This window comes from Motacilla alba, chromosome 2 (genome assembly GCF_015832195.1).
Source record: "Motacilla alba alba isolate MOTALB_02 chromosome 2, Motacilla_alba_V1.0_pri, whole genome shotgun sequence".
NCBI lineage: Eukaryota > Metazoa > Chordata > Aves > Passeriformes > Motacillidae > Motacilla > Motacilla alba.
Window position 1 is genome coordinate 140295037 of NC_052017.1, and position 277017 is coordinate 140572053.

The 277017-nt window shown below is 42.2% G+C and overlaps 5 protein-coding genes across 29 annotated transcripts; 2 read left to right on the plus strand and 3 right to left on the minus strand.

The window, feature by feature from the left end:
* Positions 1-2231: 2231 nt before the first annotated feature.
* On the minus strand, positions 2232-33413 carry TMEM65 (transmembrane protein 65). 3 transcript variants are annotated; one of them, XM_038162837.1, is made up of 8 exons: positions 32886-33413; positions 29947-30186; positions 12165-12209; positions 10032-10099; positions 9218-9272; positions 7990-8032; positions 7238-7343; positions 2232-5714 (listed from the first exon to the last, which is right to left on the minus strand). In XM_038162837.1, exons 1-8 carry the CDS (start codon positions 33202-33204, stop codon positions 5622-5624), a joined length of 969 nt encoding a protein of 322 aa, XP_038018765.1. In that variant the 5' UTR covers positions 33205-33413; the 3' UTR covers positions 2232-5621. The 3 variants fall into 3 exon arrangements, with proteins under 3 accessions (XP_038018765.1, XP_038018774.1, XP_038018782.1); XM_038162846.1 differs by lacking the exon at positions 29947-30186 and adding an exon at positions 25802-25882 and having other exon boundaries at positions 32886-33405; XM_038162854.1 differs by lacking the exon at positions 29947-30186 and having other exon boundaries at positions 32886-33404.
* Positions 33414-52124: 18711 nt separating this feature from the next.
* On the plus strand, positions 52125-73093 carry RNF139 (ring finger protein 139). 2 transcript variants are annotated; one of them, XM_038127417.1, is made up of 2 exons: positions 52125-52498; positions 71039-73093. In XM_038127417.1, exon 2 carries the CDS (start codon positions 71098-71100, stop codon positions 72847-72849), a length of 1752 nt encoding a protein of 583 aa, XP_037983345.1. In that variant the 5' UTR covers positions 52125-52498; positions 71039-71097; the 3' UTR covers positions 72850-73093. The 2 variants fall into 2 exon arrangements, with proteins under 2 accessions (XP_037983345.1, XP_037983344.1); XM_038127416.1 differs by lacking the exon at positions 52125-52498 and adding an exon at positions 65766-66114.
* Positions 73094-73322: 229 nt separating this feature from the next.
* Positions 73323-89442, minus strand: TATDN1 (TatD DNase domain containing 1). 2 transcript variants are annotated; one of them, XM_038127418.1, is made up of 12 exons: positions 89386-89442; positions 88090-88155; positions 87455-87504; positions 85062-85125; positions 83716-83859; positions 83575-83617; positions 79868-79953; positions 79722-79762; positions 78298-78374; positions 77547-77617; positions 76593-76719; positions 73323-73869 (listed from the first exon to the last, which is right to left on the minus strand). In XM_038127418.1, the coding sequence occupies exons 1-12, from the start codon at positions 89405-89407 to the stop codon at positions 73767-73769; spliced, it is 894 nt and encodes a 297-aa protein (XP_037983346.1). In that variant the 5' UTR covers positions 89408-89442; the 3' UTR covers positions 73323-73766. The 2 variants fall into 2 exon arrangements, with proteins under 2 accessions (XP_037983346.1, XP_037983347.1); XM_038127419.1 differs by lacking the exon at positions 89386-89442 and adding an exon at positions 88892-89379.
* On the plus strand, positions 89406-93012 carry NDUFB9 (NADH:ubiquinone oxidoreductase subunit B9). Its single transcript, XM_038127421.1, is given in 5 exon segments — positions 89406-89475; positions 89478-89589; positions 89721-89913; positions 91778-91891; positions 92769-93012. Coding segments are annotated over 5 exon segments (621 nt in total). The 3' UTR covers positions 92901-93012.
* A 2483-nt stretch (positions 93013-95495) lies between these two features.
* MTSS1 (MTSS I-BAR domain containing 1) lies at positions 95496-221605 on the minus strand. 21 transcript variants are annotated; one of them, XM_038129044.1, is made up of 17 exons: positions 221465-221605; positions 221157-221293; positions 204859-204920; positions 202063-202136; positions 130010-130094; positions 128483-128574; positions 126733-126807; positions 120990-121001; positions 115638-115795; positions 114278-114385; positions 113294-113391; positions 111097-111307; positions 103427-103546; positions 102235-102429; positions 100029-100193; positions 99524-99686; positions 95496-98446 (listed from the first exon to the last, which is right to left on the minus strand). In XM_038129044.1, exons 2-17 carry the CDS (start codon positions 221226-221228, stop codon positions 97755-97757), a joined length of 2382 nt encoding a protein of 793 aa, XP_037984972.1. In that variant the 5' UTR covers positions 221229-221293; positions 221465-221605; the 3' UTR covers positions 95496-97754. The 21 variants fall into 21 exon arrangements, with proteins under 21 accessions (XP_037984972.1, XP_037984975.1, XP_037984973.1 ...); XM_038129047.1 differs by lacking the exon at positions 221465-221605 and having other exon boundaries at positions 111097-111223; positions 221157-221290; XM_038129045.1 differs by lacking the exon at positions 221465-221605 and having other exon boundaries at positions 111097-111304; positions 221157-221290.
* Positions 221606-277017: the final 55412 nt, after the last annotated feature.

Genomic DNA, 277017 nt, shown 5'->3' on the forward strand with positions numbered 1-277017 from the left:
GATATTAAGGTTTCCAATGGGGGGGGGGTGGGGGGGTGTCAGGAGGAACCTCTTCTTTTTTTAATAGCCACATGAAGGACTGCCCTGCTCCTCGGCATGTCAGCACAATAACCCTTGCCACAAATTAATACAATCCAAGGAAAACATTACTTTTCCCAGAGAAACTATCCCAGTGTCCGCTTCCCTTTACAATGCAAATGGGGAATACAAATGAAGATGAGATTGCCTATTACAGCATGGGCTGTGATAGGGATGGGATGTTTTCCTGCCAACAGTGGCTCTGCTTGAAGACTCTTCCCCAGTCCTGACATTCCTTGGAACAGTGTGAAGCTCTCAGGGAGCACAGTGTGTAGAATAAAAAATATAGTCTCCTGTGTTCCTACTCAAAAAGGGGCAAGTAACTAATAGCAGAAACCATGCAGAGAAAGAAAACAACCACAGATCTTCATGAAAGCCTACCTGAAACTTCACCAAAAGAGGCTGTTCTCCTTTTCATATCTAATTGGCTTTTGCCACTTGTATTGCAAAGGTAAATCACCTGTAAACATTCTTCTCTTCCTGTTCAAGGAACTCTGTCCTTTTGTATCCCTTTTCCTTTGACAGTTCCTCCTGAGATTCAATAGCTGAGATAAGCAGAGAAGCCAGTCTGGAGGAGGGAAACCTCACCAGCCCTTTGGAATCTTCCAATGTTCCAGCACATTAAAAGTGCTCTCAAGGCACAGAGAACAGCAGGAAAGTACCATGAGAATCTTTTTTTTTTTCTCTTTTAATAAGACCCCTATGCATCCTCATGTAGGGAAAATGACTCAGAAAAATCTCATTCTCTTCACTTTCCTTGTTACTAGCTGGAAGTAACAGACAAGTAATTTTCACAAAACTATAAAGAAACACCACAGTACAAACAGACCACCCTCCCAAACCCAAGCAGCAGTGCTGTGCAGAGACAAGGCAGCACTCCCTGTTATTGTTCTACCAATCCATGGTACTGCTCAGTGGAAATCTCTTCTCAACAGGAATGGCAGCAGTAAGTCCCATATGGCAAATCTTACCCTTTGGATCCAAGTTTTCTAAATAGTGAATGGTCCCACTCAGGATATTTCATATTCCATAACAAGATACTCTATTTTCTAACAGATAAATCAATACTCACATGTTTGGAAGTGCTTAAGCTCTCCAGGCAAAAGCATAAGGTCCTTTTCATACCAACAGACAAAGACAAGACACTCTGAGATAAGCACAGTATCAAGAACAGAAAACAAAATGGACACAAAATGCATTAATTTAAGGTCTCAAATAATTTTGGTATTTTACAGCAACTTAATCTTTGCACACATACACAGAAGGAGTAACTCATGACTGTGAAGCAGCATTTAGTTCTTTAAGCCATTTGCTCACATACTGTACACTAAGCTGAAGATTGGTAAGTCAGAACTGTTTCCTGCTCGCAAAAGGCCGCACTTGGCATCATCTACCTACAGGATAAGTACTACATCAGCACTCTAACACACACAGCTGTCTTACAACACAAAATAAAAAAATCCCTTCTTCCTTTATCTTGCCTGGCTTCAGAATCTCAAGTTTGCCTAGACCCTCAGCCCACAGCCCCCACCCTGCCCTAACGCTATTTTGAAGCAACACTCTGGATGCCAAGGGTCCGAAACACTGAGACAAGGGAAAAGCCTTAACAAACACCTAATAAAAAATTTTAAATGAGAGCTTGAATTCGTGTTATGAGGTCCAGCTATTTTCTTAATATTTTAGATTGGAAAATTCCAGAGGCATAAGACTCTCAGAGAAGGGTGATAATTCTTCCACACTTTATTAACACCTTCAGTTTATATACTGCTGCTCTGTCAGCTTGTCATTAGACCATGTAAAACATCAGACCAAGGAGAGGGAAACGTCAGGTAGAAGTGTGACATACTCTCTGAACAGCAGGAATTAAGTTCAACTACACAACGCAACCACAATGGAGTAAAACAACAGCCAGCCTGTACAGGTTCTCAAAATTAAATGAGACCATCCTTACAGTACAGATGTTTCACTCATCGCTCTTCTTCTTGCACAGACAAGCACAAAAAGGACTGGGCAACAAGTAAAAAGAAAACTGAAGAGCTCCAAAGTCCAGGAAAGTTCAAAAAGGTTTAGTTTACCTACAAAAAAACTCAGTTAATTCCAAAAGTTCAAGTGCAACTGAACTTCTGATTAATATTAATCACAAACACCACCAGTTTACCATGCAAATATTTTAATTATTTAAATTGCTCTCTTCTGAGCATGAAGAGACAGAAGTACCACTCCATGGTGGTATTTCCTATGACAGTGACAAAGGACCACTTGCTTTTAACTTAAATATAATAAATTCCTGTTTTGTATAACTGAGGCTGAATACCCACAGGATATTATTAACATTTCCCCTCCAGCATCTGGTCTAATAAAGAAACACAGAACAGCTTTGCTGTGGTACAAAAGTTTACAGAAAGTTCAACAATTTAATTAAAGACAATACAAAATATGTTGTCTGAATTCAAATAATTTATGTAAAAGTACACTCATGAGAAAATACTGGCAAGAAGATTTGGATAACCCTATTATCAGATGCATGTTCTTTGTTCCTAGAGATAACATACAGTCAAAAATACATTTATAATTTAAATTACAATAGAAGACAGTATTTCAAACACAATTTCGGGTCTACCAGCCCTGCAAGGCAAAAGAAATTCCTGTTGACACAGGACAAACTGATAGAATAAAAAAAATTAGAGCAATACTGAAGTCTCTTAACAAGCCTGAAGTGTTTTGTTTTTCCTTTTATCAAGGAGGGAGAAGATACCAGAAAGTAAAGGGGACTTTGTCTTCTCAGTTAGGTTTTTAGTAAGTGTGATCAGAGCATCAGGGATTACTTGCATCCATATACCCCAGAAAAACCCATTCTCCTTGTGGAGAGACAGGGCACAGATCTTCCCTTCCATCCACAGCAGTGCCATGCCCACACAAGTGTGGATCCTGCAGCCAAAGGAAACTACCTGGTTCCCAGGGGTGCAGCTTGGACCCAACAAACACCTCCTCTGAGCCACTAATCAGCACCACTAATCCTCTCACATCACAAGTTATTCCTCACCTTTATCAAATACTGAAACCCCAGAAGTCACCTTCTTCATTATGGTATCAGACTGAAATACCCAGTACTTCTCACCATGTGTCACTTGCCCTCCACATTTTTGTGGTCAACTAAACAGTTTAACAAGACGACACATGATTAACTTCTTTCAAGATACTTTAGTTCATTGATTCTCAATAAAAGCACTGGTTGCAGTACAATAGTTTGACATACAGCAACAAAAGGTACTCAATTTACATGCACAAGCTATTTAACAATAGTACACAGTCTTTCCTATTGCCATTATGAAAGAAATACTACTGTGACAGCTGGCACGACCTTCCAATTGTTCTCATGAGCTGTAAGAGAGTGATGAAAACAGAGTTGCGATGGTACAATGCCAAAGAACAGAGATTTGGCCACTGCTGGAAGATTCCAATCAAGATGCCAGTATCGTAATGGGAAACAGTGTTGAAGTAATTGTAAAAACAGCAACAAAAGAAGCTATGCAAAATTGCTTTGACTTGTACTTCAGTTTAAGAAAAACGTGGAAAATAAGTGCATGCAGAGGCAGAAAAGTTAAAAGTTTGAGGCAAGACAAATGTGTAGATGAGTAAAAAAACCTCTGAACACTCAAGTACTGTAAACCAGCAGCAATCTGTTGGTGAAAGAGTGTATAATTGCCTTTCTGGATTGTTTTTGTGGGTTGGGGTTTTTTGTGTTAGAGTTGTGGGGGTTGTTGCAATTTGGATTTTTATTCAGTTTTATTTTAATAAAGCTTCCACCTTTGAAGCGCAAGCTGAAACTCCTCCGCATTTGTGTTTGATGCTTGGCTGAGCTTTCGTTCAGTTTTACAGCTTGGTCCAGATTGTCCTGGTTTAATGTGCAAAGTACAGCACAGACTATTAGGACCACTCACTCCAAGCTTTCAACACCTGCTTTTTAAGAAACAGATACAAGTGTTACCTTCATTAAAGTCAGTTTCAGTACTGCTGTTAAAGGGCTTCTAGAAATCAGAACAGAAAAGTCAGATTTATAACAATGAGCTAAGCAATGAGCTTTGTAAAACACACACGTTACAATAAGACTTTTCCTGTAGAAAATAAAAATCAGGGAATTTGATTTTATTTTTAACATTTCTTTCTAGGTTTCAGAAGTGCGAGCAATTTCAGCAATAAAACTTTCAAAGTGCCTTGGCTGTGCCACGTTTTAGTGGCTTTTCCAAACAGTATTCAAACAAGTAAGAAACCTTCTCCTCTAAGGGACAATTAGCAGTTTAGCATTATGCCATTGGCAAGTAAGATCCTGAAATATAATGAATATTCAATAGTTGTCATAATTTTATTCATATCCATATAAAAAAGCACAGTTACATGATACTGCACTGTCAGGTCTATAATATGCCAAGTAAGACTACAAAAATAAAAGTAAAAAAAAAAAGTAAAAAGGCCTCAATTCTCCTATTTTTGTTGCTTTTTTTTAACTAATTGTCTCAGGAAAAAAAATAGTAGCAAAGGCTTAATCTTAAACACAAAGGTATTATCATCAAATCAGGTCCTCTAATCCAGACTGATGGTGCGCTTACCATTTCAACTGAACCACTCATAACAAACTTGCAATGCCAGCATTCATTCATACTCTGAACTGTTCCCTGGCCTCATCTACCCAATCAACTATTCACACCTTATATTAAGCAGAACAATTAAAAAAGTTGTTTGTGGTTTTGAAACAGTTGGTCTGAATTCTTTAATACCACACTCAAAACAGAGGATGACAAATTTAAGGATATTTCAACTCAGTTCACAAAACACTGTTTAGAAAGGGAAAAAAGAGGCATGAATATGGAAGTACAGAAGGTGTTAAATCACCACTTTAAAAATTGACTTGGTAGAGAGCCTACACTGGAAACACTTACCTTGTCAAAGCATCAACATGATCATCTCAGAAGACAATTCAGAGACACTTAAGTCAGAATTGTGAAAAAAATGAAACTATACTGTCAAAGATCACGGAAATATCTAATCTAAGGCAGTGCAAATGATGGCTGGTGAGGGGCAACCAGTCTCCTTGCAAAGTGAGGGATTTCAAATTACTCATCACTGACCTTCTTGATAATCTGCATTGAAGGACCTGATGAACACCAGTGATATTTCTGTCATGCAATTACAACTGTTAAGCAACCAATAAGCAACTCAAGAGTGATACTGTCACCCATGGTGGATTATTGAAGTAATAATCCATTAAAGAATAAGTTCAAAGGGGAAAGTGGTAAACATCTTGCCATAAGTGAAAACACTTCAAAATTTACAATTAAATAAAAAGTTAGATGATACCTTATAAAAAGAAGTACTGAACACAACAAGGCCACAATAAATTAGTGTTTCCATAAAATGACATGCTGAAGGTTTTGTTCCCAAGTCTATACATTTTTTTACTGTCTGTTAATTCCTAAATATTGACAGCATAATTGAATAATTGAGGTACAGTAGTTTACATTTTTATATGTCTTGTAAAAAGATTATTATTTTTCTTCCAGTTTTTCTTCCTCCTCGCCAAAGAACAACAAAGGAAACATTCCTAAAATGCAGCCAATGGTCACTCCAATAGCTTTACCCTAAAGAAAGAGGGAGAAAAAATTAAGTTTTTCACTGATCAGTTATTACTCATTTCCCATGTACCACCACAGTCAGGGACACACAACCCTTCTTCTAGTTTTCAGCTGGGAATCACATCTTTCTTAGCATGCAGGCTAGAAACACAGTCTATAAGAGAGAGACAGATATGACAAGGTTAGAAACAGTGTTTGCAATGACAAAAGACAATTCTGAAGAAGGAGGAGGGCAATGATCATGAAGTGCTGCACAAGTGGTAAAGGAGGAAACAGATATTCAAAGCATTAGCAGAATGGACCGGAAGATGGAAAAGGAAAAAAAAATAACCAAAACAACAAACCACCAAACAACAACTACACACATTTTAGGTGAGACTATACATGCATCTGCTTGTATCTGGTACTGCAAATCATCAAAGGAATGAGTGGCGGCTCCTTGCAAACATGATGGCTTTCAAAGGCACAAGGCAAAACCAACAAAAACTGGAAAACATTTCAGTTGACTTGAATGTATAAGTCAAGAGGAGAGGAAATAAAGTAAGACAAACAGCCTCCAAACCACATCAATAGCAGTAGGTGGATAGTGTTGAAAAACTTGAGACAGCAGGTAAAAAAGACAAAATGCTACCATACAAGCAAAGATGCACAGAAGTCTTTTCACATAAAAGGAATATGAACAAACTGAGTGCAATGACAGGGTTTTGCCACAGGCTCAGCTTTTACTGAGAAGACTCAGACTATGGGGCAGCCCCCTGACAACATGCCAGCTCTTCATTGCTCTGTGCTTTGATCTATCACTGCTAAAACCTGACTTTTTCTACCATAACTTTTCCTCAGTAAGTGCTATTTCTTTTCCCTTAAATCTGCAGAAGTATTTTTCCCAGTGAAGGCTCATTCTGACAAAGTGAAGTATCTGTTTCTTTACTCAGCTTCTGATAATCTGTTTCTTTAATCATTGTTCTCACTGCTGAAGTGGGAACACTTCAAATACTTAAGTGTTAAGTAAGTAATCACCCTGAAAATGCATCTGCAAGGTGAGTGTCCTGCAACTGTAAACACAGGCAGTGAATACTACCCAAATGCGAAAAGTTTGGCCAGAGAAAAGCTGATTTCACATCCAAGCTAATTAAAGAATATTAGAAATTAGTAAAAAACCAGCACAGGTATATGAATAGCAAGCACTTGACAAAGAATGTATGTATAAGAGTAAACTACTAAATGGTCATAACTTCCAAGTAAATTATCTTATCACCACAGTCAGAGCTCAGCCCAGGTATCTGCACAGCACACACAAAAGTCATTGCAGAGACTATCCATGTCACTTGTCCCTTGGGGCTTGCTGCATACAAAAAACCACTCAAGCTCAAAAAAATCCCATCTCTTGATTCTCCCTGACATGGGCTTAAGACTAAACCCTCTGGGGAACATGCACAAAGTTGGTGGACATTAAGGAATAAATGGAAAAAGTGACAAAAAGCATTTATCAGCTAGTTTAAACACAAAAAGCTCCACACCAGGATACTCACCAAGTGTGCACTGAGACGGGTCTGCCACATGTCAGCTTGTTTGGGTGTCAGGTCAGGGATTGACAGACCCAGCCGGGAAGCCAAAGCTTCCACATAACCTGCAAGACTGAAGAACAAGAAAACAAGAACAAACAATTTGGAATCTCACACTATATTCTAGTGAGGGTTTTGAAATACTTGAACTTAAAAACAAGAGCTTTTCCTTCAGCATACCAATAAAGTGATTGAGAGAAAACTATGGGACAGAGTTCAGACTTCTAAAGGTCACATTTTGCAATGTAATCTAATTATCTCACTGATTTAAGATGCAATATTTCTAAAAAACCTTATGCAGTACAACACAACTAGTGTGAATGTTAATGCATCTTTACAGAGCTTTTTAAGTAACCTTTACTGGAGGTAAGGTCACACACAGACTAGTTAGTGAAAAGCCTTGCAATTTGCAGAAAACATAACAGAGGGAAAGTGGGAAAAACAGGCTTTACTTTCAGCAGTTATGCAGGAACTTCCTGTAAAAATTAAAATAAGCTGTATCTGTTTTTATCAGAAATAGGTATTTATCAGAAATAGCCTAGACCTGAAGACATTGCAGAGATATTGTTTTAGCTGAGGAGAAGGAAATCTCTTCACATATGGGGATAACAATCTGAGAAGGTATATTAGGCAGAGCTATATTACATTACAAAAAATTATTTTTCCACTTTGCATCTCAATGAATGCACTTAATATTCTTAACACAAGTTCATACATACCCCAGTCCAGCTAAATCTGAAACGAGGTTTCCCAAAGCTGCAGCTGGAAGGAGGAAGAGGGAAGAGAAAAAGGTATTATTTTAGCTACAAACAAAATCAACCAGCTCCCACCCTCCAGTGACCTTCTCATTCTCTCAATTTATATAGAATTAAAGACTAGACCTAAGTTCCTTATATTTCAGTGTTTTTATTCTGACCTTATTACAATTTAATAACAGCAGCAGATTAGAATTAGTAAGAGGTGCAACAATTTTTCTCAATTTACATGGAGAAAATTTGACAAATACAAAAAGACAACACTAACACCTGGAAATCAACGTAACTTTTGAGATCAGAGTTAAGAACAGCTGTTCATGATTGTCAGCTCCATGCAGCTAATGCTGGACACCAAGAAAGGCCTTCCAGTGCCTGAAGAGGCACAGGAGCACTGGAAATAGAAGGAGCTGTCACTCAGGTATGCAGCTTTGATAAACACGTCAATATATCCATAAACTGTGTCAATTTAAGAAGAAATACTGTACACAAGTGAACAAAGTTACACACAAAATACAAGATTTCACAGCAGACCTTACTAAGATGAGCTTCCCTGTCTCACATTGAACCAAGGCCTGCAAATTTCCAAATCTTTAACTTGCCCTGCTGTAACACTTTCAGTTAAGCTCTCCCTCCTCGTGCTTTTGAGCAATGCTGCACCTGCAGCTGGGGGATCCATGAGCACCCTCTGACACTGCAGATGCACCAAAGCTGCTGAGCAGAGCTTATCAGTCTGGGCCCAGTGCAGGGGCAGGGTGGCTGCTTGGCCTTCCTGTGGTATCTCACCACGGCAGAGAAGCCACCAAGAAGTGCAGTAAAAAGACACCAACATTGATCTCCCCTCAGCACTGCAAGCCAACAGCAACATACAAACACATATATTCACATACATTGACACTGGGCCCTGGGGAATTTAGAGCAGTTCCATTACAGAAATGCAAATACACTTTCCCAACTGACCCAGGATTTGAATTATTAGGCTGAAATCAACAACAAGAACTTCAAAAGCTATTTGAACTGAAATTCCATTTCTACAAATGGAATATGTCCTAGCTTCACCCAGAGATTGTTTCTCTATTAGGAAAGGCAGCTGCAAGACTGAGGAAGAGCCATTTCCAGCCCTGTGTGCTACTTTCAGCTTAAAATATAGGAATGTGCCATATTAGTCTAAATGTGCTGCAATTTTAATACTTGCCTGCCATAGTTGAAATTCCTAAGACAACTCCAATTGACAATTCTATCTGGGTTCCCTGAAAAATAAACAGTTTTCTCATTATTTAAGGGATTTGAAGTTAAAATAAATTATATTGATACAACTGACAAAAGTATTGTTTATTGCTTGTCTGCGTTAAAAGTGAAAGGATAAATGGACATTTCTTCTATTAGATCACAGAGATCTTATCTTCCTGGCATATATTCCCCCGAAGGCAAGGCCCTACTTCTGAAAGTCTTTTAATATTTCATATGTACTCTCTCAGGCAGCTGGGGGACAAACCTCCAACCCCTATCCCTGCATAGGAACTTCCCCACTGCAATTCTTTAGCTGAATGTAGAGCTCTGAACAAAAACTTCTACAAATACCGAGCAAACAAATAAAGCAGAGTATCACAGCTCCTCTTGTTTTCAGCTGAAAAAACAAAACCACATGGTCTACATTATGAAACACCAGTACATGGTCGAAAGATGAGAGACAATGTGCATGAACTAAAACAAGACATGTTCCAGTTGGATACAGCAAATCATTTTCCATCCTGAGGACAGCTGAGCATTGGAACAGGTTGCTCAGACAGGCTGCCCTTGGATTTCTCAAGTCCCTCAGGATAAAACCATGAACAACTTGGTCTCATCTTACAGCTGGCTCTGCTTTGAGCAGGAGGTTAGACTAGAGACCCTGAGAAGATCCTGAGCAAGGGGACTTTCTAGACTAGACCTCACAGGCCATTCTATTCTGATCTCTTGAAAAATATGAATCTTACAGACTTGTTCAAGGAATTAAACGATGAACTTACCGCAGCAATCATAATTGCGTTATCCAAAAATCCAAACCCTACAAAAGGTAATGCATTGTGGAAGAACACTAAAAGAAATAAGTAACAAAGAAAAAAGAAGTATTTATAAGAGAGTTCACTAGTGCACAGAACAACTGAAATGTCTAAGAGAAACAAGACAAAATGTTTTAAGAGAAACAAAGGCAAAATACACAAAATTCCTTTCCTCCTGGCCACCTTTTTGTTGCTGGCAGATGTGGTAAAACCCTTTGCTACACAGAAATGTTACTAATGGCTTGTGAAGAACCACCTAAAAAATCTACTTTGCAAATACTTTTACAATTTCAGGTGGAAGCCACTTATGCCTACTAGTGCGTAAGAGAAATACTTAAAACTGCACAAACTCTGATATTATTTGCAGACCTTACAGCAATGTTGCAGTATCACTGAAGATCACCAGACTGTCTGACCACACTTCTTGAAATAAAGGCCCTTTCTCTGCAAGTCCCTCATTATTTCTGTGCAAGAGCTCCATCTTCTTCACACATTCCTAAAATTTTGTACTTTAAAAGCATTGTCTGGAGCTAGACAATTCTTGTGAAAACTCTTTCAGCCAAATCTGCAAATGCTAAGGTGGGTTTTGCTAGGCTGTTAATTATCTCACAATTTCAATTGTGAATTGTATCTTGATTTTGTTTGTGCACTATCCTCAGTGCAAGTTAGACTTGTAGCTGCTTCTTAATACCCTGCTTAAGAAACCAAGCTCCACCTTTTGTTTTATGCATTTTCTTCTTTTTTCCTTCTGAAACCCATTAAATCCTTTTTGAAAATATTTTCTGTTGCAGAAGATTGGAACACGCTGGTCTGAGAAATTTCTAAGAATGAGCACAGTGCTACTGTATCATTCCTTTTTGTCCTGCTTCATTTTCTCTCTCAGGTTTTAGCCTGTAAGCTTTTGATGGGGGTGGGATTGAATTTGCACAGCATTGTCTCCAGCTGAGTTTCAAGGTGCTCACTTCATAAAATTAAATAAAACATGAGAAGAGACTACATGACAACAATACAGTTGAAAGTTTAATTTTTTCAATTTTTAAACATTTAAAATGCAGCATTCAGTCTGGATTTGGTTGGAGTTCAGGGTTTCTTTTTTCACTTCATGCTGGACTATAATTCCTACATTTTATAAACTTAAAAGAGATGCAAACCAGGAAGAGGGACGAAAGAAGAGTGCATGAACCTCACAGTCATGTGAAAAGAAGCTGGTACCCAGTACCTTTTGGGTTTCTTTTCTGCAGACAGTATGAATCCATGACCACACAAAAAAAACCAAAGCCACATTCAAGATCTTTCATGCTTAGGTATTAAAACATAAATGGACATCTGTAACTACTTTGTGAGAATACACCTATTTTCTAAACTGCACAGGTTAAAGACTACAGCACAAAACCTATGAAATGTTCCAATTATTTTTAAACTATCACAGGACAAACCCACCAAAACATAAATAACAAAACAAGCACACAGATTTGCCCAGTATTTATAAAATGTCTGTACTGGAGCTAAACTGAGACCTCAAATTCTCACTGAAATGCACAGAATTTTGGAATAAATTGAGTAAACAGAACCCCAGGGACAAAGGAAGGGGTGGAGGGACAAATTAGAAAAAAAATGTAGATAATTAGAAAAGGGAAATGTCTGCCTAAATAAATTTTCTCGCTGCAGAGTACAAAACCATAAAAATACACTAATTTGGAAACTAAATCAGAATTTGAATCATGGTATTATAAATGCACAATCTGTTTCCAATTTCTTTGCAATTTTATACCACTTCTCAGTCTTTTTAAAACACAAAACCTCCACAAGGCACTGCAGCACCAACACTGCTTGGCTTAGAAAAACAATGTTTGCTGCTGGCTTTGAACAGCGTGCTCTCATTTGGGCTTTCTGTCCTACTTTCACTAAGGGCTGTTCATTCTCCAGCTGAGGTGTTATGAAACAAAGGCAGCAGGGTGAGTGTTGGTGCTTGCTTTGGTTTTCTCTTACTCCATACAACAGGGATGAGGACAGAGCAGCACTTGTGGAACAAAGATGAAGCCAATTCAAAGAGAGACTGCACAAATACTGAACCACATTCAACAAACATTCTTCTTTTACCATGTCTCAGTTGTCCTGGAGATGGTGGTGCAACCTCCAACTTCTCTAGAGAAGTCAAAATGAAATGAGAAAGTTAGCTGCTTTATCACAGATTCAGTTTATTATCAAGTCTTTACCAAATTTCTAGCAGGCAAAAAAAGCAGTTATGTTATTTAAAAGCTATCAAATGGGAAAGAAAAATACTTCACACCTACATTTCTATTATTTTTACAAAAGATAACATGGTATTAAAAGCCAAAATGCCTTAGAATATTACAAGCTTCCACCAGTATAAGTGGTTATGCACAGTAACAGCATACTTCAGATGCAGTCCAACAGCCATCTTCATTTGAAAATTACAAAAACACACCAAAATTAGAAAAATCAAATCTTCTACAGACAATTGTATGTTATTTTTTTAGATGTCCTCTAAACATGCAGCAGACAACCTTCTTTCCCCCAGAGAGCCTGCAAAACAAATTCTACCATTTATGTTCTCACAAAAGGTATTTTTCACAGCAACGTAAGAATAAAGGAAAAATGGAGACCACGGATTTTGGTAAAAGCAGATTAAGTTTGGTCATTTGGTGCATGTTTCAGGTATCCTGGACCCAAAGTTTGCAGGGACCAAGGATGACTCCAGAACCTGACAGAGTACTTTCTCTACAGGAAACCAGCACAGTTGTGATCAGAGATGCTGTGCAGAATGCAGCAGCAAGTTACTCATTTAACAGCAGCAAGGGAAAAAACCTAGCTACTTTTTTAGGCTTCTCTTGAGCATTTTTAATGTAGATACTGAGCTTAAGACCTCCTTTTTAAAACAGAAAAAAATCATTCCCCAAATATTTTCCAATATTATGAACCCTGAGATTATGACAAGTTGCTTCCATACTTCTGCTGAGGTAACTTCTACAGACAAGGGTTATAAATGGTAAAACGTGGAACCTACAACACTCAAGTACTCAAATTTTACTCGGGCAGACAAGTACATGGAAAGACAATGCTGCAAACAGAGTGGGATTAATTTGAGCCTATGTCTCAGCACTGCAGACTGAAGTGAGTATTCTTGCATCCAAGTCACTTTTATACTCAAAAGCTATTTTAAGGAAGAAACAGAAATATTCACTTAAAGTACCTTTGAGGGAAAAACGTTAGATCATAATACCAGTATTTAGCCAACCAGGACACTGACTTCCAAAATAATTTCACTAATTGAAGGACTTCAACACTTTCAAGCTCTAGCAGTTATTGCAGAGGTCCTTCCTCCCCATGCCCAGTATAAACACTACCTAAACTCTACAAACACCAGATGCACTCACCATGCAAATGGGACAAGTATAGCCCAAATACTACAGAAATAAAGATTATTTCGCTCTCCCCTAGAAAATGCCAAGGAATCCACGGATTCAAAGCTCAGGCTTTGGTAAACAGAAGGGGCCGTGTCAGAATCAGTCTTCTGAAGCCTCAAGTATCGATGGCAAGAAAACGTCAGACCAAAATTTTCAGCTTGTGTTCAGGGTGAATGGGATTGGGGATGGGACCCACTTTCATATGGTCTCCTTCTTTCTCACAGGTTAAGCAGATCTTTTACAGAAGCATGGACAAAGAAAGAGCTGTCTATATTCACCAGTACCTCCCTTTGGGCAACTTTCCCCAGAGAGAATTTCCACAACACTGGGGAAAATCGGAGCCACCTTGAAACAAAGAGATTATTAGCTGAGGCCACTGGTTCCAAAAGCTCCAGATGCCCTGAGGGTGGCCAGGCAACCTAAGTCAACACTGTCACATTCCTGATGAAGCCTCCCTAAACTTGCTCCATCCTGCTGAATGCCAGGGAGAGAATAAAAAAACCCAAACCAAACCGAAGCACAGGAGGTCACAGTGCTGCCCTCCATTGGCTTTCTGCACAGAAGGGAAGCTCCCACACAGCCACTGTGGTTCCTGGGCTTCCTGTGGCACTGCCACTGAAACCACCCCTGCTGCAGTGCCCATCAAATATCTAGATCTATGTCTCCATATAAAGGATTTTGTGACAAGAAACTGTAACAACATAACCAAATTTCCAGGAAACACTCTACCTCTGAGGAAGACATCTTTTCAGTTTTCCCTGATTATGACAGCCAGTTAGATCAGATAATTTCAATCTATTCTGGGTATCAATACAGAATACAAAAGACTATTCAGCTTGTCACAGAATACTACAAAGCTCTAGAAGATCAATTCTCTGGATTTAACTACAACTGAGTTTGATAGCACCTGTCAGTCTACAAAATTATATTCTACTCGGTTTAGCTAGACAGCTATTAAAAAAAGCTAAAAAAACCCCAGTGAATATTTGATTTCAGAAACTTACTACCAAAAGGAAGAATGAAGGGTGTTTGGTAGAAGGACAAAGAAATAAAAATGTCTTGCGTCTAGGCATAATGGGAGTTCCAAGTTATAATAACTAAAAAGAACATCAGCTCCTCCTTCTGAACATACAGCAAGGGCTACCTTGGGATGTTTCTAAAAAAGGCAGGCTGGGGGACATTACTCTGAGGTTAGAGGAAAGACAAGTTAGTGCAAGACAGAGGGAAATACCAGGGGATCAAATATAAACAAAAATTACTTAATCATTGACATAATCTGTTTCAGTAGCATGGGATTCCTGCTAAGTAGGCATTTTATCAAGTAGTCCTTCAACACTATCAGGGTAGAAGTTGCAAGAGAGGTCACTGGGGACAGCATGGTGGCACCATGCTCTGGAGACCAGCTGGCTCCTGATCAGCCATAGGGAGCTCACACCAGTAATGGCATCTTCCTACTGCACATGCAAGAACTTTATTTTATAAAAGGGAGTCTTGTAAACTCACAGCTTCCCTCATCATCAAGATAAAAATTAATCTGTGAAAAAAGTCTGTGATTACACATATTAATGAGACAGGGATAGGAGAAGTCTGCCAGATGAAGTTCAGTAACTGGTGCTGGTGAGCCCTGCACATGGTCTGGACAGGGCAGCTCCCTCTCTGTCTGAGCCAGGACAGAGCCAGAGAGAGCATCTCATTCCCCTCAGCACAGAGCAGGGCCAAGTCAGACCAGGGGGCTCAGGATCTTGTCACATGGTACCTGCAGGACCAGGCTCATGGGAAAAGCTATTCCCTCTGGAGCACTGAAACAAAGCTTTAAAGCACAAAGACAGCTTCCCTGAGAACTGATGCTCTGCCTCTGCAAAGTACAGAGCACTGCCTGCTGCAGGAAAGGGCTGCTCCAGCTCAGCTCTACTTGCAGAGGCCAATGATTGGTCTAAAGCTGGGACATGGGGAAGGAAAAAAAATTAAAGCAGAAAAAAACCCCAACCACTGTGGCATGAAAGCCAAAAACCTTTTTACAGAATCACTTCCAATATCACCTTTTTAAAGCATAACATACTTTAAAACTCTGCAAGACATGAAAGCACTGAGAGCCAAAAAAATTCTTTAAACAAGTTTTTTAAAACCCTAGATAGCAAAATGTATTTCAGTATAGGGTATTTATTCATAGGAAGTTGTTCTGACTATTTGAATTTTCAAGACTCAGCAAAAAGCGAGAATAAAAATATTCAGAGAGTACAGCAAAGGAAACGTGTCCTTTGTTTATTTTCCCAGAGGGAAAACAAAAATCCAAATTGCAAAACCCTCTTTAAAGAGCTCAATTCAGTCAGAATCAAACAATTCAGAGTTTAAATGTCTGGAGGGAAAAGAAAACAACTCTAAAGTACTCCAGAATTGCATTTCGGGATGGCCGCTCACCAGCTCATCCTGCGTCACAGCACTCAATAAGACACAGGATTCATCTTACTGCAGAAGGAATAAAATGAAATGGTGGAATGAGGAATTGCTATTTTCTAACTGACATTCATTACCATAAATGAGGTTATAAACCAAGGTTCAAGTGCAATACATGTCATGAGCCCTGAATTAGCAAAGTCTGGGAAGTAGAAAAACATTTACTGCTTCTTAAATCTGTTCTTGATACTTTTAAAATTTATACTACCATCTTTTTCTCTATTTCTAAAAATAGTTAGAACCAGGAGGGGGGTGGGGGAGCATGGGGGTGAAGGAGTGAAATATAAAACCATCAACATAAACAATACTATTATCCACAGCTTGTCCAAACCTAGCAAGTTAAAGTCAGTCTGCCAATTGCAGACAAGTGCTCGCAATTTAGTTTTAGAATTATTATTCTTAACTGACAAACTAACCACAACTGACTAACAGGTAATGGGAGTGCATTTATTTAAAAGAAAACCCCAACCAGCAAGTTGTCATCACCAGTTTCTGAATATCAATTTTTAAAGAAAATAAAATATCTCTGGCATATACAAGAGAACTTGCAAGCCTAAAGGCGTGTATTATGTTTAATTCAAATTGCAGCTAACACCACCATAAAATTTTATAGCTGAATCTGTTACTGTCACCCAGGGGCAGGAAACACTAACACTGAATGCAGGTACTACTGCCAGAGCTACCCTAGGAAAATACTCGCTTCTGCTGACTATTGTCATATCTGAGACAAAAATATGAGCAGTGTTTTATAGATTTTTAAATAGTGACTGAATTGCTTTAATTAATTATTAAACAATGAGTATCAAGAAGAGGAATGCAATAAATATTAATAATCTAGATCTATTATAACATCATTTTAGGCTCCAAGGGCATGTAATCTATAAGTTACAGAGGGTTTTGTCTTGAATTCATCAATCTGTTTCCTCTAAAAAGCCCATACCAGATCATTTCAGCTGATCATTCACATACACATCACTGAAACAGCAAAAAAAACATTACTTACACAGAACAAGAAATCAGAACAATTATTGTATCTACTAAAAAGAGGCACTCCTTTGCACATGAGTTCAGGAGAGGATCTATACAACCAAAATTCTGGACTGGAGCCTAAAAGTGACATGTGTTATTGCTTGGTTCAGAGGTGGATCCTCAAAAGCAATTTCAGACTCTGATGTATGAGTTCATTCATGGAATAAGATCATAAGGCACTTCCTCATCATCCTTTTTTCTTCCTCTGCTCTTCCTCAGTGTTTTCACCAAAACTGCAATCGAGCAAAAGTGAAAAATCTTGTCCCGTTGATCTTCAGTTGGGTTCCCTTAGTATTCCAGATGAGGAAACAACAATTCCTGAGCTGACAGTAAAGAAAAATTCTGCATCATTTGTTATACCTCACAAGTGGTTTCCTGTTACTACAGCAATTAAGGCATGAAAGGAGGCTGACTTGTGCAGTGCTAAATATAAACCTGGCAGTCAGCCCCTTCAGTCACATGCCCAGCAGAGGGAAAACTGGGCAAAGCTCTGGTACAAATGGACAGAGGAGGTGATAGAAAATTTCTCTACTACTCTGAAGAAGGTAACTATGTCCAAACAAATATTCTGCATAAACACAAATAGGATAGTGGTTTTTTAATACTCCCTGTAACATTGTAGAGAATTACATAGTGATCATGCTGCATCACCCTCCCTGAAAAACCTCGAAGTAGCAAGAGATTATCACCTTTATTTGATTTATTTGATTATCACCTTTTATCTACTGAACAAAGAGCTGAACAAGCTTTGCAAGAATGCAGTGTGCTACCTGGCCAATCAATTCCCTTCAGAACAAACCCCAGTAGTGACTTCAAGCTTAGTTCATTCCTGTGATCCCCTGTAATGAGTGTACAATACTCTTATCCTATTATCCCTTCCAAAAATGTGCCACAGCATTCATATCCTTTTAAAGATGCTTGACAGAACAGAGAGACCTAAGATGGAAACCCCAAGTAGAAATGTAGGAGAAAGAATGAAATGCAAACAGGTATCCAGAGGCTCAAGTCACTGTCCTCATCATTAAGAGGGTTTTATCCTTGACCTAATCTCCATCTTCATCAGTGCCTTATAAATGTGAAGGTCAGCATTTCCACTCAAACAGGTTAATGCCAAAGTAGTATTTGCAGTGGTTTGCTTAAAAAAAGGTCTCAAACTACAGCTGGAAAAAATAAGACTTAAGATGCTTGCCTTGGGATTCAAGGGGGTTAATCAACTGAAGTTATGACTACAGAAAGGACTTGCAGCTTGTAATAGAGATGCAGCATAAGGATAGAAATAGAGAGTTTGAGCTATCTCCTTCAGATAGAAACAGGAAATGTCAGAAAAACAGCTAAAGTGTTTGCATAAAAGTGCCAGCAATGTAGTAAAATTGATAGGAGAGCAAACAGGAACAATAATGAGATCTGTGTTCCAGAAGTAAATGGTTAGATTATTATTTAATGGGAAAAAAAAAAGAAAAAAAAAAACCAAAAACAAACAAAAAAAACCAAAAAACAAACAAAACCAAAAAAACCCCAAAACGAAACAAAAAAAGGTTCTTGAGAGCTGCCAAGAAACAAACAAGCTATAGCGATTCCCTGACTGGAAAGAACCATATTTAGAGTTAAAATTCTCTGCCTCAAAAAACCAAATACTCATCCTACCAAGAGGGGGCTGGCTCTGCCTTCTCATCCTCTCCATTTCAATGCTTGAGGACTGCAAGGAGTTCTTGGGAGCCAGAGGACAGACATCTCCCAGTGGCACAGCATTTTGGATGAATAAATCTTTGCCTGGGATTATTAACAACCAATCCTCTAGATTTGGAAAAGGACTGGATGAGTCCTTCTGACTAACAGAGTGGAAATCATGTCATCCAAATATATTCATTTAACTGTTTCAGTAAGGTGAGGTTTTTGGCATTTCTCTGTCAGCAAGGTTTTTTTCTTGGGCCCCTCTCATTCAAGGCAGGGATCTATCCATCATTTCATGGGTTTGCAGTTGAGCAGAGCAGCAGCACAGCAACAGTGCTGAACTGGAAACAAGACCATGGTATCTGTACCATTATCAGAGTGCAATACATTCCCGTTAAAGGACAAGCAAAGCAATTCTGTGGGACACCACAGAAGATTTACTAACAAAAATTGTCAGCACTCTGTGTACAATCAGAGATCTGATCTACTAGAGAACTTTCATCACCTTTAAATAGGGTTGTGTTAGGAAACATTGATTTCTAAACATAAGAGCTCAGGGAGTATCTAGGGAGTTATAGGCACAATATCCTTTATTCATTTATTTTCCCCACAGGCCCTGCTTTAACAAGAAATCTCAAAATCTGGCGAGAGACAAGCCTGTTTATTCCTGCCCCTTCTCTCCCTTTTGCCCCTTCCCATCCTGCACAAAACTATACTTCTTTCCCCAGGAAAGAAGCCCAGTGGGAAAACAGTTTTAAGAAAAAGGAGCAGCTTTGGCTTTCAAGGCCAGGTCTGGTACCTGCAGCCAGCAGCAGAACCCCTTAGAGGAGACAGCTCACTGACAACAGCCTGTGCAGAACACAGGGGAACTAGGCACTCCCTCCTGCCCTGCCCTGGCACAAAACTGAGAGTATAATGACACAAGGGGCTTGTGCCTCAGCCACAGCTGTGCTTCCACAGCCCCTGGCACCAGCAGTACCTGCACTCAGACAGCAGCAACCCTTCCCACAGCCACCACCACCTGCAGGCAGCACAGCAGCATCAGATAGGGTGTGTGTGGGGGGGGGGGGGGCTGGCATGTTAAATATGTTTAAATACGTTTGGTGGGATTATTCTTCTCTTTCGAGAAAACTCAACTACAATCTTTACAGTGAGCTGAAGACAAACTGCTATTAAATCACATTCCACTAAGCACGAGTCCTCTTGGAAGCAGAAAGTTCCATTCCCTGCCTGAGGATGACCTTGGAAGCAAGTACAACTGCAGAAACAAGCTTCTGTCTGAAATAACTTTAAATGCATGTAGAATTTATTGCTCTTCATCTGTCTCAGACTTAATAAAGCAACCCAAAATAAGAGAGACAGAGAGGACAGAGAAACTGAATGATTGTCAAACATTCCGTTACACACTCATACTAAGTGTAATGACATTCCTCCTAATTTTTCATTGCATTGGGGCATTAAAGACAGAAATATGAGCTGCCTTGAAGTCTGTAAGAATCTCTTAATTCCTGTCAGCTAAAGGAACACCGTAAGAAACCACTGACAATTAAAGTTCCAGCCATAAATTACACTCAAGTAATTTGTGCCTCTCTATATAAATGCCTAATGAATACAGAATGCAGTAGCAATGAAGCTATTCTTAACTCTTCACCTACTGCTAGAGGTACTGCAGTAGATTCACCACTTTGATACCCCCTTCCCTTCCCCATGGAACTTAGCAGATCCTCATTTGTGAAACTAGTCTGACACCCCCATCTGACTCCCTGCATAGTCAAATTCAAACTGCAATGATGGCTTCCTCTGGCGAACAGCTGAATAAATGATTATAATATAAAAAAAGATAAAATCACTCCACATGAACTTCACTTTAAAATATTTTCTTTTAGCTTTTATGTTATAAGAGTACAAAATATCTACTGGGTTGTTATGCAGCTGCATTTTGTAATAATTTATTCTGCACAGGAACTTAAGGTTCTAATAAAAACTCACTCTGTTCACAAAAATTGTCTGAAATATTAAGATTGCTGGTTTTCTAAATAAAGTCATACAGAAGGAAGAAGCAGAGGACAAAGGCTACTGTGCTCTACTCTTCCTAAAAGTGAACAGTTCTGAGTTCTAAGCTCACTTTTTATTCTTTCAACCAATTGCCTTTATTCTGCAAAACAAAAAAGGAACATCCTTCTCCTGCTCAGTGTTTCTCCAGCCTCTGGCAAGCATGAGGCCTCTCTCAGGAGGATTCAATTGCAAGTGTATCCCTGCAGCTTCCATCTGCAGAGCCAAGGCAAGCTTCAGTTCACCTCACACCCCTGCAAGAGCCAGCTGTGCACACACTCCCTCTAAAGCTGCTTCAGGACCTCTGCTCTATGGAGAGCTGCATATCTGGTCCATCTATTTAATCCCAATGCTTCTCAACTTTCCCAGAAAGTACCCAGTGTCAGTTTATGAAACACATGGCTCTGCTACTTAGGACAGTTTTTGTTTTTCAACTTTACACATTTCCCCTTTTCCTCTGACAGCTTTTTTTAACCTGTTCTTTTGTCACAGCTCCACTGTAAGCAGGCAGCAGAATCCTGTGGGTGCTGAAATTATACCCTTCACCTCCAGTTCTGCTAATCAGCTTGAGAATTAGTGAAGTACAAGCACAAATCCTCAGCTCAGAGTTTTCTGCATACAGAAGCCCGTTTTGTTTTCCACAGGAGAGGAAATATGGAATCTGATGTATTTAACACTTCTCTTCATGGCAATGCAAAGTATGCTGCAGCACTGCCCGCATCAGTGACACGCTGCAATGCCACTATTTACTGGAGATCTTAATGAAATATGCACCCCTGTAGTTTTTCACAGTGCGCAGTAGAGACTGATCACAGTGCGCCTCCAGCATCCTTCCCTGCCTCATTCTCTCCTCCTTCTGCTTCTCCAAAATCTCTGCAATGTTTACACAGCCTCTTTTCCAGCAGCAAAGAAGGGGATGGATTCAGGCTGAGGTTGCTTTTTACAGTGCTGAAGCAAAGTACTGTGTGATATGGGGAGCAGCCACTCAGACCACGATGAATAATCCTGACTAGAGGGCCAGAGGAAGGAAGAGGAGAGACAGCTCCCTTCCTAGGCACAAGACAAATGCTGAGGTAAAAAATATAATTGCAAGTAGTTGCTAAAACTGCAAAGGTAACCTGGAAGATGAAACCAGTATTTCTTACTAGTGCAAGTCACCGTGTGCTGTTTGTGACACAGAGATCCCAGAACAGACTCCTGCCTGAGGCACAAGAACCCTCCTGGCACTTCCCACGAGAAAACAGAGAGGCAGAACCTTAGGTCAAATACAAAACTGCACCCTGAAGGGATCTGAAGACATGTTGTTACTGCAAGGGGTGATTTGATACTTTTCCTGCCATTTCTAAACTCCCTCCTGATCATGTATTTGGGACTTCTCCTTTATTCTGGCACTTGTTTTTAGTCAGGTACACAGCCAGGGCCAGAGGAGAACAGAAGTACTAGGATGGGAAGCAGAATTGAGACTTTCATACCCAGAGGTTTTTGGGACAGGGAAAGCACTCTTTGCAACACCACAGGTGAAGCCAGCAGTAAATCCACACCTATATGGCCAAGTCACATCTACTGCACATCACCTCATCCACAGCTCATCCAGGCCTGCTCTTACCCACTGTGGGAAACCCAGGAGAATGCTTTTCTTCTACGGCTGGGAAAAAGTAATTAAAGTGAGGTGGGTTTTTTTTTCAGCTGAGCTTTTAACACAGGATCAGATATAAAACACAGTTAAACTCAGCCATAGTAATGTGCAACTGCAAAAATTGATGTAAGCATGGAAAAGAGGTAGACACAATAGGTTCCTAGCACCCAATCCTGAGATGTAATCCAACAGTGAAAACTTTACAAATCCAAAGACTTTTTTTTGAGAATTAGTGAAGTTTTTAGTGAAGAGAATTAGTGAAGAGAATTAGTGAATTTTTGTTTTGTTTTGGTAAACCAGATCCAATAAACAAGTAAAAAACTTGTAAAAGGTCACATATAATTCCCAATAAGAACAGTCTTTTTCAGCCTGGACCATTTGTGATTTATCGGAACTCAACTGCACATTGGAACATTTCTTCTGTTCAGGGAAAGGGACACTGAATCAGAAGAAGTCTGTTGAATATCTGCAAGAGGAAAAGGTCACCAGGCTGATTATTTATAACAGCACTGTCACTTTTGCAGCTACCTATTTACTTGATTCACTTTACTCCATAAAATAATATAAATATATAATGAAATTGCAGAAGGAGTGGTGGATTTCAAGCTGTTCTCCCATCTCTTCTTTATGGCAAAAACCTTTATGAGAAAAGATGGCTGGAAATCTAGCTGGAAACTGTTAAATCTCCCTCGTGAGCAACACGGTTAATTTTATATTTGTAACATCAAAGCTTTACTTGCACTTTGTGAAAATCAGCCTATTACCAGAACTGAAGCAAAGAAACAACTGGATCAAGAGGTTATCTGTAATCTGAAAATACAAGTTGATGGTATTTGAAAGGGCAGCTGGCTAAAGAAATTGGTTTGTTCCATGCACATTTTTCTCCAGTCTTCCGCAAAACTAAATAAAGCAAAAAACCACAGTTACTACCAATTCAGATTGTGAGGAAAGATGAGATCATATCCTCATGGAGACTGACGATTCACACCCTGAGTGTAAGATAAGTTACAGCAAACCAGCCAGCACTACGGGATAGATCACTGCACAAAGTCAAACGCTATCAAGTGCAAATAATTTTAGAAGTTACTGTAACAGTACAATAACCAGAAACTGATAATGCCTAAAAGAAAAATGTAGCAGGTCAAAGTGCAGCAATTGTTGGCTCCCAGTAAGCATTTGGACCTGAGCTTTGTGGCAGTACAAGTTTACATAGGACAACCCAAAGCACAGACCTCTGTCCATGGCACAGACAAGAATCACATACCAGGGACTGCCTCCTAATGTTCCCCCAACATTCCCAGAATGTTTTGGGAAGCCCAGACAACAGGTCCCAGACTATTTCCAAGAAGTGAGCTTTGGGAAGCTAAGGCCAGGCCACTCTGGACACTCTACCTGGCTCCTCTCAGTTGAAGATGGTCTCACTTTAGTGAAACTTTTAGAAAGAATAGAATCCTTTTTGTCTCAAACTTTTCCATTTTTCCGAAATTAGGAAGATTTTTCAAAGCTGTGTCCTTCCCCCAGGTCATGCAGGAGCCTTTCACCAGGATCACTGCCAAACAGTAAGGCATGTTTTAATTCTGGAAATGCCTAAAAGCCATAAAGTATTTTTACACCATTAAGGAAAGGTTTTATCCCTACACACAAGCAGTAGGAGATAATAAAATAAACCACCTTCTTCTTATGGCTGCTTTAAGCCAATAGGAGAGTTAATACAGAGTCTTAAATATGTTTCTGTTTCCCCTTTCTATTATCTAGAGAAAATAATGTGATTTTAAAAAAACGACCTGTTAATATTTGCCAAAAGTATCTCAGTCTAAGTAAAATTTAATAAAAACTCAAGATACCCAAAAATGAATGAATATTATGAGCCCATCATATACAAAATGAAACTGGCAACTGATGCTGGAGAAAAGTATAGCAAGTAGCAAGAATCACTATGTATTATGGCTGCTAGCGAGGGTATTTTGTTAACAATTAGCATATAAATATCTAAGATTCCTAAATAAATGAACATTGGAAAAAAACAGCTATGGTTTTATATTCCATAGTTTTGAATGAAACATGCACTCCGCTGGGTTGAACAAAGTATTTTGTGGGCTTTGCCTGAAAACACTCCCCCTGTTTCAGAGAAAGCATGTGTTTCAGGCACGAGTTAGTCACATCCCAAAAATTCCATGTTCATTCACTGTTAAAGGAAGTTCTCACACACAGCAACAAAACAGAAACAAAAAGGCATGCTTTCAGAATATATGAAATATCACTGTGCTAATTTAAGGATAAAGTAGAAGGGAGGCACAAGGCAGCGCACATACTCATGTCCAACTTTCCCCAAAATGAGCCATTTTCGTAAAAAAAATCTGAACAACAGCTCAGAGACCCAAGACAGCTTCTTTAAGTACTCTGCTTGCCTGATATATTTATTTTTCCATTTACTTGTTGTTTTTAGAAAGGATTATATTCTGGAGATAACAGATGCCTCTGTAGTTTCATATCTGGATTGATTAAATAATAAATGAGGCTGACTAAAGCTAGGAGTTTTCAGTTGAATGAGTCAGCTTTAAATAATTTCTTAGAGAAACTGGCAGACTTCCTTTTCTTTTAATTGAGGTTACACACTGGAACCTCTGTGTTCACAGAATAAACATGATCTATTTCGCTCGTGCCTGTTGCAGGGAGATCTAAATGTTTTGAATCTATCACTCCCAAGGGTTTAAGTTGCACTCTAAGTAAAAGCTGCATTTCAAGTGATCTTCCGTAAAAAGCCCTGAATCAAAAGCAGCTTTTGTGCTGGACAAGAGAGCTATTGGGAGACAGATCTTCCTTTTAGCTCTAAAATGTACTATTTTACAAAAGACACAGCTGAAGAACAATGGCTTGAGAATCAGATATTTTTTCTGATGTGTGATATAAAAGATATTTGTGCATGACACCTATTTTGTATTCATCACATGCTTAAACACATGCAAAAGACAAAACAAATTTTAATTGGAGCAATCTTATTTACCTTTGGCAGGAAAGGGCAAAGGCAGCTAACTAAATAAAATTTTTTAATTATAGTATCATTTCTGCATTATATTTGGACCTCATAATTTAATGCACATCACTTTCCTAGAAAAAAAGCATAAGCTAGCTGATACTCAGCTGCTTCAGAAAAATGAAGTTGTTTCATCTGGTCAAGTATTAACTAGAAACTCTAGTATAGTGCAGCAGTTTCCAAAAGACCTGTGCTTGAAACACCTTGGTCAAGTTAAGTGTAAGTACCTGTAGATGTGGATTGCTGAAATTCTTGAGACTGAAGGCTTTATATGAACATGAACAAAAACTGCGTACTTTTATTTCTTGCAGCAATACATGCCAAATGCATCAAAACAAGCATGCAGGAAGTCTGTCAAACCAGCAGCCTGCTGGCCTTATGCAATGCACATGTCAGCAAACACACTTTTCCATTTGGGTTTTTTCTACTGTACCAAATGCACTGGTCGTCTCTGGTGACTCTACCTCCTCTGCTGGCTTCTCGAGTGGTACCAGTGGTTTAGGATACCTTACGGCTACAACGAGTTTTCAAAAGCAAAACAGCAATCAGTCATTATTTAAAATCTTCCAATCAATAGTGGAGCATCTGCCAGCAAGAAAAGATCTTTTATAAATATTAAGACTGGATTTCTGTGGGTTTTACATCAATTCCACTTGATTGTTTGCAGGGCTTTCTCTGTAAAAAAATAAGACAAAGTTTCTGCATTTAAGCAGACTAGAACCTGCTTTAAGTTATGTGAACAAGTAAAATTTCAGAACATGGAAGCAAACCAAACCACAACAGAAAAATCATGGACTTTAGAAAACATTACCTTGCTGCAAGTGGTTAAAAGGTAGACAGTTACAGCGGACATTTTCATAGAGCAGTTTCAGAATAGTTTTACCATGAGTGACCATGCACCAATATTCTTGTTTATGACATTAAACCTCAGCCCCTAAATTACCTAACAGTCTGGGTTCGAAGGGATTTAATGATCATCTAGTTCCAACCCCATGGGACAGCTTACACTAGACCCGGTTGCTTCAAGGCCCATCCAACCTGGACTTGCAGGAAAGGGGCACTCACAGCTCCTCTGGACAACTTATGCCAGTATCTCACCACCCCCATAGCAAAGAATTTCTTCCTAATATCTAATTCAAACCTACCCTCCTCCACTTCAAAGCTACTCCTTCTTGTCCTATCACTACATGTCTTTGTGAAAAGTCCTCTCCAGGACACTTGTAAACCCCACTTATGTGCTGGAATGTGCTACAAGGTATCCCCAGAGCCTTCTCTAGGCTGAACAGCCCAAACTTACTCAGCCCAGAGAAGCAGAGGGGCAGACACTGATCTCTCATCTGTAGCAGACTCAAGGGAAAGGCCTGAAGTTGTGTCAGGGAAGGCTGAAGTTGGACATTAGGAAAAGGTTCCACAGCCAGAGGGTGGTTGGGCACTGGAACAGGCTCCCGGGGGAAGTGGTCACAGCACCAATCCTCACAGAGCTCAAGAAGCGTTTGGACAATGCTCCCATGCACATGGTGGGATTCTTGGGGGTGTCCTGTGCAAGACCAGGATCTTGACTCAATGAATCTTGTGGGTCCCTTTAAACTCAGGATATTCTGTGAATCTGTGATGCATGAGGTTCAGGTATTAATGAAAATGAGCAGCAGAGCCTCAGTGACACTTTTCCTTCTGCATTCTGCCTTCATGAGAGAGCTTCAAGACTCGGGGCAAGAGGTGAGGGCTATATTTAAAAAAAAAAAGTTTCAAAAGCAAAATGCAGCTCATCCATCTGAAACACAATATTTCTTTCACCACCTGGTATTTTTGACATAGCAGTGAGATTGGTAACAGTCCTGGTGTAGGCTGCAATGGTCTGAAAGCATAAAGGAACTCACACAGGCAAGCCGGCAAGAGTTTGTCATTTTTACCAGCTTGACAGACAGGGCACTTCAAACTTATGAATTAGACACTTGCCAGCAGTCTGCCAGAAGACCTTTTCCTAGAATAGCAATCAAACACTAGAGTTAAAAAAATGTATTGACCTAGGTCACAGCAAGGGAGAGAGAAGTAGATGACACTGCTCCACACACAATGTGGCATTGACCTGCATGTGCTGGGTGTCTGAAGGAGAGAGGAAGAGAGAACTGTCCCCACCAGATGTCACGGTACCTGGCAAAGCACAGCAGCATGAACATGAGCCCCTGAGTTCCTGTTCTCCCAGCTCAGGGGTTGAGGGCAGTGCTCACCACAAACCTCACACTTGAACTGTGAAATGACTCTTCAAACAAGACAAGTACTTCCAGAAGGATGGAATTATGCTTTGTCGTGTTAGCACAGATTCAGTTCTAACAAAAAGAGACACTAAAATCCAAGCAGTCCTAAACCACCATGGCAGATGAACCAGTTTGTTCATATCAGCAAGAAGCATCTGACTCATGCAACAGAGGGAATCTTTTTCACAGGAGACTTGTTCAGAGTGCCTAAAAACCTCAGTGAAATCCACTCGTCTTTGATGACATTGCATCTTTTGAATTAACTTTTCTTTGTAAAGCTGTGGAAGTAGAGGCACATAGGCTCAAACACTCCCTAAGCTATTCTAGTAAACTGGGGAGCTCATAAATTTAACACCAGAACATAAGCCAGTGAGGTTTCTTCTGACACCAAATGAGATTTCACCCAACATTAGCTAAAACTTTGTGAATTCCTGAGATTCTGCACCAGCTGTCAGCTCAACTGAATGCAAGGAGGTGGAGCCTTTTACCTGCATGCTACGGTTTTGGGGTTTTTTTTTAACAAAAACAAGGTGCAGTAACTTGAACTTACAAACAGCTTTCTATAAGAATGTGCCTTTTTGGTCAGATTATTTATGTATCTCAGATTATTATGAATGGTATGACATCCCATGCCTTCAAAGAGAATCTAGCTAGAAACTGCATTCTCTAAACCTGCAAATTAAATTACAAAACCAGTTGTCAAGACTCATTGCTATGGTGTTTTTGCATGTTTTCCAGGTAATACACAACCTCACCAGGCAGAGGAAGAAGAAATTCCACTTCAAAAGACCTTTTATTTAGTAATCATTTCACAAAAGTCTTCCACTTAAGATATAAAATGCAACTGGGTGGTTTCAAGGAATTGTGTTCAATATACAATGTACATACATTATATAGTAAAAGCATCCATTTTGTGTATTATATACACACATACATATGAATTTTATGTGTATGTACAGAAAGATAGGAAAACAGGAATTGTTTTCCCATCTTTGCAACAAAATATGGGAAAATAAAGGATTATTTCATTGTCAAGACCTGAGATTTCTTAGAGGCCCTAGATAATCACTGTGTTAGTAATATTAATGAAAAGTAGTTAGATCTGGGCTCAAGAATATTGCAAAGCAACACATAAAAGACCAACAGTACCCTAGGAAGCAATAAAGACACAGCAGAAATGCCAAGTTCAGTATTTCTTACTTAAAGTCAAACCCTTTAGTATTTTCCCACCTCATTACCAGCCTTGGTGCACTGCACACAAGTGCATCTTTCATGAATCATCTCATCTCATACACTGGAAACCAAAGGTAGAAACCCTAAATATAAGCTCCTTAAGAAAGAAGTTCCATTTTCCTCCTAATGCCACTTTTGCCAATGGAATTTTGCTATAGAAGGTCAGAAGCATTAAATCATTCTCCGTATTTTCTGAAAGATTATACACTTTCATCTCCATCATGCAAGAAAGAAACAACAGAAATCTGATTATCTGAAGCCAACAAAACTAAGCCTCTCTTTACGGGGCACCACTTCTAGAAACAGAAAGCAGGACTACTACATTTGAAATCAAATGGCCTATTTGCTACTTCAGCGTTCCTGTAACCATGAAAATAGAAATACACAAATTACTTGTATTCGATTCCACATGTATCATCTCGGTCTGGTGTGGCTGACATGCTTACAAGAAACACAAGCTAAAATTTTAAAAACTGTTCCAAAGCTCTTTTTGGGAAAATGGGATACTTTATTCATCTTTCCAAGGTTCACAAGGGGAGAAAAAAAAAAAAAAAGACTTTAAGATTTCAATGCAGAAGGAAAACTAAATCCAGATGAGATTTGCAGCTGTCTTCAGAAAGAACAACTCAGTGATGTTTTGACTAAATTTTAAGGTAGTAAGATACAGATTACAGTCTAAATCAGGACAGTTTTCAAAATATTTTCTGGGAACTATTCTATCAAGATTCAGTTTCACAGTCTTCCCCCAGCTTCTACTATGCAAAATGCATCTGTGAATTTAAACTCAGGCTTTCAGCTCTCACATTCTCACAGACAGAGTTCTGTCTTCTGAAGCACTACAACAAAGAGCAGAATTTCAGTCAGTGTTTATTCACACGCTAGGCTGCTTATCCGACCTCTAGTGCCCGGTATCTGGAAGCTCCATAAACCAGCAGGTAATACAGGTGACAAGGTGATGGCAGGCAGGAACATACTCACAAACCTCTCCCCACCTACAATTTTCGTGACTACAGCACAAACAGATGTTTTAAGTTTCAAAAATGCTTCAGAGATTCACCTAACTTACAGGTAACAGCTACAGCTCACCTACCTGAGGACCGTCCTTGAGCGTAGCAGCCGCAGCAAAGGATGGGTTTCCCTGCAGCCTCTGCCATTAGCGGAGGCCACAGATAGGGTGTCCTGTCATATTTCGTGCTAGGGCAATTAGCTGCTGGAACTGCTTCCTTCTGGTGGTAGGCCTGGGAATGGGCTGAGGAACTTGCCCCATTTGGTTCTTGATGTGCCCAGGTCTCCCCATATTGCTGACAGCCTCCCCTAGCTGATATGGGGTCTGTTAGGGCACAGAAGAGGTAGTGAAGGAAGAAGGTCAAAACTTAACCCAATAAGGACTGTGTTAAGAAGGGTATGGACTAACACCTCCCTTTCCATAAAGAATTATGAAAAGATCACAGGCACAAAACAAGCTTAAGCACAGCAGCAAAACTGCATAGGCATTTCATGATCAAGGAGAGACTGATTTTTCAGACTCAAACAGAACATGGGAATTTACACAAGCAGTAAAGAAGAGAATTTGAAGGCTGTGTCTGGATCACTTTCATTGGAAATCAACACAAAAGTACAACCAGGGACCTCAGCTAAAGAATCAGCTGCTGGGAGCTACAGCATGCTGCCAACGAATGAGAGCATAGATAAGAAACCCAACATCGCTGAAACAGTTTTGTCTTGACTGAACTCATGATTCGTAAAGATCAAAAGCAACACAGGTCAATCAGAGAAAGTAGCTGGAAAGCAAGGCACAAATAGCTCTCCCCTCATCTGCTACTCACAACCTGTGTACCTGTGCAGGTCACTGCTACACAGTCACCATTTCAACAGCAGGAAAGAACAATCACACAAAATATTTCTAAACATAATGAAGCATTTTAAACACAGAATACAAATACCTAGCTCATAAAATTTTCTTTCAAGTGTAGCCCTTCTATCCACCTTGTCTTCTTGTGGCATTCCACAGCATTGAGAGTGATGATACATATCCAACACCTCTCTGCCCTTCTTCACACAAAATCTGAATTCCTTCAATATCAGTCCTCTACAGAAAACAGCTATGGGCAATAAATTCAAGATAGGGTTTTTCTCCAATTTCTATTTAACAGACTTACTAGATGCCCTTTTCAGTTATGATTTTTCTTTTTTATGAAGACATGAAGAAACAGAATTTCTTATAGGTAAAAGCCGACAGCTGTTACCGTGCTACAGTCTGGTAAAAAATATCCCATTAATAGAGCTGGCTAAAGGAAAAGGTTATCTACAAAAAAAAGTCTTATCAAGCTTGATGGGCAGATCAAGAATCTGATTCTAAGGATGAGGTCCAATGGTGCTATAACACTTTATTCAGCCCTTACTTATGAGACTACTAAGCCCACAACTGAGATTTTGCTGAAACAATCTCTCCAGCAAGAATAATGATTACAGTTCCAGGCACAAGTGAATTGCAGTTTCCACTAGTGGAATAAACTTAAAACCAACTAATAAGCTCCCATGCAGTAAAATGTCTAAATGCAAACCAATGCTGTTGTTACTTTGCTTCTTCATCCTGAACATCAAAAAGTCACAGCATTTTGCAGAATAGACTTTCACATTATAACTAGCAGCATCTGAGCAGCAAGATATTAAATACGACCATCTGTTGATTTACATCTGTATAAAAGTTGAGACACTATACTGAAATTTTAAAGTCTCATTTTGGTATCCACCACACAATCCTCCAGGTACACAGTTCCATTCTATTTAACCTGAGCAATAACCGATGAGACAGAAACTCAGACAAAAACCTCATGGCAAGAACCCTTCAGATGCTGAGAAGGATTTATTTGGGAAGAGTGTTAGTTGTTAGTATTCAAAAGTTAGCGTCCACTTACAGTTCAAAGCATTCTACCCTCGGCGTTGTAAAATAAATAAAACTGATTCACTGTCTGCAAAACAGAAGCGCTGCTGCTCCCAAAATGAGGCGTTTAAGCGAACTACTCTCACTCTGACTAGAAACACTAATGTTTATATGCAAGTGTGCTACAAACAAAACAAAGAGATACCTGAAAGGGTTCTGTCTCTTCACAAAAGCAACACTTTTACAGCTGACCCTCAGACCTGCTCTCTGCCCACCCAAATTTTCTTCCAGACATCTACACAGGAGGCACAAGGCACAGAAATGCCCTTTCCAAGGGCACGCTACTATCAAAGTCACAAAGAGGCCTAGATCAAATGCACACTGATCTCTTAAGTACCCGCTATCAGCTTCGCTGCAATAGGGATTGTAAATTACAGCTGAGGATCAGAACTAGAAGTAAGGAGGCTGTAATTAAGAGGATTTGGTTTTGTCAGGTTTTGATTTGTTTAAGGAACAGTGTCAAGTTGGCAAGAACAGTTGGATCAGACGAGAAAAATCACTGTGAATTACTTTAATTGGCGTTGCATAGCCCTGTCTTGAGAGATACATCTGTAAACCTTCCCAGCACATGCACACCTTCCCGAATGAGAACCGACACTTCCAAGAAGCAGCGCCGGCAGCTCTCCGTGCAGGGAAGTGTAACTCATGAATGAGCTCCCAGAGCAGCAGCAGCCCGGCGTCTCTTAAGAGGTCTGAAATCAATTTACTGCTGCCCTGGTGTCAGGGGGATTTTATGAGATACACTTTCCTACTCGCATTCCGAAAAATGGCCACCCGTGGCTTTCTGAAACACCCGGTGAGATGACAGACCCACCGAGGATTTGGCACACTGGGCCGATTTAAGTTCCAAAGGCGCTGAGGATGCTTCTGGAAACCAAATTACAGGTCGTGTGCCTCATCTATGCCCATTTACGCGAACAGACAGGGGCGAGCGCTTCTCGATGCCTCCTTCTGCTGGAGTTTCCTACTCGCCCGAAGGAGTCGCTTGGGCGAGGGCGGGAGGACCCCCAAACTTCGGAAGCTCAGCCCCCTCTCCGGCCCGGCCCTCCCACCCCCAGCCGGGCTCGGGGTGGGTCGCTGCTCACCTTGGGCGATGGCGATGGACTCGAAGCGGTGGAGCTCCCGCAGCAGGCAGCTCCGCTCGGTGGAGTGCAGGCTGTAGATGAAGTCGCGGGCCCCCTGCGCTGTGTTCAGCGCCTCCATCGGCTCCTTCTTGGGGTGGGTGCCGAGCGCCCGCGACCCCCGCGGGAGGAGCAGCCCCTCGGCGCCGCCCCGCAGGCTGCCCAGGCGGCGGCGGCAGCAGCACCGCGGGCCCCGCAGCGAGCCCAGGCAGGACGAGGGGACGGCGGCGGGGCCCCCCGGCCGCCCCAGCAGCAGCGCCGCCCGGCCGAGCCACGCCGACATGGAGCCGGGGAAGGGCGCGGCGCTCGGGCCGCCAGAACCGCCCGCGGCCGAGTCGCCCGGGCCGCGCTCCCGCGGCTGCTCCGCCGGTGGGGCCGGGCGGTCCGCGCCAGGCACCGCCCCGCCGAGCTCCCGCCAGCAGCGGCGGCAGCGCCGCCCCGCCCCGGACCGGCCCCGGCCCCAGCCCCGCTCCGCTCCGGAGCCTCGGCCGCAGGGCGGGGCGGAGGGGCCCGAGGGGCGGCCCCGCGCAGGCGCCCGCCCGGCCGCGCTGAGGGAGCGCGGCGGCAGCGCCCGGCGACCCCCGAGCGCCGGCTGGGTCAGCGCTCAGTGCCAAAGCCTTCCCTCACACCTACTGCTGTAGTGCCTGGGAGCTCACAGGGCTTCTCGCCGAGCCACGCTCCGGCAGCTCAGCAGGACAACAGAAATGAGGTTTCGCTTGTCTTTCCCGTTTTCCAGGCCCTTGCCTTAGAGTATTGTGGTGTTGCATCATCCGGTTTTAGGTTAAGTGCGCTTCGCTTGCATATAGCGGTTGTATTCTTTTAAATTAATTGGCAGGTATTCCACCTAACACACCCGGAACAGTTATTAAAAAAAAAAAAAAACAACAGAAAAACCCACCCAAAACAAACAAACCAAACCAAACCCATTAAGGACAGAATTTATATCTTGAGGGAAGTGATGTTGCTTAAAAATCAGGTTTGGTTTTAAACCTCTCTTAGCTTTGCTGCTACAAATACTATCCATGTGGTTAATCCACAATTGTTCACTGTTTTGTCAAAACACTGTATTCAAATTGTGTTAGATATTGTAATTAGGCTGTGAAGAACCTGCACAACCACAAGGGGCTCACATATTTTATGCCTAGTTCGTTTAATTCGAGGGTGACTTCAGAAGGCACTCAGAATTTACTGCTGTATCTCTAGCTCTTATGATACCAAAGGAAGCAGACCTATTGATGTCCAAGCTAAACAGAAAGTTTTAACTTTGTGTGAAAAAGCAGCATTTTCTTTCCATTTGCACGGCTGCAGAGTTAACATATGGTTAACTCTGTTAACTCATGATAAACAGAGGTGCCTTACCAAAGCTATGCATTCAAAACTATGGTCTTTACATATACTATGTGTCAGTACAGAGGGAGCAGAAAGTGAGTGCAGAAATGTAGAAAATAAGTTGTAAAGGCCTAGAATATAATATTTTAATTCTCACCCTGTTAGTGAAATAGAGATAGATGAGTATAGGCTACTATTTTCATTTAAGTGCATTTTTCCTATGCATCTGATAGAGCCTGCCTCTGAGAGAAGAGATTTTATTCAATTCTCTCTCTCTGCATACTCCTGACCCAGAACCACTAAGCCTTTGATGGTGTTCAGAACTTATCCTCCCAATTGTTTCATTGAAAAAGTGGAATCTTCTGCTACTCTTTGGGGGAAATATGGAAATCAGTAATAGTTTTCAATCCCAGAGAACTGTAACAACAATATTCATAAATCTGTTCCAAAATGCTGTTAAAATTTTGGTAACCAGATTGCTTTTACAGTAAAAATGCATGCTTCCACACAGAAAGGCAGGACATGCAATGGGTATACAAACACCTGAAAAAAATAAATGTCGTGTGAAAAATAAGGAAAAACCAAACTTTCCAGAGGCCAAGCCTTTGCTACTTCAATTTGATGTATTTCTGATTGTGTTATGTATTATATATGATTTTACATTCACACAGCTGGATTGCACCACACTACAGAGACAGAGCAAATCAGGAACACTGGCCTCTGGCAAGAAAAGAGACTTTATCTCTTTCCCATCACTGCAGCCCGTGACACACTGCTCAGAAATTACAAAAAGGGATTGCATCTGGATTATTCTCCAGGAGTTTTGACAAGACTCAAAACACTGCAGATCTTTTCAGGCACTGAAGGACAATGAGCAGGAAGTTTCTCGTGTAGCCTTTAGGTATTTGCTGTATAGGAATATTCACTCTATAGAGAGGTGCAAGGACATTATTTAAGTAGACAATATGCAATACTGTTAGGAAAATAAAAGTAATTACTTGTATTGGGATTGGGATCAGGGTTTAGCAGACAGTAAATTCTTCTGTGGCCATCAGCTGTGGTTTACACCTTTCCAAGCCTTTAAACTGCATTGAACAAATTGGGAAAATAAATGGCATTGGAGGGACTATTCTGCAAGGACAGGAAATTACCTAAATAACCTAATAGGTTTTTTCCATATTTTTTTGTTGGAGCTTTTATTTTGTGAAAAAAGGGAAATTGAAATCATTGGCTGAACTGACACTTTAATTAATCAGACTGTCTACTTAACTCTGTTCAGTGGGTGGTGTACAGTAACTTTCATTAGTCCCTGCCACTCCAGCAGGGCTTGAGAACCTGCTGAAATTCATATTTCTCACAATGTTCTGAAAAATGCAGAAGTTTCCCTGTATTTTTAGAGTTTTTGCTGACAGCCTAATTTTCTCCTAAATATGATTTATATTATGAGTGACCAAATTAATAGAGATGGCTTATACACCAACTGACAGAACTAGAAGGAAATTGTTAAAAATATTACACAGAAAGTTAGATAAGTTCAGCCTTAAAAACTGGAAGGCAGTTTATGTAGAAAGCAGCAGAAAAATACCAACCATCTTTAAGAGAATTCTGCAAGGGCTTCTAGGGACTGCAGAGCTGAGGCACAAGTCTTTTTGTGGACATTGGCAGGAAATATTTTGCAGCCCTCATCCTATATAAATAATGGGTGTATAATATAATATAATTATATTCTTATGTGGTCGAGTAATTCTATTTAGGATTATTTCTCTGCCCAATGTAAAGGTGAATATTGTTAGCTAAGGTGAGACCAAGATTTGAAGGTTGATAATCAATAACATAAATTGCAACTACACACAGTTTGTGTTTTACTAGTTAAGTACTATATTTTTATATAAAGTACTGTATTTTGACCTATGCAGGTCAAAATTTCTAGTAACTTGCAGATAAATAGCCCCGGAGAGCACAAACTACTTTTATTTTGCCTCACATTTCTGAAAAACAAGTGGCTCCTCTGGTCCTGCTTGACCAGCTAGGGGCTGACCCTCTAGTCCTTTGTGTGCTGGCAGGTGGAAGAATCCACAGAGTATGAAACACAACTGCTCACTCAAAAAAGGAGACCTGAAATATATTGATGATTTGCTAAAATAAAAAGTTCTATCTACAGTTTAAAATATTAATGTAAGACAAGTTTAGGAGGTTAAATTACCATTATTTATTGCAATAGTGCAAAAAAAAAAAAAGGAGTAAGATCCTACCATTTAGGAACAAAAGAAGAATTTGTAGTTGTCTTAGGATAATAATCACAGAATCACAGAATTTATTGGGTTGAAGGGACCTGAAAGACATCTCATTCCAACCCCCATGTCATGGGCAGGGATGCCATTCACTAGACCAGGCTGTTCAAGGCCCCTTCCAACCTGGCGTTGAACACTTCCAGGGACAGAGCATCCGTAATTTCTCTGGGCAACTTGAGTGCCCCACCACCTTCTGAGTAAAGAGCTCCTTCCTGACATCTAATCTAAGTCTTTCCTCTTCTAAAAGTTTAAAACCGTTGCCCATTTTCCTATCATGATCTGCCTGTGTAACAATTTGCTCTTCCAGCTTAAGAACCTAAAGGAGATCAAGTGCAGGCAGAGGATCTTTCTCACCATCACCACTTCCCTCCTTGCAGAGCTTTGTACTATCATATGCATTATAATATTGATAAATACTTATAAATTATTTGAAGACAATTTTTGGCTTAGACTCTACTGGCTTTGTGAGGGGCAGAGTTAAAGTTCTTCACAGTAACTGCTATGGGGCTGTGTTTGGGATTTGTGCTGAAAACTGTTGATAACACAGGGATGTTTTAGTTACTGCTGAACAGTGCTTACACAGTGTCAAGATCTTTTCTGCTCCTCATCTTTCTCATGTAAATTATTCCATGCTTTAAATGTTCAGGAAGCAGAAGGCACAATGTGAGGTTCGAACAAACCTGAACATTGTGGTAGACAATCACTGAAGTAAGCTCCCTCTGGAACACTGTGCCTGAAGGGGGTTAGTGAGGTTTTTTTTTAAATTATAAACATGGGGTTGTCGAATACAAGATAGCAAGTTAAACATATTCTGTCTCATCTGCCTTTCAGGGTAAATGCTTTCAGAATATTGTATTCAGCTACAGTGTCCTCATTCTAGGATAAATTGCAAATAGTTAAAAAAAATATTGGGAAAATTAGTAAAGGTTTAGAAAAATGTTGGTTGATAAGAGACTTCAAAGATCAATTTATTTATTAATTGGAAGTTTGTGAGTTTAACATAAACGTAATGTCTAAGACACTTCCTTTATAAAACAGTATTTTCAGCACACAATAAAATTATACAGTACAGTCACAGCCACCCATGTATATGGATGTATGGCAAATCTTGAAGCCAACACGAGTCAGAATTAGAGTTTCATTTAAGCAGTTAAAATAATAACAACTGGAACGACTTTCTGAAGGGTAATTTTCTACAGGATGGGATCTGCTTCATATAATAATTAAGTGAAGTCTTATCTTAGTCAAGCTCTTAACTCTGCTTAGACAATCTCTTAGTTCCTCTTTTGACTTTGAAGAGCCAAATATAGGTGTTTACTGTAATTCCTCCCACAGTTATAATATATGGTTTACAACATTTCTTCAAGTGAGTCCTGGAGCTTTTCACACTAAACATAATGGAAAATTTTGCCCTTTGTTCTCCAGTATTTGTGTTCTACTTGGAAAAGATAAAGATCAGAACATCCTTTGAAATAAAAAAAAAATATTGTGTTTGTGAATTGGTTAAGGTGAGAACACTGAACTGTTCAGTTAGTTAACTGCGTTAAAATGTGTCGGGGAATGTATGAAAGAAGAGAAATCTTCCAAAAGAGGTCAGGAATGTCAGAGGAAAGCAACATATATAGCTTACATTCATTGAGCCAACTTAGCTGTTTTCTATTTTATCTCTCCCAAAAAAGGACTGGGTGGTCCAAAATTTTCTCTGGTAATTTCTGATGTACAGAGGGTCTCCAGCATCAGTGTAAAGCTGTGACTTAGACACACTTCCAGGTGTGTAAGATTGATTTTTTGGGTCTATAAAAATGCTGAGCAGGGCATGGGGTGGCTGATATGTTCTGAGGAGCAAGCAGTTCGTGCCCAGCTCTGGAGCCAGCTGAACTCGTGGATGCCGTAGAGCGCCTTTGCCCAGCACCTGCCTCTGGCTGCTAAGTTCTGGGGTGCTGTGTCACACTAAGGATATTATACCATTGCCTTCCTTTGAAACATGAGAGAGAGATAAAGGTCTCAAAGCCTTACAACAAGCTGGGTTAGGGCCTTGGAGACATCCACCACTTTGCAGGGTGAAATGGATGAGATGACCTATAATGACCCCATCTTGATTATGTTTTGCTGTGTCTGAGGCTGCTGCTCCCTCATGCTTTATAGAACATCGCTGTCACCATTATCCACGTTGCCCCTTGATCCTGTTTACTTCTAATGAGCAAAGCTAATTAGTCACAGGAGATGAGAATTAAATACCACCAAAAGGGCAGCCCAAGCTGTTGTTCAGCCTATTTACACATTCAATGAAAGAGGTCATGAACAAAAGCTTTGTTACATCTCCCCAGAGGTTTTCAGGCAGTTTGACATCACAGATTTCTCTGCTTTCCTTGCTTTTCCTTTCCAGCAGCCTCTTACTTTCTTTGGCTCTCTCACTTTCTACTTTAGAAGTCTTCTACCCACACTACCCTGTTAACATACTCAGCCTGGCTGTGCCTGATCCGTTACTTTAGAAGAGCCCATGGCTGCTTTTCAGAGGCTTTCCCTGCTCCAGTTGCTACTTGTCGGTCCCCTCTTTTTCCAGAAGTAACCATGACATCTTGTGTTGAAGCCTTCAGTGCAATTTTCAATCTCCACTCCCTAATTTATTGGTAATTAGGTTGCTGTTTGAAGCTGCCTTGTTATACAAAAGCAAATATGATTATACACCGTGATAATGGGATGGCCCCTGTCCATAACTGTAAAATTTCACAGCCTAAACTCTTTTATGAAAATTCAATTTTAAAAATCACATGAGTTCTATGAATATAATATATAATATATAATTAACTCATTCTATCACCTAGATGGTTTTAAAGGAGGAAATAAATAGGTGTGAGGTGCCAAAAAATCCAATGCCTTACTGTAAAATTATTTGTATCCTCACTGGAAGCTTGAGAGTCATCTAAACCAGTGAATTAACTCTTTCCTGAACAAGGTCACATGTGCATATCCCCTCAAATTAAAAAAAAAAATTACTAATACTCAGAATGTATTAGAATCCACATTTAGATGTTTCCTGTTGAATAGCTGCTGTGCAGATTTAACTGATTAATTCATTCTGAAAGTGGCAATGAATATTTAATTACTGTCTGTTTAAATTTCAGACAATTTCCACTGTTTCAGTGAGATCATCAAAAGTTCTATTGCCTACAAGATTTATTTAATTGTTTGTAGAGGACATATAAATCTATGTAAAATAAGGAGATGTTTGATGACAGAAAGATGAGAAAACGAGCAGAAACAGGTGGTGTGTAAGATGATGATAGTTTGCACTAATATTTCATTCAGAAATGGGAAGAAAAAGCTATAGGCAGTTCATAATAACTACAGAGATATAATAATCTCCAAATGCACAAGTTACTGTGAGATGCTAAATGCACCATTAAATCAAATGGCGTTTTTAGCATGTTTTATGTCATGGTGGTTTTGTTTTTAATTAACCACTTTATTTCTATATGGATTGATAAAGATCAAAATTTTGAAAGTCTTGATTCCCATATCCTTTAGCAAAAAGAAAACAACTTCCTAAGGAGAAGAGTTACGAGGTAGAGAACTTTCACAGTAACTGGCCCCTCACAGCAAAGACCTGGAATATGCATGTTATGCCTGCATGACTGACTCCTGTGCAGGTAAATAATGATGAGTTACTCCAGCCAACTGTTCCTAGTCTTTTACCCAACCTAATATCAAATTGGATATGAGACGAGGCAAACAATTTGTTCATAAAGAGAAACTTCTTTACCCCATAAAACCAGATGCAAATATGAAATCGATCAGTGATGACCAAAAGCCACCGCTTTGAAGTGTCTCGGGCAGTGCAACGCCCTGAGCTCCTTCCTGAACAGCAGCATTTTGTGTCAAACTAGCAACACTCTGAATTGTCAGGGGCAGCTGGCTGGGTACAAGGCACAGCCTGATGTTCTGCTTCACTGTCACTGAGGGTTCACCGCTGGCAGCCCCTGGGAGTGCTTGCTCTGTCAGCAGGGTGAACAGAGCAGTAGCACATGGAAAGAAGTTTTGCTTTGGCACTAAATTCCAAATGACCCAGTGAAGCTGATACCCAGCTGTCACAGGTAAGGAATGACTTAGCACATGTATGTTACAATATTAGCATGTATTCTGTGGAAGTCAGTATCTGTGGGGCAGGAAACTGTAAATATTCATTGCAACAAAGTGTGAAGTGCTGGGCACTGTAGCTTGGCTCCATTCCCTGTGTTCTCTTGATGTCCTCACCCCTTGTTTTCTGGGCTGTTGCTGGGAGAATTTTTATAAAACAAGATGCAGGGTATGAAATTTGTCCTCGTGCAAGCCCTTAAGAAATTGCTCTGAAGCTAAAGAAGAGTCAGAACAAGATGAGACGTTTAGCAGAATGGTTATCAAAATTAAATGTTGGAAAAGAGAACGAACATTATGAGTCAGGAGTGAAGCCAAACTCTAGTTATGAGCCACTTTCTATGGAAAGCAGATTATTCCATACCTACCTGCTGTGGGTTTCTTGCATTCATGCAACATTCAGGTAGCAATCACTGTCAGAGGTGAGATTTGTGAACTAGAGGGACAAGAGGCTGCATGAACAATGTCAGAATCAATGCTTCTGTACTCTCTCACACCCTTAGCCATTTGTTTGGAAGATGTTAGAGTGGATACACAAGCAAACAGTCCTGTTCATAAAGGAGAATGCTTGCTGCCACTGAATCTCACTAGTGAAATCCAGGGATTTACCTTGCTTTTAAACTGCTTATATTTAACTTGAATTTTCCAGTGCCTTTGTAACCCATGGAGGAATGTAGTGCTGAAATACTTTGACCCATGTTCTCTCAGACAGAGCAGTGCCACTGTTAAGAGTGGCTGAATTGTTCATTGCTCTGATCTTTTTAGATAAAATGAAGGACAGATCAGTCTTGCATCCATTCATTACCAACACAGTAGGCCACTATTGCACTCTTGTTTTTTCTCTTTTGCTGTCAGTCTAGAGCAAAGTGTCCTAGAATTACTGTTTTTACATACAGGGGATGAATAAATGTACAACATTTGCATTTGGGCTTAAAAGGTGCTACAACAACTGAAAATATATTTATTGATTTATTGACCTGTTATCCTCAGGTACTTTATTGCTATAGACAAATTCTTTTCAAGATGATTTTTCTTCTGAAAGAAATAACAGATGGGGAGGGAATAAATTGCCTTTTTTGGGATTTGTGTATGGCGTAGATATTTGTATTTGATAAACAAACAGAGAATTTTAAGTGCAACACCAAACTTTTAGGTGCCTGGGGCAAAGAGGCTCAGTGGAGCTATGACACTTCTATCACTCGGTGTAACACTCCATAACCATTCAGTTTATAGTCTAGTTTTGACAGCAAAATGAACTGCAAGTTTATATTTCTATTTTTATTTATTTATTTGCCTCATTCCACTGTCTTTTTATATGCCTGCACAACTACAAGAAATAAAGATTTTATGTTAAAAAAACTTTTTCCCCAATAATGCTCAATATCTAAGACTGCTTGCCCATAGGAAGGACAGAGTCTGTCCTGCCTGGTTTCTTCAAAACTGTGTAATCCAAGAAGCTATTGATTTTATTTTATTACTCTGCTTCAGAACTGCCTCACCTCAGTGACCTCTGCCAGGCATCTGTCTCTTGCACTTCAGCTCTGTGCTGCCTCACCTCTTACTCCCTGCAGCCTACGTGATCTGGAGCAGCAACACAAATTTTTACCGTTTTGAGCCTGAGTCATGCTTGTATATTTTCTATCAGTCTCCTTAGTCTGGCTTATCTGCAGTTTTCCTTCTGGACTTTACTGCCTGAACTTCAGGTTTCCATGGACTATAGAGTAGAGCAACCAGCTCGTATTTGCACACCTAGCTTTGCAGATATCCATGGTAGCATCTAAGTACAGGTGTCGGTGTCTGTAGGTGTCTGGCCTCCCGGTATTGGCAGGGAAGGATGCAGACACCTGTGGAAGACAATTCACTCGATTTAGGTTAGAAGCTTGTCCAGTGAGGAGCTTAACCACCCTCTACTGCTGCCTGGGCATCTGGACAGACTGCAAAGGGAGCTGGGAGTGACTATGACTTAAATGCTTAACTTCCAGATGCATAAGCTTTAGCAAGTAGGCTTACTCAGAAACACCTTTAAAGCGCAGAAACTGCTTGTCCTCATGCTACTTTATTTTTATTGACTCTGCTTTTTCTGCTGCAAACCCCAGGTAGGATTTTTAACCTGCTCAGCAGAGTGTTTGCTCTTCAGGAAATAAACCCAAAGGACAAGAGGACATGAGCTCAATGCATGGACTCTCAGCTGGTTGGCTGATTTGTGCAGAACAAGGGAACCTGCATCTTCTACAAGATGTGTCAGAAAGTAAATTCCACAGTCCGGAATAACTTCATCCATATTTATCCCATTCTTTTACACCCTCTGTTCTCAAATTATTCTGGAATATAAACTGGTCTTGCCAGTACAAATTATTATCAGAACAACAACTGGTATTTTTTCAAAACTATGTATTTTGGAGAGAAAAGGAAACAAATAGTCTTTGCACATGAACTGCAACTGAGGGAGAAACAACTACTTTTCTAGAAGTTTCTAGTCATGATGCACCAGAGGAGCAATTAGTTGATACCAAGCATTGCTATTTTCTGTTGTATTGCCACTCACAAATGTGATTTTTAAGTGGTTTACACAGTTACTGCTGTGGAGGGCTCCAAAGCACATTGTGTTTGACAAATATAGGTGGTAATTAGACACAGTGTTAAGGACTAGAGACAAATGTTCATCTGTAGATGTACTGCGGATATGGTGTCCTCCAGAGAAGCAGCCTCCAAATTGCAGATTGCAATACCACTTAAAAGTACAAGTGGAATCATGACCAGAAGTTTTGCTCTTGCATTACTACAAGCCAAGAAAATGATCACTTACATAGCAGTGGTTATAACAGTCATTGCAACACAATTTTTCCTGATTTCTGTCCCTCCCAATGCGAGATAATTTTGTGATTATATGAGAAGAACAAACTCTTCAAAACGACAAATAATGCACTGTGTCTTCACTTGTGTTCTTTGTGTATATTACCTCTTCCTCTTTGCAGTTCTATGAGCTTACTGTACTCACTTTTAAGTAAATACTTCCCAAGGCACAGAAACAAATGAACTTGTGATTTAAAACTTTGCAGTTTAACATTGCATATAACCCATAAAACCAAGATATGATTTTTTTAGAATATGCAATCTGAGATCTAGTAATAGAAAAGGTCATTTTGTTGTTAAATTGACAGTGTATATCAGACACCACAAAATGCATGTGAAGAGTTTCAGAACAGAAGAATATCAGTTTCCCCACAGTGGAAATTGCCTTTGGTTTTTCCACAGCACATAAAGTTGAAATTGTTGCTTCCATGGTTGTGTATTTTCATTATCAAAGTGTGGTTGGCCAGAGAGATCTGTAAATACAGATACTTGATTTTGGGGATAGAATACAAGAAGAACAATTTTTTAACACGTCTATAAACTGGGAATTGCTTCAGAGAATTAGTGTCAAAATGGTTCTGTGTTTTTTTATTCCAGTCCTGTCTCATTGTCTGCTTACCTATAGCTCTTGCTTACGTTCACTAAATGGAAGACACTGGTCACTTTAAAATGAGATTACAGACTGCACCTAAGTCAGAAGTTCCCTTACAAAGTTGTACTGCTTCATCTTTCGAAAACACCATTTAGGTTATGCTCCCGCTTTTATAATTCTTGGGGAGTGTGGAGCTTTCAAAGTACATTCTGTCATTGTTCTAAAGGTTTTTATTATAGTCACAATGACAAGAAATTTACATGAAGAAACAACAACAAAAAAGGAACTATTGTGTAAACTTTAGACTTGAGCTCTCAAAAGCCCTACTTGTTATCATGAGCATCATTAAAACTATAATGGTTATTGCTCAAGATCAGAGTTTTCATCTATGGAAGGGTGATTGAAACTGCTTGCACAGAGCTTTTAGCTTTGCTTACCTCATCAAATTAAATTACATTAGGGGGATCATCAGCACATCTAAGCTCAGACAGCAAGTGAGACACTGGAAATTTAGGGCTATGTGTACTCTAATTTGAAGGTCAGAAGTACTTAGAAAGTAGTCTGGTGCCATGTGCCAATTTTGACTTTACAGCTCTATTTAAAAATATTGTTTATAGTCAAATGAATAAATTAAGATTTTTAGGAGTGTTTTGAAAAAACTGTGCCAGACTTCCAAACTGTCTATATAATGAATTTTCCATGTTAATGGATTTCTGGGTATGTTTAATCTAAAATACAGATCTTCAGCAGAGCTAATGAAATCTCCATGAACTCTTACAAGAGCTCTGTGCAACTGAAGCACAAGCAGCCAAGATTATCCAGAAATTTGTATTATATAGAATATGAAATTATGCCTAAAGTATGTTACAGAACTTGTTTCAAATTCTGCTTGAGCATGCACTTTACCTCTGGGCGTGTTCTGTCTTGTTTTGGAAGATCTGACTGAAACTTCTCTTTTCCCATCATGTTCTCGGCAAATAATCAGGAACGGAATTGCTCAATAGAAGACTTAACAACAACAACAAAAAAATTACAGCTTGTGTAGGATTCCTTTATAATCATAAAATGAAAAAGGAAAAACTTGGCTCAGTATGAAGAAAGATGTTCTGTAAGGATCCAATTACAAAGAAGTATAGAATTAATGCCAAATAGGTAAAATTCTGTAGCTGAAGTATGGGAGAACATACACATATTCATGAATATTTAATACATAATCATATCTGTGGATTAAATTACAAGCTGTGGTTTTTTGTTTGTTTTACTAGTTCAAAGTCTCCACAGAGGTCTCCTTGCTGCAGCAGCTGCAAATATTGTGAGGAAATAAGAGAATAGGGCCCTGACTTGGAGAGCTTGGTGCCAAAGGAGTCTGGCACTGACCATCTATTGATAACCTCCATACCCAACCTTTATGAGATGGTAGTGACAAGAATACACAGCAGTAAAGGAGTCACTGGTAAATTTTCCTCCTGCCATTCTGGCAACCTGTTTGTGTAGCCCTTCATACTTCTGAAGAGGCAGATAAACACCAGTGCATTGATTCTCTCTGGAAGAAGACACTTTCACTTTATTTTACAAGCAGTGAAAACACATCCCAGTGAATCAGTGATTTAAGACCTGCCCAGCTGCATCCACTGCATGTGAGACTTGACTCATTTGATTCCCTCTCATCATCCTCTGCTGTGGCAGTCCCGAGTCAGGAGCTTGCTGTGCAGCCCCGTTGCTGGCTCCTGCTCTGCATGCCGGGTGTTTTGGTCTGTTTGCCAGCGGCATCCTAGAGCCCTTTCCCAGCCGCAGCCGCTGCGAGGGGCAGGTGAGCTGCTGTCTGCAGCTGGGGGCTGTGCCCTGCAGTGCCCGAGGCCATCCAGCCCTTCCAGAAGCCACAGCCCGCAGCCGTAGATTTGCGCCGTGATCTGTGATGCGGGCTTACCTTGTCCTTGTTTTGTGATCTGACATACAGGCATACAGCCCACACTGGGACAAGTTAATCCTGCCTTCAAAGCCATTGTAGTCCCACTGCAGGTCATGTGCCAAGCAGCCCGAATTGGCTTTAAAGCTTTCTAAAAATGGCTGTTAAAAATTCAGTAGAAAGAGTCCAAGGCACTAAAGCTTTGTCCATCCAATAGCCCCAATGGAGTTTAAAGTTGACAAAGCACCTCCCCAGTGTGCAATAGGTTTTATAAAGCTAATAGTAGCAATTATATCTATCCTGAAGCCTCAGCTTTGCTGTAGTCCTATACAGAGTTCACTAGAGACCATCATCTCTCTGTAATAGCAAATAAAGATGTTGAGCAACAAACATACAGTATCTTGTTTTGGGTAGATTTCAAAATATTTCCATTATTTAAGTGTGCTTGAAACTATGTATCAATATAAATTATGTAGGTTAGTAATGAAAATTGCTATACCATGCATATCTTCTTTTATCTTATATATATTTATATTTATTTTTATTTTTTTTTTTTACCACCTTAGAGAGGCTCAGATTTTTCTGGTCATGCAGACATTCTCTGCGTGCTGAGAGTGGCCTCGTTAGCAATGTGATCTCTACCTCTTTGCTGAAATCACCCCTCTCGCCTGGTTACTCAGAATCCTGAAGCGAATTTGGTTCTAAAGCCCATCTTCAGGCAGCCACCCAACTGCAGCTCAGTGGGGCTTTCCTCAGAAGTGTGCGGGTTACAGCACAGCTCCTTCTGGCGGCGATAAAGGGCAGCTCTCACGCAGAGCCGAGCAGGGGAAAGCAGAGTTTAGGGAAAAGGGTGACAGAGAAGAATGTGTTTTAGTGATTTCATTCATTTTTGGAGTTCTTATGGTTTCCATTGTGGAGTACGCTACATTAATCCCATGCGAGACAGATACAAACAAAGGAGGAGCACCTTCTGTGTTTTTCAGCACAGAAAAACTGTCAGCCCTGTCCAAAGAAAATACGTGTTCACAAGCACAAAAAGGGGGCAGCATGCCAAACAGTGGCATGCACAGCCAGGCCTTTTTGATGAAAGTTTGGAAAATTCCCTCTTCTTTTGTCCATTTACTTTAAAAATCTTTTTTTTTTTTTATCTGTTATATGTTATGCCTGTGATAATAATGAGGGAGATTTTGGGACAAAGAACATGTGTTCTTTACTCTTAAGCAATTTTCCACTGGGTTATTATTCTGTAGTCATGTGATGTTATTTGTAGACCATGAAGCTCAGAAGATGATATCCTCAATAAATGAGGGAGAAATCTGTATTATTTTTCAAGGAGGAAATGTTTCTACATGCTGATCCTGGCATTTCACTACTGCTAAGAAGCACAAGCTCAAAACTGTTTGTCAAATTTTGTTTCCAAAGTAGCCTGTCTCTGTGTTCCTCTTTAATTTAAAATTAAAGCAACATTTGACCATTAACACCTAGACCTTTATGCAATCATTTAAAATAGCAAATTTGAAAGTTTGCATTACTTGATAAACTTGCAAAATTAGAAGTAATTTCAATGAAAAATCAGTTACATTAATTTTAAAAAATTTCTTCTAGACCCAAGAGAATTATCATACCAAATTAGTCTATACCAGCCAAATACTTTATTGTCTTGTCCAGCAAAAATATATTGATATCATATAATATACTATAATTATAGTGGGATGGAAATTAACAAATCCAAATGCAAGATTCTGCACCTAGGATGGAATAACACCAGGCACAAGTATAGACTGGGAGACCAGCTCTGAAGAAAGGGATCCAGGGGTGCTGTTCAGCAGCAGCTCAAAAGAAGCCAGCAGTGTGCCCTGGCTGCCAAGAGGGCAAAACCCATCCTGTCACAAACACAGCATGACCAGCCAAGAAAAAGAGATGATTATCCTGCTGTGTTCAGATTTGGTACAGCCTCAGCTGGAGCTCTGTGAGCCGTGCTGGGACCCACCAGTGAAGAAAGATGTGAAGGTCCTAGAATGCATCCAGAGGAGGGCAACAAAGCTGGTGGAAAAGCTGGAGGGGATGTCCTGTGATGAGCGGCTGAGAGCTCTGGGTTTGTCTAGTTTGGAGAAGTGGAGGCTGAGGGGAAACCTCATTGCTCCCTAACAGCTCCCTGAGGAGGGGAAGGGGTGAGGGAGGTGCTGAGCTCCTCTCCCTGGGATCCTGTGGTGGGATGCATGGGAGTGGTTCAAAGCTGCCTCATGGTAGTAATAGACTGGCTATTAGGAAGCACTTCTGTACCAAGAAAGTGGAGAAACCAAACACTGGAACAGGCTTCCTGGCAAGGTAGCCAATGCCCCAAGCCTGTCAACAGGCCTTAACTCTTGGTCAGCCCTGAAGTGGTCAGGCAGTTGGATTAGATGAACACTGTAGGTCCCTTCCAACCAAAACTGTCTATTCTACCCTGTATTACTCTGCTCTATTCTACTCTATTCTTCAATGCAATATAATGTCATATTTACTCATACTCACTTTTCTTTGACCTTATCCCAGATTCATCTGTTCCTGCTACATAACTCCATCTTGCATGTGTAAACAATAGGGAAACTTTTTTCCAAAACTTCTGAAGTTTGTGAATGAAGACAGTTTGCTCTCCTTGACATACAAGAAGATCCTTTCACTGACTGGTTTTTACACAATTGCATAGTCGCAGTGCAGTAGTGTTTGAACTCAGCATCTTTCTTAACATTCCTGTCACCTCACTTCTTTTATCTGTGACTAATGGTGTCACTGTTCTTCCTGCCACCCACACTTTCTAAACTGGGTGTCATTTGTTTCTTCCTTTTTTGAGCACTTCCTTTTCACCATCAACTTCATTAATATAACATTTCTTATTCTCAGCTTCACAACCTTGCAGGAAGCCCCATTAGCTTCCTTTTCCCCTTCTTCCTGCATTCATTGACTTTGCCAATTATTTTGTGTCTTTTCATTCTTACAATTCAAGCCTCAGTATTGAATCTTAATGAAGCAACTCCACCAGCACACCAGGGCCTTTCTCTGATGACCCCCTCCACTCACACTTCTGGCCAGCAGCAGCAAGAGAAACGGCTGGGTTTAGGAATGTGCTTTGGCTTGCATTCACAGTCAGCCAGACACACGTGTGGGCACTAAAATGTAAATTGATGGTTTATGTGGCTACAAATGCTTTAGGAACAGCAAATCACCCTTGAATTATTTTGATGTTGTGCTTGACATTTCATGTTATTTTTGCCAGTTTTGGAGGAGAGAAAATGATGTCAATATTTTTCCTGTGAAGATACATGGTATCTTTACCATTAACTGTGTTAAAAGATTCTTAATTTTAAAATTATCACTTTACTGTGCATTGTGGGCTGAAAGGAATAATATACCTTTATGCATATTTGATTAGTTATTATGAATCTCTGAAGTTTTTGTACTGTGTGGTGGATTCAGACTTGCTACTTTCTAAATTTTCCTGCCCTGGTATATATTCTAACCTTGTTGGTTTTGGGTTTTTTTGTGTGTTACCTCATCAGAGTCAGAAAGATCTCACTAAAATGCTGTTGTTCAGACTTAATTTTTGATGTTATGGAGGAATTTGTTAATTCAGCCTCAGCTGAATTCAATCCCAGAAGATGAATTTTGGTTATATATAAAAATGAGACTGTTACTTTTTATCATAGTTCTGTTAGATTTTAGGACACCCTTGGGGGAAAAGAAGAAAGAAGTTTTCTCAGCCTTTGCTGTATACATTCAGTTTTACAAATTACAAACTGGTGGAATGTTCTCCTGCTTGTTTACTGAGAGAAATATCCCATCCTAAATTAATTCACTACAAATTCCTTTTCTATTGTCAGCAGTGAAGTTTGTGTCCAAGTCATGTCCATATCATATTAGCAACTCAGATGGTTTAAAAGCAATCTGAAAACATGGGATTTTATACAAATTTATTCTCACTGCCTAAAGTGGTTTCCACTTGTTTCTGGAAAAGCAACAGAGGAACTGAAATATGTTACATTAAAGAGGATAATATACATAGAGGCACAGGTGAAGCTGTCAGGTGATTTTCTGTAATAATTTCATCCATGGTGTTAAGGTCAGCCATGTGTTACAGGGGAGAAACACCAACCTCCTCTGTTCAGCCATCTCAGGAGGCTGAGGCTGTTGTGTACAATTACTTCAGTTCTGATCCTGGATGGGCACTGGAGAAACAGGAACAAGGAGCATTCCAGCTGGAGGCCTTTCAGATCCCAGTCCAAGCCTGCAGTAGCTGAGACAAAGAGGCTGGGCAAGGACTAAGGAGATGGAGAAGCTTGTGTGGTTCATACCTAAAGGTGACCAGTGCAGGCAGGTGACTCTGCTCTTCAGAAGCCATCCAACAGAGCAGTGAGGACACAGCTCATGACACAGCTCTCACCTGTGCTTCTCTCCCTAGCCTCCAAAGCCCACACAGTTGGTGCAGCTGCAGAGTGTGTTCCTGTACCTGCACCCACTAGCAGCTGGAGACAGCACCTTGCAGCCTCAGTACCCCCACTTGGGAGCCATGGGCATGTTCCCCATGCCTTACTTTAAAAGCAAGTAAAGCCTCAGTTGGAGCTTGGTTTTTCCCCATGTCAACAATCCTCAGCCATCACAGTTTTTGCAACACCTGACAAGTTAACAAAGACAATGGATGAGAGGCATTTGAATCATAGATTATCCTGAGTTGGAAAGAACCCACAAGGATCATTGTGTCCAGCTCCTGGCCCTGCATAGGACAACCTGAGGAGTCCCACCATGTGCCTGAGGGTATTGTCCAAAGGCTTCTTGAACTCAGACAAGCTTGATGTTGTAACCAAGGGAGCCTGTTCCAGTGCCCAGCCACCCTCTGGGTGAAGAGCCTTTTCCTGATCTCCAATGCAAATGCCCCCTGACACAGATCTGTGTGCAGCCATTGCTCTGTGGAGAAGACAAGCAGGGCTCTGAAGGCTCACATCCATCAAGTGGCATGGAACCACATTGCACCAGCAAGAGTCAGAGTTGCAGGAGAACACCTGCCCAGAAAATACATGCCATCCTGGAACTGGCTCCAGCAGGCAAAGCAAGTGGCAGGAATGGAAGCATTAACACAAGAACCTGCCCCAGTGAATTCAGTTGCAAAATTCTCATTATTTCAAGGGACCAAGATTTCATACACTGCATTTGGGTATAGGACCATGTCTTCTTAAAGTGATTAGGAGAGGCTCAGCATTTGCTTTGAATAGCCCATTATGGGATTAATTAATCCTAAAAATCTGCTGGCTCCCATATCTTGCTGTAACTGCTTGCTTAAGCTTTACATTGAAGATGATGGTAAAAAGCAGCTAATAGGAAAGGAGGCTTTCTTTCTCTTCCCAGTTACAGTTCAGCTTATTCATTCCTTATTTGCCATCTCTATTGATGTCTAAGCACATATGGAAGTGGGGAACATTTGGAAAACAGCAAATTGATCCTTGTTCCAACCACCTCTATGTACATGGCAGCAGAGGTGATAATGTGTCTTGTCTGGTGGAATATTACATTTTGGGGACAGAGAAGTGAGAACAAGAAGTTTCATGTGGTTAATTGCCTAAGTAATGTGAAAACTATGTGAGTTTGAAAACAGTCTGAATGAGAAAATGTGCAGCCAATGAAAGTAAATTACTCACTTTGCTGCTCTCACATCATAGTGAAAAGCTGCCAGGTATTTGGTGCTAGCAAAAGTAACATTGTATTAAACTTTGTCACAATGGTTGATTAGCACTAAAACCAGGTCTGTGTAACCCAGCATTTCCTGTTGTATTCTGAATTCTTGCAAGCAAAGTGTTTGGCTGAGTAGAGTACAAATTCATACTTATCTTGTATTTCTCATATAAAGCAGATATCTTTCGGGAAATGAAGGGTGAAATATTTCTACACGTAAATCACTGGGAATTTTTCTTTCAACTTCAGTGAAGAAATCCAAAGACATTAGGAGATGAAGAAAATTAGCATAATCAGCTCATGTTGTTTAATCCCTCTAGTCCAACCCAGGAATGTTCTCTATGTGCTACTGGTTAACACTTTTATCCCAGCCAGGTTTAGATGACCTGTAATTCCCCACTCTGTTGCCTTTGGTAACTGCCAGAGAGAGCTCACAATGTGCTTCTTGGATCTCACAGAAAGACATGCTGCACAAAATATGTTTTAAAAGTGTAGTTATATTAAGTATAATGAGAAAGAGCACAGGGAAATATGGGAGCTACAAAAGAAAATGCTTTCAAATCTGATTATATTATATGGCATAATACAAGTATATTTTTGATTCCTTCCTTTAAAAGAGCTGTTAAGATTTGATAGTGACTGGAACGACGAACGCAACAAGAGAAGGAGGGCTTGTAGTAGGAGATTTTTCAGAAAACAGAGAAATCTATTGAAAGCTGGGGAGTTTCCACTGGACAGCACAAGCATTGAGGGCTCAGAACTGCCACAGGTAAGAAAAACAGCTTCTGTTATGCACATACTTGTATCTTGCTTAAGTAATGCTTGTCACCTGTCTCTATAATGTTTATATTAGAAACATAAAGTCCTTTCAGGCTTTGTTTCAAATAAAAGAGCTTCAAATTCTATCCCTCAGGTCAGTCAATTTTCATCAACTAAGGTGAAATCACCCCCAGGTACCTTCCATCTGAAATGAACTGAATATGCACTGATTGCAGACCATGCAATGCATGCCACAGTATTGCTGGAATTTCTACAAATCACTGTTATTAATGCAATGCCTGCTGTTACAGTAGAAGAAACAAGGTAAACAGCTGCAGTTCTAATAATTTTCTCTTGAGAGTTGAAGAAAAACATTTAGATATAGACACCTCTGGTTGATTTTTGTGTCATTAAACAGAAATAATGCCAGTTTTGGAGAAACTTTCCCTATTTGTCATAGGCTCAGCTGGTTTCTTTCATTTCACTGAGCTCAACTATCTGAGAATAGCTGACAAATTTTCCTTATGGCTAAATGTTATTCCATTATATAAATCCTGGATGTTATTCCAATACACAAAATGTAAGAGAAGAAAAGGTAAACTTAGTCTATTAGGCTGGTTGCTGACATAAAAATCTCAACAGAAATGAAATGTTGATTAAATCTAGCAACATAACTTGGTAGGAACAGGAATGGGTGGTTCAAAATGTCTCTAAGAATGTTTAACAAGGATGTAACAATATCAACACTATAGGTGGTCCCTGTGTAACAGACTTTAGGCAATAGCTACAATTATTTCATATTTTCTAGAGATTAATTTGCCTTTGAAAAACGCAAAGTTCATAAACACACATACCTATGCATCATTTCCCAGTGGCACATTTGTAATTTATTGTCTTCCAACACAAGAAGAAAAGCATTCTTTTCTTATGACAGTTTCTATTTTTAATGATGACAGTTTCTATTTTTAAAATGGCTTAGGAAAAAAAACAAAGCCCAAACAAAGTGCTACAAAAATCTGCAGCAAGAGAGAGAATAATAATGGGATGGGCCACTCAGCCCTGGATAGTCAGAAGCATTACTCTGAGGTCTAATGTCTCTTTCCATGGCTTTCTCCTCCCTCCCACAGTTACCACAGGCCTGTTTGGTTAGGAGTTTGAGCCAGTCTGACCATATGACATTTAGTTTTTCCTGTGAAGCACCTCACCAAAGGGATTACTGGGAGTTTTCAGGGTTGTTTGTTTTTTGGGGTTTTTTTTTTTTTTGGGTGTTTTTTTTTTGTTTGTTTGAAATTTATTTCAATAGTTTATTTTTTTAAAAGGCCACTTCTGACTCCCAAGAGATATTCCATCCAGTCAAGGAAAGATAATGAAAAAGCTACTAAAGATCTTAGTTCCTGTAGTTACAATCTTTACCATATGTGAACGGCGAGGTTTTGGGACACTGATAATGAAAAAGTACAAACAGGTTTTCAAAGGATGTTCACCCATATTCAATGAGGAGGATCTGGCACAGGTAGATCTGTCCTTACCCCTGCTTTTTGTGTGGGATCCCATCTGCTTCCTCAGGCCAGAACTGCAATCGTGTGGTCATGGGATAATGCAAATCAGGGAACTAATCTAGGACTGGGAAAAAAGGATGCTCAGTCCATAGTCTGGTTCATTGTGAAGCCACATAGAGCTCCCTGCTGGGATGAAGGGAGGACAAGGATTAACCCAGGGACCACCCATTTCACCAGCAACACAGAAGTCCATTGGTTCAAACAGATCAAGAAAGTTTAGCCAGATGGCCTGATCCAAATCCTGCTAAAGCCACTGTGAGCCCTCCACTTTATCTCCTCTTGGAAGGATTTCAGAGATGGGTGTAGCTCTGTGGACACCCTGGCCAAAACATCTGGGGATCATCCACTGCAAAGGTTTCTCACAGCACTGAGCTGTAGGGAGTGAATCCTGTTTAATAAGATCCTGTGTAGGGACCAAGAATTTGGCTCTCAGAAAGGAGAATACATCATATTTTTTTGCTGACAGTGCAAATAAATCCTTTTGTAAGAATTGTCATGCCAGAAAAGACTAGAGGTGCAATTCCAGAAACATTTCTTCAAAAGCAGTCCTGGCACATGGCTTGTGTGGAAACACTGAGCTGGACCAGAGCTTGGACAGCAACTTCCAAGCCAGTAGAAGAGAAGTATTTTTTCCTTCCAGATTTTTTTTCCCAGCAGGAGGCCTTTTAAAGTTCAATGCACCTTGAAGAGATCCTGTGCAGATAAATAGAACAGAATAGAATAGAATAGAACATAATAGAGCACATCACAGTGGCACAATACAAATGTTAGAAACACTCCATCATTTACTATATAGAAATTAATTATGAATGTTATTTAAATCAATACACTTAGAGAAAGCATAAAAATAAATCTTTATAGCTACTTCCCTGCCCTCCTTTTATAAAAACCATCAATAGTAGAATTTCCACAGCTCACTAGGAAGCTCATCACTGTGCTGAGCTGCCTTTGGAGATGGAAAGCTTTCTGTAATACTTAAGTGAATAATCTTTAGGTGCATATTATGCCATCCACTTTTTTCCTGCCCTCAGAAGGAATGCAGAGAATGTTATCACCACTGGTCATTTTGTCCTCAAAAAATCAACTGGTGTATGGATGTGGTTTTGTTTGAAGGCTGCAATGCTTTTAACTAGAAAAAATACATCTTATCTCAAATGAAAAAATGGAGATGAGAGGGTAACTCCTTGTTCCTCAACCTCATATATAACATCGTCCTTGTCAGGAGTATTTGAAATTTCTGGCAAAGCTGCAGTGTTTTCAATAAGGAGAAGAAGAAATCTATCCTTTCTGTATCATTTCCACACACACTTTTGACTACTGAAACATCTAAAATTTCTGTTTCATTCCTTGTTTGTGACATTCCTAGCTGCTCAGAATGTGCATATGAAAATTCACATAGCAAAAGTCAACCATAATGGAAATGCATGGAAAAAAAAGCCTTTCTCCTCTTTGTGGTATGCTCTATTTTGTTTGCATCAGCCTTCTTTCCCAAAAATTCTTTTCCACTTCTTAGCTCCACTACAAGCAGTCATAGAATCATAGAATTGTAAAGGTTGGGTCATTGTGTCCATCTGTGTCCAAAGTGACTGGAGTGTTTGGACAGTATTAGTGTTTGAGCTCACCCTGTGCAATGACAGAAAACTGAACATTTTACTGAGGATCCATTTTCTCTCTGGTCCATGAGTGAATGCAGCCCCTCATGGCCTGGTTGGAGGAATCCAGTTCAAGCATTATCAATACTCAAACCCCACCTATCTGAGCCATCATGTTCAGCCATTTCTGTGGCTAAAATGTTGTCTGAGGCCCCCAACAGCTCCCCTAAAACAGTCTGCAGAAGTGGGAAACATTCTCTGCCTTTGAATCAGCTGCATCACAGCGATCCCACATGTCTGGCCTAAAACCTTTGACAAATGTCTATGTAACATTGCCCTATCTCTTCACAACCCAAACTTCTGGTCCCTATGACAGTTCATGTTACAAAGGGTAATTAAGTTCAAGACCCCTGTCCCGACCCTTAGAGGAACCATTGACCTGTGCCCAGGATATCTGATAGATCAGCTAAAGGCTGCAAATGAAAATGAGTGCCAGCAATTCAGCTCTCTACTAGAGCAGATTATCTTACAACTACACTAAAGCTCCCTGGTCTAGAAAGTCACACTTCTTGCAGTCCTGATCCAAAACTCTGACATGATTTCCAGTAAGTTCAGAGGCATTATGAGCATCATGGCATTTTGCTCTAAGTGGTAAATGTATCCCTTCAATTTAGTCTTCCCTACAGAGACTATTCCCACAGTGGGGAATGCCAGGTCAGTGAATAGGAGCTTTGTGGGAAGCAGGTATTTTGCTTTCTCCAATTTGCACTTCCGGCCAACTAAAAAATGAGTTGATAAACAAAGAGCTTTATCCTGTTACCAGTGGCTGGAAACCCTAGACAGAATTATTCTACTTCTAAGGGAGTAAAAGGACTGCGTAGCATTCTGGAAAGGATTCAGGAACTGCAAGTCTTTGATAGCTGAGAGAGAGAAGTGCCAGGCTGTAAAGCAGTATCTAAATTCACTGCATGCCTGTCTTTGCTCCTCCCCATGCCAAAGGTATGGAAGGAAAGAAAGAAATAGCAGAACAAAGCAAATAATTAGCTGAAGATTGTAAATCACTGTCACTTCATGAGGCAAGGAACATCTCCTCCTCATTGTGAGGGTAGATGCTGGGTCAGAAAGCCCAGAGCTGGGAGGAGATGCTGGGTACTCTTTGTAACCCGTGTGGCATTTTTCCATGGCTGTTTTAGAGCTGCTCTCACAGAGACAGACACTAAATGTGGGGCAGCAGAGGCGCAAGGCTGGCACCTGCTGCATCCCTCAGGAGCATGTCCCATGTCAGTGGGGTCAGAGGGATTTGCCTCCCCGAGCGCTTCCTCCCTCCCCCTGTGCATATACAACTGTAAATTATCACAGGTTTTGTCTCTTTTCTCATCTCACAGTTCAAGCCTTACAAGGATCACGTAAGTAATGTTAACATTTCTAGTCTTGCCTGTGAATTGTTTGATTCTTACACCACCAGAACACCTGTCTGCCTGGCACAGTTCTGTTCTCCCACAAAACACGCTTGCCATCTTCTGGCCAGGCCACCAAGCATCACGGGGCTGGCTGGAAATGCACTCTCACGTGTCTATACCACACAGGCTTTCCCAGCTGTTTACACAACCACCCAAGCAAGCAGTTTGAAGTGAAATTTTGCTTTGGGAAGTTCCCCTATCAAGAAGAATTTAGCTTTCAAGCTGCACAAAATTTGTCTTTCTTGAGTCATAAAGATTTGCATGAGTTTCACCTTCTGTCTTCATACCTGCAAATATCCTGAGTTTCATTTATTCAAAGCTTAAAGAAAACAACTGGACTAAAGTCTGTATTATGCTGCTTTTACATTTAAACCACAAGTTTCAGTGGCTTTTGTAGGAAACTAGTGTTGATCAATACTGGAATTACAGTTTTCATTAATAGTTATTAAACACTAACCTTGCAGTGGAAGGTGAGGCTGAACAAAGTTCATGTGGTATCAGGTTCCAACACAAACATTTGATGTGGCTGTAATTAAAGCCAATGCTGAAGTTTGATATTCACCTTGATATCCTCCTCAGCCAGGGAGGATCTTTCAGGAAGATCACATCTTCTGCCATGGCAGATCTAGTCTCCTGTATAATTCTTCATTCTCTCTACTTTTGTCTCTCTCATGTTGTCTATGAACACATATCTCCCAGATCAACTCCTCTGAAGACTGAAATCATCCTGAGAAGTGTATCACTTCAGACAAAAGTATAAAACTTATCCTTTCCAGTATGTAATAACAATAACAACAATAATAGTTATTAATGTTATTATTACTATTATTTTAATGCTACTATAGAGAGCAGCTGACACAGTCAGTGGTTTGCACCTAGTGTTAGATCAGCTGGCTGGTGTTATCTGGCTGCAGGTGCTGGTGACCAGCAGTACGATCCGGTCTGTGAGCTGTTTTCAGCTATCAAGAACCAGCTAAATTTAGCAGCCCACAGATTAGCAAACAGTTCCTGTTCGGGACTGCGTAGGCAGAGGACAGGGGAACTAGGGGCAGGGTTGTCCTGTGTGTGACTTCAGAAAGTAGAGCAGAGGTTTTCCACTGTGATTTTTTTCCACCAAAGCTTTGTACTGACAAAGCTTTCAAAGTGGAGTTCGGTGAGACTGGGAATGGCAGCGTGAAGCTCAAGGGAGAGGCAAGCCTGGCAGGCAGGCTCAGCTCAGGGGTGACAGGAGCCTGGTGTTTCACAGACAACATTTCCTCTACAAGGCAGGGTTTTTAGGAAGACTACATTTTCTGCTGTGGCATGGCCAGTTCCCAGTGAAATTCTGATTCTCTCCATTTCTGTCTTCCACAAAACAAGTAGCACAAATGGTGAAATGAATGTTGAGCCCCAAACTAAAGGAACTTGCCTTGCCCTCTGTTACTTCACTTTGTAAATCAGGAGTTCTATAACTGCATTCCAGATGTTACTAAATATCTGAGCAAATATTGAATTAGAATAAGCAGATCTTGCATTTCAGTGATACAAACTCCCCACATACAGCCATGCATCACCTTGTCAGGGGAAAAAATGTTGAGTGTAATGCATAATTAATCTCCTTACCTACAAAAAACAAAATATAGTGCAAGGTACAGCTGCTACTTAATTTGTTGTTTCAAAGGGAAAATTTTCATTAATGAGCATAAAAATTAACACTGGATCTGCATTTTATTTTTTACATTTACAGCTGCCTAACACAAAGCATGGCTGAGATCAGAAAAACTGCTATGATGGCAGCATGTGCTTTTCCATGTGCTCCACACACAATACCACAATCATTTCCATTCCTCCCTCTCAGGCACACCATTTCTGAGCTGCTGTCTGGCAATTGAAAAAATGTGCTGTACCAGCTGTCAGGGTGTTCCAGCTTCCTGCCTGTTTTAGCAGATACATTTTTCTTTGAACAAATAGATACTGAACTTCTATTCCAAGAAGTAATAGTCAGGAACAGGTACAAAACAGAAACTAATATTAAAATACAGGAATATTAGAAATATAATGAATATTAATTCCTAAGACAAATTTCTAGCATCTGGTCTGAGATACTTGTAAAATATTTTACTACTTGAACATTCTAGACCTGTTTTTACTGCGTATGCAGTTTGTAGGAAAGCATGCTGGTTTTTTTTTATGGATTAATAACAGGATTAGGGGGCTGGGAAAACTACTAAAAAAGGGGATGATACACAACAGGCAAGCTCATAATACTGCCTCTCTCCAGCAAGATGCACTCAAACACTCAAAAACAATGGCAGGAGACAAAGGAATACATGGCAATAATGAGGGAAAAAAAGGCTCTTCATTCTTTTGGTTTCTGCTTGCTTAGTTACATCTTCAAATCAGGCCTGGAATACAGAGTCAGCAGCTCTGGGAAAGAAGGCAAATCTCTGCAGCAGGAGCTGCAATGTGTGTGCGGAGACTCAGGAAAGACAGATATTTCTCCGTGTAGTGCTTGGAAAACAAACAACAACAAGAAGGATCAGGAGGGTTCTGGGAGGAGCGATCTTAAGTGGTGCATTTCCCAGAGCCCCAGCGGACAGGGGATGTGGAGCCGAGGAGGCCGGAGGGGAGCGCTGCCTGGGCATGGTGCCTCGGGCAGGAGCTGGGCAGGGCCCTGGCTGGCAGCCACATGGAGCTGTCCACCACTACATCCCTTCCGGAGCAGGAGACACACAGGAAAGGCCTGCGATCCTGAGACATATTCCTTGTCTCCTTGGTAAGTATGCTGGTCAGAGTTAGGAAATGAGACAAATGTGCCAACGAGCAACTGTTAATACACTTTGTTCTCTCAGCCCCTTTTTACTTTCACAGAAGGCAAAGGCCAAAGGCTTTTTATCTGCACAGTTTTGTTCCATATAAAATTGTAAAGCCATAACCAGCAATGTCTAACACATTTCTTAGCAATCATTTACTTTAAAGAGAATAAAAAACTTGTCATTAAAGGACTATGGGAAAATGACAGAATTAAGAGGTTCTCCTCATGCAGATGATGTTGTGGGTTATTCTTGTCTCCTGCCAGCGATGACCCAAGGCTCGTCCATGTGCTTTGACTCTCCAGCTCTTGCCTTGCTTTGTCAAGCCAGAAAATTCTTTGGGGGCTTCAAAATTTCCAAGCGAGCATTCTCTTCAAATAATAACGCATAATAACACCAAGCTGCACTAAGGGGAACAGAGTCACAGAATCACGGAATCATAGAATGGCCTGAGTTGGAAGGGACCTTAAAGCTCACGCAAATTCCGATCCCCCTGCTGCAGACAGGGATACCTTTCACTGGATCAGGTTGCTCAGACCCCCAGCCAACATGGCCTTAAACACTTCCAGGGATGAGGTATCCACAGTTTCTCTGGGCAACCTGTGTCAGTGCCTCACCACCCTCACAGTAGAGAATTTCTTCCTACTATCTGATCTAAACCTACCCTCTTTCAGATTGAAGCTGCTCCCTTTTGTCCTGTCACTGGGTGCCCTTTCAAGAAGTCTCTGTCCATCTTTTCTGTAATTCCCCTCAAGTACTGGAAAGCCACAATCAGACCACCCCAAAGCCGCCTCTTTTCCAGACTGAACAAAACCAACTCCCTCAACCTTTCCTCATAGGAGAGGTGCTCCACCCCTTGGATCATCTTGGTTGCCTCCTCCAGACTCACTCCAACAGGTCCATGTCTTTCCTGTGTTGCAGACGCCAGAGCCTGATGTAGTGCTCATATGTTACAGACATTGTCACATCATGCTGATAAGAAATCAAAATCAACCCTTCACACAAACAAGTTATTACAATTTGGTTTGCTACATGTTAACTATAAATGAATCTCTGCTTTGTTAGCATCTTTCAAGACATGCTATCTAAGCCTATGGCATTTAGCTGTAGAGAAGGAGTAAAACTGAAACTTAATAACTAATCTTAACCACATGAATTTTTGTAGGGAAATTCTCAACATATTCAGAAGATCCCTAGGTCAATAACTACATTTACAGGTTTTACCTTAGCTTTTAAATGTTACTTTATTTTGCTTTTTTCTCTTCAGAAGAAGATACAGATATAAACTACTCTCGGGTAAAGGCTACTGGTGTCTTTAATAATATTAAAAAATACTCACATGAGTGTAAATCATTTCTATTGAACTTTAAGCAGCAATATGTTTGCTCATCTTTCAATATTTTGCCATTACTGCATTGGTAGTGCCCCATATGCAAGTGTGTCTACTCTGAACACAAGGTATGTAGGAGAGCTGTGCATCTTTGTGCCTGGGTGGGCACTTTGCTGTCCCCGCAGTGCTCACACCAACAGCACCAGGACGCTGCAGCAGCCAGGCAGAGCTGGGCACAGGCTGTTCTCTGCAGGAGGCACAGAGCTGCTTCACCATGGCACAGCTGCCTGCTCAGTCTACCAAAGCCCACATTAATAAAACATTGAAATTTGGCTTTTTAAAAATGCAGATCAGTTTATTTAATGCAAGAAGATCATCCTAGGAGAAGAAAATACACATTAGGTTCCTTTCATGAGTCTTCAGTTTTTGTTTCAGTCCAAAATACAGATATCCTTAGTGTTCATAATGAAAAACTTTCAACAAAAAGAAAGATAAGATTGTACAGAGCTTTATTCTTATATGAGGATTGCAATATGATATCAGAGGATCCACTGCGAAAGGTCTCTGGAAAGGAGAAATGAAATTTGGGAATAGTTAATGGACTGCTACACACATCGCAAACTAAAACACAGTTTTGACACGCACATTTGCAGTTTTTCTTAGGAGACAACGGTTTTCATTCTTATAAAATTTACTGTTACTGAATCAGGCTAAATTTACACAGGATGTTTCAAGGCAAAGCTATTATGTGCATTTAGTTTTTCAAGATCTTGTCAGTAGGAAAAAAACCCCAAACAACTAATCCTCTTAAAACCCTCCCTGCATTTTTATTCTTTTTAATTATCAAAATGTGATTTTTGCAAGACCATGTGATTTTTCACTATCTGATGTGAGCACTTGCATTAATCCAATGAAGCCTTTGGCTCAAAGGGATCAGGAGAGCATTTAAGCAAATGGGGGAGTTTCAAGAAATCTAAAGTTTTTTTGCTAAAAAGTGGGTTTAGATTTGGTTGTATTATATAGGCTAGGCTGTATTATACAGCCCCTAGGCATGGTCTCAGCAGACTGACATAGAAAATAGGCTGTTCTACCATTCCAGAAGATAATAAAAATTCTCTTATACCTAGTAAATTCAAGGCATGTCACTTATACAGCTGATAATTTGCATTTATGCAGTTTCTCTTGTTCTAAAAATCTCAGATTTAAAAAATTGCTAACAGTTTTTGAAAAAAAAATCATATTAATTTTGACCACTCCAACCTATCAAAAATACCTCAACAATCATTTTCACATGACAGAGCAAAACCCAACCTTCTGCCATGTACTGTAAAGAACACCAAAGAATTCCAGTGACTTGTTATTGAAATAGACTGATCTGCATCTGACTCAGCCTCGTATATGAGGTGCATTAAGTTATGCTGAAAATATTTTTGAATATTATATTCTTATTTATTATGAAACAGCTCCCTAGGGCTTGTTCTTTTGTGCTGCCGTGTCCTGGGTGTGGGCCTGACACCTGACACCAAGTCGGGGCAGGAACACCTAGTCACAGTGACTCCAGGGAGCAACCTTCATCCTGAGCCAGCTCTATTTCCCCTTAACAATTCATCTATACAGACAAATAAAGCAGCTTTCTTCTTAATTTGTATGTTAGTTATGAATGAGAAATTGAAGAATTGCTCAACCAAGGAAACTTTTTTTAGTGTATTTAAAGAAATGTATTTGGAATGGTATTTAACCCCCAGATATACAAAGAAGTTGAGACTGCATTTAACTCTCGAAATTATATGCCAAATTTTCCTGCACTTGTGTCTGTGACTGAAGGGATTTCAGCAGAGGTTTGCTTGTGTAACCACGCTGAATTTGGTTTATTATTCTACATCTGAAGCTACGTAGTGCAAATTGCAAAATGAAATATATCCAGTAGATGTCATCATCCTGCATCCCATGTGCCTGATAATCCAGTTTAGATTTACCTTTTTTTAATTGAACTGAAATCAAAAGTAGGAGTCCTAAGAGAAATAAGTTTTCTGAAAAACTTGTGTAAAACATACTCATTTGATGTGATACACCTTACTAACACTAGGATTTCTGGAATGTTTACAACCTGGAAGTGTTCATGCACAAAGTAATTTGCAGACATCCGTGACTGCAGTTACATACCCAAATAACATCTGTAAAATATGCCAGTAAATACATTTATTTAAACCTGAAAATCCATTTAATGGGTTCAATTTAATCCACATGTCCTTAAAGCAATATAAATATGTACTACAGCATCACCTCTGATCCTGAAGCCTGTACTGCAAAAATAGATTTAAGATCCTCTTTACAGATGAGAATATTAAATGAAGTTGAAAGGGCTTCAGGAGGTCAGGGAATTCCATTTCCACAAATAGTGCTTTGAGTTGTTCATTTCTTGAAATTACACCTCATATAAATTAATATGTTCATATATATTACTGGGATTTATCAAGTACTCTGATGTGTTTGATTTACACTGTTTTTCATTTCAATCAAATACTGTTATTTACGTTCAGCAGCTTTATACTTACTTGAGGAGCAAAATTATTCAGGCGAGTCCGAATCACTGTGATTCAGCCATCTTCAAACGTTTTCACATTTTAAACCCTGACCTCTATTATTTGCTGTGGGGAGACTTACTAGGTCAGAGTAATGCCTCTCAGTATGTGATTAAAACATGCACTTTGTCCATGTCCATGGATTTTGTAATACAATCCTTTAGCAATCTGGCAACATTTCTGCCTTTGTTAGCTGGGACATTGCTTAGGAAAATTCCTGTGCAATACTGTTATGGTCTGATCCAAACCCCTTTGGAAACAATAGGAAGGCTTCCAAGGGCTTAAGCCATGGATAAATGAGGTTCATGCAAAGGCTGAGCCCCAGCAGGTGAAGCAGGAGGCAGACGCTGCTGGGAAATTGCAGCGTGGCAGATGCCAACAGGCTCACAAGCTCATCTCGGTTGTGTCCTGGAATGTGCTTTTAATTCCCACAAGGGATGGGGTGGGAAATGTCCCAGTTTCAGATGGGCTAACATTGTTACACATTGCTTTCAATTTAGTAATCATTTCTTTATTTAGTAAAAATGGTACAATCACAGAATGTTAAGGGGTTGAAACAGACCTTAGAGATCATCTAGTCCCAGCTTGCCCTGCCATGGGCAGGGACACCTACCACTGGAGCAGGTTGCTCAGAGCCCCTCCAACCTATCTTTGAACACTGACAGGGTTGGGGCAGCCACAACCTCCCTGAGGAACCTGTTCCAGTGTCTCACCACACTCACAGGGGAAAATTTCTTCTTAATGTTTACCCTAAACTTTTCCTCTTTTAATTCATACCCATTACTCCTTGTCCTATCACTACAGCTCTTGATGAAAAATCAAGGCAGCTTGAAGTTTCCAATTGCCCTTCTATCTGTGGCTTCTGTGAAAATGCATGAGGAAGGAGAAGGGATTTGAAAGGAAAATGCCTTTCTTCCTCTGACCCTTCTCTATGGTTATGCATTGGCTAAGACAGGTCTTGTGCATCCCACTCAAGAGAAATGGGAATTCTGATTAAAGCCCATTTAATCAGGCTGCACAGCTCCCTGACAGCCCTGGACGGTACCGAGTGCTCCAACATCCCTGGACAGCGCGGGGCAAAGCTCCAGCCGTGAGAAGTGCTGCGGGATGGGGACACGGGGCTGACCCCTCCCTAGGGGCTGCAGCACGAACGCGCCTCTTCACGGCTGGCAGAGGGTTCCTGCCATGAGGTTGGGCTCTAGGGGCACTTTAGGGACACAAGGAGCCAGAGCGCCCATGGGACCAGGCCCGCTGCCATCCCGTCATTTGAGCCAGTGCGTGCCCTCATGGGCAAGGAGGGCAGCGGCAGCCGGGATTGTGTCAGGAACAGTGTGACCAGCAGGACCAGGGCAGTGACTGTCCTTTGGCACTCGGTGGTGCGGTCACAACCTCACCGCTGTGCCCAGTGCTGTGTCCAGTTCTGGGCCCCTGAGTTCCAGAAGGGCGCTGAGGGGCTGGAGTGTGTCCAGAGAAGGGCAGCAGAGCTGGGGAAGGGACTGGAGCACCAGGAGCAGCTGAGCTTGCTGGGGGTGTTCAGCCTGGAGAAAAGGAGATCCAAGGGGGATCTTAGAGCTTTCTGGAACTCCCTGAAAGGAGGCTGGAGCCAGGTGCGGGTCGGTCTTTTCTCCCACGAAAGCAGCGAGAGGATGAGAGGAAATGGCCTTAAGCTGCGCCAGGGGAGGTTTAGGTCGGACATCAGGAAGTTTTTCAGTGAAAGGCTGATTAGACGCTGGAATGGGGTGCCCCGGGACGCGGCGGGGTCACGGTCCCCGGCGGTGTATGAGGAAAGCCCGGGCGCGGCCCTCGGGGCGCTGCGCGGTCACGGCCCGGCCCCGGCGGCTCCGCGTCCTTCCCCCCGAGTCGACCCCGGCAGTCCCGGGGGCGGGGCTGCGCATGCGCCCCCTCGGCGCGGCCCCGCCCCCGAGCCGGCGGGCGGCGCTGCCGCGGGCGCGCGCAGGAACATGGAGGCGGCGGCGCGGGAGAGCCGGGCGCGCCGGGCGGCGGGCGCGGGGCGGTAGCGGCTCCCGGCCGCCCTCCCTCCCTCCCTTCAGCCCTCCCTTCCTTCGCTCCCGCCCCCTCCGCTCCTCAAGCGGCGGAGAGAGCCGGCCCGCCTGCCCCCCCGCGCAGGGCATGGCGGCCCCGGGCCCTCCGCGGCTGCCCCAGCTGCGGCTGGGCCCGCGGCTGCGGGCCGGGCTGGAGGTCGCGCTGCGGGTGCCGAGCCTGTTCCTCATCGACGCCATCTTCAACTCGGCCCCGCTGCCGGGCGGCTCCGTGAGCGCCGCGCTGCTGGGCGCGCTGCTGCGGCTGCTGGGTGAGACGCCTTCCCTTCCTCCCCTCCCCAGAGACACGGACCGTGCCCCGCCGGCCCCGCTCACAGCCGCGGGCACGGCGCGGCCGCCGCTGCTCCCCGCCCTCCGCCGCCGCCTGGCTGCTGCTGCTGCCGCGGCCCGTCTCTCCCCTTCCCCCGTCCCCGATTCCCGTCCCCACCGGCTCCTCTCTGCCACCGCCGGGCCCCTGCTGGCCGCCCGGGCTGGGTCATCACCTCGCCCCCTCGTGCCCCGCTCCGGGCCCCGTTCACCCCCCGGTCTATCTGCCCGGCTCCTTCCGCCTCCTCCTGCCCCCGTAGCGGGGCGAGGGCTCGGGGCTGTGACCCTTCCCCCTCCCCACTCTGAGGCTTCCGAGGGGGAAGACGTGTGACTTAGTGGGTATAGGGTTTTCATGTGGTTTTTTAAAAATGCTTTGGATAGCGTGATGTCTTCCTGCAATACGCTGTTAAAGCCTTATTTTAGAAACAGCAGTTCAGAAGTGCCGGGAATTTGGTTCCCAGAGGAAAGAGAAGCCTCTTAAAACTTGCCAGTGGTTATTTTCATGCTTTTTTTTTTTTTTTTTTTTTCCCATGATGGATGAAAGTCAGTGGTATAACTAGGTGATACTGTTTCCAATATCGTTAACTTGGGTTCTTGCGTAGCCTCGGCTCAGCGGGAGTCCCGGTCAGTGAGCTGCTGGACAGGTGACACTGTGCTGCGTATCACGTTTTGGAGCTGGCGATCCTGAGGCAGGAAGGAGAACACAAAACAAATCAAGTTGTTGTTTCGGTTTTATTTGGGGTTTTTTTGCAGGCCCAAGAAAGATGGATTTTATTTGACGTTTATAGTAGATGAAAAACAGGAAGGAAATAGGCAGTACAGCTTTTGGGCAGGAAGCAGAGAAGAGAGGGTTAAAGGAAATGTGCACAGTGAGAAGTGTGGTGTGACTGCATCACACAAGTCGAGGAGCAGAGGGGAGAAAAGTAAACAATAACCTATAGCAAGACAGCAGGAGAGGAGAGCAAAGGGAGGAGGTATCAAAACGCAGCAGGTGTTTTATTTTGATTTTTTACATTTATTATATGTTTTATGTTTATTATTATTGCTTTGGTTAGTGGTGCCAGGGGAAGTTTGTGCTCACATGAGAAGTGATGCTGAGAAGGCCCTAAGTTGCCTCCTTTGCCTGCCATGCCACTGGGATGGGGAGCAGGGGTTCTTCCCCCCTGCTTCTCATTTTCTTGACCTTTTGTTCAACACTTATGGAACTGCTAAGAGTGATAATTCCTTTTTTAAAAAATTACATTGCAGTGCCTCACCAACTTAATTTTAGGAGCCCTTCATATCATATGATCCAGATACTGTAAGAAGAGCATCAGAATTAATCCCAGCTGTGTAAATGAGTGGTGGATATGTTGTTCAATGATGTCCCTTAAGTGTGTGGTACTGGGATTGACAGATTAAGCAATTTTTGAGGTTTGCATTTATATGAACACTTTTCTGGAAGGGGTTGGGTGGAGAAGTGGGTAATTTTTGCCTTCTGCAAAAAAACTTTGGGAATGTTTTATGCCAAGAAACTTGTCTTGAACATTTAGAAAAGGGGTCTGTGGTTCTTGGCTTTCCAAAATTGAAGATTAAAATGTAGGCACCTCAAGATGATCTTAAACACCTCCCATGTGGTTCAGACAACAGACTGCTTTTGCATGCTTTTTTCTCATCTGAATTTAAGGATTACAGGGTTGGGGTTTTGCTGCTGTTAGGAAAGTGATATAGTTATTTTGGATCGTTTTGTATTTAAATAAGGGGAAAATGTCCTTTTACTTACCATTTGCAGACTTTGAAGTACTGATCCAAACTTTCCCTGTAGCACAATAGCACAGGATAAATGGGCACTCTCCACTAGACACAAAGATTGGAGCTCTGGAGAGATTGATGATTTTTGGAGGTGATGTTAAACAGTTCTGAAATATTCTGGGCGTACAGCTCTCCAGGAATGCTAATAGAGATGTGTGTGGGTGTTACAGAGTTTTACGGCAGGATTTCTTGGTCTGATTCTTCCATCACTCTCTACGCAAGTAAATAGAGTTATACATGGCACAGAACCAACTCCCACAGCTGGAGCACGTTTTCTTTCGTGTTTTTGGTTAACCTTGCTTTGTCCCCAAAGCAGTGTTTACCTTTCATATCTTTACACTGGGTTTAAGTATCTCAGTTCCAGCAGAACCACCACCCCCAGGAGTGTGTGACTGTCACCTCAGACACCAGTCCCTCCTCAGTGAGGACACTGAGTTTTGAGAAGGGTTCTATAAATACTTGAGTCTGCAGAAAGATGTGGAAGTAAATAGAATGACTGGAGTTAGGGAAAAATAATTAGGCAGTTCCACATGAATGAAATGCTGATGTGTAAAAGTGATTGTCCCCTGCATGTGACTGAAAGTCAAATCCTAAGTGGTGGGCTGCTGTAAAGATACTGACAAATTTCAGGACTTGAAGGAAAAAAAATGAGATGGAGACATTCATTGTAACACAAGAAATTATTTTAAAGCTAAGTGTAGTGTGGTTTGGTTCAATGCTGTGTTTGGAGGCCATGCTGGGACAGTTGGCAATGGGGTGGCACAGGAAGAAATAGTAAAGATGAGTAGAGAGACAAACCTTATCAAAGGAGGAACTGCAGCATTTCCTAGCAGAGGGAAAATGGAAAAAGAGTTACTGTTTTGAAGGGCAAACGGGTATGGGCACAGGGCAGGGCAAAGTTTTCTTATGATGAGATATGGACTAAGTGACATAAATGGAGATGGAGGAAAGGAGTGCTCACTGTCCCTTCCGAGATCCGTTACCTCTTAGGGTCTTTTGAGTCTCCTTCAGTGAGTCTGGACTTTTCCCTATATGTACTGACAGAGACATGTTGTACTTTTTGTTAGTGCCTCTTCAGAGAAACCAGTAGGACAAGCTCTATTGACTCACTGTTGTGCTGTTTTTAGAGATGTGTCTTGCATGTGAAACGTCAGTGTTTTAGGATGACCTGCAGTATCTAAATACAGGCCTGTTACTGCCACTGCAAGGCACAAAAATAGGTTTTGTTAAGGCGTGTTTCAGAGCAGCCTGCTTACAGAAAATGCATCTCCTTTGGCTCAAATGATCAGAATTACATAAATAACGACCTTGTACAGGCATGTGAGCCTTTTCTGTGACTTCTGAGAAAAGACAAAGGCTACAAACTCATCAGCAGTATTGGCTTTCCTAAAGATGTTTGTGGTGGTTAAAATGACAAGGCAACTGTCAAGCTTATTTTGTAGAAAGTGCTGCACGTAACGAATATTCAGCTTTTCCTGGAGGAACTGAGCTACGATGCAAGGGGCTTTCTGAAAACTGATAGAGGCTTTTCCTGAGTCCACTTCACAGGGTTACTAGGTTAATGATTGATTAAGGAGAATGTGTTTATATCAGCCAGTGCTACCGGCAAGGAATATTGTTCAGGCAAATTCATAACTTTATTTGTAGCCTGCCTTTTGCAGTTGATTCATGTTGGTCCTCTCCCTTCTTCTCAATCCTCCAGGATCTGTGAAGGTGGTTTGTTTTTGTTTTTTTGTTTGGTTGGTTTTTTTGTATATTTTTTGTTTGTTGTTGTTGTTTTGGTTTTTTTAATCAAGTGCTATTTCAAAGATTTTATTCACATGATCAAGAGGCTATGGCCTAATTTTTTTTAAACACTTGTTTACGGTGTATTTAGAACAACCTAAACTGTCAGAAAAGACCAACACTGTCCTCCAGCAGAAAGAGGATTACTCGTGATTTCATTGGTTTTAGTGCAGAGATTGAAAGCAACTTAGAAGCAAATACAAGTTGTAGAGATCGAAATCTCTCCAAACTGGTTTGGATGAGAAAGCAGTTGCACAGACTGGAAGCTGATTGAGAAGTCCAAAACAAAGGCAGTGTGTTTCCTGAAAAAGAAACTGTTTAAGGAAATTAATCTAGTGCTAAGTGCCATTTAATTTACCATCTCTTGGGGCAGAGCCCTTACCTGTGTAGTGCACAGTGATGGAATTCATAAATTACGCCACAGAAGTTTACTGCAAGGACACGTCACCCCAAACTCCCAATGCTGCAGTTGCTCTGATAGGATTTCTCACAGGAAGGTGCAGACTTCCCAGGCATGGTCAAGATGTGGTCGTGGTCATTATGAGGGAGAGGTTAGCAAACAGGAATTTCAAGGCCTAAATCTGACTTCTAACAGGACAGACAAGTTTGCACTGGCATTGGCAACACGGCAGTTGGTGCAGTTTTGGGTTCTGTGCACAAAAGCTGTATACTGTGGAAGGTCTTCCTCATGTGACTTTTGTCACCACTCACCAGAAATAAAAGCGAACTGAAGGGAAATAGAAGTGCCTTCCCCACAGCAAAGTACAGTATTTTTCCTCTATTTTCCCATTAAAGTGTTTAACTAAAGTGTTTTGGTTACTTTCTTTAGTACTCCATCTTGGACAGCTGTAGTCGAGTGCCTTGCTCCAGTGAGTTAGGGGACTTACTAAATCTTACTCTTTTATTCTTTATTAGTTTTCCTTATAAAGCAGATGCTTTATCTGTTGGGGGTTTTTTGCTTATTTTTAGAACTTGTTTACCCTTGGATTTCAAGACTAAGGCTGAAAGACTGGGAGTTGTCACTATTCTAGTGTAAAACTGCAACAAACTTCATAGTAATTGTGATTTTAGGGCTTGTAGTGGCTTTGCATCACAGCTGTAGTACACAGATGTTAAATGCAGAGATTAACTCATCTTCCTGCCTGTTCTCTGAAAAAGGTACCACTGGTAATGCAAAGGTACAAGTGACTAATGGGGAAGTGATATATTAAATAAATGTAGCTCCAGAGCTAATAGATTAAAATCTGTTGTTGAACTTCTATTGAGAACTAAATTATTTCAATCTGGTTTTAGGTGTATTTGTATCCAGCGTTGTTCTGGTCTTACAACAGCGAGCACTTTTCAAGTTCTACATGATCGCCTCAGCGTTTCTGCTGGCTGCAACTTCAGTGTTGGTGAATTACTATGCTGCTTTGCACATAAACTTCTACAGTGCCTACAACACAGCTGCATTCGGAATTCAGATTTTCCCACATAAAGGACCTTCGCTATGGATGGCACTTTCCATCCTTCAGCTTACCTTTGGAATTGGATATGTTACATTGCTAAACATGCAGTCCATATACTCTCAACTCATCATCCTGGATATACTGATTCCTGTAATTGGCTTGGTTGTTGAATTACCTTTAAATGTCCGGCAAGTACTTGTTTTTATTTCAGGCCTAGTTCTGACACTAAATACCACAGCCATTTTAGCTACAAAAATTAAGTGGTTCTATTATTCAGTACGATACGTTTATCTGCTGGTGAGACACATGTATCGTATTTATGGATTACAGCTATTGATGGAAGATACATGGAAAAGGATTCGGTTTCCAGCTGTACTGCGTGTCTTTTGGCTAACGAGACTTACAGCACAAGCTGTGGTATTAACTTATGTAGTAAAGATGGCTGAAAACAACACGGAAGAAAAATTCTTCTTGATATCGTGGGATAACTGTTGGGAACTGCTCTGCAGCCTGATCATAAGTGGGTGTGACTCTACTTTAACTGTGCTGGGCATGAGTGCCGTAATTTCCTCAATAGCGCATTATTTGGGACTTGGTATCCTGGCCTTCATTGGGTCAACTGATGAGGATGACAAAAGGCTTGGGTTTGTAGCACCCGTCTTGTTTTTCATTTTGGCTCTGCAGACTGGTTTAAGCGGACTGAAACCAGAGGAACGATTAGTTCGCCTGAGTCGAAACATGTGCCTTTTGTTGACCGCAGTCCTGCATTTTATCCATGGAATGACAGACCCCGTGCTGATGTCTCTCAGTGCCTCCCATGTGTCATCGTTCCGCAGACACTTTCCTGTCCTATTTGTCTCAGCTTGCCTTTTCATTCTTCCAGTTCTGCTCAGTTACATCCTCTGGCACCACTATGCACTAAATACTTGGCTTTTTGCAGTCACAGCATTCTGTGTAGAGCTTTGCCTAAAAGTAATAGTTTCTATCACTGTTTATATATTGTTTATGATTGATGGCTACTATAATGTGCTATGGGAAAAACTTGATGATTATGTCTATTATGTTCGCTCAACTGGCAATATTATTGAGTTTATATTTGGAGTAATCATGTTTGGAAATGGAGCTTACACGATGGTTTTTGAATCGGGAAGCAAGATTCGCGCTTGCATGATGTGTCTGCACGCGTACTTCAACATCTACCTGCAAGCCAAGAATGGCTGGAAGACTTTTATAAACCGCCGCACTGCTGTGAAGAAAATCAACTCGCTTCCAGAGGTAAAAGGAGCTCGGTTACATGAAATTGATGACGTCTGTGCAATCTGCTACCACGAGTTCACCACCTCTGCGCGCATTACTCCGTGCAACCATTATTTCCACGCACTTTGTCTTCGGAAGTGGCTGTACATTCAGGACACGTGCCCGATGTGCCATCAGAAAGTGTATATTGAGGACAAAGAAAATGCCAATATCTCTAACAACAACGGGTTTGTAGCACCAAATGAAAATCCTGTACGGGTTGCAGAAGAAGCTGCTGATGCTGAAAATGAATTAAATGAAGATAATGACAGTTCTGATAGTGATGAGGAAGATAGCGACTGTGTGGCACAGCACTTGAATGAGACTCTTAATGTTGACTCTAACTCTCTTGGTGATTAGGATGTCCTTTACTAAGCCATGAGGTATTTGTTCAAGATTGACTCCAACAGAGTAAAAGTATCACTTTGTAGTTATTGTACTTAAGCACAACAGCAGTATCTCAATGTTGAGTCTGTGAATGGTGGTTGTTTACTGTGGTGTGTGCTACTGTAAATATACCTCTAATTTTTGCTGGTCTCTTTCATGACCACCTTAAAATTATGTACATTATTGTACATGGAATAAATTGTTTTCACGTTTTTAAGATGGTTGGAAAAACACTCTTTAATTGATGTAGTGATAATGCTGTGCCAAAGACTGTATACCAGTAATCCCCAATCAATGTCTTCTGGATGCAAATGAAAAATACTGGTGAAAATAGACTGCTCAGCCGGTCAACTCGGCAAATGAAAGCCTGAGCCAAAGCAGCTTTACTTACAAATTCAGTATTAGCAGAGCTTTATTGCAAAAAAACTAGTGACTTGTGTTTTTAAAAAAAAAAAAATTAGGTTGGTAGACTTAATGCTATAGCATTTGCATATGTGGAACAAAAGGCGACACTGCTCAGCTTTCTGGGGAAGCAGCAAAGCGCATGCCGTGGACGTGTCCGACCCTCCTGAACTGCCAGCAGTAGCTTCAAGTGCTTTACGTGTGAATGCAGCAGCCTGGTGCTCAGCCTGTGCCTCCACTGCTAACTGGAGTTACAGGCAGGGCCTGGCCTTGCAGTTGATCCCGAATCTTGATGAAAGGGGAACAGGGCTGAGAAACTGCACAAATGCAGACCACCTTTTCAAAAGCAGCTTTAATCTTGTACCATAAAAAACCCCAAACCCACTACACATTGGCTTCCACTGATTAGAACTTGCAGGAATGATGATTTTTAAATTTTTGCAGTATCTTTACTGAAGTTATGCTGAATAAATGTAAGAAAAACAACTTCACATATTTGGAAAGAAGACTTTAATGGTGTTGTTATATAGAGTATTGGCCAACTCAAGTGGGTCATCTTCTCTTACTGCCGCCATTATTTCCAGTATTTGACTAAAAAAGAAAGATTTATATTAGAAGACTAAAACCCAGTACTTGAGAATGTACTTCAATTGCTGCATGTGTATGTACAGCTCACTAAGATTTCGCTGGAATGAAAACCTACACTAAGAGCAATAGGGCAGGGTGCTCAGATATGCAAATAGCTTCACTTTTAAGTTACTAATGGCCATTTTCCTTACACTGAACACTGGTTTGCTTACTGGTACAGATTCATCTTTGGTCTTTTGACTCTTGTTTGGAGGTAATTAAACAGCTTTCTGTTTTGAAGGAAGTGTCATTTTGTGGGTGTCTTTATCAATGATCTTTGTTTTTCAAACAAAAATTCATTAGCCTGTTAAGGCTAAAGCAGCACTATGAGTAGACTGGTTTATGGTAAATCTTAAATTCCAGACACAGCTTTATCAGAGCACAGTGCTGCCAAAGTAACTTACTCCCCCATTCTTTTTGTGTCCAGGTATTTGCAGTAAATATTAAATGACCAATTTCAAAAGGCTCAGGGCCTTGATACAAGCCAGGAAGAGGAAGCAAAAGAAATGGGATGAACATGATTAAAACCAATCCACAACCTTTTCTCTGCAATTGCTTTCTTGATTTTGTATCACTCATTCTTTAAAAAAAAAGTAATACTCTGTACCCTTCCAGAGATGTGTCATACTTTGATTTTTCCAGCTGCAGCAAAAAACTTCAAACTTCATTTTAAAGAGTAAAAAGCTTCAGCTTGGTGGTGAGGTTTGGTGAGCTTTGGATTTTGCCTCTAAGCTGAGGCAATAGCTAAACTTCTTTTTGTGAAAGACAGCATAGGAGAAGTTGCTCTTAATAATTACTTTATTGCAAATATTTTCCTAGATGCAGAATTAGCCAAACAACTTCTTGATTTAAGAGGATATTCCAGATGAGATGGAGTGAGAGCAGGCCTACACAGAAATAAGTAATAAATACCAAAGAATTTCACCCAAGAAGACATAGGGCTTACTTAATCTCTCCTCACTTGGATGCAGCAGAAGGCTGTATGTTACTGTAACACCGTGTATGTGAAACTGCTGAAGGAGAGAAGTCTCTTGTGGCTAAACTTTTTAAAAAATAGCTTCCAAGGGGAGTAGTTCTAAATATATATATATATATATGAAGCAAAAATATCACTATCAAAACTGAAAGGTGTCCAGCACCACCAAAGACAAATGGTAATTTCCTCCTGCCAACTAAGCTGTATTAAACTGTATCTACACCCGAAACATTAAACCCTCTTTGTGGTCTGAGTAACATTCCCTCACACCAGATTTTGCTACTTGGGAAGTCACAAAATACCAATACCATTCTTCATTTTTCTTAAGGTTTAAAAGGTTCTTGAAATTCAGCTGCTTATAATGAACATTACTGGATAATAATTTCAAAGGTTGAGCCAAACAATATTTTTTTCATAAAAGAAGGCAAAAGCCAAGGCACAGCATTTGTGGAATGATCTTGAGTGCGTTTGTGCACCCTGCATCTATGCAGAACAGACTGTGCATTTTGGGTTTGGGGGCTTCTGTAAACTACAACTAAGGCAGCAGACAGATATGTGGGGGGTGTTGTTGACATGAGCTGGTTGAAATATTAACAGCAGAGGCCCTTCACTTGTGATCAGAAGAGTGTTTTCTATTGATCTGTTCCCCAACTCCAAAATCATGGACTGACCCTAGAAAGCCTTAAAATACTGAAGCAACCCCTCTGTGCTAATGTGTCCTCTTCACTTTTAAAATTAAACAAAAACAAAAACAAAAATTTCAATGAGTATTACTATTGACCAAATTGCATTGACTATATCTGAACACTAGGAGATGTCACCATGTAAGCTTAAACTGTGCTTTCACATCATCAGTGGTCTTCCAAGTTCCTTCATGTCTCAAAAAGCATCAGAATTCCCTTCACTTCTCATGTTGTTTAGACACCTTACTGGATACCTGGATCTTTAGTACTACCTGAGCAGTATTTCAAAATCTAGACAGGGAATTCTGAAAATTCAGTATTTCCACTATTAATGGTATCCAATGCAGATAACTAAACATTTTCACTAAAACAATTACACATTTTCCTGCTTTTCACAGTTCTGTGATGAACTGTGTGGAAAGGAGACAGAAAACAGTGTCTGTGCTTACCAATTCTGTTCATAAGCCCCTGGAGTTTTTCACTACTCTGTATCTTGGCTACTGTCATTCATATCTAAATTTCACAGGATTAGATTCTCTGAAGCACAAGAGCAGAAGGAAGAAACATCCCTGACAAAATGCATGCTGTGGCAGTTCATGTCACAGGTCTGTGACAGCAGCAGTGTCACAGGCACTGCTGGTGCCTCAGCACTGTCCCACCTGTGGGACTGTCCCCTGATTCCCAGGGCTGGATCAGTTTTAAAAATAACCTGAACAACAAGTGAGTGAAATGAATATTCATGTCAGGTAACTTCAGAGGGTTTAAAACCTCTTCTACAGTGCATCAAGTGAAGAAATAAAAATGGTACTGGTTTCACTTTCAGGGAGCATTGTACATCCAGAATAGCTGAAGTAGGAAAATTAGAATTTCTAATTTTTTTCCACAGCCTATAAAGCAAAACCTTGCACAAGTTTCAGTACATTTAGAATTAATTTCTCTTTTCTACATTACTAGTGACCTGGGATTTTTCTACATTTCTTCATGTTAGAGTTGAAGCATTTAAAATAAGAGTGCATTGGTACACTTACATGATATGGCAGGGTTCATTTCTGTCCTTCAAGCAGTGCCCTTTTTCCCATTTCTTTTTTGTAGGAAATGTAGTTTTAATGTATTTTGATCCAGCGTGAGTATTTTTCACTCCACACCAAGGTGCATCTAGTTTAATTTGAATAAAAGAATTAGGAGTGCAGTTGTCTCAGAATAGCATGAGATAGTTTGATCAACTACTTCTACAGGCAAAAGCTCCTGCAATCTCCTTCCAGCAATGACCTCCAGCTCAAAAGGAAATTTAAGAGATCTGGGCAATTTGACATCTTGGATTTTTATACCATTATCTTCAGGATTTTACACTTGAAAAGATCAGCAATAATAATACATAACACTGATTTCCTCTGACATGACAAAGACAGTGAGATACACTGCATGCATGCCACAGACACTTCCTGTATAACAGGTCTGTACTTCACGTGCAAATAAATTTAAGGATTTAGTAGTTTGCAATTTTCCTTTCTCACGAGTCAGAAATTAAAAGAAATACTGTATTTGTAACTGTCAGTTATTGATAACTGAACATGAAAAAAGAAAACACAACATCCCTAGTCAGTCCATTACAATGACTGCTCAGGCTAAGAGGGGAATTCAAGCATTCTTCCACCTATTCCATTTAAAGAGCAGTTGTTTCCAAATGCTATTACTGATGCCAGTGGCTAACTCATAGCCACTGCCCTGTGCTTGGCACAGGATTCTGGTACATTTAAAAATCCAAGTTGTCCAATTTGTCCTTTTCATCTTCCCCTGCAATGTCAGGAACTGACACAGCAGCTTATTCCTTCCAGCAGAAGGCTGGAAAGGAGTTCTGTAAACTGCTTTCTCAAGTAAAACAGCCACTGCTCTGAATTTAGATCTTGAATCTGCTTTATGATTGCTACACCAGTATATCTCATTTCCTATTGTCACAAACTGACCAAGATACAAAATCTTACCAGTCTCTATCATTAATCGTTCACTAGGAATTGATTTCAGTGTTTCCAAGTTGGCTTCTGTTTTCAGTGAACTAGAAAAATTAGAGTTTGGTTAAAAAAAAAAAACATAAAAAGCATATTAAAGTAATTACTGTGCCTATTAAAGTGTTTTGTAGCAAAGGCAGCTTCCTAAATAATTTTGTTCATTAATAAAATTTGCTTCCTTTTTTAACAATACTGCCTGTAAATTAAAACTGTGCAGAAAACAGCAAATTCAGAGTTAGAGGGAGAAGCCATCTCACCCCAGTAAGCTGCAGAACCCCTCTGGCTGCCCTTGCTTGCCTAGTGACAGCCTCTGTACCTTACAAAGTGGTGCTGGCTGGCATTTGGCCAGGTGACTGCTGAGAATCCAAACTGCATAACCAGGAGATGAGGCACTCAGATTACATTTGCATTAATCTAGCATTGGACAGGCACCTTAAAGTCAGGCTGTTTTTTAAATGCTCCTCAGAAGGAATCTTTCCATGTTCAACAGCCTTAGTTAATTACAAGCAAGGACTGTCCCGAGGGTAGTAGAGTGGACGTGGATTAGCTCACTGAGCTGCACGGCAAGAGCTTTGATTGCTAACAGACTAATGTGAGCAATTCTAAATCTGTCAGATGATTAAGGGTCTAGTGAGCTTTGAAAACTTGACCTCACTGTTTAAAAGAAAGCAATGAGTTCACTACAGCTGCCATTTTAAAGCAGTTGTATTTCTTGTGAAGAACTTACCAGCCATTTATTCCGATATAAAGATCCAAATCTATTAGAGCTGCTGCTTGTTCCTTCGTGCCATCAAAAGAATGCACCTGGAACATATAGATACACACACACATAAAAATACAAATGTACTTTTATTAAAACTCCAGTCATTCAAAAGTATGCATTACCTTTAATTAGCATCAAATACCTTCAACAGTATACATTACACATCATTACAAACATCAAGATGGGACACGGCTCAGTTGATTCTGAATTTGAGCAAAGTTCAGGCTGAAGTCACCTGAATACTGCACTAGAAGTGGTTACTACACTTAAACAGTGATAAATATGTTGGCCCTGGAACTCCCTATAACGGGTAATTGGGAGATCATACTCAGGAAGTAACCCTGTGCATGCTGAATTTTTAGATTCTTTCCTCAGTATTCCCTTCAGGGCACTGTCAGGGCCACCATAACAGCAGCATTCTGTTCTCCACAGATGTTAGTTAGTCCACTGGAACTAGCAAGACAGTCCACTTGGTCATTCCAGAGAGGAAAGTGGAGGGTCACAAGTTACACAGTGTAATGCAACTGGGAACTGCATCTTCACAGCCTGAGTGGAGTAAAGAGGCTCATCTGCTCTGCTTCTCTGTGCTGTGACAGGGACAGGCAGTTGCAGAAGATGCCTGCTCGTATCTCCCCTCTTTCCTGGCTGTGCAGGAAAAAAGAAAGGGAAGAAGGAAGAAGAGCCTTCATAGCATTACACAGGACATTACACATGCAAAGCACTGAGTGTGGGGAAGGGTTTGGTGGGAACAAACCTGGGGACTGCAATACTCTTGTAGGAGGTGTGGTCTCATGTCAGAATCATAAGCATTTATTACTTTGGAAAAATTCTGTCATAATGGAAACCTGAAAAAGCACTGTTGGACTTCCCATTTCACCCAAAACTTTTCCTGTTAAGACTTTTGAATTAAAAAAATGTGATCTGAATATCTAAAGACATAAAGTAATCAAAATTTCCATCTGGATCTAATTTGAAAACGATGTCCAACGTCAGAAGCAAATGTCTGAGGTTATGGCTTCCACTGGGAACATGCATCTAAATGATCTGTGGTCTGAATGCATTGCAGTTACAGACACTGAGGAGTTGGGAAAAGGCCAATGTCATTTATGAGGTGCTTAGACAGTCCTGCTGGCAGGCCAAGAACAACTGTTCACATCAGCTGCAGAGCGTTTTCTCAGCCTATCTTCTTACCTTGCAAATATCCTGTCAAATAAGCAATGAAAATAAAAATAGCAAAAGGGACTGGAAAATTTACTAAATAATAGCAGCTTAAATGATATAACACGAAGCCTATGCAGAGTCCATGACAAACAAGAAATTGCATACTAAGCAACAATATTCACACACATGCATGGAAAAATGAATGCTACACTGAAGTGCATACTTACCACCCCTCCTACAACTCTATCTCTGTTTCTTCTCATTATGTCTAGGAAATGAAAGAAAAATATAAACCAGCTTTATAACCAGATGAATATAGAAGATTTTTATATTCGAATTTGCTCTAAATATGAAATTCTCAAACAAAACCCACCTAAAAATTCAGCATGTGAGTTTCTACAGTGCAGAAACATGGGCAGCTGCATCTGTTCTGACAAGTCAAATTGTTTTTCAAAATACCTGTAAAATAAAATTTACCTTTAAAAAGAAACTCAGTGCAAGAACAAATAAAGACAGTAAAAGATTTTTTACCCAATCTTCTGTCCTCCAGAGCTAAAGACAGAATTATTGGACTTGCAATGCAAAAGTTCTTATTTGTGCAAGGATTTAAAAGAACCTCTTTCCCATGTGTATTGCCACAGCTGTAATCTATGCTTGAAGACAGGTAAGTGGCCAAGAGCCTCAGTACTGCAGAATTTATATATGTATACGTGCTGAGCACAGACTCTTGTGTACTGTGGGTGCTGGAGTTAATTTTTTTTTATTTATTTATTTTTCATGGAAGAGGAACTGACTGTTCTTTCCACAAAGTTCTGAAATGTCAGGAATGGGAGAGGGAGGATGACAGAGGCCACTATTTCAAGAAGCACTCATAAACACAATGAGGGTGAGCAGGGGAGCACTGTGCAGGCTTCTACAGCCTCCAGGGGCCAAACTGCATCAGAGCTGCTGACCTGTGAGTAACAATCCACTCTCTTGGGGAGGAACAAATATCAGATTAGACATCATACTTCTGCCTGTTGTCTTTACCTGTTTTCCCTCCCTTCCTCTGAGCTCCTGCGTCCTTTCCTTTTCACTCCTTTTTATCCCTCTCCAACTCTGTACTCCTCAGAGCTGCTCTCGATGGGGCGGTAACAGGGAGGCCCCACCCTGTGAAGAGACACTGGAATGTGGGCAGAAGGAAGGTAAGGAGGTAGCCAGGCTCCCCAACGCAATTGCCAAAGGAAACTGCTTAGCACTGAACTAACCTGTGCTTGTCATTAGCAGGAGCTCTGCAACTACCATCCCACACCCCTGCTGCCCCGCTCCACCCAGGCAGGGAAATCACCCATGCTCAGGGAACACAGCAGAGGAACTTAAGCATGGCAGAAGGCCAGCAGTGCATGGGTGACTCAGTGTCCTCACGCTGTCTGAAAGATGATGTTACTTGGGCAAAGCAGGAGAACCACACTGCCCATCCCAGCAGGCTGGGGCTTGAGGCACATCCTGGATTTCTTGAGGTGTTGCTGTTAAAACACAGTCCCGGGCACCGGGAAATTGCCACCATCAGTTATGACAGCCATTTCAAAGGGAAACTCCAGTGATCACACACTGCTGTGTATGAGCCACTTATCAATCAGGGGAAAGTGGCAGGAAACCATTAGTTTGATTTACATTTTCCTAAAAAATCCAACCAAAAAAAAAGACCCTAAACAAATATGCAACTGGTCATTTAATTTAATGTAATTTTCACTATTTTCTGTATATTACAAGTTGATATTTCTCAGATCAAAGTTACCTTCCCTGTTAATCAATGCAAATCTTCAAGATAAAACAGGTTAAACAAATCAGCTGTAACCTTGAAAACTGACATGAAAATTCATGAGAATGCATTACACCTACTTTGAATCTTCTTTGTCTAGATATCATGCTTAGTTTAGCTTGTTTGACTAATATAAATTAATTGCAACTCATGATTGCTCTTGTGGTTAAATAGCTACAAATGCTTGATTTTTGGTGTCGGTTTTCTTTTAACAGAATATTTGTTTCATATGGGAAAGAGGTTTTAGAGACAGAACTGCAAGAACTGGCCAATTTCCATCTAATTTTGAGAAGGGTAGAGCCCTTGGAAGTACAAAGTTTAGTGTCCCTGCAAAAGGAAATTTAACTCAAGCTTTTTCCATTCCTAGCAACAACAAAGCCCAGCTCATGTTGTTCCTTGGCCTGTTAAAGAGAAAGGGGAGGTGGATGGGGAAGTTATTTTTGTACAGTTATATACAAAAATAATAATTAAAAAAACCCCAAAAACTACAAACCCTGGAAATGCATGAAGAAATCAGACATACAGTGACTGGAATGATAAGAAAATAACACAGTAGGAAACTAACCCTGATGAGTTCCAGTGCTTAAGGAACAACCTGTTCCTTTGAGCAAGCTTAATTTTGACCACCACATTCAAATGCTACAGGATCAAGACACTAAAGGAGCTAAAGCAAACTGGCCTTGCTGAGGTAGATCTCCAAACAAACACTTCTGAATTAATTTGAGTAATGGTGCATGTGATATTGTGATTATACAGACCCCTCCCAGTAGTACAGCAGATAAAAAACTTCTATATCCTTACCAGGGCAATTATAATACAGCTTTCACATAATATGAAGGCAGTACCTTCATCTTACTACCATTCAAATCATTGCTTTCTGTTGGAAGAATTCTGAGAATGGGGAAGATTTTTGAAATAAAAAGTTCTTAGCAACACTACTGCAAAGAAATTTCATCTTTATTAGATTCTTATTAACTTTTAAACTGAAAAAAACCATCAAAAATAATGTATAGGTGAAAATTATCCAAAAGAAAACACAGCATAACTAATCAGAAAAATGTTGATTAAATACTAAATGAAAGAGAGGTCATGCTCTGATATTTGCTGGGAAACAGACATACTGCTCTTCTGTGGGGGAACTGTGCAGCTGCGTGCCAGCCCTCCCCGTGACTGCTGCACCTGAATTCCTGAGCAGCTGAAAACCAGTGAACTGTCTCCATGTATTTCACACTCTGCCTTCCTCTGTTTGGTTCACTGATCAAGCCTGTCATCTCTTTCCTTACAACTCAATTTCAGTGCACCCAATTAGCTGCTCTTCAGCTGCAGTCCACTGGACAAGGAAATGAGATATATATTTTTTCTGTCTCTAACATCAAGGCAGTTAAGGATCTTAAAATCTGATACTCCATCAGTATTTTAGTTTGCCACAGAAAAGAAACAGATTATGCTTTAAGGTGTGCTTTGCTGAACTTCATGTACATTGAATTCTACCCGGACAAAAAGTCCTGTCCCCTTTGCTGAGTATTTCCCTGCAGGTCTGTAGCTTTATGAAGAATCCTCCTGCTGCTAATAGGCAGCAATTGGAAAAAACACAACCAACCACTGCCCCCCACTAATTTACTCAAAACAGTAACATGCAAATGGAATTCATTGATCACTCATCTTATTTGAATTTATCACCTGTATCTTTCAATCAGTTCCCTCTGCAGAGAGAAGTTCTCAATTGAAGAATGCAGGCTGATTGTAGGGGCTGTGGCAGCTTCCTTCCATTCAGCTTCTATGCTGCACCTCCTGAGATTACCTTTACCATCAGCTCCCCATTATCTGCTCCCAGCTCACACCTTCCTTACTAAAAGCTCTTTTTTACCCACTACTTTTACCACTGCTTTTGATAGTTCTGCTCCCTTCCTCATGCCTTTCACTCAATAGCCCAATTCTTTCACACACTACATTTATGGGTATTTTTCCCATAATTCTCTTAGCGCTCTTAATTATTAGCAAGAATTAACATCTCTCACACCCAGAAATCCACATTTTCTGGTCAGTTTTACAGAAAAAGACATGTTGACATAAGTCAACAGCAGGGAGGTAGCAAAATTAAGCACACTGCACTACTTGAATGTAGGCATATTTCTTTAAATTCCCACTTCTGCCAAAAAGCCTGTGGGCCCAACCCTGCAAATTTTAGGGCTTGATGTGACATTATGTGGCAGAACACAAGGTATCAAACACAGCATAAATTGTTACAAGTCAATTCACAGCTACCAAAAGTTTCTTACTTGAGTTGGATGTCCTTTGGGCAAAACTCTAATCTATCGAAATCTACAAACAGAAAGAACAAAAACCTCATTTAGTATTTTAGGATTTTTTAAGCATATGTCTAGAAAAAATAAATATTGAAGTAGTAAGAGAACACTTACCTAAGCCACATTCTCCAACTGCTATTACCTTTGTCCTATTTTTTTCGATCAGATTTCTTAATTCAGATAAATACTGTTCAGGGCTACTCTGCTCAAATTCTCCACAGCGAGTAGGATGACAGCCGACTGTACTGAAAAACATGTCTAAAGCAAGAGAGTATTAGGAGGTTTTAAGAAGAAAAAAAGAAAAAAAAACCCTGAAAATTTATTTAAGGTATAGACAACCTCTGCCTCTGGAGGTTTTTTTTATTGATCAGAATTTTAAAAGAAAACTCCCTTTGACCATATTTATCTTAGTGATAATTTCATTAGACAGACATTTTCTGCCTTAAAAATGTCAGACAGTATCTCCAGTGGGGGCATGTGCATGTGGCTTCTTCTAGTGCACATTATTTACTGTACTCCAAAACTGCAGCTTAGAGCTGAGCTGTTCTGGTGGAGCAGCCCCCAATAAATCATACACTTGTTGAAGCTGGATGAGACCTCTTGAGATCATTTAGAAATATGTTTTGTTTGAAGTGCATCAGGTTATCCCGGCTGTAAGAACTGCAGAGAGCATTTTCATGTCCCCTGCAACAAGCTGTTACAGAATTTCAGAGCTCACATCTCCTGATTGACCCAAGCATCTGATCTAGATTACCATGCCAATACTAACATTTCTGCTAAGTGTGAAACCACTGGGGAAGGGAAAAAACAGGTAAGGCCCTGAGCAACTGGCCCTAATGTTCAAGCCAGCCCTGCCTGAGTGGGGAGGTGGACTGGGTTGGACCAAATTATCTCCTTGAGTTCATTCAAACCAAAATTATTTTAGGTTTCTGTTAGTAAACAGTACTTTATCATGTGTTTTAGTTCAAATACACATTTAAGTAATTAGTGGAATTAAATCTGCCTAAAGAAAAAAGAAGAGCCATTCTCCTTTCACAGAAAGAAAGGGAAAGCCAGAGAAATGATCAAAAGAAAAAACCTCTCTTGATCAAGCTGGTCATAACAGATTGGTAAGTAAAAAACAAACAAAAAGCCAACAAACCCCATATATTTCACAACATGTAAGCATTTTATCTTATTTCTAGAACAGAAACTTGTATCAATATTTTTATTCCAGAAATTTTCTATAATTTCTATCTTTATTTAGAAATAGAACATGCATGAAAAGAGTGATTGCTTCCAACATCAGGGATCTAAAGAGCAACACAAAACTCATATACAATGCATTCATCCCATTCTGAAATATAATTTTTCATTTTAATCTGAGTCTGTAAACACCTCTGGGGCAGGTCCTTTTGAACTCAATTCTGAGAGCAGAGGTTATATTTTTGACTGACAATGTAAATTTAAAGTGAAAATACCATTTGTCTGTGCCAGCTGCAACGCATCTTTACTGTCTTCTAGACTCCCACCTGTAATCAAAAACTTGAAACAAGAAAAGTACTGTCAGTGTGGATGTTCTTTGAGTATCAAACAGAATGTTTACAAAAACACTCAGATACAAGGAAGGATCTCAACAGAGAACATCAGAATACAATTACTAATACATATTTATATAACAAGATTTTATAAACCAGCAATAAACCTCAATAGTCCTCAGGAGCTAGTAAATACAGTGTGCAGCAAAATATGATTTCTTCCCTTAATCAAGTATCTTGTATGCTAAGCATTTAAATCACTAAAGCAATAAAATACTTCTATTTGCAGCAATATTAGCTTCCTAACACAATAACTGAAGACCGTATTTATCAAGAATTGATACTTAGAAATATTCTCCCTGTTTTACAGCTGGGCAAAGTATAGACTCCCAAAGACCCAAAGCAAGACATGAGCAAATAGTTAAACCAAAAAATGGATCTGTATCAGAGCTGGGATTACAAATTTAAGAATTTCCATCTCTGATCTTTTATTTTTACCTTAACATTATCACATGAGAATTGTTGCCTACAGTGTACTTTTTGAACCACCACTTGCAGAATATTTCACCCTAGGTTGTAACAGCCACGTTTTGGACAACTCTTCTCCCTGCAGGTGCTATCCAGCTCCAGCTCAGACATTCCCACACTCCCAGGGCACTCAGGAGAGAAGGACACATCCCAAAGACATCACAGAGAGATGTGAAACTGAAAATGGCTCAGTGCATACACAACACAGAGCAAAACCTCACAAAAAATTACCATAAAGCAGCAGCTATACAGAAAAATAAAAGTACTTTCTAATCAGCAGATTAAGATTCTAGGCAAGCAGGAACAATCTGTGATTGAATAGGCTTCTGACACTGTACGGGCCAGTAGCAAGACTGAGAACAGCTAAGGGCAGGAACTCCTGAATAACATTTCTCAATCCACTGTGCATCTTGAGAAAGTTATACAGCTAATCTGTTTTTGATGATAAAATTTTTAAAAAATGCCACTTATATTCAGAGGGTGTTATAAAAATTAAATAGCACTTATACAGCACATATAAATGTGACCTTATTCCTGTACTTGCTGCAGTGAGGTAAGTTCTCCATCACTAGTTTTCTTTTTTTGTCTCCTAGAGCATTTCCCACTCTTTTCAGATGAGAGTTTTTCAACAAACTCCCAAGATGCCTGTTCCTCTGCTATAGGAGTGTTTACTTCTTTATTTTTAATCTGGTAGCCTTAGCAGTGCAGGGGAACAGTTTGTGACAGTATGCACTGTATTCTATATTAATTAATATTTTTGTCAAAAATTTATTCAGTTTAGAGATGAAGAGAGACAGACTAAGCTATGGGATGGGATGTGATGCACTGCTGGAAACAACAATTTCAAGTTCAGAGTTACAAATTCTCTCATAGTGATGCTGTTTTAATACATGTAAGCCAGTATTTACCAGCAAACATGCAGATGTCTCAACTGTGTTTGTGGGCACTCCCAGCTCTTCCGCAGTTTCCAATTTCCTTTATATATAGAAATATCTGAAAACCTCAATCAGAACAGTTTGATCTTCAGCAGTAATTGTTGATTAAGAATCATAGAATTATTAAGGTTGGAAAAGACCTACAAGATGACAAGAGTTCCACCTCTGACTGATCACTGCCACCTTGTCAACTAAACCAGAGCACTGAGTGCCACATCCAGTAGTTTCTTGAACACTTCCATGGGAAGATGACCACCATTTCCCTGAGCAGCCTGTTCCAGAGCCTGGCCACCCTTTTCATGAAGAAATTCTTCCTTGATGTCCAACCTGAACCTCCCCTGGCAGAGCCTGAGGTCATTTCCTCTTCTCCAGTCACTTCTTGCCGGGGAAAAGAGACTGACCCCAACCTGGCCACAGCCTCCTTTCAGGAGTTGTAAGTGACAAAGTCTCCTCTGAGCCTCCTTTTCTCCAGGTTAAACAACTCCCAGCTCCCACAGCTGCTCCTCATAGGATTTACTCTCTAAGAGCCACAGAGAATATAAGGAAAAAGGAATGGTTGCCTATAATACAACATGGAAAATTATGTACCACTTCATTGCAGCAGATCAGAGAATATCTTTCTGTTGAAACTGTACAAAATAACTTCTACATCCGCATCACCTACAATATCACTGAATCCAACAATCAGCTTCAATAATGATCTGTGCAAACGGAAAGACCACGCTCTGCACAGAACACTTTTGTGCTACTAAAGGAAGCTACTGCATTTTCCATTCAAGTCCCACAAACATTGTTTTAGTGAGAGAGCACTAAAAAAACCAAATATTAGAAAGCAGCTTAAAATTTTAAAGCTATTTCATTATAAGAAATTACCTTTTTAATGCCGACTTTCACTGCTCTCTCTATTACATCCAGAAGGTCATCTGCAAAAGTTCATAAAAATGTCATAAATTAAACTTGAGGTTTTACAGCATAGTTTAACTACTTTTCAATTTTCATGCAGTCAGAATTCTTATAATTAAATCTTTAAAACATACTTAAATAATCTTTATAAGACAATAACAAAGTGCAATAACTGGAGATCCAATTTAAATCCAAGAAGTCAGTGGAAGTTTTTCCACATACTTTAAAAAGTTCTCCGCTTTTACATTTGTACCTAAAGGTCACAAGAGCAAAAAGGCCCACATTATAATTACTAACTGTGATTCAGCAATGCAACACTTTGACAGAACACTGTTCATAACCTTCATATCAGTTTTTCAGTGCAATCCTAAGTAGATTAGCAAATGTCCATTTTGCCTCAGAAACAGAGTCACCTGCACGTAAAAAGCAATTAAGGCAATGCATTTTGGTTAGGGTATCCAACTTTTTTAGTCAGGCCTTCTTTTTTAAGCCCAAGTACATAAGGAGGAGAAGAAAGAAACCCTAACATCATGTTCGGACATGCTAGAGACTTCTAATTCAGCAAAAGGGATCCTGTCTTCCAGCAGATACAAAGAAATATTTACCTTGATGTTTCTGTGTTCCCCTGTAGATTCCTCTGAACATAGGATCTGTCAGGTTAATACCAATATCTATGGAAAACCAAAGATAGAAATTAGAAGTTATAGCTGTTCTGTATTTTACTCTGAGCATTAATCAGCTAGGGAAGACAATAGAAACCTTATCTAAAACCTGAACCAGCACATTGGTAAGTAATAAAATGCTTAAGCATAAGCTTACCTACATAACTTGACAACTTGCTCCTTACTAGAAGTGACAGAAAAATTAAACTTTTCCCTCTGTGCAACTTTAGACTTTCTGTGAGTGTATTATGCACACTCTCATAACCACCCAAGTGAACACACATATGCTTTTTATTGCAAACAAATCTGCTTCTCACATGAAAACACAGATTTATGCAAACAAGCTTTAGGGGAGGGAAAATGCAGCATCTCCCATACAGCCTTCCACGGGTGGGAGCAGCAGCGGAATGCCTCCTAAGGGCTGCCTGCTCTCCCTCCCTGTGCCGTCCCTGGGCCATCCCAGCCGCCCGGCAGCACTGACAGGGCACTGACGGGACACCTGCAATGCAGGGACCGGCTGGAGCTGCCCAGCCCGGCCCGGCCCGGCTCCCAGGGCTGCCGGGCGCTGCAGCCTCGCAGCCAAGGCTGAGCACCGCAGCTGCCAGCGCTTCCAGCGGGGATTCTAGCGGAAAGGGAACTTCTCCAAGGAAATACTAAGCTGCACTGCAACACGTAGGGCTTCCACGTGAGCCGACCTTTTGAAGTTATTTACACGCTCTGCGCCGAATTTTGTAAAAATACTTACATTTTCACTCAAGCCAGTTGCATACAATCAGAAACAACCACGGCCAATGTGCCAAGGGGGGACAGGGAACGAAGGGCGGCCGAGCCCCCGCAGCTGGGGGAGGAGCAGCAGCCCCAGGGCCCGGACACAGCACAAACATTCCCAAACCCTTCCCAGGGGCTCCAAGGCCGCCGAACCTCGGGACACCGAGACACAGAGAGGGACCGCAGGAGGCGACAAGCAGGGACTGGGGTGGGAAGTGACAAGCCCTGGCAAAGGGGCTGGGACAAGCCAAAGAGACTGTAATAAGCCTGAGGGACGGGGACAAACTGCGGGTAAGGGGCTGGAGCAGGACGCGACAAGCCCTGCCACTGCCGCAGCACAGCCCGAAGCCCCTTTCGCTGCGCGCGGCCCCTCACGGAGCGGGGGAGCGGCGGCCGCCTCGGCCCGGCACCGGGCGAGGAGCGGGGGGCCCGGGTCGAAGGGCCGGGGACAGGCACCCCCCACCCGCTCACCGATGAAGGCGGCGCGGCTCATGGCGGCTCCGGGCGCTCGGCGGCGGCAGCGCGGGCGGGGCCGCGCCGCCCTCCCGGCATCCCCCGCGCGGAGGGGAGGGCCCGCGGAGCCGGCGCCATGGCCGCGTTCCTGACGCACCAGCAGAAGGTGCTGCGGCTGTACAAGAAATCCCTGCGGCACCTCGAGTCCTGGTGCATCCATCGGTGAGAGCGAGGGGAGCTGGGAGTGGGGAGTGCTGGCCGCCCTCACATCGGGGCGCTCAGCCCGCGCTTGGCTGGGCCCGGGGTGGGGGGTGGTGCTTTTCCTCCTCACTGTGCGTGACCTCTGTCCGTAGAGACAAGTACCGCTACTTCGCCTGCCTCCTGAGGGAGCGGTTCGATAAGAACAAGAATGTGAAGGATATGGTGAAAGCCACCGAGCTGCTGAAGGCCGGCGAGGAGGAGTTCTGGGCCAACCAGCACCCGCAGCCGTACGTGTTCGCCGACTCGCCCGGGGGCGTCGCGTACGAGCGGTACGAGATGTACAAGGTGAGGCCGCGCCGCGGGCGCTGCCTGCCCGTGCTTTGTGTCGCTTGGCCCCGACAGGGCCGCAGCTTGGCTCAGCAGTGTCGCTTCACCGCTCCGTGAACATCTTGCTGCTTGTGTGGGAGGAGCGGCTCTGGGCCTTGAAAATGGAGTTTCTTGATCAGTTTGAACACCGCTACTCGTTCTTTTGGGATTTTGTTCCGGGGGTAATCATCTGCTCTTTTACCAAGTGCAGTCCGCCCTGTGGCGGGTCAGGCTGGCACAGGAAAGGGCTGGAGCTGAGCTGGGGAAGTGAACAGCACCCAGGGAGCTCTGCTGCCTCCCGAGCACAGCCTTGCTTCCTCTGGTCAGGTCAGGTGTCACCTTGGCTGTCAGGACTTCCCTTCACTCAGTGCTATGGTTCTTCCAGCATTTGAGTCATGGTACAAGTTAGCATTTCCCTTCATATGCTGCAGTGCCAGATTGTGCAGTTTGTGTGCTACTGTGTGAGAGCAGCACTGCCTGGAAATAGAAGCCTCACGTTTAGACTCTTTAAGGCACTTCTACAGGTATTGACCTTCAAGATTGTTTTATTTAGGAGCAAAAGTTCCATAGAAAAACACAGGGGCTTTGCTTTTTTGGCGTCATCTTTTTAATGCATTAGAAGTAAATACTGGCCTAGAGACTGCCTGCACCCATTTCCTCACAAGTTTGAAAAAAAGTGCTGGCACAAGACTGGATCTGGTCAGATCTTTTTGCATATTAAGCCACAGAAAAAGAAAAATATGACATAGATTTATCAGGGGCAGAATAAAGAATATATGAGTGAAAAGAGAAGAGAAGAACTTATTTAATCTTGTTCCAAGGTCAAGGGCCTGAGCAGTAGTAGAGAAAATAGTGACAGAAAATCTGGACAGAAAAAAAAGCAGCTGAGCAATAAATGGTCAATATTAGTCTTCATACAGAAACACAGACTGGGTGATGCTTTCTTTTCCCAGTTTGACGTGCGAAAACTGTCTTAACAAAATAGCTGTCAAAAGGCTGGTGTGTGTATCAGTGACCATCCATTGTGGATGCTGCTCCAAAGTGTAGTTTTTAGAACTCGGGGTGATTGGTGGTTTTCATTGGAGCTTGCTGTGGGTGGTCAGCAGCTGTTTCCATTCAGTCAAAGGTTTGTTCTGTGATGAGAATCACAGCAGGAGAAGTGTGAATATCACTAAATGTATGATAGTACTGGAGCAACTTTTTTTTTTTTTTTAATTGGGAGTTTTGGTGGGATTTTGTTTTATAATTAGTGTTCCTCTCAAAATGTAAACAATTAGGTGGTTTTTTAAATTGCTGCAAAATTCTGAATTTTGGTTTATTCTCTTGTAGGAAGGTCTTAGAGGTCAGACCATTCTTAAAATCTTAAAGGCCTAAGAAACTGCTCATTTTGTAGGAGTTGTCGATAAGAGAAATGAGCTGTAATGTTCTGTCTTTGTCAAGTAAAATAAATCAGTAGCTGGAGAGAAGGATTCCTCTAACCTGCTGCCTTTGAGAGAAGGAAGGGAAGAAATCAGACCTTCTCCTCCACCAGATGGAATTATTTTGAGAAGTTTAGAGTAAACTGAGATGACCTGGGACTTGTTTTGGAATGCTGTGATTTAAGTAAGTCACTGTGATGTCCTCCTGTGGGTCAGGATAATATTTGAAAAGTTCTGACTCTGCCACGTGCCTTGAGATAGTGAGGCAGCTCCTAGATGGTGTTTTTATGTAGTACTTCAAAATGCAAAAAAACCCTAGGGAGTAAGACTGGCTTCAGCCTTTGCGTTTCATTCTTTTGCACGTGTGTACAAGTGTGATTTCAAATATAAAAAATAGGATTTTAAATGATACTTTTCTTCAACAGATTCCTGAATGGTGCTTGGATTTCTGGCACCCCTCTGAGAAGGCAATGTATCCTGATTACTTTGCCAAACGAGAGCAGTGGAAGAAGCTGCAGCGGGAAAGCTGGGAAAGAGAGGTCAGTGCTTGCTCTGTGCAAAGGAAAGTCTCTTCAGCACGCAGGTATCCTGTGTGACACAGATGTGTTCTTGGAAAAATTACTGAATGCCTGCTGCAGTCTCAGTTAGGCTCTTCAGTGCTGGAGCCCTTGTCAGTGTGAAACAACCTAAAATGCCTACACATTTGTTACAGCTTCTGGAGGGTTGTGAAGGGAATTTGAAGTTAAAGCTGAACCTGCAGCCTTGTGTCAGTTAGGAAGAGCTGTTACAGCAGTTTTGTGGGGAAAAAAAATATATATCCAAAGTGGGATGAAAGGAGACTAACAACCAGAGAATTCCTCTTCTGCTGCTGCGGTGCTCTGACACTTCCTGGTTACACCTTTGGAAGTGATGTGCTGCAGTGGTCTTCAGTTGGGCATTGAGACCAATTTCTGGCCATCCTGAACTGAGAGTTGGTTGGAAGAAGTTGGTGTTCTTAGAACAGTTCTTTGATTCAGTTGGATTGTATGGAACATGGCACTTGTGCTGCTTCAAGAAACAGGTATTGAAAGCATGTGAGGGGCTGCTGGTGACACACAGGAACAGAAGTTCCAAAGCAGCACAGTTCAGCCCTTTTGACAGAGTGATGGCATGAACTACATGGCAATAATGACCTTTTAAGTGAAGTTTCTCTCGTAAATCATGTCTTGCTCCTAGAAATTCCTTCTTAATTAGTAGTATGAGCCTACAGTGATTACTGAGTGGGAGTTACAGTTGGGAAGCGTGAAACCTGTCAGCCAAAGGTGTTACCACTGGTTCTTCTCTGTGGAAATAGAGAAGAACCATGCTCATTGCTTGGGCACTGAAAATGGAAGTGTGTGTTAATGTGCTAAAGCAGTTCTATGTCTTGCCTTCTAGGTTAAGCAGTTACAAGAAGAAACTCCTGCTGATGGTCCAAGAACTGAAGCTTTGCCTCCAGCTCGTAAGGAAGGGCATCTGCCCCCCATGTGGTGGCATCATGTCACTCGACCTCGTGAACAGCCCATGTGAGAACACCTCTGGTGTGAATGGCAGCAGTCTGAGCTGCAGGCAGGTGGCACCTCAGTGGCCACTTGCTCCTCAAAGTAATAGAATAAAGCCAAATAAAGTAACAGAAAAGGTGTTTTTCTGGCACACTGCTCTTCTCTGACACACTGGCACTTCACTGCCAGCTTGTGCAGGCAGTTCATATCAGCCCCATAACTTGGAATGTGGTACTGAAGGCAGGCAAAGTGTTAAAGCTGGAGTTAAAGATACAGGCAGCAGCAGACACATGCTTTGGGTTCTCTTGTAATGAGGTATTTCTGTCCTTGCTGCAGGATAAAGACATCTTTCCCTCCCTTCCCTCCTCCTTAGGCTCTTTGCTGCATTTTTCACTTTTGTATCAAATCTCACAAGACACAAACTTTCCTTATAACGGGGTGCTTTCCTCATGGCATGGATACCAGTGCTGTAGAGCACCAGAGGAAAGCTGATCCCCACATAAACAGAATCCCAGATAACCACTGAGCTGTATCAGTTAACACACTGCTGAGGATTGTGGCTGCTGTGTGCCCACTCACAGGTCACAAATGGTTCTGGCAGTGTGACACACTGAAGCGGGGACAAAAAGCTGTTTGCTTCTGGCCATGTTCCCAGAGCACTGGTACAAGACGGAGAAGTTCTGCTTACACTTTCAGTAACTGCCCTGTGAGAGAACAGATGCAATAGAGCCACTGAGCAAAAGCTCATAGGAAACCTGGCCCTTCAGCTGTTTTCCTGTTTTTAGGGCTAGGAGATGTAGGTTGCCTAATCTGACTTCCATTCTACAGAACTTACTTGACTGTCCCCATGTTTAAGCCTAAAGCTTAATATTTCTCTGAACCCCAACTGAACAAAAGATGGCAAAGCTTCAGCTCTTCTAAGAACCAAACGTAGCTCAGGAATAAGGCTTTAATCTGATTAATTTTTGGAAACTTCTAAAATCTGCTCCTTTCCAGTAAGTCTACATGCTAAAATGGGTATGAATTTTGAAAATGCAATTCCAGAAAAACAGCTTTACATATTCCACAGCTGAAATTCTCATTCCTGCCAAGAAGCAGGATCTGTTCTCTGTGCTCAGTTAGTCAAAAGTAGTGATGGAATTGAGGTGTGCCCTCTTCCAGCACAGCTGTTCAGCACATGCCACACCTCAGGCTGGAGCTGTCACTTGGAACAAGTGCCTTCAGTATTGGAACAGCTGAGCAAAGCACTGACACCCGAGTGAGACAAGATGCTCAGCAGTACTTCAAATACAGCCACAGAGAGAAGGGGGACTCAAACCATGATCCTTTTGGAGACATTTCCAGCCGAACCACATTGGTTTTTCCTTTAACATCTTCCTGACTGTATTGGGATGGGATGGGTTAACTTTATGCAGAGCAGCCCTCATAGTCCTGGGAAGGTGTTAAGAGCACACCAGTGCTCTGGCTACTGCTAAGCAGTGCTCCACAGCATCCAGGGTATCCACTTGGCATCTCCCTCACCAGCGGCCTGGGATGGGAAAGATCTTGGGAGGGGACAGTCAGGACTCAGGATAGCTGACCTTAACTGACCTAAGGCCATGAGCTTCTCTCTGCTGGGCTGCAGAGGTTCTGCCAGGAGCCTACTCCAGCACAGGCTTCCCTGGGCCCTCAGCCTCCTTTGAGCATCCACCTGTTCCAGCATGGGCTGCAGGTGGATGTCTGCTCCCCCTGGGACCTCCATGGGCTGCAGGGGCACAGCTGCATCACCTGCAGGGCAATCTCTGCTCTAGCACCTGGAGCACCTCCTGCCCCTCATTCCTCACAGACCTGGCTGTGTACAGGGCTGTTTCCCGCACACACTCACTCCTCTCCTCACCTGCTATTGCTGTCCCACAGCAACTTTTTTCTCCTTCTTACATCTTTTATCCCAGAGGTGCTACCACCGTCACTGCTGGGCTCGGCTGTGGCCAGTGGTGGGTCCATCCTGGAGCTGGCTGGCATTGGCTCTTGCAGACGTGGGGGAAACTTTTGGCAGCTTCTCACAGAAGCCACTCCTGTAGCCCTCTGCTGCCTAAACTTGGCCTCATAAGCCCAGCACAGTAGCAAAAGGATACCTTCGGATAAAAATGAAATCACTGCAGTGGCAAAGAAACCGGGCAAGGGAACAACATCTTCCCCTTTCTGCCTTCAAGCTGAACAAAATATAGTCTGCAGGGGGAGCTGTGGGAGATGCTGGTGTTGTGCTTGATAAATTCTGGTTGAGCACAGGCAGTGTTGACAGCAGCAATTTTCCTCTTCTGGTCTAAGGAACTGCGGTCCAACACTGAGGTGGATGCACAAAAAATGCAAAGTCATCTGTGCTTCCTTGCCAGGTAAGAACAGTGAGGTGCAGGGAAATGTCATCTGTTACAGTTTAAGGGGAATTTCCATCGTTAGCACTGCACTTCTGCCCCACTGCTACCCTGCTGGTGCCCATCAGAAAAACACAGCTTTATGCAATTTTATTTACTTGGTTTTTAATTCTCTCTTGCTTCTATTACACGCAGTTGGAACCTGCATGATATCTTGAAAGCCACCATTGAAATCCAATGCTCTGGAAGCAAAAAGTCTTTAAGAAGCAAAATACGGGAGTTTTTCAGCAGCTCTTTATTTATAATGTAGGCTTAAGCAATCATTACAATGTAGAAGGGAGACACACTTACAGCAATTATTTATACCAGTTTAGAACAAAAAACTGCACAGGGAGAGGTCAACTCTCAGTACAAACTAGCAACTAAACCACAATAATTTACCATTAGAAACAATTTATTTTTCAGCTGTGACACTGCTTTTACAATATGCAAAAACACAAACAATAGAACTATCCAAAGTGTTTTGTCACATTCTTTCTACATTGAATTTGGCAACATTTTATATTAAATTTTACTGATTATACTAACGTTTAAGAACTAAACAAGTGAAAAGCTGTACTCGGGTACAGTTACATCCATTTATTTCAAAGGTTTAAATAACACTTTTAACTATTGAGATTACCTCCTAACAGTTTTTGTTTATGCAAAAACCATCTCAAAGCCTCATTTGCACAATGCATCAGCTACTGTATCAAGATTGGTGGGCTACACCACAGGCACTACTGTTTATTATATTCTGTAATAAGGAGCTTGTTTTTCAAAGAAAGGAAGGTTTAATATTTTCTAAGAATCATGCTTTTTTTTTTTTCTGCTTTTAAGCCATAACAAAAAAAAAGTTTAGCAAGCACAGCAGTGTAAAATGTCATATAGAACACAGTGACTACACAGTTACTAGAAGTTTCACACCCAATGCAGTTATGTATTAAAGCATAAGAGGTCATGTAGGCAAGTCTAGAGCCAACAGAAATCTGCAGTGTGTGGTGGAAACCAGCCCCTTATACGTGTGTTTTTTGGTGCATTTTTAAACAATCCCGGATCCGCAAGTCTGGTGTCCCTCCACAGGTGGGTGGGCTGTGGGTGGGCAGACAGCATCCTTCTGGATTGCCTTCACTGGAACACGTGTCATGCCAAGGGGTCTGCACATTTCTGTCAGCTTTAGGAGACGGGTATTGCAGCAATAACTTACTTTTATTTTAAGGAAAAAATCCAACTCTTAATGATTCTATCAATAGCGTTCCAAAAAACATTACTTAAAAGTACAAAAAAAGAGATTATAGTGGTCAGACTCCCGGTATTATCAAAAAACCAGTCTCACCCCCCACCCCCCACCCCTCAACCCTTTTCTTTTCGGTATTTAAGAAAAGCCAATCAACTGCCATTTAAAAGAAGTTAAGAAAAACAAGCCCCTGTATTGGAAAGAAACATTCGCAGTTTATTAGATCACAAGCTGGTTTCACCTGTCAAATTTTTAAGTGTTTTCTCAAAATAGTTGGGCTTTCTAAGGTGCCCAGCCTGCTGGGCACAGTCAGAAAAAGGCATTTTGATAACATTTAAGAACTCCCTGCTTGCATTTTACAAATGTTTTCACATTTATAACTGCCTTAAGCCTGTTGTCCTTGTTTGTATTCAGCGGAAGGATGAGTGGAACAAAACATGAAGGTGGAAGAACCAAGCCTACACAGTTAAGGCTGCATGCATGTGACTGAGAGTTGCTGCTGTGCAGTCAAAAAAGAAATGTGGAAAAACCCAGTTTTTAAAACACCCTACAGAAACAAAACACTGCAATCCAATATGGCTTATTCTGATGCATTTACCATGAAGCTACTAGTAATTCATCCTACTAGGCTACTTTTGTGCAACAGCATCTGCTATTTTGATGGCATCTCCCTCCCCCACTACCCCCCAATAACTCTACCAACTGCAGGTTTCTTCCTTGCATTATATATTGCTTTATTGTCAATTTTTTATTCCTGCTTTTCAAACTTTTTTAAATACTTAAATGACGATCTGTTCCATATAGCTTGACTTAAACTGTAGTAAGTCCCATTGTTCTATTTTTTAACCTCACTATTACAAGGCGCTCTACAAAAGCTTGCAAAAAAGCCAAATTTTCATTAAATCCCTTTGCTGAAGTTAACTACTCGACAATTTTTTTTTCTTCTATGATTTAAAACTTTACAAAGAGAGTTATAAAAAAGGTAAATGGGATTTGGCACCTTCAGAAAAAATTAAAAGTGTAACTTAATCAAAAAAATGCAGAAACAAAATCATTGATATTTACAAATTAAAACACCACTGAAGATTATGTCTTACTATGCTCTTTCATTTGTTTTCTCTTTTAGAGTACTTTCAGACTGTCTGTTACCGAGTATCTTAAAAGAATCACTGATTACAGATTGGAATGGATAGAGACAAATTAGTTTTCTCACAGTTCCTTCTCGGCGTTCAGTAGTCTGGCAGCTTCTCCGCTCCTAGGAAATTCGAGGTGCTGAGCGATCATTCGTGGTCGTCTTCTTCAGCTTGACCCCGCGCCGAATGGCGTTGAGCATATCCTCCCCCTGCGGGACATCGCCGGGGCTCAGCTCGCCGGGCTCCAGCTCCGCCTGCCCCGCGGGCGCCAGGCTGCCGACCCCACCGCGCTCGCCCTCCTCGCCCTCGCTCTCGGGCACCGCCTGCCTCTGCTCCTCGGCAGCGCCCAGTTTCTGGCCCGGCGCCGGAGGGTTGACAGCTGCTTGCCCGCTCCACGAGGGCATGCCGGTGACAGCTTGCCCACCATCTCCTGCTGCTGGAGACTCCGGACTTTGCTCGGGGCACTCTTCCGTCCCAGCGAGGGCACCGGGCAGCCCCCCCGGGATATCGGGGACAGTTGGCGTTTTGACGGGAATCACCGGCGTCTTGATGGGAATGGGGCCTCCGCCGATGGTCCCGCGCCTGACCGAAGGCTTGGTGGAAGGGGTCCGGCGGATGGTGGCGACGCCGGGGGTGGCGACGACCGGTCCCAGCGTGGTTGGCAGACCTGCGGTGGAAGCAGGACGCTTGGTTTGAAACATTCTGCGATAGGACTGGCTAATGTCACTGTTTCTTGGGATGGTGGAAGATTTGTCAAACTCCTGTTGTTCTGCCTCCTGGTCACCACTCACAGAGAAATAATCATAATCTGAAACTGATGCCAAAAGACAGAGTTAGGATCAAGCTGGAGCAGACAGCTGAGTCGCGTCAGTAAGTCTGAAGTATGGACAGATAACCAAAAAAGCCTGGAGTCAGTAAGGGAGTTTCCACCTTTAGAAGGAAGAAAGTCCAAGGTTCTGTGACCAAGATTTGATGCCTGAAGGCATCACAGCAGACCAATCCTACAGCTGCAGGGGGCCCATGGCTCTTGTGAAAGAGAATGAGCTCTGTATTTGCCACCAACATGAAGACATCAAAACCTACAAGCCACGTGCCACCACTTGTAGACAGAAATACTTGGAAAATGTACTTTAAATTAGGCAAGTGGGTTCAGGGGACCATGTAGCAGTGATTTCAGCAGCAAATTTGTTTATTTTGCGAACAAAATAAATCCCAGCTGTCAGCTCTGAAAACTCAGCCTCAGCTTTAATAATTGCACTGGGTTCTTTCCTCTCCACAGAAGTGTTGAGGAAACAAAGCCTGAACTGCAAACACGAAGCTTGGTCTCTCTCAGCTTGTTGTTGGTTCTGAAACAGGGTACAAAACCCAACACCTTACTGCAGCTTCCTAGCTATGCCTAAGTTAAGGTCTCCAATGGAGCCTTTTTCCAGTTACAACATTTCTGCTTAGGCAGAAAAAGGTCACCAAGGGAAACCAAGAGCAGATTGAGAGTGCTGATGGAAGACGGCAAAGCTCACGAGTGTTTATTTGCTGAGACAATAGCTCAAAAAGGACCCAAGAAGTACTGTATGCAATACCAGTGTCATTTGTAACTCCAGGATCCTCTTTAAAATGATGGCATCCTTACTGAAACTCACTGAAACAGTGCACAAGAAAATGATAAAAAATTGTTCAATACACTATGCAGCAGCGCAGGTTTCTATGTAGTTAATAAATCCAGGCTGCATTCCAAGCTGGAAAAATCTTCCTAACAGCAATGGCAGCCTTCCTCCCCAGCTGACAACAAAGCCAGCAAGCGATAGCTGCTCCCTGGCACCTGGAGCCTGGGGTGTTGAGTGTGTGATGGCCAGGGTGGGAATGCTCTAAAAAGGAACATCTCCTGAATGGGTACCTTGAGATGGGATCGTGTCCTCTGAACAGCACGGAGTTGTTGTCTGGGTGCTGTAGCCACTGGAGCACTGCAAGGAATCCCGACTGCTCCTCTGGGTGTCCAACTGCAGCCCTCTGGACAGAGCAAGTGCCAGCTCCTCACAGGCCTCCATCTCCTCACCCTGCTGCTTACACACAGGAGAGAGACTCGTTACACCTGGAAGGGTCAGTCACCTTCACCCACTTTTAGCTATCTCTCCTCCCCATCAGAGCTTGTCACCATCATAATCCAACAGGATTGAGCCCAGCCTTTTGCTTGGGCATAGGAACAGATGCTTCTTTGGAGTACATTGCTCTATGAAAGTCAGTGCCCAATGGTGCATTCCCTCCTGCCTGCATGATTCCCACTGACCACACCGGCACCGCCTCCCAGATAAACGCAACATAAAGTGCATCCAAAGTACTGGCAGGAGCCAGCACGGCCATTTGCTTTGCACCAAAGAGGGTATTTGAAATGAGAGCTTCACCCTTGTGGCAGCTGACACCGTCATGCTCCGAGGTCTCTGGGCCTCCTCGGGGGGCGCAGGGGCTCCGCTCTGAGCTGCTCCATTGACATCTGGCTCACGCTTGTCCTTGCGACGCTGCAAGGTGTTCACCATGGGCTGATCGTACGGGCCTGGCTTGGCCCAGTCCTAGGGAAACGAGCTCGTTAGGGACAGCCTTCATCAGGAACTGTGCTTTAATTACAGGCAAAACTATGCAACAGGGCAATTTTAATGCAACAGATCGTGTATCAAACTGGATATGCCTTTCTGAATAAGGTGAGAAATTAATTTTGAGGATATTAAAAATCTTCATTTATTAAACCTATTTCCTTTATTAAAAGGAATCTAAATTTCCCATTCTACCTAAATGTTCTTCTATGAACATATTTAACATTTTGATACTATAGTTTTATCTAAATTAAATTCCATGGTGTCAAAGCCTACATTTTCAGAATTTTGAGCACAAAAATCACTGTCACACAGCAGAAGATACAGATAAATGTCCAATCAGTGATGGAACTGTTCCAGATATACACAGGTTCTAGTATTACATGCTGTTAAAGATGTCTTCAGTTCTGAAAAATTAGGCTTGAACAGATTTTTCATACACATTAGTGGAGCAAGTTACTGTGAGGTATCTCTGAGTTTACTTACTAACTGAAATCTAGTTTATAATGATAGTCTGTACTGAGCAAAGACTAACTTCACTCTGAATTACTGGTGCTAAATTTGAAACAGAAATTCCTCAGGCCATGAGGGCTGTATTCACTTGGGGCTCTATTAAGCAAAGTCCTGAGGGCGTCCATAACCCACACGCTGCACACAAAGAATTTGACTGATCCAGGCCCTGTGCTGGGATGCAGAACCAGGGCTAAGCAGCAGCCCCCCAACACCAGCTGCTGCAGGGGCAATCCCAATCCTTAGAGTTTTCCTTCACTGAGACAAAGGCTGCTTTAAAAATGAAAGGAACAACTAGCGCATGAGAATGGGCCCCACACCCTTCCCAGCTGCCTGCTGGGCAGCCCCCCACAGCCTTCTGACCGACAATTAATGACGGACCAAGACCACACTGTGGGTTTCCTGAGGTGTCTCAGTCCATGAAAGGAGAAGTGCAAGGCCACTGAACTGACAGACCCCCTTGGACAGACAGGTATTGGTTTTGTTAACTCATGTGAAACTCTGCTTTGCCTTCACAGCTGTGTCTCTGCTCTAAGTGTTTTGTTGTGAAATACATTGGCAAAGTGCTTCTAGCAGAGACACAACAAATGACCCTGAAGCCCCAGGACCACTGTGGCCACCCTGTATGTATCCCACTCTCCAGCTGCTGGAGAGAGAGCAGGGGCATCTGAAACAAGTTTTCTCAGTTTAGATGTATGTACACGGGTCCTGTGGTGCATATGCAGTATTACATAACCATCCACAGGCACTTACAATCTGCACAGCTACTGTGACTGCACATCAGCCTTGCTGAGGATCCTGAGCAACAGAAAGAGACCTTCTCCCTTAGCTCTAGGGCAGAGTCTCCCAGGGGAACCACCTGGCAGGGATGAATTTTCAGGCTCTAGCAGAGCAGACATGTTTTGCTGCCAAGTAAAATCCCTGCAGATCCAGCTGGAGCAACTGAGAGAAGTTACTGCACTCTCTTTTGGTGGTCTCCCCAAGAGAGCAAAATGAGCTGGGTGAGCACATCCCGTCTGTGGCAGTAAAGCTTCAGTCACTACTTGGGTTTACCTGGTACTGAGCACCTTAAACCACTCCAGCTGGATCTAGGAGAGTGGGCCTGCCTACAGCCACAGGGAGAACATCAGGGTATCCAGGGTATGGTCCCACTGAAACAACTGGATGCCCTTCCCTGCTCAAGTGAGCGTTTTGACAGCGCTAAATAAGCTTTTCTCCCCCTGAATAGAGCCCAGGTGTTTTCACCAATGTTTCAGAGCTAAATCATTCCTTCCTACCTAGATGTTGTCAGCTTTGTTATGTTTCAGTGGGTGCCAGAAGGCACGAGGTCATTCAGAAATACCCACAACCGGATTTCAGGTCTGATTTTCACCATGCAGTGCCCATTCAGAGTGATACCAAACAGAGCAAATCAACCAGGAATTACATGGACAGAAAGGGAGCAACAACTGCCGTGTGCATGCTGTTGGTATGAGGAGGTGAGGACTGCCACAACAAAAGGAACACAAACCTTCCAGCTAGGGATCTTAGATGATGGTAACATGCCTGGCCCAATGGTGTAATAATGAACGTAGTCTGGAAGGAGGGCTGAGGGAGCCCGAGTCCACGCGCGGGAGACAGGCGGGAAATGAGGGAAAGGACCTGCACCAACTGAAGCTACGGATGGGTCACTTGATAAACTACAGTGATAAAACCCATTAGACAACTGGAAATGAAACAAATAAAAAAAAAACAAAAACAGAGAAATTAATATAAACAGAATGAATACGAAAATACACTGTGACTGATGTTCTAGGGAGAAAAATCTCTGTATCTTAAAATTAAAAAAAAGGAAATTCTTCAGTTTGCTGCAAATAAAAAACAGAAAATTGATACAATGCTTGTGGTGAGATCACCCGAAAACTGTTATCTGTAACAAATTTCAGGCATCAATCTAGCAGTCATTGTCTCCAGGCTGAGCAGCTTTTCCTTCTGTCCATGAAAGCAACACACTGTGAAAAAGGCTTTGCAATTTAGGTACCCTGCAGACTCTGAACATAGAAACAGAACTTTTCCAATCCTGAAGGCATTTGCATTGGTGGTATTTAGTCTGTGTAGCTGGACAGAGAGGAATAGCATAAAGCCTTCAAACACGATTGTTCTGACTGTGTGATGATATGGAAGAACAAAACAACAAAAACCAACAGCAAGGATTTACCAGATGAGAAAGGAGACTGCTATCACTTCCTCCCACAATTTAGAGTATATCCCATGTAATTTATTCCAACCAGGTGTATTTTGCTTTCCTTTTTTGGTCAAAAAAGCCCCATTATATCAGTGTAAGTTATGCTACCTAATGGGAGAGATGGGAGAACCCATAAACAGCACAACCTGGGCAAAGTGCTTTTTGTCCGGCAACCAGCTGGGTTTGTGCAGCATTCCACAATCTCTTTGAGTAGAGAAGCTGGAAAATGACCTTTTCTTAGAAAATTACCTCTGCAAAATGCCCAATTTGTAGCTTCTCCTAGTAGCTAGTTCAAAGGCAATTGTGGTTTTTATTCAAACATATTGACTTCTGAGGGAGTGTGCAGCAGTTCCTAGTCTCATCCCCACAAAGAGGAATCCTCCTGGCTGCATCCCATGCATGGAGGTTTTGTTGAAATGTTACAGGGTTTGGATAACGAGCTCGTAGGTTTGTATGTCTTGGAGATGAAGTTTTTCACCTTATCTGTGGAGGCCCAAGCCCCCATGGTGGAGCCTGAGCTGACTGAGGTGGGGGAACTGCACTCGCTCACTGACTGGCAGGTTTCAGAGGCTTCTGAAGAGGCAGAGCTGGACGAGTTCTGCAGCATAAAACAGCACCGCAATGCAGGGAAAGGATACACAAGCCACCAGAAAAGAAAAAAAATCACAAACAAAAAGAAAAAAAGCACATACACAGAGACACACAGGAGAGGGAAGGATGAGAGAAGCAAAGGGTTAGGATTTTAAAGATCAGTTAGAAACTGCTCAAAACTATTGCTATTATTCATGAAATCTATGAAAAAAAAAAAGAAGCCACTTGCTTAATGCGAGAACTTGCCACACTGCTTAGGAATGAGGGAATTGAGGCAGCGATCTCAACTCCTCATTGCAATTTCAGCGTCTCAATTCTGCTGCTGTCTCAGAGCAAGAAGCTGAGGGACCTGAGGGTACCTGTGGTCCAAACATGCAATATACTGAGACAACTGATTTATACGGAAAAGCAGATCATCAGTACTTCAAAGACACAAAGTTTAGATTTAAAACGTGGAGCAGCAAAGATCACTTATTTTCACAAGTTCTCGTACATTCTGATCTGCAAAAGTGCTTGTGAAAAGCTCATCTGAGTTCAAGTATTATGGAACAGAGAAAGAAGTGATACTTACCAAAACTGGAGGTTTCCAAAGTGCATGACCTGTATGCATGTGCCTCTGCAGGTAGGATGCACACACCAAAAGCACTCTGACTCAAACCGTCCTGCCCAGCAGCCAGCAGGAAAGTACATGCACTCTGCTGAGTGCAAAAGTGGTGCATGTGCTTGCCACCTGCCTTTTCCTAACAGCTGAGGCAGAAAATACCAGGGACTTGGATGGAGATTAAGGAAAATGCAGGACACAAAATGTCCACTGAACACATCAAACATTTTGCTCCTACCTAGGAACTCCAATTTTCAGTGCACACCTTTATGTACCTTTGCTGCTGTCAGACCTCTACAACAGCATCTAATTCAACTACACAAAGGCCAAGAGGAATAACTACATGAACCATTTCACCAACTACAATGCTCTTCCACATCACTCCTTGGAAGTGGCATCCTGCTCTGTAGGGATATATGTCCAGTTCCAACCAAGAGCTTTGGACATGGTCACAAATACCGGCAGAGTTGTCAGGGCAGTACTGAGCTCTCTTCACTCTCAGAAATTCAACACTAGCAAGAACAATTCACCCTTTAGTAGCCAAGGACCTCTGAAACAAGTCTATAAAAGGTGTTTTATGACAGCAGAATGTGCTTCTGTAGCAAAGACAGTGATTTCAAGGAATGACATGTTGAAGAGGAAGGGAAATCTCACCTGAAGAAAAATTCACCAGTTAACCTTAGGTAAGATCTGGGGTGAGTTTGGAATAGAAGGACAGTGGGATATGAGGCAGTGTAGGGGAGCAATTACTCCTAAAGCCCACAAGTTGTCTCACTGCTCACCAGAAGCTACAGATGGGTAATGTACAGCCAGCACCTGCGAAGAAGGAAATGTAGGTCTCCCAGGATGGAACACTGTCACCACAAGGATTTTGGTGAAGACTGCTGGGGCAGCTGAGAAGTCAACACAGTATCAGCATCTTGAGCTTACATCTTGTAAACTGTGATTTAAGTGAAATTTTGCAAAGGCTGCTAAAATTTTAAAAAGCATATAGAGTGATGGAGTATTTTATAGAAGTAACACTCATGCCACCCTATGCTGACATGAGATGATCTGCAGGTGACCTGTCAAATGGGCTTAGGGCACAAGTCTGCTCAGCTAACAAGGCGTCTACTCCAAGTGCAGTAAGAGTTGAGGTGAAGGTACAATCAGAGGGAACAGCAACAAATGACACATAGCTGTTAAGGACAACAGTGAAAGTGGTGTACCTGGAGATGCAGTGGCACGATATTTAGTGGAACTTGTCATGTTTTTGATAAAACGCAACTCCTTTTACTGGAGAAAAGCCTCTAAAAATAAGAATACTGATGAAGATGAGCTGCAGTTGACTCTGCCATCAGTCATACCCATGGTGCACTAAATGGAGATAAGATTACTGCCTCTATCTCTAGAGAAAAATACATTATAGAAAACTAGCTTTTACACTAAACCCTAGAGTTCTGCCTTACATTCCAGGTACCTCAGCAAAAGAAGCCTCATGAGAATATTCATACTACTGTTATGGTTTAGGTAGGAAAAAAAAAAAAACAAGACAGAAAAATGCAATTACAGACAATACCTTCTGAAACCTCCTACTTATGTCCTGAATGACCCTCCAGGGTTTGCATGCTCTGCACATGGCAGGAGAGACAGTGAAGGGCTCGAGTGCCAAGCATGGCATCTCCCACGCTAACTTGTTTTCTATAGATGCCCCAGGGGCGACAAGTAAGAACTTGGAGTTTACATTTAATACACTATTTGTGTTTACAAGACAGAAATTTCACAAGGTTTTGTCAAGTAATGGTAGAGAGTGCTCACAGATGAGGTTTATTACCAACAAAGATGCATTAAATAAGGTCAAAAATGCAGATTCTGAAGATGCAAAGTATGGGTGGAAAAAGACTGGAATTGGTGAACTTATTTTTTTTTAATAAAATGACTCCTCCAAAGTGAAAAAAAAAGATGACACAAAGGACTTTCCCACTAATTCAGCGTGTCTGTTTTCAGCAAGAAAAGCTAGACAGAGGTTGAACCAAGATGCCATGGGGAAAACATCCTGGAAGCTGATGGAAATGCAAGAGGTGGTGGTACAGAAACAGGGTCTCCTCATCTTCAGAAATTTGCAAGGCACAGAGAAAAGGAATTTCTGGTCTTGATAAAAAAGGATTCCAACAACGGAGAGGGAGGCAGAAGAATACTGAACTCCTAAAGAAAAAGCATAAGGAGAACATGACTGGCAGCAGGTCAAAGGATGCTTGGATCAGACTGGAGAGCCAGTCCTGAATGGCTGCACCCAGGTGTAGGAAGCACAGACTTCCCTTCCGACCATAAAGTACACGAGGGACTGAAAACAGAAACTGCACAACTACTGCTTGGGCAAAGGCTCTCCAGACTGCAGGGCTTGTTCTAGATGCACAAGCCTTGGCACACCCTCTTCTGGGAGCACACACATAGGGCAGACCAATTTCTACTCCCCAGCCCATGGTGTGAGAAATTGGACTATCAGATATTTTCACCTTGTTTTAGTAGATTCCTTTTTTAAAATGACTGTTTTGTTTGAATGAATTTTAAAATCAGTTCTTCCATTTTAGCTACTTTTTTCCCCACAGCTGTGATAATGGCAGTTCTGCTCTGTTCTAAAATTATCTAAGAAAAAGCTTAAAATTAACAGTATAAAGCTAAAGCTATGCTCTGCAGTGACAAGCAGTGCCCCAAATGTACATTTGTACAAGTGAAGCTTGGTCTCTGGTCTCTCAGATGAGCCATGGCTTGTTCTTGCATAGTGTCCCCCTGCTTGGTGGGGTATGCATGAGCTCCAGCAGGGATACAAAAAAAAAGATTTTCTGAGCTACTGGACTGTACAATTATATTTTCCATCTGCTGTCCTACTAACCTATAAAAGGACCATGGGTATCTTGGATTACTTGCATCCTTTGTTTGCTGCTTTCCACTCAAACGTGGCACTGCTTTCTTAACTCTCTCCCGTTCTCAAATAGGAGACAGAGATTCCTGGACAAGGCTTTCCCAGGAGACCAAATCCTAATGATGAGCGTGGTCCAATGTCCCTCTGGAGTCAGTGGAAGATGGGCTCAGCTACTTTTAGAAAAGCTCTGGATACTGACTCAAGGGTCACCTCCTCAATTTGTCTAATTTCCTGGAATCTGCCTCTACTGACCCTTCTTTCTAGTCAGGGACAAACTATTGCAAAGCAACTTAGAAAAAGAATTTTAGAAGAAACAAATATCTGGTGATAAGTTACAGATGTGTTTCAGTTTGAACTTGATTTTTGATTTTTGTTTCGTTTGTTTGCTTTTGGTGGGTTTTTTTGTTCTGTTTTGGGGTTTCTTTTAAGGTCTGATTTGGAAGCATTTCTTAATTTAAATGGAAAACTGGACAGCTGTAACAATATATTTCCCCTATTCTAACTTGCAGCTATTTCAAGCAATGGAATCTACTCAAAAGCAGACTCTTTCCAGCTTTATAACCTGTACATGCAGAAGCAACTTCACATTCAGTTTCCCTCTACTTCACTGTTTAGGAAAAGTGCTTTCCAGATTGTTCTAAAAATAAACACTTATCTCTCTGCTGTCCGACAGCACATCAACATTTTTATCTTCATCTGCCTCTTTCTTTCCTTCGCTTTCATCTCCATGAAGTCACAAGCAGCCTGTAATATCCAACTGTGTAAGTGCTTCCACACATGTTGAGTTCAAATCCAGTGGATCCTACTATTATCATGCCCTGAATCAAACACCACTATACTTCTATCACATCATGTGCTCACAGATACTCCCAGGCCTCAGTTTGTCTACCACACAGGGCAAGGAGTGGGTTTAGCAGCAGCAGCCACATCCAATGCCCATCCAAGAGCCACTCTGTGCTTCCAGCAGGTCTGTCAGAAAGGCTTTGCATGAGGTCACTGTGTGTCATGGGCAATGCTGGCCATGCCTGACTTTACACCTGGCATTTAAAGAAACTGTTCCACTCCAGAAAGAGACCTGTGATGCTTTTCCAGCTGTTCAGCTACACCCAAATGTATCCCTTTAATTAGGATTAAAGCCTTTTACAGTGACCTTCCCACATGCACAGCCACATGCTACAGGCTAACACTTTTACTCCCAGCAACTGCAGAAAGGTGATACTCACACACCAGTGAAAGAGCAGTCTGTTTTTGTAATTGCTCTTTTTCCTATCCTCTAAGTGTGATAATGGTAAAGACTTACTACTCTTACAAACAAACTACAGGCTGGAAAGCAATCTTCATTTTGTCAGACATCTCTCCTCTGGTATGGTCTGTATCTCGTTTCAATCTCCAGTTACTCTTTGTTTGAGATTCCCACCAACTCCCCACCCCCTATCTGTGATTTTGAGGAAATTCCATTTCCTTTTCAGTGACGCTTGCCTAAAATATAGGCAAGCTTATATACATAATAGCTTCACAGAACTCATAAATTCACATTCCTATAATATGGGAATTATACATGGCCCCCTTCTACTTTTTTTTTCTAAAACTCATTATTAAATGAAAAAGGGCTTTGTTGATCCAACATATGCCACAGCATGTAGCTAGCAAACATCATCAAAGTGTCCACCCGCACAAGATATACAGCTTTTAATCTCCCTTGTTGGTTCCAGAGCTTGCTTTTCTGCCCTCTCAGTGTCACTACTAGAAACAATGTCATCAGTGTTTGAGACAGAGCAGCAGCCTCCTCCCACCCCGCACCAAGCACAGCCCCACGGGAGATCTGTCAGTTGGTTAGAGACACACAACACGGGTAACGCTGCCCACTGAACAGCTTCTGCTCAGCTCACAGTCACAGTACCTGTCAGCACAACACACACAATTTACTTAGTGCTGAACATACAAAGCAAGACACTTAAGCAAAGATGAAGCAGCCAGGCAATGATCTGTTACCTTTTCCTCTGTGTAAAGGTAAACAGAACCAGAGACATACAGAGCACAAACCTATTTGTTATACCAACACACTACACTTGTCACACTGCTGCAGCCTTCTACAGCTCATGAAAAGCTCAAGTGATGCTTGGATCAGTTTGCAACCTTATGGACAATTTCTAAAATGAAGTGAAAGCATATGAACTTAGCTGGTGTAAATCAGCGTGACTCCCATCAACTTTCAGGATGTTCTGCCACCTGATACCAGCCTAAGTTCTGTCCTCTGTTTAACAGGGGAATTTGCAAAGAGAGGTGTTGGTTTTTTTCATGCTAAGAGCAATTGCAAATTTACATCCTTGTCTGCAAACACAGCATCATCATATGGATTACTGCCCTTTTATGCAGGTGCAGTGGATACTATGAAAACCAAAGATGATGCTAGCATGTGTAACTGATGTATGTATCTTAAAAGTCAACTTCCTTACCTTGTTACTATTCCAGTTTACTTTATTATTGCTCATTTACTTTTTTGCATTTCACTTAGGTTAGCCATAGCCAATCTAAACAAAACATTCATTTTATTAGTGTGCACAAAGTTCTTCAGGATGTCATCTATAAAAACAAGCTGCTGTGTCCAGACTGGGGACAGAAGAGGTATCGTTTGAAAAGAAAGCATTTCTATTAAAACGAAAGAACGAAATAAATTTTAAACCCATTGAGCGTCCCTTGAGAACGTGTTCCAAGCCTAAATGAACCAGTGTTGTTTTGGATGATACTTTAAAAATTTCTCTAAGGGTATTACTTACTAAATGTTCTGCAAAAGGCAAGGGTCTGTGTGCTATCAAAGGTGGTCTAGGGTAGATTCCATGGGCAGGTGACACTTGATAACCTCTAACACTTGCTGACTATGAGGATTAACACTCCCCAATCATGCCTAAAAAACTACCTGCTCCCCAACATTTAAAAGGAGTGCAACAACATTTTTGAAGTAAAAGACAGTTTTCTCCAGTGACCTCAGGGTGTATTAAAGTAAGTAATACTCAACAACAGGATACTAGGTCCTTTTCAGTTTGTAGGTAGGATTTTCAATGGGATTTATAATGTGAGAAGGCAATTCAGCCTTGTTTAAAGATATTACAGTTGTTGTGTGATTTCTTAAGAAAAAAACCCCCAAAAAACAGCAAAGAGAATTCAGATGCTGAAAGATACAGGCCACAGAGCATTGCAAATCTCTGCCTGCAGATGGCCAATGAGTTTTTAGAGGAATGATGCCATGAACAAAATAGCTTCCCTCTGCAGACCCAAAAATGCTCAAGGCAAGTTTGCTTATATTTGTTGTGAAATCCTCTCCATCTGACTGGCTTGAGGATGTTATAATATATGACTACACAAAAACCCATTTCTTATGAGTTTCATAAAGAATTGATATTACCTCCCATTTTCATGCAGAAACCTTATTTCTGCAAGGTACTCAACCGAGAGTCCAAAATTCAAGTCTATCCACAGAAATGGGTGTCATAAAAAAGGGCAAAACAAATTCCATATGATAATGCTGGTAGCATTTAAAGTATCCCAGACCCATTGCAGAGGAGGAATTAAAGAAGTCTCTCTAATGCCAAAGGCACCAGTATCAGTACTATGGCTGCCAAAAGGATGTTCTGGCATCAATATTTGCCCATTAAACAGCAAATAGCCACCAGATATTAACCACCTGCAACCTGTGCAGGATATTAACTGGTAACCTCAGTGGGTAAAGTGAGTATTATTCCCTCTATAAGATGGGTCTTCTTGATCTTGGTTGTCTGTATTTATCTCAAAGTTAGGCATCTAGGCTCCCTCCAGGACCAGAGGGAAAACTGTACAGGCCAAGAGAGACTCATCCCATTAATGCCAAAGCTGCATAAATCACTCTAGCTAGAGGCCCAACTTTTGGATAAATGAAATGCACTGAGACAACCCTTACGCTCAATGTTTAAACTGACTCCAGGTACCCCAAAACCACACCAGATCCTTCTTCTGAAAAGTGAGCCAAGTTAGAGAGTCCAGCTCACACTCAGGATTTTGTTCTCATGCTTGCACGTACCTGGTTAGGTGCTTCTGGTGGCATGGGGGATGGCGATTTGGACTGGAAAGCATCCTGGGACATGAATCCAGAATCATGGGAGGACACACTGGACAGCCTCATGGGTGCCTGCTGAGGCAGATTGGAGCTGCGATAGCGATAGTGTGAACTAGGTGAGTGCGAGTGCGAGCCACTGGACCGGGAATCACTACTGTTAACGCTGTTCAGACTGCTGTGAGAGACAAAAGGAACAGAGAAAGGAAAGGGGAGAGGAAAAGACACAAGGGTGGGGTGGGGAGGGGAGAGACCCATATACAGTACAATTAACATTCCACATGTCTCTAGCAACAGGCAGCATAAACCGGAAAAGAAAAATGTTGACAAATTAAATATGTATATATATATATATATATATGCACATATATATCAGTAAAGAACCATAAGCAGCTGCAGTATCCCTGGCGAGCAGAGAGAAAATGGCATTTTATCTTGAGTGTCATTCAAATGATCAAATCTTAACCACTCAGACTTCAAACTCAGGTTGGGGATGAAGGAATTGCTACATGCCCTCCCTGAGCACGACACTTGCTCACAAAAAGTCTGCTGATGGTTCTCTCGTACTTCTGACTCACAGTTGGACCAGACTGTCAATGGGATTTCTAGCAGGGGGACCAAACACACTGGAGTTCATCTAAAAGTCTGCCACTAGGCATGCTGCCACAGACAGCCAGCAGGACAGTGTGTAAGACTTCTGAAAGCATCACCAAACCCCACACTTCAGAGTACCTGGGACATGTTTCGCTCACTTGAAGGCTTCCTACCAGATAAAAACACATGACAGCACATGGAGTGAAGCCAAGCCACTGGGTATGGAGCTTTAGCCAGTAACAAGGACAACCAGAGAATGAAACCCCAAAATTAGTATCCATTAAAACAAACCAAAGTGCTTTTTCAAAGGAAGAGACTGATTTTTAATCCTCAGAATCCATGCATGACAGTACAGACATGCCAGCCACAATGTGGGAGCTTTCAGGATTTCCTGCTGTTGTGGCTGAGCAGGACTAGCAGGATGCCCCAATCTGATGGCAGCTCCCTGCTGCACTGGCAGGAGCCTGGCCTAAGGATGGCTCTGAAGGATACACAGGTGAGGCTGCACCTCCTGTGCACCAACACCATGTAAAAAGATGTGCAAGTCAGCAGGGAGCAGAGCAAGAGGAGCTCTGCTTTGTTTTACCCACACACATCAGTCTGTGCCATACAGGCTTTACCATACAAGAAGATGAATTTGATTAGGAAGAGATGATGAATTTTTAGGGTTTTTTGCCATTTTCTTTTATAGCTTCAGGATATTGCACCTTTAAGCCTGTGCTCATTGCTCTAAATATGCACGTTTTCACATATATATATATAAAATACTGACTTTTTTTATATATATCTGCATGCAGAGACAAGTAGGTACATTGAAGTTGTGATCACTTGCTCTGACATGCTGTAGGTAACTTTGCTCATACACAGGGAACCTGTAGTACATAGTTCATAAAGCAAACTGAAAGGTAATCATTTGAGAGCAGCTAGAGAGGTGTTGAGCAGAATACACAACAGGGTATCTTCCTTTTCAGTAAAAGGAAAGAGTAAATGTGGACACCAGGATATGGGGGCAACATGCTAATAAACTGTTTTATCGGAGAAAACAGTTTTTACAGAGAAAGCATAGACAGAATCCAGTGTTTCAACATATTTCAGGACAGCATTAGACAGCATTAAACAGTCAAAAAAACTTGTATCAAAAAAGCATTTCCATCTACCAGATTGATAGGGCAATTGTCAAGGATGTTTTTCCCTTTTTCTAACAGTTTAACTTACTGATTAGTAACAGCTACTTAGAATAATCTAAAAAGTCATCACATGAAAAACAGAAAAGGAAATTATGAATGGACAATTTCAAGAGTACAGTGTGCTCTTTGATCCAAAATGGATTCAAGAGAACTGAATCAAAAGCATCTTCCAGTTGTGTTGAGTTCAAAAGTTGTTCAGTCATGCCATCCTTTTTAATATCCCCAGCATACACTTAAATGAGTAAAGACCTTGAGGGACTGTTTCACTAAGACTTGCTATTTAAGATTTAAGAATGTATACAAATCCATTTCTGGAGGCAAGTCTGAACTTGCCTCCCTTTGCCCCCAAACAGGTTAAAAATAAATATTACCAACTGACTTACCTGCAAACACTAGATTTTCTGGACATGGTTGTACTGGGAGAGGATGGAGGAGTCTGGTAAGACCAGCTGTAATCAGAACCTTTCAAATCTAAAATTACCTGATGAAAAATAATCAATAGCATCAAGGATGTGGAAAAAAATTCACCCTATTAAAAAAAAGCATCTGCTTGTCATACAGCATTCATCCCTGCCACAAGTTTCATCCTTGGCCTTCCTGGTATTAGGATACATCAACACTAAGGCTGCCACCACAGAAAGCAAGTTCAGATCTGAATGGAAAAAAAACTTTTAGAAAGTAAATTGGAGATTTATTTTTTGCATTAAGGAAGCTTTTCCGGTTTTTGTTTCTTTTGTTTTGACTTAAAAAATTATTACAGCCTTTGAGTTGAAGTACTGTAGCATTTTAAACAATTAACTGAAGATTCAGTATTCAACCACAACAGAGCTTTACACTTCTAGGTCAATGATAAGGTGATTATAAAGTATGATAAAAAAACTGAGTTCACACAGCAGGGTTGCAGACAAATGTCCTATTTGGACATTTCATTTAATAACACACATTTTCTTATGCATTTTAAGGACAGCATGGAAAAATGCTCAAATGTTAGACTCCATCAAGCTACACAACCCCAGCAACTTTGTGACTGCAAGAAGACAGGGATGCTCAAACGTGGGGCAAGGAGATGACACTCATTTCTCAAAACACTCTCGACAGAAATTGGCATCTTCATAACCCTCCAAGTTTTACTGCTACCGCTTCACTCTGGTCTCACCAAGTATTTTAGGGGCACTCAGCCCCTGAAAGCAAATTTTCACAGCAAGACAGGTTTTTTTAAATCATGTTAAAAATGACCTTGCTGCTAAAAAGCTTCTACAAAACATCACATTAAACCACTGAATACTGGTAGTCAGTATTCCTCACAACACAAAAGAAAAGGCAGTGCAAGCCACAAATAAAATGTTTTTCAGGTAACAAGATCTAACCTGTTCACTCGAGGATGGCAATTTGTGTGGATCCATGGTGAGACTTTTCAGGTCATCTGATATGGTTTGTAAATGGGTTATTTCTCCTAGCATTGATATTTCTTCTTCCTGAAAAGAAAAGCAAGCCAGGCTAACCACTGCCTTGGTTTTAAAAATCACATCTGTAACACAATATATGACCTTTATAATTTTCCTGATGACTATGGGGATGCCCAGTGGAGCTGCATTTTCTTTCCACATTAAGTAATTATGAAAGGTTGAAAATATTAATTTAGAGTTTTGTAACTACTTTAATATTTCTATAAATTCTATGGCCCAGAAATTATTTCTCTCATCAACAATGCAAATAAGTCTCAGCCTTCTTTTTGTGACATCTTCAGAAAAAGAGTGTCAGTTTTGCTGCACTTGACAAATACCTAACTGTTCTATGTACACTCACTGTGTCCTAACAATTTTAAGCTTGAGTGTAAACAGGGGTTAAATTCATAATTTTTGATAGTTAAGTTAAAGGCATTATACAAGTACAGAGCATTAATACATCTATGATTGATTCTGGCTCAAATTACATCGACGGCTAACTCAGATGATGATGCCTGCACTGTAAACTACCACAGTAATTCCTCAGCTACCATTTCTTACAGGTCCTCTCAGTCTGGAATTCACCTCCTCCTGCTCAGCCATGACTTTTCTAATTCTCTGACAATGGTTTTCTGTTGAGACTGATGCTCTTTGTAAACAAGCACTGGGAACATTTTCCCAGTAGGTTGGTGACCCTTCAGAAATGCACCTCGCTCGCACAAAGCCATGAACAATTCCTTGTCAGGCTTCAGACTACCTGAGATGATGAAAATTTACCCAAACCTTTTCAATGAACTGAAAAACTGTCATGTAGAAGGAAAGGAGCTATCAGAAAACTGCACGGAAGCAGCCTGCAATTTGTCAGATAATGTCATTATATACACAGGGGAGGTCTTGAAACATTTATCAGTCTTAGCACTGGAGTAGGAGTAAGGAGGAATTATATTAAAATGTGATGTTAAGAAGGAAAGCAGTGGAAAAAAAACTGCGTTTGCAATGTCTGAGGCTGGAATGCATAAAGAACACAAACTGACTTCAGTCTTTGTGCTCATTATTTACTCATCAGTCACCTTGAAGGTATTCAGTGTTTTCCATTGCTGAATTACACCAAGCCCCTTCAAGAAAGGTCCCAACTCTCACCACTTGCTAGACAGAGAGAGATACAGGCTGTATTTTGGCTCTAGAAATTAATTCCTAAGACAAAACTAGCTACTCTCTTCAGAGGCTTCTGGCCACTTATCTAATCTGTGAATTGTACTGAGTGAAAACGAAGAGCTCTTACAATCACAGGGCGCAGCATCGAGATGAAAGCACAGAATCGACCGCGCTCCTCGATCAGAGCTTTTCTGACAGCTTGCTTCTCGGTTTCTTCAAGCAGCAGGTACTTATCATTGACATCTTGTAAAGCACTATCCAGCTGGGGCTGAATGTCACCCCGTCCTGTATGCAGGAAACAATCAAGAGCACACATTGTCAAAACTGTGCCTCTCCAGAGAAGATGACATTATTTTCAGCCAGCACTGCTGCTGGATTGTGCTTTTGCAATTTGAGTCTCAACCAGCATTTTCCCTTAATTCAAATTAGTAAGAATGTTTCCCCCTCAATTAAATCAAGCATTTCAAAGCATTTATTTTTCCCCTTTTGCACAGAATAGAAATCCAGCTCAATTCAAAAGGTTTCAACGAGCCAAAGACAGCATTTTAAATAAGGACTTTTTAAGAGCATTAGCTGTAGAAACTCTTCACATCATCCTTGCCAAAATCCAATATCTTACTAACTGAGAGAGTATAAATCACTAGCCCAGGTGCACTACTCTGCCTTCTTGCATTTGTGCCTAACAAGATCCTAGTCAGAATTTTGTGGAGCCACTAGACGAATGAATAAATCTCCTATACAAAATGCTACTATGGACATGTTACTGATCATTGGATCACTGGGTTTGAGTACTCTGCACAAACCAACTGCTGAAAGCATTTTCTTCATTCCAGAGTCCAAACTAAACCAAACCTCTCAACATAGGTTATATATATACATATATTTTTGACATATGTATGTATATATATATATGTCCAATATATGTCAATGGATAAAATTAAATTCCAATGTTTTACAATAAAAAGCTTCACTGTGTTAATCACAATCAACTCATAATACCAAAACTTCCTGTGACAGCTAAATACCTTATTCTGTGCTGACTGCTTATGCTGCATCATGCCAAAAAAATATTCCCCTAGGAATTAAGAGCTGCTGCTTAGACATACTATAAACAGTAACGTTGCAGTTGCAAGATGTTTTCATGCAGCTTATACCCCTAAATATTTTAAAGGACCTCAGTTGTATAAATTTGTTGCAAATCTCCCAGAAATGCCATCACATGCAATTTAACTACCAGAAGATAACACTAAAAAAATGGTGGGTGAGTTACAAGCAGCTACCCAAAATCAATTTCTTGGATGATAACCTTTCTGCACAGAGGATTTAAAGCTAAGAGCAAGAGGAAAAAGGTCTCTTTATGTGTGCAGTGGACAATGCAGATGACTCAACATCACGCTTAAAAAGGAAAAACCTTTGCCTTACTATTACATGTATTTCCTTAATACTCCAGAGCAAGACAAAGCCATCAGCCTCTCTGCACTGAAACACAGCCAGAGCTGCAGGAAAAGAGAGCAGCAATGGAAGCAAAGAGAATCACGCTGGCTTAGCGGAATTACAGGCTGGATATATCCAAATCTCCTCTGCAGAGAGTTAGACATAGTCCAGACAGAATGCACTGACACCCACATGCAGAGCTCTGCAATAGATCCTGTAAGAATCACACGCAGTGCAACATGGACATGGCCACTGCCAAGGCCACTTGGTACCAAACTTCCAGCAGTGTCTGATCCTGCAGATGAGTCTGGCTGCTCTAATGTGGTCAATAAAACTTACTTACTTGGAAGTAAATAAACTGTAAGAAGAACAGAGTCTGGAGGTTCTCTGCTTCCTCCATCAAAATCAGTATCTACCAGAAGTAATTATAGCAGAGCTTTAGGTACCTCCCTGAAGGACCTGTGCCTTTTTGTCCATCACCCTCAGGAGACCCTTGGGCCTTCTGTTTCAAGACCATTCTGTACATTTCAGGCCCTCCCCATACTCTGCCATCAGATGCAGTGGTTAAACATTTCATACTTCTCTGGAGATGTTCTTTCAAATTCTTTAGGAAACAGAAACTTGCATCATTGCTCAGGCCCTCTTTGAGTGCTGCCTGGAATTACAGTGGGTAAAATAACTACCTATTGTTCAAGCCTAGATACTGGCTCATAACCATGGATGTACCAAGTGCAAAATATATTAGCTGCAAACTAAATGAAACACTCATTAGTTTGGCTCTGGAGAACTGCTACAAACATTCAGCTGCTCCACCATAATCATGCACATAATGCAGTAAATCCTTTTTAAATGCATTTGCCTATGCAGTGAGAACACACACATTTAAAAAGCAACTGGACATCACTGACAAAGTGGGTTCAATTATAGTGAACTTTGGTACTTTCTGTGGACTTTAGAGCAGGACATCTCGGACTAGAGAACCAAGAGCAGACAAAATCTGGGGCAAGAATAAACCTCATTTGCATCTGTGTAATTTATTCAATTCAACAAAGTTATGAGGATAATTTTCATATGTTCATAATAATGCTGGTATTTTAAACCCTTTGGTCAAAGCATGTGTAAAACCGCACCACTCTCCGACTTCCTCTGTACCTCTACAAAATTCCCATTTTATTTCTTCCAGTGAGTCAGTACAGTAACAGACACACAGCTTCTCACCAGTATTTTCACACACCGGTTTTTATGCTCAGGGGCATTTGGGCAGTCTGTGAAAACACAGAAGCTGTCTCAGGTATAATTCAGAGCAGGAAACAAGCTTAGGTGAATCATTCAGATGAGGCTCTGAAGTCAGATCTTTACAGAAGAATACAACTCTCTTCTGGTGACTTCTCATAACTCATCTTTTAGGAGTAGGGAAAGGTTTATCAAAATCCTTTGAAAGCTCCACAATGCAGACATCAATCTAGCAAGTCTTTTCAAAGTAGGCATGGCTTTTCCCACTCCCTGAATCACCAGCTGCACTCAGCTTGGGGAATTTCAGGGATGAGATCTCTGCCTAATTGAACCAATTTCCTTTGCTAAGCAGAGCAGAGCACATCCCCACAACAGCACTTCTACACCCAGAGAACACCAAAGGTGTGAGGGCCAACTGCTGACCACCTCTGCTCCTCAGGCACCTTGGGTCTCCACTGATTTGAATCTGCTAGTTATCTCAGAATGGAATACTGACCACTGGAGAGCAATGCAGTTCTTTTCCCCCTTGAACAACAAGGAGAAGGTTAATTGGTCAAAGCAATATTTCTGATTGCAGTATTTTTGCTGTAGTCACAAGGCACACCTTCATGAGGAACATGAGCAAGTGATTATTTCCTCCAGCCCACATTCTCTGGCCTTTAGGTTATGCATTCCAAAACACTTCCAAACCAACACAACTACCACAATGATATAAGATAGTTCCAGAAGAGTCTTATCATGCAGCAGCTGTGGAAGTGCACCTGGAAGTACACTCCTACACCAGCTGCAGGCAGGTTTGAGTGACCCACCACTCAATCAGCAACAGCAGTGGTCAAAAACATCCAATGCAGTCACAGGTCACTGGTCTGCCACCAGACTGACATGAATGGGAGGTAGGGATGGCTCTGCAGAGTGTGTCCGGCTGCACCCAGAAGAACAAGTCAACAACCTGAACACTGACAAGGAATTCAAATCCAGTCTCTCTCAAAGAGGAGCTCTGGTGATGCAGAGAGGAGCACAAATGCAAGACCAGAAGTTGTGGACTGAATTCTCCAACAACACCATGCTCCCACAGCCTGGTGACCGGCAGCTGGACACAGGCAAGTGACAGCTCATCATGTGCAGGGAGCTGAACTGCTTCTCATCAAAAGTAACATGGATCTGCTGCTACTTCAAGGACAGTCTCAAGTTATCCTCACAGCAGGTGCTTTACATCATTACCATGACATGCAAGGGCTTTGAAGGACCAACATGCAATAGAACTTGCATTTTACAGTGTTTTGTGTGAATCTTGGCTAAAAGCCTCATGCAATATCTTAAATAACTATTGTTCAAAAAAACTTTAGTGAAGGGAAAATATTTGGGAAAAAGGAAAAGGCAAATCTAATTTTCAACCCAATTTCATGCCTGTATTTCATAAGACATACTAGCAAAACTCTCAGCAACACCAAATAATTTTTAAATTCTCTCTGTGCAAGTCGGACTGCTTAAAGTTACTGCTGTTATTGACAATGCAATGCAGCAAATATTGGTGAAATTACTGTTTTCCATGTCCTCACAGAAAGACACTTTTTAAGCATCTGCACAGAACTTGAATATTCAATACTGGACACTTGACAGAGTGACAGAATTTACATGAGACAGTGCTAGGTACACCTCTACTTGTACAATCAAAGCAGGCTCCATGGCAGTCATTCCCAAACCACCTTCTTTACCAGAGCACACCTGCTCCACCTGCCAGAATGAACAACCTCCTTTGAGTTCTGCACAGTAAAGCCAACAAATGAACTAATGTGGATCTGTGCTGAGAACAGAAGAATTCTGCCACCATAAACCTCATAACTGGGATTAACCTCAGACTCCTTCAGAAACCAAATCCAAGTCTTTCTTTTGGCTACTGGAGATCTGAGTCGGCTGCTCATGTTCAAAAGTGCAAAGTTTTGCCTTAACAGAAAAGCTACAAGTTGCCAAATGACATTTCTAGATTGAATTACAAACCAGGAAAACCATAATGTGTGGTTTCAAAAAATGGGGACAAGCAGCAGCCTCAATAAGGCCCAGCTCCAGGAGCATAGTGGAGGCACCTTGTTTGAGAGCTTGCTGATTTAATCAATTCAGGCTTCTCCCAAAAGCAACACCTACATCACTACACTTAACAAGTGCAGGTATGAGTACTTTGCTCAGATTCAGAAACACCATGCTTCATTCACAATGGGATCCCAAGGCAGCTACTTTAAATTTGCAAAATAGCTGAAACAGCAACCAAATTTAAACATATTTGAGATGTGATCAGGCAACAGGAGACAAGTGTGATGCTGAATTCCAACCCTTTCCCCAGCATGAAGTAAATAGAGTGAATTCTTATCTATCTGGTAAGAAAGATGCATGCGATTTTCATAAAAAAGGGAATTTGGATCACAGGTTACAAAGACCAACATTAAGGACTTTAGGCTCTAGACTTTAAAAGTCATATTAACAATAAGATACTCAGTTATTTGGACATCACCTTGATGACATGGCTATTCCATTTAACTTCTCTCCCAGCTGTGACAAGATTTATCTGTCCATGTTATCCCTTTCTAAAATAAACCAGAGGTTTATCCACAATACTGATTTTCTTCTTTTACAGTATTCCAATTAGATGCCAAAAGAAAATAAATCACAAGATGGTTTGTTCATCAAGATTAGGCAATATTCTAGTTGCATTAGAAATTAAAGTCTAGGCAGTTAGTGGAGACCAGACACCATAAAGAGGCCACAGCAAGGGCTACAATAAACCAGCCACCAGGGTCACAGCATGGCACAGACTTACCCAGAGCCTCAGCTGTCAGGCAGGTGCGCATGGTGAGAAATTGCAGGACACAAAATTGACACAGAAAGGAAAATAAAAAAAGTCAAACTTGTATTCCAGCATTCCTAGAATTTAGACATTATCATCAGCGCCAAGACAAGAGAGTGAGCAGTTTGGACTAGACTATTTTGACTTCTTCCGTTGCTGATAAAGACAAACGCATTAGTTTTGCATCCTGATGAGCTGTTGCAAATTCAACCCCTGGTTATTTACCACAGTTTTATTTTACGAGACTTAAACCAGTTTAGACTCCTCAACGAGAAGATGTTAACCTGTGCTTCAGAGAAAGTGCACCATACAGATAACCAGACCCTGGCCAAGTGGCACAAATCATTCCCTCCCAGGGAAGAGGGAACTCAAACCTGCAGAACTCTAGACTGGTGCTGTGTGAGTAACCACAGCACTTTTTGATGTTCTCTACTGCAATTACATTAACAGATTGTTAATTAAATGAAAACCTAATTGCTGATGCAATGTGGAAGAACATCAAAAAGATTAACTATGATATGTGTATTTTAATTAAAAAACTTTATATAATAAAATTTTGCAATAAAACTGGCTTGCTGTCAAAAAGAGGGGAACTATCAAGAGGCCTTCAAAACTGAAGGAATGAAAGTAAACTGAAGAAATGTCTTCAGTCACTGATTTAGCAACATGTCTTCAATGCATTTTTGTAAAGGAGAGTTCACATTATAAGCTTGCAGAGAAAAAAACCCTAAAACAACAAAACACACCAAAAAGCCCTGCAGGCACTATGGTCTCATCTACACAGGAGTTTTTTTCCCTGCAAAAGATAAGGATAATTTGCTCATTAGCTTCCCTCCTTCCAAACTGCATCTTATTGACTCCACGGAGTTTTGGCTCTCACTTCAGTCACAGTGCCACGCTTGATCAAGTTAGAGGAATGAGGCTCCCTCCTGGGGAGGAAGGCTCTGGCCAGGGATTCTCCCTCTCCAGGCTGCCACTCCAGAAGGGGCAAGTGCCATGTACAGAAAGAGTGCAAAGTGCTTGAATGAGAAGGTCAGCACTTGCTTTAAGAACCGAGACATTCTTCACTTATAATTACATTGAAGAGCTTAATGCTTTTTTGTTTGGAGTCATGGGCTTTGCACAACTATCCTTGAGAGCAGTCTAACAATATTACAAAGAGCAGAGGATAACACAAAAAAACCTAAAAAGGCTCTAAAACACAAAGATGTAATCTTAGCCAAGCAGGAGGAGGAAGAAAAAGCACTTTTAGCAGTTTTACAGTAAATTAATAATCATGTTCTACAGTAAATTAAAAATCATGTCCTATTCTCTGAATTTCATTAGAATCACAGAATACTTTCCAAAACTGCTGCATACTCAAAAGGAGAGACTGTCAGTTTGGATACTCAGCCTTGATGGGGACACAAGAAGAAATGTTGTAGTGAACATTAAGGGAATTCTGCAGAAACTTCTACATGTCTTAGATAAAACTCAGTGTTCTTATTAACATGTGTTATATTATTGGGAGTGTTGCATCCAACAGCTTCTTACATATCCACTTGGATTTAAACATTTTCCGCAAAGCTCAAACAGTCTCACACAAAGAACCTGAAAATGAAACCTACCAGTCACGTTATAGGTAGAAGGGAAACCTGTTTATTTATTCATTAATAGCCAAGCTGAAATACAGAAAATACATCCAAAATGCACTCCAGATTTTACACACACATTCAGATATATTTTTATTTAATCACATGATCATTTTTTCTTCAAGAATCATGCATTTTGTTAACCTTCCCAAATGGTTACATGCAGAGCCACAGCTGCTGACTCTCCTGATCCAATACAGCATCAACAGCTTCCAGCAGCTATGGATCCACTTATGAGCCCCTGAATCAGCAGAAATCTAAACATGGAATTTATTTTAAGTATATGCATAATTATTCTGCTGACTCAGGTTAGCTGGGCTGACTTCTGATGGCCAATGTTTGTCTGAAAACAAAGAGCAATTTAGAAGACGTCTGCAGTTCTATGCACTACACAACTTCATCTGTTCAGACAGGAGCTAAGTGTCAACGCTGGGGTGGGCAACAAGCCCTAGGGGCCTGTTCCCCATGGGAACAAGGGCGTAAGGAGGCCTTGAAGAAGAACTTTGAAGATCACCATGAGACCCTCAGGGACTACATGGATCTGGGAGGTGCACCAGGATCCTATTCAAGACTACACAGATTTAGCTTCAGGTGGATTTTTTTTTTAATAGTTAAAGACAACACATAGGGTGAAAATTTTCTCTGCGAGGTCTTTTGAAATGCAAGACTTTTATTTCACAATTGTGTCACTTTACTAAAAATACCCTAACAAACTTCCAGAAAGAACCCTGGATTTCCTTTTGTTTTGTTTGGAAAGCTTGGTGTTTTCCCCATCACTTCAAGCTTCGGAAACACCCTTATTGCAATGAACATACTCTGCAAACATAATTTCTAACATGTGGTCTTAAATGCCCAGCCTGAACTTTGACCGTGGCCACATGGAACAGGAACAAACAGACCATGCAGAAGCCATGGAACCGGCAAACCCCCGTGGATTCGGCCCCCAGAGCTAAGGCAGGGAGCCCAACCTGCAGCACTCCTGCCAGGAAAGCCCCACAGCCCATGAGCCTCCTTCCTAAATGTCCTTGGGATGCAGACAGGGAGCAAGGAGCTGCTGTGCATGCTGCAGAATCAGCTGTGAGAGAGAGCCCTGCAGCCTGGTACGTAAGGGACATCGCTGCCAGGACGGGAACAAGGAAAGGAGAGGCTTCTATTTGAGCTTCTCCTTCTATTTGAGCTTCCTCCTGGAGCTGCCTAAAGCAGAAGAAAAACACTTTCCCATCAGGTCAGATGGGAAACAGCAGAATAAGCTTAAAGGACCTTTATAGTAGCATGCACAGTGTTGAAGCAAATCCAACAAACAGGATTCAGCAAACATCCCGCTTGCCCACCGGTGATCATAAAGTTAATTCAAAAGTATTCTTACAAGTACTAGGAAGGGAATGAATTGGTTGTTTTAGAGTTCACATAGGTGAGTCAGCAACTTTACAGAAAAATCAAAGGGACAGGTCCTGCTTGAGGAAGAACAGAACAAAAAAAAGTCTGTAAACCAGAGAAACAGGAGAGCTGAAGACACAGGAAGACATTCATGCACTCAGCCACATGCCTGCCAGCACAGTTTTCCTCATAGTTTAAACCTCATTTGTGTCCTAAAGAAGACTCACTTCTGCAGCTTTATCATGTTACGAAATAAACCCCTTCTTGATTTTTTATCCCTCAGTAGAAGCAAGAGCAACATACTTCACCACACAGGACATTGAACAGATCTGTCAAGATGGGTACATACAAAAACATTTTCACAACAATATCTGACACTGCAGTCAGACCAAAGCTTTATTTCCTCAAGATAGGGACCAAAACAACAAAGAGGAGAAAAGACATCTAAGCGTTGTTGATAACTTGCAAGAAGGCAGAGAGAACTTCTTCCCATCCCCTCTCTACTCCTGCTGGGGCTAACAGCGTTGGGCATTCACATTCACAGCCTTAGCAGCCAAGGCCTCCCCAGTCTCTCTTCCCCAGGGGTCACGAGAACAACTCTCAGCTCCTCAGAAATATTGCAGCTCCTGCTTTTCCCTGTACTGGCTGCCTGTGAGCCCTCAGCTCTTCCACCTGCCCCATACACTCAAACATCCCCTGACTCCCTGTGGTTTTGTGCTCTGCAGCAAACACCATGAGTCTGACAGCAGCTCCCAGAGGGACAGCACAGAAATACAGCACTTTCACCACACCTCCAAAAGAACATCATAATGGCAAAATTAAGCAAGGGAATTACATTTAAAAAAAGAAAGAAAAAAAAAAAAGAAACAAAACTTCAATCACATTATGGCTGCTACAGCAATGGCAAAATGAGGCCTGTTCCACTCCTCGCTAAAAGATGTTTAATCCTGAAGGAGGAGAAAACACCAGTTTCCTGACTCTCATCATGAACTTGGTTTACATTTGAGGAGGGGGATATGAAAGCAGAAAATCCAAGGACCAAGTCTGCTTGCTTTAACCACTGCTAACAAATGCAGGTAGCATCTGCAGTATGAGAACAGTGGGTTGTTTTTGTTCCAGCAGCTTTTAAATACTCTTTCCTCTTCACACTTCACACAAAATGATGTCTCCTCCTTCAATATTGCAGAGTGATTTATTGAACACTGAGAAGAAGGATAAAGGGGAGATGGAGCCAGACAGCTGTCAATCCATAGAAACAGGCTCAAAAAATGGCTCCCTTCTCACAGATCCCAGCCATCCACCCAAACCATTCCAAGCTTTTATGTTTTTCTCAGTGCTTACCTACCATGCACTGATGGGTTATTTGTATCAGACAAAGACAAGAAGAACTAAGACTAGAAAAGGTGGGGGAGAGACATGAGGAGACATGGAAGGAATACCACAAACTCTATAAAGCTGTTGGTCTGCAGTCGGACATTTCATCACACAAAATGAGAAACATGCTCACGCATTATCCAAAAAATAAAATCTTATCTCAAAAAGTCTTATCTCAATGGTAACAATCACCATTCTGATTTAGGACACGGAACTGACAGACACACAGAACCTACTGAGCTAAGCTCCCTCTTGGTAGCTTTCATCTCTCTTTCCCTCATCTCTTATCTAAACTCAGTTAACATTCAAGAGCAGTTTTCCAGTCACCTGGCTTTCCAACAGTGTGATTATTGATTCACCTATATGGAAGGACAGTCAGAGAAAGCTCACCTGTTCTGGGTAACACACAATTTCAAAATTTCAAGAAACTCCCCACCCCAGCATTTATTTTGCTTGTCCCTGGGTTCACAGTTTTTAGGCAGGAGGGGAAGGACAAGTTTCAACCTGCAGACTGAGAGCTGCTCAAAGCACACTTCTGACCCAGCTGGGAAGAGCCCAGTGCAGGAAAGGGAACCAGGAAGTCTTCTGTACAAGCTCCCTATCATTGTTCCAAAGCCTGGTGGGGTTTCCCCTTGGCCTAGTAAAACTCTTAGTGATGGCAGTGCTGCAGCTAGCAGTGCCGCATGTTTCCATCAAAACAGTGATGAAACCCCTATGACAAGGTGGAGGTGGGAGAGCAACATGAGATACAGTTGCTAAAAAAGACAAACTGTGTATCAGGAAAATTCCCTTTTTCTTCTCACTCATCTTTAGTTTTCTATGATTGCCAAGAGCCCCTCTTCCCTGAAAACAACCCATGCCACTGTCTCACACTCTGATAGATAAAGGTTTAGGAGATTACAGGCTGTTAAAAAAAAGAAAAAGGAGTAAAAGTGGCAGAAAGTAAGAAGAGAGAAACGTTAATAGTTAGGGAACATTTACATAATGGCTTTTTTTATATGATTCCAAAAGATTCTAGAACATTTTACAGGTATCTGCACAAGTCATATTAAGAGTGTCAGTGTTCCTAAAAAGAAAAAGTTAGCAGTAAGGGCTCTATTTTAAAACATGATTGACTTTGCACAAACAGTTTTAAGGCTTTTGTATAAGAACGTTAGACAGCAGCTTCAAAACATGATTTACATGACACATAGTAATTGTATCCTGCTACCCAAGTAGGTACCAGGAATACATTAGAGGGGCAGGATTATTACAGTAAAGTCCTATCTCTGTTCAATCTTTGTCAATGAGCACAGCTCAGAAGGCTGTTAACAGTACAGTATGAAGCAAGTTACCTTTCTTCGCTTTCTTCTGTAGCTTCAGTGTATCAGACGACTTCTTTTTAATCTCTTGGCGGGCTTTTTTGTATTCTAAAAAATACACACAATCTCTATTATCAATGTGATCAATGTCAAAATGAATGTTTTTCACAGAAAAGGCTACATTTAAAGACGTTAGACTACAAACTTTTCGAGAACAGCTACCATTAAACAAAGAGGCTTAGAACTCACATTTTGTAAAGCCTATACATTTGACTTAATATAACATTTTAGGGTGTGACCACATTCAGATACCAAAATCTTTCCCAAATAAACAAAGCCTTTACAGAAATAAATAACTGAGAACACAGTACAAAATTAGAGTGCTTTTCATTTCATCCACTCTCAGGAATGGAAAACAGAGATGACAGGTTTCTCGAAACATCTGTGTGCAAAAAACAGCAATCCAGAAATGGCAAGGCAGAGAATATCCTGTGATCCCTCTCCAGCATGAGAGTCAGGCAGAGGAAGAGGTTGCTAAAACTCTGCCCAAGGAAGGGTCACATTGCCAGCTCCTTCAAATGAAGTGGAGCACACTGCACTTGTCCTCATTTTCAGATGAGCTGTATATCCCAGGAGAATTAAAATCCCAAACCAAAATATTCAACCTCTAGTGCAGGAAGACTAAAGGTACCACATATGAAAACTGATACTTAGAAAGAAAAAAAGAAGATAAAAGGCATGTATGCATGTATATAAATGTACACATACACTTTAACAAAGGAGATCAGTGTTACTACTCTTCTGTAGATGGAAAAACAGAAGCAGATTCATGGCAGCACAAAAACTGGCCAGCTGCACTCCCAACAGCCAAGTCTGCCCACTAAACCCTAAATATCCCTGCCACTTTGGCCTGGGTCACCCTACTGGCAATGACCCCATGTGATTCCTCTCTCCTGCTCACTACATGCTCAACACCCTGCAGCACAAGGCAGGAAGTTTTTCAAGAGCTGCTGCTTCAACTGCTTCTATTTTACCCCAGTAAAGACAGGGCAAGAAGGAAATCCTCTTTTGGAGGTCAAGCCTACTCCTTCCTATCAGTTCCCATGGTGCTGCTGCTTCTTTCAGACGTAACAAAAGCCTTAAATTTTCAAGGGTCAGTCAGTGGTGAACTGCAAACTGCTTTCTGCACCTGTGCTACAGGGCCACCATTCCCAGTACAAAGGCATGTGCTTGCTGCGCAAGACTTGGCTGCCTGCTGCTCACTCCCCCAGGAAAGCCTCTGGAGCCATCATCACCCCTGCAGCCCACGGCATCCCATGTCCCACAGCAGAGCTCTCCTGCTCCACAGATGCACTTTCTGTATGGCATCAGGTCCAAAATAACAATGCTTAGTGTTCTACAGGGCTGTGCACTCTCTGGGGACGCTCTAGCTGAGGCACAACATGATCTTACAAGCTGCTCTTAACAACACCCCAGGGCTTTGCAGGGATACATGTGGCATCTCCAATCCTCAGCTCACACAGAGAGAGTGGGCTAACCCAGTCAGTGCTTATCAGTCTAGAAAAACAACCCACCCCCGGGGTCCAGCAAACTAAACCTTCAAAATGCATACAGCAAGAGTTAAATTTTTGTTAGGCGCTTTGGGAGAGGAGTGTTTCAGAAGAGAAAAACTGCTATACATATTTAAGCATGTCATTCAGTTCTCCAGTACAAACATGAAAAGAGGAAGCAAAACTGATATTACAATCTTACTCCTATTAAAGAATTCTTCCTCTGTAACTACCTTTTGCATGGTCTTTATCCAGCTGATTGGCCACTTTCTTCCACTCTTCCATCTGTTCTTGAAGTGGGTTTATCAGACAGTCAATTAAAGCACTAATTTTGTTGAAAAAACACAAAGAGCAATCAAATCCTGCAGATGCCCTTATTCTTACAGAGAGAGCCAAGGTCAATACTGGAGTATTTTTACTTTTTGCTGTGACAGCTACCAGTGTCACAATGTAAATATCAGAACATAAAAATGTTTACACTAGAGAAAGCAAAAGAAAAAAGTAGATTAAAAAAAAAATCAAAAATCCACATCACAAGATAATCAGAATTACAAAAGCTCCAGACAGTGAGGAACAAAGAGTAAAGCAGAGGAGTGACCCAAAACAGTTCAGAGTAAACAGTCCTACTCAATTGTCACACAATTTAAATGGAAACTCTGGAGACCAAAAGGGTTCATGCAGCCATGGAGATTATAAACTCAAATAGCACATGTATATACACAAGAAGACAGAGCAGCTGTACAAGAGAACAATAACCTGCCCACTGATGTGCCTCACCTCACACTGCTGGAGTCCATGATACAGCACCAGTAATGCTCCACTAATTAATGAGACTGGGATCAAACCATTTAAACAGCTAACTCTGTGGTAACTGGAGACTAAAACTGTCTCCTCATGGCCAATTTCATAAATAACTTTATTTTAGAGTAATCACAGCATAATCATAGAATGTCTTGGATTGGAAGGAACCTCAGAGGTCATCTGGTTCCAACCCCCCTGGCATGGTCAAGGACACTTTCCACTATACCAGGCTGCTTATACCATCCAACCTGGCTTTGAACACTTTCAAGGATGGGGGGAAAAAGGGAAAAAACATAACAGGTCATCAGGCAAATGGTGAAGCATTATTTTTGTTCACCTAAGGTCAAGTATAATTTTTAAGTCTGGTTAAAAAAGGCACACATGCAAACTACTACTAACTACTGAAGTAGGTTGTTTTTGTACAGCCCAGGTTGCACATGAGTTAATGCTCTCCCATTGCCTCTGCAGTCTAACTTGAACTGCAAAAACAGGATGAGAGAATTTGCATCTCCTATACTGCTCTGCTGAAGGTTTTTATCTCGGCCACAAGCAATTTGGGCTCTGCATTAACAGTGTTGAGGGCTCTGAGGAAGCAGCACAACACTTGCTGCTGCTGCCGCTTGTTTGAAACCTAGTGACAAAGCTTAAAGTCCTGAAACAAAGACAGGTCAGTTGGTCACATCAGCAGCCGCCTGCTCAGCACTGAGCAACAGGGACTGACAGTGGGAATTTGCAGCATTTAGAGGTGATTTGAGGTGAACTGGCCCAGCCCTATAAATGTGCAGTGAAAGCCAGCATGTTCTCAGCTCCTAATGTGCTGCAGGGAGAAAACAACTGCTGCTCTCAGTGACACGGCAGAGGTCAGCTGAGAAGCCAATGCTGATGAACAGCTTTAGATGTTCCCCAGCAGCACATGAAAGAGGAACCTCCAGTGCTGGGCCAGGTATGGAGCCACTCACCTTGAGAACTGCCTGAGTTTGGACTCTATACTTCTGTGCCTCATACACATCCTGGTGAGAGCAGACCCAATCTCTCTGGTACCACCTGAAAAACAAAAACCAAAAGGCAGGTGAGACCCCTGATGAGATTCCTGGTGCAGAGGCACAACAACCAGGAGTGGGGTGCCAAGTCTTCCAGAGCGATTGTAAAACAGATTAATAATAAGTATATAATCAACTAGGCTATTAACGGGCAGATCTCAGTGGTATCTGCCACCCCTGGAAGAGATTGATTCCTGTTCACCTAGAGACCAGAACTGAGCAACCAAACACAATTAAAACACAGTTCTTCCAGGCACATTCTGTGCCACGAGGCTCAACCCTGCAGCACAAGACTTGAAAGAAAATGGTTTGAGATGTCAAAAGCCAAGTAGCCCAGCTGTCGCGGAAGTGGGCATTTGTGAACAAGTTATTTCCACATTTTAGAAACAGACCTAGGGGATTCGATGCAATTTTCCCGTCCCTGGACTCTTCAGACCCAGCGCCTCAAAGGAGTTCGGCGGCCGCAGAGCCCGGCCCGGCTCCGGGCGCGCTCCCGCCATCGCCAGCAGGTGGCGCCATTGGCCGCCGGGCGGGACCGAGCCCCGGTGGCCGAGGGCTCCGCCCGCTCCCGCCGAGCCTTCCCTGCTCCGACACAGCTCTTCAGCTCTTCCCTGCTCCCCACATTGCCTTCCCTGCTCCCCACACAGCCCTTCAACCCTTCCCTGCTCCCCACACAGCCCTTCAGCCCTTCCCTGCTCCCGCCGAGCCTTCCATGCTCCCGACACAGCCCCTTCAGCCCTTCCCTGCTCCCGACACAGCCTTCCCTGCTCCCAGCACAGCCCTTCCCTGCTCCCAGCACAGCCTTCCCTGCTCCCAGCACAGCCCTTCCCTGCTCCCAGCACAGCCTTCCCTGCTCCCAGCACAGCCCTTCAGCCCTTCCCTGCTCCCCACACAGCCCTTCCCTGCTCCCAGCACAGCCTTCCCTGCTCCCAGCACAGCCCTTCAGCAGTTCCCTGCTCCCAGCACAGCCTTTCCCTGCTCCCAGCACAGCCCTTCAGCAGTTCCCTGCTCCCAGCACAGCCTTTCCCTGCTCCCAGCACAGCCTTTCCCTGCTCCCAGCACAGCCCTTCCCTGCTCCCAGCTCAGCCTTCCCCTGCTCCCAGCACACCCCGTCCCTCCCCTCTGCCAGCGGCTCCGAGCAGCCCATTCCATCTCCACAGAACTTTGTTTTGGTTAGTGCCAGTTTTGGTTCTTGCTGAGTTCCCATTTGCACGTCAAATCTACTATTTCAGGATACAAACATCAGCCTTCTTACGAACTGTTTCCCAGCTGTAGTGCTCTCTGGAACAGGAATGCATCAGCATCTATTTAGAAGTCTTATTTGATTATTAAAATAACCTTAGACTTGTATCATGGAGCAAAATCTTCCCTAGGCCTTAAAAATAGTATTGCTCAAATAAAACAAAAATCTTCCTAAGAAACTTGAACATTTTTGATAAATTTGATTTTTTTAAACATGAAATCAAGTCACCATCTTCCAGCATTCTTGCAGAATTAAATCCTGTGCCCACGAAATGGCTCTGGAACAAAGACACTAAACAACTCGAACAAATTGTGGCTATTTGGCATTGTTCAAAAAGACAAATACAAAGTCCTTTGTCACTTGCCTGATTAATCATGTTTTTATAAGGAGCTTTTGAAATAATATTATTTGGTAACATCAAAGAGCTGTAGCCTCATTGCATACGGGTGGGAAAAGCACACAGACTCCAGGCTGGATCTGTACCCAGCTCTCCCAGTGATGCTGAACTTGCACAAGCAGAGACAGACTCCAGAAACTCAAAAAAGCCATACAGAAGATGGGAGAGGTGTAACAGAGAGAAAGCAAGTGGAGAAAGGTGACAGCATCCACAAAGAGTGGATTTCTGTCCCAAAACATGGGCATTCTTCTCTGGATCCACTGCCAAATAAAAGTGATTTTATTTCAGAGGCTAATGTGGTACACAACTGCAATGGCAGAGAAGAAATGAACCAAAAATTTCCTTGGCTACCAGCACTGAGTTAAAGCAATAGGTAGGTTTTTAAGGTTGAAAACTCACTGAAATACTGGAATATTAAGGACCATCAATGGTTAAGTGAGACTGCTTTCCTAAGTCTGTTATACAAAAAAAAAAAGAAGGGTCGTATCAGAACAATAAAAAGGAAACTGTGTGTTTGGGGAGACTAGGAAACAAGGGTCAGTTATTATTAACATGAAATTCCAAGCTAACAGAATTTTAACTGAAACACAATCAACCAAAGTATAAATATATCCCCTCAACACATAGTACAGATGGATGGGCAAGGTCAGCAGAACAGCCAAATGAAGTTCAGAGTAAAAAAAACCCACAACAAAATAAATTAAGCCTGGAATAAAGAGGTTTTTCCATGGAAAAAAACCTAACACAACTGGTTGGTGATGGGCTACTGGTTCTTCCCACCTTTTGAAACTTCACGTTATCCATAAGTGTTTACAAGAACATCAAACAATGAGGTGTTAATTTTGTTCTGTGAATGAAAACTACTCTAATGAAGTGAAGGTAAAAGGAAAAGAAATGGTTCTGAGAAACCTTTGATGTCCCTTCTGGAAACAAGGTGTTGCTGAAGATGAGCTGAAGATTCTGCTCGGGAAGAAGACTGAGGGGTGCTGCTGAGAAGTTTGGCAGAGCTGAGCCAGCTCTGCTTGGTCAGCAGGGACCCAGGGAGGGGTGCAGGGAGTGGGTCAGGGCTGGCAAGTGTCACCAGACTGAAAAAAGGACAGCACCAGCCCATCTCATCCCACACCTGAATCCCACTGCTTCTCCTCAACAACTGACTCCAACAGCACTGGAGTTAAACAGAGCTTGACTTCCCTGCCCCCAATTATATTAACTGTCAAGGATACAAATGCTTCCTGAGAAAGTAAAAAAAATAATTAAATACAAGCCTCTCATGACCCCTTGATTTATTGAGCTGGAGGAGCATGGCCATCACCAATGCACTCAGCTGTTCTTCCAGGAACACCCACAGTGCAGAGGGCTCATCTCAGCTTTCAGCAGGCTGGTGTAGGGCTGGTTCCCACCAGCAGAACTGCACTGATGCTCCTGTCTCCAAAGGTCTGGGATTAGCTGGCTACACAAACTGGCAGAGGGAACCATTTTGTACCACTGCAGTGGTTTGAAAATATCCAAATGTAACAAGGGATGGTAATTTGGATTTGTTTCTTTTATCCAATATCAGCTGCAGTGAATAAGACTCATCTATGCTTTATATAAATTACAGTTTGATGAGTAGTTTACTCACAGCCAGAGCAGGCAGCCAACATGTGCACTCTGTACACAGGGATGGACCTTAAAAGCAGCATTAGTATCTGTGTAAGTCCTGGTACTGGCTATGCACCTTCCAAAATCTAGGAACCAGGTTAGTGCACTGGGTAATGCCACAGTCACACAAGACCTGCTTCACCTTCCAAATTAATTTATGGTTTATCTTTTCAAAACCTGCTCCATAAGTGACCAATTGCCTACTGACTCAAGGATGGAACCACGAGCCAGGCAGACAGATGACCAGTGGAAATAACTTCTTTTTCAGTGCTGTCAACTCCCAGATGTGGCAAAAAGAGCATCTGACAGAGAAGTGTGTCAGGAATACACCAAATGCACTGTCCATCTCCACTCAAAAGCAGGTTCCTGGAAGAAAGTCAGGACATCCTCCAGCAGCTGTGATTTCCCCAAGAGAAATACTGAGACCACACTAGCAAACCTTTCACCAAACCATGAGCATGTTGGGTGGGTAACGTGGGCTCCATTCACTGCCCTGCAGCTCTGCAAGTCAAACGGCTGTGCCTTGGGCTCTCAGTTTATAAAATGAGGCCGTGAATCATCTGCTTCTCTGACATACTATAATAATTCATCCAGTAAGGCAAACAATGCCTGGGAACAGTGTAAAGTAATACTTCGAAACCGGAGATGAGAGCTGTATTCATCAGAATTCCCACTCAGAGAAAGTGGCTTAACAAAATGCTCCTGTCAAATTTGATTAGAAAGTGGGCGATAACATCAGCCTTACTTCTCATAAGTAAAAGGCAATTCTGCAAGGCAAAACGTGCCTTCACTCTCACCTTCCCTGCTTTTCCCTTTCCAGCCTAAGCCTGTAAAAGACCACAAAGTTTTTTCATGTGAGATAATTAAACAAAAGTCTGTGGACCACAACACTACAATGAGTCTACTATAAAGGGCATAAATGATTTCTTTTGATGCTTGATTGTCATTCAACATCACAGAGAGACAACAGGGAGAGATTGTAGGAAAGAGACTCAATTGTTTTATGGGAGTCATTATGTTTGTATTTAATCATGATCATATATCAAGGAAATGATTATTTGATGAAATGTGCAGCTGTACAACTGCATGGCCTCTATATACTCCAAACAACTCGCTACAATCAACCTCTTATCTTCCCCTTCTCACTTCACTCTTAAGCAACTCCAGCAGCCTCAGAAGATGCTGCCTTTCAGGAAGTGCCTTTAAGGTTCCAACTTACTAACAAGCTCACCTTTATCTTCGAGGTCATAGACCAAATGTGCCAGCCACTTCCCTCTTTCCCAAAAGGGAGAGAATGATGAAAAATGGCTGTAATATTTTTTGTAATTTCGAAGTTATCACAAGAGGCTTCCATTTCTGAGCAAAGATTAAAGCAGGAGCAGAATGGAGGCTGGATTATTAAATGCAGTTCTGAACATGGAGACTATGACAAATGACTGACAGTAGGACATTTTAAGCTAATGGCCATTTACCCAACCCTTATCCAAACTCATGCTGCTAGAAGAGCAAGCAGTTTCCATCAGTGATTACAGGGGGCACAGACCTTGATCTTGCTGAACTTTTTATACAGATGCCTCCATGAAACTCAAGAATGATGGTATCAGTTCCAGGGTGTTACAACAAACAGAGAAAAAAGGACAACTTTTGCTTAAAACTGACTAGCACAGGTATTACTACTGGGATAGAAATGTGAAAGTAGAGCCATGGCAGCTCTCTGTGTTCAGGATGTCAACAGTCTCCAGATAAGGCTTGCAAGCTGGAAAAACACATCAAAAATTGCTGACAGACAGATGTTGTTCAGCATGCACAAGGCAGGAAAATAATACAGGACACCCTTATTCCTACAGCTGTGAGCCTTTCTGAGCAGCGCTTGGTAAAGTCTCTGAAAGCTGCTGCTCAAAGTAATAAAAAATTTCCTGATGATTTTTTTAAAAAAAATTAATATAGACATCTCATTATCCAGTGAAGACTGGATCAACAAATGCAGATTCAAGGTCAAACTCACCTATGAATTTTAGATTAACCAAATTTAATAAAACAGCTCTGGCAGGCACCTGTCATATACTGCACCTCTGCAGTTGTCATTGCAAAGGAACAGATTGCTTGCAATGTTTGGTCGAGTGCCCTTCTGGGCAAATTACTTGGAAAACATATTTACAGAGGCCTGCTATGAAGTTCTCTGTCACATCTGCCAGAGCCCCACACAGTCCAGCCGAGAAGAAAATGCAGGGGATGGCTTATTTTCTCATTTGCAGAAGAAACTAGCATTTGTTCATGGATGGGACTAGCAGGATCTCGAATTGCATTGTCATTGATCTTGGATGACAAAGGAGTTGAGAAGAGTGGCAGTGGCAGTTAGTTAAAGCAGCAAAGAAGCCAAAGGAACAGGAAACCTGACCCACCCCTAGCCCACAGCCTGCCTGGTAACCACCAGCTTTCGGAAGGCCTTGTAACAGACTATGACCATGGTCCAGTCACTTTGTTAAAGAATATGCAAGAAAGCTCTTGTGACTTCTTCTGAGCTTGCTTATTCCTTCAGTGAGCAACATTTTTGCTTACTTTAGCAGTTCTAGCTTAGCACTGGGCAAAATCCTCACCCCATGGGAGTCAGCACAAGCACTGCCATTACAGAAGCAGGGTCAGAAGCTCACCCACTCACACAGAGGTCACTACACAGTCCATCCAACACATAAACATGGTCATGAACCAGCCCTGCTATCATCTCTGGACCCTTTGGGTTGAGTCAGCCTTCAGCATGCCAAGCTCACCCATGGCCCTCTGCTTTGAAAGAGGATGTCACACACACAGGTGGATAAAAGTTCTTTGGCAAGGTTTAAGTTATAATTGGATGCATCAGTTCAATTTCTGAGAAAGTAAGTCTGTCATTGATTCACGAACTTGTAAGGAGACACAAAATGCATCACTGAACCATGACATCCTGTCAGAGAGCAGAAGTCCAGGCAGAAGTGTTTCCCAGGAACAAAATGCTCAAGTTTGAGGTGTTTGTGTCAGGAGTGCAAGCTGGCTTGCTCCCTCCTCCTCTCCCTTTCACAAATGGGGTTGCCAGCACAGACAGAATTTTGCTTCTGGTGATTTCTGATGCAAGAATTAATATGCATCCCTCCTAACAGGTGCCTGTTGTTCATTTTTATGAACCTAGAATTCTGCATCAACTTTTTAATGCCACAAAACCAAAGCATGATTAAAACCAGATTAAAACCAGATTAAAACAAGAGCAAATGCAAATACCACAAGAGCAAATGCCACAACAGTGTTTTCTATTATTTACATTTTATTCTTTAGAATACAAATAGTTTCAATACTGAAAACATACAGGGTCTGCTAAATAACTGTACTCACAATCAAGCTGTCCACTAATATTGCCCATACCTTTTCCCCATTTCTTTTCAGATTTATAGCAAAATGTATTTCCAGAAACAGTCTATACACAGCTCCATAAACCTTACAGTCTTAATTTGAGCAGATGCAACTGCTACACCCATCAATGGCTCAGGGAAAGCAGGCAACACAAGTCACCAAGCCGGTGCTCTCAATAAAAACCAGAACAGGCTAATAAAAAAAACTCTGTAAGGAAAACAATTCCTGAAGCTGAAGAACACCAAGCCAGGCCTGTGTGCTAATCTGGAGTAACCCCTCAGCTGTGCAGAATCCTGGAGCTGAGCTGCCGGCCAAAGGGCAGGGAAAGGCCAGCTCCAGCAGCTAGGGACACTCCACTCGCTGCACTGAGGACCACAGTCCATTGCATGCTCGAGACAGTGGAAAGATGGAGATCTGGTTCAGGCCTATTTAGATAGCCAGACTCATTGATCTCCGTACCTCCGTGAATCTGGCTCTAAATGAACACTTAATGTCAGCCCAATGTGCGAAGAAGGCAGGAACTCAAGATACTTCTGCTCTTTTGAAGTACAGCTCTTTATTGTGCCTGGGCCCAGCGATGAACTGTGATGTAATCTGATTAGATTACAGCAATATTCAATGAGGGGAAGGGATAATACACTTACGGCAAATGGCTTGGAACACCAACTGCAATTCTATGGCACGCTTGGCAAAACACATACTGCTTATTTTGAACTGACAACTCCCACAGAGGCTCTAAAAAGCCTACAAGGTCTTTCTCCCCTTTATGTTTAGTTACTGGCCTCACAAACACCTCTGGCCTCAAAAGCCCCTTAGCTCAGGTCTCCCAACCACCTGTGCTGCTGATCCCAATCCAGCGAGGATTTCAGCTACCACCAAATGGCTGCTGCCTCTGAAGCACGAGATCAAGCACCACCAGGACAAGCAGGTGCAAAAAGCAGAAGAAAAGTTTATTTTTAAATCCAAGTCAGCAGATCTAACTGAAACCCCACAGCAAGCAGATCTGCAAAATAAGGCAGGGCTATTTTTACATGCTGTCACTTCTTCCAGCAGAGCACACTTCCTTAGTGAACTGAGGGAAAAGATCATGAGAGTACAAAGGGAGGTAAAAATCAAACTACCTTAAGAAATTATCAGTTCAAGGTATTTTGGAGAATGTCTATATTTTTCAGTTAGTTATACAAAGATAAATCATCATCAACCCATCAAAAGGCCCAGTGCACACCTAAGCATTGAGTGCAACATCTCAGGCCCTGGGTGCAAGGGAAAGCTCTGTCCCTGCCCGAGGTATTCAGGGACATGATTTCCTCTCCTGGGGCAATCTCATGCCTTTGCTCAGGGTTAATAATCTCTAACTGCAACTCATCCATATGTGGGATATGGTGCTGCTTCAAAAGGCCATACATTCTCTTTTTGGTACTTTCTCAAGGCAGCTGCTCTGCATGCTCCAAAGGCCATTTAAAAGCCATCTCAAATATGTATTGAAATACCCATTATTCAACTTCATCCCCACTGATTTATTAACTATGACTCCAAGCTCATTTCAACATGGCTTGGTAGAAGAGATTAAATCCACACTGACTTTGTAGACTTCTCCTCTAAACTCCAGGAGACTCTGCAGCATGCACATGGAGAACCTGTACACCTCTTTAATCAAGTGGCAGATAGCAAGAGGGTAGCAGGAACCCAGGGCACTGGTGCTTAGTTATCCAGATTGCCTTAAAGCTCCTGCTGCCTGGTATAAAGACAGTTGTGCTGTTTATCAGGCCAGCTCTCAAACAGTTAACCAGTTCTGTCCTCACTGATAGGCTGCTTTTATTTTAAATTTGGCTGCATCCCACTTCAACTTCCCCAGCCCTACTAAAATATAATGAATTTTCACAAAGGCAAGGAGAATGTCACTGCATGGGTTTGACACCAGCTGGCTGCTTGAGCCTGCAGTACAGAGGAATTTGATACACAAGAGTGAACCCGGCTTAAAAAAAAATATATATATTCCACCTGTTACAGAAAGTGAAATGAGGACAGCCATCTCCAAGCAGAGAAACTGGAGGTCTTTATGCTTTTGGCCTGAAACTCAATAAACACATGTTCTTAAAAACACAGCAAGCTCTGAACTTTTGAATTTAGTAAAAGTACATTTTCTCCTTGTAAGCAGCAAGTGAAGTTCACAGAAGGCTGCATGCAGAGGTGAGACATCTTACAAGCACAGGGCTGGGCTCACCAGATCTTTGGCTGCTTTGAATGCACAGATTCACATGCTCTGCAGGCAAACTCCTGTTTATCCCCTGAATCCTTCCAACTAATCTGTGCTGTCAGGCTGCCTTTAAAGTGTGCCTGCTTAAACCATGAAGAGTGCAGCAGGAGAAAAGCTTTGACTCTTTGAGCCACAAAAAGGCATATCTTGCAGAAAAGCTCAAATGAAGCTGCCCTGGTGTACAGCATGACCAGCACAGTGTACAGCAGACACTCAGCAGTGCTGACTGGCACACCAACACCAAGGATGTGCTTATCCCTTGCTGTGAGGGCAGAATAACTGCATTTCTTCTTGCAAACAAGTTCTGTTGAACTGCAGTGAACACACCTCGACCCCTGAAACAGCAGATACACCTGACCTGGCTGGACTTGCCTGCTGTGACCCACAAACCAGATTTGTAAGACCTGGGCAGGAAGGCCAAGCTTTGAAATATCACTCCATCACCCTTAGTAGTGAGGACAACTGCAAGAAGCTTCAGAAAGCCAGGACCTGAATAAATGAGAAAGACTAGAAATCAAAAGGCAGAAGAAAAGCAAAGATTCATTAAGAACAGGGCTTTACAAATCTTCAAATTTAAACCTTGAAAGAGGAGCAGAAGCTATCCTTTTCCATAGCTTTATCCACTCTCTCACTGCAGTGCAGAACACCTTTAGAACCCACTCTCAGTGAACAGCCCCCAGGGAGAGGAGCAGGAGGATATTTACACCTTACACTCCACACAGGACGAACATTTAGAGTACTATTACTATTCTAGCCAAGTCCTGCTCATCTTACAGTCCTTGATAACTAGACCAGCTGGGGATGGGCACCTTTAAACAAGGCTGCAATCCACATCCAGAGTGCTGCTAAGGCTTTAGCAGTAGCGTGCAAACTTATATTAACACTCTTCCTAGGGGATGCCCCTCTTTCCAGAGGAGGCAAGTCCCTGCTCCCCTCCAAACACTGATGTAACACTGATGGTTGTTAGTCCTTCCTTTCAGTATCTCACTCAGCAAAAACCAGAGAGACAAGACTGGTAGTGACCTTGGGAGGCTGTCTGGTCTGCTCACTACCCACTAAAAGCAGGGCCAACTTTCATGAGGTTCCTGGGGGTCTGTCCAGTCCAACTTTTGAGTGTCTCTAGGGGTGGAGATTCCTGGGCTTCTCTTCCAGTTGCTGATTAGTGCCACTGTGAAAATTATTTTCCTTACCTAAAATCCAGAGTCCACTGTCCCAGCAGCTCAAACATACAGTTTTCCAAGCAGCCCTGGCACTGTTTTGTCAACATAACACAGCAAATATATGTGGAAAGTGTTTATTTGTTTTATGCAAGTAAAACCTTTGACATCAAAGGAATGTGAACACCCACCACAATTAAACAAACCAGCATTGTCACAACCCAGTCTATGAAAAAATGAAGTCTGTGGCATTTTGAAAATTACACAAAACCAATTAAAATTTATGTACAAAAAGCAGCCAGCCCAACTGCTAACTCGCTTCATTTCTTCAGGTTTCTCAAAAAAAAAAAAAAGAACAGTGTTTTACAATGAAGTTGATTTCAGCAGAGAAACATTCATCTGGTCATTTGACATCTCTGGTAATGCAGGAAATCCATCTAAACCTCACAACTCCTCACACGCTCCGGTGCTCCCTTGTTCTTCTAACAGACCTCATCAGCCTGCACCTACAGAACAGCTGGCTGTGCCCTACAGCTATTCATTTGGCCATTAAAGACAAGAGTAGGTGCCAAATTTGCATGGAGGATTTCTGACCTAGGCTTAAAGCACTGTAATGCACAGGACTAGCATATAAATTACAAATGTAGATAAAGTGCTCAGAAAGGGTCACCTCCTATTCAGAATTTATTAACTATGTTCCCCCAGAGACTACCCTGATTTAGCACCATGTAACCTGCATTCCAGTATTTCACTATGATATTGCTACATGAAAGGTTTCCCCTTACTTGCATCCTGCTCAGCCACGTGAAGCAGGATCAATTCCACAAGCTCTTCTCCCAAAGACAGTCAGCCTGAGGACAGGTCACTCAGAAATTACACACACTAAAGTGCACACAGTCACAGCGTGTCTGAGGAAACCCACATTTGTATTACTGTGCTGGACGTGCTGAGAAAGTCTTAGATCACTCAACTCTTGCCATGTGGACTCAAATGCAGTTTGTAACACAAGAGCCAAGAGAGATGACGACATTTTAGTCTGCTAACTGAAGTGAGAACCTCCAGGTTTTGGAAGCTTTCATTCTTGGGCTGTAGTCCCAAATCACCAAGTGTCAGCTTGACTCAAATTCACCTGCTGCTACCAGCATGGTCAGCTCAGTCCTAGACTGAAAGGTTGAAATCTTGCAAGACAATGGAGAATACAGGCTGCAGTGTAAGAATGCAGCTGTTTTGAAAAGGTGTGCAGGAAAGAGGAGTTACTGAACTGCCTGCCTTCCCCTCATGGGTAGGCAGTAATGCTATAAGGCACTGATTCACGAGCAGTGTTTTTCAAGACAACAGTATGTAGCCTACCAGAAGTCCACAGGCTACGCAAAGCCCTCCAACATAACTGTGTTGAAATCCTTGCAACCAAATGCTCTACAGAGCAAAGCCTTTGTCCCTTTGTACCCAGCAACCTCCATGTGAGCAGCTCAACAACACTCCTGTGCCTGTATTTAGCATCTGCATTGAGAAGTAATTTATGGTTTTATTTAAGGAGAGCTTCTTGAAGAGGGCAAAGATGCCTCGAATTGTTTTCCCCAGAGTAAAGTGCATCAGCAGACAGTTCCTGAGGAGCAGCTAACACCCAGTGTTTAATAATACAATGCTGCTCTGGTTTCTTGACAGTCTCCTGGGCATTGCAGGGTCAACGCAGGCCAAAACTTTTGCAAATTTATAGTTGCAGTTAAAAAGAAAAACACATATACTTTTCACATTATTTATAGACTAGACACAATTGGTTCCAGAAAATATCAATCTGTTTCTTCTGCTTGTATGAATACCCACCAACCAACTTAACCATGCTGGACAGCCAAACACTTGTACTGGTAACTAGTTTTGTTACCACAACATGCCAAAGTGAGAAGGAACCTTAATAATGTGACAGAAGCAAGATTTTAAAAAAATATATTTTTAATGTGCTCGTTTTTCATGTGGTCAACTTCTGCAGTTATGCTCTGGTAAGCGTGTCGTATCATCAGTCTTAACAGACATCCAATGCAACAGCAGTTTCTGATTTATTCCTCCTCACCCCACGCCCTCTTCAGAGTCCATTTCTATTTCAAGCATCAGTACCTAATGTCTGCAACATCTGCAGGTTGCCAACCCAGTTTAGCTATGGAAAAATGATACAAACTACTTGCCAACAGAAGAAAATACACTCTGCACTGCAAACTGGCTAGCTTGTATTTTTTCCATCTATCTACAAATAGGGCAATGCCAACTGCTAATTAAAACAGACGGGTTCAAATGGTGCAATGCTGTAATCACAGTATGACATGTGTAAGTCTCTAAACATATATTAAAAAATGAGGCTAAAAAGCCCTCTAACCCAAATGCTGTAAATGGATAAGCACTCCCAGCTTTTTACACTGCATTAAGGAGAACAGAGAGCTGCTGATAGAGGCTTCCCTGCACAGAAGGCACAAGGTATGCACCAGGAAGCACAGAAAACACAGACCATGAGATCTGTTGTTCCATGGTACTAAAGCCACGCTCTCCTCAGGCTCCCAAGGAGCCCTTGGGCTGCTGGAGTGTCTGCTTGTGACGTAAGATGGCAGTAACTGCAATGCAGCACTTGCACGGGCCACCAGCATATCTGAATTCCTCTTCTGCAGCAGCACTGCCACTCATGCTGAGTGAACTCAAGGGCATGCCTCCCACAGAAATAACTGCCACATTTCATCTGTCCAGCTGCAATCCATTTCAGATACTACTGCTTGCAATAGGCATTAGCCTAGATTTTTTTGAACAGTTTGTTTAAAGTGGGTAAAATAAATGATTCAATTAAAAAGGTAGCTCCCAAAGAACTGGTTTTTGAAACAGGAGAAAGGACGGTATAATTGGGTCTTGATGTAAGGAGTATTTCTCTGCTTAAATCTGTCCAAAATAAGTAGTTAGTCTCATTAATCTGGCATTCCCAACAGGATCAAAAGGCTATGAAAGGAATGGCTTGCAGGTCAGATGATAATAAAAGAAGAAAAGGTACCTCAGTTGTCAACCCAGGATAAACCACCAGTACTCACAGGGCATGCATTATTTTCCTGTGTGGATGATATCGCAAAACCCTATGGAAGCAGAGGTGGGAAGCACTAAAAAATCCTGTGGCAGACTCCTGAATTGTAAACATTAGTAAGAACAGAATCACATTGAAGGAACTCGAGTTAATATATTAACAAAGCTTTGTACCAGGACTGCTAAGATGGAGGTGAGCTAAGGGGAGATCTAGGCATGAAGCAACTAAAAAATGTATTGAGCTACAAAGAAAGACATGGAAGTTATCTGCTATGAAAACAAAAGTAAACCTAATACTATTTTAAAGCACTTAAGGATGTGATTTAAGAGCAAACAGGTATAAATTAGCATCAGCCATTACCCATCCAATGACTGCCCCTTACTAGAGGCAGCTTTTGCAAGTCCAATCAGCAGTCACAATGGGCAGGAAGAGGGAGCAGATCCCCACGGACACTTTTTTCTACCTATAACCAAATGTGTGAAGACTCCATTTTAAACCTAAGGTGCATGGAGAATATGGTATGATACAGCTTCCTTTGAAGTTTGACTGCTTTTTGCAAAAGGCAGAATAAAGAACATCTAAAGAAATCAGCTTGCAAAAAAACGGTGAAGAGACTTTTCAGCAGAAGCTGTTTTCCAAGAGGGCACCCCCTTCCTTCAGCCTGTTCCCTGTCTGGAGTCACCTCCGCAGAGTAACATGGACAGGTGCTCCTTAGCCAAATGGAGCTGTTGACTACTGAAAATGCACCTTTGCTTTGAGGTGTTGTTAACAGAGTTGCACAGGACACATTTCCAAAAACTTCAATGCTATCAGGCTTTGTCAGTGTGAAACACTGACCTGTTTCTGAATTGGGTGTACCTCAAATGCTTGAGGCGGGATAAGAACCTACCTCAGTAAGCTCTCTGCCAAGGCACACCTCAAGAAAAAATATTCTGAGACAAGCATGCAAAGAGAGAAAGTACAATCTGCTCATTTAAAAATACATCACCATCAATTTATTCTGCTGTTAGTGAGGTGAAGGTCAATCCAAAATCTGCACAAGCCAGCAGCCCTCACAAGTGAGGGGCCCTTCTCCCTACAGCCAGCAGCACATGTTGCATGGGCTCAGGATTCAAGCCAGCTCTTTGGCCAAAGTGATGTGGGGCACTTTGAGCAAGGCTGGCCAGGGACAGCCTCAGGCACACAGCAAACCCAGACACAAACAGGGATCTCTGGATGTACAACAGGATGCTGTTGTCCACCCTATTCTCCTTTAGAAGTTTTGGGCCCTTCTGTCTCTATGTTGCATCAATGTCTCCCAACAGCAGCTCTGCAGCCCTGGAAAAGGCCACTAGGGATCCCTCCTAAAAATATGCACCCACTGGAAGGATGGGCACAGAGACAGAAACCAGCACAGAGCATTGTCCAACACTTCACCACACGCGAGACCAAGGTCCATCTTCCCTCACTTCACAAGACTGCTTCATGTGGTTGTTGGCCACCAAGGTTATCACAGAATCTTAGGCTGGAAAAGACCTCCAAGATCATCAAGTCCAACCTTTAATAAAACATCAACTTGTCAACTAAACCATAGCACTAAATGCCACATCCAGTCGTTTCTTGACCATTTCCAGGGATGGAAACTCCTTCACCTTCCTGGGCAGCCTGTACCAATGCTTAACCAACCTTTCAGTGAAGAAAACCTTCCTGACATCCAACCTCAACCTCCCCTGGTACAGTTTGAAGTAATTTCCTCTTGTCCTTTCACTTGTTTGCTGGGAAAAGAAACCAAGCCCACCTGGCTTCAGCCACCTTTCAGTGAGTTGTAGAGAGCTATGAGGTCTCCCTTTGTCTCCTTTTCTCCAGACTAAACACCCCCAACTCCCTCAGCCACTCCTCTTAGGACTTGTGCTCCAGCCCATTCCCCAGCTCCACTGCCCCTCTCTGGACATGTTCCAGCACCTCAATGTTCTCCTTACAGCGAGGGGCCCAAAACTGGATACAGGACTTGAGTTGTGGCCGCACAAGTGCTGAGTACAAGGGGACAATCACTGCCCTGGTCCATAAATCCCAGATCCGTTTCTGCTGGGCAGCTTTCCAGCCACTCTTCCCCAAGCCTGTAGGATTGCAGGGGGTTGTTGTGACCAAAGTACAAGACCCAGAACCTCACTTTGTTGAACCTCAAACCTGGCTTTGGCCCATTGATTCAGTTTGTCCAGATTGTTCTACAAGAACAAGAACTTGGCAGCTGATAGGAAACATGTTGTTCTGACACCATGCTCTCTCTGGTCCAGTCCAAAGTAAGGCAATGGTCAAGCTTAAAACATGTCAGTGATCTATTAGTTTATCACAGCCAACACTTCCGAAAGGAAAAACTTCCAGGCTTAAGTGACACACAGTCTTTAATGCAGCCTCTCAAACAGAGTAATTTATAGCAGGATATGCTTCCTGCCACAAAACATACATATGCAGAAAATATTATAAACTTCCTTCAAAATCTATATTTAAATTGGAGTGCTAACACTCTGCTGATGTCACTGGTGATATCCACTGCACCCACTGACTTCTGATGTGACCTACAGGCCTAGATGTTTTAGCATGACTTGCTGTTATTTTATCTATAAGTTTTCCTCCACCACCATCTGAATGCTTCTCCAGGAGAGCCACCAAGGCAGACATCACCTCTCCTGGTGACTCACAGCAGTGAACTGGATGTAAGGGGCATGAATCACTTAGAAGAGCTGGACCAGCATTTTGATAGAAAAGTGTATCATCTTCATCAACCTGGAAGGCTCTTTTCCAGCAGAGTACGGGAAGATCCACCAGGCAAAGAGCCACGTCCTCTCTCTACAGAACCTTCCTGACAATGGCTGCTGCAACTGGGGACAGCTGCGGGGACAGTAATGATTGTTCCATCGAGGTGACACAGTTCCTCTGCTCACCCACACAGACAAGTCAGTGGTAGAAAGAAACAGTCTGTTCTTTTCCCAGTCAACTAGAGAGGTCTACAGCCCCTTTAGGCAGGACCAAGAAAACTCTGTCTCCTTTAAGACGCTCTTGGCCCGATGAACAACAAAGAACTGTTAACTGAAAACACTGAACTTGCCTGGCTGTGGGATAGGGACCTGAACTCCAGTTTCACTCCTGAAATTTCCTGTGAACAAAATGAACCCCGAAATATCTACGACTTCAAATTTGACTCTGCCCAGAACACCAATGTCATACTGGTGATGTTTTGGGGAAATTTGTGTAGAGCCAATGCAATGCTTTTCAGCATGGTCTCTCTCACAAATGAACACACAGAGGTCCACAGTGTGAGCCTGAAAGATAAACATGCTGAGTCTCACCTGCAGAACACAGACCTCCAGAGTATCTGCCTGATTTCCCCTAGTAACTTCAGGCATAATGGGGATGGAGGAGGAAAGCAACACTAATACAACTAGGATTATGACCTTTAAATGTTTAACTAGCAATCTATTCTTTGCAGTTAAGACAAAGCAGCAGGTGATTAGCTTCACTATGAGTCACTCCACTCCTGTAGCACCATAATTCAATGAGACATTTTAACAGCCTTCAATTTTGTTTGGGATCTGCTTACTAGAGCTGTCGTCCCCTAGCTACAATTTTATTTTGGCTCACGAGTTACAGAGGGTCAGTCCAGGTCAGTGCTGGATTGAAGGAGATGCCTCACAGAAAATCCCAGATGCTCCAAGAAATGGGCCTGTTTCTGGAGCAGGCACTGTGATCTGGGAGAGGGTCTGGAGCTTGTGCCTGGATACAAGCTGCAAACTTCCTGCAAGCTACAATGGAGAGCCGACCTCTCTTTCTCACTGATCTCAGGACGCAGGTACTTCACTTGCTCAGGCTATCCACTATCCTTCAGCTACATCTGACACGCCATTCTTCATTTGCTGCTGCAGCTGCTGCAAATACACTCTTAAGAAACTCTCTCACATCTCCAGAAATGGCTTCAATGTGGCAGTGTATGAACACTTACCCATCCTCACCTTCTGCCTGATCCATTCCTCAGCTGCTGTTATGGTATCAGGAAATTGCTGGAGAAACTGAATAAAAGTTTCCCATGTAATATGTAACACAACTTCCAACCACACCTGGATTTCAGAAATTATACAGGAAAGGATCTGCAAGCTCTAACTGCCTTCTTGACAAAGCTTTTTCCACTTCTCCAGAGTAGTTTCTTTTTCCCCAACAGCTTGACAAGCAATTCTGAAAACAAAAAGCATACATTGCCTCCTCCCTGTAGCTGAGTCAGCAACAGCAAATTCCTGAAGCATGCATGTACCCTGCTGGCCTCTGGACCCCTAGAATTGCTTCACTTTCCCTCAGCACTTGAGTTCACCAAGCCCAGGCACAGCGCAGTGTACTCAAGTTGCACTCATGCTTGCAGGACCAACCCCTATTTCTGCTCACAGACCAGAGGGTTACCAAAACACAAATATAAATTAGTGGGAAGAGCACATGTTTCTTTCATCACCCCACTGTCGAACATGCTTCCTGAGAACTGAACTACACACAGTGTCTCCTGTTCCAAACCTGCACCATTAGGCACACAGGTCAAGTTTTTACTTAAAAATTATCTTTGGTCACCTGTTCCCATTTCATAAGGCTTAAGAATCTCTTACTGGCTGCAAGCTAATAGGTAAGTGCCTAACCTTACAAAACATTTGCTCATGGGTTTTGATCCAGAAATCCTGGGTTCAAATTCCACTGCTGTGGTCTGTTCATTTGGGCTGTACAGTTGTAACAACTAGGAAAAAACAAATTACAAGCTTTCCCAGAGAGCAATGAAATACTTTTGTTCCACAGCAGGTAGTCTGATCAAAGCCTGTTATTAAATATTCTTCCACTTCTTATACCAAGTGTTCTGCATTATGGAAAGGCTTATCTTTACCTCATACCTACCCTGGTTGTATTTTAAGGCCACTCTGAATACGATGTATTTTTTAATCCAGATTAGACTCACCAAGACTTATGAGCATATCACTCAGGGGTTTGCAAGGGAAATATTTGTATTGTAAGCTCCGGCATGTATGAACATAGCTTCATTAACATAAACACTTTCATGCCAGTAAAACTGCATTTTCATTAGGCATTGCACTGCTATTCACAGAGGTGTCAAAGCAGGGTTACTGCTTTATGGGCATAATATTACTGTGACACAGGGAAGCCCTAATGAGAGTTTTGCAACACACTATTACAAAAGGGCTCCAGAACCAGTTCTGACAGGAAAATCTATGTCTGAGATATCTATACCTAATTGAATGAGAGATATTTTGTTTTACAGGGGTAAAAAACTAACACTTCTGTCCCTGTAACAGAAAGTGAATCAAGAGAAAAAAAAAATCATCTTACACAGCAAGAAGATAAGCTGGCCAAAAAAAAGCAGGTGAAGAGTGAAGTCATGTATCAACCTCATGACTAAAAAGCAAGAAAGATGCAATCTGTTTGGTTTATACTTAAATCCAAATCCTCATATTTCTTTCTAAGAAGGCCTTGAACCGTGTCTCTTACGTGCCCTTTAAAATCTTGGACCTTGGTTTGCACATTAACTGTAAAGGTGCAGTATGTAAGCACCACAACCTTTGCTTTCAACTGAAATCACCTTCAGTGCATCAACCCCTCAACACTCCTACAAGAAAAACCTGGTGAGTTACCACAAGCAACCAAAATGCCCTGTGACCTGTGACCTGTACAGAGCTGTGAGGCTCTTCTACCTACAAGATTTCATCTCCCCACCAGACGATGGCCAATTCTGAGATGGCATAAATGCCTTAAAACTTGAACTGGTGACTTAGGGAGCTTTCTGCTGAAAGAGGCATGCCACAGGCATCACAAGTGGAGGTTTAAGGGGGTAAAATTCTGAATAAAGCATATGGTTGACAGCTAGGCTAGGAGAGGCCCTAAACCTTTCCATTTCAAAAACAGTGCCATCTCTACACCACATCCCATGTCCTAAAAGTGTGGAAGCAGATATATCCTTGGCCTGGTAGTCTGGGCACACTGTAACCTCAGCAGCTCCTGTCTCTAGTGGGTAAAACATAAAAATCACCATCAGCCTGAGAACAGGCACAGGTTGTGCTCATGTATGCTCTGCACAGGGGAGATGGTCCTTCCCTCCCAGGAGCACAAGTGACTGACATTTGGTCAATTAGCTCTCTATTAACATGCAGCCAGGGACCTGGTAACAAGAACATGTTTTTTTTTTCTTCTTCCTGATTTGATAGAAAAGACATTGAAACATGTTTTAATCTGCAACACAGACTGATAAAACCAGCTGCCCAACAGACAGGCTTAATTCTCCTCAGAGGGCTTGAGAGCAGCTTTGCTGCCTGCCAGCTAAGTCATGTTTGCAGCAGATCCTCCGAGCTGCTCAGCCTCCTGGATGAATTTAGAAATCAGCCCAGAGAGTAGATTTGCAGAGCAGTAATTAGCACAGGAGACGGTGCAGAAGCGATTGAGAAGAATCATTTAGTCTGTGTCAACATGGGAGGGCTTGTCCAAACCTCATGCAAGAAAGGCAGAGAAGGATGAAACAAGAGGGATCTGCACTTCAAAACTACTTTCCACAAATTACCTTGAGGAGCCTTAATGAGCTTTGCAACATTTCCTCCTTCCCATTTCAGGACTTTCTAATTTATTTTTTTTTAATGTTAAAGAAAAATAAAATAGGGCAGGCCATGGGCATCCCTGACAGGCAGCACACCGTGTTGCCACAGTGACTGTAACAGTACACGGTCAGTTGGCAGGCAGAGGATTTCCTCACCACTGTATTTCTGCTAATGAGTCAGCAAGTGCCTTAACTTAAACACACCACCAGCTTGATCAGGCTTGTTACTGTGCAACTGCACAGCAGAGCAGAGCAGAGCAGATGGAAGAGCTCCTGTTGTACCAGCTGGACTTAACCCTGCTACCCTCTAAACCACTTCCAGAAAAAGCCAGCATAGGGAACGCCAGCCACCATTTTCACAGAACTCAGCATCACTGTTTCTATCTCAGATGGATTGCATCAGCATCAAAACAAAATAGAGAGATCATCAGAAGAAGTTCAAAAGATACAACTATGAGCTCAAAAACAAAACTCAGGTCAGAGGAGGGCCAGGAATCACCAGGGAGTGATTCCTGGGTTCTCCTGACATAGAACTGAGCAACGGCAGCAAAACTCATCTGGTGCCTCTCATGTGAAAAGAGAGTAGAGAACATGTCAAACAAGTTTCTGTAGGAAGGGCTGGTTTATTTGTACTTCATTCTCAGGAGCTACACATCTTTTTTTCAAGTCAGTAACAACCTATTACTGACATTTCAGTGACAGACAAAAGCAGCACCAACAGTGTCCATTCCAACACATACTCCCTCCAGTTGCTCCTAATATGTTTCCACTCCTGGATTTAAATTTGTGAACATGGGTCCCAGAGTACAAACAACCACAGCAAACTCAAAAGCACAGAAACTAAGAAAAACATTAATTTATCTTATGTAAATGGTTTAACTACTCATATTCCTTAGACTTCAATATGCAAAACAACACCAGCAGATTCATACAAGAGTTAAAGATGGAGTTATGGACAGATCAAGTAGGAAGTGGACAGGTCTTCTTGCCAGGGGTATTTATTGACTTTCTGAAAAAACGGCAAATGGGCATTAACTCAAATAGTAAAAAGTGGTTCAAGAAGAGAAATAACATCACAAGTAAAAGGAGATCAGATCCAGATCCCTTTCCAACTTCCAAACTGACTTTGCCCTCTCTCTCATTTTCCAAGGCATTTCCCATCTCTGTCTGTGCCTAGCTGAGAAAATTGAGTCTGACACAGCAGTCAGTCTGCTCCCATTTGATGAAGGAACAGCAATTCCTGAAAAAAAAAAAAAAGCTGGGCTAAGAATAAATCCCAGTGGTCAGAATAACTACATGAACTAAGTACAAGGCACACATAAGATTTATTAGGTCTCACACTGTAACAGAACCATGAATCCTTATGGTGCCCTATTTGCTATCTGTGTCTGCCTTTAAATCAATGATAGAAGTTCACTTGGCACAGTAACATATCATGAGGAGTTTCACCTGCAGTGGTTTTCTTCTAGCCCTTCCCAATTCACTTGTGTTAAGCAAAAAAATGGTGGAAAAAAATTGAGAAGTCCGGCAGTGTCTACAAGCTGGTGAGCATGTAAGGCTGCCAACCAACTGGCCAGGCTGGGACTGCTGTCCTATGACCAGTAAGCACAGAATGCACACGAGGCATGTGAGTTACTCAATGACCATGGGAAGGAACACTAAGAGCAGGTCATTTTACCTCCAAGGACAGACTCTCTTTTTATTTGGAACCTCTCATCTGAACCCTGAAAAATCAAAGTATTACAGAAATGATGCTGGTGTTGCTGTTACAGCCAGCCTGCAAACACTGCTGGACAAGGCACCTTGGAAGGGAACATGGGCTGTTCCAGGCAGACCCGTTTGCAGGTGTGCCAAAAGGGCCATCAAAGAAGCCTGCAGAGATGATGCCATGAAGGGCAGGACTGTTAACCACCAGTGATAAATGACCAAAGGAAACAACACGGAGCAAAAGGGAAGTGGGAAGAGGGGAACGAAGAACCTTCAGAGCACAAAGCCACCAATGGCTGATCTGTTCTTCCTCCAGCCTTCCACATAAAATGACTACACATCTGCCATCACAACCAGACTCCTCTGCATGGCAGGATCACCACCTCTCAAGGCTACAGAAGATTTTCATATCTTACAGAGCACATACAAGCCTCTGGTGCTCTGTACATTCAGTACAGGGGACAGTGACCCTCTAAGGAGGTCCCATAACCACTACCTCACATCCTGCTGTACAACCTGGCCTTCAAGGCTAAACATAGGTAGCAGACTAAGCTTGCTTGCTGTGGTCCAGAAGCCTCTGTTTTGCTTATTTGAATCAATACCAACACATCATTTGATCTAAAATGATACCAACACCTTCAGTTCACAAGCAGACACTTCCATCTAACACTAACTTTGGTGCTGGCTTTTCTGCTGAAGGCATGCTGAGAGCATGTCTCCAGTGCAAAAAGGATAGTAAACAAATTTATTTGCACAAGCCTTTGGAGAGCTTTGAAGGTGAAGCAATATTCAGTCACAACCAGTGTGCTCCAAGTTAAAGTACAGCTAAATGGCCCTGCAGCCACACATCATCTGTTAAATCACTATTTTCCTGATACATCATTAATGTGAATAAAACACAAGAAAAGATGTGAAGTCATAATAATCCCACCCTTTTAAAAACACCTGGTATTTGCTGGTCCTGCATCCCAATTGCAGGAACTTGCCTGGGATCACTGGGGAAACAAATAGATGGAAATGTTAGCTCCAAGGTCTAAATACTTTTTCCATGATGAAAAGGGTCTCCACAGGGCTGGTTCAGACACAAACTACAGGAGATGAGGAACGTCCTGGCTAATGCCCAGGGGTCTGTTCACTTTCACTGCATGTTCCTTAGTACAGCCGCCTACAGTATCTCTTATTTCACAACAGGTTTTTCTATCTGTACAAGCCTCACTCAACCTTTGTTGGCCGAGGCCAAACAAAACTTAATGGAACCCTGCAGTGCTCCCAACAAGCTACGGCTCAGCTCTTCACTTCTCTTGTTCTACAAGAGACTGAAGGTGACCACCTCACATGAGCTGTTTGGGAAAACAGTGATCTCCTCTGGCAGGCAGTGCAGGTCTTGGAGAGACCATTTTTGCTAGAAATCTCACGATGCTCAGCAGGGAGAGAGGCCTCACAGCGAGAGGCTGGAAGGCAGTGATGGGACTTTGCAGCAGCTCTGAGCCCTCACCACCAACAGCGGCTCTGCTGTGCATTTAGGATTATTGATTATCCTCTCCTAATCCCATGATTGAATGCCCAGGGCGAAAGAAAAAAACACGTATTATATACAGATAGATAGCTATTTAAAATCATTAACAGCGATTTATATCTCTGAGCTAGTCTTCTCTTCTCTGGGGAAACCAGACAGCTACATAGTAAGAGACTGAAAGCTACAATAAAATGAAAAAATGAGTTTCAATAAATCATTAAGCTAAAGTTTATAATGTTTATTTTCAATATTATGTCCTCACAATCTACAGAAGCAGATGCATAATTTTTTGTTTTTCTTCTACTAACTGTTAAACTGTCATGTAACTATTACAAAAGATTGAAGCTGTTTTTTTAAGCATTGAGCATCAGGGACTGCAGTTTCCTGCATCCTCATGGAAGGGATGGATATTTGAATGCCAATCTGTACTTTGAAAAAGGAATGGGAGATAAAATATATGCAAATAGAGTTTTGAGGGTGAGGCCGTTCACCTTCTGCTGATGATCCAGCAGCTAGATGTGCCCAAAACTTCACTAACAGGGCACCTCTGTGAGATTATTTTTACCAGTTCTGCTCCATCTTCCCTCATTTAGTCTTCTGGTACACTCCATCCCTACATTTCCAAGTATATGATACATACAACAAGGTAAAGGCAGCAGCAAAGCCAGTTTAAAGCTCCTCAGCAAGGAAGGAAAGTCCTGTGAGCTGTGGCATTCCTGCCATGGGAGGGGAGGACAGGCAGAAAGCCTGGAAGAAGGCAGACTCTTTCAAGAGCAGAAGGAGTTTTTCAGGATCAGCAGTTGCTTCCCTACCCCCCTCCCTTGCACACAGCACTGGTCCTCCCCCAGCCAGCTTTGTTCTCCCTCCCCAGCCCCAGAATAGCTGGGAAGATGGAAAGCCCAGGGCTGGGCATAGTTACACAGGCAGAAGGGTAGAGGAGGAGGAGGATGGCCCTGCAGACATCCCTCTGAGACACCAGCTGATGGCTGATGCAGAGAGCTGTGCCCCAATGTCCTCCCCAGCAGGCTGGGGCAGGTGCACCCCGAGGGGCAGCTGCAGCCCAAGGGGACATGTGGCCATGTCCCCAAGACTCAGCAGTGACCAAAACAAGGGGCAGCCAGTGTTGCATCAAGAGCAATGTGTCTGCATGATCTCTCTGTTAAAAGCTCAGCATTTTCTCTGGGTAGCTCCACGAACGCTGCTGACATTTTCCAGCCTTGCACTCCAGCAATCTGCAGGCACAGACTCTTCACCTCTCCCTCTGAAGTTCAACTACAGCCACGAGCACAGAGGTAGGAGAAATTAGCCTCAGGTATTTTAGGGATCCAAATAATTATATTAAACCTTGTTTCCATTTTTTTTAGAAGAGGAGTAGAGCAGTAAAACTCTCTGCTCCTGCAGGCTTGACATCCAAAAATTTTTAGTGCTTGCTCCATTCAATTTAGACCCAATCTGTTAATATAGAAACAAAAGCATAAAAAATACTGAAATTATGACTAAGGGGGATTTCAAGAAGCCTACACTTTACATTATTTTTTTGAGATATTAAGAATAGACTCTAACATTTATTCTACTGTATCTCCTGCTGGCACAAACACAAAATTTAAAGCTGCTGTGCTGCTTCTGTCTGCTGCTGCTGATGTGCAGTGTAACTATGTGTTCAGTCCTGAGAAGGCTGCTCTTTAAAAGCTGAGCTGAAGCATGATTTCAAAAATCTTGGTCATACGAATCCGTGAGCAAATCTCTCAACTGCTCTATGCAAACCCTCAAATTACTGCTATGCTCAAGTCCTTGAAGACCACCAAATTAACAAGCTCTAGCCCACATGACTAAGGTTCACAGAAGTTCAACCCCAGCTTATGTAAGAGACAGAACTTGTGTGTTTGCCTTTAAAAAAACCCACCAAGATAAATCCTAGGGTCAGCAAACATGCTGTGCAATATTTAACAAGAAAAAGCTGTGACCTTAACAGGATTTGCAGCCTAAAACTGCTCCCGAAGGCAACAAACATGACATGATCATTCTGACAGCTGCGACAAATTAGGTTTCATTTGCCTGAGAGCCAGCCATGTTCATTTAACTGCAATTACGGGCACATCATGATCCCCATGCTGGGGAAAGCACCCGGCTATCGAGCCAGACAGCGGAACGAAGTGTCTTCTACAGATCAACCTCTTCAAATGCTGCTTCTGTAACATCACCAAGTCTTCAAAAACAAACACTTGTTAACACGCACCAGTAGCTTCCCCAGGTGTTTATTGCAGTCCCTCGGCTCTTTTTCAACCAGTGGAACAACAAAACCTGGTTCAGATGCTTTAAATTCTGCATCCCTTCCCTGCATGCCTGGTTGTAAAATGCAGTGCTTGCAGGGGAACATGCTATTTATAGCTATTTACTGTTGGGTCCAATCCAGGAGATTTGAAAATTGTTTCATCCAGCCTGAAATACTATTTTGAAAGATTAAACACATAAATTATTTAGTTTAGGGGTTTTTTGTAACTTGTCTTTATGCCTAAGAACATATCTGGACCTTTTGATCTTCAGAGCAAAATTCTGTAATTTCATAAAAACCCTTTCTTATCTGCTTATACTTCAGCCCTACCAAAGAAGAAAGTTTAATCAATTACACATTCACCATTTCAATGTATTTAGTTGGTGAGTCAATTTAAAGGGAAAACAAAAACCACCTCCGGGATGTGTCCATCAGCTTCCTTGAAAATTCCTAGATAAGAGATCCACAGCGAGTCTAATCCATTTAGACTCAAAAAACACCACTTATTTTTTCTTTAAGACATCATTCCTTTATTTCCAAGCAGGACTCTCCAAGCCTTTGCATTTGGTAGGCAGGAATGCAGGAGCCCTGGTCCGTCTGTCTGTCTGTTTGCTGTTGAGGCACCAGCTGCCAACAGTAACAGGTGTTTTCTGGTTTTCTTCTCAAGAGAAAGTCCTAGGCGCTATCTCCAGTGGAATGCAAAGCACCAGCGTGGCACGTCGGACCCGGCACGGAGCCGCATTCCTCTCGGAACACACAGGCAACACAACCTCCAGCGCAGCGCCGCTATCTCGGATGCTTTCCTGGGGAGGGAGCTGGGTTTGGGTGCATGCACTCCAAACATTCAGCCAAATCACCACCTCATGACCAGTTTTTTTTGCAAGGAAAAGCTTGCTTATCAACAGCTGTGGAAAACTGTACATTTGTGCCGTACAGCATTAATTAACAGGACACAGTCAGCTGTTAGTTCATCAAGGCTGAAGGCTCTGCCCTAGCAGTACCTAGCTTCTATTCAATGTTTCTGGGCAGGGAAAATATTCAGAATTTCTTTCCAGTTACCTTTTTTTTTTCTTTTCAAAGTCTTGAGTGAGCCAACTGAGCTAAAATTTCTGACAATAACATACACAGGAGAGAAATGAAAACAGCAGAATAAAGCAAAACAAGTGGTGAAGATGAGGAAAAATGTGGAAATAGATTTGTGAGAAAACTGCAAAATAACCCATGACCAAAGCAAACAGCCATGTAACATGCCACCAGCATCTTCTGAGAAATACTTAGCAGTGAGGCATCACACAATGTAACAAAAATTTGAAATTAAATCAAGTTTTCTTCTGATCTTCAAAGCCTTATAAATGCATTAACCTTTACTCACTCTGTCTACATATCTACGTATCTACAGTGCATTAAGCTTAAATAACTGTAAGATTCCATCATAGTCTCCCTGTAGGAGTGATTTTTCTCATCCCGTTGTACACTGGGAATTTTTAGACAGCAGTTTTCTCATGGTGGAGACAGATGACAGCACCTAACATACTCCAAATGGGAATGTGATACAAGCAATAAAGCAGCCACCCAAAACCTACTCATGCTGTTCATGTTTACGATGTAAGAAGTTATGTTTATACTGATAAACACAGCTTTTGAAAAGGTTATTTCCCTCCTCCTCTGCAAACAGAAAAGGTTAACTTCATCATCTGCTGCACACACGTCAAACTACCGTGCAAAGGAAGGAGCTGCAGAGCACAGCCCTGGATTCCTCTGCACCAAAGGACCTCTTGGAGGATCCCGGTAAAATGCCCCGAAAACCAGCCCAGTGCTAGACTAACCTGCCTCAGGTTAGTTCCTCTGACACAGCCTGCTTCTCTACAAGACTCAATTTTACCAGCAAGCCTCCAAGTCACAGTTTACGGACAAGTCCTCAGACCAGTAAATTCAGAGGTAAAACCCAGCTTAGCCTTTTGTTTAGTGTAGTCATTAACAGCGTAGTGACAGGAGAGCTCCTTCTCTGCCTGCTTTCAGATTAACCCCACTGACATAGCTAAATCACAAAAATGTACTTATTCAGTTTCAGTGATAAATGAGTGCTCTTCTGCTGAGAGCTGTATCCAGCTCAGCTTTTTCTTTTTTTTTTCTTTTTTTTTTTTTGGATAGGGCAGGAAGATCAGCACTGTAACAGTAAATACAGCAGCACTCAAGCTCAACTGCTGCCTGTGAGGTATATCAGCAAAGTTCAGAACAATCATTTCCTCCACAGGCAGGCAAGATGCTCAAAATGTAAGAGGTCATTTCAGCAAAGCCCAGAGATGCAGGAGCCTGCAGGAGCCACAGCTCCTTTGACAGTTGCCTGGCAACGCTCTGCTATCTTTTATTCATTTATATTATTTTTAATACACTTATACTTATCCCCAGGTCTCACCCAGGGTTCACTCCAAAGAGAGTTCAGCATTTTCAGCCATTGGGGGTGTGTCTTCACTACAGATTTTCTGGAAACAACTGAGTCCTGCCGAGAAGAGCACAGAACAGGAGGGCTTTCCAAGGACAGATTCTGGAATGGGCTGTTTGCTCCTTCCAGCCTCAGTTTTGCATCACACTGTGCACTTTGTCAGGATGTTTCCCAACAAGTACCTCTTATGACTGCTGCCTTTCGTCAGCATCTAGCCAGCCACTCAGTGCATGCCACGAAGACACGAGCTGCACAGATTTTGTGAGCTAAAAATACCACTTAATGGGAAGCTACTGCAATATTAAACACATTTTTATTCAGAAAAAAAAAATCAAGTTTATTCCCTTGTCAATAAAAACAAGGCAAACTTTGAATTCAAGAGGACCTTGATTTGTCACTAGGTTTTCCAAATGAAAGAAAAAATATTAAATTATTTATTTCTGGAGAGAGAAATCTCCCCTTGTCCCACATCCTCACTTAAAGAAAAAGAAAACATAACCAGTGCCCACACAGAAAACACCCTAAAGCCCTTTGGGCATGTTTTGAAGAAGCTATTTAGAATAAGGAACATGGGCATTCTCTGTCCTTCTATTTATAATGAGGCTCCACCATCCCCAGGAGCTAAAGCAGAATGAAAATGGGTCACATATCTAATTAGCACTATTGAAGCGTGAAGCCCAAACATCCCTGAAATGTAACAGATTTCTTTTTTTTTAATAACTCCAGCTATACTAGAATATCCCACAGTCACCTATGTCAGAAGCCAGAAGCTTAAAAAAAGGGTACCATGAAGCAGGCACATATCCAGCATCACGCTGCTTTACTGCTGGGGAAGGGGAAACAGTGCTTTAGACAAAATCTAATCTATTAACCAAAAAATGAAGCAGTCAGTCAGTCTAGCACAGCCTGTTCTTTAATCACTTTTTATTGTAAAAAAAAAAACAAACCACAAACAAAACAATAAAACAAAAATGACACAATCCTCTTGACTACAAAAATTATGCAGATCCACTAGCATGGATGTGGATGAAGCACATTCAAGGAGGGCAGCTTCTAAAGCAGACAAATGGACTGGTGGCTGCCGGTGGCTTCCCACTCCCTCTCATCAAAGATGCCACGCTGCCCCATGCTCTGCTCCCTCCTGCATGTTTATTCAGAAGCTCCACAACATGAACCCCCAGCTCTGCTCTTGGTTCTGCTCCTCATCCACACCTCTCTCACACACAGCACCTGTGTCAGACAGCACCAGGCCCAGGGGCTGTGACACACCATGTTTGAATTGCAGGTGTGTGCACTGGCAGGGAGCACTGGGAGCTGCTCCTCCTGCTTATCCAGAGCAGGCATAGGGGATTGCATAGGTGGCTGGAGGGGAGGAGAGGCAGCTGCCAACTTCTCCTCGGTGTGTTCCCAGCACACATGGCTCAAACCCACACACTGGGCTGCCATACTTCGCTTTCCCCTCTGCTTCCACAGCCAGCTCCTTGCTTTTGCCTCCCAGGGCTTGCTTTAACTTCAGGCAGGCTCAACCTCCTGCCCCCAGCACCCAAAGTTCCATTTGCTTTGGGCGAGGTGGATGCCAGTAAAGCTGTGGGTACCCAGCAGCTCAGGCCATCCACCCGAAAAGACATCCAGGGAAGACTTCCACATGCGAACTCACTCTGGTTGTGAACAGCACTCTGCACTGCACTTCAATCAAAGTCAACAAGCCATAAACACCACTCACCCGTGAGGGTTTGGAAGTCACTACAGCCTCCTGGGAAAAAAAAAATACTATGAAAAAAATCAGAGGGGTGAATTAATTGAGCCTGCAGCTGTCTGCTCTACATATGACATGTCACAAAGTTCATGTTGTTGCACAGGATTTTTTTTCTACAAGGGATGAGCAGGCGAAAGCAGTGCAAAAACCAGAACAAAGTGTTTACTCTGCTCATCCATGACTGTACTTTCACCCCACAGGCAACTATGTCTTTTCCAGGACTTGGCAAATTAATAGTATGATGCATCTCTTGAAAAAATTCTGAAATTCTGTTTATTACAATGAAAATAATTTTTTTCTTTTATTCTTTTTGTTTAACTTCTTTTGTCACAGTTGAGAACAAGGGATGCCACTGCATAGGAATGAAACACACAGTATATTACTTGGTTTTATCTAGTAACTTCTTGATCTGCAAATGGAAACAAAACACTCTCAGATATGGAGACATATATACAAATGCATATATGTTTTAGTTGCATGATGTGGCCATTCACAAACCACCAAGTTCTCTAAAAGTGCTTGGGTGCAACAGAAGTTATAGGTAAGGCAGAGCAAACAACAATGCTCAATAGCAAAGCAACAATGCTCAATGATCAGTATCAATGGTGGAGATCAGCAAAGGCTGGAGATGACTGGTCCAGTGTCAAGACCAGATCTTATGTTATCATATCTGGGGTAATAATCACCATTTTTATCACTTGTTATTGTGAGAATTTCAATTACATTAGTAAAAATATAGCTTATACCAAAAGTTCTTCTTCACAATTTCTTCTGTGACCAGAACTTGCTCTGGCTGCAAAGAAGACTCAGCCACTAGAAATCTCTTAAGTGGTTCAAATGCTATAATGCTTGCTGTACCTACTTTTTCCCCTCAACCAAATTGTTCAGCGATTTCTTGAAGTGGCTCCAGAAGTCCTGACACCATTTCTTGAGAAGCTCAGCATCCATTGAGGCTCTCCCTCACCAGCCTCAGGAGCTCACTTCACACACACTTCTCAGAACAGGGCCTCCTGCCTAAATGTCCAGCTGAAAGATGACTGTGATGTGCTTCCCACCATGTTTGATCCTGGGACCCCTCCAGGCTGTTAGAAGTGCCTTTCAGGGGATGAAGCCCATTCCCCAAACCAGCCTCCTTGCTGCCTGAATTGCAGGTTTGAGCCCCACACACGGCAATGGACACAGCCTGTGAGGTGCCAGGAACAGCATCCAGAGCCTCCACCACCAGAAAGCCCCATTTACTATGGAACTAGAAATAGCAGAGGGGAGGCTTTCAGTGGAAAATGTGATGAGAATAGAAAGCAAGAGAGTAAAAGCCCTGTCAGCACATTTCATAGACAGTCTTTTTAATGAGGAGATAAACAGATAAAGCTTTCAATCCATGTATGGAGGCTTTTTTTTAATTTGAAAAGAAGCTAACCAAGCACAGAGGATTCAATATAAAACAAAGGCAGAACAAAACATTTTTAACAAGGCCTAAACAATATGAAAATTGTCAATTCTAGTGCCACAGTAAAACCAGCAGTCTCCTCCACTCCCTACCCAGCCCATTTATTTTTCTTTAATTATCTTTTCCTTTCAAGTAGGTGACTGTGCAGTTAACAAACACACACAAAATCCATTCCCCAGTCCTGTGTGGGCCCCCCAGCTTTGCTGCAGCAGCACTGCAAGTCAGGGCAAAGACTGGGAGGAAGCTAAGCTTCCCTGCTGGAGTCAGCTCCATACCACACAGTGTGGATCCAGACCTCCCCAGATGTCAGAGCTCAGTGTGACAAGACTTTGTTCCTATTGCACAGTTCCCAACTACATTATCTGCCACCCTCTAGAACCATTTGATGTGCAAAGAGGCTGCCCTGCCAATAACACGCTGCTTCTTAATCTGATGCAACACATTGAAATCTGGTGTAAGCAGAGATTCAATGTTCAAAAACCTGCCTGAAGCTACTAAGGAACAAGAGAGATTTCTTCACATGAAGATGATTTTATACACAGAATTTAGAAAACATGAGATGGGACCCAAAAAAGTAACTTTGCAAAGAAAGTCCTCTCTTCACATGCCACCCAGCAAAAGCAGAATTCTCTCCCACCATAGTTTCTTCCATCATAACCTGGAATAGTAACCTCAGACTGGGAAAGGGTGGGGGGAGTGATGGCAACTTATCTCCAGTGGCCCCTTGAATGTCCCTTCCCCTTGCTGGTGACACCCATCCTTTGGGTAGAGTCTTAAATTGAGTTCTCTCCCATGCACACAGACATTAAAAGCCAGCAGCCTCCAGTGAAAGGCTTTATATCCTCTTTTTATCTTCTATGCTGAGCTCTCCTGGTAGCTCCTAACACCTTCACAATTCATATGTGGCACCTTCAAAGATAAATGATTTAGAGGGGCTTTCTGCACAACCTGCAAGTACCACCACAGATTTACCCCTGCTCTTCTAAGAAGCTCCATGCAAATATATAGCTCAGGACTTTTTCCTAGACAAGGTTATATATACATATCCAAAGGCCAAACTTAAAAATGGAGACAAACCAGTTTAATATACAAAATCCAGCTGACAGTCATACTTGACAGAAGATAAATATTGTTGGGGGGCGTATGTTTCAGATGCTGTATTTCAGGTTAGCAGAAGATGACTGCATCCTAGAGAATCAACCACAGAAATCCACTACAAACACAGATACACTTAAATATGAGACACTGCTCCCAGATACTTTCAATAAAATGCAAATCTACTGTATATTCAGACATCCTGAATAGACCCCAGGAACCATTTTCTGTGTTAATATTCAGGATTTGAAAGTTCCATTCTGTAGTAAGTTCCATTCTGCACAATCCTGTAACCTGTTACCCAGGTTGTACACAACATGCAATTTAAAGCATGTATTTTTTATTTTGAAGCAGTTAAGTAGGGTTTTAAACTGCCTCCTGCAGATAGTTATTAATATAGAAAAGTAAAATTTAATCACTGACTACATGACAGATGAAATAAAGCCTAATGTGGTTTCTAATTTATAACAGCTGGGCCAAAATTATCTCCAGACATTAAGGTTCATGATCAGAGCAGCAACTACACCACCACAGCCCTCCAGAGGGGTATTCCAGACTTCTGCACTGCAGGGCTGGCAGTCCCTGTCTCCCTGCACAGCAGAGCCTGTGTTCAGAGCTGCAGGTACAGCAGCCTGACACAGGTGCTGTGCCTGCAGCCTCGGCGTGCAGGAAGCCCAGGCTGCTCCGTGCTCTCCTGAACGATGATGCTGTGGTGTGTGACTTTGTGTGTCCTCATCACTGGGCAGTGCAGTCTGAAGACATCCACGCCAACTCTGCCCCGCTCCTCTGAGTTTGTTCAAATAGCTTGTTAGAAAGGTGCTCTTCCCAAATGACAGCGTAAATAAATATTTGACTTTGTTTTGAGAATTCTTGCTTTCTTGCTTCTCTTCAGCAGAAGCGAGTTGGGTCAGATTTACCAGCGTACCAAGGAAAGCAATAAATTCATCCCCACTCAGGCTTCCAGATCTGAGATTTGAACAGCCTGTCCAAATGCTCTGGGCACAAAAGCTTCGCAGTCAAACCAAGGAGATCTCATTACAGGAATTTCTATGTGAAATTTTGGTCTGAATTGAGTAAGAGATCAGGCAAGACAAAGAGACAGAGTATTTTCAAAAACCTCCTCAAAATATACATGCTTTCTGAATAGATGCAGAAGTTTATATATCTACTTAGGACTATAGAGGGATACATCCAGTGATTGCTCTTGAGATCATGGAGTAAGCCCTGATGAGGGCAAAATTGCCAAATTAAATACTCACAGCAAGGTCAACCATCCTAATTTATTATAATAGTAGGCCAATCGAACACAAAGTACGATTGCTCTTTTTCTTGCATCTAAATCCTAACTTCCAAAATACACCCTGTACTGCCTTCCTCCAACACCTATTTTAATTTGTACACTGACTCTGGTATTGAAAAATCTGCATATGTTACTTAATTTTTTAGGAAAGGAATTCAGCAGTTAAGCACTTTTTTTTTAACTGGGTATTTCAACTGGTCCAGAGCATTCACCTCTTACTCCCATAAAAAGAGGAATTTTTTAATGGACTTTGCTTCAGTCCCACTCACTTTCATGGTATATATCCACAGCAAAGAAGTTTCTCCACAGATGGAAAATTTCCAGCATTTGCTTTCAGGCTGCTTATCATGAAAAATATAGATGTAGTCCTTAAATATTGTATGAATCAGAGCCAGAACTCAAAGCCAGAAATAATTACCTTCTCTGGACAACATTCAGCAACCCATTCCCTTCTTCCCTAGCCTTCCAGCTGTCTTCAGAACAAGCAGCCATCCTCCCTCTTTTAATTACCCTTCCATTTGTTTCTTGTGGTTTAGCCTTCTCCCATTTTTCTCCTCATCCTTCCTGCTCCAGCTGTTTCCAGGAGTGAAACATGGCTCCATCCCCCAGGCTTTTTGCTCTCTGCACTCTGCTCAGCTTCCTCCTGGGGAACCAAACTCCCACTGAAATACTTTTGTTGTGATCAGCTGGAGTGAAGCATCCTCAACCACTGAATAAAGTATCTGTGTTTTCAGTATTCTCAAATTTAAACATAAAATAAACAACTTTGTGTGGATGACTCAAATTAGCTCTTCAGTCTTGCTCCCTGTCTTACATCTTGGATCACGTCCATTTTTTAATGAGGTTTAGGCATTACTTTAAGAGAACTGCTGAAAAAAGGTCACAAAGTCTCCTCTAGCCCCATTTCCTGATCACTGGAGACACAGCCACCTAAATGACAGACCCAGCCATGGGGGCTGCTTTCTGCTTCTCAACTCTTTCTCCTGATCCTTACTTTCCTTCTGAAAGCAGCAGAAAGTGCTCCTTCCCACCCTCTGAGCACTGACACTCGTAACTAAGTTTGGGTTTTGGTAATGCTAATATCTCCTTATTTGATACATATGTCCTGTGGCTTTGTTCAGACTTGGCTTTCCTTCCACTAGTCTGGTATTAGCAATGACTCTCAAAATCATTGCTTGCATTCTGGTTTGACTGCTTCTTTCATCAGGCTTATGCTATTCCAACCTTCACAGACTGACTACACTGAGCTACTGAAATGTCAGCTACAGTCTCATGTTGGGCAACCTGTCCAGCTGTCACAGCTAACCTGGTAAGCCACAACATACACCATCATGACTTTTCTCTAATGAACTCACTGTTCATCTGTCATGTACAAACACACGTCTGTCTGTCCTCACAGCTTTTGCTGTGCTCAAGTCAGCTGTAGCCTATCATATCCATGCTGTTATGATTATATAGATATATTATATATGTGCACCATATACACTGTAAGTCTGCGGGGGGGGGAACTTTCACTGGGTTCAGCTCTGTACAATCTTGACTAAATACCAGTCACAAAGTAACCCTACATTTATTAAAAACTAGCCACAAAATAGCTGAAAAATATTCCCAAATATTATTATAACTGAGAATACTCCCAAGTATTTCATAAAAAACATTCCCTGTCTAATTGCTGTTTTTTTTCCTTTGGAAGGCAGTCACTAATAGCAACACTGATACTAGCATATGGAGCAGACTGCAGCATTTCAAAGTTGCCAACAAGTTTAAACAAACAAATTGCAGGAATTAAAGTTTAAGCAAAACTTTCTTCCCAGAAACAAATACTGACACAGGATACAAAATATGAAAATGCCAAGCCAATACAAACACTAAAGGAGACAAAACAAAACCAGGCAGGAATTCCATTTTTACATAAGTGACAGCAGCTTTTTATCTGGATCACAAAGGAACTGTTTCACTTCTTAAAAACTAAGTGTCTGTACCCTCAGGTAGGCAGTGAAGCACCTGGCTAGGCTGGGGAGGATGATGCAGAGCCCTGCTTCCCCTGCCCAGTGACTCACCAGGGAGACACTTGCCAGATCTTTTCAGTTTTTTAATTGTTTCACACCGGGCAGACTGGCAGTTCCTGGAGGTAGCTTTTCCTAGTAAATGTGATGCCAGATCACAGACTGCATCAGTGGACAAGCCTTGGAGGCAAAAACCTGGGTATGCAACTTCAATGATAGAGATATCTTTTGATGTGACCTACAAGATTAACCATAATCCTGGTGTGACTAAATATGTTATTTGCCATCTTTATTGCCCATGAAGGAAAATTTAAGGACAGCCTTACTTCTTTCACTATTCCAGGCCAGCAAAAGACTAGAGATAATATGCAATACATTTAGGCCCTATTTCACAATAGCCAGTTACTTTTTGTCCCTTGTTTGGACAGATGCTGAAGCAAATAACTGTCAAGACATTAATAAAAAGAGTAATCCAACCATCAAAAAATTATTAAAAAGCAAACCAGGCATCCTTCGTATTTTCCTCCCAACAAAAGGCATTCTATAGCCCTCAGTTCCCAGTGAACTGCTGCCAGGCACTTAAAAAGCATCTCCATTTGCTGATGCAGGCACAGGCAGAAGGGAGCCCACTCTGCAGGGAGCTCTTTGAGTTACCTAACAGGAGCCAATAGAACTAAAGCACCCATAGCACCTCAGAATCAAAGCACTGCCATTAAAGTTCAAAAAACCCGTGCAGTACAGCAAGCTCAGGCTGAAGTAAGGGCTTTCATTGCTAGAAAGGGCTGCTTTAAGAGCATGCTGAATAGAACAGCTAATTTTTTGAAGTTATTTTGCTACAGGATGCAATCACTTCAGACTAACATTAAACCTGACCATTGTAAATAGAGAAGCAAGCAATAATGCAGATCACAAATATCCAAATCTTATTCTGTGACCTTTTCAATCAGATGCTGCATAGCAACTTATCTCTGTCGCAGATCATTTGTATCATCAGGGTTGCTTCATCAGATACTTTCTACAGTCCAGTCTAATATTACATCAGCAAGTCAAGTGAGGACACAGACATTTAACTTTCTCCTTTAATTGAGACTTTGCAAAAGAGGAGCAATTCCTTAAGGAATTCCTTAAGGGCTTTTTTTCCCTGCTCAAAGGAGGCCATCGTATTCACACTTAACTATCACAAGCACTTAGAGCCCTAAGTGGTCCAGGACCAGGTGGTCTCAAAGACATTCCCTATGGGCCATTCTACACTACCTGTGCAGAGCAGGGTCTAGGTATTCAGTGTGGAACCAGCAGCACCTCACCCAGATTTTTTCATTGTAACAGTCAGTACACAACAGACTAGCTTCAGTTCCTTCTGGCCATATTTTCTAGAACTAACTTTCAGAACTTTATACATACCCTGGCTTTTGCCTCAGCTACCGGCTGAGAAGCTCTGGTTGCACACAGCTCCGTGCTGGATGTGCAGCCCATCGCTTCAGGCAGCACTGCACCATCGCTGAGAAGCCATCAGATAGCAGTGAAAACCCAGGCTGTAAGAACACACAGGCTCCTGAGCTCAGGCAGACACTTCTCAACTTAATTGCCTTCCCTGTTCTTCAGACTGCCCCAAAGCCATCTGTCCCAGCCTGCATTCCTTCAACTGCTTGCTCATGTTAAGTACCTGCTTACTTAGCTGTCCTCAGTCACGTACACAGCTTGCCCAGCTCCCTGCCCACGCTCCACCTTGCCTGGAAACACAGCAGCTCCTTCTCGAGCTGAGTTTGAGTAACATTACACTTCAGCTCACAGCTGAAAACAAACTCACACAGGTCTGACAGGCCACAAGACAGTTTAGTGGAGGGGAAAAGAGCACGAAGGGTAAAAAGGCTAAACTGCCCTTTAAAACCACTTTGCAAACTAGTAGGAGGAAACTTTTGTTAAGTGTTAGAGGATTTAAGCAATGAGAAGTCACATGCCTAAATAACCCTGTGGAGTTTTACCCTCATGCTGAGGCTTGATGGTTTTAGCTTTGTTGCAGCATAGCTGTCTTCTTGCACAACTGCAGGCTGAACCTGGGAAGGAAAATCAGCTGAGCTCTACCCTGCCTAAAAGAAGGAGGTGCTGTGTTTACTTACTCACGTCCAAACAGAAGTCCACATTGGTAGCTCCTATCAGAAGCCACAGGATTGGTAGCTCCTATCAGAAGCCACAGGATTCCCTCAGTATACACTGGTCTATTACCTGTTATAATCAATAACATGAAATTGGGCACTGCGCTGACAGGAACAGACAGCAGGCTGCTCTCCAGTGTTCCCAGCAATTTGCAAAAGGTATAAACTGCCACCCATTTCTGTCCCTGATAAAGCTCCCAAGATAAGAAATCACAGCATCCGTAACTTTGCACTTGAGGATGGTAGAGGAGTGACTCATTCAAACACATACAAAAAGTTTTTTTCCATTATTAACCTCACATGGCCATTTCTGCCAGAGAGACTGGAATAACCCAGATGCAGGAATTAAATTCAGTTTCACTTCTCCCTTGCTGTTACTCAACATTAAGTCTCGCTATTAGTGCTATGCAGAAACTTCATTTTTCACAGAAATGCCTGGATCTTCATTCCCATTCATAGCACCCCAGTGGCCACAGCAGCTAAACAAAGGACCGCCAAAGCAGAAAACATAAAACTTTGGTACTGCTAACATAAAGCACATCAGGCATTTTAACAAGACTAAACAACAATAGCTACAGCAAAACCCAATCTCATGCCCATTTATCACCGCCTGCATTTAAGTCTGTTGCAGCCTGTCAAGTATCTGGAAGCTCTTCCTGCCATCTGTTTCCTTCCTCCAAGGGTGGTGCAGTTTTCCATGCGTATTCTCTCTCTCACACACACATACACACACAAAAGTCTTTATTTTTGTGACTTGTAAGAATCATTTTTGAAGAGGGCTATGAATTTTGAACCTCCTTGTGCAGCATGTCCTTCGCTTGGATTGATAAAATTCATGGTTGCCTGTCTCCACCTTCTCAGAGTAACACTAAAATCTATTTTCCCCACCCTTTCTTTGTGGATTGGTAATATTAAAGCCAGCCAGTTAAAATGACAAGAATTTACCAAGCTGTTTCCAGAATGCAGTGGCTTGCTGCTTCCACAGAAAGCTGTCACAACAATTATCAAACCAATTAACAACAACTAAGCAAAGGGACAGATTTGTAGAAAGACTTGCTTGAGCTTTAGTGCTGAGTGGGAGTCTTATTGCTGCCCTTTGAACACCAGAGTTTACAACAGATTGTAAATGGTACCTTTTCTGCAGTGTTGAGATTCCAGCAGATGAGCATCTGCCTCCTTTCTGTATGTAAATATTGCCCTTTTCCTCACTTCCTACAGAAGGCACCTATGGATTTTACTGTCTCAGGAAAAAGGCTGCCCTAAATATTTACAGATCCTTTCAGAGTTTTACAGCAAATGGCCCTAATATTCATTAACATCTATTTGTGCTTTTAACACAGCCTAGTTTTCCCATAATGTGGAAGTTATATTGCATAGTTATCTGTCCTTACACCAACAAAAAAACCTCAGGACTTTAAATTGTAAGCAATACTCTAGCAGAATTAAAAATCTTTTAAACAATTTACTTTCTGCAGCTATTAGCTTTGATAACCAAAAACCAAGGATGGACTGGCTACCTAACATTCATTTTACTTTTTGTTTTATACTGCAGCCCTCCTGCAGAAGGACAGGATTTCTCACAAGAAAATATTTTCATTTTTAACCTGAGCCTAAACTTGTAGTGGAACATTTACATTAAGAATACCATTGTAAAAGAGTCAGCAGAAATACTCTGGTGTTAATATCAAGTTTGAAAGTAAAGACAAAAAAAAATCTCCTTAGAGTATACTTTGCAATAGAACTTCAGGAAGAAAAGAGGAACACACACAAAAAACGTCCTGCCCTAGGTGCATCTGCAGCATTTGAGAGTTTTGATAGTAATAATGTGTTTACTTAATCTCACTGGAAAACACCAGACCAATCTGACCTACATGTTGTAAATAACCTGCTGCTTCTACTTTATTGAGAACCTGGTATTAAACCATTAAGCTAATAGTCAGAGCTGGCTACTGTTTCAGTTTTAATAAGATCTGGTGCAGCTGATAACACAAGTGAGAAAGAGTTTTGCAAATGGAAGCTTTGCATGAAAGCCTGGTCATGGTAACACTAACTCAATTTCCCTTCTCAAAAGGACAGCCATAAAGCCAGCAAACTAAGCTGACTTGCTCCATCTTTAAAAAGGTATCAATACCCACCCATATTCTAACAGGTTGTGGGAGCAAAGGCATTTCCAGAACAAAGATGTTGCTCAGAAGGGTGTATGCTTTGCTGTTCATATAAAAAGAGCTGAGCCTTATCCCAGTTCCCCATCTTTTGAATACTGAAGACCTATTCAGCATGAAGAACCTTAGGCCATGTTAAAGCAAAAAACCAGCAACAGAATTCAGCACATCTGCCTCCAGAAAGTGCAGAAGTGCATAAAGAAGTCAGTGCTGAAACGTTTCTAATTGTGAAATTGTGTGGGAAAACTGGGAGGAGGCTGTGTTGTCAGACAAAAGGGAAAAACAAACTCCAAGCATTCTTTGAATTAACTCCCAACTGCCAAGCACTGCTTGCCTCCCTTTTTCCACCCTTACAACCTCCCCACTATGAAAGAGTAGCCCCATGCAGCCATCCCTCTGTGCCTCCCCTCATAGCAGTACCAAGGGTGTTTGTATCCTCCAGGTCATCAGCCCAGCACCACTTCTTTCCCAAGTACAGAAAACAGCAGCAATTCACAGGATCATGAAATAGAACGCTGGGATATGCTGGACAAATGAGCCCTGTGAGACTGGGAGTGCAACAGAGTTCAAGATGACCCTCACAATTTCATCTGTGACCATGGGTCTGGCTGAAGCTGCTGCCTCTGCTTCTTAGAGGAAAGGCTTCTATCTGCTCTGTTCTCAAATTCTCTTCCATCTTCTAACTCATCTTTCTGCAAAGCCAACAGGATTCTTTTTGGACAGTAATGCCTAAGACGTTTCCCAAGGGATTTGTTCCACGACATTTCCTGCATGTTGCATCTGCCCCAAGAGGGAGCACTGAACTGAAGACCCAGTCTTGCTTAATCCACCATTTTTACAGCAAAGGCTCACCTGTCTACCATGACAGCAGCACAGCCAACATCAACAGTAACCGCAAGGAAAGAAACTGAGCAGTCTTCTAGCTTTTCAGTGTTTACAGCACATTCAGTTCATGTTTTCCCATTCTCCTGTACTGAAATTCTATTAATCAAGTCTTTACTAAGATTCACAAAAAACCTGAAAAAATCATGAAAACATTAGTTGAATACAAGTCCAGTACCACTCCGTATTTGCTGCATCCCACAAAGGCCACCTTAAAAAAAAAGGGCTTTCTAACATAAAAAGCAAGTAGCATAGCACTTTTAACTCCTAAAATGGTACATCTGCTTTGGGTTCAGATGTTTGGTGTGAGCTATGCTGTCTGCATAACCCTAACCATTCCTGCTGTCTCAAGTTCCCTTGAGGAATGTAATTAATATCAAGTTAAAACCCCACCTCCAGCATCAGGGAGATAATTGAAATCTAGGCAGTCCCAAGACTCTTCTCAAATGGAGAAGTTGCTAAACCAAAATGTAAAGCTGCAGCAAGATGCTTATATTAATTATACTAACCAACCACCAAGGGGCTCCTTTCTAAGGGCTGTTTTCCATGGATAATTCATGGCAGCTTTTGAATGATGGTCCATTCCTCAACAACACAAACAAGCTGTTAGAGCTCCTTCAGGCTTCCAGCATGAAAGTGCAGTGGCTGCTGAACTCCCCAGAGGAATCAATCTTAAAAAATACTATCTTTCAGTGACTCCTTTGTCAAAACAGAGGGGCATTTCATAGGTAAGTTTCCAGCAAAGTACTGCCTTTTAACACCCTGAAACTTTCACCACTCAATGAAGACACTTCTGAGCTGACAGTCTGAAATTTCAGGCAAAAACATCTTTGAACTTGTTTTTAAAAGATACTTCAGTGTACAACTGCTTTTTGCAATGCCTTCCCTATTAGGTTTTGGGTTTGCCCCTTGAAGCTCTGTCCAGCAAAGCTTTTCACAACTCCTCCATATAAAACTACACAGTGAGTTACACCAATATAGTGGGTAAATATGCCCCCCATATATGAGTAAATCAATTTAATTGACTACCTACAAAGTTAATCCATTACATTAACGGTTGACCTACTTAAAGATAGGGAAAAGTATTTGATAGTTACTTTCTGGAATACAGAATGCAATAGAGCATCACCATATAAATACTCAGGCAGTCCAGATAAAGCATGCTGACGGCAAAGGACACGCACAATACTGGAAGAACACTGGGCTCAGTGGGAGGCAAAGGACTCCATTTTACATTGATGCATTTACTTGATGTTTGCAGTCTTGGGGGAGAAGCAGCAGGACAAAGGTTCTCTGTGATAAATGAAAAGCTATCTGCTCAACATACTGAGATTTTCCCAACAGGGGCAGCTCAATGATCAAGACGTCCCCTTTTGGATTTTTTGAGCCCTCTTCAAAGTTTGTGGCTTAACAAGTAGAGGAGACAGGAAGAAATTGCTACAACTCCCTTTTCCATGGTTCCTCTCAGACAACCACACGAACTCCACAACCCCACATTTCACACTGTTGCATCTATACCTTAATAAGCCATTTATCCTGCAGCAAGCTACAGCAGGAGAGGTTTATCTGCATTCACCCTCAACTGCAGTCAGCAGTTATCTCACTGTATATGCTCCTGGAAGCCCCTGCTTCTGTCTAAAGATCAATTTACTGGACATCTGATTCTCTAACCCACTTTTTCCTGTTCAACTGACAGCATTTTGGGGATATACTTTATGAAAGCTGATTCACACCACTACAAAAACTGTTACTGTGAGGGAAACGTGTGGGACTTTCGTTGTTGCCTTTTTTGGGTTTGGAATAAAAAGCTTCACTGGGAGAAACAGTGCTCAGATAAAGGTTACAAGTTCATGCTCCACAACTGAGGGAGCAATAGCAGCTTAGCACCACCAGCCTCCTCACACTACAGCTCCTCAGTCTGCAGCATGGTTTCACACCTGCAGCACTGGATTAAGGCAGTGACTACAGAGCAGAAAGCCCATTCAAATTGTTTGATGAAATGCTCCTGTGGCAGTGCCATGCTACTCAAAGACATATTTGTACTGAATGCTGGAGCCAGAGCAATCCTAATAAGTCATTCCTTCAGATATTTGTCAATCAACACACGGGTACATTGATGAAGGCTGCACTGTCTCCTAGTGAAATGCGCTTGCTTTCTGTGCAGTCAATCTGGAAGTTGTAATTGTAGCTCATATCAGACTATGTGTAACGTCACTTATAATTAACAAAGCTGAAAAGCAGCAAGTAATTCTGAAAGACAACTGAACAAATGATGTCAGGTTTTATGACAAGACAGTTGCACCAGAGGCAATGCATCAAACAGCTACATGACATTAAACTTTCTTCTGAAGAAACACTCACCTGCTCTCTATTAATTCATTACTTGATATTTAAGAACTGACAGTGCTGAAAAATGTGTCATTCCATTAGATGGATAGCTGTCCTGCCTCAGGGGAAATGCTGATAGTGTAATGGAAAGAGTTCCAAGGCTGCTGTGTTGTCAGCCTGGGTCTGCCCTGAGCAGCTGTTCAGAAACCCCACACAACCATTCCTCAGGAAACCACAGACACAACAGCACAGCCAGAAGTTTCCAAAAAATGAAAAGCATCTCTCATCTCCTCAAGAGAACCTGGGTAAATGGAGAGAAGAACAAACAAGGAGAAGCAGAGGGAATAGCTGGGAGTCAAGGCTTGCTTCTGCTCAATGTTCCCTGAATGAGGCAATTCCAGACAGAGGATATAGGGAAAAACAACTCTGCTTTACAAGGTAAATTAGAACAATTCACTCAGGGTTCTTGCTTTGAAGGTAGTCCAACATATTTCATTCAATATCTAATACACACAGAAAAAAACCATTTATTATTTGTATTCTTATTTGCTTCCAAGAATATACTTTCCTTCCAGTTATGCTGTGCTTTGCACTGGTAGCTAGAAAGGTGTTGATAACACACCACTGTGTTGTTTTGGTGACTTATTTTATTGATTTCTTCCCCGCTTTTCACAGAGGTTTTTTCCTGAGAGACAGTCTTAGATGGCTTCAGCTGCATACTTTCCCTTCAGTCCTGATCTCCTTAGTGAGTTTTAGGGTCTCTCCATGAGACGTTGCCAGACAAGTTCCCAGTGACCTGAACAGCAGCATTGTGTAAGGACAGCACAGCCCTTGGGATGGATTAATTTCACCCTCCACAAACAGCCATTTTAATACTCACAATGCAAGATGAAAGGTAAGAAGCAGAAAAACAAACACTTGGGGGAACCTGATTACAGGAGAGTCCAGCAGTAAAGGGAGTCTCCTGCCATTTCCCTTTGTCAATATATTCAGTGATGGCAGATCCCTCCCCTCCACAGCGTGTGCTGCTACTCCCTGCTGAATGGAAGTATGCAAGATAAGAGATCCTGACTATTGGGTTGCAGGCTGCACATTACTCCCTAAACCCTTCAGACAAACTGACCAGGCCACTGTTTTTCTGATGCCTGGATTTGTTTCCTGGCACATACCTATTTCCTAGCTTAGAGGTGTGAAGAAAGCTGAGTTTGATATCTTGAAAGCAGCATGCCAGTACTTCTCAGCCCTTCCCAATCCCTCTATCTCAAAAGCAGAGTAGTGCTGGTAGAGTGCCATTCCGACCAGCTGGCCCTCTCAGCACTCTTTACAACTGTCTATTATCTTTGTTTGACCTTCACAGCACTAACCAAGTGCAGAGAGGACCAGGCAAACAACTCAAGAAAGAAGACTAAAAATATCCCAAACTTGCATTAGTCACAGGACTGTGGCCCTGCTGAGAGCACCAGGCACTGCTCAGTTGAGCCGCAGCCCTGCTCTCCTGCCTCAAAGGGATCTGCACATCAAGTGAGCTCAAACTCTTTCATTTGGGTTATTTTAAAATGGCAGTGAAGAAACACAGATCTCTACTGCTGAGTTTTGTCCCATGACCAAACCAGAGTATTGAGAGGCGGCTCACTGATCCCAATCAGCAGTGGCATAATTTAATGTTCAATAGCTTCCTTGTACCAGTGCACCACCACATCAAAGCTCTGCCACCGTGGGTCATTCTCCTGTGATTTAGTGAAACCAGGCTTCCTCTCACCAGTTTGTCAGAAGACTCTGCAGAGGAAATTATTTGTTTAGTCTTTAATATGGAGAGAAACTCCCTGGAGACACAGGAACCAAGCCTTACAACCTCAACACTGAGACAGGGAATATCAGGAGCTATTTGGAACAGCCCTCATCAACTGGATTCAGCTACTTAATTCTCATCTGGTTAAAATAAAATGCAGTGTTTTGGATGGATGGGGGCTAAAAGGAACTGAAAAAAAATATTCCAAGTTCCTGGGCCAGGCAGGGTCCCAGGGATTAAAGGGCAAGCAATGCATCTAAGACATGGAGAATTGGACAAATGGATATGAAACACAGAGTGAAAACCAACTTTTATGCTATTGTGAATGGTCACCTGCAAATGAAACCCTTTCCTCACTCACAGAAAAGCTGGCTATAATAAATAAAGCACCTGTATTTTCCCCTCAATTTTAAAGCAACCACTCAGAGAAACACCAGTGCATTTCTCAGGCAGGTCAGACTTGGGTGCTCTTTTAATAACCTGCAACGAAGACTCCCAGCCAGCCAGCAACCCACAGGCAGTTCAGAGGAACAGGAACGTGTGGGTGCCCAGACTGTTCTCTGTGGCTTCCACACCAGCTGGTGCTGTGGAAAGGAGGGCTGAGGGCAGCTGCTGTAGGATGTAAATAGGCAGCAGCTGTTTGGCCATGTACTCGATGCGTTCTGAAGGGTTAAACTCTGTCACCATGCAGAAGCACACAGGCCCAAAGCAATAGCCCTGCCTCTGTCTGCAGGATCACTGCTTCCACCCTTTGGGGTATGGGTGGGGCAATGAGAGGGAAAAATACTGTCTCTCAACGTCTTAATATTTTATTTTGAAGACAAAGGCAAACCCTCTGAGGGAAGTCCCTAAAACTATTAGCCATTGCTCCACGCCACTTGTCATGTGAAGGCACTGATGCAATGCTGCTCACATCAGTACTATTTCAGACCCAACAAATTCAAGTGCCTTTCAGTGCATGGTGACAGTCATCTTCAAATACAAGAGACACTTTTGCTGCCTATCACTGCACAGCTGGAAGCAGCTCCACACCCCACAGCAGCTTGCTGCTCCACTGCATGTTTACAGCCCACAACTGAGCCTTGCAGACTCAGCTACCAGTCCCCTACAGAGGTTTGAGTTTGGCTTGGCACCCTTCTTCTTTCGGGGGGCTGGCAATGTCCTTCCTCTGGCTCCCACCACCATCCACAACACTCCAGTTTTGGTGAAAACAATCTCCTGACTGGGACACACAAAGGCAGAAGCTCTTTTTGGAAACAAGCTGCTCAAGAAGAGTTTAGAGCAACCACAAACTGCAGCTTTACAACAAAATCTAAAATGCAGCCTCAGCCTGGCCTTCCTGTCAGCCACAAGCACAAGGAAAGAAGCATTTTGGGGGAATCCTCTCAGACTGGGGTGAGACAGACTGACTCACTGGGTACACAATTATAGCACTGTATGGAGGGTTACACAGGGGCAGAATGGAGCCTGAAGTGGTTTTTAAACTGTGAACTTCAATAACTTTCAAATCCTTCCAACCCTGCTGCAAGGACAGCTTATGTACTGTTGTTTTTTGAAGGAACCTCCTGAGCTTTGCTGTTCCCATGAAGCTGGAATGGGGCAGACTGAGCTGCTGCCACAGCACCCCCCATCCAGCAGTGGTCACTTACCATCCCAAATAGTTTGCATTCTGCCTCTAATGCCAGGAACTCATTTCTCTCATCACAGCGCTCATGCAAGATTTAATGAAGACACACACCACACCTGAAAAGAAGTGACTGAAAGAAAGGGATGAATTATTTAAACTCCCAGTGTCTCTCTTTTCCCCATCAAGTGCAATCATACAAATGCTCTCCTCTGATACAAACCCTTACCAGTTAACCAAATACCACCTTCCCTGGAGCACAGACCAGGAGTGAACTCTGCTTCTTCCAAAACCAGCTCTGACACAAACATTAAAGAGAAAAAAAAAAAAAAAAAGGCAACACAACCAGCTGCCTCCCAAAGAGCTGGAGCAAGACACACGGACAACACAAACCACTGTACATTAACAAGAGCTGCTATTTCTGGTACAAGCCTGGGCCCCTTGTTTCCTTTGGCCAATTATGATAATAGTATTTGGCAACAGTACCAGGACTAGTACAAAAACAAGACCAAAATATTTATATAGAGAATCTGCAGCACATTTGTAACCTCTGCAGATACTCATCTCACCAAGCCAGTAGCATCCCCACCAGGGCTGAGAAATGGAAAGCACAGAAGAAAACCAGGGAAGCAGAGCCAGGGGGCTTGCAGGGGCAATGGGCATCACACCACAGATTTACACCAAAGTAAAGCAACTCCATCCTGACGTTCCTTTACATGCCAACTTCAGCTGCAGTGAAAATCTTAAGGATAAAACACCACGCAAAGAAGCACCCTGAATGACCAGGACAAAAGCCTGTTTCCCTGTTTATCACCCCACCTTAATATAAACCCTGGTATGTGGGCCAAAACTTCTATTAAAAAAAAGGATGGTAAATAGTACTTGCAATGGTTGTGTGAAAGAGGCCATGGGAAAAAGGCACATGTAATGGGTAGGATTTGGCCAGGATTATCCCATTTATTCCAATAATTTCCCCTCTGTGAAAAGATCCCATTTATTTCTTTGGGTTATATCAGGAACATCCTATCTTGTCACTTCTTATGACAAGCTGTAGTCACAGTGTCAAAGACCACAGAAGCCAAAATGGTGATTCCCCAAGAAGAAGATAAGCAAGCTCCTATTTTTCAGGTACTGTATGGGAGATTTTGAACAGAGATGGTTCAGAGAAACTATTTGCTAAATCTGGTCAAGACAAACTACGTCATTCCCAAGTGTGACTACAACACAACTTTCAGTCCCAAAATTAATTCCAGAATGCAAAAAAATATATAAATGAATCAATGAATGAAAGAAAACACAGAGTATAGCATGAGGTGGAGTTCTCATGCAGCAAGTACAGTAGCTGGAGAAGAACAAGGACAGCATTGTAGAAATCACCTAATTACATAAATATTCACTTCCCTGTCACTACTATTTCACACTGCTTGCTGTGTTAGCACAACAAACAGAATACAAAGTTCTGCAATAAACACTGGTGCTATTTATTCTGGTGCTTTCTCTGCTTTGGATGTAAATACACCCATGATAACATAATCACATGAGAACTATGCAGCTTTCTAAGCCTCTTCCCTGTCCCTCTGAGGTTACGGGTATCTGTCACAAATCATTTTGACAAAATCAGCTTGTCAATAAAGCCATGGCACCAAATCTGTTCATCTATAATCAGGCACTCCACAGGTATTTTTCCCAAAGCTGTGTCCTTAACCAAGTGCAGCTCCTTCTTATATCTTTTTGAAAGTCAAAGGTAATGAAATTAACTGCTGTAAGTGCATGCACCAGGCACACTCACCACCCCCTACAGAGAAGACAATTACCTTCAGCAAGCAAGTTAGGCAGTGCAAGAAAGAATACCGGGATACATTAATCCCTGTAAATCAAACACTATCCATCTGTAGGAAACAAGTAAGATGGTTAGATACCAAAGCTTTACTCTTGCTAAAATACTGTGAGTTCATACTCTCTCCAGTTTCACTACTCATGGTGTGGCCATATTTAAAGGAACTGGGAACTGTTTCACCAGCTAAAAGCCTCCTAGGAGGGAGGGGACAAGTCAGGCTGCAGACAGCTGGCATCAGCCACTTACGCATCTGGGGGAGCCAAAGCTGAGCTTCTTGGACAGAGGCAAGGATTTTCTATGGATTCTGCATGAAGTAGTCAGTCTCAGCAAGTCAAGGATGATACACTTTCATGGAAGCCATACAGCCTATTTTAATCCTATTTTAAGAATCCAACAGTATTTCCTTACAGTTGGTTGACATCAACAGGATGCAGCTTTCTGCTGGCAAGTGCAGGTTACCTCTCTTCAAGGCATATCTTCCAGAACATGTTTTATGCCACTGATGCATTCACATTTAGATTAATGTATTCTGTGTGTCCTATTGTTTCTCCACAGCTTCCTTCCCAGGAGTTCATTTTCCTCTTGCAAATAGTCACAGGAAAATAAATTGCTCTTTCAGAACTGAAGGGATATTCAGCAGTTAATTCATAAAACAGGAGACCTATTTGAACCCTCCTTTTTCAGTTTCTGAAAATAGTCCTTTTCCTTTCACAAATTAACTAACTGGGCAGTAAAAAAAAAAAAAGGGTGGTGGTGGTGGTTTTTTTTTTAGTAAACTACTACTGGAATAGTTACAACTGTATCAATGGTTATCAACTGTACCTTTTTATGGCAGTGAAAAAACAGTTCCAAATTCCAGACTTAATGCTGTTAGTAGACACTTGTTTGGCTTGAGAATTAAATAAGAAAATGTAAGCTTCCAAGTGGCTTTCTATTTGAGGCTTGGGTGACTTATTACGTATTCAGATGCTGCTTGTTTTAATATCAACCTGATTCCCATTCTCCTTCTGTGGGAAAGAGATTCAAAATACTTTGGAAGAAAGTTTTCCTGACTGTGAAACAGAACTTTCTGATGCAGTATTTAAAATGGAAAATATAATTCCACAATTGAAGCAATATAAACTATCTGCTTCTTGGCAGAGAAAGCAAAAACATTTCAGGTTGCAACATGTGAAAATGGATAATGACAGTAAAATCTCAACTGCACCTTAATCTCCCCCTTCTTAATATTAACTGTGCCACCTCAGCATTACCTTAGTTCTGAGAAAATGTATATCAAGAACAGAAACTGAAAATTAGCTACCTCAAATGCCAAAGTCCCCCTTCACTGAAATATCAAGGATTTCTGATCCAACAGAACATTGAGGGGGAGGCTGGGAAGAGACCAAGTTCCATGGGAATGTGTAAATTAATTTGAGTTTACATCAAAGTAGAAGGATTGAACATTTCTTTTACGTGTCTGGGAAGCCTCTGAAGTAATCCCTCAAATTTTGATTCTTTGTCATCCAGTATGGTAACAAATACATTACTGTGCATGACTGATGTGAACCTTGGCCTCCCCTTCAAGCTCTGGTTTTCAGAAACCTATTTTCGGTTGTTCAGCAAGTATTCAAAACTAAAAGCAGACACCTATTATACCTATGTGGGTGTGCAAATATAGCAAATACACTTTTTTGCAGGGACTTGTCTCTGGAAAAAATGTAACCTAAACATGTCTGTTATTGGTTATTTCACTGCAAATAAGTTTAATACACTGCTGTAATTAAATGAGTAAGGCAGAACAAACAAGCCATTTCATTCTCTTAAAAACTAAATTCACATATCTGTTTAACTCTTACTTCTTCCCTCCCCACATGAGGTTATGAGAAATTTTTCAATCCCTCTTCCCCTTGAGTTTAAAATGTTGATAGTTTTGAGCTTTTACTGTTGTGTGGATGTAGGGAATGAGAAACCAAAATTTTTATGTAGTTTTAATCACACAGTCACATTTTACTTCCACAAAGACTAAATTACAGCATTTCCTCCAAAGACTAAAGATACAGGATGTTATACTGGGCATTCATGCTGCTTTACGGATTGTCATTTATTGCTAAAAATGGCACCACCAAACACAGGTGCAGCACCAAGGCATGCTCTCAAAGGGGGATTTAGTGAGGCCACATCTCATGTGCAGTGAACTACATCCACTGGCAACAGCTTGTGCTCAACCCAGGAAAAGGCACGTCAAGGCCTAAATTTTAAATCTTTACTTATAAACTTTTTAAAACCACATGTGAACCAACTGAGCCAGACTTGATTTTCATAGAATCAAAGTGAGAGAGACCTTCATGATCATATGCTGCAATCATTCCCCAGCACCACCACTGTCACCCCATAAACCAATCCCAAGTGTCACACCCAGATGGCTCTTGAGCACTTCCAGAGATGATGACTCCACATCCTCTCTGGGTAATTTATTCCAATATCTATCTGAGCGCTCTTACAGAAAAACAACTTTTTCTAATATAGAATCTGAACCTTTCCTGGCACAATTGAAGGCCATTTCCCCATATCCTTTCACCTGAGACATGGCAGAAGAGACTGACCATCATCTCACTACAACCTCCTTTCAGCTGTAGAGAGACAGTGAGGTCCCCTGATCCTCCTTTTGTCCAGACTAAACACTGCCAGCTCTTCTCACAGGATTTGTTCTCCAGGCCCTTCACCAGCTCCAGTGCCCTTCTCTGGGCACACTGCAGCACCCTCATATCCCTTCTGAGCTGAGGGGCCCAGAACTGGACACAGCACTCCAGGTATGGCCTCACCACTGCTGAGTACAGGGGAACAATCCCTGCCCTGGTCCTGCTGGTGACACTATTCCTGATCCAGGCCAGGGGGGCCACTGGCCTTCTTGGCCACCTGAGCACACACTGGCTCATGTTCAGCTGCTGTCAGGCTGCACCCCCTAAGTCCTGTTCTGCTGAGCAGCTCTCAAGCCACCCTTCCTCAAGCCTTGTAACGATGCACATGAACTTCCACGAATTTGAAGCTATGAATTTACTGTCAAACTCGCCTGTTTTCAGTGCTGATGGGACTGTGTGATGGTAAATACCTTAGACCATTTTAAGCATTGCCTATTCCAATGCTTCCTCTCTTGCAATTAAAAAAAACCCAACCAAACAAAAAAAAACCAACCCTACAACTCTAGAAGTGTAAAACATTCAAATCCAACTAGATTTTTTTCCTTCTTCTTTCAGGCACTGAGGATAAGCTTCACACTAAGGCAAGTGAGTGTTGAGACCTGCAGTGAGGTTGCTGTCACCTTGACTTCCTTCAACTTTCATTCAAAAGTCCACTTGAATCTTATTTCCTATTCTGTTCAAATACTGGAAATCCTGAGGTCCTCTCCCAGCCCCTCCCTACCCCCCAGGCACTGCAAGGAGCACAGCACCACTGGCATGAGCCCGAGACGCCTGTGTCACCTCCTGGCACATGTTCCCAGGTCAGCTGCGTGATGCTGCTTCCTCTCAGAAGAATGAGGAAATGTTGCCAATCTCTCTTCCTCCTCTCATTTTTTAGACACTATTTCACAACAAAGCACAACCCTCATGACATTTAAAAATAAAAATGCCCAACCATCAATTTTCTCTTCCTCCCACCCAAAATGTGTTTGATATGTTTACTCAAATATTTAAATTATGAGGTTTTCCTGTGCCTGATGTAGTCATATTTAAGGTATTGCTGGTATTTTTACAAGATGCAGGTGTAGTCAAAGTAATTACCAGTTAAAAACAGATTGATCTTTTACCAGTTATTAAGAAACACTGAACAGTGCTATTTAAATAGATAACATCCTGCTTCCAAGAAAATATGATTAAAATGTATGCTAGTGAAAAGGACCTAGTATGTTATTACAAAAAGAGAAACAATGGAAACAATAAGCTCTGCAAAATGCCGTTTTTTAAATAGACTCTGTGCTGAATACAATGCAGATTATCTGGGAGAATATGCAGATATCACAAAAGAAAGACGAGACAGGAATTTTCAGTGACAGAGAGGATTTGTTGCGAAGTTAAAAAATAAATTCTTCGTTAATTGAGAGAAAATTCTTTTTACATCTCTGGCATCTGATACCAGTTCAGCACTATTTGGATGCTCTGGATTCTCCTTTTTGTCTTAACTTGGTCTGTTTTAGAGACCACACAAACATTCTTCTGCTAGAAGCATTTGTTTCTTGAAGTTATTATTAGCCACGAAGATGTAAAGCAGATCTGTTCTCAGCTACATTCATAGCCCAGATGTGGATATTGTGAAGACTCTGCACGAAGAATCAAAGCCAAGATTCCAGAGTCCTGTACAAGAGACCCACAGGAGATGAAAAGAAGGCTGTCTTCAGCATTTTCATCCTACAAGCTATTTATGGGACTATGACTTCATACTTTTTTGTTCTCAAGTAGCACAGATGTGCTGTATCAATTCATAGATCTGGAAAAAGACATGTAGACTCAGTGTAAAGAAAAAAAATCCCTTTTTGCACCTGAAGTTGCAGCAATACAAACACTTAACTGATAGGATGTGGTATATTATTACTGGGGCAGATTGTTTATTCACTTAAATACTGACATTATATTTTCTGAACATCATTTGTCTGAAGAGATTCTGAAACCAACAATAAAAAAACCTATTTTTAGTACACAAGCTGAAAACCAAGTTATTTTGTCCCTGTTCTCAGCTTGTTTAATATGCAGGAACAAATCCTGTCTAAATTAGCAGAGTGCCTTGCTTTAGACTTGTATGTTAGTTAGCTGCATGGTAGCCATTTTGTTGAAGGTTTGTTTTATATTTAAATCAAGCCCTGTCACTTTTAAAAAACACATCCTGTCTTCAGAACTCAAGAGAGATAAAAATTAAAACAAAACCTGAACATTATGGTTAGACTAGATTATCCTAGGTCTTTTCCTGCTTAAATGATTGTATGATTCTGTCCTCTATAAGAATGAATATATTAGTAGGTCCAGGAAATTGATTTGCTGTGCCATAAAACAACTTCCAAGAGTGTGGAAGAGGGTGTAGTAAAGAGGGCGTAGTAAAATTCCACATTGTAGCTTTAAATCTGCAATACCTTCTGCCAATAATGTTTATGGGGAAAATACTTTATAAAGCAACCAATGAAGTCTCCCTTCCTATAATTTTTCATTTACATACCATATTACTATCTCCTTTGCATACATGAAAATTCTATTTTCCACCAACTGAAGAACATACAACATCCAAGGACAAAGATCAAAATGTATGATGAACTCAAGAATTTGCATTGGGATGTCCCTGAACACCAGGATGCTGCCCCAGAAACCCTCCTGATTCACATGAATTCTATAGAATATCACACAGCATCACAGAGTCACAAACAGATCTGCAAAATTTTAAGGAATACATTTTCAGTGCACAGCCCTTATTCCACTCAGTGGTGCATATTAGCAAGGGAGGTTCCTTAATTAGGAAGTACTAAATTTAGGATTGCAATATTCATCTCAAAGGGTCACAGCCATCTGTGTTTATTCCAGCAACTACAAAAATGCAGCTTATATATGTGCATTATAGTATATCATTTACTGCACATAACTTTTAAGGTTTTTGAAAAATATTTGCCCAAAAATGTGAACAGCCTCCCATTTCTTTTTCCTCTCCCAATCTTCCACTTCCACACAAATGTGGTTAGCTAAGAAAAACCCTATTCATAGGAATTGAGAGCTAAATATCAGTCCAGTCTCACAATTAACAAGTAGTCTCAGTCAGTGTCTGTGCCATAAATCAGGCTCTGGAGGTTTATAAACAGGCCCCTGTATATTTTAATTTGAATGAAATATGTCTGAGCTATTAGAGATGCTCATACCAGTAAGAACTACTCAAAAACTGCAAGACACGTGTTTTGCATTGCATTAATAGGAACGAAACAGTGACACCTTAAAGTAATGGATTAAAGGAAATCATGCTCTGGACTGAATTCATATGCTTTTGATTACTTCTGAGGTGTAAATGTCCCAGGAATTGGAGGAGTGAAGGGTTCTCAAGCTGTTATTCTGATGATACCAGGCACATAAATTTTCCCTTCTTCAAGACAAGCCCAGCCACACACAGTGCCAAGGATGCAATCACAATGTTTCACAGGTCTTGCAATCAGAAAGTTCATTAAACATACTGTTAACTATTAACTGGCAACTAATGACCTGCAATTGCACTGTCACTCAGCTTCCATGCCCCTCATCCAGTTCTGAATACAGTCTAAGGCTCATCTTGTTTTCAGGACATTTAGCAATTGACAAGATCAGCATCTTGACAAAGCTCAAAACAAGGCAGATGTATGGGTCTAGCACTAACACTTTCTGCAGAGCACCTCACTTAATGTAAAACACTGAGCCTCAGTCCTGAGACATAAACCTCCGTAGACCTGTGCAATTCCATCTTTGACCAACCAGCTCCTCAAACCACTAGGCTGGCCACAGTTTACTGACAAAGAGGTCCCTGCATGCCAGAAGCAGCTTATTATGGGAGGAGGATCATACTTCCTCCTTGTCTCCTCAAACCTTGCACACAGAGAAAGACAATAGTTGGATAATGGGTATGCTGCAAGCTGTCTTGGTCCACCATTTTTTCCTGCTTATTACTGTAATTAATCCAGCAGATCCGTCAAGGCACCACACTGGTCATTTCCATCAGCTTACTTGCAGGACCTATACATCCTTTCAACAAAGCCTCGGAATAGCTCATTTTCACTCCCTTTACAGCAGATGCCAGGACGTAGCACCTGTAGACCCACTGGGAATGTATGATGGAAGACACTGGAAGGCTGCAGCTTGTGGTACAGACTAACTGCCCAGGTCACAGGAATTGGATACAAACCAGAGATCCACCACTGAAGCTGTTATCACTTTAACACCAAAAACATGATGCTTACCACTCAAAGACAGGCTCTTAAGAGAGTAACTATGAGACTGGTATGCTGGAGGAACAAGCAACCTTAAGATGTTACTGCAAATAACAAAGTATTCCCTGCCAGTCTGGCAGCTGCATAGAAGCACCTGCAAATATGAAAATGCTAAGACTGTTTACTCTAAATATAGTGGACACATCCAATTGAAGTGGTTTAGAGTGGAAATCAAAATTCCAAGTAACAAGCTGTTGCAAAATCATTTGTTAATTCTTTCAAGTCTTGTCAAATAGATCTCTCAGCCTCTACCAAAAGAAAAATCATCTAGCAGTAGTTGATATAATTAAATTTAATGCAATAAAAAAATTACCCAAACTCTAAGACCAGCTCATAAATATGTAAATTTCATTGTTATGAAAAGACTAGTCAATCAACTCTATGAAGAGATAGTGAGATATTAACTTCTTTATATTGTTAAGTGCCCATCACTTTTGCCCAGATAGTTGAAATTGCAATTTGCAAATACACAAAGCTAGCTGAATAAAGACCAGCATCTCATTTCTCTCCAGCTAAAAAAAGAAATGAATGTAATCAGCACATTTTCTCTCTAGATGAGAATGACAAATACAATCGCTAATGCATTGTGCTGCATTTCTGGTCTTACAGCTGCTTAAAGCTTCTACTTCCAAAAAAAGACTCTCAAAGGTAGACAGCTGTGAATGTAACTTGCCCTATGCAAATGTTTTCAACTTTAAAAGAAAACCACTTTCCTCACTGCCTAACTCCTTCTTGTAGTGCAAATCAGGAGGAAAAAGGAGGAGAGACAGCATGCTTAGATTCCTTCTTTCTGTTATTCCAGGAAGCTGTTTGGGAAAATAACTGCTCAGGCTCTGCATTTCAGAATAGCATCAGCTCCCCCAGCCACCAGCAAAGGGCTTTCCTCAGCCAAAGATCATGCTGCACCCACACACTCTTCAAAGCTCCTCCTGCTGATCCTCATGGCCATTCCTGGAAACTGTTATTTGTGCAATCCAAAGCACAGCTCCAAGTACATCTCCCTGGTCAGAAAAACACATGCCTAACTGCTATAAACCACTCTGCACACAGTGAGAGGAAATCCATGCAGCTCCAAGGCATTCTGTAAACAAGCAGACATGCTGCATAATACACAAAAATGTTTAACAGCATAGGGGGACTAGGAATTTAAAATGCATACAGGACATCACTGAATTAATTATAGCAACCATCACGTTTTCTTTTTCTTTTTTTTAAATGCTTATGGTTACTTGCTGTACTTATCTAGCTTTAAAGGCACAAAAAATGGATATGAACCACATAAGCGAGCAATGCAATATGCTGCTGCCTTTTCTTCTTTTAATATATTTTATGCAAGTAACATTTGTAACTTTTCTTCTATTTTTCCACATCTTCTAGACAGCAGATGACAAACCTGCTTAAAGCAACATGGGAAGAAAATACCTAAAAGATTGAACATGCTGCACCTATATTTATCCCTTGAGCCTGGTGCAATTTCAACTCTTACACTTAAACAGACTTCTGGCTAACCAGCAAGGTGGCAGAAACTGGAGGAAAGCTATCTCCAGTTACTCCTGTTATTTTGTATTCTTGCTCTTATTTCTAGGCAAATAGCCTGCAAAAAAAATCTCCCCAAAGCCTCACCACAGATGGCAGTTCGGCATTCTCCAGCCAAGCTCACACCTGCAGCTTCCATGACCACTGCTGCAGCTGGGCTTTTTGTCTCCTCTCACTGACAAAAACTGCAAAAACCACAAGTGTTAAGTGACCCACTACCACCATCCATTTCATTAATGAACTAAGTCCACAGGAAATCAAGATGCAAGCCTCTACTCCTGGCTCTGCTCCCACCAACACAGCTCTGCTTATTTCCCAGAAGAGGTAACCTTCGGGCAGTTTGGGCATAGAATCATTTGCCATGGGGAAATTCCCATCCAAAAGAGGAAGGAAAGAAAAAGCATACCAAACTGACAGTTCTGAAGAGGACTTCAGCCACCAACACCAGGGTGAGCCACGGGAGCCCTGTGCTGAACAGGCCATGAGCCCTGCAAGGGCAAAGGCAGATCTCCTCACAGCAGTTTCACTTGAACTCCTGCAGCTAGCCACCCCCAAATGGGAGTCACCAGAATCGCCACAGCACTTTACTGTCTTCTGGCCATGACACTGCACTCCAGGCCACGGCTTGATGCAGTCCATGAGCACCAGGACAGTCACGTTATAGAAGGTGGTATGTTTTCTTGGACACTCTGAGTTGAGGCAAGACCATCTCTCCCTGTGAATTTTATGCAAAACCCACAGATGACAGACACAAGCAAACCCAAAGTCTGTATTTCCTTCAGAAATCCAAGCAAGACTTCTTATGCGTACCAGTTTAATTTAATTTTTTTTTTCCTACATATATATTTATACAAAGAAGATGCACCTAGAGCATTTTCCAGCACACCTGAACTGCAGGACACTGCCTGTTCCCACGCCTGTCTGTGCTGGAGGGCCCCAGACACAGCTGTGTCCAGCACAAGGCTTGCAGCAGACTAAGCCCCGACCAGCCCTCCAGAGATAATCAGGTTAGATGATCTAATGGTCCTCCTGGTCCTTAAAAAGAAAATTAGGCGTGAATCACTTTGATGCTTTGAAGCCCTGGTCCAGTTTCTCCCACAGACAGAGACCAGCCGCTGCAAGATGAAACTCAAATCAAAGCCAAGTTTTACTTCTGTGGTCAGCAGCACAGACATATTTCAAAACCAAGGTGAAGCAGATGACCAGAGAAGAGAGGCGAAGCCAGACAGGCTTCCCTCTGTCTGTAGGACAGGGAGGCATTCAGCTGGCTAAGAAACAAAAGGGTAGGGTGACAAAGAGCCTGAGAGGCTTTCTGGCCAGATGCTTCCCTTAAGTAATTCCTAAAATGGCAGCCACTGGTCCCCACTATTCATTCACTCAGTCATTCTCACCGAAGAACAGTTCTCACATCAGCTGGACATAATTCTGTCTCTTTTACAGGTAACTGAATAATCCTCTGATCTTGCTTCACCCTAATACTTTATACAAGATTAAAAAAAAAAACCCTCTGAATCGTGCAGTAGATGGCTGTTAACAAGGATAAACCAAGAGGCTTTTTTCTAAGCTCAGAAGCTACTTTTTCTCCAAGACTGACCTGTCCAGTTGTCCATACTAAAGCGGCTCACAGATATTTAAATTGTGCAAGGCCATCACTGTTTAATGCTTTCACAGAAAGCTTCCCAAAGAGAATTAATTAGCTGATAAATTACATTGAGAACATATCCATCAAACCTAGGGATGCTGTTCCTAATGTTTGTGCCAAAGCAACTCTACTCCTACTCTTCCATCAGCATAAATGAGTTTAAAAATAGCCTTATAAGAATATTTAAATGGGTTTCATTATAGCTTAAACTAGTGAGAAGACGTTGACAACTATTCCCACAAAGCAAACTCCCTGTAGAAGCTTTTTAAATACCCTAAAAGGAGTTGCAGCTCTACCTGCAGAATTGAAATCAAAAACAAGTTAAGAGAAAACAAAAGAGAGGGTAAGTTATTTCAAACAAAGTGTTCATTGCTGCATGGAAAAGCCTTTGTTCAAATATACTGCATGTAAGAAATCTTATTATTGTGTAATTAAACGCTGAACTAATATGGCCAGGGAAGTAGAGCCTTAAAAACAAGGCTTTCAGGATTGTCTAGTTTGACACCTTCTTTATATGGCAGAAACGAGTTTGTCTGCCTTAATCCTTCCTCTACAACCACTGAGAAAGGTCTGTATGTGGTACAAGAAGAGCACTTGAAGTTTTCAGGGATCAAGAAAAGAACAGCATACCTTCAGTTATGCCTAATCCCATTCAACCAATCAATGATGCAGCTTACTCATCTCTTGTTATTACCAATCCTCTTGCAAAATGAGGCTGCTCTACACACCTATTTCCAAATCATCCATCTTAATGCAAATATGCTGAAAATGTTGCAGGAAACATGCAGGGCCACGGTCAGAAAGGAAAAAGCACAGAAACCCACAGAAGTTGAAAACAAAAAACCACAGGTAAACCTCTTTCCAATAAAAACAAACAAGGCCCTCTGCAAAGCAGAACTAAGTGTACTAGAGAGGGAAATCCAGACAGAGCCACAAAACACCACAAAACAAGTCACCCCAGACTTCCTTTTAAAAAAGGAGAAGAAAAAGAAAGTGGGGGGAGTATGGAACTCTAGCTGCTCCTGAATCCTATGAACAGTTATTCACCTATATCCACCTGTCCAGTCCCCGTAATGCTTTGGGATAGTTCTGGGCATGCAAAGCAGCATATCTAGGATCCTAAATAACATTACTGAAGGAATTAGGTACCAGAAAATACAGACCCTCCATTTTTAATGTAGTCGCTTTGCAGGAATTGCACGGCATCTCACACAGATCTCCAAAGCACCACCTCATCCTCCAAGTAACTTGAACAAACTTTGCAGATCTTAAGATCAAAAGAAATTCTCATTTCTACAGGCAGCCAGGTCATACAAAAAAAAAAAATGTGCCTGACATCCAAGTCTTGGGGTCAAACTACCACTTCACACCCCCATCCAGAGGGATGTCAAAACCTCTACAATTCAGGATTATTCTTGGAAGTTTTTATTTTATTCTCCCTTTAAACACAACTAGATCTCCCTTTAATTAGAAATCATTGCAATTATGTACATTGCTGTTATCATATTGCCTGCTTTTAAAAAAAAAAAAAACTTCTAAATTTTATAAATTAAAAATTTTGTGCATCTAGTTACTGAAACTATTGTTTGAGGCAAAATATATCATCACAAGAAAAAACTAAAGGAAGAGACTCCTGTTTGCCTTGTGTCCCTTTAACCTTCCCTAACGGCTGGAAGCAGTGAATCAAAGGTAAAATGAACTGACTTGCCCCAGTTTGTTTCCATGCAACTTAAAGCTGCATCATCAATGTTTAATGTTTACTCCCATTGGTCACAAGAAGCTTTTTATATGCTGACTATGTTCCATCCAAGAGACCTTTTTTCTTAAAGAAAGCTATTCATACATCTTTCACCTTATAGGTACACCTAGAAGGCACAAATTTTGAGTCCCGCTTCCTTTTTTGATCCAAAAAAAAAAAAAAAAAAAAAAAAAAATCACATGTGAAAATAAGTTGAAACCCAACTAACTTGAAGTAAACAAAAGTTAAGCATTAACAAGAAGAGCATACATTGCTTTATCCATGATGATCACGACCTGAAAAACTGAACTCTGGAGAGGCTGAAATTCAGACCAATTTAAACAGATTAGGCAACAGTAAACATTGGAAACAAGGAGCTTTGGAAAGGATATTGAATAGATGAATTTCTTAAACTGACCAAGCTTTAGCGTTCATTAACCAGCCTAAAGAGGACAGGACAGACTGCTTGCCACTTAGGTTCAAAAATCCCTTAGCAATATTCATGATGGGCAGATGGGTGGCTGTATGCTCTTCTGGAGGCATTAGCTTTTTTCCTGTGAGAGACCCCATTAACCCTAACATAAAGCCTTAACAAGAAAGCTTCATTCTAACAACTACATTTGCTTTAAAATACTCAGATCTAAACTTTAAGCTTAATTACACTGTGCATAAAGTCACCCTAAAGTAACACCTCAACCAGCTTCTTCATTGTCTCTAGAGATGCACACAAGTTTAGTACTTTCACTCTAGCTGGGAATATACATGAAGACGGCTTTTTCTCCCACTCCTAATTCTGAAAGCCATGTTAAATTAGTAAGGTTGCCAACAAAGAAAACATGTTGTGAAGAACAAAGTCTCTGAAAGCAGGCAGCCGCTTCAGACAGAACAGCTAAAACACTTGTGAAAGTGCAGCTTGAGAAAAATGGAGTTTATAGCTCTGAGTGCAGCCGGCCTCAAGCTTACAATGAGAGATTAAAATCTGTTCGTCTAAATCAATTAGCACACACTGTGCACTTGAACCCAGCAGTCTGGGGAGGGCTTTGCATCACAGTACACACTCAGTGACAACACTCATTTCCCCAGCAGCAAGCTACATTTCAGCTTAATAGCTAAAACATTCCCTTGACTACATTCATAACCAAGGCTCCTGCCTCTGCAGCAGCTCCATAAGAGCCACACATGAACTCTTTACCTTTGAACCAAAGTGACTAACGCTCACACAGAGCTGCTATTCTCCATGCAACACAACCTCGATTTAAAATGGATACACAGTCACAACAGCATCCCACAGAAATGTGCTCAACTGGACTGCAGTGATTTTGCAAGCTAGCAGAAAATGAACAAGCATTGAAAACAGGGATAATCCATCACAATATGCACTTAAAGTATTTACTAAATGTACTTGGGATTTAATTTATTTATAACAACTCAATGTTCTGGACGTCCATCACTACATTGTGTAAATGTAACCAAGTCTTACTCTAAGATTCTCATTTCAGCACTGGGCTTAGTACCTGCTTGAAAGAAAGGGAGATTTTTTTACTTCTACACAAGAACAAAGGTGAAGATGATTTCTCAGCAACATGAGTCATTATAGTCTTAAATGACAGTTTCCAATCCTAGTTCTCAAACTGTAATCTGGTCATATCTCCGTGCCAAATTATCTCAGATTATTCGAATGCATCATTACTCTCTTGACGCAAATAGTTTAATCCAGCCATTTCTCGGGTTTTTTAAAATCGCTGTAATACTTTTACTATGGACTTGCATACGTAAACGGTGAATATAAAAGATGACCTGCCTGAACAGATTTTTTTAAAAATAAAAACCCTCGTTTCTTCATGGATATGTACCAGGCGTCCCCCAAATATTCTCAGCACAACACACCCACTTCCTCTTTTCCACCATATAGTTCTTCCTCTCTACACTCACTTTCCTCAGCCTGCTCCAGCATCCCTAAACACCAAATGAGTAAGAGGCTGCTCTGAGGGCGGCCAAGTCAAGGCTCCCCTTGAGCTGGCTGAGCAAATGGCACTCCTTGTGTGTACACACGTGTCCATGTCTATAGGTACACAGGACATACAACTTCACCCTCTCCTCAGAGATGCTTGGCTTCTGGGGGAAGAGGGCTTGGAAGACAAGCACATCTGATATGTATCTTTTCTAGCACAGCCAGGAAAAACAACCTTCAGTCTTACAAAATGACATCTTCATACTTCAGACTATTTCAACAATGTCCCAAGTTTACTTTAGAGATCAGGCTTGATCTCATCACAATTTGGGGAACTTCTGAGGTTGGGAAAAAAGAGACCAAACCACTGCTGCCTGCCTAAGTCCAGTTTCTGTATTTAGAGGACTTGTCTGGACAGAGAGCACTGTTTTGCATTCCTTTCTCACCTCCATCACATTATTCAAATTTTAAAAGTGAAGATAGAATAAACAGAAGATTCAGTTTCATTTTCATGCACCTAACCCCTGGACTAATTCTGGACTAATCGTAAATGGTGCAAATCAGGCTTTGCATACTGCCTGGCACCCTGAAAGCCTACAGTCTCTACAAGCCAAGCTTCAACACTCCCACCACTGCTTAACCCTGTGAAATCAAATACATTAAGCAGGTGTGTCTGGGACTAAGTAAGGGCAGAAGCTGGTCCTGCAGACGAAAACACATTAACAATGCTATTTATCATGCTCAGCAGAACAAACACCATCTCTGCTTCAAAACAGAGTAATGGCAATACCAATGGCTCTTACTCTTGGGAGAAAATGGACCCTGTTCCCAGGCATATCTTTCACTTTGGGGTGGGCTGAAGTGACTCCAGGACAAACACTCATTTATGTATTCTTCAGTGTTTCCATCTGGCAGCTCTGCCAAGGGAGGGGAGTGGTGTTAGAGAAAAAGACATCCCCCGTCCTCACCTCCAACTCCATTTTGCAAAATGCCTATTTTTAGCCCTCAGTGTACATACCGAGGTGCACAGCACCACTACTGCAGTAATGGCAGCCACAAACCTGCCTGCTTGTTTGCCATCCATCAAGTACTCGCACAGGGCTGCATCAAACTGCAGAACAGGCTCAAATACTGCTCCAAACTGAAGTCCCAGCCAGCTCCTTGATATTAGTTACTATAGAAACCAGTCCCTCGGCACAGGCGCTCACAGCAGGAAATCATGCAGATTTCAATTTTACATAGTAATAAATGCTGCGGGAGAGGAGAATTTCACAACAATTGCAGGGGCTGATTGTACAAACTCAGACCTCTTCCACCCCACGACACTGCAGATGAACGTGCCCACGCACACGATTGCCACTGCTCCTAGTTTTGAAGTGGTTTCTACAAAGCTTGAGTTGGGATGGATGCTGGAAAGGTGGTAGTATTTTTCAGTGGCTTCATTAGACTGGAAAACATCCTCATTTTTACATACAAGAAGCCCACGTGAAAACAACAAAACAAGCACCAACTGCAAAACAGTAGGAAGATTTAAGCATTGATACAAGTACAGACAGTCCAAATATTTTACAGGAAGTACTGTCAGGTCACAACCCAGGGCTTCTTTGGAAACAGCCCATCTTCCTCTTCTTCTCCACCCTGTCCAAAAAAACAACCTGAATAGAGGGCAGGTCACAGATTAATTTGTAGAAAAAAAATGGTGTAGAAAGCACAAAGACAAGAGGGAGGACTCTGAGCCCTGAAACGAAACAGTGAGGTAATATTATTATAACTTTTCAGAAGCAGTTCTACAGGTTGGACTCCATCATGCGTGGGAGTGGAAGAGGAAGACAAACAGCACAATGCACTTCTTGTCCCAGGCAGACCTTAATTTTCTACTGAAATTCAAGAATCAGTGGGGACTCTTCCCCACCTTTCTAAATGAGCCTCAACAGGGCAGGTTTTACTACATCAACCAGGGAAGAAAAGAGCAGGGAACTGCTTCACTGAAGAAAACTAACGTGAAGGGAGGAGGGAGGGGGTGAACAGCTTGCACAGCAACAGGGACAAACATTTGTGCTGGCAACACCCGACAAATCATCAAGCAAACAGAAGGACAAGAAAATGAAGGAAGCTGGTCTATTTTTAAGCAAGACCTCATTATTACCATGAACATGCACTGCTTCCCAAGAAGCAGCAGGTATGCAAACATGAGATGAATCCTATCACGGAGTAAATCACCTGGCAGCGGAACACTAGTTTGCATGGACACACACGGAGAGAACACATACGATTTACGGGCCTGACACCTACGAAAATGTGTGGAAGAGCATCCTTCTGGGAGGCAGCCTGAATTATGGAGAGCAAAAAAAAAAACCTGTTAGACAATGCAAATGTCACTGCTGCTTCTGAAAATGACTTTTGTTACTGCTTTTGTTAATGATTAGATGGAGCCCATTGTTATGGACACTCCACTCACAATTAGTCTGCTGCAGCTTTTAATTTCACTTTTTGTATAGCTCTCTCATGTCATTAGAAACAAACACAGTTTTTGTACAGCCAGGGTAGGAATAGACTGAGGGAACTGGAGAAGACACCCCAAGTGAAAGCACACATTTTATATCACAGCCTTTGCACAAACTGCCTTGCTGATACAAAGGAACTTCCCAAGCGGTTCACAGACACGTGGACTGGGGGGCAGTGAGGTTAACTGCAGGACTCTGGTCAGGTCCACACTCACATCCCCAGAGGTCTGGCGAGTTTGCAAGAAGCCAGCTGACAGCACCAAATCTGATACTTCACCAACACATGTCTTCTAGGAAGCCACCACTGAGGTGACCACCAAAAGGACAACCCCCAAACCTGCATTTCCAGGCAGCTGTGAGGCACAAAGCACAAGCCCACAGAAGCTCAGCAACTCCTTCGCAGCCTCCACAGGCTGTTATGGGCAAGGTCCATGAAGTAAGAAGCACTACCCTACTTCACAGAAATCTTGCTTAGTCTGAATTGATTTTCTAATTCTCTTCCCACAACACAGAACTTCCCTTTCTCTCGTATAGCAAATAAAAAATATACTAAATAAAACTCTATGTGAACAGATCTTTAGCTACCTTTGTTACCCAGCTGGTGACAGATTAAAAATAAATAAGTAAGAGCTGCAACAACTCTCTTGTTGTGATTACTAAGGATTGTAACTATGTGCCAACTAGTAATTTATCACATCAAAAGGCTGCTTGAATTAGCCTGAAAGGGGATCTCCCACCACAGAAACATGTGCTACACTGGGAAAACCAACCACCAACCAAAACCTCAGCCTCCACTTGCAAATCCACATCCCATCATCAAAAGGATGCTTTTGCATTTTTGATTCTAAACTAATAAATCATCTGAAGGAAATCCTAGAGCCACTTACAATTTATCCTCATTACTTCCCAAACTGGATGATTAAGACATTAAAAGTTTAGTTCTGTTGCCAAGACTGAGAAAATTCTTTACAGCTACAAAACCAGTATTTAGTTACTGAAGTGTAGGTGCTCTGCGTGAAGATGCCCACAGAGATATAAAATCATAATGTAGCTGGAAACAACAATCAATCCATCCATCCCAAGCCTGCAGAAAAACCAGGATCTGATATTCTCCCCTCCTAAAAGCAACACAGCTGTATAAGGAGAGAGAAAAAACCACAACCAAGTGTATGAAAAATTAACTCTGAGCTGTTCCCCCTCCCCACACTCCCAAAGATTTCCAATTCAGATCATAGTGAGCAGACTTACATTCAGCCATGTGAAAAAAGTCCAGCCACTGCTGTCTTAACACACCAGCCCACTTCTTGGACGAAGTACTGAAGAAGCTTGTTTGCTTCTTCCTCCCTCGCCCTTTTTTTTTCTCCCCCTCATAGAAGCTGGTCTTGCATTCAAATTTTCTGTTTAGCACACAAAATTACCTGGTGGCTTTACTCCCTTTCTAACAACATTTCAGTCTCTCAGCACCTCAGCAAGTTCAAAAAAATACTGGGTTGTAGGGCAAATACAAACTCCACTCCTGCATCACTCTCTGCACTATACAAAGGGACATCTGACTGTGTAAGTTATTATAGCATTTATTTTTGTCTACTGGCCTGAATATTACTCCTTAGGTAGGGACAAATCAGCAGAAATGTTGTCAATGACCCTGAGCTAGATTTTGTCTTGAACTCAAGGAAAAAATAAGGCATAAATAAATAATATTTTATGCTGCAATGCCTGCACTTATCCAAAGAAAAGATAATGGCCATGTTTTACCTGCAGTGCAGCCTTTTCAAGCCCTTAAGTATAAAATCTAGTCATTAATAACCAAACCACTTCTCTTGTGTTGGAGCATGTTAGATGTTCACCCCATTTTGACTGCTCCAGCCAAACGGGCTCACATCAGAAGCAGAGTTCTCAGGGTGACACACTTGTTGACAAACATGGACTGACATTTGCTACTGGTCTAAAGAGAGATGGGAACACAGAAACAGTGAATAACACAACACGGCCTTTGTGATTTGTAGTTTTAGCTGTTGTTAAGCAGAATATCCAAGTCCCACTTCTCCAAACACAACATATATGTAATATGCATTCAGCTTCAAAATTACTGCCAATGATTCTGATTTTGGTCCTGCATTTTGCATCATCTTCATGAAAATATAATGGAAGACTGAATGGCTCATTTAAATACTTTTCTTCCTGATTATTTTATATATGAAAATCCACAAAGAAAAAGTCTGGACTGTATTATTTTTCTTCAAAGACTCCACAGGAGGAATAAGTACTTATGACAAAGTCTTATCTTAACTGACAGGAAGCTCAAACAAAGGTTTTGCTATTTGAGTGTCAGCATCTGAAATTAAAGAGGAGTCAGACGAAGGAATGGGACAATGAGAATGCCTTTCCTCTTGTGACCAGCTTTGTTTTCACTCTGAAATTAGGCACAGATCACCATCACATCTCCCCAGTCCATAGCCAGGAGCAAAGCAGTCTATTTCAAAAATGTTATACAAGTGTTTGTGTATTGCTGTAGATTGTGGTGTCTTTCTCCTCCCCAGGCTTCACTTCTGTTCCATCTTTTTTTGTTCCCTCCACAAAAATAAATAAATCAATAAAAAACACCTTTCAGTACTGTCCATTACATTCTGCTGTAGCACCAAGACCCTACCATACCTTGGCTGACACTCTGCCATATTTGCAGTGAGCAAGATCCTGGTTCAGAAGGCCTAAGCACACTTACCTGGGAGACCAGAGATAATTCCAGCCCTGCAGCACTTTGTGCAGCTTGGCACCTTGGGAAACCTCTTCAATACATACAATATAGATCCTGGCCAAAATAAAAATGGATCACCCAGACTAAGGACTGTCTGAAGGGGTACTTGCACACTACCTGGAACAGCAGGGATGCAGAGTCTGTCCAGGAACTCCGACCTGCAGCAGAGGTACTATTTTGAGCAGCCTTATTAAACATGAAGAGCAGTCCCTGAGTAGTGCCATAGAAGAGCTACCTGACGTAGACACTTGCAAGTATTAATCAAATTTAATTTTCTAAGTAAAAGTGTTAAAGCATATTTACATTTTTGTGTGCTGTTGAAATTTAATGAGGCCTGAAAAAAGTGCAGGCACTTTAACACAGCACTTCTTCCACACTCATATATCCGGCCCATCAAAAGTGTAACATTAAAATTACTATGCTGATTTTGGTCCCTGCTGCTGCTGTATGCCATGCAGACACAGACTGAGTTTTGCTTCCAAATCTACTCAGTGCCCCTTGGTAGCTGGCTGACTATCCACAGTATCTTCCCTGACCTCAAAACCCTCAGTCCAGCAGAAAGGGTCTCCTACTCAAGTGGAATTTCCTCCAACTCTGCATTGCCTTAAAATCCTCTCAGACATCTGTAAAATGAAAGAGATGGAAAACATACTAGATGTCAGAATTACAAAGGCAGGGAAAACATACCTCTAGTAGCACTTGCCAAGAGGGAACTTAAAACAGCATTACAATCCATGGAATTCAACCGGCCAGAGAAAGCTGTGTGATACACTGACACCCTCTTGAAGTGATTTGACTAATCTGCTAATATCAAGCACACCTATGTATATGCAAAACCCTTCAATATGAATGAAAAACAAAAAACCACAAGACTTGAGTATCATCTGCCTCATTAACAACCTCACTTTGAAGATCAATTTTAAGCTTGGGTAAATCAAAGCTTTTAGATCATCTTTCCATAAATTTTAATTTACACCTGTGCAGATGCAGGTAGGCAAGATTGGGGCAGGGTTTTACTCGGAAGCTGCTGATGGTGTATTAAGTGGATATATAAGAAGTGTGCATATCTTCACATTAATCTCCCTCATAACACAAGGAGGATAGTTACTTTTCACACCTACTTTTTCAAGTTCCTGAGCTCTAGTACTTAATCTACAAAGAACATTCAAATGCAGCAGAGGCAGAAGAAGACTAGCATACAAAAAGCAAAGCAATTTACACATGCCCTTTTACATACTGCTGAAAGCCCATTTAAACATATATCATATATAAACACAGTATTTGGGATGCACAGTTCTTGTCTTCATAAAGGAATATATTTTTATTGCACAAATAATCAGGTAAACAGAAATTAAATTAAACTAGATTTAAATTTCTTCCATGCTTCAGTTAGAATTGATGCTGATAAAAACATTTAGAATCCCAAATATTGAAAGAAACAAGCCATATAAGAAAAGCCTGAACTAAAACTCATGAGCACACATCTCCCCAAAAGGAAACTTCACTTTTAAGGTATTCAGGAGTTATTATTACACTATTTAAGGCATATTAAGGATTTAAAGTTACCCTGAAGCACCTCATTCATTTAATATTTTGTAAGCATTCTCTTTAATAATCATAGTGAGAGATAATACAGATTCCACTGCAGACTACCAAGTTCTGCTGGGCTGTATGCCAAACAGATGCAGCCTGAATAACAAAAACTGCTACATAGATGTCTCTATTTTGTCAGAGCTCAAAAATCAAAACATCTGAAGGAATTTTGATTTCAAAAATCTCTGATGCCAGCAAAACCAGCACACACTGCTATACAGCTAGCATTACTTTAAATTAGCAACATAACTAAACAATCTCTCCCATTCAAATGATGATTCTCAGATGACCAGACCCACAGGAATCTAACATTTTGGTGATACATGCATCATAACTAATTTCCCTGCGTTTTCCCTTGTCAGGCTAAAATCAAAGCATTGAACCAAGGGAACTAAACTGAGGAAAAAAGAGACAACTTTGGGTTGATGCACATCAAAATGGAGAGATAGCAAAGGAGGAAGCAAAAGCCGAAATGAGCTGGTTGGGAATTAACGTGCATATTGAGTCATCACAAAACATCAGGCACTTCACGTTCAGGGCTTTTCCTACTTCAGAAGCTACAAAGGGAAAAAAATAGAGCAAAGTACAGGTTATCTGACTCATCCAATCAGGTTTTACCACAGGCAGAGCTCCAATTATGCCTTCTACCTGAGCTCCAGATGGGAACGTGAAGATTAACATGGCTACCAATGCAGGATTAGAAGGAAGTAAATGGCATGGAGAGAACAATGCACCAGAAGAGCAAAGACAGTGCTTGGGAACAGCAGTAATGGCAATGATGTGAAATAAGCTCTCATTCTTGAACACTTGGGGACTGAAAGGAGATTGTCTCCCCTTGCATGTGTGTGAACATGTATACCCTGGCAAACAGTTTTTCTTCTTTCAAAGCTAATGCTGCTGCAAACAGATTAAAGAGTAGCCAGAGTTCTTCTGTTGACTGATAAAACACTTGCATCAGCTAGATCAATGAGTCTTAAAATAACAGGCCACTTTCTGTAGAACTACAAGCAATTACAAACTAAAGGCAGCACCAGCTTCACCACACTTCAGTCATCCTACAAGGAACTAATGCTGTCCCTCCAGAGCAGGCACCTGCTTCAGCATTTTCATACACAGTTAGCTCCCAGAAGAAGCATTTGGCTCATGCAATGATAAACCAGCCTCATGATGTAAAATATACCAACCTCCCTTCCTTTGTCATGGGAAGGGCTACTCAAGTCTCATATATCCCCAGCATCTAAACATGACTTTGTCTGACTCTGGTTAATCTGTTAAATGTAAACTTTGGTTTATCTGTTAACCCTCTAAACAGTGTGAAACACAGCCAGATGTTTGATTAGACAATCAGATACATAATTTTATATAGTGGGTAAGTAACAGGGAAAATTTAAGAAAGGATTTTTCACTTTAGGTAACCACTCAAAGGGAAAACTGAGAGCCTGTTAAAATTCCCATATCAGAGAAAAAAATATTAAGTTTTTCTGTTTCAGTTTTGGAATAGAATTCCTTAAACTGATGGCAAAATGTTTTTATTGAACTGTGCCCTCATAAGTCATAGGGATTTTTGCCATCACCTTCCCTGGGGACAGGTGTTTATCCCTGTCCACAGCAAGGCGGAATGATCAGCATTTGTTAAAGGAGCAAGGTGCAACCTCAGAGATAAACTTGAATGGGCACAAATGGAAGTTGGGCTGGGTGGCAGATCAGAACCACCAGCTAACTTGGAGTTTTGATTCATTGCCCAGAACATCACTTTCTAAAAATAAAACCAAAATTCCCTTCTATCCTTTCAGTCAGGGAAGGCAGAAGACAGAACAGAGGAGCTATACAAATTTGGCGTGCCTGGATTCACAGAGCTCCTTTTGTAAAGGATGTGTTCGAAGAGATAAGAGACAAGACAGGACACAGCAGAAAGTGTAAAATACCCTTCAAAAACCCACACAAGCCATTTTTTGTTTGAGACTGGGAAAGTTTCAGTCATTCTGGTATCTCAATGAAAGTCTTATAAGCCTGCCAGCACAGCTAGAAGACAAGTCTCAAGGATTTTGGTAGTTTTACTTTGCTTCCCCTTGGGGAAAGCAGAAGAAAGAGAAGAGAACATGCTTGAAGGAAGGACATGTTAGAAATCCAAGTGAAGTTCTTCCTTGAGTCTCATCCTTAGTTTATTCCACTTTCTGTCATGTTTATTATTTTATGTAAGTAGATTACCTATAATTTACAGTAGGTTTTCATATAATGAGGAACTTCTTATCAGAATGTAAATATTAGCTTTAGACAGGAAAAAGAAGTATTCTTCCCTCTTGTCATTCCTGTTAGCCAGAGGTGAGGGAAGTCTGACTGAGCCTGCACTCTGCTAATGGGAATGAACACCCTTCATGTCAGCAATATTACTTTCTTACTCTCCAAGTCAAATGCCAATAGCACATTAGGACTTTGAAAAATGCTACAAAACCTTTAGGCTTAGAGGTGACAAGAGCTGCTCCCTCAGCAGATTTATCTGCACTTTGGATTTAATCTTCACTGTCCAAGGACAGTGACTATGGGGAATGCCCTACACCACTGCAGGGACATCTGCACACGATGCCTTGGTCACTGGGCATCCAGCATCAGAGAGAAGGAGCCTTTTGTCCCCTTTCAACTCAGCAGTCTGAAAAGAATGCCAGCTGCACTGTTTTGGCTCTCCATACTCACCAACAAACTAAGACAGCTACCCAGAGAAGCCCACAGCCCAGGAAAATTCAGTTTGACCAAGAACATCAGACTTAAAGGGGAAGAACAAGCAAAGTCTTTGCTCAAAGATATAAGTACAGGTCACCGTCATCATTATTGGCAGACCCTAAAGGCCATAGCACCAGCCAGTATCTGCTGCCTCCAGCAGCCCTACAGTTATTTATTCCAGCTGAGTATCAAGCCTTTTACATTTACACAAGGTACAGAGGCATCAGTGAATACAGATTTCTGTAAATCTTGCTTTCTAAAATATTATTCATCAACGTATAATTCAAATGGTAATTAAGAAGTGTTCACATGATTGATGACACATTTAAATTACAGGTTTCCAGCATTTTTTTTTCAGTAAAGACAACTTCCTTTTTCACGTGCCACTTTTTCAAAGTGCAAGTCCATCTAACAGATGTCTCACAGATCTGCTTGTCAATGTAACAAGACTTCTTTTTATGACTACAAATGGTATAAACCACACAGCATTCTGTTAAACTCAATATTGACACATCTGCTTACCACGTGTATTAGTAGCCATGTCAGCCACTTTCTGAAAGGCATCCAAAAAGGCAGCAGCTGCTACTACTGTAGTCCTGAAATGCATACAGATAACAAAACATTAGCAGTGTCTCATTGATGCCTATTTAATTACTGCCAAAAACATTTAGGCTTATAAAGAATAACACTGTGAACTTGCAGAGGCCACAAAAAGTATTCTCTTTTATATCTGAACTTAGCCTTTTCCCTCCTTCATTTCTTAATCCCTTCCTTGCTTTGTGTTAGCACTATGGACTTGGAGGCTGCCACGCTAATTCCATGCTGAGAATTGCACAGGACAGGTGCTGTTTCAAAAGAGCACAGCCACCCTCCTTCTAGCTGATTTCCTCTGAAGAACTAATATTAAGCAGTCAAACATGAAAAACAAATCTAACACACATTATACTTCACCCATTAGTGAACAAATTATAGCCACTGCTATTTTCAGGGAACATGCATATTTTAAGAATAAACATGCAGGAACTTCCTTTTATCTAGGATCCTAGCCAAACAATTGCCTGCATTTTTCATGTGGGGAGCATGAGCGTCCCTTGAAACAAAATTTTTTGGAAATCAGACTGGTTTGGAGTTCTTGGACAAATGGAAAAGTGGAAAAAGAAGAAAAAAAAACCCCTCAATTTGAAGAAAAAACCAAAACAACTCAAACCCACAAAAAAACACCAACCCCCAAAATAAACAAAACTCATTTCTGATCTAGTGCTCCCCCAAGCAGGACCCTTCCTGAGAGGTACACCAGCAACCTCAGACTTCATAATCCAAAGCATCAACCTCACTATCCCAATCTCCCTCCACGTTTGGAAAGCACCCACAGGCCTGTGGTGGACAGATCTGTTCAAGTGGACAGCAAACGTGAGTTACAATTTCCAGACACGTTTGTTCTAGATAAGCACGCCCAAGAGCCCTGAACATCTCAGGTCAGTCCCAATTTTTGAAGGTTTATAGTCTGCTTGACCCAATTAAAGAGAAAGTAGGCCGGAGCTCTACAATTGTGCCCTCTCCACAGTTACCTCATGGCTCTGTTTCTGCACATCTTTTCTAACAGTAACTCTGATTTTCTCTCCTGGTGGTGTCAGTCAGCCTTTTCAAGCAAAATCCAGAACAGGGACTATCACATTCACTTTGTTTCAAGAGCTCCTTGGTAGCCTCAAAAAACCCAGCAGACCTGCAGGGAAGCTGATCCTCAGCCAGAAAGACCACAGGACTGCTTAATTAGGTCAGATTTTATGCAAGTCTCACTCCAAATATGCTCAAGGTAAAGAGGACATAACTGGCAGTGTAGTAAATGGCCTACTGACAGCACAAAAGATTTGCACACACACACAGAAAAAAAACGCCCCGGCGTGAGTGGACCAAGCAAATGCATAAGGACTCTCCACATGCCCAGGAGATTAAAGGGAGGGCAAACCCCCTCACCCTGACAGCTAGCTAGCAATATTGGGCCCTGGAACCAGAAAACCTTCTCTAAAATTTTCCTTAACACTGTTTGTGATTTCCATCTTCCAAACTTGTGGGTCACACTGTTATTCATGTACTAGGTTGTTAATTATTAAATATATTGCTAATAACAAAGTTCCATTTCCCCAGTAAAAAGATCCAGAAAGATCTGGCTTCCGCTCAAATGACATCTGCTGTCCTTTATCAGAGCACACATAAATGAAACAGCAGCAAAAGGCTCACATTTGCTAGAAACAAACAGCAAATCCTCGAACACAGGCTTTCAAGCTGCCGGCTTGCATGTTCCTGTAGCACTACACTGACAGAATGCAACACCACAGGATTGGGAAATAAACAAAAGTATGCCTCATGCCATCCCAAAAAGCCTGTGTCTGGAGAGTACAAAATGCTACAAAAGTTCTCCACTTTTCCTCTTTCTCTATTTCCTCTACATCTTCCATACTCACTGTGACATGATTGCTGGAAAAGAAAAAAAAAAAACAGGTGCAAGTGTGGCATGTTAGGCACAGTGCAGCAGAACAGCATATTCCAGCTGTTTAGGGCAAATGAAACAAACCCCCAGCTTCTCTGGGAATGATAATGCAACACAGAACCACAAACCAGACTGCCAATAACCTGTTACCACTACAGCTGCTGGGGAAGAAAAGCTGGTGCTTTGTAGAGCAGAGAGGAGACTGTGGTTTAGGGAGAGTTGTGAGGAAATTGAGCTTGTATTTGTATCAGCAGAAACAAATTTTACAAATGAATAAATTCTAGAGGTAGAATTGGTCTGAGTGTGATACTTCTGTCATATACCAAAAAATCCAGAGCGCCATTTTCAAAGTATACCCCAACTCTTAAGTTTTAATAATCACCAATGTATGATCCAGCAAAGCAATTCTCTTCATTTTTAAGTCAGAAGAAAATGGTGTTAAGGCTACCAAAGATCTTTTAATATTTTGAGCCCTCTTCCAAAATAACCCCTTTATATTCTACACTAATAAAAAGGACAACATTGACCTAACTCCAAATGTGTGTTCACTAAACAACAGAAAACTCTTCCCAACTTTTCATCAATATTGATTAAATTTAGTTCATTTTATATTTATTATGTACAGCTGATGGCATATTGTGAATTTTCCTAAATATGTTAAAACACCACTAGTACTATTTAAAAAATTACATGCAGATGCTGACTAAGAAATATGCACAATTTTACTAGGACGTGCTTAGAAAATTATCCTTGCAAAAGCCTCATGCAATCTTAATGTTTGCACATACAAGGAACTGTAGAGGATCTTGACTGTGTAACATAAAACTTACCGAAGCTGAGACTGCAGTTTCCCAGCTTTATTTATAAAATCTTCCCACACTGGATAACTTCCCTGCAATAAAAAACAAAACACAACAATGAACACTTGATTTGAGCATTCTGATTTTAATACTATTGATCAAATTAAACTAGATGTAAAACAATAACTGAAACTGAATCCTAAATCCATGAACACCAAAATTGACTGCTTCTGAATCCAGATGGAACAGTAGCCCTCTGATGAGGCTTTACAATTTTTCTGAATAGAAACACTGGGCACGAGGGATTTCAACTGAAGCAGCAAAAAGAAATTATTTTCTTTGGATGGATACAGCAAAAACCAAGCCCATTCAAAGCAGGGTACTAGTATACTGCAACAGCATGTACAGAGAAGCTCCCAAAACCAAAGGTAGCATCAGAGTTGTTCTTCTTTACCAACTGATCATCTGTGTTTTTTCCACGTTCAGAGCCTACACAATGAAGTGTGACTTTAACAAGACACCACCTCAAGCACTGCCTCAATATAACTCTTGCACACAGAAAAAGCACAGTGACAGCTCAAGACAACCAGCTTTCCCAACAGCTACCTTGTCACAGCAAGACCTGTTTCCAAAACAGTCAAAAGCCTTGGAGACAATTTCTGAATTGAAGTTGATAAAACAGCATGGCACTGAGCATATACAAAGTGCTTAATAAGCTTTAATTCTTCCTTACTTCAAGTTTCCTATAGAATTCTCCCCATTTTTTAAGACTGAATTAAACCCCAAAGTTTTACTTAGAATATGGACATGAAGTATTCTTGCAAGTCCTGATCTTTATTTGCCAAATTTAAAACAAAAAAATTGCTCTCTGCTCCGAAATTGCTCTCTGCAGAGCAAGTACAAATTTTCCGCTAACAGCAAATGTGGTAGAAAGAAACCTCAACATTTCCCTTTGATTGGAGTCTAGAGAGTAAAATAAAATATCCCTGCTTCCTTTAATAAAGGTATAAGACTTGCTGTTACCAGAGCAACAACACAATAAAACCCAGATAAGGCAGATCCTCAAGGCTAACATTACCCCAGCTCTGACTGGAAGAGGTTGCAAGAAAGTGCTGTTGCTTGTAGCAAACTCAATCCACCCTCATAAACTGGTCTGATTTTTGTAAGTAAACCAATATCCACTGCCGTGAGAGACTGTGTTTTGTTTTCACGGCAAAGACAGGCCCTTCCCCAAAAGCTGTCCGACAAATTCCAGCTCCTCAGTACACCCTGGCAAGGCAGCTCCCAGACACCTGCTTGGAAGCCTACTGGTACTCTATTTTTCAGCAAGGCTTGTGGGGTATTTGCAAAAAGGAAAAAGGAAAGGGAAAAGACCCCAAACAATGCAAAGCAGGTGTTCATAAAACCTTGTTATACTCTACACATGACAGAGCCAGTGGCAAATACAGAAAGTGAAAGAGAAAATAGCAGTTATTGGGTGGCAAGACCTAGAATATAAAGTGCTTTGTGCTAAGCAAAAAATTGTCAGACATTTTAAAAATGAAAGAAACCTAATTAAGAGGCAAAAAATGCTATTTCCTTAAACCTATTAGTCTTACTGCAATCCCTGCTCTAGAGCCCGTCTCTCACTGTCACCTGGAAGCCGTGCATGCATTATGCATGTGCATGGCAGGAGCGCTGAAAGGCTGAAAGCCCTGACAATCACCAGCACGGCCCAAGGCTTTACAGGATTCTCCAGCAAAACGCAAGCCGGCAAGCAGAGGATACCAAAGCAGCCTGATGATGTTTCCATCTCCCTGGTGTATTATCCAGCTAAACACACCTGATGGCACGCAGGAGACTGACACCAGCCCTGCGTTTAGCTGCTTCCCAGGCAAGCTTAAGGGACTCCTATCAAAACACAGCTCAGGAAGAAACCCACTTTTATTATTTTGTGGTCAGTCCGGAAAGCAAAATTGGAGAAGTCAAACATTTCCACAGCTATTTAGTTCTTGTCTATAAAAATGCTCTTTTCCTCAAACCAAGCCTGCTTAAGTAAGTGGTAAGAGCTCACTTTATTTAATTGCTTGCTGTATTTGTTTGGTTGAAATCATTGCAGTTTGTTTACCTGGGCTCCCTGTATAGTGGCAAAGAACATCCGATCTCATTTCAGACATTAGAAAAATTGAGTTATTGGGGGTTTTTATGTCACTGAGTTATTGGGGGTTTTAATGTCACTGAATTAATACCTTTGCTGGTAGATTTTGTTGGAGTTCTTTTTTTTGCTTGTTTTTGAATTTTTAAAGAAAACTTTCCACCAGTTTTACATTAGGGATATGAAGTCCTGTATTATTTGCTCAGCTTGCCATGTCTTGGTCTCACACTCAGGTGAAAGTAAGAGGCATGTACTTCATCTGGGTACCAGAATAATTTGAGCTCACTTTTCCCTGCTGAAGCCACATCCACAAGCTCATCTCTCCCTCAGTTCATGAAGTCATGCACTAAACTGCATCATTCCTTTCAGCTTTTCCAAAGAACATTTCCACCACCACATCCCTGCTGAAACTGAAACCCTCTTCATTCCTACCTACAGCAAAAGTGTTCAACCCCTACCACCACTTCACAAGACCAAATAACCAGAGCTTTATCCCAACTCCAGCAGCGAGGAAGCCATGTAAGTGATGCCTGTGGGGACAAACCGAGGAGATGGTAGGAACCAAACTGGTGCTGTAAATCTACATAGTGACAGTGCCCAGGGCAGCAACTCCTTCCCCAAGAGCTCTTCCTGTGCCACCTGGAGCACGGCAGCCCTGCTGTGTCTCACCTCCAGCAACTGTTCTTGCTGTTGTCAAAGCAGTGTCAAGAGAAATGTTAACAGTGGTGAAAAATACACATCCTTGATTCAACATGTATTACTTTCTCAATTTAAACACAAAGAAACAGCAGGTGGAATTTGATGTCTTTGTCCAAGACATGCTTTTGTGACATAAAGGCTCTTCTAAAGAATAATAACACAGTATTTTTAATACTGCCTCTCCTAGAGCTTCCTCTGCTCCCTCTGTAATTTCCAATTTCAGCTGGCAGATAAAGAAATTAATTTCTCCCCTTTTAAATGTCAGGGTTACTCAGGCCTGGTGTTATCTGTGAAAGCAGAAGGCCTCCCCCAGGTGCAGCCACACTTAGGGAAGAGCCACTGCAGGATCCCGGGTCACAAATTCCCATTTAGCTTCTCATGGATTAAGCCAGGGATCGATTACAGTGAGGGTTTGTTTAAATAATTTTCTTTAAAATTGTTAAAGGATTAATCCAAGGACTATTTCCCCCAAAATAACTTTGTGCCCAATAATTTCTTAGTCATCAAGGAAGACATTTGACCTGTCCTCCACGGCATGGGTGTTTCCCACTGCCATGTGACGCCCCACGGCATCAGGGCCCCCGGAGCTCCTCAGCGGAGCTCAGCTGCCGCCCAGCATGTCACCAGTAAGCTGCAGCATGCCATTATCCTACCCCATTGCTTAATTAGTGGGCTTATAGGTGATTAGTCACCTGATCCCACAGCCCAGCTCCAGCTAATCTGTGCCAAACACAGGCAGGGAAAACACGGAAAACACCTTTCTGCCTCAGGGCTGAGAAACAAGCCGGTGCCTCGTGCCCGTCGCTCAGGTAGCCGGTCCGCAATTAGGGACATGAAACAGCTTCCCTCAGGGACAGCAAGTGCGTCTGGGAGTGCCAGACACCAACACCCAGACCTGGGCAGAGTCCTCCAAAGCCACAGCTCCGGGACTGCCAGGGGGAAAAGGGTGGGCCATCGTCATTCGGTGAAATCCCATCTGACACCCAGAGCCACGGACATAGGCAGATGTCTCAATTTTAGTCCACCTTCCTCACCATTCACATCTACTTTAATTGGCAACAAATTTAATCTTCTCCACTCAGGTCTGGTTTGCTCGTGACAATGACTAGTAAGTGATTTCTGTGTCTCTGTCGCCATCACTGAGCTTTTTCTTATGATTTTCTCCCCCATCCCATTGAGGAAGAAGAGAGAAAAAGCACCTGGCCACGCTCAGCCCACCACACCAGGGAAGAGCACAGAACGATCACCAAATGCAGCTTGGGAAAAAGAATTTAAGCCTTGGGTAGAAATTTTTTTAGGTTGGTGGACCAGCACAACCCCCCTACCTAAACACAACTCTACAAAAGATTTATGGAAGATAGTTTTTCCCTTCCTTTCAGGCCAGTGATCCCACACCAGGAATGAGAAGAGACACACGTGAGAAACTCAATGATTTCTCAAAAAAGGAAGGGTAGACTTGCAGCAAAGGATATTTACTGAAACTGTTATTAATGACATCTAAAGGCAAGAATAGGAACCCAGATTGCTGTATCTAAGAGTACAACTAAAGTATCAGGAGCCTTGACAGTTTTAAAATGTTCTCTCACTCTTTCTGCCAAGAAGTTACGGTTCTTTTTTTCCCATTAGGCAAAAAGGATGCTTACTTTATTAATTTATTTCCTTGCACCGCAATTCCCACATACAAAACTCATTCCATCTTCAAAAAACCCTTGTCAGTGCTTTGCAGCCCTATTAGCAGCTCTTGCTGACACATCAAGAACAAAGGCAGCGGTAACAGTTTGGAATCTTGTTCACAGCAACAACCCATCTAAACTGGGGGGCAGAGGGAAAGAGACAGAGAGGTGCTCTTCAGTAAAGCAAATCCAGAACTTAATTCTGGCTGTTTCACCTAGAGAGGTAACAGAGAGAGGAACCAGGCGAGAGAAGTGCCTTGGTTTTATCTCAGGGGTTGTCAAACCAAGAGCTGTATGCCTTCCAGGAAAGTACTAACAATGACTAACTGCAAGACTTCAATGGAATGGAAAAGAAAACAACTGCGCAGGTTACAGGAGTTAGAACTTCTCCACCTCAGTGTTGTTCAGCTATGATAAGCTAAAAAGTTGAGTCCCAAACGCACAACAGTGTTACAGAGCTCCACGCCCTAGTAACACATCCAAATGCCATAGATCTGGTTTTGGAACAAAAATTGTAACTTGGCTTGTGCACGTGTCCTCCTACCCCTCCAAAGTAAATCATGCTGGAAACAAAAGATTTCTTTTTATATTTTTACCAGATAACAGAATCACAAGGATTATTATGAATGTCTCATTTCTGTGGCATTCACTACACTACCTCCAAGTAGCAAAGAGACTTTATTGTGCTAAACACCACACAAGGTCACAGATGTTACACATAACGAATGGCAATCAGCAAGTATGGTTTGCACATAGAGACTACTACTTTTCCAGAGTCCTTTAACAGACAAAACTAGGAAAGAGTGGAGGGGAAGAGCACAGGAAAACAATAACAGTCTGAAAGAAAAAGGAAGAGAAAAAAAAACTTTAAAAAAGAATTTAAAAAAAAAGAGGGGGGGGGAATTCTTCCAGTCACAGATGTCTCGAAACATTGGAAGACACAACAGTTGACAGGCAGTTTCCCTTCTCAGGTAACATTTGGCACTGGAAGTTTTTCCACTTTTCTAAAAGAATCAATAGTCAACTGGGAGAAAGAGCACTTGGCCAGCCATAACTCCAGAAGTTAAAAACTGCCACCAAACACTAATACATCCTCCTCTGTTCAATCCACTCATTTAAACAAGTCCACGACTCATGGACAAGACTGCCTAAACCCTTAACAAGTCACAAAAAGTCTTGCAACATAAAGGTGAGAACAGAATCAGCACCACCTTGCCTGAAGTTCATAATTGCTCTTCTGCATCCAAAAAACTCTGCTTGGTGGCTTTGACTCTTTCTACTCTGAAAAGTATCAAGAGCCTCTCTCATGAATGTTTCTAAGCTGCATCTAAAGTGTCAAATCTTTCTACACACTGAAACAGGAATTTTGCTGGCAAGAGGAACTTCATTCTTTATAATGACATAGATATGTACACAAAATCTATTCCATTACTCCTTTGATTTTCAAATACACACATTCACAGAACAGCTTAAGTTAGAAGGGACATTTAATGACCATCTAGTCCAAGCCCCCTGCCAGGAGCAAGAATATCTTTTACTAGATCAGGTTGTTCCCAGCTCCATCCAGACCAAACATGAACACTTCCAAAGATGGAGAATCCACAACTTATCTGCGTGACATTCTTCCCTGTCTCACCACCTTCACTGTAAATTAAATCAATTTGTGTCCTATCTAAACCTAACCTATCTACTCCCTATTTCTTATATTCAGAATGAGAACTCAGTAAGCCAAGTCCCAACACTGATTTCAAGAGCATCCCTGATGCTGTCCATCATCTCTTTTTCAGTGGTGAAGAACAAGAAACAATCAGTTTGGCTTCAGCAGAGAAGTTTCAGATTGCACAACCCATTCAACTATAAGAGCAGGTAACAGGCAACTCTGAAAGGTCAGGCAGCTTCCTTTCACTAGAGCTCTTTCGGGAAGAGTAACACATTTGTATAGAGGTCTTGCAGAAATACTGCCACAAGAGAAGGAAAAGGAGCAGCTGAATTCAAGGTCCCATCTGTCTTTCTAAGCTGAAGGTATTCCCAGGCATAGGGGAAGTTTGAGCTTGGCTCCATCAGCAAAAGGGACTCTCAACTTGTGCTGGGCCTGGAGTGAAAAGGCACCAACAGCAAAAGACATGAACTTCACAGGATCTCACAGCAAGAGCTGAACACACACACCACTGAACAGAGGAGCAGACAGGTACAGACTCAGGGTCTGAGAGATTATAGTGCATGCAGGTAAAAGCAAAAGCACAAAGATCAGAATGAGATGTCATTTAAGCAGTAACTACCCTTAAAAGGAAAGCAAGCAGGGGTAATTAAAATCACAGTCTTGTATCCATACATTCACTTTCATTATTTCTGCCTCTTGTTTAGGGAATGGCAGGATTAGAAACAGGTTTCCCTCAGCATGCATAGCATAAACAGGCATGCCAAGCTTTGCTTTTCAAGGACATACATTATCAGAACATTGAAAACTATGCTACAAAACACTGCTGAAGTCATCTCATACACTATTAAAAAAAAACCTGTCAACTGGGTATTTCTTCTATGTATCACAGAACCACATTAAATATTTTCAAAACGGTTTAGTTTTTAGTTTAAATAGTATATTAGGACAATAAAGAAAACAGATAATGACATGAAAAAAAATCAAGACTAAAATCCGGTCAGTAAAACCCAGAAAAGAGTATTCACACCATTGGGGTAAAAAACCCAAACAACACCACCAGAGATAACCATTCTTTCTACATTCTCAAACCACCTGAAGAACTCTCTAAAGAATCCAATTCCCTTAGCAGCAGCAGCATTGAAATGCAGCTCTACTTTGCAAGAACACACATTTTTATTAGATCTCACTAACCATTTAAAGGGGAAGAGGGAACCTAAGTCTGGTACCATTCTGTTGTCAGAGCTCTGGAGTCTTTAATTTGTATTATAATAATGCTTGCAGTGTGTTAGCCCATGCTTAAACATCCCCAGTGGAGGATACCAGTTGCTCTGTGGTTGTGACTACAATCTGTAGTACAGCAAGGACCTGTGAAATCCAAACAAATCCAACTCATGAGCCTCCTTCTATGTCAACAGGGACCACGTCAAATCTGTACTGTCCACAGTTCAGTTTCATGGTTTATAAGATGAAGAAACTCAACTCCAAAGCAGCCACTTCATGGTTTAAATCCAAGATTGGGTAATTAGCAAACAAAAGTTAGACTCGTACTGTGAGAAAATACATCATGCATAAACATACAGTCTCTCCTTCTCTAAACATAGGAAGTTATTCAAAAGACATGGGGGGCGGTGGGAAACAACTAGCCACAGCATCTAGAGACCTTTTATCCCATGCCACATTAAAAAGCTGGACATTAAGTAGTCTTCCCGAGGAAGCGTTTAGCTCCACATTCTTTACTGCAGGTCTGAACAAGTTTGCAAGGCTGAATAGCAGATTTCTCCTCAGAGACTCATCAATACCGCCTTTCATCCACTCAATCATTAAGTGGCCACTGTACATACTCAGCAGCTATTTTCTAAACCCACAATATTTCAGCTGGATCAAAACAAAGATAATTAAAATATCAGGAGGCAGTCAGTCAAGTTAATACCTACACAGGACAGCCTCAAGCCAACAGCCCTGTGTTGGTAATGTCACCAACACCACTGGGGTCTCATCACTTCTTTCCAAGCAAGCAGAAACCCTAATTTCTGACCATCCACTCAACACAATCTCCATCCCACAAGCAGTCATAACAATCTTCAGGACCCAAATTACTAACAAGTACTTGAGCTGACCAGGAAAGTACCCAGTGGGAGAAAGACAGCAGCCGGGTACACCTGTTTTTAATGCTTATTGACCTTTGCCTCATGACAGACAGTGAAGCGTAAGTATGCTTATCACAGGCTATTTTCTTTCCATTTTACTCATGAGAAGATAAAGAATCCCTTTCAAGCTCCCAATTAGACCCGTGGTTTGCTCATGGGCAATGAGCATCCATGTGGTTTGCTCATGGATGGTATTGTTAAGAGACATCCCAAATACAGCTTTATTAACAAAAAATTCTAAATGATGCCTCTATACAGGTGGCTTCAGAGAAATTACAAAGCATGCATGAGACCTTTGTAGCAAAAAAACAAAAAAAAAAAAAAAAAAAGAAGATAAATCTCATGCTCAGGTGAGAAGCATGGTGGCAGTTGATGTGGAAGAAAGAGACCAAATATGAACCTTTCTGTACCATCAACCAAGTGTCTCTAGTTACACACTGATCAACATCATTTTACACAACAACACAATCTCATTCTGCAAGAATGATTTGTTAAAGGATGACTGTACTCCAGCTAGCCTCCTAGAATTCAAATCAACAACATATCCGTTATGGTTCTTGACCAGAAGAGTGAAAAGTACAGAGCTCACACAAAACCCCAAAAGACACAAATTCCTCATGATCAACCAGCTTATGGTTAAGATGTTCCAATCAGACTTCTCCCCTAAAAACTGAGAGAAGTCCTGTAGTTTCAGTAACAGGAGAGGAGTTCAGGACACTTTTGTTGAGAATTTATCACTCATTTTTAGATGTCATCTATTCTGCCTGCAAACACTGGGTTATCACAGGGGTGAACAGCAACACGTCTTAATCAGTAAAACAAAGTAGTGTGTACATGAAGATAGAAACCTATTATACTGTGAGACTTTAAACAACATTCCCTCATTAAAACCATGTTGTAGATGCACCCAATTTCTTCTTGTCCTGGGGGGAGGGAGTAGAAGTCACTAAACCTGCAGCCATAGCTTGCCTTTCTGTAAAATGGGAGCCATTCTTTGGAGGCAAGTCACACAGAGAGCACTTTGAAGATGAAAGCTGCTATGGTCTTAGCCACAAAGCTACCAGACATTTTGTCTCCAATCCTTCCAAACATCTTGGCATTCAAGCTATCTCAGCCGAGCAGGAAGAAGTCAATCAATGTCCTGAAAGGTCAGCATAGATCCCAGCAAATAAAGCAGTGCTTGGCACCTTACAGTATCAAGGTAGACTTATTTTCAAATTGAAAATGTACCCTTGAAGAGGAAAAGGCATTTCTATATATGTAGCCTAAAGAGACTACTTTATTCTGAAGGGTAGCCTCTTTATGATACTAACTCAAACTCCTCTCTACTCATCTTTGCAAGCTCTGAAGTAGACCAAAAGAGCCTTTTTAGATACAGTTCCTATTTTGCTCCCTGCTTATCTTCAAGACTACACTGTCTTTGGGCAGACCATGAACCTTAAAAATGTTCTTCAGAAGCTGAAAGCACATAGACTGCTATGCTACAGAAGATGCTGTTTATGGATTCACAAGCATACTCCATCAACTCTTGCAACTTCTGTACTTAAAAAAATACAATTAGCTTCTCAGGTATTTTATAACAAAGATTTGGGTTCAGTTCATGCACACTCAGAACTCAGGAAGGAAGCAGCAACCTCCACTGAATATCACCCTCTGTTAGGTATTAACCAGCACTAAGCCCATAATTACACAGACTTCTTGTTCTCCAACATTTGTTCAGTCAATTGTGTTTCATGCAGCACTGCACAACTCCTTCCACACTTAGAACCTCACAAACATTATTGTGCAGCTCTTGGCATCCTGCCAGATCCAAAAGGAGTACTCTCAAGATTAAAAATCCTTGTTCTGGGTATGTCACAGGATAAGCCAGCCCAGTACACACTCATGTAGCAAATGTTCAACAGTTGTATAAATTGTTAACACTCACACAAGAGTTTTTGGATCAAGAAAGCATGTGTCCCTAAAAAAATAAACTACTTGTGACTAAGTATGTTCCCAGCTATGCCCTGTTGCTTGAACCTCAGTGTCTGGGCAAGCATGCAGAGGCTCTCTTCCTGCACCATCGTTCAGCCTCTGCTGCATGTCCATCCTTCCCCCTCCAAGATGTTCACAGAAAGATACTGCAGCTGCTTGGAAAAGGCAAGAATTTCAGTGTACACAATCCTACTGCCTGAGTAAGCAGGTTGTTGGGAGGCAGAGGGATAAGAAATCAGAGCAGCCAGCTATGTTCCACATGCCTTGGTGGTAAAACTTTTAAGGAACAAAATAAATGGGAAGAAAAGCTCCAAATTAACTCATTTCAGACTTTTTGTGAACGGGAAGAAACACCAGTTTGCTAGGTTTGAAAAAGATAGTTGTCCTAAAGACTGCTGTGTAAGGGACATGCCAGTGCAACATGGCAGGTGTGCTTCCTCTCCAAGCCTGGACCTACCTGACTGTTGCACAGAAAATCACAGAATGCTTTGGGTTGGAAGGGCCTTTCAGATCATCTGCTCTAACCCCCCTGCCATGGGCAGGGACACCATCCACTAGACCAGGTTGGTCAGGGCTCCATCCAACCTGCCCTTGAACTGATCCAGGGAGGAGCAACCACAGCTTATCTGGAAAAATCTGTTCTCAACACACAGTAAAAAAATTTCTTAATTATATCTCATCTAACCCTGCCCTCTTTATTGAAGCCATTCTCACTCATCCTGTCACAAGTCCTTCTCCAATTCTCTTGCAGACCCATTTTGGTACTCAAGGTGCAGTAAGGTCTCCGTGGTTCACACAGTCCTGCCTCTCAGATCTGTCAAAGTCCCTCTGGGTGGCATTGCTCCCCTCCAGCATGGTGACTGCACCACCCATCTGGGTGACATCATCAAACCTGATGAGGGAACACTCAATCCCACTGTCAATGTCACCAACAAAGATGTTAAGCAGTGCCAGTCCCAGTACATGACACATTTGTTTTTCCTTACAGTAGTTATCATCCTTAACAGCTGGATTGAAACTAACCCTTAAAATCATCCAACTGAACATTCCTAATCTCCACAGAGATCTCAAGCTTCAAATAAAGCACAGCTTTATAAGCATAATAAAGCACAAAGCTGTTGCACTATAACATGTCATGGTAAAATAAATTTGCCCAGGTTCTCTGGTACATGTGTGCTGCTCCATGGATTATCATACACGCTGAGGACTTGCAGCTGTACTTGCTGTAGTAACTGTCTCAGCAGTTCTACTTGTTCATTCAAATATTTTTTTCCTCAGCTTATACTGTATATGTGAATATCACAAGGCCATCCCTTGTAAGCAAACAGGGCTGCCCAACAAACAACTCTCAATCCTTGATGTGGCCACCCCAGTCCCAACTTACACAAAAGCAAGTTAAAATGCTGCCTCTCATGGATCACTTTCTAAAAGCAGATAAGAGGCTGCAAAACCATAAATGTTTCTTATGCCCATATGTTTATGTCTCTCTTCTGTTTCAACCAAGAGTTCTGCATAGCTGAAAGAAAAGGTGCACCACTGCCTAGTCCAGGAGTCCCAGCACCTCCTCTAGACTATTAAAGTAGAGGTTACTGCCAGAAGCAAAAAGATTATTTTACTGTGCTTTCAGCTAAACAAATATAAATAAGGCACATACACAGATAATAAAAGTTTCGAAATCATTCCAAAAACTCACAAGTCTGTTGGGAACCCTGTTTCAGGACAATACCTGCACATGTCTCACAGGCAGAGAGATGAATGAGACTAACTGGTTATACACACCAGATCCATAAAAATTTAGTAAATACTCTGACTTGGTATAAATGAAGTCACAGACAACCTATGTTCATCCAACTGCTCATTACTCATCTTCCTCCCATGCCCACCCCACAGGTGTCAGGTGCTGTACATACACAGTAAGCCCCTGCTCTGTCAAAACACATGCTGGCAGAGGAGGCAAGACAAATAAAGAGAATGCTATAAGCCAAAGAAACACCATCAAGCAAGTGATGAACTACAAACACAGCCAATTTCAATGTTTTCAGAGGTGGTGGTTTTTTTCTTCAGGATAGCAGAGAACAATGTGATTAAAAGGAATGTAAAATCAACTCAGAAGGAAAAGAAGCACTAAAGAAAATCTGCTCTGCATGAGAAGACAAGTTCTTTTGAAACCCATCTGCAACAGGCCCTCCCAAAAATTAACTGCAATGATTTGCTTTGCACTAAAAGAGATATTGAAATTAACAGCACATTGCAGCATCTCATTTCTCAATTGCAAGAAATGAGTTACAAACCATTCAGATCAAATACTCCCTTCCCACAGGGAGCTACAGAAAATTCACCGCATTCAAAAACAAGTCGCACAGCGTCTGCACGTAGCACACAGGACTACTCCTCTGAGGGGACATTTTATTTTTGTTTTTATAAACTTTAATTGCTTTGAAAAAGATCTTGCATAAGAGTGTAAATAATTCTAAGTGCCACATGCTCAGCGATGTATCATAGGAAACATCAGGGCTGTGACAATGGATCAAAATAAGGATGGGATGGGCACACACACTCCCACCTTTATGATTATTTAATCAGGTCCTGAAATCTCAAAGCACAGAAATCCAATTCTAGAGCACAACGGCCAAGTTCAGTTCCCACTGTGGACTTTACACAAACAACCCTGTCATCATGTACACCACCATATTACTCAACAAATCTGACCCTTGTTTGACATGAAAAAAATGGACTTCCCTTGTCAGGGGACTGAAGTTCCAGATGTTCTGTTCAGCCTGGAGGAGACTGAGGGGTGACCTCATTGCAGTCTACAGCTTCCTCACAAGGGGAAGTGGAGGGGCATCTCTTCTCTCTGGTGACCAGTGCCAGGACACAAGGGAACAGCATGAAGCTGTGTCAGGGGAGGTTTAGGATGGATATCAAGAAAAGTTTCTTCACCCAGGGGGTGTTTGGGTACTGGGACAGGCTGCCCAGGGAAGTGGTCACAGCACCAAACGTGACAGATGTTAAGAAGCATTTGGACAAAGCACTCAGGCACACAGTGGGATTGTTGGGGTGTCCTGTGCAGTGCTAAGAGCTGGATTCAATGATCCTTGTGGGTCCCTTCTAACTCAGAATATTCTGTGACTCTGTGATGTAAAATAATGTGCAGTACAAATGGATGTTTATTAACTGTTCTTATATTTACTCAGTAACATAGTGTCTCCAAATCACTTAGCTTTATGCTGAGTTGTTTTGGAGCAGGTTTTGTTGAATATTAGCCAAAAAATATTTTTGATAGAGTGTGGAGAGAAGTTTGGGGTTTATGGAGAAAACATTAAATGCCATTCAGGAGACCTCAGCCTGACACAATCTTGCTGTCAAAAATGTGATGTGTTAGTCACACTGACATATATTGCCCATATGAAGTTTCAAATCTAACACAGTATATGGAGACAAATGGAAACAATCACATTGCTCAGAATTGTAATTCCAGTTCCTGTAACCTTGTCAGAACCAGGCAGAGCTCAAAATTAACAACAGGTACACCTGAGCCAGTTCTGAGTTACTGTGAACAAAGAGAAAAATCAGTCCGCATGTACTATATCTTCATCACCTCAGCTGCAGCACCCATCTGCATCCACTGGCAAGACTTCAGAGTAATTGAAGCTGTTGATTAACCCTACCATCTTTATAACAAAGTTTAAGGTAGAGTAATACATATGATAAAAGAACCTGTGAACCATTTGGTTAAAAAAAAGGCAGATGCTGCATCAAATCCCTCAGCACTGCAGGGCATGTGGGGCCTTGATCACAGCCTGAAACGAGAAAGAAGCACGGATAGAGCACTTGGGTATGCGTGGGCAGACCCCTACGCAACATCTCCGAGATCCTGCCAGAAGCCTGCCCACACAAATCTGACTACGTGAAACAGCACTTAAAATGCTAATTTTCACTTTACTACTAAAGGCATGATTAGTTGAAAGGTTCTGGTTAACTATCAAAAAAATAGCTACTTTTCCCTAGAAATTGTTGCGCTCCTTTGTGCACAATTCACAAAGAATCCTAGTGCATCTCAGTAGTACAGCATCAGCTGCACCAAATCGAACCACAGGTAAAAATTCTTTGTTCTACTTATGCTAAATAATGAGCAGATTTTTTAACCATAACAACCACCATGCTGCTAAAGATCTGCAGCGATTCCTTCCAAACCTCCCCCTTCAGTAATTGCCACTTCACAAAACAGGTTCCACTACTACGGAGCATTAAGAAAAATATATTCACACCTGTGCCCATCTCCATACACTCATGTCAACATGTTTTCTGATGAGCACATTCCCATGCAAGTAGCAATGTGTAGAAGAAAAAAACATGAATCCACACAGAGGCCCACTGGCTTAAGAGCAAGAAAAACCAAATGCATCACTTATGAAAAGAAGGAAAGAATAAACATACTCTGTGTCCCTCCGTGATGAAACCCAAACTCACACTTCATCTGGAACAGAACATCTGCCTGTTCTCTGCACTGACCACTAAAATGATTCCAGGATTTGTAATCGTTTCCTGCTTTTGGGGGGTTTATTTTATTTTAAAGTGCAGCAATCATTAAAAATCCAAGGAGGCTGAGAGCTTGAGGACCACCACTGCCAGGTCTGCAGCATTGTCTTGACAGATATACACAGACTCCCCCCTCCTCTCTGCAACCTGCCTGCTCTTGACAAGCCACGCTTTTAATTAAATGTCTCCTAATATCTGTTGAGAGGAAAGTGCATATGAACATTTGCCAAAAAATAACTTCTAGTGCAAACAGCTTCTCCACCCTCTCAAAAAAATACACTAGAAGCCATTCACCTCTGCCAGCTCCCTCTTAGAGCAGACCCTGTCCTCCAACACTACCTGGCAGCTCTTCCTCCCGCAGCCCTCGCTGCTCACCAGCCCCGCATGAATTAAAACACCCAGAGAAATCCCATGCCCTGGCTGGGAAAAGCACGGCGTGCACGGTTGCCGCCTTTAAATTACGGCAGTCCCCATTATCTGACACGTCCCTCAACATCTCCCGACAACTGCATCCTTCCCAGTCGGCCCTGGCAGGAAGACAAGCTGCCCTTGTCCAGGGGAACACTGCAGTATTCTGCAGTACGGCCGTGTGCCGGAGCCCGGGCGCCTCCAGCCCTGGCGTTTGGGGGAGACATGACGGGCAGAACACAGCAACGCTGTTACGCTATTTACTTCCACGAGAGAAGGGTGGGAGGCACCCGCTCACCCAAAGAAACCCTGCACAAGTGCCCTTGGCTGCCAAGGATAGAGTGGGAGCGCCTCTCTCAAAGCGACCCTTTGGCAGAGACAGGATCAGCACACTCAGGTTTCTGGTGGCTGGTGGAGAGATCCCCGCACTTGAAACCTTTGCATCCATTCACAGAAAGAAGGGAATGGCACCTCCACGAGCATTTACAGCGCGAAAATAATACCACACTGAGCCGCAATTTTAATCCAGGCACACATCAACTTTTGAGCATCTCCAGGCAGAGATTTTTTTCCATCGCGCCCATCAGCTTGGCACCGAAATGCTCACGCTGCCCTTCCGAGCCCCACCCCACGGCTGACATGCTCCGTGCCCGGCTCCTCCGCACCACGCTCCCGCCCCGCTGCATTCATTCCGCTACCGATCCGACAGCCCACACCAGGGGAGAAAAAAGGAGAATAAAAATATTCGTAAAATAAAGAGGCAAATCGCTGACCCTGGTGGAAGGTAACAGCTTGCATGTTCGAGCCGGACAAACAGAGAATAGAGGGAAGGAGGAGAGAGAGAGAGGTGGTATCCTGCATCACACTCGCAAGCTCCAAACCCGGGGTGTGAAGCCAGGGAGCCCCTCTGCCAGGCCGGTCCCGCCGGCGGGGACGCGGACCCAGCCCCGGGGCAGCGTTCCCCCAGCGCCGCGGGGAGGTCGCGCCGCCACCAGCCCCCGATGCGGCTGCACCGCCCGGGGCGAAGTTTCGCCGGGCCAGGTGGGAAGACGCTTCCCCTTCCCTTTGCTCCCCCACACACCTCAGCCTCTTACCTTCATGTCGCTTATGATGGTCTGGAAGAGCCCTCCGAGCGCACTACATTCCTTCTCTATCACAGCCTCCATTTTCCTGGCTGGAGCTCACAGGAGGAGCAGGATTTCACCGCTACCGCTGCAACTGCACTGCTCAGCTGGAGGAAAATCAGACACCCCGGGCTCCCACCTCACCCAAAAAAAAAAAAAAAAAAAAAAAAAAAAGAAAAAAAAGAAGAAAAAAAAAAGGAAAAAAAAAAAGGAGGGGCGGAAGGGGCAAACAAGCTGATGTAGGCAACGAGAGGAAAAAAAAATATACCCCAACACACCTGAACCCCTGTCTGCCTGCACCTCTACCAGGGGATAAAATCCAGCTCTACTGGCGCCTCTCTCCTACACGCACCTCCCCGGCACCCGGGCACTCAGCACCGAGCGGGCACTACGAGCCCATGCGGGAGCAGCCACAGGCCCCATCTCTGCGCATCGCAGCCCCGGCCCCCCGCGCCTCCCGGCACGGCAGCGCTCAGGGCAGCGGGCGCCCGCGGCGCTGGGCGAAGCGCGCCCCGAAAAAAACAAGGGGGGAAAAGATCGGTGTCTATAAAAAGGGATCGAGCGTCAAGCCGGTTCTCGTGGAGCAGCCTGGAGGGGATCTCTGGCAACCCCAGCAGACCAGACTACAGCCAAAGCGCCCGAGCCGCTGCCTGCCCTCTCCGGGAACAGCCCGCTCCGCCCGCCCGTGCCGCTCCCGCGGCGGCAGCGCCCGCCCCCACCCGGCCCCGCGCCCCGCCCGCCCCGCGCGTCACCAGCGCGGCCGCCGATTGGCCCCGCGCGGCCGGTGGGCCGGAGGCCGCGGGTTCGCGCCCCGCTGCCGCTGGGGCGGCCCTCAGGACTCCGCTGGACGCGGTCTCGTGCCCGTTCTTCAGGGCAGAGCCTGACTTGCATGCTTAGAATTCGGCGAAGAAATTGTTTTATTCTGGTGACATTCGCCGAAATGGCCGAAGTTCGGCTGTTTCTGGTGACAAGCGTCTGCCTGAGCCCCCCGATACCGAGCTGAGAGGCCTCGTAAAGCTGCAGCCTGGGGAGTGCAGCCGGCAGCAGCTGTGAGGCTGCTCATTCATCCTCTCCCACAAATGCCAGACGATAGGCAAGACTGTGAGAGTGGGTTGTGTAAAACGTGGGGGTTTGAAGTAATTCAGTTTGCACATTAACTCTGCCAAATTTTACGGAACATTGTGGTCAAAAGCCCGTTTCCACACACAGACAGGCGGTGGCTCACCCCCTGCACGTTGTGACATTGGCACATGGCAGCGCACGCCAAACACACCGAGGGTCAGAGACCCTCCCTTGGCGTAAATGGAGCACTGCCCGCATGGCTTGGGTGCAGAGCTCCAAAGGTTCAGCTGCCGCTCCCCCCCAGGGAAGTCACACACCGAGGGAACAGCACGGGCTGTGTACGTGTTTTAGTACAAAACTGCAGTAGAACCAGGAACATGGATGTACAGAAGAATAAGCCTTAGACCTTGAAATAGGTGCAAGGTTCTTTCCATTCATATGCACAGTGGTGCATGAACAACCATGGCTGAGATGGAAATTTAGGAATTCCAGCTATTAAAATTTATCTTACAAACTCTGCCCAAGAAGAGCCACTGTCTGTGCCAGTGCATTTTGCTTCATTTCAGCCAGTGCCTAGGTAGGTGCACATGAGGGATTGCATCCTCTGTGTTACTGATGTCTGAGGGAAAAGGCTGGGCAGGTGCCCTGTCTCCAGCAGGGCCATGGCAGCACAGGCTGCGGCAGCGATTTCCCTCTGCTTTGACCCACGTGCGTCTGAGCAGGCAATTCATTTGGAGCTCTGCATGACCCTCACTCCCAGAGATGAGCCCAGCAAATGTCCCCAGCGGCTCGTGATAATGACACTGCTCATCTCAGGCGAGCTCCAGGTGCTGTCGCGTAACCAGCGTGACGGTGTTCCTGTGGGACACGCTTACAGCCAGCAATCCGGCAGAGAAAGTTGGTGGCCTACTTTGCTTTCTTCAGCCACCCCATTTCTGGGATGATCCTTGTTTTAGTGCAAACAGTGGCTTGGCTAACCTCATTTCTGGAAAGGTTTCAGAGTGCAACAATGCGCATGGGAGAGGAGGGTAAAAAAATCTCCTTCTCCAAGTAAAGCTGCATTTATACTTTAATATATAAATCAGGGCTGCCTGCTCTGTGGTATGCAACAAGTCTTCATACAGTGATGAAAGAATATGCAGGTATAAACAGAAAACCTAATTAATGATTTTAAATCTCAGTCAGTTATAACAAGTAAGTTAGGCGTACAATGTAAGATAATGAGTTTTACCTTGCAAATAAGAAAGTACACTTCACGATGAGTAACTTTTTAAACCACTGTAACTTGAGTGTACCCAGTCACAACCTAGAGAGACCTGATCAAAACTGTTCAGGTGGAATATTTTTTCTGTCAGAAGGTTCTAGGACATGAAAAATGTGGACATGATGATTTCAAGAAACTTTTATATTCACAGGACAAAAAAACAAAATGCCAACAGGAAGGTGTTCGTTCTTTGCAGCATTTTATTTTTCAAATCTATTTTGTTAAATTTTCTTCGTATATATCACTTAGAACAAAGATTGTGTTAATTTTATATTTATTTTTTAATTTTTTGTAGCCTAACATAGCTAAAAATAGAGAAAGGGCATATAGCCTGAAGGCATCAAAATAGAGTCTTGATAACAGAATATTTTTTTCTTTCGCATTGAAGGACATTTTGGACTTAATTTTATCCTGCCTTTTACTGATTCTAAGGATAGAATCTTCTGTGGAGTGACAATTCAGCTTCAACCAGCTGTAGAGTGAGAGTGAACATTTTTCTTTAAAGACCTGAGTCCAAATGGTTGTTTAAAGTGCGAGTAAGAAGTAGTTTGGTGATGTTGCAGTAAAGTCGGGTTACCATCTGCCACATTATTTCTGGGATCTGCTTGATTGATTCGTAGCAAATCACTTCCTGCAAGCATTATTTGCAAAACTTTATTATGGGCAAAGGCTATTTCTGTGTTTGTGAGCCATCGTTACCGGGGAGCATTTCATTACCAAGTGATGACATTCTGTAAAATATCCTGGTGCATGGACAAATGCCAGCAGCACTTCTTGACAATGGGTCGGCTGAGTGCATCTTGCTCAGCAGCCCCCAACAGATGTCAGCCCTAAATTTGTCAGTGGTGCAATAGTAGCCCATGTTCTGACACCCTTCAACACGTTGGGTGCTCTGCTGACAAAAATTCCACTGAAACCCCAGGAAGACTGATGGTTAGGAAATAATTTCTCCAGACACAAGTGGGCAGGTTGAGCAATGACTTGGTCACTTTGCCTGGCTTGGATGGTTCCTGGTGCTTTTCCGATGCTGAGCACCGAGGCACAAAGTACAGCTGGAGCAAAGCTGGACACAAATGCCTGAGGGTCAGGAGTCCACAGTGTGTTCCCAGGTGTTCCAGCAGACTTTCCTTATGACCAGAATGTATGCATTCACATTCCTGTTCCTTGCTTTCTCCTTCTGTAAAATGGAAATCCCAATTTTAAAAAGCGTTCCTACTGTTTATGCACCAAGCACAAGTGTGAAATGTCATTGCAATCAGAACAAATACATGCTCTGTCAGTGTGCCATAAAAGGTTTAACTGTGTTACTTATTTAGGTCCTGATCTTATGAGGATTTAAACCCACTTATGAATGAGAGTAGCCCTGTGGAAGACTAGATTACACATGCACTTAAGTGTTATCAGATTGAAGTCTTAGAACAATAATCACAAAAGGTACTTAATCACCTTTAAATTACAGTGTTCCTAATTTAGCTAATGTTATTCCCCAAGGAAAAATTGCCTCATCTAGCTTACAATCAAGAAAGAATCAAGGGCTGTTCCTTCAAGTGGTTGACAGTTCAAAAAGAGATATGATTTTAAAAGAATAGCTTGCTAAAGGCTGAACTATTTAATTGAATTATCTCTTTAAGAAATTGATGCAAATTAATATTATAATACTCCATTATATTGCCTCAGAATCTTTCATCCTTGAGCCTTCATGAAATATATCAATAAACTTGAAAAGCAAATGAATACTTTCTTTTTTTTCTGAAACCAGTGTATTCTGTCCCCATTTGAGGCTTTCTAATAATGATTTATATTTTGAAGGATGATGGTGTTTTCCTTTTTATAGATTAAGAAAAAAGAGCCCTAGAGCTTCCAAGAAATGGAGTCTCACATCCCTCCAGTCCTTACTGTGCTGACAGTGTATGATTCTGCTCTGTCCATGGAAGCAGATGATCTCACTTTGCAGTGCCTTATTGGACAGAGAGGTAGGATACCAGGCAACACAGCCACAAGGATGGCAAAAGGAATTGATGAAAAATGGAGCAAACCAAACAGAATCCATTTCACATGGCTGTCCCAACAGCATTATAAATATTGTATTATTCACTGGCCATACATAGAGGGGAAGGTAAATTCCCTTTTTTTTCATGGGTGTGTGTTTACAGTCTGTGGTTTCAGAACAGGAGAAAAAACAATGCTGTGGTTCCCCAGCCTTATCTGGGTTATTTTATGTCATGCATTGTTTTCAAATTACCAAGTAGCATTGCTGTAGTGGGGGTACCTCTGCAATTGTTTCTGCTTGCTGCATGCTGGCAAAATAACAGCTGTTATTGCTTTACCAGGATTGATTTCCATAGAACAGCTCCATCCAAAGCCTACCTACAGGCAACAACTCTGCAGCAAAATATCAATGCACTCTCATTTTCAGCTTTTCTCAGAAGGGAAAAAAAAAAAAAGCATTTTCAGCAAAGTTCAACATGGGATGCCATTTATTCAGGGCACATAGAGGACAAGATGCTTATTTTTAAGGGACTAAACTTCTCTTCCATTTCCCCCTCACCAACAAATAGGGAAAAATGTCCTGCCCCCAGGTATCTCCGTGCAAGGCACAAAATCTGAAAATTGGGGTTTGTGTATTATATCAAGGGCTTTAGAGAGAGGCCACATTTTGCAGTAGTGGGAAGGTGGGATGTCTTTGCTCACATGTGCCATCTGAGGTTGGCAGATTCAGAAAAGGAGCTCAGGTCTGTCATGTCCTTCCAAGCAATGTTCCTGTCATTGCTTTTAAATCTCCCCCATGATCAGCCTCAGTAAAAGGCCAAGGGGGTCCCATGGCCAAGGTGATGTGGGTGCTTTCATCCTGTGCAAGTCTGCAGTAGCACAGACAGTGTATTTCCACTGTCACCTCCCATCCATGGCCTCCCTCCTGCCCCATCCATGCCACCAGCACCAGCTCAGGCACCCATGGGAGCTGATTTGGCTGAAAACTAAGCCTACAAGGAAAGATCATTTTGGCCCAGAGGAAGACCCTGACTCTTTGTGTTTCACAAAGAAGGGGCAGCTTATACAACCCTTCCTGTGCTCATTCCCCAGTAGATGCCTTCTTGCTTCTCATCTCCAGCCAACACAGGTTTAGGAGCTGTTGATCTGAACCCTTGTTCAAACTGGCTTCATTACCTTATATCAGTTCTGGTGTGGACACACTCACTGCACAAAACCAGGCCTCACCTTTACATTTTAAAGCTGTTCAGCTGATGCATCTTGAAGTCGTGCCCTAAATTAACTTGGATACAATTTCCTGAGTGCACCTGTGTAGTCAAGCAGTAAGTTAAAAAAAAAAAAAATCAGGTTATACTTGCAGTTACACACATACTTAAATACTCTGAAGAAATAAAGCCTCTAATAGGTGTCACTTTTGCAAATATCTCACATCCTCATCTTCAGAGCAACATCAACTTTGACTTCAGGATAATTACACATGTATCAAGTTGCCTTCTGGACCCTATCACCAGCACATATATTAATCCATGCCTTTGTTGGCCATTTCTCCTTTCAGATGCTATATAAAAATGGATCTGAGCTCTTCTGTACTTTCCATCAAGCAATAATTTTTAGTAAATCACTACTCCTGAAATCTCCAAGATCTATATTTATTGGTATGCACAGAATTCAGTACATTGAACCACCTCAGGACATGGTCATGTGAAACATAATGCAACACTTTTTCCTACAAAAGAAAATATTATTTTTTGCCAGTTCATAAATCCAGCTTTTAAAACAAGCACTACATTCACAAAGAAATGGCTTAGAAAAAAAAAAAACCCAAACTTATTTCAATGGGCAGACTCCCAACTCTGTGTAACTGAGAAATAGTCAGGCTTTTATCCTCCTATCACTGTAGTTCTGTTTAGTTTTTGAAATTCTGAGGAAAAGAGTACTAATCCTCTTTTCCAGACCTAGACACCCAGGATGTCAGTAAGGAGAAATTGTTAGGCAGAGGTCTCTGCTGTGAGATCAAGTTAAGGTTCTGCTGCAAACTCTATGGCCAGAAAGCATTTTGGGGACATCAGATCATGCTGACAGCCTGCTAGTGTACACTTGCTTAAAAGAAAAAAAACCAGAGGCATTAGAAACAAGAGGAGTCCTTCCAATGAATCAAAGAAGATGGACAAAAAGAAAAATCTAGTCTACTGATCCAGATAATAGAGGCAGACTAGCACATACTGGAATTTGGGACTAAAACCAATGAGAGCTGACATGAGGACATACTCCAGGGAAGGACAAGCACAGCCATGAATGGTGCCATTGTGTGACTATTTTAATTAATTTTTGTAATGAAGCCGAAGCTCTAATTTACCACATCCCAAAAGTAAATAGAAAAGGTTATGACCTTAATTGCAGAGGTGGGGAAGGAAAACCTAATTGTTGAGTAGTGAGCTATCACTCATTACTGCAATTGGATAGATACAGTTGGCGTGTTACTATGAATAGTGCAGATTCAACAGTCAAAATAGTGGGTAGTCACAGCTTCATTCTCTCTTCCCTTCATCTTCTTTCCAAGCCTTTGATTAGCAACATTTTGTACCAGTTTTACCACATGGATTGCAATACTCCTGACTCCACAAGACTCTGACTTAACATGTCTGGGAATATAGCTTTTCTTTTCTTAGTAAGCAGATGTGTGAAGCCTCAGCAGGATGCAGAGATTACAGGAGGTCCTCCCTGCCTTCTTATTTTCTGCTAACTCCTCATGGGTATATACCTATGCAGGAGCTAGTGATGGACAGACAGTTTTTCAATGTAACATGTCTACAATGTGAAAAAACTACAAATGTCACATGTCTGTAACCATGGCCACTAAATAAATACAATTAATGTGCATTATATGCTGTTCAGAATATGTCTGTGTATCACTCAGACTGCGAACAACCATCCCTGCACTTAATTTATGAGGTTATCTCTGTGGACCAAGGCAAAAGTGCATGGACAGGTCTGAGATTGGTGTGAATCCTTATGCCTTGTCAAATGCTGTATCTCTATGTGTCCACATAAAAAGAGTACAATACTACTTACTCACTAAATTAAGTGTTTTCTACTCCAGATCTTTTTGTCTTTTGCCCTATATTGTCAGCTTGAGGAGGAAATTATGCAGAATCAGAACATGAAGGATTTGAGCAGAAATGTTCATAGTAAAAAACACTGTTCTAGCAAATTCTGCTATGGCAGAAAAAAAAAGGAGTGTTCTGCATTAGGCTGAGTAGTTCAGACAAAGCATACCAATATTAGGGTGAATATTATTAGATAAACACCTATAATGTGGCAGCTGTCATCCAAAATTCCAGTAGTAAATAGCCACTTCCTCAAAACCTTGTGTTAATATCCACCCTCCTTTCAAGCATATGCAGAAGCAGCTGCTGTTATTCTAGAAACACAAACATTTCTTCTGGCCTTGACCTTTCCTCAATATTACTGCTGAAAAAAATCAGGCACTTCTTCTATATTGTGTCTTTAAACACTGAGTGGCAAGGCAGGTTAATTAGCTGGTTGGCATCACATTTTACCAGTTTAGGTCCTGAGCACAAAACTTGATGTATTCTGCCAGAAATCAAGATCATCAGAAAAATTCTCCTGATGCTTTCAACATCTCAGGAAAAAACCTCCTGAATGACTTTCTAAACTTTGGTTAGTACAGGGAAATAACAGATCTTCTCTCTTCTGTGGCTGTCAAATCAAAGGTAGACTACCCTTTTTTGAAGGACATGTTTTAACAAAACACAAATTAGCACAAATCCTGATGGCCTGTGCTACCCGACAGGATGATCTAACAGTGCCATTTGACTTTGAAGGCTGCGGCTGTGTGAATCAACCTCTAACAAAGGGTTTAGCACAAATCTTGAGAGACAGCTGCCAGTCTTACTGATGATCAGGGATGATATATAAGGAAAGCACTGATCCTTTCATGCTCCTGTTCCAGTGGGTTGAGGCACAGAAGCAGAAAGGGGAAAGATCCCATGACACATGATCTGTGTATGCCCAGTGGGCAGTGTGCTGCTCTCCAAAGCTGTATCTCTTCTGAGGGCACTACGGCTGTCAGCAAAGGTAGTGTCTCTCATTAGGCCTAGCAGGATATTTGGCAAAAGTAGCCAAATGTTTGAATGCATGAATGAGCTTTTCCTAAAACCTGCCTGAAACACAAAGATCTTCAAAGCAAAGTGAGGACCTTTAAAATACAAAAAAAAAAAATTTCTCTAGGTAATCTTTGACATTGCTCTCGTGAGTAAAAAAGCAAAACGTTGTTTCTTAGAGAAGAGCTTCCACATCAGGTTTAGTTAGAGCAGAAAATACCCTCCCTGTATATCTGGATACTTGGTTGACATCCACATCTTTTGGCCTTTTGTAGCCGAATCCCATGGCAACGCTGATTTCCCAGCCTGTGCTCTGCTGAGCAGGGACGGGTGAGCGGAGCCGACGGGCGTTAGTTCCAGCTGACAGAGGCTGCAGCATGGGGTTCCCTCCTGCAAATGCTGCTTGAAAGGGGGAGCAGATTTTGCATCCCTTCAGTTACAAAAGGAGCCCTTGGCTCTACTGCCAAGGCTGGCCTTCGGCTCTGTCGGTCTCAGTCATCTGCAAAGAATTGCTGCACACTGACCCAGATACTCCATCAGCTCTGCTGCAGCGCTGGCTCAGCGAAGGGGCTGCCATTTCCCTGGTCTCTGTTGTGCCCTATATCCTGCCTTGGAGATTAAATTTTAAAAAAATTAGGGATAAATTAATGTTAATCAGAATAGCATTTTCCTCCAATGATTTTTTCTGCAAAACAGAGTTTCCCAGGGAAATCTGTTGCCTTAATTTTCCCCTTCTGTTCTCCTTCCCTGACATCTCACTATGCTGCTTTAACTCAGGAATCCTGACACATTTCTAACATACGCTGTCCTTAAGAGAAGAGAAATGTGCCATCTCCACTCTGTGCTTTCCTTGCATCTCCTCCATGTGTGCCATAGTATGTCAACAGAGAGTAGGGAGAGCAGTCTATGAGCTAAAGAGAGGAGCCCGGAGCGAGGGCAAGCCTAGGCCCCTGACAGCAGCCACCTGAGATGGTCCCGTGCACTCCAGGGGTTTGTTGTTAACAGGGCACTCAGTCCAGCATGTGAGGATGCACCTCGAGTCCTGTGTCCAGTTCTGGACCCCTCACTTCAAGACATTGAGGTGCTGGAGTGTGTCCAGAGAAGGGCGACAGAGCTGGTGAGGGGTCTGGAGAGCAAGTCACACCAGGAGCAGCTGAGGGAGCTGGGGGTGTTTAGCCTGGATCAAAGGAGGCTCAGGGGAGACCTTATTGCTACAACTACCTGTAGGAGTGGCCAGGTGGGGGTTGGGCTCTTCTCCCAGGCAATAAGTGGCAGGATAAGAAGACATAGTGTCAAGATGTGCCAGGGGAGACTCAGTTGGACAGCAGGAAGAACTTCATGGAAAGGGTTGCTAAGCATTGGAATGGGTGTAGTGGAGGCACCATTGCTAGAAGTGTTCAAGAAATGACTGGATGTGCCATTGCTGTGGTTTATTTGACAAGGTGGTGATTAGTCAAAGGTTGGACTTGATGACCTTGGAGGTCATTTCCAACCTTAATGCTTCTGACATTTTAAGCAGTATAGTGGATAATATTAAAGTGTCTTTATAGCTGCTAGTGTCTACTAGAGAGGAATTGAAAAAAAGCCAAAACCTTTAATTGCCTCTGAAATTTCATTAGAATCAAATTACATTGTCAAATCTAATTTTTTTTATCTAAAAAAATTAACAGGTATAAAGGCATATGTGGGAACACCACTAAAGGGGAATGTTCATCTTTGTAGTCTTCCTGTAGAGGACTACAGGGCAACACCAGCAGAAGATCTCAGAAGGCAAACTTCCCCATCCTGGTTTGCTTCGTGTGACAGCACAAGGCCTTGAGAAGTCACAGCGTCATGCAGCAGGATGAAGCACGGTGTTATACTCCCTTGCCACCTTGGCAGTACAAGGAGAAGAGCTGCCTGAACCTGGAGACTCCTTGGTTGAACCTGGTTCACTACTGACTGCTCTGAATAAAATCTCTGCCCTCCTTTCTGCTCTGAACCATGTGGGGCCAAAGGCTTGGATCTCTTCTCCTCCATGCCACTTCTGTGTGTCCTGAAAGGAATCATTTGGACCAGAGTGCTCACACTTCATCCCTTGGTTTCCAATGCTCATTATAATGCTGCTGCAGCCTCAGAGGTACCAACTGCCCCTGTGTGTTGCACCAGAGCTGTGGTCTGTCCAGTGGGATGGACAATGTGGGTTTGGCTTTGTGTTTGGTGGCATGAAGCGTGTGTTCAGCCACATATGACAGAAGAGACCACTACTGACAGGTTATCTTGCAGACAAGATTGTTCAGATAAGTGGGAAGAAAATACTGCAAGGCAGAGCAATACACATTGTAATCCACTCAGCAGGATTTGCTGGGCAGTAAATGAATAATACAGAAGCCAGGGGAAACAATGCAGCCTTATTCCAAGATATATAAAAATACAACTTTGGAGCCTGACAATTTCTTAGAATTTAAAAAACCCAATGCTGACCATCAAAGATGACCATCTCGAGAGAAGTAAAGGATTCCCTGACTTCAGGAGACATCTTTTCCTAAAAAAGGGGTAAGCCAAAAGGAGATGGGTTCTGGAAACCCTGGCCTACGATCTTTGCTGCTTTTCTTCTTGAGATAATAAAAATAGCAGTGTTTCCTGAAGGGCTCTTGCCAATGGAGGGACTGTGACAAGGATTGGTCTGGGGAAATGTCAGCCTCAGTTTTAACTCAAGCCACTTATTTTTCCTCCCTCACTGACCTCTGATTAACCTCTGATCTTTCTTCTACGTCCACAGTCTTGCCAGAGCCAAATCCTCTAACACAGAGTGAAGTCAGAGTAACAAAGCTGTGTGGCAGGAGAGTGATGGAGAAGCTGTGTGACAACAGGATTTGGTTTTGAGAATAGATCCCCAAGGAACAAGTGTATACAGGACATTTTCTCACTCCCTGAAGACTTCAGAGCACTTGTATGGTTAGGGACAGAGGCTGGACTCCCTCAAAGGAAGACTGACAGCCTTGAAAGCCAGTGCCCTGCTGACTTTTGTGGAGATTGTCGGGTGACAGAGGACAGAACACCCTAAGGTTTGGTGCTCCACTACCCTGGGGAAAGGCTTCATGTGGCCCAGTGCCACACAACTTTATTTCAGCTGAGCAAAACCAAACTGAGGTGAAGCTTGCCCCAGGACAAACAAGTTGAATCTTTTGTTCCCATCTTTCCCACAAAGGGCTCCTGAAGCTGGGAATTGACTTGCCTTTCCCACCCCTCAGTGCACATTGCAAGGTCCATCTTCCCCAGGCTGCAAAGGCAGACAGAGTAATGTGATCAGAGATGTAGGTCTGGAGGCTGTTTTAAGCAGACATATATGATTTGGCAGTATAGACTATATTTGGGGTCTGTGGTTGGCTTTTGGTTTTGTTTTTGTAATTTTTTTTTGTTTGGTTTGGTTTTTTGGTGCTTTTTTGTTTGGTTTTTTTTGTTTGTTTGGGGTTTTTTTTGAGGGACAGGGTGTTATTAGAAACTGTTCTATTCAAATTGTTGAATTGAATACCTCATTGAAAAGTGTAGATGATTTACCTCTGCATACAAAATCCACTGCATAGCATTGCAGAGGCACAAGTGCATTAAAAATAAGGTAATACAAGAAGTCAGTGAGCTGATTTGTCTGATTTGCCACCTGCCATGAATTTAACTTTCAGTTGAATTCAGCAACTTTATTCTTAAAGGTACTGAGCTTTCCAAGTAATAAAGTAAATGCGAAGATGGCAAGCATTGCATTTAAAATATTTATCAGGGCTAGCACAATAGATATGCTCCATTCCCCCATTTTTATTTATGAATTTAATGCAGCTAGATGAAGTAATTTTAAAAGGAGCACAGTAATATTCCCCTGCATTAATCACTCATTGATTGCCAATGCAATCTGAGATAGTGGTACCAAACAGGAAATATGCTTCCAGGTTTTGTTATCTCTCTCCCACTGTGATCACTCACTGTGCTTGCTTTCCTTCTCCATCCCATGCCTGCATCACAGGCAAGAAGCTGAGTGTGCCAAGGAGGACTGATGCTTTGTGTCTGTGTTGTGAAACCTGGTCCTCCTGCTCCCACATGGACCAAACACAGAGGGCACAGTACATGCCCAGCTGCTGCAGCATAAGCTCTTTGAAACACTGTGTCAGTTGTCTTTCTGATACCCCAATAAAACAGAGCTTTTGGAGCATTAATTTTTCAAGATGTGGATGTTTATTTATACCATTGCAGTCTATGTCATGCCTGAGCTGTATTTTGCCAGGTTGCTAACTCAATGCACTTTCTATTGGTGCTGATGGCAAGTCTCCCGCTTACAAATGCTGGGAGGAGGAACTGCCTATTGTGATAACAGCATATTGTATGTGAAATCTGATAATGAGGATTTTGTAGATATGGCACTGCATTATTTAATTGATTCAATGTCCACGCCTTGATCTTCATTAAGACTCTGAACTTAATGTAGTCCTTGAAACGAAAGCAGACTTTTCTAAAATTATTTTCTGCAATGGCCAAAATAAAGAAAGAGAAAACAAAAAGGGATATGCCAGGGCCTCCTGCCTTTCACAAGTGACAGGAGAATTTCTGTCTCGAGAGACACTGAGGGTTTTATCTCCAGGTGGGAGCTGGGAGGCAGGAGCAGGTGTCTCTCCCACTGGCAAGCTCTGTGAAAGCCTGCATCCACCTCTGAGCGGAGAGCTCAGTGGGCCTTCCTGTGGTCCACAAATCATTGCCAGCTGTCAAAGTTAAATGGTTCAGCAGTGAGTCTCCCGGGCTGCATTCTGGCCAAAATTCAATTGGATTACAAACCAATTGCTCCAGCCTGTCCCAGAAGCAGGAAATCACCGTCAGCTGCCTGGTGGGATCTGCTCACAGTGACAGACAGTGCTGCTGCTCACCTGCTGCAGTGTGTCTGCAGGAGCTCACTGGGAGCAGTGGCTTTCTTTGCTGGTCTTATGAATGCAGCACTCCCTCCCTCCCCAGGCTGGGGGAATGATGACTTCCTGGGAAAAAAATAGATTAAAAAAATATAAAGTGGGAGGAGAGACAAGGTGTACTGCTGCAAGCAGTCTTATCTGATGGGTAATTTCTTGGCAAAACATCCTCTGAAACTCCAGCCACCAGATTCTCTCAAAGCACTATCACTCTGACTGAAATAGCAAACAGCTTTCACCAAAGTAAGGAGATTGCTTTTATTTCACATACAGTTTGGCTGTGGACAGCTTGGCTGTAGGTTGACTCTAGAATCAAATCAGAGACCTTGCCAATTCTACAAGTAGCAAGGCCATCTAATCACAGTTTGTCATCAATTAAGAAAAGGAGAAAGAAGTTTCCTGTTTGGGGACTAAGTCAAGCTCTGATTTTTTGTAATTAAAGAAGGTAAGACATTATTGAGAAACAGACTGTCATAGATACAGCTTGCCATGTTTCTTCCCTCTTCAGCACTGACTGCCTACAACACACAGAGGGATTTGGATATTAGGTACCTCAGCTAAAGCCCCACTTCAGTCCATTTGTAAGCTGGACCTTCAGCAGGACTCACTGGAAAGGAGAAGTCATTGTCTCTTCTTCACTTGTGGGTGCAGCGAAATCATCGCATTTCTGCCTTGTCAACCTTTTATGATTAAGTATAAAGGTGAACAAGAAAGCAGGATGCTGTTAAGCTGTTGGCTGATCCCATGGAGCAAGAAGTGCCAGCAGTGGAACATTACCGGGCTCAGGGATCCCATGGACTTCTCTGTATTGAAGGGATGAGACCTGTAGGAGCAAAAGGAAGAGGAGAGCAGAGAGATGTGGACTTCTGAGGGTAATCAGGACCATCTTCCTATGAAAGAGATGGGGGAAGGAAGCTTTGATTCCTCTTTCTCCAACATGCCTTCACTTTCCTTTTTTTCCTCTTTATTCCTAGTTCCATGGGGAAAACATTGCTATTAAAGTAAAGCTCCAGTGACTTAAAATATTCATAGGGATTCTTTTGGGGAATGGTGAAGTCAACAGGAGTTTTGGAATCAACTTCAATGGTGCCTGCATTTCACCTTGTTGTAATACTGTCCTAAAACATTTCCAGGGCTGTACAGAAACCACTGTCTGCTCAATGCTGACCTTTCTGTCACAGCTGAACGGAGCCTGGTACCCTCCTGTGAAATTCACCATTCTTTTGTGATAAAGCACATCCTTCTCTCAAGGGGTAACAACAAATAAATACCCCCTACTCATCCTGAAAATGGGATCAACTGTCATATATCACTGGGCACCATGAACTTTGTAGCTTCAGTGGGAAACTGTTGGAAATCACATGTTGCTACAGAGGTTGTTTATTTGAGGGACAACTGGAATATTTCAGTGATCCAGATTCAGTTATTTTTGGTGTCCCTTTCCCTAGGGAGTTGGCAATGTATTTAAATTTGGGGGATCATGACTAGTTATTCAAGTTTTGCTCTGCTGGATTTGGGCTGTGTATATTTTGGAAACACTGTTTGCTCTGAGCAGCAGATAGCATGATGCCACAGCCCACATCAGTGAAAAGATCTTGTGATTATTATTTTTTTCATCTTCCATGTTCAGAGAAGGCTCTGTTCAGAGAAGTGCTCTTTTCTCCCTCTCTCTCTATTTTATTGCCAATGTGAAATGCTTTAAAAATGCCATTAAGGAATGTGTTACCCAGTGGGATGTACGCTATATTTCACCTTCTAAGCTCTTTCCAAGAGCAGTGTAGCTCTCAATCTACAATATAATTCTGATGATTGAAAAAGTACAAGCATTTTCTTTTTGCTAAGTGTAAGTCTGGGTCTATTGACAACAGGCTTCTGATGTAATGTGCAGAGCCCATGTTTCCATAAATGCACAGTGATTTTGATCCGATTGCCTTGATTTTCCAAGGTACTTGAAATATCTGAGGATCTTAAGCTGGTGGTCTTCAATTTCTCAGCAAAAAAAGAGACCAGACACTGGTGATTCAAAAGCTAGATCCAAAGAAGGAACCACCCAAATTTGTGAAGTCCAATGACTTTATCTTTTTCCTTACTCCCCTCTTTGCCTTTCCCATTCCGAGAAGAACTCAGACTGATTTCTTCACTTCCACTCTACCTTTCAAAAGCACTTCTGGAACATTTGTTTCACCATCCTTGAAGGGGCCTGGGATCAGGGAGTGTATCAGCAGCAAGAGGTGACTCAGCAGTGAGAAGTGGTTTTCAGCCAAACCTGCCTCCCACAGCAGCTCTGAGAGGGAGTAACCAGCCCGTGTGTGCAAACACGTTGTCGGCTCGGCGACAGGGGATGGCAGCTGCTCCTCACACTGTATCTGCCTCCTCTGCCAGCCTCTCGTGTGTGCCCACGTAGCACCATCCTCAGCAGCCAGAACCAGAGTGGATCCCCCTTGCAATCCTTTCCCAGCCTGCAGCTGAGGATCCCTTGCTGCCTCTTTCCCGTCTCACAGCTTGCCTGGCACCTGTGCCTCTCTGCAGACCTCAGCTCTAGTAGGGGACAGCAGCACTTTAGGAAGCCCCTGAGAGAAGATGGGACTACAGCTTTTATACATTTTACACTGAAAGATGATGTGATGAAGTGAGGTTGCCCTCTGCTCTGCTTTGTCTCCCCCAAGCCCAGCCTCAGGTTGGTTTGGCTGTGTGCTGTGGGACAAGACCACAGAGGGACTGGGAACAGACTGGCTGTGCAGGAGCAGGATGCTCAGAGACATCCCCACCTCTGCTGTGGACTCACTGCATGAGGCTTTAAGGGCAGGTATTTCTCTGTTCTCTGTATTTAAAGGCAACTCTGACCTACCAAGTTTAAAATAACTCAAGAACCTGGACTGTGTCTTATTAACTGATCATTTTCCAGAAAGGAACAGAAAAAATAAACTGGGAAATAAACTCTTTCACTTGTTTCATCTCACTGCTGTCAAATTCCCACAACCTCTACCTGCCTCCCTGGGCCCCTGTATATCTCTTAGCACAAGCAACAAATTTGGTTGTTCCCCTGAGAGACAGAATCCTGGTGCAATGCATAGGGAACCCTATCATGTAGCTGATAGTTAAGTGCAAATTTAATTAAAAAAACTTTTGAAAGACAAAGAAGGTAAATGGTGAACCAAAGGCTAGAACAGAGGGGCTCCTGCTGACATCACTAAACCTACTTTGGTGTCTTCAACAGGAGTCACACTGGGTGTGGAGTCTGGTACATTTTGTAGACCTCAGCCCTCCACTGTCGTGACCAATGCTGGAGGAGGATGGTTTTGAAGTCCCTTTCAAGCAGTTTTAGGCCAGAGAAATGCATGCATCCAAGATGCTAAAGATTATTAGAGTTATTTTTGCTAGCACGGTTCATTAAAAAACGTCCTTGATGACAGTTACTTTGTTCTGTGAGTTATGAGAATAAACATTTCCCTGCACAGGGAAAGGCTGATTACTAAATGCACAATGAGTAGCACCAAAATTGTGACCTTGAGGAGCTTTTGTCAAATAGGGGTAAAATGTTCCAAAGCCTAAAGTGTGGCTTCCACTCCTGGGACAAGCACCAGTGGTGTGCTGTAGGCTTCAGGATTCGGCTGTGTTCCTTTCGGGTGCTGGCTTGCTCCAGCTGATCTCTGGCAGATGATGTCCTGAGTTTAGTATCTGGAGTCTGTGGAGTTGGCAAGGCAAGCAGAGCACTCACAAATTGTTGGGGAGTGAAGAGATCCTTCAGCAGACCCTCTTCCTCTGATTTCCATCACAAGCACTCACTTCTCACATGCTGTTCCTGCTTGGCCACACTGGCCCATTGCTGCAGAGACAGTGTCTGGTGGTGAAACATTTTTTTAGCTGTGAGAAACAGAATCCCTTGCCACTAGCATCAAAAAATTCCTACAGCATAAGTCTATGTGCTTGTCTTTTTCCTCTGTTTACATAACTGTAACTATTTTTAGCTAGGCAAGGACTTTTCATTGTTACCCCTGCTTATTTTCAAAAACTTTAGCATGTAGTATCATATTAATCCAAATTCTTTTGTGTTGCTTTTGTTCCCTATTCCCTTCATTCCTTGTCCCCTCTCCTCAGTGAATTCTAGTCCATGGTCTCCTTCCCAACAGGCAAAGGCTGTTCTCAGCATGTCTGCTCCACTCTGATTTAGCCTAGCCCCTTCCCCCAACACAAAAATAAGAAACCCTTCTCACAATACCCAGTCACTATTGCTGGTGGCTTATTTCCAGCTCTTAAACTTAGAAACCTATTTATAGCTCAAAACGCTTGAAAAGAAATCATTAAGGGAATACATTTGTGAATGCAGAACAAAGATCTGATTCTGGGATTTTCTTGATGCAATTACTTAGTGTAAATAACAGTGTTTGACACCTGCTTTCCTCTCCCATGAAATCTCAAAGCAGTTTACATCTATGAATCCATTGAGCCTGAGTGCTGCAGAGAGAGGAACCGTTCATGAGGCTCTAACCACATGTTCTGATCTACTGATGTTATTCTTCTTCTAAATTCACTGACTTGCTCTTACTCTGTCTGTGACCCCACTCACGCTCCTCCTCACTTCAGGGGCTGAAACATGGGTGAATTAGACCTTCAAAGATTCGAATTACATCAAAAATATAGCACTACAGCCCTAAATGGTGACATTCAATGGAGACCCTGAGCTCCTTGCTTTATTCTAAGCCATTAAGCATCATCATTCATCTATAAAATACAGCACAGTTGCACACTGATGCAGAGATTATTTTTTCCCTATTTCTTCATTTCCCTTCATTATTAATGTAATGTGAATATCATTCACATTGTGAGTGTGGGGCTAAGGAGCTCCATCCTAGTGTGCTCTGCTGTGACAGCCTTAATACACTTTTTGTGCAAATTATGTTTTGTTTTTTTTTCCTTTGGTTCTGATGAAAAACTGCAAACTTGCAGTTAGTGTTTGAAAACCAGTGCTAAGTTGAAAAGTTCATGCATTACTCATGGGACTGAACTTCAAAACCAGAATTTCTCTTCTGGATCATATTTCTACACAGGGAAATCAGGACTCAAGTTAACAATGACAAACCCCAAACAGGACTCAAACTAAGAACACAGCCACATGAGCTTATCAGGACTTTTTTATCCTCAAATTAATATTTTTTCATTTCCCTGTCCCCTTTTCAGACCTAAGTGTCACTTGCTGCAGTTCATGAAAGCTTGGCTCTGTGTGGGCCTGTTCAGAGCTTCTTTCCATGGAGACCAGCATTACAAAGACAATCATGATGATTTAACCAAGCAAAAATCATCCACCTGCACCTGATATGGCCCGACAATTAGTGAAAGTACACCAGGCCAGCTATTTAAAGCACTAGATGAGTTCTTTCATAACTGTTTTTAACAAGGTATTTTGTTTAAACTTCAATCCCATGTTCCCAAAAAGTGCCTTTTGGTGGAAGGGTTGATTTGCTTGGGAAAATTTATTCATGCTGTGAATCATCCTTTCCCTTGAATCTTTACTGTGAGCCTTGACAAATGTTTCAAAGTCCATTCAATTTTCCCTGGGCAATCATCAACATGCAGATCAGAGGCCTCATTCTGAAGACTTCTGGCCATGCTAGGGCAGAGCTGAGTTCAGAACTCCTCTATTACCCAGATTATTACATAGATCCCTTGTACCCAGAGGTGTGCCTAAAAGATACACCTCACAATATGTCCACTGGAAAATAAGGCAAAAATTAGCTCTCTTTATGAAGAATATTTTAATCTAAGTCAAAGTATTAGGCCTTATCTATGAGAATTCAAGTGTATTGCTGTTTTTAGGTACCTCCTGGGCAAGGGATGTAACATAGTGATAAAGGGGGGACACAGGGAGTGAGGTAAAGGGTAGGGAGAGGACCTAGAACCACAATTCTTTACTGCATCACGAGGTGTGACTTGAGGTGAGACCAGAAATGCCTGTGTAGACATCAAGCAGATGTCTAAACCTTGTTAGATTCCACAGAGGTTTTCTTCTACTTGTGTGCAAAGCTAGCTTCACCTGGTTGGTCTTCTCACAGCTCATGTAATGAGATGGATTAAAACCCCTCTTATCTTTTACTCCTTCAGTCTCTGCAGGGCACAGTCCCTTTGAAACCATGATGGACTTGGCAGAAAGACTTACTGAGATTCTTTCATATTCTTCCTTGTTATGTTCACTGGTCTGTGTTTACATCGTTTTGCCCACGGCTTGTACACCATCACTTTTTATACACCCTGAAATATCCCTACACTTTGTGCATTCAGGGCTTTGTGGTATCCTTCTGTGTCTCATCCTCCATCCTTGGCCCAGATACGTCTCCTTTACACCTTAACAGATATTTAGTGGAGCAGAAACCTGTTGGCTCTGTGGAGGTGCCAGCTGCTCTTTAGGGCATAAAAAAATTGTGGCCCAGAACAGGGCCAAGTAGCTGATGAATAGCACTGGTGGATGCCAGTTCACTGATGGCTGTGGGGCCTCTTGGCCTCTCCTGGCTACACCTGTGCTGAGGAGCTGGCACCAGTGCTCACCCTTGGGTACTGGGGCCAGCTGGCATCATCTCCCATCTCCCTACTTTTAGCTTTGCTTCCCAAACAAGTTTGCAGACTTCCTTCTATTACTATTAGTCCCTGGTCCAGGCTAACTGCTGAACCTCTGCTGAGGAGACTGCTGGTTACCCTAGGCAATGGCCATGGCCAAGAGTTTCACAGTGTTGATGTTCCAGTATTTGACCCTGCTCTCCAGTATTCTCTATGCCAAATGAGGCTGATTTGCTTTGTGATGTAGCAATATCTTATTTCCAGACATGAAGGATTTTTTTCCCTGTTTGGTTGGTGGTATGTTCTGTGAATCCCCTCACTGTATCCCAGTTTTCAGTGCATGTGTCCCTTGGCATATCTGCAGCAACACTACTTGTGTATCTTCAATTAAAAAGTGGCAGCAGTATTGTAGAGATACAACAGGAATCTCTGGTATAAAGTAATCATAAACCATAGTTCACTAATTTCCCTTATTTATTTACAGCAACATAAACCAATCCCCGCTGAATCCCTGCTGAATCCCAGGCTGCACATCCAGCTGGTATTTCTGCAAGATAGACACATCCTGTGCTCCAGGCCTTCCAAAGTTTTAAGACCCTGGAGGTTCAGCTCCTAAACAGCTCACTAAAGGTCATGAGGAAAGTCTGAACAGGATGTGAAACAGCCCTTTCAAGAGACAAGCCATCACAGCAGCCCCTGGAGCACATTCTTCTCTAATTTTATAAGTGATGGGACTTCATGGGGTGATGGCCTCATGAGATCCCACCTGGTATACTGCATCCAGCTCTGGGTCTCTCAGCACAAGAAGGATATGGACCTGTTGCAATGGCTTCAGATGAGGGTCATGAAGATGATCAGTGAGCCTGAGCTCCTCTCATATGAAGAGAGACTGAGAGAGTTGGGGTGGTACAGCCTGAAGAAGTGAGGGCTCCAGGGAGACCCTACAGCATCTTCAGTATGTAAAGGGGCTGCAGGAGGGCTGGAGAGGGACGTTTTTACAAAGGCATAGGACAAGAGGCTATGGCTTTAAACTGCAAGAGGGGAGATCCAGATTAGATATTCGTAAGAAATTCTTTACTGTGAGTGTGGTGAGGCACTGGTCCAGGTTGCCCAGAGAAGCTGTCAATATTCTGTCCATGACAGTGTTCAAGGCCAGGTTGGATGGGGCTCAGAGCAACCTGGTCTAGTGGAAGGTGTCTCTGCCCATATTTGGGGGAGTTGGAACTAGATGATCTTTGAGGTCCCTTCCAATCTGAACTATTCCATGTTTGTGTCCCTTAAATTTTCTTCCTTCTGTAAAAATACATGCAATTGTATGGAGGAGGAGGATTGTGAATTAATTCATAATTAAGGAGCAACCTGAATTCATACAGGCCAGAGTCATAGCTCCAAAAGTAGTCAGAAAGCAAATCACAAGGAAAAAGAAGGAGCCCCATAGGGCAGAAGAATGCTAATTCAATGGTCCAAAGGTCTTGGCTGTATGTGTATTCATATATTACAACTCAAAGGAGAGTAAAACAACTCCCATGACAGTGATATACTGGAGAAGGCTAAAAAAAAAAATAAATAAAAACCCTATAAAATAGACAGAATGAATGGAAAAGATCAAGGAAGGCCAGCTGTGCACCCTGTTGACTGCAAAGAGCTGCTACAAAGGGAAGTCCAACTAAAGTTTGCTGACTAGTGTGGTAGGTATGTAGGTACTCCATGTGAAGATGAGAAGTAGCACAGGTAGCTCCAGACACAGGAGCACCTTCTGCACCAGCTGTGGGTGGCTCTCCAGCATCCACAGAGGACAGACACACTCCAGGGTAAATCAGGTCACTTTAGGGACAGCCCTAGTAAGTCCTGGAGCAAATCCTGGCAGATGCTTATCACATTCAGGTTGTGGTGGTTCAATCTGCCTGTATTAAAACTGGGGGAAAATTAGGGTAAGGTAATGGTAAGGCAATCACCTTCTTGATAACAGAGGGTTCACTTCTCACTTCCCCACTTACTAAAATAATTTATTTCATACCATGCTTGGATCCTGGGATCTTTTTAATATTTTAAAATAACCTTTTCATTTTCCACCATGCTTGGATCCTGGGGTCTTATTTCTGCTGTCACATCCAGTTTGCTGAGAGAGGTAGGTTCTGTATCTTAGTCTGAGGTATGATTTTCTGTTTGTTCTTTTGAATGACTTTGCCCAAAGGGGTGATTATAAAAAATGTGAGAGCTGGTGTCAAAATAATTTTTCTTAGCCTGAAACACACATTTTTTTCATTATTCTTGACATTCTCTTTTATTTGTATTTTTTCCCTTCTCCACTTACATTCAGTGTTAAAGCAAAGTAAAGCACATAGCACAGATTATTCTCCTTTCATATTTCTTTGCTAGCATTGGCCCATTCTCATGTGAGTATGTGGGAGCTCTGAACATCACATCTGGTCTTTGTATTCCTGTGATTTATGAAGACACATGATTTTCCATTCACAAGTGCACAAGAGCATGGTCATATGACTCCTGCTATTGGGAACTCTCCTGCTATTTAGCCAGAGCCAAAAGCTACAGAAGCATCCCAGAAGCAATCTCATCCAGCACCAAACTGAGAAAAAAAATAAAAAGAAAAAAGAAGAAAAATAATAAGAAAAAAGAAATGCTTAATATTGTCACATAGATCATCCAGAATAGATCTTATTGTGTCCTCCCCTTCTGCTGGCCAAGTGGGATGATGCTTCCAGGAGGAGGGGGGCTAACCCAGTGCTTCATGCTTGTTATTCATTTGGTTGGAAAGCTGGAATCTGAAAATGCTTTAGGAACAGACCCTCCCTCCATGCTATTTAGAAGGGTGTCAGGGATGTCTGGTGTTGGTACATGGTGCTGAAGAACTGAGAGGAAGAGGCCCATGCTGCTGCAAGGCTGCTGCCATGTGCTGTCAGGCCTTGACTGCCCCTATAGCATGGTCTATAAGTGGTGCCAGGGTTGGTGCTCCCACTCCATCTGTGTGGCTCCCAGATGCCCTTAGCATGGAGAGAGCAGAGCCAAATGGCAGCTAAGCCAGGCTGGAAAGGATTGAGAACAGACGATGCTGTTCCAGAGCTCATCCTCAAATTAGCCTGCTTTAGGAAGAGAGTTCATCTCATGGTGATACCATCCTGGCACACAGTCACTGGCACAGCTGGCAGGGCCCTTCTCCCTGCCTCAGTCCTCTTCACCTCTTTCTAAATTGCTTCCTCCCTACCCAAGATTTTCTGTTTTACAGCCTGCTGCAAGGGACCTCTGCCTGCTTCTAAACACATTCACAGCTATTTCATGCAGTCAACAAAAGCAGGGGGCTGATTTTTGAATGAGTGCCACCCTTTTGACATTTGCATTTGGGAAATAGCATCTCCAACCTGTATGTCAGGGGTGACATCTCAGGATCAGGAGGTTTGGGTGGCATCATGGCCACTTCTCCCAAAGGCAGTGCTGGGTAAACATTCACGCTCTAATCTAAATAAAACAAGCTGACATGTTTTCAGTCTTAAGTACAGACATTTTAGCAACCCTTTAAACAATGTATTAGATAATGTAGTGACATGGAGGGCACAGTGGTGCAGCTCCCACATCAAAGACAATGAAAAAGGTAGGAAAATGACAGATGCTCCATGTGGGGTTATTTCCATTCACCTATGACTTTAATATCCACAGCTGAAAAATGGTTCAAATGAAAATTATTGTTCACTCTGGATTCCTTGGCAAACCATGGTGCCACAAAACTTGTAAAAATGAAGTGGATGTTACGGGCAATAGGTGTTAGTGAGCTACTGGTGTCAACTGATGTCACTGCAAAAGCAGTATTTGCCTCGTGGCTGAAACAAGGGACTGGGAATGTCCTGGCCATTTGTTAGTTTCCACCACTGATGTCAAATGGTGGCTTAAGGCATGGCTTTATTTTTCTTGCTGTTCTTCTGCCTACACCAAACAGTATTTCCTGCCTTGCAGGCTGGTGCTGGAAAATTAGCAAGGTGTACCCAAGAGCCTAGCATGATGTGGCCACTGCTGAAAATTCCAGGGACTGTTCTCTACGAGGACATAGGTTAAGTAAAAGTGCTATTTTTGTTTCCTTGTGCTTATTGCTGTCTGTCAGCACTAGAAGCACAGCAGTGAACACTGTCCTCTGGTGTAATGGAGGAGCTGGGCCACAGGCTGAGCATGGCAAGTTTGCAAAGGTAGGGTGCACAGTTGGTTTTTACTTGGAGACAGACATTTTACTGGCATGGCTGATGCCCACAGTGTGAACAGTTCAGAGAATTGCTTTAAGCAGACACACTTTGCAAACAATGTTTGTTTTGTTTCAAAACAAACAGGGAGTGATTGAAAAGCACAAAGGTATTGGCAGTGCCACAATGTGAAAATTATAAAGGCAGTCACACGTGACGTGTTGACTGAGTTCACATACCAGGACAGCTCTGGAGCTCGAATTTGCAAAAGAACAGGAGAGAGCTGGGTCTTCAGATCCTACAGTTTTTCAGTGGGTTTTGAGTGACCAGCACTTTTCAGCATTTAAAATAACAAACAATTCATACTTGAATTTAATATGAAAATGGGCAATTATGCTCTTTCTTCAATTCAGACCAGTGATTCCTGGCTTGGGCTGCAGCTTCGAGAAGATGCTGTCACTGAAAGCCAAAGGCTGATGTTGGTAGGTGCAGCGTGGCAGTGACCTGTCTGGCTCCCAGGTGGTGGGGCTGGCAGGAGTAGCCAGGGATGGATTACACCAGAGCCAGGGACCAGGAGTGCTCCAGGGCAGAATAAATCAGCCACTGTAATTATCCACAGGCAATCAAGCAAGGACAGAGACTGTTTCCCCATTGCACAGAACACCATTTTTACAGAGCTTTTGTTGTTTAGATCCTCTCTCAATATACAGAATTTCCTTCTTTTTTTGTTCCAGTCCTGTAGTTCACCAGACAATTCCTCCCAGCAGGTATTTCTGAGTAATAGAAAGTGCTGTGAGGTCTCTTCAGGACACAAGGATGACTAACCCTGCAGCAAGTATCTCCAGCATAGATCAAGCAATGAGATGCAACCAAAGGACCTAGAAGCAGGTTCTAACCTCCTTTAGACCAGCTGGATTCTCAAGTAACTCCAGGAGCATCAAAGGCTTTATGTATCTTGTTTTAATATAAATAATCCAAAATCTGAGCTGACCTCCTGCTGTCAGCATCAGCAATGATTTCATATGGGCAAGGGTGGATCCTACCCCAGCTGGTTTTGGAATGGTCTCTGTTTTTTACACCATCTGACAGGCAAGGTAACCTGACCCACTTTGAGTTGTGCCTTACCATAAGGTCTGCTTCTTGAGCATGCAAAGTATGAGGTTCTCCTTGGTGGTCTGTCATCCCACCTTTCTCTCAGTACGGTGAGTCAGAAATGAGACCTGGTCTGTCCCTTGCTGGCACACAGGTGGAGGGACTAGTAAATGAGATAATTGGATAGAATGACTTGAATTCTGCCTTTCATTGCCTCTTCACCAAAATTGAGATTTGGATAAAGGAAGAAGAGGAGGAGAGCAAGTGGGGGGAAGATTTAAGGAAAAGACTTAAGTAATTTCAATATCTAAGTTAGAGTTTTCTGTTATATATATATATTTTGGATTGGAGACATCCTGCTTGGATCCCTCACCACTGCAGTCTGGAAATGTGGGGAGCTATCTTGGCACTTTAGAGAGGGACACTGTGACATTCTCTCACTATTTTTTAGAACAAACATGACCTTTTCCCTTTTTCTCCAGCATTGCCTGTAGGAAGACTTTGGCCATCCATGGGTTTTGTATTGTCTGCAAAATGAGTCTTATTTTCCACCCCAAGCCTTACATGGCAGGATGTGGTTGTCAGACACTGCTCTACTTGCTCCATGCACATGCTCTGACAGCACTGACATGTTTATTATGATTAATAAACATTATTATTCATAGCACAGTGGCAGCTAGAGATTCTAATGACACATTAGGGCCCTGATACTCTAAGCCTAGTAGAAACTCATAGGAAGAACAAGTAATTTAAATAGACAAAGAATGTTGTTACTGTTTTACAGGTGAGACCCAGAGAGATTTGAAAATTCATCCTATGCCTCACAGGAAGCTGTGGAGAATCAAAAGCTGAGCTCACATCCCCCATACTCCAACCTCTAATTTTACTGAGATGAAAATGCAGGAGGAAAACCACTTGCATAAAACCAAATGCATCACGAGATATGCACTCATTCCCTCAGCCCCATAGAGCTGAATAACTTCTGGGGTTTTTTTGGTTTTGTTTTTGTGTTTCTCTTCCCTTGTGATTAATTTTTCTTTTCTTCTTGACTTGCAGCTTGTGAGTCATTGTTGTAGAGACAAAATTTTCATTCAAAACAAATAGAGCTCAGTTTTAATCAGGAAATCAAACACTGTTCCTTTTTTTTTCTTTACCTCCCTTTTTTGTATTAAGCTGTATGAGATCAGGCCCTACAAAAAGAAACCCAAGTTCCATTTGGATTAACATTTGATTGCATTTTACTGCACCAAATACCAGTTCACTTCCACAGAGGCTGATGTGGAGCAATTTATCACCTCTTTACTGCTGGGTTTCCTCATCCTGCTGGCAGTGGGGATGTTCTTGTCCTGTCCAGGACATTTGGCATGATCATATAGAAATAACTCAGTTCTCTCTAGTTTACTTGCAGCGTGAAATGATGTCTCCATGATCCCTGCCACAAAAACTTAGCTGAGATTCAAATACATCTTGAAATCTTAGCCCTGTCCTCTTGTTCCTGAGAATTTGCTAACCACTGTCCCCTGCCTGGGCAGCAGCTTGAGAGACACCTCTATATGCTGGCCTATATCTGACTATGACTGTGCCATCCTGGTTTTCCCCATTCTCCCACTGTTTCAATTTATATTTTCAGCCCACTCACTGCAGGTGGTTTGTTTTCTACCAGAAATCTCCTTGGTGTTGTAATTTGGGTGAGGAAGGTGCTGGTGAAGGGTTATTTCCACATTGGCATTTGCTTTCCCATTTCTCGTGCTTCCATGCTTCATTTCATGTCATCCTCAGCCAAACAGGTGTGGTCATAACTTGCCAGTCTACACCTGCGGATCCTACATGCTGTGGGTCCTGTCCCAAATACCACTAAGCTCCAGCCTCTTTAAAACCTTCAGCAGACCCGTGGGCCAGATGGGGACATCCAGGCATTCAGCACATAACCTGGGACTGTTCCTGGTGGGATTTCCATGGCTGGAGAGAAGTCATCCCTTCTTCCTCTTCAGGAAGCGGCAGCAGCTGTAGGATACCAAATGCAAGTACAGGCAATGGCTTGAGATATAACATTGTGTGGTTAATAATGCTCCTGCACTACAAGCTGCACAGTACCAGCTCCCTGAAGAGACATGACCCTTCAGCACAGCTTTCTGGCCCTGCTGCTCCAGCCCACTTATCACTTGGTGTGGATACCCTTTAAAGGTTATAAATACATCCATGCCAAGATATTGCAAATTTGGTCAAGGATATGGGCTTGGGGGTCATTTTGTCTCCTGGCATACTGCAACCCAGTACAGCAACGTGCATTCCTCTTTATGATGTTAATTTTTATGGGAGATAAAATTAAGCAGATTTTCCTTGAGGAAGCAGAGCAGATAGCAAGATCTCAAGGCATGCTGCATTTTGAGTAAAAATAAGGTATCATCAATGGCTGGATTTGAAGGCAAAGACCAGATATTACTTAGTCTGTTCTCTCCTATTCTTTTTATATAAGGACAACAGATGACTGCCTTTCCACTGTGTTTTTAAGAACTGCCTCAAATGGTGTGTTTCACCTCCAGGCATCTGCTTCTTCCCAAACACTGAACCACCATGGTACTTCATAACGCTTTTTATAGCTGTGAAGTTCAGGGGCGCTAAGCACCTGACCAAAGAAAAACTTCTGAGTTGATAATTAAGTAGGGAAACACTGGAAACTATGTGATGCCTTGAAGATAAGGGACTTCTTGTTTTCTTTGGAGAAATGAGACTGTATAACTCTTGCTGATCAGTTCTGAGCATATCAAACATCCACAGATTTAACCATAGATGCCAGGCGGCAAGAGGGCACAGTGGCTGTGAGGAAGCATGTTCATTAAGGCTGTTAGAAGACTTCAAGCCTGCTCACCTGTCTCCTGAGGACCTGCTTGACAGAGAGCTTGACATTGTTCCTGTACCTTCCATCTCTGGTACGCATGATAGACTCATCTCCTCCTGAAAGCATGAGACACGGCTCTTGGTGGCCCATTCACTGGGTACAAACAAGGAAGGGAATTCTTGTGCCATTTCCCCTCCAGCATCCTCGTGAATACATGTTGTGATTGACTGTAAGGAAAAATGGAGCTTGCAAACCCCATGCTTTTGATTTACCTTGGCAACAGTTGCATTGCAGTTCCCCTTTCTTTGTGGGTTTGCTTTCTCTGTGCTTTGGCATTTTAAACCAACAGCTGATGTCAAAACATAGTTGGGCTTCCCCGAACTTTCCACTTTTGATGGCAGACTTGTCAGACCTCTCAAACCACAAAGATGTATGGGTGGTGAGGGAGTTCCCTGAAAGGCCAGACACTACGGGGAGCGGCGCTGACTGTTCATTGCGTGTCACTCTGAGTCACCACTGAACCCATCACAGAGATGGAAAACCACAGTGCTCCTCAAGGTACCATGTTCTGAATGAAACAGAAAAAACCGCCTTGGATTTTGGATACTAAGACTTCTGTGGGGAAAAGATTGCTATTTGAAATGAAAAATAATAAAGAGCAAGCTCAACAGGATCAAGGAGTCATCTGGGGAATAAGGCTGAAACATTACATGGTGCCAGATCCCTTAAAAGACTAAATGAGGAGTTCACCAATTAGCAGTGTATGTGAGCAGCTCTCTGACCTAAGTTCACTTCACTCAACACACATTATCTGATGGCTTGGAAGTGAGAGGGAAGCGATTCCCAGGAGGCTGACGGTCACTGTGATCTAATGTCTGCATTTGCAAAGCCAAGACTTGTTACTCATCCTTTAAATAGCTATTTTAAATAGTATTAATTTTAAAAGTAGCCACAAGACAGACTTGTAAAGCAATTCCTTGTACAAAACCACTGGTTCAAAGACCAGTACTCAAGTAGCCTTTTCGCATTGTAAATATGTTCTGTGCATTTCAGATTCTCCCTGCAGTAAATAATGGATTAAGTAATGAAAATCCCATTATAATAAGAATGACATGAGGCTTAAATGAGACCAGAGCTAGGAAAACTAAGCCAATTTTCTGTTTTCCTCAGAAATTAGGCTAAGATTTATCATTAACATATCATGACTGGCTTTAATTAGGTAATTAATGAGAGTAACAAGGCAATAACAAGGTGCTTGGCAGTGGTATTCTAGCTGATTTATAGACACATCACAAAAAATCTGAACTTTGTCTAGAAAAATTTACAACTGAAGAGAGAAGACTATAATGGAAAGTCCAAAGCTGCAAACTTTGGGAGCACCCCAACAATAAGGTGGACTCTTCCTTACCCTTCCTTTCCTGTTGGAGCTGAACCTTGCACAAAGAAAGACTAAGACAGACAATAGACTGGTTACAATTAGGGATGTGGATGTACGGAACATTTCCTTCTCTCATTGACCTTCAGGAAATCAGTAAAGATGCTCAAGTGGAAAGGGAAGCAGAGGCACTGAAATATCTCAGGCTGAGGGTGAAACCCAGGTCTTGCAATTTCTGGGCAAGTGCTTGAATTAATTGGTTTTTTATACAAAAATAAGGAATTACCTGCTTCAGGTATATTCAGGAAGAAAAAATTTTTAAAAAGAGCTACCTGGTATTCTCCAGCCAAGGGAGGATTATGGTGATGTATGGGAGTGCTCTGCAAATGCCCAGCCTGGATGATTGTCCTTACCACCTCCTGACTACGCCATGGGGACACCAAGGTGTGTATTAACCTTCCATCTCTCCACTCTTTGGATTTCATGGGAAGAAGATGTGGGTGTGTGGGTTGGAAGTCATGGCCCGCCCCAGCCGGTTCCTGACTTGTCTGTATGGAGGTCTACGGGGTGAACTGTGCATCATCAGAGCTCTGCAGCCACACAGCTGCATGGCCCAAGCTGACATGTGATCTGAGCTTTCAGATAAATACCTGAGTCAAAGACAGCATTTTCAGGATTGACTTCTTCACCTTTCAGTCTCTCTTAGCAATGTCCTGCTCAGAACCCTCGATGTGTGGGCCCCATTCTAGGCTGCCAGCCCCCTCATTGTGTCAGCGCTGTATTTGCCTTAGTCCATGTCATCCTCAGGGCCTTCTGGCTGCCATTCCACAGTCTGCCTTTCACCTGCAGCTTTGTACCCTTTCTCCTAAGATGCCGCAGGAATGTTTCCCAGCACTTCTGGGGTGGTTGTTTCCTCTGTTGTCAGTTGTTCTCACTACTGTTGTTCCCATGCTGCTACTCTTATGGCCTTGAACCTGCCAACCTTACATTTTTCTTTAGGTAAGCAAGGGGAGCAAGTACCACTGGGGTAAGACCCATGCCCACCCTTTCTCTTCCTCTTGGGGGTATCTTGCAATGAGATACCCAAAAATAATCAGATTAACAACCAGCAGACCTGCAATACCCACCCTGATTAAACTGTTCTCCCAAGGGCATGGTGAGCAGGAATAGAGCACAAAGTCCCCCAAAACAGTTCCTGATTAAAACTGTTTGGTTACTATGAGACATTATGGTGGGGGGCCCCTCCTACACAGAGAGAACACCCAACTATGGGGAGCTATTATTTGTCTTCCCAGCTGGCTGCTCAGAGAATTTTCCTTTCTCCTTATCTGTCTCTCTACTTGACACTCATGCCTTGCTGTCACTGATAGGGTGATAACAGCAAGGGCTGCTTGATAAGATGACTGCAAACATGGTGCCCTAACTCAGGATGTGGTTATGGCTGTATCTGAGAAAATTCATGCATCCAAACCCTTGTCTTCATAGTACATCGTTCTTTCAGCTGATTCAGAAATGTACTGAGCTCTTTCCAGGAAAGGACTCATGAGATGTTCAGGTCAACTTAAGATCAGGTCTTTAAAAGAATTCTTGTTCCCTATTTATTATAAGAAAGACCATCAGCATCACCAATTCTACAGTGATGGCTTGTGTTAAGGTTTCATAGTGTTACAGAAATGTGGACCGACTTCTTTGACAGAAAGAAGTATGTTGGTTCATGACTGATGAATTTTTCAAATCACCTTTATCTTTAGATCCACCTAGTCATTAAGACTCAGAAAGGGCCTATACAAATATGTTTATATGCAAAAGATGGTGCTCTGTGTGGAGTAACTGATTATATTAGCAGCTTCAATACTGACTGAAAAGTTCCTTAGTCTTGCCAAAACTCAGGAGTCACTCCAGCTAAGAAAGATGTGATTTCTTTGTATCTTTTCCAAATGTTGTTGGAGATTCACTACAGCCAGAGTCCTAACCAGCAAAAATACAGACAAAGCACGGTGAACACACAGAGAGAGTAAAGGCTCAAACTGAGAGTGCCTAACCTCCCAGCATCCTGAACGGCAGCTGTGAGAGGGTTATTACCGTGATGATACATGAGATAGGAGGAAAGATGACTAACAAGCCTTCTGCTTGAAGTTGCGGCTGAGTCTCTCAAAACTGGGAACACTCAACTGCCTCTAAGCAAAACTCTCCATCACTCCCAAGGAGCAGACTGTGCACTGAATGAGTAAACTGAAGCCAGGACACAATTTCTCAAATCACTTGCCACTGGTGATTTCCACCCCTGGTGCTTTGAGCTCTAGTACACAGCTTGCAATGCCCTGGCTCCAGATCATTGTTGGCTCGACAATGTCTAACATAACTCACCCATTACACATTGTCTAGGGTTCAGCTGTCATGGCTATAAACAGCAAAGTAAGAAGAGATAAGAGATTACCCAGATTACTGGCAGCAGTAGAAGCTGTAGAGCAACCTTGGCAAAGCTGCTTTTGCTATCTGGAAGAAAGCTGAGTAGAGAGGAAAACAAGGCTCTGCCCGTATTGGGGCACAGTCCTTGGCATCCTGCTAGGAGAGCGTGACACAGGCTGCCATCACCCTGTCAGCTCAGCAAGGCTCTGTACAGCCTTAGGACATCTCCCCAAGAGGAATATTTGCCAACAGCATGGCCCTGCTAAAGGCTCTGACATGGAAGGGAGTTTTTAAGGAGCCCCACATGGTATCAGAGACTATTTCTCCATCATATGCTTACCCTGAGCAGGCAGTAGAAAGGGTTTATGCTAATGTGCTCCTCAGCCTCTATTTGCAGGAGGTTAAACCTCATTAAAAAGGGGTTGGAGTCATGGATGGGAGCCATGAATGGAAGCCATGGATGCTCAGTGCAGTGTTGGGTGCCCATGTAAGCTGAACTGCAGGAACAGCTCATGGTCACGCTCTCACTCCTTTACAAGAATCAAGGAGAGCACGTTCATCCAACCCTCTTCCACTGAGGCTTAACATAATGTGTTTCACCTCCTGGCTGCTGTAGGCCAAGTGTGTGAATCAGTCAGGTCTTGCAGCAGAGCTGACACGTAAGAACTCAGCCATGTGTCTCAGCCTTCCGGGCTAACTATTGTCACAGTGTCCTTCCTCCTGTATCTATCTCGGCTTGTTTATGACCCTGCGTCGTTGGGTCACAACAGATTTACTTCATGCCTTCCCTTGGCAGGGGACAGGTTCCCATTCCATTTTTGCCATGCAGTTTTCTCTTTTCTGGGCTGCTGTGGCATAGGCTCTTTTCCCTCTATGCAGGGGGGTGGGTTGCTGAGCTTCAGAAGTATTTTTTATGATTTTACTTAAACCCACCATTTCTGACCCTCTCTATTCATATTCAGACATGTTCCTCTATTGCTCTCCATGCAAGTAATAAAGCTGTCTTTATAAGAAAGCAAACAAACAGAAAGCTTAGCACCAAAAGCTGTTTAAAACAGATAAGGTTAAAGCCTTATATAAAAAGTGGGGCTGATTTTTGCAGTCCTCATTATACTCAACAGAGCATTTTGTCATTATAACTTTGGACTACAGAAAAAGAACCTTGCAATAAAAGGCTGCTATAAATTGACCTTTTGTTGCAAATTCTGCCATTCAGGCATAAAGCAGCAAGAAAGGCTACATAAGCTGTGTTAAAAGTAGGTCACTGTACATCCGCTGTTGCCACGGCGGGGCCTGGCTGCGTGTTGCTAACAGGGTTTCTTGGTTTGAGGAGCAATACACACACAGGAGAGATGTGAACTCACACCACTTCATACAGTGCAGAAAGGCCAGAGTGGTGTCAGGGGGGATTCTTGTTCCTAGGTAGGGCAGGACTCCTATGGACCATCTATACAGCTGCTTTCTGAAAAGCAGGGCATCCTGGTGGCAGGCATGGTGTTTCTGCAAAGAGCCTGGTGGCTGGCACTGCCACCCCTTGGGTAGGTTCTAGGCCTCTAGCCCGGGGTATTTCCTTTTCCTCAGCAAAGATCTTGCTCAGTTTTGCTCTGGCAGCTCCAGGGAAACAGGGGTGAATAAATGACTGTTCTAGGGGTCTCATCTCTTCCAGTCTCATTGGTTCAGTGTCCACAGTCACATAAAGTCACCCAGACCACTGTAATATTAGGTCTCTCTCAGCTAGAGGGCAGAGAGAAAGAAAGCCTCCACAAGTGTTTGAACTGTCACTGACTCTTCACTGTTGGTCCTCTGAAATACTCAGATGGTCTCATTCCTACAGCTCCAGGACCGTCCAAGTTAAAACAACAGCAGTGGCTTAACTCAACCTGTCCCTTTCTAGGGCTACATACTATGGATGATCCCTGGGTTTTTCATATTGTCAACATTACTACAGAGAAAGCTGATTCCAAGAGTCAATAGTATCTTTCTCCATTAGCTCCACTGGGATGGCTACAGACATTACCTCAGAAAGCCACCACACTCCAGAAAAATGTTTAAGTGCACAAAATGCCCTTCTGAATCTGAGTGAACAAAGCTCAGGGTGATACGTTTCCTTGACTCAGACCCTAACTAGCACACTACACATAATAGGAACTCCTCAAGAGAACAATTATAACATCCATGTTTCCCCTGACTGACCAAGCTTATCTGGCTCAGCTGCACTAACTGGTTCAAAACAAGACTGGATTCAAAATCCAAGCTCCTCCTGGAGATTGACAGCAGGCTCTGGCAGGTGATGGAGAGTAAGAGCACTTCCCCTGAACTGTTCTGCCTTGTCCTCAGCTTAAGGATTTCCTGTTAAATCTTTTAGTCAGCATCAGGGAAGAGCCTTCATTTACTATCCTTGACATACAGTGACATGATAGACCGAAGAGGAGAAATTGTTTTCCTTTCTATCTCCATTATAGACTTACACAGTGTAATAATCCACAGCCTTTGATCTTGCTTTGTTTGTGTTCTGCATCATCTTTGCAGCTGATTGGAAAATAAAATATGGAATGTGTTGATTTAAAGACATTCAAAGCAACAGACTTACTAGACTTTATGATTTGTGCTGAATTATTTACTGCACAATAAATAACTTGTTCTAGTAGACAATCTGCCCACCCATTGCCTTCCATGGGCTACTGTTCAAAAGGGCCTAAGCACTGTCAGAGGAGAGAAGTGATGGAAGCAAGATGCTGGTTCCTGGTCACCTGAGGAAGGAATAAAATGTGGAAGTTGTTTGGGTGTTTTTAATTATAGCACCAGATAGATGTTAAGCAGGAAGGTCCTTCCCAATATTTCTGTGGCAGTTGTGGGTGGTCCCAAATTGATATGTGGCTCCCTAAACTGAATAAACACAGGGTAGGCAGACTGGGCAGTCCAGGACCCCACAGAGCTGGAACACCATGACTTGGTGAGGGATATTGTAAGGCAACCAAAACCTGGACCAACATGCTTAGCTGACACACAAGGTGTTGCATTTAATATGCATTTTCTACTAGTTTTGAAGTATTTGCATTAAAATACATTAAAAATATTCTGGATATTATGTGCTAAAAAGTCTGCGGCCTGTACTGCACAAAAGACCCAAACCTAAACAAAGACTGATTAAAACAGTGCTCTGCATAAGAGCACCAAACTTCTTAACTTTCCTTGAGACAACCCTCACAGAATTTCTGTTATCTTTGTAAGCCTGATTTTCTCAAGAGTTTTTGTAGTCATCCTGTGTGTTCACACGTGTGTAAATGTACAGATGTGCCCATCCCATAGAATCACAAAACAGTTCAGCATTTTTGGGGACCATCAGGTCTGAACCCTGGTCAAAGCAGGGGCAATTAAAACAGCTTGCTCAAGGTTGCATCCAGTCAGGCTTTTAATATCTCCAAGGATGGAGTCTCCACAACCTCTTTGGGCAACTGAGTCCAGTGTTTGACCATTGAACAGTAAAAATTTATTTCTTTGGTTCACACAGAATTTCCTGTATTTCTCTATGCACATTGCCTCTCTGGTGGTGTCACTGGACACCACCATGGGAAATGTCTGGCCCATCTTCCTTACTTCCCCTCTCCTCTCCAGTCAGATATTCAAAAACATTGATAAAGTCCCCTGCAGCCTTTTCTTCCCCAGGCTGAATAATCACAATTCAGCCTCTGCCCTGAACCATCTTTGTGACCTTTTTCTTGGACTCCTTCCAGCATGTCCATGTCTGTCTTGTACTGGGGAGCCCAGAGCTGAGCACAGCACTCCAGAGGTGTCTCACCAGGGCTGACAGAGGGACAGAGTCACCTGCCCTGACCTGCTGGCAACACTCAGCCTGACGCAGCCCGGGAGGCTGCTGGCCGCCTTCGCCACAAGGACGCTGTGGCTCTTGCATCACTCCTCTCAGTTCTTTATCATCTGCAAACGCACTGAGGGTGCATTTGGCCCCATTTTCCAGGTGACTAATGAAGAGAATTAACAGTACTGGCCCAGTATCAACCCCTGGGGTACTTCAGTGGTAAGTGGCCTCCAGCTGGACTTCGACCTGCTGATCTTCACCCTCTGAGCCCAGCAGTTCAGCCAGTTTCAGTCCATCTCACTGTCCACTTACCTAGTCTGTACTTCAACATTTTGTCTTGAGGTTGTTACAGGAGACAATGTGAAGAGCCTTGCAAAATAAACAGCATCCAGTGCTCTCCTTTCATCCACTGAGCCAGTCATCTCATTGTGAAAAGCTGTTGGGTTAGTGAAGTATGATTTGACTTTTGTAAATTTGTGCAATTGGGATTATTTCCTCCATTTCTGAGGTATCGTGGTGAGGCTAATCAGCCTGTAGTTCCTCAAATTCTCCTTGCCTGTGTTGAAGACAGAAGTGACATTTACTTTCTACCAGGCCTCAGGAACTTCCTCAAGTTACCACAATCTTTCAAAGATAACTGAGAGTGGCCTTGCCATGACATTGACCAGGTCCCTCAGTACTAGTGGGTGCATCCCATCAGATTCCAGGGACTTGTATATATCTAGACGGGCTAAACATTCCTTCAAATAATTCTTATCCATTAAGAGCAAGTCTTCCTTGCTTCAAACTTTCCTACTGGTTTCAGGCACCTGGGATTCCTGTAGGCAAATATTACATGAAAAGATCAAGGGAAAGAAGGCACTGAGTTTGACCTTTTCCATGTCCTTTGTCACCAATTTCCCTGCCTCATTCTCATCTCATCATCACTGCAACCAAGGCTACCCCTGACTTTCCTACTGCTGACCCGTTTTTCCACATTGTTAAGTATCAGGCAGAGCAGATTCTTTTTGCTGACTTCTCTGTCACCTGTGTCTGGAAAAGACTTATCAACAGCCTTGGTTGCTTGTGCCCTGCTGTGTTCTTCTCCCAGCAGCTACCAGGGTGGTTCAAGAACCAGACCTGCAAACATGACACTTCTTCCAGCTGCCTGCTGCTTCTTCCCAATCAGATGATCTGCAGCTGACACCCACCACAGTTGCTCACACTGGTCTGCCCTTTAATCCCCACCCATAAGCTCCCAGCTTGCTCATCACCCCTCCCCAGGCAAAGCTACAGGCACTGCCACTGCTCTTTCTCATGGCAAGGTTCCTACTACATTTTTCATGGAAAAATGTCTACATGAGGGGAGCAGAGTGAATGGACAGATACATGACAGGACAATGGAATGCAGGAACTACTCAAACCTTCTTAGACAATGGAAATCCAGTTATAGAACTCAAAGGGGAAATCAGACTGCATTATTTCTACTGTGTATGAGTAATTCTGTATTTTTTATAGAGGCATTGCAAGGCTTTGGACCTTCTAAAATAGAAAAGAAACCCTTAATGTCATTCTCAGAAAAATAGAACAGCTACATCACAGGACATCCTATGTGAGATCTCCTTACACAGCAGGAGTCCAGATCACAAAGTCATTATCCAGTCCTATCATTGCCAGTACTTTCCTCAAGAATTTTAACTTAGCTGCAACCTCTTAAAAATAATGTATGAACTTAAGGATTTTGTGCTACCAGGGAAAATATGAAATGTCATTCCTTGGGTCATCACACTGGGGCTCACATTTCTAAGTATCTCACAAGCACTGGAAGCTCCCACTAATGTCAGTTTTATAGTTTTGGCACCACACAAGCTATTGCTCCTTATTTGTTCTTTACTGAAGGCCAGTGACAGGCCTATACAAAGCTCATAGAGGAGAATGACATGAAAATCCCTAAGACACCAAATGCAGACACAAGTCCCACTTGCTGTTTCAGAGCCATTTGTTTCTCAGATTTACACAGAAGGGAGAGGGAATGAAGCCAGTCACTCAACGAACAAACTGCCCTTCAAATCCTAAAGAATTAATCTGATGGCTCTTGTTGACACTATGTTTATTCGTTTCCTGGTGTAAAAAGATGTATGTTCTGTGGAAAAACAAAAAACTGGAATTAAATCAGAGTTCCCACAGCTTGTTTGCGATTACAAACTTGGAATTGTTTTAAAGCTTTATCACTATTTGCCTGCTTTCTAAATAAGCAGGAATGAGGAACAAAAACATCAGTCGTTACCTCAGGCAGGTATATCCTTCAACAGGGCTACTCTAGTGCCAAAGTCCAACCTTAATTCAGCATCCTGCTGAATGGAGCTTGGTGCTGCTCCCAGTAAAGCAAGAGCAGCCCTCACCCCAGGGAATGATGGCACAGCTGGCCTCGTGCTACGGAATTAGAAGCTTCTCTTTTGAAAGGGTTCTTTGTTTCTATAAATAATGGGTAAAATTCTTAAAAGTGCAAATCTTCTTCTCAGAAGTGATAGGAAGCCCTTGAGCTCGAGTCTCCGAGGCAGCTGCAGCTGAGTTACCTGATCATAGGAATCTGTAGGATTCAACATGCCCAAATACTTTTGGGACTCTGTGCCAAGAGCTTGAGTTTCACAAACAAGAAATGGAACAAAGACTCCAAAGTGCTGGGTTTTTGGAGTCCTTAGCTGTCCTAATATGGCCTTGTGAAACACATCAGCAGGACCAAAGAATAATTAAGAACATTTTTGTCTGGCTTTTGCTGCTTTTGAAAAGTCTACCCCGACCCCAAAGCTACTCGCCCACCTGTCTAAAAGCTCAACCAGTCTTGAGAAAGATCTGCTGTCAGTTCCACCCTGCAGATGATGCGGGCATCACTGTGGTGGCTGGATGCCCCCCTCAGGCCAGAAGGCCATGGCTGAGGAGAGGCTGGGCAGGAGCAGTCCTGCATAACCCTGTGGGCTCACCCTTCTCTGTTACTGTGTGACCAGCACTCAATATCATTGCAGGCAGAAATAAGAGTATGTCAGATGGATGATGAAAAACAGCCTTCTAGGTTTTGTAAAGCTGTCTTGTAGATTCAAGTTGGTGTCCCAAGGGACTTTTCTGTTACCTGCAGGGGAATCACTCCCATGTCAATGTCAGGAGATTTTGGTTGTCACAGACTGTCCTCCTTAGGAGGACAGTGTAGCTCTCAATTGTTTGTAATGAATTATTGCCACCACAGTCACAGGAGGTCTGAGATGCACAGATGTCCTTTCTCTTCTTACTGCTGACATTCAGGATGTCAGTTTATTTTGTGTTTCTATAAACCTGTTTTTCTCTCACATGCAAACAAACATATCAGGTAATAACCTTGTCTCCAGTAGAATACTGCATTTTGTCCTTCAAAGAGTTCTTTTGATATGAAATCCCAGAAACATCCAAAAGGCATTGACTATAAAACCAGAAGTTCTTGAATTAGTTATAAATACAAATGGCAGGCAATAATAAAAAAGATAAATTAGGAAAAACCCCTGGAGCTGTTATTTCATTCACTTGCACCTGCCCATGCTGCTTCCAGATAACAAGACTCTAGAATTAAACACAGGAGTGATATAAAAAAAAGTCATCACGTTGGACCATTTTTTAGTAAATGCAAAGCTGACCTGGCCTTTGTGGTTTCTTTTGCTAAATCAGGGGTGTTATTTTTATTGCTGCTGTGTCCATGTCCAGCAGAAACTTATGGCATCTGCATTCCATCCCTCCACAGTGACATGCCGGAGACCGTTCTGTGGGAATGCCTTATGTTAGCATTACTGCAAATGACATGATGTGCTAGTACAGATGTCAGGTGAGAATTTCACAGCTATGATAAAAATCACTACAAAGCCTGGCCAGCATACGAGGAAACCTCTGCAGACTTATGCAATCCTGTTTGTTCCAGTTACATCAGTCAAAGTTGCCCTGGCTCAGGAAAAATAAAGCAACTGCAAACAATTATTTTCAAATAACTAAACTCCCAAAATCTAATTGAAGAAACTCTGAACTCTGCTTTATTCCCATGTTAAAAAAAAACATTCCATACATATCAGGGATTTGTCAGAATTCCCCTTCCACCGTCTTGCCTGCTTGTAAAACTTACTTTTAATAACTGTCAGCTTCCTGAACCACAAAGCTCTCTCTTCTGTTTTGCTATTATTCACTGGGGCAAAATAAAATGCCAAGGCAAGAAGAGAATGCAGGTGTGTTTATCCTGGGTCAGGGCAAAAGGAATTTGCACTCTTAGCAAGAGGCTAATGGGTTGTTTCCAGCCTTTGCCTGCTGCAGTGGGAGGTCTCCTAGCAGGACTAGCTACTGGACACCAGCCAAAACGACACCTCCTTATCCCACGTGCTGCCCACTGTGATGGTTGACCTTGGAGGGAATGTGATCATCATCTTCCTACTGTAGGAAGTCCCAAACTTGCAGAGAGCAGAGGGGTTGGAGGCACATTCAACATGGCAGTTTCCCCCTCGGAAACCATCCCACTTCCCTCGCAATCTGAAACCTTATCATTACAATCAGAGAGTGAGCGCCAGGGAGAGGCTTCAGTGCCTTTCATCCCGCCGGTGCCTCCTAGCTGGAAGCTTGGAAATAACATAACCAGTGCAGCTCCCTCTTACTGCAGTGCTTTTCTGATGTGGCCAGAAACCTGCCCTGTGCCCAAACTGAAATATCTTTACAGAGGAATACGACAGCACTGAGCAGAGGTGACTGGCCAAATTTTATAAAACATTGAGCTCACTGCATAGGTAGACAGATTTTGGGGATTTTCCAGTTGGTTAAACCCCACTGATTTCCATGGCAATGCTGTGTTAGTCACCTTTCAAAAATCTGACTAAGCACCACTGCCTCATACCCCAGCTCTTAGTTACTGAAGGACAGAGCCTATAAAACCATGTTTCCTGTCAGTGGGAGAAGAGTGTTGAGACAATTAATTTGCTGAGACAGTACAGGGAGAAATAAAACTTAAGAAACTGAAGCAAAACAATTACACTCTGAACCTACCATATAAAATTCTATATAAAACATACGAAAATACTGTGAATATAGTTCAAATTATTAGCATCTTTTTTTTTCTATACTTTAAAGACCTTGCTATAAAATTCTTGTACAATTTCATTTAATATCCAACAGAAATATTTCCCAGATGCAGCTCTCTTTCTTCAGCAGACACAGCATGTCAGCACAGTAACAGCAATTCCTGCTGCAGGATGATGAGAAGATACATCACTGGTGCATACCTAGTGTTATATTGACTTGGAGTATTGATTACATCCCATCACGCCAGGACCTGCATGAAGAGTAGAAAGAACTGCAACTTACTTGCTAAGGATATTCTTGCTCATGAATTTGTTTGTAGAAAGGTGCACAAAAAGTTTTCTGCATATATTCCAGAACTAGTTTTCTGCATATATTCCAGAACTCTACAAAACCAAAAGCCAGCATCCTGCCCCAGCAGACACCAGAAAACATCGTTCTCTGCAGATACATGGGGATAGTTAAGATACTCCCTGAGGAAGTGGAAACAAAGGTCTCATACCCTCTGAGGTTGCCAAAGGGGAGAATCTTCCTCCTCTTTCTAGATTTCACTGCTGCCCAGGTTCATGAGACATAGATTTGAATGTATTTGGCTTCCTATCAATACCCCTGGGAATTGAAGAGGAGCACTGACCTAGGCTCCCAGACAACTTAATACCTCTATTTTCAACCATCAATTGATTTTAAGGGTTGCTTAAACTTCTTAGGCCGCATGATAGCCTTAATAAAGGGTCAAATTAAGTGTCTCAAGTCATGACTAGGTGAAATTTAAATCTCATGTATCTCTTTATATTCAATAGGAGCAGCTCAAATGTTAACTACTAAATGTTTGAAATCAATCTTTCACAAACATCAAGGAGAGAATTGGCAGAAAATATGCAAACCAAAATTTAAAAAAAACCCAAAACCAATGAAACAACCCGAATCCCCCAAAAAACAACCAATAAACCAAGTGTGTAAAAATGTAGTCTATTCATGAACAACTTACAAGAAGTGAAGTTGCTCTGTAAAATCTTTAGCAGGAGTCATAGCTTGAATTATGCCAACCATGCCCTCCCTGATCCTTTAATGCAAAGAGACACGGGGGTGCTGTGTACATAGACGTGACCTGTGCCATCAAGAAAAATTAGAGACTGCAAGAGAAGCAGAGAATTCAAAGTTTTGGTTCATTTCCTCCCTGTCCATCTGCAAGCTGCTGGGCTCAAAGGGACATGCAGCAGCTGCTGAACTGCAGACCCATGTGTTACCCTCCCATGAAAGCCAGGATGCAGAGGGCTTCTGCCTGCTGGAGAAGGTCCAGGCACTTCTTCCTCCTCCTTCCATGTCACCAGGAAGTCCTGTGCAATCTTTCTTTTTTTCCTGTCCCCTTTGTGAGGCAGGAAAGGCCTGAAGAAACCAAACCCCCAACCTCCTGACTATAAAATAGGGACCTAGGCATGCAGCACACCTGAGTGGGTGTAAGAGTGACTGAAGGCAGATTGGAGACAGGGGAGGGGAGGACTGGAACAAAGGCCAGGTGAGGAGGCTGGCAGCAGCAAGACAGGACAGGCCTTGCTGCAGTAGGGATGTGAGGTTCAAATAGGCTGATGAAAAGAGAGATGCAGGTCCTGGTCTCCTATACACACTGTGTGGTGGCACCAGGGAAAGCGAGGCCTCCTGAGATACAGCAGAGGGAGAAAAGCCAAATCAAATGAGAGCACATACATTGTAAAAGTTTGTGTTGTGACAAGAAGAAAGCGATCTGGCAGCTCTGGTAGTTGATGGGGAACAAAGTAGACTAAAGGTCTTTTTTTATATCTTGCTATAAAAGTATCAGCAGTTAAACTACAGACCATGTCTCAGATGCCTCTTCCCAGGCATTATCATTTATAGACATTTTCAAAAAATACCCTCAAGTTCCATCACATTATCTATTAGACTATAAGGAAGCACAGGGAGGGATCCATCATTTCCCTGCCTACACAAGGCTTGCCTGTGAGCAGAAGTATTAACTCAATCTGTCTAAATGATCCTTGAGTGTCCAAAGAATATTTTCCCTCCATTAAAAGAGTTCAGTAGTCAAATGGCAAACCCCTGAAATCCATTATTACAGAAGCAAGATTTTCAGGGGGTGCCTTGACCCTCAGCTGTTTTGCTAAATTAGACATTAATATGAGAGAGAAATGTGCAAAACTAAAACTGCTCAGACAATGGTAACACGGCTGTCTCCTTCTCTGCCTCACACCTGTGCTGACCAGCAGCAGCAGCCCCCTGCCACCAGGACAGCACAGCCATTTCTGTGACCCCTGCACCTGCCAATGCACTGCTCTCTCCTTCCAGCTCCCAAGCAGTGAGGCCACAGGGGCCTTTCCTACTTCATACCCCATGCAACAAGGCAACTGCTGGCTCATGCTGTTTTCTCTATTTCCTGCATTTTCAGCAGTTTGCAAAGTTAAAGCATACTCATTTGCTTAACCAGGGCCATCACCTGGAACACGATCAAGATTATGAAATTTGCATTTTGAGTCTCTCTGAACAAAGTGCCTCTAGGTGAGATAACACTCATTTCCCGCTCTGTGTCAGCAATAATTTTGTCTCACTTCTCGATTTCTTTTTTTTGTTTTAATACAAAATGCATTGAAACAGAACCCAAATCTTTCCAAAGCTAACAAGGAAAGGATTTCTTCCTCTGATTGAAGCTGAGTTAGTAAGATTGTCATGAAGCACAGCGTGCTGAGACCTGTACGATGCCGGCAATGAACATGTATTGAGATGAGAGGAGTCGCTGTAAAACTCTGGGCAAAGGGGTTGGGCCCATTTCTCTATAGCCCATTGTCTACCTCATTGTTTCAACAGCAGGCAAACAGCAAGACCAGATTGTTTACAAAAGTGTGGAGGTCAATCTTGACAGTATTTTGTTTTTTCTGTAGTTAGTGATGACAGAAAGGTGATTATGAAAAGCAATTGAAGTATTTCTTCTCAGATTGGATGATTCATAACTACTTGTTGAAGCTGTTGTCAACCAAAGGTTGAGCATGGTGAGAGGAGGAAGAAAGAGACAAAGAAGTAATACAGTGCACTTAGAGCAATCTCTTTGCAATCCTCAAGTTGCACACACAAATGAGCGCACAGTCTAACACAGGCAGGAACAGCAGTAAAACATTAAACAATGTACAAAAGCAATGCCTACATGGAAGGCAGAAGATTAAGTGCCAGCAATAGTCTAGACACTGGGTCATGCACTTAAATCTCATTCATAATTTCTAACATTAAACCATCACTCAGAGTACCCAAAAATGAATAAGCCTGAGTAAAGCCCAGAAAAGTCTTTGTCAGAGCACCAGGAACACGGAGGGCATGGTTAACATGTGCTACATCCCCACCTGCCTTAGCCAGGATAACTAGAACAAAGCCACTGCAGCTGTGCCAGTTTGCACCAGCTTAAGCTATGACCTGTTTAAACATTTTTGAATGGCGTCCAGCAATAGTGTCTAGACATTGTTTTTCAGAAATAACTTGATCTTCATCTTTTGCTTTTGTACAGAAAGGAAGAGGAAATTTATGTCACAAAGCAACATTTCATGCAGAACTGCAGGGAAAGACAGGATGGTAACCCAATTAAAGGCAGATCAGAAATCTTTCAAAGCTGTTTATAAAGAAACATACTATCTCCAGCCTCTAGTGACTGAATGAAAAGAGATTTCATGGAGCAAGGAATCAGGTGATCTGCCTTGCAAAATTTTCTTTGCCTCAGAGAACAAAATCCAAGAGCCCATTTAATCAGCCTTGCCCCTTTGGTCACTGTTGAAATCTTCTGCTTTTATATTCCTCAGCTCCTGATCTGGCAGACCCAGTATCCAAGAAAAAAGCCTTGCTATGTCATGGTAGCAAGGAAAAATCTGAGGAGCTTGCAAGGTCTTCTGTGTTTAGAGGCAATGTCAAACAGCATTACCTTTTTTGTCTCTAGCTGCTTACTAGAAAGATTGTCTGTAGCAAATTACCTTTAATTCTGATATTTTGTATCTTTTTGTTCATTTCCTCAGGTCTCCTGGTCAAAAAAAATGTTACTTTTAGATTACTTCTTTTTTATGTAACTTTCACGGAAGAATTCAGCATGCTCCTTCCACATGAATATCTGCACTAAGAGTAGGCAGATGAGGCATAATTTGCAGGGAACTTCTGAGGAGTCTTTGTGCTACAGTTTCCCAAAGGCTCTGACTTTCTGTCTTTTCCTTTGCTTCTACATCAGCATCTTGTCTCCTCACATGCAGCTTTTAAGTACATTTTTAGACAGTTGAACAATTCAAACAGTTTGCCTGGAGCCAGCATTTAAACTTAGACCTGTATTTTCAGAAAAAAAATAGATTTAAAGTTAGGATGGCTGTTTAGAAGTTTTAAAAAGGTCAGTCTCCTGCTGACATTTTTACATACCTTATTTTTGTAGCTGCCTATATTTAAGATGAAAAAAACCCCTGTATGTTATAAAGAAATATGTTTCAAGAGAAAGAAAAAGAGGTCACTAAATTCTGTCATAAAATGTAGGCTTTTATTTATTTACCTTTTCTTCTCAGGTTAGATCAGTGGGACTGCTCAAGTACAACCTAGACAACAATTTGATGAGATGCTAAAGTCTGTGTTCAAGGCCCTTGTACAGCATCTCACACATCATCCACACAAGGATGTGTGGTTCAATTAATACCTTCTACATTTGCTAGTTCTTTTTTACCAAAACCATTTCTGTAGATGAGGCAGGGTAACCAGTATTGTACTGCTGTGTTGCATGCTGTCTGTTCTCTTGTAGCTGGCCAAAACCAGCATAAACTTCTTCTCAGGAGTCTCTGCAAGCTGAACAAAAGCACACTCAGGGCCCACGCACTAATTTCATCCAAGAGGACACAGGTTCTGCTTGCAAGTGGGGAACCACAGCCTTAGGAGGTACATAGAGATGAAAAACAACTGATCTCAGCAGCTGTCAGACAGCATACAGTGCTCAGATATTCAGGACTAGAAATGCTAAGATGGCCCCTCATCTCACAGGTCCCAGACCACAGGATTCATTGGAACACATCAATCAAGCTGAACACACAGATCAGCTCTCCTTTAAGAAAACTCCAGCACAGCCTCTCTTCCAGCTAAGGTATCTCTTGGGAAATTGTCTCCAGCAAGAGTATGAAGATGCTGCAGAGAGATGACTGATGGCAAACTCCAACAGATTTTGCCAGGAAATGAAATCAATGATTCCAAAGATGTAATTCCTTCTGTGCCAGTAAAACCTGTCTTAGGTATCCAGCTGGCCTCCAGATGATCTGATGACACCAGCCTTGGCAGCTGAAGACTTGCTTGATCTCATGGGTGAAGTCTGACCACAGCAAGGCTGTGCTGGCCTGAGGTGCTGTGGAACAGGAGTTACACAGGAATTGCTGAAAATCCAGCTGTGGCTCCAGGGTGTCAGCACAGTTCCTGATGGCTAGGCCATATCTGCTTACCTTTGGGATTGCTGCTATCACCTGCCTGGCTGCCTGCCTGTGCTCCTCCATTGCTGCTATTTCATTAGTATAAAACCAAATAAAACCAAACATTGCAGTTCTCTCTTCCAGCACCATTCCTGGTCTGACTCATCCACCAGTCACCTCTTTACTTTATATTTGCTATTTCTGCTGCAACTGCATGTCCTTCTCATGTCTCCCATACAAATGACACTAGCAACCATAAAAACATCAGGATCTTCAAAGACTGGCACAACTACAGGCTTGATAGACACTTCCCTTCTCCACACTTAGCAGCATAGTTTTTCCTGGCAATTACTTCACACATATCCTGGGATGTTGTATTAGAGGAGACTGAGCAGAAGGAAGATCAGAACACCAGGGGTATGACTTGACTTTGGCAGTCAAGGAAAATAGTATTCAGGTGACTAGGACAGTGGATGGAAGGGTTCCAACAGAATGGAGCTACACAAAGAAAAGCAGTTGTGATGGGGCTGTACTGGATGGACAATTTATTGCTTTTCAGCTCATCTGTGTTTTCTCTCCGTGGTAATAATATGTTGTGTTATCTAAAGCACATGTAAAGTATTCCAAATAAACTTAGTATTCTCATGAACCCAAAATGGAAATCCAAAACAACTGGATATCTTGGATATTTGCTTAACCTACTCTGCCTTTGTAAAACAAGGAATTATATTCATCTCCAGAAAGGTATGAAAATGAATTCAATATTGATGATACTTCCAAGAGCCACAGAGGAGGCTGTGAAGAAATTAACATTTGTGACTTGGGTGTAGTATTAAACAGAACACATTTGAACGTGGTCTGAAGCTGATCATTCAACAGAAGTCATCCCTCCTTAGCACTAAGCAAAGCAAGCATCACATGGAACACATGGCACAGAGTGATGCAATGAAAACCTGTATCATAACACACAGAAAGTTAATAAATAAGGAATGTGGCAACTCTTAATTTTAGCACTTATCATCAGAGTTACTGCATTTGTTACTAATTTTTTTTCCAAATACAACTTCTTGGATGAAATATTGGTATTTGCTAGCAAAAAAGAAATTCAAACACGACAGCTGGATGTCATTTTTCCCCTCTAAGGAATGTCACGTTTGGAATGGCCCAGTGGGCAAAGGCGAATACATAATGGTTATTCAGAAAGCAATTAGATTCTGACCGCAGGGAAATGTTTTCTGAATGGAGTGAGCTTTAATAGAATAGACCCAACAGTCTTTTTTGTTCCTCTATTTCTTATGTAAGACTCTTTTTTTCCCTTAGAGTTAAGATCTGGGTTAAGGATGAACACATAATTATACTCTTCACACAGTTTTTCACTGTGAATTCAAATATATCTTAATAGTTGAAACAGCTGCATTATAAGATAGATGTAAATTTAAAAAAGAAAAGATGTTTTGAGGTAAATTACTTAATATGTTACCTTCACTACAAGCACAGTTATGCTAGTAAATTTTTTTGCCTTTCATTTACAGAGACAGGGTATCATAGGAGGAGTCAGTATTTTGGGCTGATACAAACAGCAGAAGTAATAACCCAAGCCAAACAAAAGCCAAAATTAAATTAAATTTGGTCTTTGAGCGAATTCTAATGATTTAGAAATCTCACATCTTCTTGTGCTGTTTCTTTCAGTTCTAAGAGAAGAGAAGCTACACAGGCCTAACTCTTCTGTCAACAAACAGGCAAATCTCAAAGCAAAAGCAAGAGGGTTCAGGTAGGTTATGTAAGCCAGCACTGCTACCAGACCTCATCAAAGGCTAATCAGCAATGGAAAGCAATAAGGCTGCTACAAATCAGTATTCAATAATACAAGAAAAGTTAAGTCTTTACAATATCTAATCTTATACCTCCATAATGACAAACTGTAAATGCCTACATTACCCAAATTACCAGCAGTAGGCAAGATTATGCAGTTACACAGCATAGGCAGAACAAACACTGAAGGAGGGTGGAGGGAATGAAAAAATATTTTTTCTTTGTTTTTCTTAAAGGCACTGTTGTACAAAGGGTAGGCTGACAATTTGCCCCAACCTAAGAACAAGGCAGAAGAGAAATAGATTGGCTGAGTACCTGCTGAGCAAAACATGCCCCTCTAAGCAGTAAAGCCTCATCAGAGTAGCAGCTATGGTTATTTTCTGCATAAATTGCTATTACTCTTTTTTCACTCTTCCCAGTAACACTCACATGCTCCCCTGAAACAGCACAACACTGCACCAGTTCAGAAAGAACTAACACCTAAAGACTCATTTTTTCAATGGGGGGTGGACAGTTCTCAGTTGCAGCAGTTAGTACATCAGAGCAGCTTCTGCCAATTTGAATGTACCATACCAGCTGTTGCTGGCCCTCAGAAAGAATCAATTTCAAGTGTTTCTAATTAGCCAGTGAGATTAGGTACTGCAGTGTTAGATCAGCTTCTTGCTGTATTAAAGCCAGTCATCTGTGTTTAATAGTGATCAACAGCTGAGGTGTGAGTGAAAATGCCTGAGGTTACATCATCTGCTTTTCTGACACCAGGTATAACATACGGTGGACAAATTGCTTCATGTCCCATTTAATTATTTTGATTTTTTTATAGTCGTGGTGAAGATTTTGTCATTCAATACGTTTCTATGTCTGAGCAGATAGAATACTTGTAGTACAACTCATTGTTGATGTCTGTGATGATTTAAATGAAAAATAAAACTTCTTTGATTTGGTAATGATATCCATAATATTCACTCTCCAGTGAACAGTATCCAGCTATTAAGTAGAAGAAGGGGCTTTTTTTATTATTACTGACATGCAAATAGAGCATTAATTCTAATCATGAAAGCTGTTCATAAGAAAGATAAAACACCTGCTTGGATAGACACCAAAGTTAAAACACATTCATGATATCATAAGTCATCAAGTGATAAGATCTTGCTCTTATGAAGTGTTTTTAGCTGGTAGATTCAGGTTGTAAAGCATACTTAAAGAGAAATCAATACTACAGGAAAACATATTGGGAGGCTGGCAGAGTGTACAAGGCACAAATTCTGCCAGCCAAGAGGACAGTGTGAAGAAAGTCCTTGTCTCTCTATTCCATGATGAAGCTCATTTCCTTGCAGACTGATGTTGTGTTATTTTAAGATACGCATCATAAAGATGTGTGCAAAAAGACCAAGAGAAAAACAGTCTTTGTGAACCACTGTTGTAATTTAACCCCAGCTGGCAACTCAGCCCTACACAGCCACTCACTCACTCACTCACTCACTCACTCACTCACTCACTCACTCACTCACTCACTCCCCTGCGATGGGATGGTGGGAACTGAAATGGTAAAAGTGAGAAAACTTGTGGGCTGAGATAGAGACAGTTTAATAGGCAAAGCAAAAGCTGTGTACACAAGCAAAGCGAAACAAGGAATTCATTCACCACTTCCCATGGGCAAGCAGGTGTTCAGCCACCCCCAGGAAAGCAGGGCTCCCTCACACATAACAGTGACTTTGGAAAACAAATGCCATCACTTGGAATGTCCTCCCTTCCTCCTTCTTCCCAACTTTATGTGTTGAGCATGACACCATCTGGTGTGGGATGTCCCTTGTGTCAGCTGGGGTCAGCTGTCCTGGCTGTGTCCCCTCCCAGCTCCTTGTGCACCCCCAGCCTCCTCGCTGCTGGGGTGAGGAGCAGAAAAGGCCTTGACTGTGTCAGCCCTGCTCAGGAGAAATGAAACATCCCAGTATTACCACACTGTTTCCAGCACAAATCCAAAACACAGCCCCATACAGCTACGTTGAAGAAGATTAACTCTATCCCAGCCAAATCCACCTTAACTGTTCATTCAAATTATTACAATACTGTAATGGGAGTTTGTCCACTGTCCACACACCCTCCATAATACCAGTTCAGACTCCCAGAACACATGGGACAATAGTGTTTTATGATGTTCAAATAATATGTGGGGGAAAAAAGTATACTTTAAATGTTTTTACAGTGACTTTTCAGCTTATAATCTCTTAAAATAATTATCAGGATTGTGTTCTGCTGTTTTTGAGAAGTATAAAATATGTATCTTGTCTTCTTCTATACAAGTAATTTTTAAGAAATGTTGGAATAACTGTTTTCATTTATTTTCTATTTATGAAACTCTCTTCCTACAATGGATCCTTTAAACAGAAGCTAATAGTGGATGAGAAGTTTAGTGGATGAAAATTAATAAAAATCCATAGTCAGTCACCTGCCTTTTGTAAGCCACAATAAAATCAATTGTGATGATGTGAGGGAACTGATCCGTAATTGGAAAGACTGAGTTTCTTGAATACTTTTACATACACAATATCTGGTTTTTTTGAAGTTTACTTTGCTTATGATCTTTCTTTTGTATCTCTGTGAGCCCACTGGGTTGGATCTGTGAAGGGCCATGAATAATTGAGGTTAGGCTTTGGTGGTGTTTAGGTATTCACTTTAAAATATGCAAATCCCAAAAATTTCACTTAGCACTAAACGATGTCTGTAGAGATATAAACTTTCCCTCATAAATTTTTCCAGCAACCTAAAATCCTGCTTTTAGGACTACTCAGAAGCACCAGTCAAGCTCCACAGTCAGGTCATCCCTCACCCACAATGCCTGAAGGTCCTGATCCCATTATTGTGCTCAGTGAACACCTAAAACATCCCTTTCCTCCTATGACTACTGCCACTTTTGGAAACATGGCTAGGAGAAATCTCCCAGCGATCATACAGCTTGTCTTGTAGCTTAGGTACTCCCATGGTAGGACAGCAAGGACTTGCTAACACACATGAAGGAGTCAAACATTTCCTGTCTCCCCTAAAGTACATTGTCTTCCTTCCTTCCTTCCTTCCTTCCCTCCTTCCTTCCCTCCTTCCCTCCCTATTTTCATCTTTTCTGGGCACAATAACACAATAGGCATTATCAACGATGTTACAAAACTGGGGGTCATCCAAACTTCACAGTGCTGCTTATTAAATGGAGAAAATAGCAGAGAAGGCAATTGCATATCATCCATAGAACATAGCTACACAGCAGATTTTTTAAAGTGCTCTATTTTTGATAAAACAATACTTTAAAAATCAGTCTGTAAGTACACGAAGCTCCTAAACCAGCATCTTCTCTTTGTCCCTTTTCCAACCTCTGTCTCAGTTCTTCTTGGATGTCCCAGGATATGAGTCAAGAATGACACTTCCAGCGCAAGTGAAGGCAAGGGAAATCTGCAGCAACCAACATGCCTATTGTTCCATGGTGAGTAAATGCAATGCCTGAATACACAGTCATCCTTGGCATAAAACCTGCTTGTTGATCCCGGCTCTTCTTTACTTTAGTATTCTTTACTTTTACTGTTCTTTATTCTTAGATAAAATCTGAAAATTCCTGGATTCTTTTAGTATACTCACGTGCCCAAATTCAAAGCCAGAGTTTGTGAGGAGGTCCTTAGCAGATTATAAGGTGCCTTTCAACATTTTACACATGGTAAAATATTAAATTGACTTATTGTAAGAATATATTGCAACAAGAGTTTGTCTTGAAATCATGGATCATCAACCAGGGGACAAATTAGCCATCTAATGTACTCTGGGCTTTATCTTCTGTGACAACCCTGGAAAATATTTTATGGTGAATTTTAATTCCCTCCTTAGGTCAGTTTTGAGCTGCAATCTGTCATGCATTATTAATTTAAAAGTCTAAACAAGACCTGATATTAATTATTGCTTCATAGTAGCTGAACATTTTATAAAGCTGCAGTAATATTCCTGTTCTTAATCTCTACCTACAAGCATCTGGCTGCTGAGTATTTGGTACTCAATGCTTATCTTGTTTCATGCATTGAATTTGCACCTACTAGGAAAAATACTACAATATAAAGCATGAGATTATAGTATTCATTTTTAAACCTTCTGTGTGGTATTTGACACATGTAGAGATTTTCTCAGCTCTAGAAATCGAGTCACTGTTGTCTCAGACTAGCAATCATAGCTAATGTTTTCAAAGCTGTCAGAAGCTGCACTCTTTTTAATATCCTTAGATGAAAGGTATCAGATTTTTAGAAACACAAAAACTCCAATAAAATCCCAGCTGAAATCAATGAAGTGTAATTATTAGTATTTCTAATTAGCAGTAGTCTATATTGACTCTTAGGTGTTTGTGTCTAGTCATACTCTTTTACCTCTTTAGCCCAGACACTCCCAATAAACAGATATTAGAAAAATTCTATATTAGAAAAGTAGTTCTTCCATTTGCTATTAAGGTTTCACAGCAGTGGCTGTAGCACAAAGGAACACAGGTACAGGTGATACCAATACATTAATTGCAACCAGCGTCTCAGAGAACACATTTGTAATAGTATTGAAGTTACTGTGAGTGGATAAAAATAACAAAGTGTAACATGGGTCTAAAAACTTGTCTTTACATACTTAAAGAATTTGAGAATGTTTTAATTCCAGAGCTAATCATTAGCTTTGCAAAGGCTGATAAGCAAAAGAAAGAAAGGGAGGACTATTGTCAAAGAATTTTCCCTTAGAGAATTGCCTTGAGGGCACGGTGGGAGAGGTGAAGATTCCTTCCCTGTCCGGCAGCTAAAAGGCAGAGATTTCTTCCTTTAATCCAGTGACTCCCTCGCCTTTCCTGCCACCTTGCCCCCCTTCCTGAAGGGGCACGGAAATGAAGGCTGCAAAGGCAGTCCTGGGCTCCCAGCCCTGAGAACGGGATGGCTCGGGCCTGCAAGGGAAGGGAAGGGGAGAGGAGCAGGAGCAGGAATCCCCCGACGTCAAAGAAGAGATAACCTTCCTCGGCCTTCATCCGAAGGGCAGTTTGAAGGAGCTACCTCCATCCTGCCCTGGCACGAGGGCTGTGATTTGGCCTGCCCCGCCTTCTGGAGCCGCCGGGGTTTGTTTCCTCGGCAGCAGCAATGCAGCCGGGCCGGTCTGGCTGAGCCCGGCGGGCAGCCCCGCGGCTCGGAGCAGCGCTGCGGCTCGCCCCGGTACGCTGGACTTTCATATCCAGAGCTGAAATAACAACCGCGGTTCATGCAGGGGGCAGAGCTTTGGACTCATCTCTGCTTGAGAGGCCTGGTTATTTATTAATTATATTTAAAGTTTTATAACAGCTTAAAAGGAATGCGAGCCAGAGGCAACACTTCCAGTGAAGCCTCCCTTGTGCGATGCTTGTGTAATTCTCTTGGTTTAGCGCTTGGTTTTGTGCAGCTACGATAGGCTCCAGACTGTTCCCTTCTCTGATGTCTCCACTGGCCCTGGTGATTTCTTCATCCTTTGATATGGGAATGTTCTGACAGACAGACTCCCCCCAAAAGCACTACTGTGTTTTGAAATCCTAGAATGTGGGAGTCCAGCAGGAAGACCAACACAAAATCTTTCTCAATCTCTTTCTAAGGAAAATCTGAAAGATTCTTGCCTTTTGATACCCTCTTGGTGAGATTAGAAAGAATTATTTTGCAAGCCACTTTCCTTCTCCTTGAAGTCCCACTTGCCATAATGAGATTAGTGTGGCTGATAGACTGCAGGATCCAAATTTCTGATAAAGAGCCTGACAAAATTAGAGTATCAAAGAGTGGTGTCAGTGAACGTGTTCAGGTGAGTTCAGAATTGAGGTATACTGGCTTGTCGAGTTGGGAAACGCTTTGATAAACATATTTATGATTTGGCACTACCTTTTACACAGTGCAAGGCAACCATTTATTCAGTAGCAGGCACTTCTGAAGTACAAATTCCCTGGTGTGAGTGGTTTCAAAACACTAGGAGCAGGAGAAATTGATTTTGGCTGAGCTTGTTTGGGGCATGGATAACTAAGGACCGGACTCTGCCCAAAGACTGCTTGTAAAGGTACCTGGTACTAATCACTCCGGTGAGCCTGCTCCGGGTTTCCTCCGGCATCCTGGGACCTGCCCCATTTCAGGCAGCCGCTGCCATCTACAGCCACCTGCTGGCCCATCCCTGCATCCTGAATGCTCTGCACAAGCTCCTGCAAGGCATAAGGAGGAGATGGACTGTCAGTATTTCACATCACCGATGTCTTTTTAAACAAATATCACCTATTTAATCTGAGCATAGCTCCTCATTCTGAAAAGACCTGTTGAGAACTTTTACTGCCTTTGTGTTCTCTTGTAATCATTTTACGTGAGCTGGGTTTCTTCCAGATGCTTAGCACATCTTAGCTAATGAAAACATTGTAGTTTTGCATGGCAGATGAGTATAATTATACCCATTTTGCAGCAGAGAGTTCTGAGAATTAAGCCAGCTGAAGCTCCAAGGTCTCAGAAGCATCATTGGTAGAGGTTCTTGTCTGACCATTCCTGCCTGCACAGTTTGATACTTGATGGTGCTTCTTGAGATGCTGGCCCCAAGGAAGGAGAGACTGGGAAATAAGATCTGCTGCACCTTGTTAGAAGATATGTGAGGAGTCCTTGGAAATCTTTTCACCCTCTGTCCTTCCCTACTGCTGAGTTTAGCTTTGCAGAGTGCAAGCAGGGAAAGGCAGGCCTGAAAAACACAATGCAAATTCAATGTATTGCATGAGCTGCGGGTTGTACTTTAATTTACCAAATTTGCATAGCCAGTATTAGCTATATCCTAATGTACTTAAAAATATGTTAATCAATTAAGAAGTGCTTAGCAAATGATATGCAAACTAAATAAAACAAGGTAGTGGAAGGTATGCTTAAGGAAGTGGTTCCGGAGAGGTTTCTTCAGCTCAATGTCTGTGGAGAGGATGGCATCCCATTTCAGCAAGGCCTTATCAAGATAAGCTACTAAGTGACTGCTTTGATTTTAGCAATAAACAATATTATCTGTGTTTCTTGATTTCTTTTAAATTAACGTGCAACTTTCTGTACTAGTTGAAGGTTTCATAAACAAACACAGCCAAGGTAGCAAATGTTAATTGGACCCACTAACCGCAATGTAATATGATAATCAACAGCTTTTGTTATTTCCACTCTTGTTCTGCTGACTGTGCTATTTCTTCCCTATTCCCCTGTTCAGTGCATTAATCCTTCAGTTACCCTGTTGATTTATTTTTTCCTGGGAAACAAAATCTTCCTGGCCCATTATGCATCTCTTCTGACCTTTGGTGCTGTCCACATGACTAGAGACAGAACACTTGGTTCTACAGCTCTTGATGTTTACAACTGTTACAACAAACAAAGCAGATGAACAAAGTGACTGTGGTGGCAAGAAGGGAATAAATAGCTGTAATCTGAGTCTTAGACCAGTTTCAGTCTGTTCCTCATGGCTCCTCTTCGTAGACATCCTCCCTGTACAATCACTGAAAGTCTACTTCCTAACCAAGGTTCAAGCCTGCACATCTTGGATGATCCTCATCCTCTCTGATGTATTTGTGCCCTTCACACCAGTATTAAATGTCTGTCCTCCAATACCTCGTAGCATTGGGCATAAGGACTTTTTTCTGTTCTTTTTGTTTCAGTCTAGACTTTCCCTCAAGTGTCTTTCCCCAAACCTTTTCCTCCCTCCTCAAGGTGTAGCCTTCTCAAAAGGTATTGCTTCCCCCCCACTTCCCCCCATCCTCAGTCCTCTGTCCTTGGGTGACCTCTCCTGCTGATGTGTATGTAATTATTACCTCTCTCCAACTACCTTTAAAATACTTATCTACTGTTGATCTTCCACACATCGGTTTCGCATCTCACTGCCTCTGTAGTGCTACATCCTG

Excerpts from the sequence above, each read along its gene's own strand:
- TMEM65 (XM_038162837.1), bottom strand. The coding sequence starts at position 33,204 with ATGTCGGCGTGGCTCGGCCGGGCGGCGCTGCTGCTGGGGCGGCCGGGG. Across the intron at positions 30,187-32,885 it reads GTCCATCGCCATCGCCCAAG|ACCCCATATCAGCTAGGGGA; the intron begins GTGAGCAGCGAC and ends GTGCCCTAACAG. Across the intron at positions 8,033-9,217 it reads AGGAATTTCAACTATGGCAG|CTGCAGCTTTGGGAAACCTC; the intron begins GCAAGTATTAAA and ends TCCTCCTTCCAG.
- RNF139 (XM_038127416.1), top strand. The coding sequence starts at position 65,934 with ATGGCGGCCCCGGGCCCTCCGCGGCTGCCCCAGCTGCGGCTGGGCCCG. Across the intron at positions 66,115-71,038 it reads CGCGCTGCTGCGGCTGCTGG|GTGTATTTGTATCCAGCGTT; the intron begins GTGAGACGCCTT and ends ATCTGGTTTTAG.
- TATDN1 (XM_038127418.1), bottom strand. The coding sequence starts at position 89,407 with ATGAGCCGCGCCGCCTTCATCG. Across the intron at positions 88,156-89,385 it reads GAGCCGCGCCGCCTTCATCG|ATATTGGTATTAACCTGACA; the intron begins GTGAGCGGGTGG and ends GGTTTTCCATAG. Across the intron at positions 79,954-83,574 it reads CCAAAGGACATCCAACTCAA|GTATTTTGAAAAACAATTTG; the intron begins GTAAGAAACTTT and ends TTTATTTTACAG.
- MTSS1 (XM_038129044.1), bottom strand. The coding sequence starts at position 221,228 with ATGGAGGCTGTGATAGAGAAGGAATGTAGTGCGCTCGGAGGGCTCTTC. Across the intron at positions 126,808-128,482 it reads GGATAAAGACCATGCAAAAG|AATACAAAAAAGCCCGCCAA; the intron begins GTAGTTACAGAG and ends TGTATTTTTTAG. Across the intron at positions 103,547-111,096 it reads CACCAGAAGCACCTAACCAG|AACTCGTCCAGCTCTGCCTC; the intron begins GTACGTGCAAGC and ends TTTATGCTGCAG.